A 249,482-nucleotide genomic window follows, 5' to 3' on the forward strand; every position below is an offset into this window, starting at 1 on the left:
CCCAGGGCACGGAAACTCCTACCGCACGCACTACCTGGTGAATATAGAGCCTGGCAGGGGTTCAACCTCTGCAGACTTTACTTCCTACCATGGACACGGGTGTTCATCTGCACCCACCGCAGCCCAGGACATCCTTCTGCGGGTCCAGAGGTGAAAGGCCCAGTGCAAGGAGTGAACCATGGCAATCCCGCCCCTTCCGCAGTGAGAGAGCAGCTGCTAGAGTCCTGCGTGGGTGTAGGCTTTTGTTTGTTTGCATTTATCCTACTTTGTGATCACTGAGCTTCCTGGATCTGTGGTTTGGTGTCTGACATTAATTTTGCAGAAATTTTCAATGTATTTTTTTCTAATATGTCTTTTGTCCCTTTCTCTTTTTCTTCTCTTTCTGGTGCCCCCATTACACACATGTCAAACCTTTTGTAGTCACCCTACCATCCTTGAATTTTGTTGTTCCTTGTCCTGTCCAACTCTTTGTCATCCCATGGACTGCAACACGCCAGACTTCCCTTTCCCTTCACTATCTCCCGGAGTTTGCTCAAACTCAAGTCCATTGAGTCTGTCCTCGTATATTGTCTTCTTCTTTTCAGTCTTTGCTCTCTTTGCTTTTCTGCTGTTGAGTTTCTGTTCTGCTGGAGGGAAGGAATTTACATTCAACTGGAAGGAGTAAACAATAAAATAAACAAATAAAATATAGTGTGTCAGAAGATGGTAATCGACTATGGAGAATAATAAAGCAGAGAAGGGGATGGACTGGGAGATGCATGCTTGTGAGGGAGGTGGTGTGGGGTATTGCTGCTATAAATAGGAAGTGAGCCACATGACTCGCCTGGAGAAGATGTTCCTGGTGGGGGAGGGGGGCGGGGAGCCAGAGCAAAGGCCCTAGGGTGGAAGTGTGCTTGACGTCTTGGAAAGTTGGCTGGGGCCTAATGTTTGTGAGGGGGTGATGAAGGAGGTAGAAATAAGAAAGGAGATCAGAGGGTGGAAGGATCTGGGAGGGGGGCTAAAAAGGAGCTGCATCACTAGGTGAGCCCGTGGTGGGCATGTTTACGGAACAGCCAGGAGACCAGTGACGATGGAGCAGGACACCATCAGGGAAGAGCAGACAGAGACAAAAATCAGAGCGGCAGGCAGGGACTGGGGGATGTATGGCCTTGTAGTCTATGCCAAGGACTTTGGATTCTATTCAAAACTTGATGGGGAGCCTTTGGAAGGTTTTGACAGCGAAGTGATGTGATCGAACTGACAGTTTGACAGGATCCCTCTGGCCACTGTGTTGAGAAGAGCCTGAAAGGGACCAAGCGCAGAACCAGGGAGCCTGATCTGGAGGTTGCTGCAATTGTTAGGCCACAGACAGTGATGAGGCGGCCTGGAGCTATAGCAGCGGAGGGGTGAGAAGTGCAGATTCCTGATCTATTTTGAAGGCAGAGCCCACAGGAACCACTCTGCTGACAGGCCGTTCATTTCAGCACTGTTTGTTACAGCAAAAGTTTGGAAGCAACCTCAGTGCTCAGCTCTGGGAGACTCACAATTACTGTGCACATAGAACAGGACACAGGCTTGCAAAAGAACGAGGAAGCTCTTTGCGTTCTCGTACAGAGTGATTTTCAGGATACTTTAAATGAAAAAAGCAAAGTGCAAATGTTATTATTTGGGGGGGTGCTTTAAACAAAACAAAACACACACACACCCGTACATACACACACTTGGACGTGTGTGTTTGTCAAGAATGTCAGTGGAAAGATACATAAGGACCTGGTAGCAGTAAGTGCTTCTGGGGACAGGGGGCCTGGGGTCCAGAGGAGTGAGGAAAATTTCACTTTTCACTGTACCTTTCGGACTTTGAACTTGGTACCTCCCCCAGGGGTGCTCAATTGAAGGGCTTTTGTCCCTCAGGAGACATCTGGCCATGTCTAGAGACATTTTTTGGCTGTCACAGCTGAGAAGAGGGTGTCCTTGGAATCCAGTGGGTGGAGGCCAGGGATGCTGCTAAGTATCCCGTGGTGTGCAGGGCAGCCCCCACCTCAAAGAATGATCCAGCCCCGGACGTCAGTAGCGTGGAGGCTGGGAAACCCTGACCTATGGAAGAAACAAACATTCTTTTTTTTAAAGATAGTCTTTTATTCTGAGGTTGTATTTTTGGAGGGAGACATGAAATCTTTCGTTTCACTAGGAAATAGCGATAGTACATGGTCGTTACTTTTCAACATCCTTACTTGACAAAATAGAGTGCTGGCAAGGCTTTTGTACTTTCCCAAACTGAACAGGCAATTCTATTGGCCTATGAAATTCTACAGTTGGAAACTACTCTTTCCAGTAAATTAAACTTAGTGGCTTTAAAATATGTTCACCAATTCTTCGATGTATCTCTGTTTATGAGGTGCAATTCCTCTTTTCTTTTTTTGCGATTCCTCTTGAGTATGAGCTAATGAATAGAACTTGGTAGAAGTGATGCTGTCTGATTTCTGCGACTAGGTCACAAAAGGCCTTGTACTCGCTCCTTGCTTTCTCTTTCTTGGATCACTCACTCTGGGGGAAGCCAGCTGTCTATGCTGTCAGAACGTTCAAGAAGTCCTGTGGAGTGGTCCCTGTGGTGAGGAAACGAGACCTCCTCCCAACAGCCAGCAGGGACCCGAGGCCTCCTGAACTATGTCGGAATCGGATCTTTCAGCCTCAGTCAAGCCTTCAGATGAATGCAGCTGATGTCTTGTTTGAACCTCATAATATACACTGCCCCCACCCCAGCAAGAACCATCCAGCTAAAGACTCTCTTGAATTCCTAACCCACAAAAATGTTTGGCAGTGAGAATAATAAACGTCTGGGTAAGATGATAAATGTTTGGGTGAGATGATAAACTTGGGGGTAACTTGTTACACAGCAGTAGATAACTAATACAGAAATCAGCAAGCCCTGTCGGTCAAAGTGGAGATCACAGAAGGACAACGTAGGAGCAGGGGCGGCCTGCCCACGCTTTTCATTTGGCTACTGCAGGATCAAAGGAAAAAAATAGAATTTAGTTGTTAACACTATAAAGGTGATATCTTTCCCATAAAAATCAAGATTTCTCACTTCTCTGAAAAAGTCTGAAGATCTGGAATTGCTGAGCCTGCATCTCTATTTGGTGACAACCAGCTGCAGATGAATAGAGTACACCCTTTTATTTATTTTAAAAAATTATTTATTTATTTTTGCTGCACTGGATAACATGTGGGATCTTAGTTTCCCTGACCAGGGATTGAACTTGAGTCCCCTGCATTAGAAGCACAGAAAGTTTGAACCACTGGACCTCCAGGGAAGTCCCAAGTTCACCCTTTTAGACAGGAAATGTGATCTTAAGTTTGCCACACTCACCACCACTCCCTTATGTCTCTTACCTGGGTTGCTTTCGTCATTTATGTTACCTGCTTGACTCCTATCGGCATTTGAGGTTGTAACTTGTACTAGGAGAATTTTTATGAGGTATCAAGATCAGGAATACCCAGGCATGGTTGACATGAGGGTCAAATGACCAGAACAGGAATTCCATGGACACAGCATGGGTTGGGTTACCACTGCTTGTATATTGGGATGACAAGTCAGCTAGATTCTCATGCTTCTTCTCTTTCGGATGAAGAGTAACAGTAAGCTCTGCTCCTCTAGGTCCCTAGGCTCTCCAGTTCAGCCTCCCTTACAGATCTTCACATCCTCACCTCCCTGTGCCCTCCAGAAAATAAACCACCACGCCTGTTTTCTCCATACCTTTTTATTGAATTCTGCAGACTCATTAAGGGACCATTTGCTCAGAAATTCTTAAACATTTGGACGTATTTTACAAGACAGGACAGCAGCTGGAGGTCACAATTTCATCTCATCACATGCATAAAAAGACACTGGGTTTTTTGTTGTTTGGTTTCCTTGTGTGTGTGTGTGTGTGCGTGTGTGTGTGTGTGTGTGTGTGTGTGTGTGATATTTGTTTTTCACCTTTACAGGAAGGACTAGAGACGGCAACTGACCAGAGATGAACAGAACCCATGAACGTGACTCCAAGAAAAGAGTGGCTAAGGACATTGGTCGTTTATGGCTAATGTGATTGGCTTGGCCCCTGCTATGGGTGGGGTGATCAGAATGGCTTTGCTGGCAGAAAAGCCTCAATGTCACCCCGCGGTTCCTGGGAGAGACAGAGGGTCATAGCTGGCGGGATCAGGGAGCATGCTACCATGGGGGGCACTGGGCTCAGAAAAAAAGGAAGACCCTTGGCTCTGAAAGCTGGAGGACAGGCTGGCCTTGCTTTCCAGCTCAACTGCCATGGCTCAGGGAACGCAGTCCAGTTTTCAGATATCAGCTCCCACATTCCTGCCCCCAGCAAGTCCCAGCCCAGGGGAAACCGTGACCTCGGACCCTTGGCTTAGCCTACTGGAAAACCACCTTGTGCTATGGGCTAGGGTGAGCTAAAGTAGGGTCTGAGGGTGAAAATGCAGGGCAGGAGAGCCAAAAAGAGACTGGGGCTGCCCCCATGGGCCCCGGAAGTGTAGCCCCGAGAAGACCCTCAGGGCAGGAAATTTGATTGTCATCTTGGCCCCCACTTGAGTCAAAGAACAGATGGCAATGCTGGGGCTTACAGGCTTCAATGGGAGGGCCTCCCATTTCTTCCTCCTTTCCGGAATGAACTCCTCTCTCCCCTCACCCATTCACTCATCCATTCATTCACTCGGAAGTCAATCATTTTCACATTTACTCACTCACTCAAAAAAACAAAAACAAAAACAAAACCTACAGGTTGGGTGCCAAAGTCATATGTTAGGGGCTAACCCTGAGTTCCTTGACCTTGGATTGAAGCCAGGACAGGCCTGGAGAGCAAAGGGGCCATACAGCCTGACCTCTGCTGATCTTCCTCATCCCCACTCCCCAGGCACTCTGAGCTCAGATGTCAAGCTCATCGGAGAGAGACTCCCAAAGTCCTAGTGAAGACGAGGGGGCCTGAGCCACACTGAGAAGTCCAAATCCTGTGGGCATCTTCTCCCATGCTTCTTTCCTTGTTTTCCAAGCCTTGATGAGCTTAGGGAGGCAGGAAGTGTGTGGCGATCCATGCAGGACTCCGGAGGACATCCCAATGGGACAGAATTGGGAGTTTTCTTCATTTTCCAGAATGGTCATGTCATGGCAGCCAGCCACTTGCGCTGTTTCTGCAGGACAGGGCCTCAAAGGGGGTCTTGGAAACCGGGCTTTTGTTTAATTTTGGCTTGGGAGGAAGGCAGTTGCTCAGACTATCCAGCCAAACCTCTCCCTCATCCTTTGATGAAGCAACCTGAGACTTCCTGGATGTGGGGTCACCCTGAGGACAAAGTCCCCACTCCTCCAGGCCCACCATCCACAATTAGGAGGAAATTCAAAACCTCTTTTGTCAAATGCTGTCCTTGGATGTGGACATTCCGCCTGCAGGCCGCCACAGCAGAAGCCTCGTTTTGTAGTAAACCTAGATTGCAGCTGTCTCTCTCTTTTGGCCCTTCTGGACTTCCTTCACTGGGTGGGGACTTTCAAGGGTCTGGAATGGGATTTCTTGTTTTCTTTGTTGAAAAGAAAAGCCCTTTGGGGATGATGCTGTTTGCCGTTGCCTGGCCAGTCGGTTCCTTAGGCGGCTGGCGAGTGGGTAAAAGATAACTGTGTCTCTTGTACAGAAAGCCTGAGGCCTGCGAGGGCACAGGATCTGGGCAGAAGGCTGAAGCACCGTGAGAGGCCAGCCAGAGAAGGGGGGGTTCACTCCATGGCTGGCCTGTGCGAGGGGAGCAGGAGCCTCATCCCAGCACAGTGTGGTCCCTGTCAGGGCACTGGGGACGGACAGGTGACCAGCGGCACCACTACAATCGCCCAAGATGGGGAGCAGAGAGGATCGGGGTGCCCTGCTGCCCCTTCCCTCCCTGATACCCCCTCAGAAAGCTCCACACTCTAGAATCTGAGCTTCTGCTAACTGCGCCCTCTGCCTTTGCCCCCGTGGCTTAAGCCTGTGCTCAGATGTTCAGACCACACACACACACATGCACACACAGGCATACACTGGAAGAGGGTGGGGAGGAGGTGGTAGAGAGAGACATTCCCTGGATATTCAGTCCAGTATGCAGTTGGTATGCAGTACTAGGTGCCCTCAGCAACATCCATTTCATACATCAAGTAGCCTCTTTTTAAATACCTGTGTTGTCAAAGATCTCATGACCGGACATGGCACCAAGTTCCATGGGGAGGCAGCCCCGTCTAGGTGAAGGACTTTCTTAACCTGAGCTGAAATTGACTGCCAGGTCCCTTTCATACAGGAGAAACTTGCAGAGACTGGCATGCAGCCATCCTGTGGTTAGGTGGTCCCTTCTTCAGGTGAACGGCCCCACTCCATCCCATCCCCCTCCAGCCTTTAGATATTTCCAGGACCCCCTCAAGAAGGAATGGAGAGTTAAGAGTTAGCAGTGAAGAAGAGGGGCTACTCGACGAACAGACTCCCTTCCACATCTATTTCTTCAAGTTGGCATTTGGGGGAGTTCAGGAGAAATTCCAGGTTCAGACAGTATCGGGACAGTGGATGGAACCCCAGCGACACAACATTTCCTAGATGAACCACCCACAGACACCCACAGGCAAGGGTGTTTGCTTTTCTGACCATCAAGCCTAGCAAACTGCTGGGAGACAGTTTTGTTGTTGTTCTTGTGCAAAAGTTTTGTTTTTTAAAAATCTTGTCTATTTTATTTGGCTTTGTTTCAAACCAGATTACTGGGAATTGGGGAGGTGGGAAAACTCTGATTAGAGCCTTAGCCCAGAATGTAGCTCAAATGGTAAAGAATCAGGGTTCGATCCCTGGGTTGGGAAGATCCTCTGGAGGAGGGAATGGAAATCCACTCCAGTAGTCTTGCCTGGAGAATCTCATGGACAGAGTAGCCTGGCAGGCTACAGTTCTTTGGGTTGCAAAGAGTTGGACACATCTGAGCGACGAACATGCACACCAGAATGATACGTTCGTTGTTCTGTTGGTTTCCCCTTGGGGTTGATGACTCAGTGGGTGATGTTTCACTGCCACCTAGGGGGTCCTGACTTGGCTCAGATCTCTGACCTGGGCAGAGGCCAGAGCCCTGCCCAGCAAGGCAGGTGGGATATGACAATCTACAGATGCCCGCTGGAGATGATCTGGGCTTTCTTCCTCTTCCTGCACGAACTGACGGATGGAGAATCATCTTCTGGTGAAGATGCTGCTTCACGAGATGTTGCCGGCCCACCCAAGGCCTGGAAACCGCCTGGTGGAATGAATTATCGGTACAGTCCAGACACTTCCTGATAGGTGGAAGCTGGAAAAACACCACCATCCTTGCCACGAATCTCTGGCTCTGTGGAGCCAGGCAGCTGGAGAGGGAAGGGGAGATGAGATGGCAGATTCTGGGGACAGTCCCTTCTCAGGATTTGGCTGCGAGCTTGTCTGGCCGAGGGTGGTGGTGAGGCTGTTGGACACGGGTTGAAATGCAGAACTGATTAAAAGTGGATGAGATCTGAGGTCCAGGATTTTCTCTGGGTTTTGAGAACCTGAAAGTGCTCTGATCTTCAGATCCAGTCGGTCACAGGCAGCAGGGTGCCGGATGCGGCAACAGGCCAGCCAGGAGGGGTTTTGGTGTCCTCTGAATCTCAGAAATGCCAGAGGGAGGCTTTCTTGCATGAGATTTTAGACTCCAAGATCTCTGGGAAGAAGAAAACTCAGTCCCTTTAGAACCGCAGAAGGGTGTGGGGGATGAGCTAAACCTGCCCACATCCCATCCTGATTTTGAGGGCCATCTGTAACCCTGCTCCCCTCGGTCTCCCTCTTGTATCTGTGCTCTGGATTCTTGAGAACAATAAACAAGAACAGACCGAATGAGGAAAGTAACAGGTCAACAGATTCTAGGCCTTGTGTTAGAAAATGCCTGCATGAGGCAGTCAGAACCCCAAAGTCTTTCCCCACCTCCAGAAAATCAGAATAAAAAAGAAGAAGAAAAAAACAGTCCAAGGAACAATGGGAGGAAATGAAAGAGACCAGAAGACATCAGCTGCGATAATGACTAACAATAGAAATCCTAAGATGTTACTGTGTATTACAAAAGAAGAAAGTAGACTCAATGGCCCAATTATAAATTTGCTAAAAATACATATATATATATTATATATATATTTTATTTGAACAGAAAAATAGACTACTCTGAGATGCGCAGACATCCTATGACATAGTCACGCATCAGATATTTCTAGAGCCAGAAAAATGGCAACAGAAAACGCAGAGGTAACTCTTATTTCTGGATGTAGCCAGCGCTGGTTTGGGTCGCCCGGGGTTGAGTAAAAGCATTTGGATGCTGTCATGTAAGCAATGGGAGGTGAGGAAATTTCAGCTCAGGGCTGGAGGTTCTCCACTGTCCTGCTGGGGGAGTCACGGGAGGACTCTTTCATCTCCTGCCAACTTCATGGCGGTAGAAAAAGTCCTTTCTCAAAGGATCATGTGCTAGAGGCTTTTCCCCTCCCTCGCAGAGGATTCAAAGTTACTTGACTGGAGGCTGAGTCTTGGGGTCATGTTACTTGAGACTAGTCAGTTGGCAGAGAAATGAGGAAAGGAGAGAGGGAGAGAGAGACCAGGCTTTAGTAACCCTTGTCTGGTAAATTTTAAATTCCCCCTGTGCCCATGGACTACACACTCCAGCCAAGACTTGGAGCAAGACAGAAATATACAATAGTTACAAACATCAACAATACGTTACAGTTTTACAGAAGAGAATACCGTTCTGGTTTTTGTTTTTTTTTTTTTCGTTAGAAACGTGGATCTTATCAGGAGAAAGGGCAAGGATGAGGCTTACAGATACTAAGACACAGCGGAGGAGAGGTTGGGTAATCAGTCTGAAAAAGTCTGTGTCACCAGCAATTCTCAGGGGTGAGCCAGGTGGGTTGGAAGGAAATGGCCTCCTCAGGATTTTGCTGTTTCACCATCATCATCTTCTTCCTTCTCGATCCCCGATGCCTTGAGAGAAAGGGGCTTCGTGGGAATGAATGTTCTTTCCTCTTTTTTCTCTCCCCATTGAGTGTGCTTAAGATAAAACTCCTAAAGAAGGCACTGAGAAATCTACTGCACGGAAGTCCTATTGTTTCCTTTACCCCAAGATAAAAAGGTGAGTAAACGGACTCCTCCAGAGCTTGCCCACCCTTCTCTGCTGGTCGGCGACGGCCGCCCGGGTGATCAGGGTGCACAGCTACCGGGTCCCTTGTTTTCATCGTCCCGTGTAGCCTGTGTCCTGACACACACACTCAGCTTGTCCGGACCTGGTCCCTAGCCCTTTTTGATAATGGTGGAAGTTTGCTGGGGTTCTTGACGAGTTTTACTGAATGTGCCAAAGGGACCAGGCATCCATCCACCTCCAGCCCCTAGATTCATGTCTTTGGGATGAAATAACATTTCTTGTTTTTGTTTTTTTTTTCTCCCACTTTCATTGGTTCAGGAATGGGTGGGACCACCAGGTTAAAGCAGTATTTGCCTCCAAACCATTGTTTTTCTCTCCTCCATCAACACCGGTCTATCAAGGTTAGCTTCTCAGTGAAGACTCTTAGGTAGATTTCCCAGTGCATGTACACAGTACATGTACAAGCAGGGTGTACACATCTTACAAAATCTGGGCATGTTTCTTTTTGGCAGATAGGGGCCTGGGGGAACTTACAACACTCTATTTTGAATCGGCACAGGATAAAAACTATATTCCTACAATAACATCCACATGTAAAAGGAAAACCCAAAACAAAATGCAATACTTTCTAAGCATAGTATATGCTGAGTTTCAGTTATTCTGTTTCTATAAGAACTCTATAGGACTCTGGCTATTAAGCCTGAACAGGTAGGTTCTTCATGATACTTCTGAATTCATCCTTCAAAAGTGACTCAATAAAATGCTACTTTAAGTTCAGACAAAATACATGAGGAAGGAAAGGGATAGGTCCTGCATGACCACGCAAGGCAGATAGGGCCTTTGGTTACAAGGAGAGTTGCACCAATTGGTTATTAGTTTAAAAAAAAAAAGAAAAAAGAAATCATTTCTAATCTGTACACTTCTCGACTGCTTCAACCAGCAAATGAAATGCCTCGATTTGAAGAAGGGGTGATAAGTTCCTTCTCACTATATATGGCTATATTTAAACATGTTCACTTTCCTGATATGTAAAATAGACTATATTATTATTATTAATTTTTACAGATAGCATCAGCTCTAAAAATATCTGAATCGGAAATCACAACTATTTACTTTTATCAAAAAGCATTTGTTTGTTTTCCCTGAATTTTCACGTTTGTGCTGATGGCAGATGTGAATGGTGACAGAAACAAAGAGACGCGAGAGATGGCCCTGGGAAGACGGTCTTGCAGCCACTCCTCCACCCGCCCCCAGCTTGTACTGTGTGCTCAGCAAAGCACCTGGGGGGCCCTGCACTTCCTCTTTCCGGTGAGCCACCAGCCCAGGATAACCTCGTACTCCCTGCCCCTTAAATCCCTTAGGATTTGACGCAAGAGTACTCTGGTACTTCCGGAGTCAAGACACTATGTTAACGCAGCAAAAAACAGGACTGCGCCCTCTTGGAGGGATCTACAGCCCTTGGAGATGCTGAGAAGCAGTACGAACCGGGTGCATATGCAGCGGAGGATACAACGTTTTTAAGGGCAGTGGAATGACCCCGTGTCATCATACCTGTGACAGTTGGCCCAATCTCATGCCACTGTGCAGAGGGCAGGCAGAACGATTCTGTGATGCTTGTGTACTGACAGGTGGATTGTGCCATTGTACTAACAGGCAGACCAACAACAGATTCTATGAAGGACAGGCAAACCACGTTTTGTTCCATCAGGAAGACGAATGCCTGGCACTATATTGAGGATCGGCAGAGCTATGCTATTGTTCTTGGGACACCATCCGTCGACATTGTGTTAGGAGAACGACATTGCCCCATTGTACTGAAGACAAGTAGATCAATAACGTGTCATTTTCACTAACAGATGGGCCAACAGCATGGCATCGTGCTAACCAGTGGCTCCACCCAGTGTTCCTGAACTGGGGAATGGCCAGCACCACCATGCTGTTGAACTAAAATCAGGCAGGTCAACGCCAGGTCATCAAACTAAGACAGGAAGACCAACACCGAGAGAGAGCGACCAGAACTGCTCACAATGCACACAAATACTTATTGCTTTTGTCTGTACTGGCTGCATTGATGGCTGCAGAAAGGAGAGCTGAGCTGTTAGTACAGACAATGACACTGAAAACACACCCACCCCTGGTGGACAAGAAAGAGAACAGAGTAAAACACCCAATGCCCAACCATCTACATCATTCTTCTGAGATGCTCGTGCTTCCTATACACATGACTTAAGCACAGGACCCCATGCAAGGGCCAAGTACCCTTTCTGATGCAAGAGGGTTAAGGGGAAGCTTGAGGGGGGCAGGGAAGGAGCCCACAGACTTTGACAGCAATACCAGCACAGTATCACCCACCGTGGCCAGACACACGCCTGGAGCAAAAACTCAGCTGTAGTCCCAGTGAAGTGGCCCACGGGAAATCATGCTCGTTTTAAAGTGCGAGATGTTGACACTGTCCCTGGTAAAACCTATTTTTTTTGAAAAACATAAAGTGCTTTTTATTTTAACTTTTTTCTTAAAACTTAAATACCACAGGAAACAAAAAAGAAATTCTATTATAATAAGTACTTTCCCTGCCTCAGCAGGAAGGATTCAAAAGTCTGAACTGGGCATTTCAATTGGGGAGTTTTTTTTTCCTTTTGTTTTTTTTCAGGTTAAAAAAACAAACAGATTTTATTCTGTTCTTCGGTAACATACAGTCGCTTTGAATAAGCTATTCTTTTGCATATTTGACACTTGCATATCTTTTGAGTCTACCCTAGCGATGTACAGAAAGCATTTTCCTTCTCCACCCTAAAGCAGTGCTCAGAGTTCATACTGTTGCCTGAGCACCCGCCTTCTGAACCCTTTCCAGATTGCCAGGGGGCAATTAGAATTGAGTACAAGTGGTGCAACTCACCCTGATGATATCTCAAAATAAAATCTCAGGTACTATGGAATACTGAAGTCAATGAAGACATTTGAGGAAGGGTTTTGCGCTGGGATCCCGGCTTACGGTGCAGCTTTCCCCAGGTTGTGAGCATCCCCGGTAGCCTTCTAACGGTGGGATCCATCCAGCAGGTGACGGACAGGAGTTCCTAGAGGTGGCCAGGCAACACCCAAAACCAAAACGGTCAACCCACTCTTCGAACACCGGCCACCTGTTCCAGCATCCTTCTTCAGCAGAAGCCAGGAGGGATGAAGATGTTGCCCTCGGAGGCTGTGGTGGAGAGCCATGAGAAAAGAATGAGGAGTAGGTGGCCTCGGCGGTGTCTGGAACGTGGTAGTGGTGGCTGCGAGCTCTGTTCTTGTCGTCTTCCAAAGAGAGCAGCAGAGCTGTTACAAGGAGGCGCCGTACCCCACGGCTTGGCCGGCTTTGCTTCTGATGGACCCGTTAACAGCTCTCGGGGTTTTACGGGAGCTTCTTCTGGAGTCTCTCTTATTTCTGGGGGCTTTGCAGAGCCTTTCTGTTTCAGAGTTCATGCAGAAAACCTCCGCGGCAGGTGAGCTGAGCAGCACCCCTCTTTGGACCCTGCCAGAAGTCTCTCCTCCGCGTCGGGGTGGTTCAGATGCTCTGATCCCGTGAGCTTCCGTGGGCTCCGCCCCCTGGCAACACGCGGACGTCCGGGGAGATGTGGTTCTCAAGTTTGCACTTTTCTGGACCACTGGGAGCTTTTCCAGTCAATGCTTCTGTAGAGTAAATACAGTTCTGCCTTAAGAACTTAGGGGAGGTGGGTAAGGGGGAGCTTTCAAAGTGGTTCTTCTCGGACCTTGTCCCGACACTGAACTTGGGACTAGTGTTCCCATGGACGCTCTTGGGAGGGCTGGAGTCCACACTGTAGAGGACTTGCCCTTCGTCATCTGTGTCCGCATCAATGTACTGGTGGATACCTGCTTCGAAGTTGAATGCTATTGCTGTGTGTTTCTCGGGCGACCGGGGGGGTGTCCGAGCACTCGCTGTGGTGTAGATGGAGGACTCTGGACTCAGCACAGGCCTGTCCAAGAGGCTGGCACACTCCAGCCCTGCCACAGCTGCCGCAGCACCCCCCCGGTTCCTAAGAGGGTCATGGTACATCCCCAGAATGGGGACTAATGGACTGGGATCGCCCTCCATGAAGTTGACTTTAAGAGCTCGAAGCTTCAAGGGGTTGGTGGTCTTCATGGAACTCTTGGGGCTCTCGATGAAGAAAGTGGAGTGATGGCTGGCATCAGGGGCGGAGTTGGCCTCCACAAACCTACCACCAGTGGCACCCAGAGCTCCCCGCCAGCCAACCTCTGGGGCCATGCCACCTCCGGTTTTGCTGGGAAGCGATGCCAAAGGGCTGTGGGAGAATCTGGTGGCTTCAGGGAAGTCTGTGGCACAGCTAATGAAGCTATCGATGCTTGACATGCTTCGCATGTCAATGACCCCTTCTGTACGAGTAGGCAGAGGGGCCACGGGGCTGGGGATACTCTCCATTTCAAGTTCTTCCTTTGGTTTGCTCTGGGTGGCTGACTCCTTAGTATTAAGAATGGGTTGAGATTGGGTCTTGGCCATCTTGTTGTACATGTCTTCCAACTGCTGGACGTTCAGGTGCTGAGGACTAGAAGATGATCTGGCTTTCTCAGGGGATCCCTGCTCCTTGGTTTCAAAGGATTTGCTAGAGCTGGTTTCAGACAGTGTCCTCTTGGTCCATTTCCATTTGCTGGGAGACAAGTGATTATCTTGCACTTTGTCTTTCTGACCCACATTCTCTCCATTTTTCTCAACCACAATGTCCATCATCTCGATGCTCCGGGGGAATGCATCCTTCATATTCATGGATACAATGCTGCCATTCCTCTTGGCTCTCTCCAGAGCTTCTCTCCGTTTGATGGCTTTCTCCTGCCTCTTTTGCTCTTTATAAAACTCAGAGAAGTTATTGACAATGATGGGGATGGGAAGAGCAATCACCAAGACTCCTGCGATGCAGCAGAGACCCCCCACAATTTTCCCCAGGAGAGTCTTGGGGTAGATGTCTCCATACCCAACGGTTGTCATGGTGATGGTGGCCCACCAGAAAGAGGCCGGGATGCTTTTGAACTTGGTGTCATCCTCATCCTTCTCGGCAAAGAAGACAAGGCTGGAGAAGATCATGATGCCCATGGCAAGGAAGAGGATGAGCAAGCCCAGCTCATTGTAGCTCCTCCGCAGGGTGAAGCCCAAGGACTGGAGGCCAGTGGAGTGACGTGCCAACTTAAGGATGCGGAGAATACGCATGATCCGAAAGATCTGGACCACACGGCGGACGTTCTGGAACTGCAGCACGCTCTTGTTGGATTCAGTGAGGAAGATGGTGACATAATACGGCAGAATGGCCAGTAAGTCAATGGCATTGAGCGGGCCCTTGAAGAACTTCCACTTTTTGGGGGAGGAGAGGAACCTCAATAGGTACTCCATGGTGAACCATGCGATGCACACGGCCTCCACATGGGCCAGCTGGGGGTTGTCTGTGGTCTGGCCGAACTCATCAAGGCTCTGCAGCTCAGGCAGGGTGTTGAGAGACAGGGCAATAGTGGAGAGGACGATGAACATGATGGAAATTATGGCAAGGATCTGTGAGGAGAAGAGAGTGGAATTTAGTTAACAACCACCAATGGGATGGTTATCCTAATACTCTGGGTCTGCAGGACATTCCTCAACTCTCAAGAGCATTTTCATATCTCATCAATTAGCTAATGGCTGGATGTTTGAGATAAAAGGTTATTTATTCAAATCCATTTATCACATAGACTTGGAAGTAAAGTGAAGTGAAGTGAATTGAAGTCACTTAGTTGTGTCCAATTCTGCGACCCCATGGACTGTAGCCCATCAGCCTCCTCCGTCCATGGGATTCTCCAGGCAAGAATACTGGAGTGGGTTGCCATTTCCTTCTCCAGGGAATCTTCCTGATCCAGGGATCAAACCCAGGTCTCCCGCATTGCAGGCAGACACTTTAACCTCTGAGCTACCAGGGAAGCCCTAGACTTGGAAACTGATATCCAGATAATTTAAATGGTTTAAAACTAATCATCAAGCCCAAAGGTCTGTCAAATTTGTCTATAAAGGGAGAAATAGTAAATATTTAAGACCTTGAAGCCCATGAATTCTTGGTTGCCACCACTTAACTCTGCAGCTGTAGCATAAAAATGAATGAACATAGCTGTTTCAATAAAACTTTATTTATAAAAACTGGCAGTGGATTGAATTTGACCTGAAGGTCATAGTTTGTTGTCTCGTGATCTAGACCAGTGGTTCATAACTATTATGGACTGGGGTACCACTTTCCTGACATGATACTAATGATAATGCTGCTGCTGCTGCTAAGTCGCTTCAGTCGTGTCCAACTCTGTGCGACCCCATAGACGGCAGCCCACCAGGCTCCCTGGTCCCTGGGATTCTCTAGGCAGGAACACTGGAGTGGGTTGCCATTTCTTTCTCCAATGCATGAAAGTGAAAAGTGAAAGTGAAGTCGCTCAGTCGTGTCCGACTCTTAGTGACCCCACGGACTGCAGCCCACCAGGCTCCTCCATCCATGGGATTTTCTGGGCAAGAGTACTGGAGTGGGGTGCCATTGCCTTCTCCGACTAATGATAATAAGTTACCCTTTATCAAGTGTTCATTGTATGCTAGGCACTGTGCTAGTCACTTTCCATGAAGCTCATTTCATTCTCTTTTAAAAAAAATATTTATTTAGTTGGCTGTTCCAGGCCTTTGTTGGGGCATGTGGGACCTAGTTTCCTGACCAGGGATCAAACCTGGATCCCCTGCTATGGGACCACCAGGAAAGTCCCCTTATTTCATTCTTACAACAATCCCATTATTGTATTGTACCTCCAGAGAAGAGATGAGGAAACCTAGGCTTCCAAAGCTAGTCAGCTGCAGAGCCAGGATATTTACCTGGGTTTGTCTGCCCCCAGTACATGAGCTCTTAAGGTTATGTTAGAAATGAGATAAAAACTACAGACCTTTTTGCTAAACACTCAAGATTTTGCAGATGATTTTCAGGGAGGCATAGATATCCTGGTCTCATGTTAGTAATTCCAGAGTATGACTATGAATTTTTGAGGCTAAGGATCACAGTTTAACTACTTTTGAGTTCCCTGAATCAAGAAGAGGATCTGGGGGCTTCCCTGGTGGCTCAGTGGTAGAGAGCCTGCCTGCCCGTAGTGAGGACGTGGGTTTGATCCTTGGTCCAGGAGGATCCCACATGGCATAGAGAAGCTGGGCTGGAGCGCTCTGCAGTCCAGGAACCCCAATTTATGAGCCCACTCGCTGCAACTATTGAGGCCCGAGAGCTCTGGAGCCCATGCTCAGCAATAAGAGAAGCCTCTGCAATGAGAAGCCTGCATACCACAACGAGAGAGCAGCCTCTGCCCTCTGCAACCAGAGAGAAGTCTGCATAACAACCAAGACCCAGCACAGCCAAAAATAAAATGAATAAATACATTTTTAAAAAAGAGAAAAGGGTCTCCTCCAGATATTTGGGCTCACTGGATGTTTATAGAAATTAATAGAACCTAGGCTAGACTACAGCTTAGGCAGAAATGCAAACAGATGTAACACATTGCTCTGGGGTCTTTTTTTTTTTTTCAAAAATACAAATCCAATCACATCACTCTCCTGCTTAATAATTTCCAGGCCTCTTCAGGAGAAAATCGAAACTCCTAAACTTATCTATCAGCCCTCCTCACTCCTCCCCAAAACTGTCCTCTTCTCATAGGCTTGCCCCTCTCTTTCTTCTGCCTCTGCTGAAGAGCTGGGGGTGGGGGTGAGGGCTCCATGCCTGTATTATTTGATCCTGACTACTGCTGAATGACTCAGGGGTGGACAGAAAATCCAGGCTGGGCCGAACCAGTCCACCATGGGAGATTTGAGTTCAAGGATCCAGGGGAGGGTAGGTTACGAGGATGGTGAGCCTCTGAATTAAATGGTTGAGTACCACCTAGGCCTGAACCAGCTTCATGATAAGCCCAAGCCTCAAGCAACTTTTTCCCAAGTTGTAGGGGATCAGAAAAGACATTAAAAAAAAAATCAGAGAAAGCTGAACTTTGAGAGAAGCCAGGGATTAAAGGGAAGAGGCAGAGAAAAAGGGGCAGAGAGGACACAGGGGATTTGAAAAAGGGTGGAGAGGGCTGCAGTTAAGAGCTTGGGCTCTGCTGTCAGGCTGTTTCGGGTTCAAGTCTCAGAGCTTCCACTTTCTTACCTTGAGCCAGGCATTTAACCTCTCTAAGCCTCAGTTTCTCCATCTGCAAAATGGGATGATAATAACAGTATCTACCTCAGAGAGCTGCTGTGAAATTAAATGGGTTAGCACACACAGAGCACTCAGGACAGCTTCCAGCAGCACCTAGTGAATGTCTAATAAATGCCAGCTGTCATTACAGGTGAAATAGCTCAGCACACACCACCCTATCAGCCCAGACCACCCAGCATCCGAGCCGCTGGCTAGTCTTCGTTTCTCACCCTTGACCTGAAATTGCCTGCCGCATCCTGAAAGCAAACACCAGTGTTGTTTGGGTGAGCATGAGTGGGTTCAGGCCCCTGCAATGAATCTGCAATCAGGACGCGTGGTTGGCAAGTCCCTCTGGGTTGAACTCTGACTCCTCTCTTTGGTCTCTCCTACCACAGGTATCCAGGCTCCACGCTTCCCTTATCACACGCTATTGTTGGTCATTTCTGCAGGTTTGTGCCTCTTCCTCTCTGTCCAGTGAATTCCAATCTGTCTTTTAAAATCCAGCCCACATGGCCTCTCCCTACAGGGGTCATCCCTGGAGGGGCCAACCACTCCATCCACAGGGCTCCCTCATCATTTTGCCAAGCCTTGGGGGCACTTAGCACACACAGCCTATGACAGGTGTGTGTATGTGTGTGTGTGTGTGCACATCACCGCCCAGAACCTGTGAGCTTTGGAGGGGACAGGGATGGGTTCTGAGAGTCATCTCTATACCCCCAGCGCCTAGGACAGCTGGTTCCCATGGTATTTCTTGGCTGGGGCTCAAGTTCTCGGAGCACCCATGGAAAGGTCAGGATCAGAGTCAGTTTTCCATTTGGCTACTGCTTGTTAACCATCTTCGACGACTGAGGCATGTTGCAAGACACTGGGGGTACCACAGGTAGCAGGAGGGCTCTAGTGTCTTTCTAGGCCAGCTCGGAAGATGAAAGGGAGTGTCGCGCCACGCAGAACTTCCACAGCCTGTTATTCCACCACCTTCCTGTTTTTGGTTTTTTTCTGTTTTTTGTTTTTTTTTTTCTCTAGCTGCCTGGAGGAGGCCATGGCAACCCATTCCAGTATTCTTGCCTGGAGAATCTCATGGACAGAGGAACCTGGCCGGCTACAGTCCATAGTGTTGCTCAGAGCTGGACACAACTGAAGCGACTTAGCATGCATGCATGCATAGCTGTCTGGCATGTTCCATATCGTAAAAAGAAAACTTTTGTGTTTTAATTTCTTGATTAGCACTCACTGAAAAAGTAAAATTATATATGCATAATTGAATCACTTTGCTGTACACTGGAATGACAACATTGTAAATCAGCTATATTTCAATAAAAATAAATTTAAAAAAAGTAAAATTCTATAGTAACCTTCTAAAGTGACATATCTGACACATACAAAAGTAGATCTAATTTATGTACATTTATGAACTGTATTCAAACCAACACCTGTGAACCCACCACCCAAAAAACCGGGCACGGAGCAATAACACTGACACTTCCGGTGTGTCCTTCTCCATGCCTGAGATAATCAGAATTTTTATCCTCGTCCCTTTTCTGTATAGTTTTTAATACAAATGTATGTATCCCTGAACAAATTATTGTTTTTTCATTAATTTTTTATTGGAGTATAGCTGCCTTACAATGTTGGGTTAGTTTTTACTGTACTTCAAAATGAGTCAGTCACACAAAAACATACATTCCCTCCGTTTTGGACTTCCTTCCCATTCAGGTCACCGCAGAGCATTAAGTAGAGCTCCCTGTGCTATATGCTTGCTCGCTTAGTCGCTCAGTCGTGTCTGACTCATTGCAGCACTTTGAACCAGGCTCCGGCCCATGGTATTTTTCAGGCAAGGATACTGGTGTGGGACCCAGGGATCGAACCCTTACCTCCTACATCTCCTGCACTGGCAGGCAGGTTCTTCACCACTAGGGCTACCTGGGAAGCGACCACTGCGTGTACTGCACTTTCCTTAAGAATAAAAAACAGTAAACACGACTTCCTTGGTTTTATTTTAGCCTTGTCCTAAGAAACGATCTTTGCAAAACTGCTGATTTTGCATACCTAAGGATATATGTATTAAATATTCATTAAAATAAATAGGTGATCATTGGAATAAGCATGTGGAACTCTCACATTGAGGTTAACAGTGTGGACCTGGGGGAATTCCTTGGCAGTCCCCTGATTAGGTGTCCTCAGGCCTGGGGCCTGGGTTCAATCCCTGGTCGGGGAACTAAGATTCTGCAAGCCAGGCAGTGTGGTCAAAAAAACACAAAAACTGTGTGGGCCCTGGAGTTGGAATTCAGCTTTGCCATTTTTCAGTCAAGAGGCCTTGGACACTGCAACTTTTCTTGCTTCAGTTTCCTTCTTTGTAAAATGAGGGTCTTCCAGTGGTTCTTAACTGGGTATGCCCCAGCCCCATCCTGGGAGACATTTGGCAAATTCTGCAGAAATTTTTGGTTGTCACGACTTGGAGGAGGAGTGTTACTGGCAGCTGGTGGGTGGAAACAAGGATGCTGTTAAATATCCTATAATGCACAGAACAGCCCCCGCCACGGAGAACGATCAGGTCCCAGATGTTAATAGTCCCAAGGTTGAGACACTCTGGGATATACAGCAGTCAGCTTCTCAGAAGCTGGAGAATGAGGGAAAAGACTTGTCAGCCCAGAGCTGGGCATGGAGGGTCTGACCTTCCAGGGCGGCCTGCCGGGGACCTTGGGTTGAGTCCTCCCTCCATGTGGAGGCACTGCTGTCTCTGACTCTGGGCCCCAAGGCCGAGGGCGGCTGCAGGGGACGGAGCAGATCCTGGAGAGTCTGCCGCTTTAAGAACTGGGAGGTCTGGTTTCCCCCAGAGGCTGGCAAGGGAAGCCTGCTCCAGTTTCTAACCCCCAGACAACTCCAGGGGAGGCCCACATAATTGATGTCGGCTGACAGTTGCATGAATTATGCACCCACCTATTGTACAGTCCTTGGTGCTGTTATTCTAGGGCGGCTCCCCCTACTTTGTACCTAAGAATGTGCTCTCCCCTCCCCTCCTCTCAGCCTGAGATGCTTAGGGCAGAGGCTCACCCCACCCTGGAGAGGGGCTGAGGCTTGGGTTGGGAGGATCAGAGCGCGCCCCACCTCCTGCCTTGGTACACGCATGCATCAAATATCTTGAGTGCTAAACAGTGGGACCCACCCTCCTCGCCCTGCCCACAAGACTGCTTTCTCTTCCAGACCCACTGAAACCCTTAGGGTCAGGGTTAGACTTCCCGACTGGGGAGCTTTTCAACTTAAGTTAAACCCTCTGCGCCTCGGTTTCTCCGTCTGTAAGAATGGGAGGATGGCCACTGCAAGGTGGCAAAGAGAATTCAATGGGTTCATTAGGCCTTTCGCTCAACTTTATTGCTTTCATCATTTCACAGCATCTTATTTATACGCTGGTTGGACTTGGCTTCGAGCACTACTGTTATTATTCCCCACTGGCTGTGTGGCCTTGGACAAATCACTCCCCTTCTCTAAGACTCCATTTCTCTATCTCTAAAGTGGAGAAGAAAGTAATTAAGCACCTACCACAAGCTCTGGGAGTTGGTGATGGACAGGGAAGCCTGGAGAGTCGCAGTCTATGGGGTCGCAAAGTCAGACATGACTGAGCAACTAAACTGAACTGAACCACATCACTTAATATATATTTTATGTTATTAAATTATTATTTGGGTAATTTATTGTCCCCCCTTCCCCCAGCTTCTGGACTGGGGGCTTCTGGAAGTCCAGGACTAGGTATGTGGACCCCAGTGCCTGGCTAAGGCAGCAAGTGTCCTCTAAACAGTCTTAAACCCAGATGAACAGCGTTTTTTTTTTGTTGTTGTTGTTTGTTTTTATTTTTTTAAGCTGTGTTTTTCCCCCCCTCAGTTCTCAGTTGTTCTTTTTGCTTTTAATTTTTTTTCAAGCTGTGTGATTCTGTTTTATTTTTTGGCTGTACTACATGGCATGTAGGATCTTAGTTCCCCGATCAGGGATCAAACCTGTGTCCCCCGCATTGGAAGCGTGGAGTCTAAACCACTGGACCAGTAGGAAAATTCCCCAGTGAACAGTGCTGGTCTGATCTCTGGGATGGGCCCCAGGGACTGGGGAGCGGCCCATACCCAGTCCTCCTGACCCAGCTCAAACTCCTGACCAGGCCTCTGCATCTCCAGCCTTACTTTCTTGGGATCTGAGCCCAATCAGGTTTGGGCAGGACTCCAGGAACCCAGGGAGTAGAGAGGCAGGAACCAGGACCAGAATTTGCAGACTGTCCCCAAATTCCCTCCATGCGAAGAGATTCTGAATCCTGCAGCCCACCTGTCTGCACCAAATGTGGAAGGGAGCTTTGGTCCTCTGAGAGAAGAGATTAGCAGGTTGGAGTGCCCAGGGAGGGACTCAGAGGTGTTAGACCCAGGCCTTTGGCATCCTAAAAAGAATTTCTTTTTGCCTCTGGTGGTTGATCACAGGACGACTACCAAGTGTCCATCAGCTGATGGATAAACAAACCACGGTCTATCTATACAATGGAGTATTACTCAGCCATAAAAAGGAACGGAATGCTGATCCATGATAAAATATGGATGAGTCTTGAGAACATTATGCTGAGTAGAAGAAGCCAGATACAAAAGGCCACATAGTGTATGATTCCATGTATATGGAGTGCCCAGAAGAAGTGCCTCTATGGAGACAGAAGGCAGGTTAGCTGTTGCCGGGGTAGGGACAAGGGGCATCAGTCAATGGGCATGAAGGATCTCATTGGGATGATGAAAACATTCTGAAATCGATTGAGGATGATGGTTGTACAACTTGGCAAATTTACTGAAAAGTCATCGAATTGCTCACTGGAAATGGGTGAATTCTGTGCTATGTAAAATAAGCCTCAAATAAGTTAAATAAAAGGCTGCTTTCCATAAAGAGTGTCCCATTGCTTCTAATCCTCACAATCACATTGATGGGTTACAGGAGAGAAGCAGAAATCTGAGCTAACCACAGCCCTGCTGTAAACCCTGCAATGGCTCCCCATCAAGTTCCGATCTCTTGGCATTTATTAGGCATGTATTTACCAAGCACTTGCTAAGTGTTATGCTCTTTGCTGGAGATGTAACGTGGATAAGAAAGACAATTTCCCTGGCCTTAAAGGACTGGTAGGTAAAGGCAGGCCAAAAAACCCATAAAGCAATAAAGGAGTAAAATGTATTATGTGCTGCATGTTACTGAGAAACGCACACCGAGAAGCAGAGAAGCACTACTGGAGTCCACATAAGGTTGGGTGGTCAGGGCAGGCCTTTCATGGGAGATGTCCTGGTTCTGAGACTTGAAGGTGAGGAGTGTGTCATTCAAAAATCTGAACATTCCAGGTAGGAGCACAGCATGTGCAAAGGCCCTGGGGTGGGAATGAACTTGGCATATCAGGCAACAGAAAGAAGCTCAGTGTGGGTGGGGCTGCATGAGCTACGTGGAGGGTGGGAGCAGATGAGGTCAGAGAGGCAGGAGGCGCAACAAGGAGATCTGGATTTTGTCTCAAGACCACCTTCCTTCTCTCTACAGACCATTCTCTCCATTTCCCATTGCATATCCCACAATGAATCCCGGCAAAACCTCGTTCACTTCTCAAGTCTCGAGCCGCTCTGCCATGGTTGCTCACACCTCCAGATACTTGCCTCTGCCTGGAGTGCCCTTTCTCGCCCACCTCTTTTTAAAAAATATTTAATTACTTACATTTATTTATTTACTTGGCTGCTTCATGTCTTGGTTATGTCACGTGGGCTTAGTTGCTCTGAGGCATACGGGATCTTAGTTCCCCGACTAGGCATTGAGCCTGTATCCACTGCATTGGAAGATGAATTCTTAACCACTGGACCAACGGGGAAGTCCCTCTCCTCCACTTCTCCTGGCTGATTCCTACTGCCCATCGAAACTCCAGTGAACCTTCTCTGACCCCTACGTGTAGGTTGAGAATGTCCACCCTCGGGACTCTCGCAGCCCCTGAATTTCTCCTTTCACAGCATTGATCTTGCTGTGCTGGAATTTTCCCCTTTGTGTCCTGCAATAGAATGTCAGCTGCAGGAGGGCCCAGGCTTGTCTGGTACTGTTGTATTTCCAGTTCCTGAAATGGTGCCTTGGCACAGAGCAGGTGCTCCCTAAATAGTTAAGGAAATGAACAAGCAAATGAATGAAAAGGAGACTCAGAGAATGCAGTGACTTTTCCAGGGCAACACAACTTGCAAAGATTAGATCTGGGACTCCCAGCTCAGGTCTGTGTTTCTCTCCAAGACATTTTCAAGGAGGTAGGAGGTAGCAGTTTCCGGACCATCGAGCCTTGCTCTCCTATTATGGTGTTTCCGCTTCCCCAGCTTTAAAGGGGGATTACAGATGGGGAGTTTTAATCAGAAGGGTCACTGGTGCAGATCCGATTAAGGGGATTGGGAGCAGGCTGATGGTTTTGACTGTCTTCTCTAGAGGCAGGGGCCTCTGGTGGGGGTCTGGTGAGAAAAGGGAGTCAGGAGCCTGCAGGAGGCGCTCATGGGCACAAGAGACAGGAATGTGGGGATGGCAGAGGATGAGAGCCTGAGGCTGAGCCAGGCAACAGAGGGCTTCACCGTGAGAAGGCAACCACGTCACAAAGGCGTAAACAGGGTGCGGTGGTATTGCTGGGGGGTGTCCCAGGCATCGTAAACCGGAGGCCTTGGGGCTGAGAAATTTGTTTTTACTTATTTGCCCAAGTGTCCAAATTCGGAGGGTTCACATAAATCTCCAGATGTTCAGATTGCCCTTGGAACATCAGATGCTGAGCCTACGCATTCAGCCTGCCTTCCCTATGGCAGCCACTTGCTGGCGCTAAGGCGCAACTGCCCCTTTAGACAGGGCATGTGCTCCCCAGGGTCCACAGGCCTCTTCACCCGTTTCATTATCTTGTCAGGTCTCTGTAGGTGTTGGGTTTGCCATCCTGGACTCACTGAAAGCAGCTACACTTAACTGACCTGCTACCGTATACAAAGAACTTTCCAGACAAGACCTGCATCTAATTGCACAAACCAGGGACTTAGGGGTCATATTTGCCACATCCAACTCTATCCTTTGCCTCCATATCCAAACCATCGTCGAGTGTTCATTCGGGTTCACAAACATCTTAGATCTGTTCCATTCTCTCCACCTGCTAAGCCATGACCGTGTCCCAAGTCACCATCACCTCCCACTGGACCACTGCAAACAGACCTCTTTCTGGTGTCCCCAAAGCCACTCTGGCCCATTGTGGCAAAGACTACTAGATGTCCCCAATAGCTATCCTTCCCTTCATTCACTGTAAGAGTTTTAGCAGGACAAAAGGCTACACAGAATGAAGACTACATTTCCCAGCTTCCCCTGTGGTTAGATATGGCCATGTGACTAAGCTTGTCCTGTGGAATGTGAGCAAAAATGATGCTTGCCCTCTCTCCTCCTCCTTCTTGCTGGAGGGGAGGCAGATGCGATGGGCAGAGCTGGAGCAGCTATCTCGGATCTGAGATGGAAGCTAATTCCAGCCATAGAACAGCCCTTTACTGGAAAAGTTTGCCAACTCTTCCTAACAGCCATCTTACTGAACCCCTGTGCTTTTGGGTCTCATAGTTACAGTCGCTTAGCCTAAACCCTGCCTAAGTCTCCAGCCTCGGCTTGTTCCACGTTCCCCTTTGGTTTCTCATCTCAGACACATTACCCTTTCTTTGGTCTCTCGTAGTCTCCATGATCCTTCTTACTATAAGGACTTTGCCCTCGCTGTTCCTTCTGCCTGGAATGTTTTTCCCTCCTCTCTGCCAGGTTAACTCCACATCCTCTTTCTTAGCTCAGGCACCACGTTCTCAGGGAAGCCATCCCAGACCAGGTCAAATCCCTCATCACAGGCTCTAACAGTCCCACGTCCTTCTCCTCACGATGCTGTCCAAGTGGCAATCTTACAGTAGCGTCTCCTCTGTAGAATGTAAGCAACCAGGGGACAGGGCTTGTGTCTGACTTTTCTCAAACTTGAATCCTCAGAGTACACCGTAGGTGCTCCATACATTATGGAATAAAGGATGTCATTTTCATCCCCCACACAACCTGCAGGGTGTGCTGTGTCCCCTCTCTCCATTTCATAGTTGGGAAAACTGAGGCTTGGAAAGACAATATCCAAAGAGACAGGAAAGGGGCAGAGGCAGGTTAAACATCTACTAGACTTTGAAGCATCCCCCCTTTTCTTTAGAAACCAAGTGCCATTCCTACCATCTTATCCTACCATCCTGGGGTCTGGGTGATGTTTTTAATATATGCCCTCACTTGAACCATCTCCCCTAGAGGACCTCTCTCTTCCCAACAAGCTCTGGGTTGGGTCTTCCTAACAGGTCAGCTCAGTTCCCACGAGCTTTGCCAAAGCAGGAATTCTAGAAGCTGGTGATGTTACAACGTCCTGCTCATCCAAGGACAATGCCTCAGATGGAGGAGGCAACTTGACTCCGATCTTGGTAGGAGGAGGAGGTGATGGGTAAAAATGTGGGGCAATGTCCTTCCTGCCTGAGTGATCGCCAAGTCCTGATATCTGCTGAGGGAGGAGGAGCTGAAGAAGGGACTGTCAGTCTTAACAGTGATGAATGGCATCAGTCCATCTCCGCTGCAGAGAGCAACGTTTGGAATAAAAAACAAGGCATGTACGAGATGTTGAACCAGGACAGTGTCCACAGGCTCTGCTGAGCCCCAAACCTGTCCCCTTGCCTGCTGAGTCTGGTAGGATGGGGGTGGGAAGGATCGTGTCTAAGAGCTTGGCCGAGGTGGCTCGGTTGCTAGAAGAAGCTAAATGTGTCAGTCTGGAAGCTGAGATTTTGGGTACTACTCTGGCTAATGTCAGAATGATGGTCCATAGTGGTCATTCTTGACAATAGCCAGATTTGCTGGTTAATGGCCAATATATTTTTTCTTTTACTCTTTTTTATTTTTGGCTGTGCTGCATGGTTTGTGGCATCTCAGCTTCCCGACCAGGAATTGAATCTGGACCCTGGGCAGCAAAAGCACAGAGTCTTAACCACTAGACTGCCAGGGAGTTCCTCTAATACACATTTAGAAAGAGGCATTTGGGCGGCTTGACAATAGTTCCTTTTCATGTAGCATTTTAGTCTTTCTAGAGATTCATATTGAAGTAAAATGGATGTGAGGATAGTCGAGAGGCCTGCTTGTTAATTCTGGCCGGGCATTCTTAGGGCTTCCCAGGTGGCACTATGCTAAAGAACCCGCCTGCCAAGCAGAACACTTAAGAGACACGGGTTCAGTTCCTGGGCTGGGAAGATTCCCTGGAGAAGGAAATGGCAACCCACTCCAGTATTCTTGCCTGGAGCATCCCATGGACAGAGGAGCCTGGTGGGCTACGGCCCATGGGGTTGCAAAGAGTCGGACACGACTGAAGCGACTTAGCACAGGCATTCTCAAGCCAAGTGTCTTCACATCTCTGATCTTCCTCACACAATATCCACTGAGGATCTGTTGCTGCAGGAACGGAGGTCTCATGTTGAGAGGATGGGGCTACTGGATTCTCAAGTCACCACTTAGAAGAGAGATGTGCGGGATTGTTACTGGTTCCTTGGTGGAAATGGCACGAGTCAGGAATAAACTTTGACGTAGAGTCATGAGAGTGTGTGTGTGTACGCACTGCAGCATGATCTCGGGTATCCGAATCCACCTGGTGGAGCTGGAGTCCAGATTCCTTACACTGTGTCCTGTGTGCTTAGTCATTCAATGTCCGACTCTGGCGACCCCATGGCCTGCAGCCCGCCAGGCTCCTCTGCCCATGGGGTTCTCCAGGCCCTGCCCTCCTCCAGGGGATTGTCCCCACCCAGGGACTGAATCCTCTTCTCTTACGTCTACCTGCGTTGGCAGGTGGGTTCTTTACCACAAGCACCACCTGGGAAGTCCTCTATACTCTGGTGTTAACCAAACTATTCCTTGAAGACAAAGATAAGAGTGAAAATGAAAGTCACTCAGTCGTGTCTGCCTCTTTGCCACCCCATGGACTACACAGTCCATGGAATTCTCCAGGCAAGAATACTGGAGTGGGTAGCCTTTCCCTTCTCCAGGGGATCTTCCCAACCCAGAGATCGAACCCAGGTCTCCCACATTGCAGCTGAGCCACAAGGGAAGACCACAGACAAAGATAAATGGCTTACAAAGATCCTCGCAAAGAAACAACCGCTTGGAGATAGTATTAATAATGCAAGCCCAAGAGCTAAACTGATGCTTCTCCTCCAGCTGTGATCTTTCAATAGTAATGTGAGGTTAAAAACAATGATGATCTTGCCAGATCGTCATTATCGGGGAGACTCTATAATATGGATTTTCATCCACTTTCTTTAACAGTGAGCCTGCCTTCACTTATTTGTCACATATAAGCAGAAAGTGGGATAAGTGAATTTAAAAACAATGAATGAACAAACTAGGTCCAGTGAGATGGAGGTACTAGAATGCACTGGTTACGAACTAGACCTGCATTTCAATCCCAGCTTCTTGATTTTTCCAGCTGTGAGATCTTGGACAAGTTATTTAACCTCTCCGAGCTTCTCAATTTCTTCATCTCCGCAATGGGGATAAGCAGTTCCTACTTCACTGAAGATTCACTGAGATAATGGCTGGCGCACAGTAAGGGTTCAGTGAACGTTAGTGGCTCATTAAAAAAAAAGAGAAACTGAGAGGAAGACTTCAGCTCAAGACTTCTTTTTTCCTTTTTTGCCACGCCATGTATGTGTAGGATCTTAGTTCCCCGACTCAAGGACTGAACTTGGGATCCCTGCAGTGGAAGCACAGAGTCTTAACCACTGGACCACCAGGGAAATCCCAACATAAGATTATTCTATGGGACTGTTACAATTAGCTATTGCTGTTATTCATTGGAGGGAGGCCAAAGAGTTTGTATCCCTCACATGGCTGTGAAAATTTACACAAGGAACTCCTCTCTGAGGCTCAGTTTCCCCATCTGTAAAAAGGGAATAATAATATCAACATGGTGAGGTTTTTATTAAGATTGACCTCATTCATTTGTTCAATGATGCCAGGTACCATTTTAACCTCCAGGGATACAGCAGTGGACAAACCGGGCGAAAATCCCAGCTTGTGTAGAGCTGACCACCTTGTAGAGGGAAGGGACATGCAGTGAACAGTAGCAAGCCAAGAGGATTATTTTGGGTGGTGACTGTTGCTAGGGAAAAATGGAGCAGGGTACTGGGAAAGAAGATGCCCATGAGATGAGTTATTGCCGCTGCAGGGGTCAGGGAGGGCCTCTGTGGGGAGGTGACACTGGAGCGGAGACTTGAATGATAAGGAGGAGCTGCCATGTGGCCATCAGCAGGAAAAGCATTCCAGGCAGAGGCGACAGCATGTGCAAAGGCCTGAGGTGGGAACATGTTGGCCAGAGAGGTTGAAGCAGGGTGAGCAAAAGGGAGAGGGAGAGGAGACGAGGTGAGAGAGGTCGTGAGGGCGGATGTGAAAGGATTTCCCGGCCTCACACACTAAGGGCAGGACAGATTGTATTAGTATTTAGTATTAGTAGCAGCAGTTTCACTCTGATTCGCTTCTTCCTGCCCCACCAAGGATCTACTTTGGAAAGGAGTCCCTCAGATATTCAGCCAAGGATCCTGTCAGGTTAATTTGGCTAGAATCCCTCCTTTTAAAAAAAACATCTATTTTTATTTATCTTTTAATTTATTTGGCTGTGCTGTGTCTTAGTTACAGCTCGAGGGATCTTTTTTTCTTTTAGTTGCAGCTTTGGGGACCTAGTTCCCTGACCAGGGATTGAACTCAGTCCCCCTGCACTGGGAGTGTGGGGTCCTAGCCTCCGGACCACGAGGGAAGTCCGCAGAGTCCCCCTTTTCCGCTGGTATTTCCTCTTAGTGATCTTCTGTCCACTGACCCCACGCTGCTCCTTGGCTATAACTCCCACTCACTCTGGCTGTGCTCCGAGCTGACACCCATCTCTCTCCTACTGTAAAACCCCGTCCGTTACAGTGGTCCCCACGCCGGTCTCAGGGGTCCTGAATAAAGTCGGCCTTCCCATCTTAACAAGCGTCATTGATTTTTTTCCTTTGACGCCTTCCTTCTCTGGATCCCAGCAGCCTCTCATTTTCCTGTCATAACGGGGTCAGCGGACCCCTCGGCATGTTCTCCTTTGCTGCCGCTGGGCCTGGAGTGCCCTTTCCCCACTCCATATCCCTCACACAGTTTTGCTTCCTGACTTCTTTCAGGACTCAGCAGAAATGTCACCTCCTCAAAAAAGCGTTTTCAACTTTCCCCAGACTGAATTAAATGCCCTTCTGATGTGTGGCTCAACTCTTACTGTCCCTGTCATAGCAGCCTTTTTAAGGTAGAGGCTAGGCCTTGTCCTTCCCCTTCTTACAGCTGCCCCCGACACCACCCCCCAGCGGCTTCCTTTTGCATTCAAAATAAGGTCCCATCTCTTACAGGGCTTACAAGACCCTGCCTGATCTGATCCACGTTGGCCTCTCACATTACTTCTCCTCTGCTTTCTCCCACACAGTCCCTGTCTTCTATCATACTGGCATCCAGCTGCCCCTTAACATACCAGGATCATTCCTGCCTCAGGACCTTTGCACTTGCCATTTGGTCTCCCTTGAATGCCCTCGCTCCAGATTTCTCTGTGGCTGGCTCCTTCTTATTCCTCACATTTCCTCCTCAGAGAGGGTGCGCTGACAACCTGATCCAGAGTAACCTCCTCCCTACTCACTCAGTCTCACCACACACTCTTTCACTTTGTTGGGGATGAGCCACAGTCTGCAGTCATCTTGTTTATTCATTTGCCCACCCACCCAGATTAGCACTGTGAGGGCAGCAACTGTGTCTGTCTCGCAAGGCTGGATCACTATTGCCCATCACAGAGCTCGGTAAGGAGTTGACGCTCAGAAATATTGGTGCAACAAATGAACGAATGAACGGATAGATGACTGGATGGTTGTTGGATGCATGGATGAGTGGGTGGGTTCAGAAACTGTGGCCCCAGCTAGACCACCCAAATGCAGCAAGTTTATTGAGTCATCACCCTGCGTGAGGCATTATGGGGAAACACAAGCTGGAATTAGCAGCCGAACATCTAATAACAATGATACAATAATAACAGCTAGTGTTTATTGATTACTCATGCTAGGTAGAGTGCTTTCCATCGGCAGTTCCATCTTATTAACTCTTTAAGTCAACCCGAAGATGAAGACACTCTCATTCTGATTTTGCAGTTGGGAAAAACCAAGGCACAGAGAGGGAAGCCTTCCTTACCAGGAGGACTCATCCGGACTTAAGGACTTGAGATGGATTCCAGCAGGTGGAGATGGAAGGAGGAGGTGTTTCAGATGGAGGTTACCACAGGTACAAAGGTTTGGAGGTAGGGATTGAGAGTCAGTCCAGTCTGGCTGGGACAGGTGTGTACAGAGAGGGAAGGCTGGAAGCCGCCACCTATTGAACACCTACTGTATACTGCTCACTCACTCTAGGCTTTTACTCACAACCATCCCAGGAGGTAAGTTTTATCACTTCCACTTTTCAGAGGACCAATCTGAAGCTTGGAGCAGCTAAAAAACGTGTCCAAAGTCACACAGGAGAATTAGGACTGAACTTGAACCCAGCCTTGCCTAACTCTAGGATGGGCATGCTGGGTCAGGGAGATAGTCAGGGGTTCAGGAGAGAGAAGACAAAGGCAAGTTGTTAACTGAGCAGGTACTAAGAGCCAGGCCCAGCATATTATCTCTTCTAATTCTCACAAGTACCTAGGAGATAGATACTTTTGTCTTTTTTTTTTTTTTTTCCTGCACTGCACAGACAGCTTGTGGGATCTTCGTTCCCCACCCAGGGATTGAATCCAGGCCCTTGGCAGTGAGAGCACTGCGTCCTGACTACTGCACCTTCGGGGAAGTCCCGTGTCATTTTTGATGTTTAAGACTTAAGCGTTTCGGGAGGAAATCAACCCTCCTCCACTCTTCTGGTTGAGTGAAGGTGAGTGTAGTCCTCAGTCCCAGGGAGGGTGAGAACGAGATCCAAGTTTACCAGCTGTTGTTGTTCAGTTGCTCGGTCGCGTCCGACTCTTTGTGACCCCGTGGACTGCAGCACGCCAGGATTCCCTGTCCTTCACCATCTCTCAGAGCTTTCGCAAACTCATGTCCAATTGAGGCAGTGATGCCGTCCAACCATCTCATCCTCTATCATCCCCTTCTTATCCTGCCTCCAATCTTTCCCAGCATCAGGGTCTTTTCCAATAAGTCAGCTCTTCCAATGAGTGGCCAAAGTATTGGAGCTTCAGTTTCAGCATCAGTCCTTCCAATGAATATTCAGGGTTGATTTCCTTTAGGATTGACCGATTTGATCTCTTTGCTTGTCCCAGGGACTCTCAAGAGTCTTCTCCAAGACCACAGTTCATCTATTCCCCTGGACACAATGATTGGTTTAGCAGTGCGGGCCTGACTCAAACTGGCTAATCAAGTTTCATTCTGGGATTGCTTCTGAAATTATTGGGAAATAATTTCATCAGAGACTGCTGAGTTGACAGGATATCCACCTATAGGGGCCAGAGAGTAATTTTTGGCCCTCTGGAAAGAATCTGCCCAAGAATACAGCTAGTGTAGAAGGACTCCATGCTAAGAGACAAAGGCAGGTTTCTGATGACACTAGCTGAGCAGCTGGATACAGCCATTCCTGAAATCATTCCCTGGACTTTGAAATAATATGAACCCATCAGTGCCCTTCTTTGATTTGGGTTTCTGATTCTTTCAAATAAAAAGTGACCTAGCTAACAAAATTTTTCTCTTCATTTAACATGCAAGAAAATTAAGATTCATGGAGGCAAAGTGACTCGCCCAGGAACACACAGCCAGAAAGTGACTGAGTCACACTGAAATACAACACAGAAGCTGCCTGGCATCCAATAAGTCCTCAGTAAATGCCAGTTCCCTTCCCCCACAAACCACAGGGTGGCGGATGGAGGACTGGAAGAGATACACCATGTGGAGCTCCAAGCTGCTGTTCAGGTTCCAGATTCCATCTGGAAACCTCCAAACTGTGTTGGGGTCTGGTAGGAGTGGGAACCAAGGCTTAGGAGTTGGCAAATAAAATGAACCAGCTGCCAGGATGTCAGTGTTTAAACAAAACTCCTGAGATTTCCAGTCCCTCCAAAAAATGCCATCTGAGGGTCCTGGCTGCAACCCAAGGTTTCCAGGGAAGGGTCCAGGGTCCTAGCACTTATAAACTTACACTTACTAGCTGTGTACACAGGTAATGGTTTCAGCATTGCCAAGATTCTGTGGCTGTTTGAACTTTTCAGAGCTGCTTTTCTTTGGAGCTGGACAGATAATAAAGGGTTTAATCTGTAGGCTCTGACACTGGGCAGAAGTTGGGCTGTAATCCTGGCTCTTGCCAGCCGGGTGACCTCTGGGACACTACTTAACCTCTCTGAGCCTTAGTTTCCTGTTGTATGAAGGGGACAGGAATGGAGGAAGAAATCAGGCAAATCAGGCAAAACCTTTTAGTTCAGAGTTTAGAATCTCTTTAGCATTGGGGCCACATGAGGCCATGTAGAGGCTGAGCCCTGGCATGGACAATCACACCTCTCTCTGAACCTCAGTTTTCTCATCTGTAACGTGGGGTTCAGGATAGTCTCCACCACACGGGTGTTTGGGAGGCAGGGATGAAATCATGGGGGAAGCATGCACACCCCAGACTGCCACTTGGTACCGGTGAAGGGTGAGTGGCCGTGCCAAGTACGAACTCAGACCACCCTCCAACTGGAGGGCTCCGCCTGCCTACGGACGGGTAATTTGAGCCCACACAGTAATTATCTGCCAACATTTATTTCCCTATGAACCCAGATTTCCCCCCTTCTCAAAAAAAAAAAAAAAAAAATGACGCTCTGGCTCCTCTGGGCCTATGTTCTTCTGTGAACCCCAGGCTGGGGCTGAGCGCCAGCTCATCCAAGCCTGAGCTTTTAAAGTCTTACAGGCAGCCCACGCAAGTTGTTTATGAGGCCTGCTTGGCCTCTGCAGGGATCTCGGTCTGTGAGCCTAGGAATAAATCATTAGAAGTGTGGCCAGCGATGAGGGAAAGGATCAAACAGTGCCAAAGAAGCAGTCACAGGCCCCTTAAGGACGCTGGGTCTGCAGCTGGGCCCATGGGATACTCTGGATCAGGGGTGTGGGGCTGGAATCCCCGCCCACTCTAGCCCCCCACTGCTCTGTGCTATGGTCTGCACTTCCTGGTTGTGCTATGTCTTCCTTTGTTGTTCAATTGCTCAGGTGTGTCCGACTCTTTGCGACCCCATGGACTGCAGCACGCCAGGCTTCCCTGTCCTTCACTATCTCCTGGAGTTTGCTCAAACTCATGTCCATTGAGTCGATGATGCCATCCAACCATCTCATCCTCTGTTGCCCTCTTCTCCCCCTGCCCTTAGACCCATCTTTGCATTTTCTTCCATTTTCAGACCTCCCTGAAGCCCTCCCCACCACCATTCTCCACTCCTCATCCTGCCAATAGAACAAAGTAACGAGATTTAAAAAAATAGGGAGGGGAGGAGTGACTACTTTAGTGTGAGAGGCCAGGGAGGGCCTCTCTGAAGGGCTGACATTTGGGGGCAGATCTGAGGGATGCAAAGGAGCTGGGCATGGGAAGACGTGCGGACAAGGTGTCCCAGGGAGAGAGAACAGGAAGTGCAAAGGCCCTGAGTCAGGGAACAGACTGTAAGAGGAAGAGAAAGGCGAGCTATGCACCCAGAGCTGGGAGGAAGGCAGGGGTGTCGGAGATGAGGTCCTAGAGAGAAGTGAAGAAAGCCTTGAAAACTTGATAGGATGTTTAGATTCTGAGAACCGCATAAGCCGCAGAGGGCTTCTCAGCAGGCTAGTGGCACGGTGTCACGCAGGTTTTTAAGACCCTCCAGCTGCATTCGGTAAACAGTCTGTGGGGAGACTGACATGGAAGCAAGAATCTAAGTGACAGGACCCGGCAGGCGTCCGGGAAAGAGACGGCGGTGGCTGCTGAGAATCCAGAAAACAGATTCAAGGCATATTTTGAAGGTGAAACAAACCAAATTGCCGACAGCTCAGACGTGTGAGGTGAGGGAAAGAAGAGTCAAGGAGGAATCTGGGTTCTGTCCTGAGCAACCAGCAAGCGGGTGGCAGCCACTTCTGAGAAGGCGAGAACAGGGAGGAACACGCCGGTGAGGCCAGAGGAGGACTGGGGGCTGTGAAGACTGGCTGCGGGGCCTGCAGGGGAGCCTGCAGGCAATGAGGAGCCATGGAGGGCTTTTGAGCAACAGCAGAATAGTCACTCAGTCATTCAGCCCATGCTTATGGGACAATGATTCACATTCGGGCTTCTGTGGCGGTAAAGAATTGCCTGCAATGCAGGAGACTTGGGTCCGATCCCTGGGTCAGGAAGATCCCTTGCAGGAAGGAGTGGGCAACCCACTCCAGGATTCTTGCCTGGAGAATTCCATGGGCAGAGGGGCACGTTTAACTCTCTTCTAGACAATGATGCTCCTCCCAACCAACAAAGGATTTCGGGGCACAAATCACCTTCCTGAGACCAGAGCGAGGATAAGGCGGGGGGTCTCACCCGCTGACCCATGGCTTCCCTTCCTCTCCTCCATCCCTTGCTTTAGGAGCTGAAGTGCATTTAAAAACAATCTTCATTTCCTCACTGACTGTCTGTCCTGCCTTCTAAAATCTCCAAGAATACAGTAACCACCTTTATTGCTTCTGTGTCCCCACTGCTGAGACCTGTGCCAGGCACACAGTAGGTGTTCCATGACTGTTTATTGAGGAACCACATTTTTTTTTAAAGCCATCTTTTGCTTTTTTAATTCATTTTTTGGCTGCATGGCATGTAGGATCTTAGTTCCCTGACCAGAGATTGAACCTGTGCCCCTGGAATGGAAGCTAGAATTCTTAACCACGGGATCACCAGGGAAGTTCCCCCACCCAGTCTGCCATCCTGAAGGACCAAATGAGAAACTATCAAGTGCTGGGTTCAGGCCTGGAACACAGGAGACGTTCAGCAAATGGCAATGAAGAAGCTCGGAAAATAAAGGCATGCTGTCTGCCAGCCCCGGCCCAGTGTCTGCTGGGTCTTGAAGCTTCCCCAGGCCAGGATGGGTCTAAAGGGTGGGGACACAGAGGTAGCCTGTAACCCACCCTCCTGGGCCCCTGTCTCGGTCCTGGACAGGACAGGTAGGCGTGGTGTCTGCACTAATCCCCGCTAAGCAGCCGGACATGTAAGGATGTGTAATCCGAGCGTCCTAGCCTTCCGGCTTTAGCCTGACCTTGGCTGGGCTGACCCAAGTCAAGGTGGACACCCTGGCCCCACGCGGCCCCCCAGAGCTGCGACCCTGCACACAGCCAGGGACAGAGACTAAAGCGAACACTTCTCTGAAGGCAGAGGGTGACAGGCTCATCCAGGCCCCCCCCCCCCACCGCTCCACCCCGGCCATTGTGGGGAGTGCGGCTCTGCACCGCTCCCCCATGACCGCATCTCTATCCCAGAGTCCGCCCTGATGCGGGAAATACTGTACAAAGACACTGTGTCAGGGAAAAAAGAGGAATCCATTCATTCATCCGGCAAATGTTTTTTTTTTAGATTTTTTCTTTCTTTTTTTGATGTGACCCATTTTTAAAGTCTTTATCGAATTTGTTACAATATTGTTTATGTTTTATGGTTTGATATTTTTGGCTGAGAGGCATGGGGGGAATCTTAGCTCCCCGACCAGGGACTGAACCCATACCCTCTGCACTGGAAGGTGAAGTCTCAACCACTGGACCACCAGGGAATTCCCCTCAGCAAACATTTATGGAGCCAAAGCTATGTGCCTGGCCCTGTTTGAGATTCTCAGGACACAGCAGTGACCAACACAGACTTTGTCTTCAAGTCTCTGACAGTTGGGTGTGGGGAACAGATATTAAATGGGAAAACATAAATTAACAAGGTCACTTCAGATACTACAAAGAAAATGGGTTAATGGAATAGAGAGTGACCAGGTGTGGAGAGGATATTGTTAGCTGTGGTGGTCAGGGAGGGCTTCCTGAAGGAGGTGACATCTGAACTGAGACCTGAAGGAGAAGGATACAGCTGTAGGAAGATCCAGGAGACGAGTGTCCAGTCAGAGAGAAGAGATTTTAACCCCCATAAGTTATATAAATTGGCAACATTACTTCTATTTATTCAGTACTTACTATGTGCCAGGCCCTGCTCTAAGCAATAAGTTGTTTAACACTCAAAATGATCCATTCTTGTCATCTCATTTTATGGATGAGAAAATTGAGCCACAGAGAAGTTACTTTGCCCAAGGTCACACAGCTAGCATATAGCAGAGCCAGGATGTGAACCCAGCTCTGCTCTGTCATCCAACTTAAGAGTTGTTACCTATCCCCAGAGCACAGGGAGGATAAAAATTAATTGCTGAGCACCTACCAAGCACCAGGCCCTCTGACCTCTGTCACCTGCCGGGCACTGCCTCTGAAGGCCACCCACTGGTTTCCTGCCATGTACATCTCTTTCCTCCTTCCCTGTTGCCACCTATCCACCTCCCGTTCTAGGAGTGGCCATACGACCTGGGCTGGTCCAGTCAGCATATTCCAACCCTCCTAGACACAGTGATTGGCTGCGTGATGGACATGTGATACAAAATGGGCCAGTGAAAGCAAGCCCTGGGACTTTGGATAGCTCCTGGGACTGGAGAGGAGCAGTTCTCTTTTGAAGGGGAATGTCTAGCTGGGATATGGGAGGCCAGGAAACCCAGAGAGCTTGCCTGAGAATGAAGCTCACCCACGGGAAGGCAGAGACCAAAGATGGAGAGAGACTAAGTTGCAGTGACAAGTCCTCACAATATGGTTCGAGGGCCTGTTTATCTGGGCTAGAAGCCAGAGCTACTTCTGGACTTTCCAGTTGCTTGAGCCAATAAATCATCCCTCCCCTTCTTTTCGAGCATAAGCCAGTTTGAATTGGATTTCTGTCACTTGCAACTGAACTCAGAATATTTTTTTCCTCCTAGAACGTCCTCCCTTCTCTTTTCCCCAGCTACTGATAGTTCTGTCCTTCCTATCACCAAGAAAATAACCACCACTGTCATCATCAATAAAATCACTGCCTTCATTAATACTTCTATTACCACTGCCAGTAATAACGCCATCATCACCACCACCAACATAATCACTTCTGGGGCCATTATTGCTCCTATGATAGATGCTAATGTTACTACTATTGCCTCTATTAATGTCACACTTTCCATCTGTAAACCTCTACCTAGTTTACAAAGCATTTTCCTTCTAAAAATATTTATTTATTCATTTATATGGCTGCACCGGATCTCAGTTGCAGTTCTCAGGATCTTCGACCTTCCTCGCAACATGTGAACTCTTAGTTGCTGCATGTGGGATCTAGTTCCCCAACCAGGGATTGAACCCAGACCCCCTGCATTGGGGAGCTTGGAGTCTTAGCCACTGGCCCACCAGGGAAATCCATGGCAGGTGCAAGGGCACTGAGGTTTGCAAAGGTGATGGAGTCTGCCTCCTGCCATAGGACAGGCTACTAGGCTTCCATTCATTCATTCCCTCACCTATTCATTCATTTATGGAAGAAACGCCGTTGACTGCGTTCTGTGTGAGGGTGGGCCTCACTAGATGCCGGGATGCATCGGTGAGCACAGACATGGTTCCTGCCCTCACCGAGCTGCCAGTCAGGGAGACATTTCAGAAAGCTTCCTCGAAGCCCACACAAGAAGCCTGGCCAGGATCTTCCGCTCCTACTCAGGGTTCTGAGACTGCAGTGGAGGAGCCCGGTTTGCAGGCTGACTTGATGGACTGCTGGGGATTGTAGCTATTACCTGAGCTGTCTTAGCCAACGGACCCAGCCTCTGAATATTTCTCCCCAACTGGACAGTGAATTCCTTGTGTGTGGGGGAGGCGGTTCTGGAATACGGAAGTCAGGTGGGGAAGGAGCCTGACCTTATTTCTCTGTTTGTACAGTGCCTAGAATGGGGCTAGGCACACAGTGGGGGCGCAATAAATGCTTATTAGTGGATTGTTTTTCAGAGGCAGACCTAAGCCTCCTTTCTTCCACCCTTTCATCTATCCACTCCATTTTCTATCCATTCATTCACCTACCACACACCTAATTCCTCCCTTTCACCCATTCTCCATTCTTACGTTCATCCAGCCAGCCAGCCACTTACCAGTTTACACTTAGGTGTCCACTCACCCATCCATCCATCCAACTGGATATGGTCCATCTTCCTCCCTCTCACTGCCCTACTGTCTACCTGTTCATTCATCCACCCAGTTTTCCACCTGTCAGTTCCTCTACTTTCCTTTTCTCTCTTCCTTATCTTCCCTCCCTCCCTTCATTCTTTCCTCCTTCCACTCATTCTGCATTTTAAAATTCATCCATCTTCTATCCACTTATGCAGCATCCAATATCCTTTAGTCTTCTACCATCCATCCATCCATCCCTTCCTCTCTCTCATTTCCTATATTCATCTTTGTCTCCATCTTTCTTTTCATCAATTATTCATGCATCCCTCAAGCATGTCAGGCCCTATGGCAGCTGCCATGGGTAAGGTACTCACCACTCGATTCCCTCCTCAGAGAGATCACAGTTGAGCCAGACCAGTGGTTGCTCAGGACCAGGCTCCCTTACCCGGTCCCTACAGTCTGTCTCCTGAGCCCTCAGCCCTCCAAGGGACCCCAGCTCTCATTTAACCCCCCTTGTTTTTTTGTCTTGCCTGTGTTTGGAATCTTCCCTAGAGTTCCAGCCCACAGCCCAGGCAGCGATTATAAACACAGCTCCTTTCTCCGGCTGTTCCTAGAACTGTTAAGCCCTGCCTTCAGAGAATACAGCCCTGGATGAGGCAAAATTGCCTCACAGCTCCGTGCACCTGTGTGGAAAAACAGTACAATGCTGCTTAAGCGCCTACTGTGTACTGGGATGATGATGAGTGTAATGAAGAAGATGACCTCAAATTTCAGAGCCTGAAGGCCCCTCCTTGGTTCAATGCTTCCCTTTTACTCGTTCTAGGGTAAGAGTCTAGGATCAGCCCAAAGAGGGGAGTGACTGACCAAGGTCTCCAGGCCAGTCTGCGGCAGGGCAGGACTAGATTAGGGGTCTCCTGACCTGGTGCTCCATCCCCTATCTGATTGGTCCCAGCCTCTGCCCACTTTCCTTGGGCAATTTAGGAGGATTTCAGCATCCAGGTTTTTGTTCTCGCTATGCCTCTTCTCAGCCTCCATCCCTAGAATGTTAACATTTTCCTGGCTCTTAGCAATTTGCGATGAGCTTGCAAGATTGAACAAATAAAACCTGATTCTCTCAGCCACTTTTGAGGCACTCCGAATTCCGCCAGGGCTTCTTATCTTCCCTGACAACCCAGACCCACTCCCTTGCTTCCTTTTAGAACCCGTCCTTCCAGTTTCCTAAGGAGGGCTCCGTCCTTCCCCCTCCCTCACAGCCAGCCAGGGGTTGCAAACAGGGTGGCCTACGAGACCCAGGCAGGAAGTACAAACAGCTCCAGCCGGCTGGATGTAAAATTCCCGGAGCAGGAAGGGATGCTCAGGCCCCTCTCACCAGCTCCTGGAGGGAAAAGAGGTGGTCCAAAGGCAGCCTCATTTTCCGACTTCTTTTTTTTTTTTCATTTTCCGACTTCTTAAGAGAAGCAAACAAACAAACAAGTCTAGTTTTTCCCCATGAAATCTTCCAAATTGTTAATGCTGGCAGCTAATTAAAATATGTAAATACAGTTCAATTTAAACAATACACATTAGCAGGCTAGATCTGCTTCTTCCTTCACAACTTCATCTGGTAGCTGGTTCCCTCCTCCCCCACAAACTGCCACAAGAGAGCTTTGCTCCAAGAAGAGCTTACTGCTTTGAATACAAATGACATGATCATAACAGCAGCAACTACCACAAATTGGATAGTCAAACACTCAAATCACCCCTATGAGATACTGGTGTTATTTTGCCAATGAAAGAGAAAAAAAAAAAAAAAAAAAAACGAGAGGCTCAGAGAGGTTAAGGAACTTGCCCAAGGTCACACAGCTAAATGACAACCTGGATTTGAGCCCAGGTCTGTGTGACTCCAAGACGGTGACCTAGCCTGGTGGTGGTGGCACTGTCCTCTGGGAGGCAATGGGAAAACTGCGGGTGGCAGGCATTTCTGATCGTCACATGTGGGGTTGGTATTCAGTGGGTGGGAGCTCAGGATGGGAGAAGCCCTGTGATGCACAGTCTTGCATCAAAGTCTCATCCCACCCCCAATGCCAATGCCAGTTTCTCTCTTCCCCCACACTGGCAGCTATTATTGTGTGCCAGCTGTATGCCAGGGATTGAGATCCAGCCACACAATGAGGTAGGTCCTATTAGTAACGTCACTTTATAGGTGGGAAAACTGCAGCTTGGAGGTGAGTGGGTGGTAACTTGACAAAGGTTATATGAAGTGGCACCAGGGCCAAGACTAGAGTGAAAAAATTTAAGGGTGCAAAACTGAAGTCTCCCAAAACTCAGAAATCAAGATATATAATATTTTAGGGCACTATTTTAGAAAATCATACTTAATGCAAAAAAAAAATGCATGACAAACAAAAATATCTATATCTATTATAAAGACAGGATCTGCCATGTTGAGCCATCTTGGAGTCTGAAAGAAAAGAAAAAATCAATAATATCGATTCTGGACTTGCCGGCCTTACCTGAGCCCCACCCCTGAGCTGCCGAGTCAGGGTTCGAACCCAAGGCCATATTAATGGTACCCTGTCTCTCTATCACTAGCCTCAGTAAGATGGGGAGTGGAGAGGCCAGTCTTCTACCAGCAACTCTCTGGGGCTTGATTGCAACTGGTTAAATTATAAGCCCCAGAAAGCCGAGATTTGTAAGCCGAAGACAGACAGGCCTTTAATTAGAGCCAGGCGGGTGGGTGGCTGGCTAATACTAAGTTCCGTAATAAGAGCTGTATTTTTGAATTCGCTGGCTTGATCACACACATTCTGGAGGCTTCATTGGAAACCTGTTCATAGAAAATAGAGTAAACAGCTATTTCTACCCTGGGAGAAGGAAAAGGACTCTGCAGCAGGGTGACTGTAACAAGGGTGGGCTCTGAGAACTGGATCCGGGATGAACTCCGGCTTTGCAGCGGACCTTCTGTGTGACCCTGGGCGAGTCACAGCCCTCTCTGAACTTCTGTTTCCTCATCAGCAACACGGGGATGAGAAAGGTCTATCCTGGAGGTGGTGAGGATGAGTAGAAACAACACACAGTAGGTCTGCATGCCTCATGGGTTTGGTTCCAAGGATAATTATAAAAGATGAATCATGAATCATCATCCTTTACTCTTAAAAGATCCCTAGCTTTCAATTGGGAGGACTTAAAATCTGGAAATTCTAAAGGCAAGAAGTGAAGTACTTTATTCTGGATAAGATCTCCCTCTTGGAGACCAGGAGGTGCATGTCTAATTGTGGGGTGGGGGTGGGGGCGGGGGCTTGTTAGGGAAAGGTGAAAGGATGAAGGAGGAAATAAAAGAAATTTTCTTTTTCTGTCTCTTCCTTCTCAAGGAAGAGAAACCCAGTTATGCATTAGCTGCTTGGGTAAGAAAGTCTGTTGAGTTAAGTCTTTAGCTCATAAGGGCTTCCCTGGTGGTCCAGTGGCTATCACTCCCAATGCAGGGGGTCCAGGCTCGATCCCTGATGAGCTAGCTAGATCGCACTTGCCGCAACTAAAGATACTACGTACTTCAATGAAGACTGAAGATCTCACGTACCACAACTAAGACCCAGCACAGCCAAAAAAATAAATCAACAAAATTATTTTTTTTAAAAAAAGGCTTTAGCTCATAGAAGCACTCATTATGGTTCTGGTTCTAAAAAACAACGGCAGGGGTTCCAGACCTCATGAGCTGCCATTTCTGGTTGTGAGCGCACAGGGGAGCTGGTTATTGTCCACAGGGCTGGTCTGGAGCAGCTGAGAATTCACAGTGGAGTCAGCCAGGGGCTGCTGACTTCTTGGGAACAAGGCTGGTTCAGATCGGTCAGGAGGAAATTTCTGCTGATGTCTCCTTTACTTACAAGGCTAATTGCCAAGGTTGTGCACAAATTGGAAAAAAAAAAAAGCTGCTGTGGGGGCGTGCCAGGCCCCTGATAATGTAAATAAAGCGTCAACAAGCCATTAGGTTGAGAATAGAAGGACCAGTAGATAACAGAGTGGCCTTCAGTTTGGACACTGGCTATAAGCTGGAGGCTGGCTCCAGTGATTCTGCCCAGAAGGCCTGGAAAAGTGTGGGGCTGTCCTGAGGATAGTTGGGGGGGCACTTGGGCACCCAGGGGGCAGAGGCTGGTACGCTGGGCGGCCTGAACCGCACAAAACAGGGCTGCTTACGATTTCTCGAACCTAGGCTCTGACTCCATTTTACATCTAAACACATCAAAATCTCCCACCAGTGCCAGGGTTTAACATAGCCCGAATTTTCCAGAAATGCAACCATTGACTGAAACAGCTGTAGAACTGTCCTTTCATCTGTTCAGAACTTCACTGAGAGTTACTCACGACACTGGAAAAACCGCATGACTGATGGCAGCGCCACTCGTGGTATGTGGGCTGCCAGCACACCTGCGGCTCGTTTTTCCCTCTGTTGCACTTGCAGCTCGTCTATGTATAGGGTACGCACCTGACGCTTCATCGTGTTTTCTGGAGTCATCGTCGTGACCAGGCATTTGTGTATTGAAATGCATACAAGTTTAATATAAATTATTTTCCTTGTAATTCTTTCTGCTAAAGTTAGGGCATTACGTGTATTGATTTGGCTGGGGGATGAGTTATGTACATAGGCAAAGACTAGTATCTACTTCTTTTTTTTCTTTTGACTGTGCAGCACGTGGAATCTTAGTTCCCCGACCAAAGATCAAACCCTTGGGAGTGCCCCCTGCAGTGGAAGTGCGAAGTCTTAACACACTGGACTGCTAGGGAAAAGGGAAAAGTGAAGTCGCTCAGTCGTGTTCGACTCTTTTTGACCCCAGGGACTGTAGCCTGCCAGGCTCCTCAGTCCACGGGATTTTCCGGGCAAGAATACTGGAATGGGTTACCATTTCCTTCTCCAGGGGATCTTCCCGACCAAGTCAAGTATATTATCTATGACTTTCATAGTGGTGAGGAGTTCACAGAATATTTGTCATATAAAAGGGGCTTGGATTGGTTAGGGAGTGGAGAACAATTACCCTGAGTGACGTGTGTGTTTATACATCTTCCCTTCCCAGGGCTGCCTTCCATGACCCTCTCCTGCCTCCCTGATGAGGGCTCGTCTCTCTGCTCATGCTTTCAGGGCCAGGCTGAGGAGGGGGCATACACTACCACCTCGAGAGTTCACATCTTAAATTTTACGCCCTGGGCACCTCACTCCCTTCCTGGCCCCGCCAACGTGAGTTTGAATGTTTGCAGGATGAGGTGCAATGCCCATCTCCACCACTCTGCTAGGAGCTCTGTGCAGTGGAGCCCAGTCTACCGTGTTCATTGTGTCCATCGCCAAACCTGCAACTCCTAGCACTGTGGTGCCTGATGCTCAGGGGTCGCCAGTTGAATGAATGAAGGGCTGGTATGCTGCATATGCTGCTGCTAAGTCGCTTCAGTCGTGTCCGACTCTGTGCGACCCCATAGACGGCAGCCCACCAGGCTCCCCCGTCCCTGGGATTCTCCAGGCAAGAACACTGGAGTGGGTTGCCATTTCCTTCTCCAATGCATGAAAGTGAAAAGTCAAAGTGAAGTCGCTCAGTCGTGTCCGACTCTTAGCGACCCCATGGACTGCAGCCCACCAGGCTCCTCCGTCCATGGGATTTTCCAGGCAAGAGTACTGGAGTGGGCTGCCATTGCCTTCTCTGATACTGCATATACACCTAAATAAAAATGCATACATTTTAACTAAAGGTGATCAACTCTGGACGAGACACCAGGTCTGCAAGAGCAAGTAAGACCCAACCCTCCTTCCTGTTTAGTAGCAGAGGGACAGACACACAACTTATTGCAAAGCAGAGTGAGAGGGTCCAGGGGAGGGGGGAGAGCCCACTGCCTGGGAGAAACTGAGTCCACCTGGGAGCAGGAGGAAAGACTTCCTACAGGGGGCACCGCTTGAGGCCTGGGAGAGAACATTTGCCAGGCTCCCCATCCCACCCAGTCTAACCCATTTTATGGCTGGGGAAACTGAGTCTGGTTCTGGGTCCAACTCTGCCACGTGTGACCTCAGCAAGTCTTTCCCATCTTTGGGCCTCACCCTCCCCATATGTACAATGAATGACCTTCAGAGCCAGCCTAATTTTGTGACTGGGAATAAAACTGGGAGCGTGGCCTGCCTCTCCTGCTCACTCTTTGACTTCTCTGGTTCAAACCTTGAGGCAGAGGTCTTCCCTGGTGGTCCAGTGGCTAAGACTCTGTACTTTCAATTCAGAGGGCCCAGGTTCGATCCCTGGTCAGGGAACTAGATCCCACATGCTGCAATTAAGACGCAGCGCAGCCAAATAAATATTTCACCTCTCTATGCCTTTCTGGTGGAAACTGAGCCCTAAATTTGCAGGTGAAACAGAAACAAAGCTGCCTGTCTCCTGGCTTTGAGTTAGATTGCAGAGGGACTTTGTCCTGACTTTGAGTTAGATTGCAGAGGGACTGTCTGACAGTGGCTCGTTAGGGGAGTATGCAGAAGTGGCATGGATGGTGGGGTTGAGTGGCAGGCAACATGGGGGCCAAGAAAAGGGGCTTTAGAGAGAGGGCTGCGTTCCAGTGTTTGGGTTTCACCCTGGACCCAGGACAAATTCCTTTCCCTCTCCAAATCTGTTTCTCCATCTGTGAAATGGGCGCAGGGACCCTTCGTCACTTGTTGAGTGGTGGGATCTAACGGGAGCGTGCCTGTGGAGGGCTGGTCCAGGGCTTATTCAGTGAAGGGAGCTGGGGTAGCTCCCGGGTCTGTGGAGGCAGCGAGATGACTGGAGAATTCCAGAAGGCAACAGCATGTCTTCCTCTCCAAGGGGTAAGAGGAAGGAAAGGGCCCTTTCAGCTGCCTTGTTTTCTCTTTCAGGAAATCTCCCCAACTTTTTTTTTCTTTTAGTATTTATCTGGCCTCACTGGGTCTCAGTTGTGGCATGAAGGATCCAGTTCCCCGATAAGGGATGAACGTGGGCCCCCGGCATTGGGAGCGCGGGGTCTTAGCCACTGGACCGCCAGGGAAGGCCCTCTCCACCCACTTTCATGCCACAGAGCTCTCATCTCAAACCTTAGCCGGCCACCCCCTGGGTGCTGAGTACTTCACCAGGAGAAGAGCCTAGAAGTTTGGCTCAGCCCTTCTCTGGGGCATGTTTCACATTTTTCGTTCATTTGGTCACCAGGTACTGAATAATTTCTGAGTTCTAGGCACTGTGCTGGGCTCTGAGGAGCACAGCCGTGAAGGAAGCAGGAAGTCATTTCTCAGGAGAGAGGTGTGTGTGTACTCAGTCGCTCAGTCGTGTCTGACTCTGCGAACCCACGGACAATAGCCCGCCAGGCTCCCCTGTCCGTGGGATTCTTCTGGCAAGAACACTGGAATAGGTTGCCATTTTTATCCTCCAGGGGAACTTCCTGACCCGGGGATCGAACCCGCCTCTCCTGCATTGGCAGATTCTTCACCACTGAGCCACCTGGGAAGCCCCAGGAGAGAGGAGGAGCCAATAAACAGATAAATAACAGCAGGGATGTGGTTGTGGGGAGAGATGCCTATGAGGGAGAAGGCAGCTGGTCGGGAAAGGCCCCTCGGAGGTGGCTGTTGCACTGAAGTCTGAGGATGAGCAAGATAGAGGAAGCAGAAAGTACAAAGGCCCTGAGACAGGAACAAGGTATGTTTCAGGACCAGAGAGGAGGCCAGGGTGGAAGAAGCGAGGAAAGGAAGGTCGGAGATGATGACGGAAAGGCAGATCACATGGGGTTTTGGAGGCTGGAGTGAGGAGCTTCCAGTTTCTTCCTAAAATCCCAGAGGAAAGGAAGATCTTCCCAGTAGGAGAGCTCTGGGTAGGAGAACTCCCCGGAGTTCCAGAGCTCGTGGAGACCAGCCTCAACAGTGCCTCCTCGACTCCACGTGGGCAGGCTGCCCTGCCTAGGCCACCCCTTGCTTTCCCTTTACCTGTCCAACTCTTCCTCAGCTCAGCCTTCCTTGGGAAGATCCCCACCCTCTGCCAGCTGCAGCCCATGGGGACCTCCTCCCGCCGACCACCCCTCTGACACTGGAATCCTCTGGGAACTCTTGCTGGCGAAGCATCCCTGGTCCCCCCTACAGAGGCTGATTCAGGAGGTCTGCTGTAGGGCTCAGGGATCGCCTTTGTTTTTTTTTTAAAGGATTTATTGGGCTGTATCAGGTCTTAGTTGCAGCAGGTGGGATCAAACCCAGGCCCTCTGCCTTGGGAGTGCAGTCTTGGCCACTGGCTGCTGCTGCTGCTGCTAAGTCGCTTCAGTCGTGTCCGACTCTGTGCGACCCCATAGACGGAAGCCCACCAGGCTCTCCAGTCCCTGGGATTCTCCAGGCAAGAACACTGGAGTGGGTTGCCATTTCCTTCTCCAATGCCTGAAGGTGAGAAGTGAAAGTGAAGTCGCTCAGTCGTGTCCGACTCTTAGCGACCCCATGGACTACAGCCTACCAGGCTCCTGCGTCCATGGGATTTTCCCTGCAAGAGTACTGGAGTGGGGTGCCATTGCCTTCTCCACTTGGCCACTGGACCAGCAGGGAAATCCCAGGAACCTGCACTTTCAGCGAACTCTTCCAGATGATTCCATTGCCAGGCCTTGGAGAAACAGTGGCTGGCATTTTTGCAGAGCCATCTCAGGCAGTGGGATGGGTGGTGTGTATATGGAGGGGAAGGGAAGGGGGCAGTCAGTGGAACCAGAAGACCCTGACTTTAAATCTCAGCTCTGCTACTTATCCAGCTGGGTGATCTCGGGCAAGTGCCATCACCTCTTTGAGCCTCAGTTTCTTCATCTATAAAATGGACATGCTGCTACTGCTGCTAAGTCGCTTTAGTCGTGTCCGACTCTGTGCGACCCCAGAGACGGCAGCCCATCAGGCTCCCCCGTCCCTGGGATTCTCCAGGCAAGAACACTGGAGTGGGTTGCCATTTCCTTCTCCAATGCATGAAAGTGAAAAGTGAAAGTGAAGTTTCGAAGTCGTGTCCGACCCTCAGCGACACTATAGACTGCAGCCCACCAGGCTCCTCCGTTCATGGGATTTTCTAGGCAAGAGTACTGGAGTGGGGTGCCATTGCCTTCTCCACATAAAATGGACATAGTCACACCTAATTCCACGTGCTGAGATGAGATTTGTCCACATAATGTTCCTAGCCCAGGGCGCAGCCCACAATTGGTACTTAATAAACCCAGTCTGGCCCCTGCGCCATAGCAGCGTCCCAAGGGCCTCAGTGAGTTAACACCATCTGAGGTTTGTTGTGTACCAGGCAACGCTCTCTAGACGAGGCTTCGGCAAACTTTCTCTGTAAAGGGCCAGACATCGTGGGTCACACAGCCTGTCGCAACCGCTGCACTCTGCACTTGGTACAAGTGAAAGTGTTAGTCACTCAGTCGTGTCTGACTCTTTGTGACCCCGTGGGCTGTAGCCCACCAGGCTCCTCTGTCCATGGGATTTCCCAGGCAAGAATGCTGGAGTAGGTTGCCATTTCCTTCTCCAGAGGATCTTTCCAACCCAGGGACCAAACCCAGGTAGGTCTCCTGCATTGCAGGCAGATTCTTTACCATCTGAGCCACCAGGGAAGCAGCATCTTTTGCATGAAGGCAGCCAGAAACGAACAGAAACAAATGAGCTGTGTTCCAATAAAACTTTATGGGACAGTAAAATTTGAATTTCACATAATTTTCATATTCTCTGAATTGAGATTTCTTCTTTGATATTTTTCAGTGAGTGAAACATGTAAGAACCACTTGTAGCTTGCAGGCCATACGAAAACAGTTGGTGGGCTAGACTTGGCCAGTAGGCCCTGGCTTGCTGACCCTGCTCTGGACATTTTGTGTGTATCCATTCCTGGGATCATTATGAAATAGGATGTTATTAACAGCTGAATTTTCAGATCGGAAATACAAGCTCAGAGAGGCTAAGATCCTTGTGCCAGGTCCACCTGACCTCAGTCGTGAGAGGTGGTGGTGAGATTTGGATTCAGGCAGAGCTGGGTTCAGAGCCCTCTCTCGACCACTGCACCCGCCCGCTTTGTGGGGGCCCCATACACCTCAGATGTATATATCACATTTCAAGAACCAGTGACCTCTCCTTACTGAGAAAGAGAAGAAACATATTTGATATTGCATAAGCCACATCTATTTGGGTCTCTACCACAGCAGCCAAATCTGTATTGTCCCTAAGTAATTCTTAGAATAGTTGGGGGGCTGCTGAGTAAGGTGGTTGATAACGGCCTTTCTAAGAGGAAATGTTTGAGCTAAGATCTGACTGTGAGAAGGAGCCTGGGGCAGATGGCCCCAAGCAGAGACCAGTAAGTTCAAAGGCCCTGGGGTCAGAAAACCTTTCAGAGTTGAGATGATGCTTGCATGCTCCGTCCTGTTTGACTCTTTGCCGCCCCATGGCCTGTAGCCCGCCAGGCTCCTCTGTCTATGGGATTTTCCAGGCAAGAATTCTGGAGTGGGTTGCCATTTCCTACTCCAGGGGATCTTTCCAACCCAGATATTGAACCCGTGTCCCCAGCATTGGCAGGCAGATTCTTTACCTCTGTGCCACCTTGGAATTACTGTAGCTTCTGATTCACATCCCACCAGCAGGCAGTGCTATGAGGGTCCACAGGGGTCTCACTCCTGTGTTAAGTGGTTTGATTTCTCATCTGAGAAATAAGAATAGTACTCTCTTCATAGGGCTTTTGTGAGGATTGATTAATGCACATAAGGTTCTTAGGATGGTGCCTGATCCATAATGGGTGCTGAATAAATGGTGGATCTGTTTCCGGTCTTCTTTGAAAGGAGTTGGCCTCTGAACTGCTTGATCCTTGAGGAGCATCCTTGATCAATGATCCTTGACCATTGGGGAGCATCACCAATGACTTAATGTGCAAGAGCACTTTCTCATGTGGAAATTGTCTATCTCTCACACCTTTCTTGTCTTCTTCTACTCCATCCACCTCACCCATCCTTCCTTCCTTCCATCTACCCATCTATGTACTTACCCACCATCCATCCATCCATCCATCATTTAGCCACTTGTTCATCTATAATTCATCTACCCACCCATCCACAAATCCACCCACCCATCTACTAGGTATCCATCCATCCATCTTCCTACGTATCCATCTATCTATCCAGCCAGCCAGCCAGCATGTATGGAGGGCTTGTGCCAGATTCTGGGGATGCAAAAACTAAATACACTCAATCTATGCCCTTGAGGAGCCCAAAGTCCCTTAGGCACAGAAGTACCTAAGCTGCTCTGTAAAACATGACAGAGTATAGTTTGAATTTCTGCCACCTCTGCCACTTCCCTCACATGACCTCAAGATCGTGACTTTACCTCCTTCAACCCTAACTTGCTCATCAGTAAAACAGAAGCAGTCATCTCTGTCTCCAAAGATTAGATGAGACCAGAAAGATAAATTACTTTTTACAGAGCCTGGCACTTAATAGGCATTTAAAATATGGTACCTATTATTCTAAGTGGAAAGCCAGGAAGGTTTCTTGGCGGCTTCTGGGCTTGACATAAAAGGGTGGAGAGAATATGTGAGAGTTGAGAGGGGAAGTGGGGCAGAGGGACTTCCCTGGAGGCCCAGGAGTTAAGACTCCACCTTCCAATGCACTGGTTCCATCCCTGGCGGGGGAACCAAGGTCCCACATGCTGTGGGGTGTGGCCAAAAATTAAAAAAAAAAAAAAAAGAATAAAAGGAGGGGAAAGGGGATTTTAGGCAGAGGGTACAACAAGAGCACAGACAGGGGGATCCAGGGCTCACAGACGGGCCAGCGGAACAGCGATGTTCTGGTTTCCCTCCCTCAATGTTCTTGGGGCCGCAGGGTCCTGAGAACACCAGAGAGGGGAGGGTGGGTGCGGGACAGGCTCTGGGGGGCAAGGCCCTGCAGTACAGGTGACCCACATAGCCACCGGCAGACAGAACTGGGTCACGGGAATTAATCTCTGCCGCAAGGCGGGCTCCCCTCCACATGCCATCTGGGCGGGCGGGGCCGGGCTGGGTGGGAAGAGGTTGGCTTTGACACTTGGATGTCCCACTGGTGTCTCCAACTTCACGAGACCAAGCCAAGCCCCCACTTGCTCTGTACTGGCTCTTCCCTGTTGCGGCAGAGGGCACGCCCGTCTTCCCAGAGCCTCAGGCCACCAACCTGGGAGCCCTCCCTGATTGCTCTCTCCACCTTCAAAACGGACCCAGAGTCTGACCGCTTGTCCCCACGTCCCCCACCACCACCCTGCTCCAGGTTCCTGAGTCCTGCAAGGACAATGGCAGTGGTCCCCTACCTGGTGTCCCCCCTCACCCCTGCAACCCATTCTCCACTCAGAAGCATCTTTTAAAAACACGATGATTCTGTGACTGCCCTGCTCAAAAGCCCCTAGGGTGACCCGGCGCACTGGCAACAAAAGCCAATCAAAGGCCTCAAGGCGCTGCCTGATCTGGCGTTGACTGCCTCTCCTGTCTCACCCACCTCCTCCTCACCCTGGCCTCTTGGCCCTCCAGCCTCAGGGCTTGGTACTTGTAGTCCACTCTCCTGAGGTCTCCCTAGGTCTCTTTCGTCCTCCCTCTTCAGGTTTCAGCTCAGATGTTACCTCCACAGAGAAGCTTCCTGACCATCTTGGTAAAGCAGCCCGCCCCCTACCCTCACTTGTCATCCCTAGACCCTCTTCCAGGGCTTTGAAAGCACTCGGTCATTTCTTTCTTGGCTTGTTGTCTCATGCACTAGAATGAGGGGCAGGGACTGGGTCTGCCTTGGTCCCCTATGTGTCCCCAGCTCCCTGTACACAGGAGGTGCTCAATAAATGTTTGTTGGATGAATAAGTACACGAGGCCTTTCCCACTGGGGAAGTTAAGGAGATTTCTCAGAATCAGAATCGCAGGCTCATAGGAGCGTTTCTGAGACATCTGAGTGGTGAGTTTCCTAAAGGGCCTCTGAGCCACCATGCCCATTATATGGGTGTGGAATCTGAGGGCCAGAGAGGGGAAGGAACTGGCCCTCAGGCGCACAACCCTGCTGGGGGGAATTAAGCCTGGGACCCAGGTTTCCCGCCTCTCAGCTGAGGGCCTGTCTTCCGTTGTGACCTCATAGTGGTGCCCTCCCCTCACCCCTCCCCTCCCCTCCCCTCCCCTCCCGCCCCCCACCCCTGCCTTTCCACAGCCTGCAGACACTGCCAGACTGGCCGCCCCTCCTCATAGCCCTGCACAAGCCACCGCATCTTCCTTTGCTCCACTTGGGAATTTCCCCTAGACTTGCTGGCTTTTGGAAAGTCTAGAAAGAAGCAGAAAAACTACAGCCTTCTCCCCTCTGACCTGGGGGTGGGGTACTAGAGAGGCAAGATCACTGGGTTGGGGGTTTGCACTGCCTCTGGTCACAGCCAAGGGTAACCCTAGCCCCAGAAGCCCCTGCCCAGACAGACCGAGTCCTGCCAGGCCGGAGTTCTCATTAGCAGTCAGAGGATTACCCCTCCACCTCCTGCAGACCTGGGGCTTCCCAGGTGGCACTGGTGGTAAAGAACCCACCTGCCAATGCAGGAGACTTTAGAGACACAGGTTTGATCTCTCGAGGAGGGTATGGCAATCCACTCCAGTATTCTTGCCTGGAGAATCCCACGGACATAGGAGCCAGGTAGACTACAGTCCATGGGGTCGCAAAGAGTCAGATATGACTGAAATGACTTAGCACGCATGCATGCCTGCAGGCCTAGATGGGGGAGGGTAGGCAGTACTCAGGCCTGGTCAGGCCAGGGTTTGCAGCTCTGCTTGGTCCACTGGCATGGGACAGCCTCTTCTTTCTCGGAGACTCAGTTTTCCTGTGTGTAAGATGGGGTGAAACTGCTGATACTGTAGAGAAGTCAACAGGAAGTCTTTTCTTGCTACCCACAAGAAAACATCAGCCACCACAGTTTGAGTGTTACTGTATGAACTTTGTTGAGTATTTTAATGGTACTTTCAAGACTTTAAGAAGGGCTGCCTGAGGAAGAGAGACATTTACACAACAAACCAGAGAGCATTCCCATTCTGAAATAAAGGCTCCTCACACAACATGGATTCCCAGTGAGACATATTCTGGCATTTTTGTTTGTTTGTTTGTTGTTGATGTTCTTGGGTTTTCAATGGTGGTTGTGACCCACTAAATTGACTTTATGACCCTCAGGTTGAAAAGTGCTGTGTTAACTCACTTAAACGTCTCAAAACCCTATGAAAGAAGAATTATTAATACCTCATTTTATAGCCCAGGAAGGAGCTCGCCCGAGGAAGTGATGGGGCTTTGAGGCCAAGCCAGACCTCAAGCCCTAGCCGCCACGCCCAGCTGCCCCTTTAAGAGCAGGGCCCCTTCCCCGGACGGCGATGGAAACCTTCCCACAATGCCCGGCGGCTTCCCGTCCTGGCCCCAGGCAGCTCCTCTTTTGGTTTCCCTAAGCAAGATGTCAGGCTAGTAAAACAGATCCCAGAGTTTAATTAAAATAACGAGCTCTGCCAAAGGAAGGGCGCCAGGGCCAGCCAGCGTGGGGAAGATGAATTAGAGTTCTGTTCAGGGAAGCGGCGGGAGGGAGGGAGAGATGGAGCCGGCGGGAGAGGGGAAGGTGAGTGAGTACGAGAGAGACACGATGGTAGGAGAGAAGAGACAAGGAGGAAACAGGGAAGGAAGGAGTGGGAGAGACAGCGAATAAAAAGAGGGGGGAGGGGACAGAGGAGCGGGACAGACAGACAGACAGACCCGAGTGGGCAGTCATGGTTTGAGTCGGCGCTGCCCACTCTCTTGCCTCCTCTAACCCCTCCTCCCGGAGAACCCCAAGATCAGAATTGTCTGCGGGAGCTGAACGCCTCACCCCTCTGCTTTCGAGCTTCCTATGGCTCCCCGGTACCTTGGGAATGAACCCAGACCCCGGAGCTGTGGCTCTCAAGGCCCTGCAGGGTCTGGCTCCTGCCCCCCTCCCCCTCTAGTCCGCATGTCCCTCCTCACTGCCTCTCTGCCCCACAGCCCGTGGCCGCCCTCCCCTTTCCCCACTGGGCTGCCGCCAGGGTCCACACACGGCCTCTGCTCTCTCCCCATCCCTCCTGCCCCAGGTAACTCTGGACTTCTCCTCCAAGGTCTCTTTAAATATCACTTGGGTTCACAGGGCTGAATCGGACTGGCAACACTCCCTTCCTGAGCTCAAGGTTCAGAACAGGAGCCCGATGAGAGCAATGAATGAAAGGAGATGAGATTTAAGGCCCTGGGTGGAAAAGCAATGCCCGACCTGAGCACTCTCCAAGCCAGACCCTGCTCAGAATACTTTATGTGCATTTACTGCATCTCCATCCAGCCCTGAAAGGTGGGGGCCAGTACTGCCTTCACCCCTATGAGCAGTGAAACCAGGCTGCTCACAGCTTGTCTGGGCAGAGTGGGGCTGTGAAACCACCAGGCTTCCAGGTGGCTCCGAATGGTGAGGAGATGGGGCAAGCTGGGCAGGTGGGTGGAGACCGGGAGAGGGAGGAAATGGATCAGTGGTGGCCTGGGAAGGTGAGCTGCTCAGAGAGAGATGGGTTGGCCATGCAAAGATGGACGAGAGTGTTTTAGGGGGGCCGAAGCAGTGGGATATTCTGAGCCCTGCCCACTTCAGCACCCATGAGTTCCCATTTGAAAAATCTGTGAGACTTCCCTGGTGGTTAACTTCCCTGGTCTGGTGGTTAAGACTCTGTGCTTCCAGTGCAAGGGGCACGGGTTTGATTCCTGGTGCAGAACCAGGATCCCACATGCCATGCAACACAGCCAAAAAATAAAAATAAATAAAATAACAATAAAAATAATGAAGAAAAGTGCTTGCCCCGTGCCCGTGTGGGCACTGGGAGAGGCCAGAACCCAGCTGATTGAAGACCTGGAGGGTTCCTTCCTCTCTGTGGGTGACCTTGGGGAGAGCTCTAGGGGACCCACGGGGGGCGGCCACCAATCTTCCCAGAGGTCAGGGGAGGGCCATGCCTGTCTCTTGGAATATGATGTCTTCAGTTGTCACTGAATGAATGTCAGTGAATGGCTTCATTCATTCATTCATTCATTAGCTCCCTCCTGCCTCACCTCACCATGGCTCGATTACCCGCTGAAGTCCTCTCTAACCTCTCTCCCTCACAGGTTCCACTCCACCCACAATGGCCTTCTTGCCATTTCCGAATAAATTGAGCTCATTTCTGCCCTAGGGCCTTTGGATTGCGGTCCCCTCTGCCTGGAATGTTCTCTGTCCGTTTGGTGATGCTGTACTTAATCAAGCTTCACCTTCCAGAAAGGGGTTGAAGGTATGTAAAAAAGGAGCCATTCCTCCCAGACCTCATAATCCCTAAGGGTCTTCAACAAGTTTTCATGATATAAGCATAAAGTTACTCACTGCATTGTTGTTTATTAGATTAGAAAGATCTGAAACAACCTCAGTGTCCATCAACAATGCAAGTTAAATCAACAATGAGTCAGCCATACAATGGAATACTATGCAGCTGTAAAGGAGGAGCAGGATGGCCCAATATGCATAAATAGAGAATAATCCCTGAGGAATAATGTTAGCAAACAGAGCAAGATGAGAACAATATGTGTAGCCAGCCCCCATTTCAATAAAGCAAAGAAAAAGGATCTATGCACACATGAATTAGGATGAACTTGTATGTGGTTAAATTGTTTCTGGAAGGAATCAGAAGAAATTAGTAATTGTGGCTGCCTCTGGGGAGGAGGGCTGGGGACAGGGGTGGGAGAAGGACTTTTCACTGTATGCCTTTTTTAACACTAACTTTCACATCAAGAAAATATATCACCTATTTAAAACACTGACATCCCAATATTTTTAGAATTTTGACCTTAACTCTAAATGGGTTACATACCCAAACAGGGACACAAGTGATGATGATGAGATAAGACTGCTTTCGCCAGACCTCACCACTCTTGCATCCCATTACTGGCTCAGGCTATAAGAACAGCATGAATTTAAAATATACATATATAAGCACATAAAACAAATCCTGTGGTTTTCTTGTGAACCTCACACATACCCTGTGTTGTAATTTTGTGGAGGTAGGTCAAAAGCATGAATTTGTTCAATTTAATATTTTAAATGTTATGCAAATTTTGGGAGGTCTTCATTTTGGGGGTTTAAGAAAGTAAATTCATATTCCAGGAATCTCAAAAAATAGAAGTCTTCTAGTCTTCAATACTTTGGCTACCTGGGGCAAAAAGCTGACTCACTGGAAAAGATCCTGATGCTGGGAAAGATTGAAGGCAGGAGAAGGGGACGACAGAGGATGAGATGGTTGGATGGCAGACATGAGTTTGAGTAAGCTCTGGGAGTTGGTGATGGACAGGGAAGCCTGGTGGGCTGCAGTCCATGGGGTTGCAAAGAGCCAGACACGACTGAGCAACTGAACTGAATTGAGGTTTCTCTTGGCCTGAAGGACCCAGTTCTCAGGGAGAGACCAGGGAAGCTCAGAGAAGAGGAACAGTGAGCCCACGAGCCACATTTAGCCATTCCTGGGGGACAGTGACAAAGTCACCAGGATGCAGCGGCGGGGCCTGGCTCCCCTCTGGGAACCTTGGGTGAGAGGGGGCAGGAGGGAATACCAGGCTGGAAGGCTGGTCTGCCTGTGAACTCAGGGGATCATTGGGTTTTTTTTTAGCTGACTTTCCGGAAACTGAGCTAGAAGCTCCACTCAGTTCTGTCCGACCCCATATGCAGCCCAGGCTGTTTAGCCACAGCATCGAAGTAAGAGATGTTTGTTTTCACTTATAAATCTAAGAAAATGAAATAAATGAATCAATATTGGACTAGTGGCTAGCCAGTGGGGAGAGAGGCAAGATAGAGTAGCAGATTAAGAGAGATAAATTACTAGGTATAAAATAAATAAGATACAAAGATTTAATATGCAGCACAGGGTAGCTCAGATGGTAAAGAATCTGCCTGCAATGCAGGAGACCTTGGTTCGATCCCTGGCTCAGGAAGATCCTCTGGAGAAGGGAATGGCAATCCACTCTGGTATTCTTGCCTGGAGAATCCCATGGATAGAGGAGGCTACAGTTTGTGGGGTCGCAAAGAGTCGGAGACGACTGAGCGACTAACCCACACACACCACACACCACAGGGAATAGAGACAATCTTTTCTGGTAACTTTAAATGGAGTATCATCTGTGAGAATATAGAACCACGAGGTTGTACACCTGAAACTAATATTGCAAATAAACTATACTTCAATAAGAAAAGTGAGATGTGTTCATTTAGCATAGCTGTAGCCTGACTTGAACCAAGGTCAAAGTTCCCCAGCAGCCCACAGGACAGCAGAAATGACCAAATATCACTACTGATAACGTGGTTGAGTTTAACCCCTTTGTAAATGTGGCCCTTTAGTGTCCTCAGAACTCGTGCCTAGCCTGCATCTGACTTCTCACAGCCACCCCAGGAGGAAGTAGGGTTGGTTTCAAAATTCCCACTTCACAGATAGGCAAGCTGAGATTCAGCATGGGGAAGGAGACTTGTCTAAGGTCACACAGTGGGGGGTGTCAGCCATGGTAAGGCTCTTCAGTCCAGAACTCTTTCTGAGACACCACCTGGGAGAAGCCAGGACGGCCCTTGCCCAGTGCCTGGGTCCCCAGGGCATGGGTGGACAAGGCCGCCGTCTCCCCAAGTAGGCAGGGCCCAGCTGACCTGGTCTAGACTGTGCTGCTGAGCCTGCTGATGGGAGCAGGTGGAGGCCCCAGTGACAGGGAATCTCAGAAGAGCTAATGCATCGGCCAGACCTGTCACATCTACCTTCAAGAGATTTGGGGGGAATTTCCCTGGAGGTCTAGTGGTTAAGATTCCGGGCTTCCACAGAAGGGGGCGTGGGTTCGATCCCTGGTCGGGGAACTAAGATCCCGTGTCTCACAGTGTGGACCAAAAAAAAAAAGAGGTATCTGGAATGTACCCACTTCTCCCCCTCCCCTCACTGACGCCCCTGGGCCAGGCCACTATCCTCTTCTGCTTGGTCTGTTGCAGTCGCCTCCTCACTATCTTCCTGCTTCTGTCCTTGTGCCTGTGACAAACAGATTCATTTTCCACATTTATCTGAGGGGTCCCAGAACCTAAGCTGGCTCATTTTTGTCTTCTTGGCTCAAAACCCTACCATCTCCCAATGCACTCAGAGCAAAGGCTGACGTCCTTACGAGGCCCGCAAGGCCCTGAGTGGTGGGCCCTTCTTCCCTCTCTGGCCTGCCTCTCTCCTCTCCTCCCCTTGCTCATTCTGCTCCGCCACACTGGCCTTCTTGCTGCTCCTGGAACACACCAGACACTTCCAGCCTCAGGGCCTTTGCACTAGCCATTCCCTCTGCCTAGAACACTCCACCCCCCACACAACACTCATCTCTTTTCTTCACTTATTTCGCATCTCTGCTTAAATGTCACATCCCCAGAAGGGCTTACCCTGACCTCCTTCAAATGCCACCAACTTTCCATCAAAATCTGTGCTCTTCCTTATTACATCTGTAGATTTATTGTTGTTTAGTTGCTAAGTCATGGCCAACTCTTTTGTGACCCTATGGACTGTAGCCCACTGGGTTCCTCTGTTCATGGGATTTTCCAGGCAAGAACACTGGAGTGGGTTGCCATTTCCTCCTCCAGAGAATCTTCCTGACCCAGAGATCAAACCTGCGTCTCCTGCATTGACGGATGGATTCTTTACCACTGAGCCACCAGGGAAGTGCATCTGTGGACAGATATTATATATTCCATGGTGTCCTGTTGTTTTTTGTTCCTCTCTCCTTTCTAGACTGTAAGCTTCATGAGCTCTGGGGCCTTGGCTCTTTTCCTTCATCACTGTAGGCTCGGAGCCTAGCAAGGGGCTGGTGTACAGTAGACATTACAAAGAGATTTGTTGGAGGACAAACAAGTGAATCCAGACTCCTTAGTACTCCAACTGGACTAAGGAGCTCCGAAATGCCCCGTGGATTTTTCCTTCCAAGAAATGCAGATCTGACTTCCCACTGGGGTTGGGCAGTTTTTCTGCTGGCTACCTGCCCACGTCACTGCGGTAACAATACCTGTTTTGTGTGTTTGATTGGAGGCAAAGCATGCTCTGTTTAGCCAAGGTAGTCAAGAAACACAATGAGAACTTTTTTGGGCTCAAGGTAATATTTGTATAGTGACATACTGCTCCAAATGCATGGTTACCAAGGAACTAGGAAATGTTCCCATGTAAACAGCAAATGAAATCTTTTTAGTAAAATATTATTTATTTCTTTAGTTGGCTGTGCTGGGTCTTAGTTGTGATGCTCGGGATCTTCCATCTTCATTGTGGCACGTGCACTCTAGTTCCCCAACCAGGGATTGAACCTGGGGCCCCCTGCTTTGGAAGGTGGAGTCTTAACCACTAGACCCCAAGGGAGGTCCCAGCAAATGAGATCTTACGCAAAATTGGCTTTCCTTGGAATTGGCTCCCCATTCCAAAAACCACTATGAGGCAGAAAATGATCATTCATCATAAGGATAGTTACGATTAACTGAGCAGCTATTATGGGGCAAAGCACTGTAAGGAGTATAATAGGTACACGGTCTACTTCATTCTCGCAATATCCAGGAATGGTATTTTTGCCCACCAGAAAAGGAAATGGAGACTCAGAGAAGTGAAGTCACTTGCCTGATGCCCCACAGCCACTAAGAGCAGAAGGCAGCATCCAAAACCTGGTCTTGTCCCCTCCTATCCAAGAAGAGATCCTCTAAGCACACTGGCATTAGCAATTTGCTGCTCAGACAACCATGCAGGTAAGGACAGGCCTGCTGCGCAGGGTCTGAAGAAAAAGGATTCTAGAAAATCCAGATGACAAGGGTGTCCAGTCATGTGGTACCCTGAGTTCATGGTGGGGGGGTTATGCTTCACTGCTGGTGTGTTCCCGGAAGAAGCTGGAGAGCTCTAGCTATTTTCCCTAAAAGCTCTGATGAAAGGTGTGTCTAGAGAGGTTTCTTTGGATTCCATTAAAGCAGGGGCTTAGGGACCTGGCGAGGCACCTGTGTGTTGCCAGACCAGCTCATTAGTGGGTCTCCCCATTCTTTTTTTTTTTTCTTTTTAAAGATTTTTTTGCTCTGGACCATTTTTAAAGTCTTTACTGAAGTTGTTACAACATCGTTTCTGTTTTATGTTTTGGTTTTTTTGCCAGGAAGCATGTGGGACTTTAGCTCCCTGACCAGGAATGGGACCCATATGCTCTGCGTTGGAAGGCTTAACCACTGGACTGCCAGGAAATTCCCTGGGTTTCCCCACTTGTGAGACAATGTTGTGGGCCAAGACTGAGCAAGAAGGCCTGGATTTCCAAAGGCAGGACACTGACCTGTGGGCGTAGAACTGGAAGGGTGGGGTCCTGCTTTACGTTTGGCCCATGGGACAAAATGAAATTTGGCTGAAACCAACTTTGGCCAGGGGCTTTCCAGGTGGCTCAGTGGTAAATAATTCACCTGCTAATGCAGGAGACGCAGGTTTGATCTCTGAGTTGGAAAAATCCCCTGGAGAAGGAAATGGCAACCCACTCCAGTACTCTTGCCTGGAAAATCCCATGGACAGAGGAGCCTGGCGGGCTACATTCCGAGGGGTCACAAAGAGTCGGACACAACTGAGTGACTGAGCACGTATGCCATGTTGGCCAACATGAGGCAGTCGGGGGGGGGGTCTTGTTCTAGGTTTGATTGTCCCATCACATCTTCCTCCAAAACCTCCTGACCTACTGATGTGCCATGAACTTGCTAGCCACGTGAGTCTTAAAACTTCACTTTCAGGGCCTTCCCTGGTGATCCAATGGCAGGGGCTGCGGGTTTAATTCCTGGTCTGGGAACTAAGATCCCACACGCTGCACAGCACGGCCAAAAGAAAACACTGCCATCACGATCTTTGCCTCTCATTTGTCATGAGGTGCGGTTGATGTTCCTTCCTCCTGAATTTGGGCTCTGCAATCACTTGTTCAATAGAGTATGGCTGAAATGACGTGCTGGCAGTTTCAGGACCCGAGCCGTGAGAAACGGCCATGTATCACTTCTGTTTCTTGGTGTGATTACGCTTGGAGCCCAGTTACCATGCTGTGAGGAGATGCTCCATGGAGAGGAACTGACAGCCAGGAACGACTCCTAGGCTGGGCTGTGTGAGGGAGCCCCAGCTGAGGTGTTGCCGTGGGCATCACATGCCCTGTAGAAATGAACTAGCCCCACCCATCCCTGTACCCATTTCAGATTCATGAACAAATCAATGATTTTGTTTCAAGCCACTAAGTCTTGGGGGTGGCTTGTTACACAACAATAGATAACCAGAACACCTCCCCAACACACTCCCCAACTTGGAAGGCATTTCCTACATCTTGCAGGAACCCCAAATCCAGATGTAGGATGTGAATAACAATGAAGAAGCCTGGCTATTTGAGGAAAGGAGGAAGTGAAGTCACTTAGTTGTGTCCGACTCTTTGCGACCCCAAGGACTGTAGCCCGCCAGGCTTCTCGGTCCATGGGATTCGCCAGACAAGAACGCTGGAGTGCGTTGCCATGTCCTTCTCCAGGGGATCTCCCCAACCCAGGGATCGAACCCGAGTCTCCCACATTGCAGGCAGACTCTTTACTGTCTGAGCCACCAGGGAATCCCGATTTCTGGTTATTTGAAGGAAGGTCAATAAATCAGGCCAGAAAACTTCACCTGCTGACGTTTCCCCTGTCCCTCTCTCCAGTTCATCAACTAGAATAGCTAAGAACAGTCGTGGACTCTTCCTTTTTTGAGACAGAATCCTTTATTAACCAAACACACCCCCAGAGCCTCCATAGTCAAGGGTGAAGGTGGCAGAGGTGGAGAAGAGATGTTTTCCTTTAATTCCGTTTTGCACATATTTTTCATGGAACATGGAATTATCTGGGAGTTCTTGTCCTATTTGGAATGTCTAAGGAGATAAGGCCATCATATAGGAAAGCACCAGAAATCTCTCCTGCTCTTCTCTTTGGACGATCGTGTGGGACTGCCATGGAGATGGAGCTGGGAAGAGGTAGGGGAATTTGGCCTGTAAAATCTTCATGAATGCCTGCCTCTTTCTCCAGGGCTTGGACTGGCTCCATGGAAGTGGGTTTGCTTGCTTTTCATGGAAGTAGTGTGCCATGTGGTTTTAAAAGTCTCTAAAACTCCATCTGCCAAACTGCTCCTCTCTTATTTTCAGCTCGCCAGGACTCCCCAAAGGGCCAAGATGACAGGATAAGGCCTAAGGAGTGCCAATAGCAGGATCCCAGCTGTGACAGTCAGTGCCCGTGCTGAAAATGACAGCATCCCAAGAGCTCTCATCAGGAACCTAGGGAAGGTTATTGGATACAAAGTGTGGACTAGACAAAGAACGAAATACTACTCAGCTGTAAAAAAGGAATGAAGTGCTGATGCATGCAACGCCGCAAACCTCCAAAATACTATGCTCAATGGAAGAAGCCAGACGCCAAAGGCCACGTACTGTGTGAGTCTGTTTCTATGAAATGTCCAAAAGAGGCAGATCCAGAGAGACAGAAAGCAGATGTGTGGTTTCCTGGGCCTGTGGGTGGGAATGGGGAGTGAATGCAAGTAGGCGGGAGGTTTTTTCTTGGGGAAATGTTCTGAAATCGGATCATAGCACAGCTCCGTAAATTTACTAAAAACTATTGCATTGTACTCTTTAAAATGAAGGAATGTTATGGTATATACATTATTTCTCCAAAAAAGCCATTAAAAAAAAAGAACCCAGAGAAGTCAGAGGGAGGAGCCAGGGTGTGGACTAGGGGTTGTTAAAGCTCTGAGGAGCCCAGGAGATAAGTGGGCATGTCCTGGTGAGAAAGGGTAGAAGCCAGGATTTTCTTCGTCACCTAACTGGGAAACCACAAAGCAGAAGGCCTCTGACTTCCTACTAGTTAAAGAGAGATTATATTATGAAGGGAGTTCCCTGGTGGTTGAGAGGTAAAGAATCCGTCTGCCAGTTCAGGAAATGCGGATTTGATCCCTGGGTCAGAAAGATCCGCTGGAGAAGGAAATGGCAACTCCTTGCAGTCCAGGCAAGTATTCTTGCCTGGAAAATCTCATGGACAGAAGAGCCTGCTGGGCTACAGTCCATGGGGTCACAAAAGAGTCAGACGTGACCTAGTGACTAAACAGCAACAAAAGCTGAGAGTCATATGATAGCCGCTGACGTTATTAAGTGCTTATTCTTCGCCAGGTGGCTGTGTGAAGCAGTTTACGTGTGTGAACTCCTTTGCTCTCCCAACAGCCCTACAGACTGAGGCAGGAGACGATTCTCCACGGGTCACTCCATGTCTGCCTGTCTTCCGAGCAAGAGACAATGAGAGCCTTGTTCTGGACTCTCTTCTCAAGGATGTCTAGCCAGCAGCCTTGGAAGATAGAAATAGTACACCAAGAGTTGTTTCCCCTATCAGTATAATAAAGATGAGGTCTCCTACCAGGGCAAAGGCTGAGCCGCTTTGCCAGCAGCTTTCTTATAAAATTGGGGGTTTCCTAAGCCCAGGGATCCTCAGCTGTGACAAGTCCAGGTGGAGCAGCAGCCATCTGGGGCACCTTGGAGGGCTCCCACGGAACCTGGGGGCAAAGAGGGCTGATGGGAACGTGAAGTTCATGCCACCTGCTGGGCTGTAATAGTCCTTTGTCTCTGACACAGCCAGCTCATGTCTCCTGCCAGTATCCACTCAACTGTGGCAGGCTCACTTGTTAGCTTGCAAGCCAAGTGAAAGCTCAGACCCTCCACAGTTCTCGACCATCGGCGTTCACATCACCCCCATTTTACAGATAAGGACTTTGAGACCCAGAGAAGGAAAGCTTGTCCAAGGTCACCCGGCTAGCAAATGAACGGAGTTGCCCAGACAGACTGGGAAGGGCAGGATATCTGGGCAGGGGATTGGTGAAGGTACCGCCCGGGAGTGACAGGAGCTGAACGCTCTGAAGATGCTCAGGAGGTCATGCCTCTCAGCCTCCCAACCCCACACACCCCCAGATGCTGCCTGTCCCCACATCCGGCTGCCGGGGCTGAGCCGCCAATTTGGGACGGCCGTGATATATTTAACGGTGAGTCACGCTCTCCCCCAGCAATCAGCAGTGGCAGGCTCGGGGAGGATGCAGGGAGCATCTCTGGGAATCCATGCCCGAGGGTCGCCATGGCAACCCCACCAGGCTCACTTGCCAGCAGCTGGGATGCCAGTGCCTGAGTCAAGGCAGAAAATAGTCTCATAGGCCGAGTGCGGCCAAGGACAGGAGCGGGTCTGCCACATGCTATCACCAGTGGGTTCACCAGGGGTGGCTGCAGGAGTCCTGAGACTTGGTGATCAGAAGTCTCATGGGCACGCTGGGGAGCTCAGAGTCCCCTACTGGAGGCCTGGTGTCCCTGGCCTGCTGGGATGAGGGTACTAGTCAGGTACTCTGGTGAGCCCCGTCTCTTTCTGCCTGGTTCCTCTCCATTTGTCTGTCTTTCTCATACATACCCACCCTCATGAAGACCCCTCTCCATCTGAGGCTTCTAATCAAGCACCATTAAAACAGCTCCAGACTGATGGCAACCTGGCACTGTTAATCACAGACCAACATCTTCCAGCATAATTCTGAAGACTTCAGACCCTAAGACAAAGCAGTCACACCCACACTCCCACAGCAAATATGAATATTCCGGTGAGCAGTTTGGAACCCATTCATTCATTCATTCATTCATCAATTCGTTGTCTTCATTGTTGATTCTGAATTAAATTCAGGCTCCCACGGGCCCTGTATAGATGTGGACCTGGTTATCACTCCTCATCCCCTTCCCCTCTCCTGTCTTACTCCACTCCAGCCCACAGCCTTGCTGCTATGCTTCAGACACACCAGGCTGTTTCCTGTCTCAGGGCCTCTGTGTTTGCAGTTCTGACTTCCTGGAAAGTTCTTCGTCCAGATTAACCACAACCTGATTCCCTTACTCCCTTTAGGTCTTTGCACAAATCTCATCTCCTCAGAGAGATACTGTCAAGACCACCCTAGGAGAGAGCACCCAACCCAGCCTCAAGGATAAGGCCAAATATGTCTGTATCACTTGTAACAGGGGTCCCCAACCTCTGGAATTGAATGCCTGATGATTGGAGATGGAGCTTATGTAATAATAACAGAAATAAAGTACATAATAAATGTAACGCACTTGAATCATCCCCAAACCATCTCCCCATTCCCCTGGTCTGTGGAAAAACTGTGTCTTACAAAAGCGGCCCCTGGTGCCTAAAAGGTTGGAGACTGTTGACATATAACACTGTGACTTAGCTTCTTTTGTTTGTAACAAGGAAAGGGAAATTGACAATTCGTGGCCTGTAAATTGAATCTGGCCCATAGATACATTTTGTTTGGTCTAAACAGTGTTTCCAAAACATTAAATTAGTTGCTAACATTCATAAAATTGAGATTTCATTTTATATCCCCAATTTTCACCTTCTCTTGCAAAACTGGAGGATCAAGCTACATGTTCCTGCATCTCAGCAACTGGGGAGGTCTGAGAAGCATCCACTCCGTTAGACTGAGCTTGAGAATTTCTGTCTGCTGGGCACCCCACTTGGTCACCTTCATTCATTTACCTGGCCACATGCAGTCTCTGGGGAATTTTATACTCTCAAGCCAGGTCTCTAGGCTGAGGTCACTAAGCTTGGTTTGGGAGGGAGGGAGTGGGGCATAGACATTTCTTTGCTTTGATTAGACAGAATTGAGTTGATGGACTAATCTAGGGGTTCCAGGTGGGTAAGCAAAGGCATGAAAGTGTAGGGCAAGTTCTAGGACTGCCAAGAAGTAGCCTGGAGTGGGAAGAGGCCAGCTAAGTCACTTGGGACCAGAACCTGGAGGGCCTTGAATGCCTTGTTAAGTCCTTCAGCTTCTCCTGAGGGTAGTGGGGAGCCACAGAAGATTGTAGAGCAAGGCAAGGGACACGGTCAGAGCCAGCAGGGGTGTAGGGAAGCAGGAGTGAGAATCACCCTTGGTATCAAGTCTGGCTCAGGGTTCTCTCGGGGCCAAACCCCAGTCTGGAGAGCATACAGGGGCGATAAGGATGGTGTCTTCCATCAGCCCCTCCTGGCTCCTTCCTCTCACTGTCTTATAATAATAGTGTTTTCAGTACAGACGTTCTGGGTCCCCTGTCGTGGCTCACTCAGCCACCCTTCCAGAGAGAAAACAAAAAGCAGTGTTTTTTCACATCTATTTTAGACTGCTGCCTACATCCTTGTTCTTCGTGAGGAACACATGCTCCCAGAGGGCCCCTTTCTCAGCTGTGGCCAGCAGGCAGGTCTGGACCACCAGGCTGGGTTCCAACAGGAAAGAGCCAGCAGATGTAACCAGAATCATGCCTGTTAAGCTGGGAGCTGCCTGGGGATGGTGGCGTCACTGAGTCCCAGATATGTGGAAGAGAGGGGGAAGGAAGTTTGTTCTAGTCACACGCCTTTCCTGGATGGACCATCTTAAACTATTCTGAATGTCTAGGAAGAGCCCCCTGTCCTTGTTTCCTAAAGATGATCCCTGCAGTTTGGGAATTTGTGTCCATACAGTATGGTTCATTTACTGATGGACTGCACCTGGATGTATCCAGCACACCCATTTAACAGGTAGTAAAACTGAGGCCTGAAAAGGAAGCATGGTTTGCTCAAGATTATAGAGTGGCTGGCCACAATCTGAAAAGACCAGAATGTAAAATCTCAGAGGGCATGCATTTTATTTGCCTTTGTCACAGGTCCATATCCATCACATAACATAGTATCTGGCAAATAACAGGCTCTTGATAAATATCTGTTGAATGAATAAATAACATCTCTACTGGTGTGCTGCAGTCCATGGGGTCACAAAGAGTTGGACACGGCATAGCAGCTGCACAGTAACACACAGCTGTTTTTAGCTTTTACAAATACTTCTTTCACACGTGTCCTCATTTTGACTGTCGTAATTATCTTTCAGGCTAGGAATGGCGTCTTTCCTTATTTTGCAGGGAAGGAAATGCAGGTTAGAGAGGTTTAGTCACCTGCCCGGGATCACACAACCTTGAAGAAGCAGACCTGAATCCCAAATGTCTTCCTGTGGGATCTCTTTAGAATATTCAAGTAGAGGAAGAGACCTTGGCAACAGCCAACCACGAGGTAAAAACCTTGGCCCGCAAGAGCAGCTCTGGCCTGAATTCTACTCCACAGTCTCGGGGGAGAGAGACCCAGAGAGCAGTTCCTCAAACTGTTAAACAGAGGTGCCATACGAGCCAGCAGTTCCACTCCTGGGTGTAGCTCCAAGAGAACCGAAAACCTCTCTCCACACGCAAACATGTACACGCATGTTCATAGCAGCCTTAGTCATAAAAGCCAGGAAGTAGAAAAAACCCAAATGCCTACAAACTGACGAAGGATGCACCACATGTGGCAAATCCACACGATGGGATATCATTCACCATAAAAAGGAAGGAAGCGCTGATACCTACTACAGCACTGATGAACCTTGAACACACCACGCTAAGTGAAAGAAGCCAGATGCAAAAGGCCACCTGGTGTATGATCCGTTTATGGGAAATGTCCAGAAGAGGCAAATCTAAATGGACAGAGAGCAGCTTACTGGTTGCCAGGGGCCGAGGGAACCCAGGAATGGAGCGTGACTGCTCATGGGTATGGGGTTTCTTTGGGGGATGATGTAAATGTTCTAGAATTAGACTGTGGTGATGGCTGCACAAACTCTGCAAATATACTAAAAACTACTGAGTCATACCTTTTTAAAAATACATAGGTTCAGAGGGTTTTATTTTATTTATGTATTTTTTGACCGCACTTTGAGGCATGTGGGATCTTAGTTCCCTGACCAGGGATTGAACCAATGCCCCTTGAAGTAGAAGCTCACATTTTAACCACTGGACTGCCAGGGAAACCCCTGAGTTATACCTTTTAAATGGGTGAATTTTATGCCATGAATTACATCCCAACCAAACCATTTAAAAAAAAATACCGAGAAGCATTTCCATGACAACAGAGTTTTAGTGAGAAAGGGAAACACACAAATAAGAAAATATCCCCAGTTCAGGCAGCCCCGTGCTATCTTCCTGGATGTCTCAAGAAGGCTTTCAAGACAGAATTCCAAACCCAAGCCCCAGCGATTCACCTGTGGGCTTGTTCCTTGATGCCTTGCTGAAGCCATCCACCTTCCTTAGTTCAAGAGAACCTTGCCACCCCGATTACCCTGGCAAAGAGATGGAGGCTCAGAGAAAGGAAGTGACTTACCCAAGCTCACACAGGGTGTGATGCTTTCCGCTTCAGCACAATACAAGAACCAGCCAGGTGACTTGGGGCCACTTGCTGGGGAACGCCAGTCAAGTTCCTCGTTCTCTGTGGGCCTTGGTTTCCCCATCTGAACCACAAAATCCCAGCTCACTGCCCCCTTCACTGTCCAGGCGGGTGATTCAGCCAGAACACTCCTCACTGCCTCTGACAGAATGATTCTCCGCATTTCATCAGATTTCACTTGAACAAAGACAAACAGCTTTTCTCAGACCTCCACCCACCCAGGGATTCTAGGCTAAATCTGTGCTGTTTTTCTCGACTCTGTCCTTCCACTGTCTGGCAGGCTGCTCTGCACTGTGGCCTCTGCAGCCACTTCTCAAATAACCCCGATGTCTAGGTTCAAGGAAGACAAGGTTGTTGTCAGGTGAAGCATTTGCATAATGTGAGTTCACAGGCGTGCTTTCTTCAGAGCTGAATGGGATGCTTTTCAGGGGCCCTCCCTTTACTTTTGAAGTTCTAGGTTCAGCTTTGGGGTTTGCAGACCTAAGAAGACTTCCCCACCAAAGTGTACAGGCACAGCTTCAAACACACACCTTTTCATATCTCTCTCCATATGCCCACCCATTTCCCCATTCATTCATTATTTCAACAAAAATATATCGAGGGTCTCCTATGTGTCAGGCACTGTGTTAGTCACTGCGTATGGTGGAAAGAAAAGATAAAACAGGTTCTTTGTCCTCATAGAGCTCACAGACTAGTAGAGGAAGATGAGTCTTAACAGATGCACAAAATATTAACACAAACTGCAATGAATGCCACCAGAGGAAAGTTCAGAATAATAAGGGCAACCTAATTTCTACCAAGGAGCAGAGGAGATCTCTGTGAGGAAGCTGACATGTGAGATAAGGTCTGAAGCGTGATTAACAGTGAGAAATGCTCTTGGTTCACAAAGTAGAAAATTCTAAGAAAGGGTCAAGCAAGCAGGAGATTTATAGCTTCACATAACAAAATGTCCCAAGACAGACTTACCCCATCACTGAGGCTCACAACAATATTATCAGAGATCCAAGTTCTCTACCATCTGCTCTACCAACCTCAGAGGATTGGTTCTTTTCCCAGGCTCACTCACCTCATGGACCCAAAGTGGCTGCCATCATCTGACCATCATGTGAAGACACGACCACAACCAAGAACATGAAAAAAGTCCTTCTCATCCGCCTATCATTTTCTGAAATAGATGACAACCCTTCCAGAAGTGTCCCAGCAGATCTGATGGGTGGCATCACATATCCACATCTAAGTCATCACTGGCAAAAGGAATGGGGTCACCATAATGGTCTCAAACCAGCAGTTTTTACCCAAAGATGATTTATTCCCCCTCCACAGGACATTTTTTGGTGCAATAATTGTGTGTGTTTGTGTTTTGTGTGTGTGTGTGGGCGTATCAGGGGTGCTACTGGCATCTAGTAGGTAGAGGTATGTGGTACTATTAAACATACTATAGTGTACAGGACAGCCCCCACTCCAGAATTATCCAGATGTCAACAGTGCGGAAGTTGAAAAATCAGAGGCAAATACTGACTCATGGGGGCGGCAGGTGGAAGAAGGGTGGGGAAATTGGTTAGGGAAGGTTTCCTGGAGGCTATAAGAGCTCAGCTGAGTCTAAAAAGACAGGACATTGTCCAAACCAATGCAGGTAATGAGTCAAGCCTAGCATCTCGCCAGTGTCTGAGCAGAAATGCAGATGACCCTTCCACTTTTCCTGCCTTTACCAGCAGGAGGTGAGCTCATGTGGGCAGGGACCTTGCCTATCCTCCTCAGGGCTTCATCCCCATTCCCAGTTCAGCGACGACAGTCACAGAGGCTGTTCGACAGGTCACTGGTAATGAAGACGTGAACGGACGGAGGCAGCAGTCTCTTGACTGTAAAATCTCTTGAAATTTCTGGGCATCACACAGAGTGGACATCATGTCACACAGAGTAAATGAGCATAGAAGGGGCAGTCAGTGAGCAGTAGTCAGACCCTCCGAAATGATCCAGTCTCATCATGGGACAGATGGATGGGCAGACCCTGGGAGGGCGGAGAGTTCAAACTGCACTCAGCAAGCTGGGGGCAGAAGCAGGCCACGCGCCCCTCTATGAGCCCAGGATCAACACCAACAGGGACGGACTCTCCCGGTGGAGCAGTGGCTAGGAATCTGCCTGCCAGTGTCTCCTTACAAAGCGGTTTTCCTGGATTCGCTGACCTCGCGACCCCAAAAGCGCGCCGATCAGGGCTGCCGTTTCGGAGGACGCTTCTCCGCTCTGGTCGCCGAACCACTGCGGAACCGTTCCGACAAAATGGCTGGCCCACGCACGTGTTTTGTTTGGCCCATGCTGTTCTTAACAATTTTACCATGTGCCATCTTTGCCAACAATAAAAGTAATTGGGAGAGTGAGCCTATAAACCCAGCTTCTCATTTAGATAATCGGGAGGTTTGGCAGTACTTTGTGCCCATTTTCTGGCACGGTTGCCATTTCCCGGAGCTGGACTGTGGCCTCAGTCCGGATACCAGCGCTCCATCCCAGCCCAGGGGCCTTCTGGCACCTCACTTGCCTGCAGCTCCAGAAAGGCATTCTGAGATGAAAGTCCAGCCCCAGCAGAGGGGGCCCAAACGGGAGTGGGCGAGGCCGTCCGGGGACCCCAAGGCAGGCCACTCCCCACCCTCCCTCAGAAGGAAGCGCCTTAGTGACCATGGCAACAGGCTGCCAGTCTCAACATGTCTTCCATTCGAAACGGAGAAATGACAAAGGACACCTCTCAGCGCAGGCAACATCAGCTCCCAGTACCCCCAAAACCTAAGAGCCAGAAGGAGTGTGATCTGTCCTCTCCAATCTGAGCCCCCAAACACCCCCATTTGTCCAACCAATCCAGAGATGGGGTGTTGGGAGGGGTTGATTTAGATTCCACCTTATATAAAAAGACCAGAAAGTGTTTGATTAGAGATAGAGGAAGGCGTGGGTGTCTGAGACGGGGCTCTGTTTCTGGGCAAATGTACACAGTCCCTGCTGTCTCCCTCCCTCTCCCCTTCCTCTGGGCAGACGCACTGCCTCCCCTGGCAGCTCAGCGCAGCCACCTTCCGCTCAGCCGTGACCTAAGCCCTTCGTCAGTATCCTGGAGCCCCCAGTGCATCCGGCGTGTTTCTAGACTGCTTACAGGATCAGAAGGAAATGAGGGAATGGAATGAGAGAATCTTCCAGAAATAAGAAAATGCCTCACGCAATATTTCCCTTTGAAACTAAGAAGCTGACACCCAGAACACTGGAAAACGGCAGCCGTATTGAGAAAAGAAGCAAAGAGAAGACTGCCAGTTAGCACCCAAGTCCCCTCCTGGGACTAAAAACCATAAATATTAATGGCCATAACCATCTGGTGTTAGTCACAATGCCTGATAAATTGAGGTCATTTTACCGGGAGTAAAGAGCATGTTGATGGCAGCAAAGGGTAACAGTGCTGTTGGCTGCATGACCGGTGTGGCCCGCCAAGGTGATGGCATAAATCAGAAGACCCAGGTCCAGTCTGGGAAGCGGGGTAGTGGCTTCTACAACAGGTGGTGTGGGGGTCCTGGGACAGGGCTGATCTAGATGTAGCTTCAGACAGGTGCAGGCTGGGAAGATAACGCTTCCAGAGATGGGACTTCCCTGGTGGTCTAGTGTTTAAGACCCTGCCCTTCCACTGCGGGGAACGTGGGTTTGATCCCCAGTCAGGGAATGAAGATCCCGCATCTAATGCAGTGTGATAATATAAATAAATAAATTAAAAAAAAAAGAGAGCTTCCAGAGGAGGCGAGTCCAGGTGGTCAGGGAGAGGGGAGTATCAGGGGAGGCGAGTCCCAGGGTGCAAATGCTTGGGCAGAGAGCGGAAATTCTGGCTGCGGCCAATCCTGTTTCGTTGCAGTCTTGATGTTTCTTCTTCCTCTACCTTCTCCCTGCTCCTCTCTTCTCTTTTTTCTCTGCCTTTACACCTGCCAGGGCCAACTTCACTATGAAATGCCAGAGGGACAGAGTGTGGGGCTCACGTGGATTCTAGGGACCTCTCCCCAGTGTCCTCACTTCTTTATAATTAGAAGGAAGACCACAAATTTTTAATTTTTTTGGTTGTGCTGCATGGCTTGAGGGATCTCAGGTCAGCGACCAGGGATCAGACCTCGGCCCTTGGCAGTGAAAAGCGAGGAGTCCTAACTGCCGAACCACCAGGAAAATCCCCGAAAGACAACGGACTTTTAGACTGCAGAAGATGTTTTCATACGTAATCTTACTCTATTCACCTTTGTATCAATGCAGCCATCAAATGTAACGTTTAGTAGTTTTGGGGGAGCGAGGCCAAAGTTCTCAGGGCCTGTGAAAAGGGTAACATGGTCCTGCTTTCTGCCACCCTCCGCTGCTCCATCTCCCTCCCCTGCTCCCACGAGCCAGGGGATCTTAAGCAATCAGCGTTGCCTTATGGAGTCTCAGCTTCATCCTGTGCAAAACGGACTGATAATAATAATAATGATGATGATGCTGCTGCTAAGTTGCTTCAGTCGTGTCCGACTCTGTGCGACCCCAGAGACGGCAGCACAGCAGGCTGCCCCGTCCCTGGGATTCTCCAGGCAAGAACACTGGAGTGGGTTGCCATTTCCTTCTCCAATGCATGAAAGTGAAAAGTGAAAGTGAAGTCGCTCAGTCATGTCCGACTCCCAGCGACCCCATGGGCTGCAGCCCACCAGGCTCCTCGGTCCATGGGATTTTCCAGGCAAGAGAACTGGAGTGGGGTGCCATTGCCTTCTCCAATAATGATGATAGTTTGGTGAAATAGTTTGGTGAAATAACATTAGGGAAAGCTCTGGGCACAAAGTGGTGCTGACCAGTGGTATTTTCCTTCCCTTCCAGGAGGTTCTGGCGTCCTGGGAGTGAGAGGTGTGATTTATAGAAAAATCTCAGGGGACAAAGTCCCTGGTAATCAGCAACCCCGGCCCTATCTTTTTTTGTTGAGGTTGTTTAGTTGCTAAGTCATAGCCAACTCTTTGCAGTCCCCACCTCCTCCCTGTTAGAGCATGGCGCAGCCCTCTCTCTCCCTGTTTCTTGGGCTCTCTGGTTCTTCTAAAAGACAAACACTTCTCTTGACCCTCCGAGGAAACTCACAAGGCGCTTGATGAGAGAGATCAAATAATGTCTCCAGATCCCAACAGAAAGCAAGTATCTATTTGGCTAGCTCTGGCAAGGGAAGGGGGGCCTTCTAGCTCAGCTCTGTGTCAGCCAGGGCTGGATGCCTGATATACAGAACCCAGTGCCAAGTGAAAACGCAGGGCCCCTTGTTCAGAAATTATTATGATTTTCCAGACAGTGACAGCAGAGCATAAACAAAGTGTGGGGCCCTTCCGAGCGTGGAGCCCAGCGCTACTGCAGGACTTGGGAGCTCGAGACAGTGCCTGTGGTCGGTTTGGAGCTGCCGGCCTGAGGGTGGGGGTGGCAATGGGAGGAGGGGGAGGCGTCCGCAGTGATGCTAACTCTGGTTCTCCATCCCCACTCCACTTATGCCTAGCTGCAGGCCTGGCACATCATAGGTAACCTGCAAGCTTCTTTAAAAAAATTTCTTTTTATGTGGGCCACATTTTAAAAAAATCTGTATTAATTTTTTACAGTATTATTTCTGTTTTGTTTTATTTTTTTAGTCATGAGGCAAGTAAAATTTTAGCTCCCCCGGCCAGGGATCAAACTTGCAACCCCCACATTGGAAGGGGATGTCTTAACCACTGGACCACCAGGGAAGGGCCCTTGCAAGTTCTTCCTGACTCACGGCTCACTCACTTATCCTCTTAGCACTGGGCCTACAATGTCAGATGAGACCCCTCCTGGGGGTCTGTGCCCTGGACCCTCCCCCTCCTCCCTCTGCCCCCAGATCCCTGGCTCCAAGTTATGCCGACCAGAAGCACCCCCAACCCTGCCCATCACACACAGTATAGGCCAGGAGTAAAAATAAAATGAAAAAGCAATTGAAACAATAAAAGCCAAATTTGTTAAGCATTTACAAGGTGTCAGTCTAAGCACTGGGTCTATCTCACCCTATTTTTTTTAAAGCTTCATTTGAATATATTAAAAAAAAATACATGTACGTATTTGGCTGCTTTGGGTCTTAGTTGCAGCACTCGGAATCTTCCTCGCGTCATGTGGGGTCTTTTTGTTGCAGAGCATGGATTCTCTAGTTGCGGTGCTTGGGCTCCAGAGCTCAAGGGCTCAGTAGTTTCGTCGTGGCACGTGATATCTAAGTTCCCCGATCTGGGATCGAACCCACATCCCCTGCACTGCTAGGTGGATTCTTCACCACTGGATCACCAGGGAAGTTGCAATCTCAGCCTATGTTAATTCTCACACAGACTTTCTGAGGTGAGATCTCCAGTTGGCAGAGGAGGAACCTGAGGCCCAGAGAGGTCAGGTCCCTTGGCCAAGGCCACGCAGTCGGGAAGTGGAGGCCTTGGGCTCCAGTGAAGGCTGATGCTGGGCCCCAACAGGGCTGGGAAAAGAGGGTCACGTTTTGTCCTCCCAGCCTCTGGGCAGGAGAGCTACAAACCCCCACGAGATGCCTTCTCCTGGGAGTGGAGAAGAGAGCGAGTGTGACACAAGAGGAGTGTGTGGCCCCCAGGAGAGCCCTGGGCTACAGGTCCTGAGAGCCAGGCTCAAATCTGGGTTCTTGCTAGAGGTCGCCCTGCGAGGTCACTCACCCTGATCTGCACCTCCCCTCAAGCCTGCTGACCTCACCTCCTGCTCCCTCCCTTCCCTCCCACACCCGCACACTGGGCTCCCTACCAGTCCTAGAAACTACTAAATGCATTTCCACCCCAGGACATTTGCACTTGCTGCTTTCACTTCTGGAGCGCCCTCATGCTGCAATTCACATGGCTCCTTAGATTTCTGATTTAAAGTCAATGTCCATGAAGCGTGCGTGTGTGTGTGTGTGTGTGTGTGTGTGTGTGTGGTGGGGGTGGGGGAGCAGGATCTGTTTTCTCTGTGACAGAGAGGCATCTCTGATTGCCTCACTTGGAAATATATATAAACTGCTTGGAACGGCACCTGACCCTTGGTAAACACCACAGAAGTGTCTAGTACTGTTGCTATTTAGCCGCTAAGTCTTGTCCAACTCTTTTGGACCCCATGGACTGTAGCCCACCAGGCTCCTCTGTCCATAGGATTTCCCGGGCAAGAATACTGGGGCGGGTTGCCGTTTTCTTCTCCAGGGGATCTTTCCGACTCAGGGATCGAACCCACGTCTCCTGCATTGGCAGGCAGATTCTTTACCAATGAGCCATCTGGGAAGCCACATCTAGTACTATTATTATCATCTAAATCAGCAGTCTGTCTACTTGTCACTCAACTTCCCTTTTCTCTACTCTTCCCTTTTCTCCACTCTTCTTCACTGCACTTATCCCTTCCTGAGATCACCTTCCATGTTTGTCCACGTGTGCACTATGTAACTCTCCCACTACAGGGAGAGCTCCGTGGGCTGAGTCTTGGCCACGCTGGAACCTCCCCACTGACTGAGTTGGCATAGGGCTCAGATGGTGTCCCAGGGCCCAGAAGTCAGAGCCTCACTTTTTTCTTCAGGAGGTAGCAGCGGCTCCCACAAAGGCTGAGGAGCAAATGGAAGGAGGGGAGACCCAGACATGGTTCTGCAATACTGGGGAGGAGACTGCAGTGATGCTTCCTAGAGATTAGCCCCCAAAGCTAGCCACTCCTGCCAGTCAGAGTGGAGGAATGCCCTGGAGAGTGGCCAGCCTCAGACAGATCCTGGCTGGTGATGGGGTCTGTGTGTGTGTGTGTGTGTGTGTGTGTGTGTGTGTTGCAGGGGTGGGGCACCTTTTAGCATCAGACTTCAGCCCTGTCCTAATCTGGAGAGTAACTGAGTTGGCTGAGCCATGTAGATTTTGTCATTCAATTCACTCTCTCAAGTAATGTTCATGATTAGCCACCAGGGAAAGGCAAATCAAAAACACTGGGAAGGGACTTCCCTGATGGTCCCATGGCTAAGACTCCATGCTCCCAATGCAGGGGGCCTGGGTTCAGGCCCTGGTCAGGGAACTAGATCTCACATGTTGCAGTTAAGAGTTTGGATGTTGCAACTAAGACCCAGTGCAGTCAAATAAATTTTAAAAAATTAAATAAAAAAAAAAAACAATGGGAAATTCCACTTCATACCCATTAGGATGGCTAGAATTAAAAAAAAAAAAAAAACAGTAAGAAGTGTAGATCAAGATGTTGTGATCACTGACCTAGAGCCAGACATCCTGGAATGTGAAGTCAAGTGGGTCTTAGAAAGCATCACTACAAACAAAGCTAGTGGAGGTGATGGAATTCCAGTTGAGCTATTTCAAATCCTGAAAGACAGTGCTGTGAAAGTGCTGCACTCAATATGCCAGCACATTTGGAAAACTCAGCAGTGGCCACAGGACTGGAAAAGGTCAGTTTTCATTCCAATCCCAAAGAAAGACAATGCAAAGAATGCTCAAAGTACCGCACAAATGCACTCATCTCACACGCTAGTAAAGTAATGCTCAAAATTCTCCAAGCCAGGCTTCAGCAATACGTGAACCGTGAACTTCCAGCTGTTCAAGCTGGTTTTAGAAAAGGCAGAGGAACCAGAGATCAAATTGCCAACATCCCTGAATCATCAAAAAAGCAAGAGAGTTCCAGAAAAACATCTATTTCTGCTTTATTGACCATGCCAAAGCCTTTGACTGTGTGGATCACAATAAACTGTGGAAAATTCTGAAAGAGATGGGAATACCAGAGCACCTGACCTGCCTCTTGAGAAACCTATATGTAGATCAGGAAGCAACAGTTAGAACTGGACATGGAACAACAGACTGGTTCCAAATAGGAAAAGGAGTACGTCAAGGCTGTATATTGTCACCCTGCTTATTTAACTTAAATGCAGAGTACATCATGAGAAACACTGGGCTGGAGGAAGCACAAGCTGGAATCAAGGTTGCCGGGAGAAACATCAATAACCTCAGATACGCAGATGACACCACCCTTATGGCAGAAAGTGAAGAGGAACTCAAAAGCCTCTTGATGAAAGTGAAAGAGGAGAGTGAAAAAGTTGGCTTAAAGCTCAACATTCAGAAAACGAAGATCATGGCATCTGGTCCCATCACTTCATGGCAAATAGATGGGGAAACAGTGGACACATTGGCTGACTTTATTTTTCTGGGCTCCAAAATCACAGCAGATGGTGATTGCAGCCATGAAATTAAAAGACACTTACTCCTTGGAAGGAAAGTTATGACCAACCTAAAGAGCATATTCAAAAGCAGAGACATGACTTTGCCCACAAAGGTCCATCTAGTCAAGGCTATGGTTTTTCCAGTGGTCGTGTATGGATGTGAGAGTTGGACTATAAAGAAAGCTGAGCGCCGAAGAATTGATGCTTTTGAACTGTGGTGTTGGAGAAGACTCTTGAGAGTCCCTTGGACAGCAAGGAGATCCAACCAGTCCATCCTAAAGGAGATCAGTCCTGGGTGTTCATTGGAGGGACTGATGTTGAAGCTGAAACTCCAATACTTTGGCCACCTGATGCGAAGAGCTGACTCATTTGAAAAGACCCTGATGCTGGGAAAGATTGAGGGCAGGAGAAGAAAGGGATGACAGAGGATGAGATGGTTGGATGGCATCACCAACTCAATGGACATGGGTTTGGGTAACTCTGGGAATTGGTGATGGACAGGGAGGCCTGGTGTGCTGCGGTTCATGGGGTCGAAAAGAGTTGGACACGACTTGGCGACTGAACTGAACTGAACTGAACAAGTGTAGAGGAAGTGGAACTCTCAAATATTGCTGGTGGGAATGCAGGAAGGCACAGCCACTTTGGGAAACAGTCTGGCAGCTCCTCAGAAGGTTAAACATTGAGTTACCAAATGATCCGGCAATCTACTCCTGAGCATATAGCCAAGAGAAATGACACCCTATGTCCACGTAAGAACTTGTTTACAAATGTTCACAGCAGCATTATTTATCATAGCCAAAGGAAGAAACAACCTGAATATCCATCAGCTGTTGAAGGATAAGCAAAATGCAGCATCCTCCATACAACGGAATGTTACTCAGCCATAGAAATGAGTGAACTACTGATCCACGTTACGTGGAAGAACTTTGAGAACATTATGCACCTGATAGAAGCCAGACACAGAAGCTGCAGACTGCATGACCCCACTTAGGTGAAATGTCCGGAAGAGGCAAACCACAGAGACAGAAAGTACATCAGTGTTTGCCTGGGACCGGAAAGGGGGTGGGGAAATGGAGAGTGATTGCTAGTGGGCACGGGTTTTCTTTCTGGGATGACAAAAATGCTTCAGGGACTTCTCTGGTGTTCCAGCGGTTAAGACTCCATGCTCCCACTGCAGGGGGGTTGGGTTCGATCCCGGTCAGGGAACTAAGATCCCACATGCTCTGCGGTGCGGCCAAAAAAATAAAATGATAGAGCATTTGTGTGAGCGAGGTTCTCCTCTTATCAAACAAAACTATTTTTAAAATGCTTTAAAATTGATTATGGTGATGGTTGCACCACTCTGTATATACTGAAAATGATTGAATTGTACATTTTAAATGGGTAAATGATACATCTCAATATCTCAACAGAACTGTTATATATATGTGGATGTGTATGCAGATAGATAGATTTTTTATGAGCTGAGTGAGTAAAACAAAATGCCTGGCCTCTCAGGAAGCTAACAAGAAGAAGACAAGGGAACAAATAAAAATGTCATTTGACTTGTGGAGATAAGAAAAATTAAGCAGGAAGGAAAGACAGGGATAGGTGGCGGGGACGAGGCACTGCGGTTCAGGAAGGCCACTCTGAGGAGGTGACATTTGAACCTGAGTGAAGAGATGGAGGGAGTCACTGATATCTGGTGGGACAGCACCTGGAGAAACAGCAAGTACAAAGGCACTGAGGCAGGAGCAATAATCCAGTGGGGCTGGGGACTTCCCTGGTGGCCCAGTGGCTAAGACTCCACACTCCCAGTGCAGGAGGTCTGGGTTCAGTTCCTGGTCAGAGAACTAGATCCCACATGCTGCAACTAAAGATCACATGCAGCTCCCCCCTCCCCCTAAAAAAAAAGTTTAAAAAAAAATCCAGTGGGGCTGGAATGTAAGGAGCCAGGAGGAGGGTAGCAGGATGTGACAGCAGAGAATTGATGGGGGCTGGATCACGGAGGGGGTGGTAGGCTGTGCTGAGAATGGTAGCCTTATTCTGAGTGAGGTGGGAGCCATGAGGCAGTTGAGAGCAGAGCAGGGATGGGTTCTGACTCAGGTGTTCGTGGACGCCCTTTGGCTGGGGATTGAGAGTGGACTTGGGGGTGGAAGTCGGCAGGAGGGAAGCTGGGAAACCAGGGAGGAGGCTACCATGATGGACCAGGTGAGAGATGATGGGGGCCTGGCCTGGAGGCTGAAAGAGGAGGTGTGGGAAGTACTCAGGGGCTGGTGTGGAGTGCACCGTCCCATCCCTGGACTTGCCTGCACCTCCCTACAGCCCTGGCATTTGCAGGGACTTTTAGAGAGGGGGCTTCCTACCTAATGATCAGTCTGAACTCCTTGCACTGTCCAAGGTCAACACCCAATCCACAGACCCTACCCAGAACCCTGAAAACTCCTATGAAAGCATAGACTGAGGATCCTTGCTGCATCCCTCTCCTGTGACCACGTGTCCTGGCCCCGCCTGGGCCCTGGCTCAGCCTCTACTACCAATTTCCATGAGAAACCCGACTCCATCCGGCACTGTCATTCTGGCAGACTTAACTGCAGACTCAGTTTCTTTTTTCTTTTTTTTGCCACACCACATGGCATGCAGGAGCCCAGTTTCCCCACCAGGGATGGAACATGCGCCCCTTGCATTCAAAATCAGAGTCTTAATCGCTGGACTGCCTGGGGAAGTGCCCAGACTTAGTTTCTTCATCTATAAAATGGTAATAATAATAGACCCCTTGAATGACTATTGTCTGGGTTAAGTGAGCAAATGTATGTAAGAGCACTTGGAACACTGCCTGGCACATGGTTGGCACTTAAGAAAAGCTATGAAAAGCCTAGACAGTGTATTAAAAAGCAGAGACATCACTTTGCCAACAAAGGTCCATATAGTCAAAGTTGTGGTTTTTCCAGTAGTCATGTATGGATGTGAGAGTTGGACCATAAAGTAGGCTGAGCACTGAAGAACTGATGCTTTCAAATTATGATGCTGGAGAAGATTCTTGGACAGAAAGAGATCAAACCAGTCGATCCTAAAGGAAACCTATCCTGAATATACATTGGAAGGACTGATGCTGAAGCTGAAACTCCAATACTTTGGCCACCTGATGCAAAGAACCTACTCATTGGAAAAGACCCTGATGCTGGGAAAGGTTGAGGGCAGGAGGAGAAGGGGGCAACAGAGGATGAGATGGTTGGATGGCATCACCAACTTAATGGACATGAGTTTGAGCAAACTCTGGGAGATAGTGAAGGACAGGGAAGCCTGGTGTGCTGCAGTCCATGGAGTTGCAAAGAGTTGGACACAACTGAGCGACTGAACAACAATGCCCTATTCCCACCAGCAAGTCTTCTGTTTATCTCACGAAGCATAATTTCACTCCCTTCCTGGGAAGCATTGGCTGCGCCCCCAGTGCCTCCAGAAGCTCACTTATTTAAAGAGGTCTCCGCAACAGCACTGGGCTCCTGGGAGGAATTCTCTGCCAGCCGCTCAAAGAATGTGTTTTTCTGTATCTTGTTCAAGGAAACGGGAGCACAGAAAGATGAAGATACCTGCCCTAGATCATGAAGATACCTGCCTTAGACGTGGCAGACCTGGCAATCTAATCCACATCTGATGCTAAAACAGGTACTTAAATACAGAGTCAGTTTTACTGACAGCCTATTATATTCCAGGCATTTTGTAGACATTGCCTTTTTTTCTAAATTACATTTTTACATAAATAATATTTTTTGAGAAGGTAATACATGTATATCATTTGAAAATCAAAACTGTACAAGATGATATACATACAGCTAAAGGGGGGAAATCTCCCTCTGTCCCCATTCCTTGTGGTTCAGCTCCCCTCCCTGGAACCAAGCACTGTCCCCAGTTTCTTATGGATCCTTCCAGTGATGAGCTATGAATGGTGGACCCCTACTCAATATCCATCCTCCAGCTTACTAACAGAATCCCAACAAGGATCAGCCCCCAGTTCTGTGCAGTGAAATGTAGGCAAAAGTCTCTGGGCAAGGCATCCCTTTCTACTTCCCCGCAAAGACAAAGCACCTAGAAAAGAAGACTTGTCTCTTTCTTTTCCTTTTGTTCTTTGTCCTTCATTTTCCTTCCTGCCTGGAATGTGGACTCGATGCCTGGAGGCAGTGCAGCCATTTTGAAACCACAAGGATCAAAGCCACACACTCTGAATGGGGAAGAAGGAAGAAGGAAGATGCTTGAATCCGTGGGAATTTGGGCTGGCACTGGTCTACCCAACTCTGGACTTTTGTTGTGTTTGTTCACTCACTGTTTGTTGAATGTTCTGTTCCTTGCAGCTGCATGCCTTCCTGACTAATGTACTATTCATACATAGCATTTATATTTTCCCTGGTGGCTCAGACGGTAAAGTGTCTGCCTACAATGCAGGAGACCTGGGTTCAACCCCTGGGTTGGCAAGATCTCCTGGACAAGGAAATGGCAACCCGCTCGAGTATTCTTGCCTGGAAAATCCCATGGATGGAGGAACCTGGTAGGCTATAGTCCATGGGGTCACAAAGAGTTGGACACGACTGAGCGACTTCACTTCACTTCACTTCATATTCTTCTTTCCCCACAAAAAGGTAGCACCCTTTATACCTGCTCTTCAGGATCTTACTTATTCACTTAATGATATGTCTTGGAGGTTGTTACAGATCAGTACACACAAAGCCTCAAAATTAACTAAATTATTGTGTCAAAGACTTTGTATTCATGTCCCATAAGTCCTTCAACCAGCCCCCTCTTAGGCCACATTTCTCAACCTTGCAAAGATTATCCAAGTACATATATTTCCCACATGTGAGGCAATGGCACCCCCCTCCAGTACTCTTGCCTGGAAAATCTCATGGACGGAGGAGCCTGGTAGACTTCAGTCTATGGGGCCGCTAAGAGTTGGACACGACTGAGCAACTTCACTTTCACTTTTCACTTTCATGCATTGGAGAAGGAAATGGCAACCCACTCCAGTGTTCTTGCCTGGAGAATCCCAGGGACGGGGGAGCCTGGTGGGGGGCCGTAGAGTTGTCCCATCGAGTTGGACACAACTGAAGTGACTTAGCAGCAGCAGCAGAGGGCATAGCTGTGCACGTGTGTGTGTTCAGTCATTCAGTTATGTCTGACTCTTTGCAACCCCATGGACTATAGCCTGCTGGGCTTCTCTGTTCATGGGATTCTCCAGGCAAGAATATTGGAGTGGGTTGCCATGCCCTCCAGGAGATCCAGGAATAGAAATGGCAGATATCATTTATCTTTTAAATATTTCTTTTTATTTACTTATTTGACTAAGCTGGGTCTTAGAGGTGGCACTCAGGGTCTTTGTTTTGGCATACAGAATCCAGTTCCCTGGCCAGGGATGGAACCTGGGCCCCATGCATTGGGAGCGTGGAGTCTTAACCACTGGACCACCAGGGAAGTCCCCAGATGCCATTTTAGTGTTCCCAAATGTCAGATCATCCTGCAAAGAAATTTGGCCAATTTGCGTTCCACCAGCAATGTGCTAGAGCCCCCAGGCATTGTCTTAACCCTTTCAATGACAAAAAATGCTAATGCCCATTTTACTGAGGCTCAGAGAATTGTACGTGGCCTACTCAAGGTCATGGCAGGTAACTGGTAGAACTGGGATTTGAACCAAGGTCTGTCTGAGGTCAAAGCTGTGCTTGTGAACACTTATATGACGTTGCTTTCCAGGCAGGCTGGACTCCAGGGCCTCTCATCAAAGAGGGAAAAATGACTATAACCTGGATACCGGTCTGTGCCTGAGAAGGGCCTTTGGGTGGAGCTCCTCAGATCTGCGGAGAAGGCAATGGCACCCCACTCCAGTACTCTTGCCTGGCAAATCCCATGGATGGAGGAGCCTGGCAGGCTGCAGTCCATGGTGTCGCTACGAGTTGGACATGACTGAGTGACTTCTCTTTCACTTTTCACTTTCATGCATTGGAGAAGGAAATGGCAACCCACTCCAGTGTTGCTGCCTAGAGAATTCCAGGGATGGGGTGCCTGGTGGGCTGCCGTCTCTGGGGTCGCACAGAGTGGGACATGACCGAAGCGACTTAGCAGCAACAGCAGCAGCTCAGATCTGCCACTGCCTTGCTGTATGAGCAAGTCCTACCCCCTCTCTGGGCCTCAGTTTCCCCATCTGTAAAATTAATAGCTTGGGGTTGTTGGTCTCTAAGACCTTTCCATGCTCAGCTTCTGGAAAATCCTCGCCATCTGAGGGTCCCCTGGGAGCTGCTTTTTCAGCCCTCAAAATGGAAACGGTCTTCTGAGCAGTTTTTTCTCCATTCCTGACCCATCAGAGGTCAGTAGCATCCAGGGGCTTCTATTTCTATCTGTGGACTATGGTCACACTCCCTGAGGGAGGCTGGGCTGCGGAGCAGGGAACGGCCTGGCTGCCCTGTTTTCACTACACAGCACATCTTCCTCCAGCTCACTCTGACACCTAGATTCTCAGGGCAAGGATTCCAATTATGGTCTCATATACTGAGAGCTTACCATAGGTAAGCTCTTGCCAAAGTGCTCTACAAACCTAATACATATAAGTTTGGAAGAAAGGGCATCTTCTTTCATTTGCTCGTTTATTTATTTATTATTTGGCTATGCCCGGTCTTAGTCGTGGCCCATGGAATCTTCAGCGTGGGCACGCAGGGTCTTTAGCTGTGGCGTGTGGGAATCTAGTTCCCTGACCAGGGATCAAACCCAGGCCCCTGCATTGGGAGCTCGGACTCTTAGCCACCAGACCATCAGGGAAGTCCCGAGAGTGCCTATTCTTATCCCCAGTTTACAGATAAGGAAACAGGCACAGAGAGGTTAAACAGCTTGCCTAAGATGGCTCAGCTGATAAACTTCCTTTGGTTCCAGGAAGTCTGGGCCAGAGTCCATGCTCTTCACACAGGGTTTCTCCACCAAGGCGCCACGGGGCTGGATCTTTCTTGTCTAGAGGGTCATGCACTGGAGGATGTTTAGCACCATCCCTGTCCTCTACCCCCTAGATGCCAATAGCACCCATCGTCCTGGGTGGGATAACCAAAAATGTTCCATACATTGCCAAGTGTCCCCTGGGTGGCAAAACACCCCTGGCTGAGAACTGTTGCCTGAACCACAGCTCTGGAGGAATGGATCCCAGGTTCATCTAGGCTCTTATTCTCCTGAACCCACATTAGGCTCTTGGGAAGCACTGCAAAGTCTGGGAGACCCTTGCTGAAGGTCCATACCCTGTGAAGGAGATCAAAGTATTGCAGGGCAGCTTTCTCTGAGATTGGTGAAGGAAAAACTCAGTGGTGGGCCTCAGTGTGGTGGTGGAGTGGGTCTGGAAGTGTGCTGGGTGAGCTAGGGCAAGTGACAGCCCCTCTGAGATGTTGTCTTAGTCAGAATCTGAGACAACCGCTTGCAGAGTCAATGTGTGGTTTCACAAAAATGGAAACCAGGACTTCCCTGGTGGTCCAGTGGTTAAGAATCTGCCAGCCAATGCAGGGGTCACAGGTTTGATTCCTGGCCTGGGAAGATTCCACGTGGCCCGGGGCGACTAAGCCTGTGATTCACAACTATTAAAGCTCGACAGCCCTAGAGCCCATGTTCTGCAATAAGAGAGGCTACGTCAGTGAGAAGCCTGCACACCGCAACCAGAGAGCAGCCCCTGCTTGTCTTAACTAGAGAAAGCCCTCATGCGGCAATAAAGATTCAACTCAGTCAAAAATAAATTAATTACATCAAATTAAAAGAAAAGTGAAAAAACAGAAACTACCTCAATGGAGGGTCTACTTAAATAAATTATGGTTCGTCCATGGCCTGGAAGATTATGTAGCCGTTAAAAACAAATGAGGTAAATGTGTTTTTGCTGATGTGGAAAGAGCTCTAAGGTTTATTAAAGTATTAAGAGTTAAAAAGCAAGGTACAGAGCAGGATGTATGACATAATTCCATTGGTATTAGAAAAAAATTGAATTTTCAACATACCCTTATTGAAAACTTGCTCCTTGCCAGGCTCTGTTCTAAGCAGTGGGAATATAGCAGTGGACAAAACAGACAAAAATCCTTATTTCTGCAGTGCTTGTGAAATGTTAGAGTATGAAAATAACAAACACATGAAAAAGATTTTTAAAAGAAGTACAGAAAATTTTTTTTTTTTTTTTTCCTGAGCCTGGAGATGTGGGGGTGAGATTGCTATCTTTCCATTTATACCCTTTGGTATCATTTGAATTAGTCTTCACTGGGTAGGTGCATTCATTTTAATGATCAGATTTTAAAAGATTGGATCAAAAAATCAGAGGCAAAGCACAGCGCCTGGATGCCTTCATTATGATCACATATTCAGTAACTGTTTCTTGAGCACCTACTGTGTGCAGCTGCTACGCTGGGTGCTAAGAATACAGCGTTAAGCAGGAAAGATGAGAAACCAGCCCTCGAGGGGTAGATACTATAGTTGGGGGCACAGATCCACTTCCAGCATTATTCGTGATACAATGATGGTGTCCAGGAGATTACAGAGGCATTGGAACTTAACAGAGAGAGGGCTTACAGATCTGGGGAGTGGGTCAGGGGTCAGGAGCCTAGGCTCAAGCCCTCTCTCCCCTGATAGGACTTCCCTCCTAGGCTGTTCACAGGGTGTGGCCCCGTGTGGCTTTGGAACTAATACAATTAAAACCCAGAACTTACAACCTACCAGGCACTTTGTGGGCAGGAGGAGAAGGGGGCGACAGAGGATGAGATGGTTGGACGGCATTACAGACTCAATGGACATGAGTCTGAGCAAACTCTGGGAGATAGGGGAGGACAGGGAAGCCTGGCGTGCTGCAGTTCATGGGGTCACAAAGAGTCGGACACAACTTAGTGACTGACAACAACAAGGCACTCTGTTAGCATTTTACACATATTAATTTACTTAGTCCTTACTTCAACCCTATGAAGTAAATGGACTTAAAGTGTGGCTCAGACGGTAAAGAATCTGCCTGCAATGCAGAAGACCTGGGTTCGATTCCTGGGTTGGGAAGATCCCCTGGAGAAGGGTGTGGCTACCCACTCCAGTATTCTTGCCTGGAGAATCCCATGGACAGAGGAGCCTGGCAGGCTGCAGTCCATGGGATTGCAAAGAGGTGGACACGACTGAGCGACTAACATTTTCACTTTCATGAGGTCAGTAGGATTTTCATCCCCATGTTACAGATAAGAAAGCAAAGGCACAGAGAGGATGAGTAACTGCCCGAGGTCACACAGCTGTAAGTGGCAGAGCCAGAACTAAAACCTGGGCTGTCTACTCTAGATCCCAGACTTGTAAATACTTCCTTTCATGACTTTCTTCTCTTTTTCCTCCTCTTCCCTGTTCATCAGGGGCACTCCTCTGCCTCTACACCCTCCTCCAGACCTGAGGATGGCTCTCTGGTCCCACCTCCAGCAGAACACACAACGGCAAGGGAGCACCCCTCTGTAGCTCACCTGACCCCGAGGCGCACATGGCACCTTGGCTTTGCCCCCGGAGCCCAGGGGCAGGAGGGAGCAAGAGGGGCAGGAACCACCAGGAACTCACAGTGCCTCTGCCTGCCTGTCCTTTAGCATGAGGACCTGAGTTGACTCTTAGAGTCCAAGGATCCAGACTGAATCTAGTTCCGGTTCCTACAGGAGCCTTGCCCTGGGTCACAAACTAAGTTCTAATCCTGGTCACACTGAATTCTGATTCTGGCCACAGATTCCTTCATGACCCTGATCCCAGTCTAAGCCCTGACCCCGCTTACAACAGAGCTCTCAATTCGGTCACGGTCTGAGCCCCAGTTCTGGTCACAGACCTACTCTTACGCTGAGAGCTATGATCCAGGTCACACACTGACCTCAGTCTCCGATTTAGCTCTGATCCTTGTCAAGAATTAGCCCTGACCCGCATCACCCTGAGCCCTGGTCCTGGTCACACTCTCAATCCTGATCTTGCTCATCGCTTGAGCCCAGAAACTGGTCACTGACAGATCCCGAATTCTGGCCACAGACTGAACCCTGACTTGGTCCTAGGGTGAGCCATGACCTTGGTCACAGGCAAAGAGCCCTGCTCCTGGGCATATGCTGAGGTTACCTTGGCCTCAGGTACAGAGCACCATCACCAGCTGCTGCTGTCTACCGTCCAGGGGTCTGGAGATCTTCCAGAATGCCCTCGTCCCACCGTTCCTGAGCTTGGACCAATCCATCCCTTCACCTGCGTGAGCATCGTCCAGACTGCCGCTTCTGGGAGGCGGCGGGGGGCAGCCTGGTGGGACCTGGGGAGCCCTGAAGAAGCTAAGGAAGGCATGATTTAGATGGAGCTACATTCTTGGGAGGCCCCCTTTCATCCAAAGGCTCTCAAACCCCTCCTTTTTCTCCCTGCCCATCTCCTACCATAGTTATGCACAGTAATTACCCTGAAATAAAACCCATTGGCAGGATCCTGTCTTTAAGGAAGGGAGGGCAGACAGCCGCCCCGCAGCTGGGAGAGTTCTGTCGTCAGGAGGAAGCTCCGCCAGCGGGAAAGGACAGGGCCCTCCTCTTTCTCCGCTAAGCTTGACCCACTCCCCACAGCCTGGCTCCATTCTGAGGGGCCGCGGAGCTCCCTGTGGGAGGAGGAGGGCTGCTGGCAGAAGGAATCTGTCTCGCCGGGCGGCAGCTGCCTGCCCCTCAGACGGCCGGCCTGGGAATCCACCCGTGTGTGAACAACGCGAGTGTAAAGACTGAAAAGGATCCCCCTCTTCCAAAGGCGGCAGGGCCCGGCGGTACTCAGCACACTGGGAGCACGACCCTGTGATCTCCCTGAAGCATGTTTCCTCTGTACGGCCTCTGGGGGTTCCCCGAAAACAGGGCCGGGGGATGGGGTGAGGGACACACGTTCATCACGACTCCCTGCCCCCGCCCAGAGTGCAGACAGTTCGAAGTCGTGGAGATGGAGCAGATGCTGAGTTTCCCACCCAGTTCCCTCCCCTCCTTTGGAGGGCAAAGGACGTAAGCTCCTGTGGGTGGCGGGGGCTAAGGGGGCACATGGGGGCGCTACGTGAAGAGATGGCGGGAAGCGTGGCTGCTGAGGCGGGCTGGGGTGTTCCAGCCGTGCGTCCTTCAAGCCCTGTCACTACCGGGGACAGCCTGTGAGCTGTGTCCTAGTTGGGGAGTCAAGGGTCAAACGTCCGGTAAGCCAGTCAGTGGGACGTGGAGGTGAAAAAACAGCCAGTCATCCTGTCGGCCGTCTTGTCAGTTGGACACAGAGAGAGGCAGATACGAGTCAGTCATTCAGCCATTTGATCAGGCACACGGTCAGTCAGACAGAGAGACGAATGGTCACTCAGTCAGTCAGACAGACAGACAGACAGACACTTTGTCATCATCTATTAGTCAGATACAACAGACACCCAGCAGACAGGTCGACAAACAGGCTGTCAACCCTCTTGCCAGTCAGACATGGAGACAGCCAGGCAGGCAGGCAGGCAGACCGGGAGATGAAGAAATACACTTGGTCATACATCTAATTACAGCCAAACACCCTGGAAAACTGATAGCCCTACGGACTGTCAGCCAGTCAGAGAGACACGGAGGCAGGCAGACCATCAGGCGGTCACTAAGCCACTGGGTCAGACACCCAGGCAGACAGATGGCCAGTCAGTCAGACACTCACAAAGGTGTTTAAACGAGGAGACGGACCACTTGTTATGCGTTCAATTAGTGAGATACAACAGTCAGTCAGTCAGTCATCCTTTTAGTCAGAGCTCTGCCAATGTTGTCAGACAGGGAGCCATTCAGTTTTGCAACTACTCAGCCAGCCTGGAGGCAGAAAAAGAGTCTGTCACCCGCTCAGTCAGCACAGGTGAGTCAGGCAGACACCTAGCTGGACAGAAAGACACAGTCAGACAACTGTTTATCCAGTCAGTTAACCGTCCAGTCAACCAGACACCCAGGCAGGAAGACAGACAGACCAACAGTGACTTGGGCATGTGACCAGTTTGTTAGATGGACAGGTCATCAGGAAGACAGGCAACCGCCAGGCCAATCGCTCAGACATTCCTCCTCTAGTCAGTGGTTTGGTCAACAATCCAGCCAGTCTGGCCCAACCTGCCCCCTGACCCCTGCCAGTGACCACCTGGTCATCATAATGATACAGGCCGGGCAGAGTAGTAACTGGACCCTGTGAAGGATGTTGGGAAACAGGTGGTCACGGAATAACCATCTAGGGATCTGAACACCCCTTGCAGGACCCTGACACAAACACCTGTGCAGTCAGGAAAGGCTTCCAAGAAGAGGAGTGGGGAAGACCAGGCTCAACAGGCGGGAGCACAGCATTCTGGGCGGGCTAGCTGCCCATCCCTCAGCCGGGACTGGAGGCAATTTTCCAGCTTGTGTCTCCTCTTTCCTTAGCCTCCGTCCCCTAACTATACTGGGCATGGGGTCCACACACATTCCCCAGTGTCTTTATTTTCACCATGCCCTGTTCCATCACTGGAGCCCTTTCTTCCTATGAAGTAGCCAAGGGCCTGGGACCACCCTGAAGTCTTCCTATTTTTTACAGGCTGCCGGGCTGGAGAAGGGCTGTAGTGTGTGTGTGTGTGTGTGTGTGTGTGTGTGTGTGTGTTTGGGGGTGGTGCATGGAGTCCTTGGCTGGGCCCCCTCCTTTCTCACAGCTCTGCCAAGTTCTCCCTTCCTCCCTCCTTCACCGGAGCTGGGGGTGGGGAGGCCCTCCCCACCTCCCAGGCCACTTCCCATTTTGGGAATTGGTCTGAGAACTATGCAAGGAGACAGAAATAATTCCTTTTTCGAGCCTGGCCAGGGCCACAGCAGCCCAAACATTGGCCCCAAACCAGTGTTGGGGAGGGGCCCGGGAGGGGGCAGCTGGGGGCGGGGCTGAGCCCTGGGGCCCAGGGAGACAAAGGCCGGGGAGTCCAGAAAAATTTCCTCGGCCAGCCCCAGGACTGCGTATCAGGAAGCTGAGAGACGCAGAACCTCCCAATGGGGCACTGCCAGGCCAGAAAAGGTTGGGGGCAGGGTATGAGGAGCAGGATAAAGAAAGAGGAAGAGAGAAGTCACAAAGTCCCCGCTAGCAAATACAACTTGAAAAACAGAGCATTTCTGGAAGCCAAGAAGGGATTTCTGATATCTCCTGAGAACAAACCCCCTTCCACAGGGGCTACCCTATGGCTTAGCTGGTAAAGAATCCGCCTGCAATGCAGAAGGCACAGGAGACGCAGGTTCAATCCTTGGGTTGGGAAGATCCCCTGGAGGAGGAAATGGCAACCCACTCCAGTAGTCTTGTCTGGAAAATTCCATGGATAGAGAAGCCTGGCAGGCTACAGCCCACGGGGTCACAAAGAGTCAGAGGCGACCGAAATGACTTCGTACACAATAGCACACAGACAGACTGGGTTTTTGGCAAAATGAGGACAGGCCCACTGAGTCCTCAGCAAGAGATGGTGTCCAGGGAAGCATCTGACACACAGGTGGTCCACACGAAATGCAAGTGGCCTTTTTCCTTAATTTTTTATTTGGCTGAACTGGGTCTTAGTTGCAGCATGCGGGAGCTTCGATCTTCCTTGCGGCATGGGGGAGCTTTAGTTGCAGCAAGTGGGATCTAGTTCCCTGGGCAGGAATCGAACCCAGGCCCCCTCTATTGGGAGCTCAGAGTCTTAGCCACTGGACCACCAGGGAAGTCCCATGAAATGCAAGTGTCCTTCTGATGGGAATTCATATACAAGCAGCTTGGTACCCTACTTGCACCATGTCCTAGCATGTGGGACTCTGGGCAGGTCACTTTGAGTTGTTCAATGTTACATTTCACATCTGTAAAATAGGGGCAATGACAGAACCTACAGAATGAGTACAAGGATTAAATGACATGATGAGGGTAGAAAATCTAGCATGGAGTAGGTATACAATGCATTTTAGTCCTTCTTTTCCTTCCTAAAGCATTATTATTATCTCAATGTGATCTAACAGCAACCCACCAAAGGCAGATCTCAGTTCATATTTTCTAGGTGACACCCACCTGGCACCTCTTTTCCCTGAGCCTCAGTTTCCCCTTGTGTAAACGATAGTGAAGGACAAGAAATGTCCCTGAGAACTCTTTCATCCTTGTCATCACTAGAGTCTCTGGTAATCTTCAGCCTCTTATTGCATCATTCCCAGCATGCTTTTTTCCCTTCCCAACCTCTTCCTGGTCAGCTAGAGAGCCATTTGGGCCTCAGGAGGCTGACTCCACTCCTGCCCCAGGGATAAGCCAATCAGCATACTGCATCCTCTAACCACTGAGATTGCTCAGAGTGTGACATGTGACTTAAACTAGTCCAATGAGATTGACTTCTGAGACTTTTGCTGGAATGCTGGGAGATCTCTTTTCTTCTGGATGACACTGTATGCAAACGTGAAGTCTAGAATTACCTTTAGGGCTCTTGTGAGGGGAACCAGCCCAAGAGCAAAACTGACTCACAGAGAAGGGCAAAGCAGAATGAATCATTGACACTAAAAAGACATGTGACTCCTCTTTCACCCCTGGATCAAAACTCACTGAGACTTTTCTGTTACACCATACAATAAATGCCCTTCATTGCGTTTGCCAGTTTAACTTGCTTTTCTGTTTCATGCCTCCTTGCAGACATATTCCCTTTAGAAAGACTTTCTGCCATTTTTAACCCTCACTGTAACCTTTCTAAATAGGTTCTATCTTTCTTACATTTTAGAGATGAGGAAACAGGCTCAGAGAATGAAGTGACTTGCTCAAAATCACAGAGCAAGGAAGAGTGACCTCTGGGATTTGAGTCTGGAAATGTCTTGTGCTCCTTTATTCATGCTATTTGACCTCCCCTTTTCTCATCTATCTCTGAGCAACTGAAAGGGACAAAAACAGTAACAACCACTATATTCCACCTAATAATTGTTCTAGGGAAGACAAATCTCACAATGTCAAAGCCTGGAAGATTCTTAGAGATCATTCAAGTCAACCTCCCTCAACCCTCCATTTTGTTGATGCAGAGAAGGGAAGGGGCACAGGGAGCAAGAAGCAGGTTGGGAACCAAGGCCTGGGAGAGTAAGAGGAGACTGTTCCTATGAGAATGGGGGTGTCAACTGCTGTTTCGTGTCTGCCTGGGGGGCTTCCTCCTGGTAAAAAAAATGCCCTCACTTTAAAAAAAAAAATTAGTTTTTAATTTTTGCCTGTGTTAAGCATGCGGGATCTTAGTTCCCCAAACAGGGATCGAACCTGGGTCCTCTGGATTGCGAGGTGAAATCTTAAGCACTGGACTCCCCCCTCCCTCTTTGGAGGAACTATCCCTTGGCTTTGGAGCCAGGAAGCTCATTGAGCTGAGCTCACCAATCAGAACTGTGCATTCCCCTGGCAACAAGGATTGGCTCAGTTGGAGCACATGACCAAGCCAAGCCAATCAGAATGGACCCTGGGACTTTTGAGGAGATGGCAGTAAAGAGGTTCTCCAAGTCCCAAACTCTAGGCTCCCAGCCTGTGGCAGGCCACAGTTTAATAATCTGGCTCATTTACACAGTTTTCTTTTTTAAACTTGCTTTCCATTCAGGGTAAGCAACTCAACCCTGTTTGCTAGGACCATCCCAATTTTAAAACTGAAAATTTCCATGTCCAGAGAACTGCCTCAGTCCCAGGCAAACGGGGACAGGTCACCCTATTTCAGTTTATGGGTATCTGATCCTCATTTTCTATTCATGGTAGAGTCCTTTGAAAATAAACTTACTTAAAAATTTTAAGTGAACCATTTATGGGAAAAATACTAAGAAAACAATATTAATTAGCTTTAGTAAAAGGAAAAGGCAAAAAAAAAAAATCTCGAAAGCTGCATGTGAGTGCCTGACAGTGGTGAGAGACACACATGACTGCAAGGCTCTGGGTCCTGGGTCCCTGGCCTACTAGCTGTTTGACCCTGGACAAGTTGCTAAGCCTCTCTGAGGTTCCATGTCCTCCCTAACTCACAAGGTGGTAGAAAGGACAGAGGCTGGGCTGGCGTGAGCAGACAGGCTCTGTTCATACTTTTAGAAGTGTGGGTTCCTTCCAGGAACAGCCAAGAGTGGCTCACAAGTTGGTGGAGGCCCATCACCCCCCTGCTGTGCTTGGCTGATGGGACATGTCTGCAAATTAGCCACCGGTCAGCCAAGACGCCCTTTAGAGATGCTAATTGCCTGGTGCCCATGAGTCTCCACCCCTCCCTGGCACAGGCGGCGGGCTGTCGGTCTCTTGCCACTATTGTCTGAAAGAGCGCTTGATTTGTCTACGCAGAGCAGGGCCTGGCAGGCCATCAGCATCTGACTGTGGCCCAGTGCCGCTCCTGCATAGAGCACACAGGTGCTGGTAGACGTCGTTTCCTGTGGGTGTCTCTGTGGGCACGTGTGCACCCTCATGCCTGCCCTGCTGAGGCCCTCAGTTTGGGAATGAATGAGTGTATGTGCGTGCTCGGTGACCCACTCCTATGTCTGCATAGAAAGAGCTGGAGACAAGGTACACACAGGTCTGTGGCCCTGAGTGCACGCACAGGCATGCTATGTGGGGCTGCTGTGAGGAGGAAATGTTAGACACCAGCTCGGCACCCAGAACAGTGCCTGACACGTGGTTAGTTCACCCTCAGTGAACGAGATCGCATCCTGATCATTTTCCTCCGATATGCTTTTATTTATTGAAATATAATTTACGCATATAAAATGCACAAGTTTTAAGTGTTTCAGCATAATACCTTTTGATAAACGGATATACCTACGTGACTACCATCCTAATTAAGAGACACATATTTCCATCACCCAGAAAGTTCCCTCGGGGCCTCCTTCCAGTCAGCATTCCCAGAGGCAACCACTGTTCTGATTTCTTTCACCAAATTTCATTTTGCCTGTTCTTGAAGCTCATATAGAGATGACGACTGTTAACATATTCAGACACATTCAATAAGCATGCACGGTTGCACATACGTGCATGGATGTACCAGGTACAAGCTCAGGGATGCAACCGGGTACACACTCAGGAAGGGGTGTTTCTGAGCTGCAAATCCAACAGCTTCAGTCTGCGGCTCAAATTAGCCTCTCCAAGGTCCCAGTTGGCTAGAGGGAGATGGGGGAGTTCTGGGCACTGGGACCAGACCACGGGAAGGTTCCTTCAGCATCTCCTTTAGCTCTTTTTCACTGGTTGACCTCAGGAAAGTATGTAAAATCTCAGCTTTCTCCTCCATAAATGGAATGACTAGCACCCACCTCCCCTGGATGGACCACTTACTATGTGCCAGGCACTGTTCTGAGGCCTGTACAAGTCCTAACTCACCCCATTCTTCCAGCCAGCTTAGTACGTGGACCCCTCTCTTATGGGTAAGGAATCTGCACAGAGAGGTGCAGAAGCTTGTCCCAGGTCACACAGCGAGGCAGTGGCAGAGTTGGAAATTGAAATTGTTGTTGAAATTTAACCCAGTTGTAGTTGAAATTTAACCCAGTATGGCTGCAGAGCCTTCATTCACCATCCTTAGAGGACCCCTCCTCATGGAGAGACTATGAGGGTTACTATCTCCACAGATGTTGTTCAGTCGCTCAGTTGTGTCCCACCCTTTGCAACCCCACAGACTGCAGCACACCAGGCTTCCCTGTCCTTCACTATCTCCCTGAGTTTCCTTAAACTCATGTCCATTGAGTTGATGATGCCATCCAACCGTCTCATCCTCTGTTACCCCCTTCTCATCTTGCCCTCAATCTTTCCCAGCATCAGGGTCTTTTCCAGTGAGTTGGTTCTTTGCATCAGGCGGTCAAAGTATTATCTATATCTATGCCCTGAAAAACAGTAGGCGCTTAATAAATGTTAGATGTGGCTACTACCAAGAACATTTGCATTCCCTATCTCAGTGATGTCCCAGCACAACCCTCCTTTACAGATGAAGAGACTGAGGCTTGGAGAAGTCAGTGGCAAAAAAAAATCCAGGTCTTCTAATTCAAAATCCACATTCTTTCTATTCTCCCAAGTAGGGCTCGGCTATCCCACAAGGAAGGGACTTTGTTTCATTTATTGACGGACAGAAGAGCCTGGGGGTTACAGTTGATGGGGTTCGCAAAGAGTTGGACACGACTAACGACTAGCAACTAACATTACTACCACCACTTCCAGAACCTAGAAGAGTGCCTGGCACATACTCAGCACGTCGTAAATGTTTTTCCAATGAATGGGCATATCAGGGAGCTGGGAGGAATCACCCAGCCAACGCCCTCCTTTAGAGTTGGGGGATCAGGGACCCAGGAAGGGGGTGTGACTTGTCCAAGGTCAAGCAGGGCCTCAGGACCATTGACTCTATCATTTTCTCCCTGCCTGGCTCACCCTCTCTACTTCCTGACCTGAACAGGCCAAAATCTTTCGGGAGCCCCTGAGACACCCTCAAGGGCCATGTTAATGGGACCTGGCACACAGCCTCTCCCAAATTCATTGCGCAGTCCAAGGTCGGCGTGGAGGCTGCCAAGCCAAACCTCAGAAAACACCCAGGCCACAGGGAGACAAGGCCCAGCTTGCCAGCGCTTTCTACTGGGGAGGGGAGGCGTTCCCGGCAGAGAGGGCGGGGAAGGAGGGCCAGGCCAGCCTTTAAAAGCCGTTGCACACGAAGGCTTGAGCTGCAGCCCACTCTGGCCATTGTCCCCACCGAGTCAGCAGAAGATGCTAAAGCTTTCAGCCCCGCAGGACAATGGGGAGTGGTCTGGGGTCATCCTGAAGATGGAAGGGAGATAGGAGGAGGGCAGGATTTCTGGGGACGGGGTGGACTGCCCTAGATGGAGGATCGCTTTTAGTTGTCAGTCCCTAGTAATTGTGTGTGTTAGTTGCTCAGTCATGTCCGATTCTTTGTGACCCCGTGAACTATAGCCCACCAGGCTCTGCAAGAATACTGGAGTGGGTTGCCTTCCCCTCCTCCAGGGGATCTTCCCAACCCAGGGATCGAACCCAGGTCTCCTGCATTGCAGGCAGATGCTTTACCACCATCTGAGCCACGGGGACTTCCCAGATGCCTTGGTGGTAAAGAATCCGCCTGCCAATGCAGGAGACCTGGGTTCGATCCCTAATCCTGGAAGCTCCCACATGCCAAGGAGCAGCTAAGCTCATGCGTCATAACTAATGAGCCTGAGCTCCAGAAACCGCAATGACTGACGCGCATAAGCCCTAGAGCCCGTGCTCTGCAACAAGAGAAGCCACCCCAATGAGAAGCCTGCGCACTGCAACTAGAGTAGCCCGTGCCCACCATGACTAGAGAGAAGCCTGGCCTGCAGTGAAGACCCAGCACAGCTCAAACTAAAAATAAATAAATAAATAAAATTATTTTTTAAAATGTCAACACAATCACTTCCCCTGATGACCATTAGGTGGGTGTCCCCAGAAGCAGATACTGAGAGCCTGATGCACAAGCTTCCCTGAGGAAGAACTTTAGGAGACAGTGAGTGAGGGAGGCCCAGAAAGGGATGTAGATGAGGTTCCTATAGCATCCAGCCTGTGGACTTACTGAGTTAACTCATCAAGCCCTAAACCTCCCCAATCAGGGCCGACCCTTGGAAGAAAATGAGGAAAAGACTGGAGTGAGCTGAGGTTCAGTTTCCACCATCCTCCCTGCATGGCAGGCCAAGGAATCTAGTATTTGAAAAAGTAAGAAATTAAAAAAGAAACAGCACTTTGCATATCTGGGTCCACAGAGTACAAGATAGAATTATCCTGTCTGTAGGATTCTAGAATCTGCGAGGCACTCAGGGTGGCACGTTGGAATCATTGCTTTCAGACGCTCTGAGCTAATTTGCTCACTGGGGAGGCCTCACCCAAAGAGGTCGGTATGGGGGCCAGACTGGAGGAACAGGCAGTGTGGACGAGGTTACAAGGAGAAGAAAGACAAAGCAGCCTGGCTGGGCCTCGGGGAAGGCCCTGAACAGGCCGTGGGAGGGTGGTGGGATCTGATCCTGCAAGAAGGGGGCGTGGTGCAGCAGGAGAGGTGAGGCAGAGGGTCCTGGGGAGGTGAGGGCCTGGCCTGCAGCCCCGACCCCGGCTGCTAAAGGCACCAGACCCTTTGGCCCTGAGCTGGCCCACACCTCCCCTTCACTCATGCCAAGCTCAAACCCCCTTCCCTGGGAACAGCAATCTACAGTGAGCAAAACACCCATTAGCTCAGAATTTTGAAGTGGGTAAGTCAAACTTCTGAGTGCATGCATGCATGCTAGGTTGCTTCAGTCGTGTCCGACCCTCTGTGACCCTATGGACTGTATGTAGCCTGCCAGGAATTCTGTCCATGGAATTCTCCAGGCATGAATACTGGAGTGTGTTACCATGCCCTCCTCCAATGGATCTTCCTGACCCAGGGATCAAACCTGTCTCTTATGTCTCCTGTATTGGCTGATGGGTTCTTTACCACTAGCACCACTGGGAAGCTGGAGTCAAAGTCTATGAATGGGGAAACTGAGGCTTAGAGAGGTATGGTGACTTCATTCATTAACAGTTCAGTTCAGTCACTCAGTCGTGTCTGACTCTTTGCGACCCCATGAACCACAGCATGCCAGGCCTCCCTGTACATCACTAACTAACTCCCGGAGTCCACCCAAACCCATGTCCATCGAGTCGGTGATGCCATCCAACCATCTTATCCTCTGTCGTCCCCTTCTCCTGCCCTCAATCTTTCCCAGCATCATGGTCTTTTCAAATGGGTCAGCTCTTCGCATCAGGTGGCCAAAGTATTGGAGTTTCAGCTTCAACATCAGTCCTCCTAGTGAACACCCAGGACTGATCTCCTTTAGGATGGACTGGTTGGATCTCCTTGCAGTCCGTTACACGTCTTGATTAAATACCTACTGGGTGTCTGGCCCTAGTTCAGGTGTTAGGGACACTTTAATAAACAAAACAGAAAGCCCTGCTCACATGGAGCATATATGCAAGTTGGCCGGGAGTTAGGTGGGCCAGAAGGGAACAGTTGCTATGGAAGAAAATGACAACAAAGCAGGGAAGGCAGAAAGAGTGCAGGGGCAGAAGGTGCCATTTAGAAATGGATGTGAGGCCTTTCCTGGCGGTCCAGCAGTTAGGAACGCTGTGCTTCCACTGCAGGAGGCATGAGTTTGATCCCTGATTAGGGAACTAAGATCCTGCATGCCAGTGTGTGGGGAAAAAAATTAAAAATGGATGCAGAGAGAACTCCAGCTTTGGAGTTAGGCAGATTCAGTGTTCGAATCCCAGCTATGCCATGTACTCAGGGCAGAGCCCTGGGCAAAGGACTTGGCCTCTCTGAGCCTCAGTTTCCCCACCTATAAAAAGGAAGCTACTGGGAGAAGGGCGTGGCTCATGCAGGCTGAAGAAGAGGTTTTTATGGTGAGCCCCGAGGCAGAGACGCTATGTTTTTAAAGTGTACTTAGAGGACCACCAGCATCAGAATCAACTGAGATCCTTGTTTAGAATGCAGATCCCAGGCTGCCTCTAGAGACACTGATTCTGTAGTCTGGAGGCTGGACCTGGGAATCTGTATTCTGCTGGAGTTTGACAATCCCTGACCTAGGGCTTGGGTGGGTGGTTGAGGAGCCTGTGGCTGCCTCCCTGATGAAGATCCATGGGTCCCCAGGGTAGAAATGCCCTTAAAGATCACACAGCCCAGCAACATGTTCCCAGGGTGCAGATGAGGAACCTGAAGACCAGAGGGGCTGAGTGACTTGCCTGGGGCCGCACAGCTAGCCTGCCGCAGAGCTGGGTCTGGGATGGCTGACGGATGGAGAGGTAGTAGCTGGTTCAGATAGCAAGCAGTCAGATATCAGCAGATATAAGCAGTCAGGTGAGACTTGAATTTCATTCCAGGAATCTTATGCTGCTGAACTGGGAGATAGATGAGTGTTTCCTTCCATTTTGAGGGTGTTAAATGATCCTCCCTGGACTCCTGCTCACTTAATTTCTTAAGGAAAAGGGAACCTGCCTTTGGACCACTCTGACCAGCCCAGGGCACCCTAGCTTCTCAGTGAGCCCCTGGCTGCAGCCCAGTGGGGTTGCTGAACCTCTGTGCGTGCCAGTGTGGAACACACACCGCCAGTACCAGACACACTGAAATCTGATTTCTCAATCGTGATGCACACTGAAATCACCTAGGAACTTGGCAAAATACCAGTCCCTGGGTCCCACCCCCGGAGATTCTGATTTAATTGGTCTGGGGGGGAGGGGGTTGCTGGCATTGGGATTTTTCGAAGATCCTCAGGTGATTCTCATAGGCAGCCAAGATGGGGTTAGCTGTTCAGGGAAAGACATCAAATCCTATTGATTCAAAGTGAGATGGCGCTAGCTTTTCCGATTCTCCTTTGAACCCTCAGACTCCCTCAAGGGGAAAGTCTGTGTTGGAAGCTACTAGGACTGTCACAACTCTCTAACATACAAAAGTCGCCCCTTTGAACCCAAAGAAAGCAAGGGTCAGGCTCCAGCATCTGGCTAGAATATCACAACATGATTTATGGCGAATTGTGCCAATTCTTCATGATAATTCTTTTAAAATAATTTGATTGAAGTAAAATAAATTAATGAATTTAAAGAAGAATATTAAGTAAATATTTTTAAATAAGAGTATTAAGCAAATATTAAGTAAATACGTTTCGGGTATTTCCCCTGCACTCAGTGGTGGTTTCTGACCTAAGTGAGTCCCCTCAGTGATGTCCTCCTCTGGCCACAGGGATTGGTTCAGAGATGAGCACGTGATCCAAGTGTGGCCAATCAGAGTCAACCTTGGGACTTGGCGGAAACAGCCAGGGAAGAGGAAGGGAGTCTCTCTCCTGGCACTGGTCTCTGAAGATGAGGTTCAGAGAAAACGTCAGCTCAGAGAGAGAGGAAGTGACCTGCTGGAGGCTCCAGGTACTGGTGGTGGAGTTGGGATTTGAACCAAGTCCATCTGCCCCCAAAGGTAGTGTTAACTTCCAACTGCACCATATTTCTGGTGAATCTTCTGGGATCTTTCATTTAGAAACCTCCCTCAGAACTTCTGTTTCCTGGGTTTAGAGTCTTCTTATGTGGCATTTGCTTTAGACAAGCTCAATAGCACCCTATAAAAGATAACGCAAGTAAGCACCTTTTAGAAAAGCTGATAGAAGACTCTAAATATCAATCAGTACATTCTGAGCACCAGAGAAGATAGCTGGCTCTTTGGAAAGAATTTGGTACCTGTGTTCCTTTCAGTTTGGGATGATAAGAGCCTTCTGGTTGGAGTTCCAGCCAGACATTTCAAATGATTTCACCCATTCCTCACTCTAAAGAGTTGGATATTTACTTCCTGCCGATTGTGACTAACCTCCGAATTCTTTCATCCATCAGTTCACTCAACACAATCCTACAGAGTGCTTACATGAGGTAGGCACAGTGCTAGGTGCAGGAGAGACAGGTGAACACAGCAGACAAGTCCTGCCACTGGGCAGTTCACAGTCTGCATGGGGAAAGGAAGGCAGAGTAATCAGCTAATCCCCCAAATCGATGTGAAATTACAGTGGGAACAAGGGCCATCCAAAAGAGGTACATAGAACTTTGAAAACCATTACTGGGAGGTTTGATCCATTTGGAAGACTTCCTGGAGGAGGTGACATGTGATCTGGGAGCTTCAGGATGAACAGGCAATAACTGGGTGAGGAAGAGTGGGGAAAGAATTCCAGGCAGAGGGCAAGCATGTGCAAAGGCCTGAGGCAGGAAGGAATTTAGTATGAGATTAGTGTAGCTGGACACAGGGAGCCAGGAGACTGTGGTGGAGATGAAGTCAGAGAGGTGGGAGGCCTTGCTCAACACTAGGAGGGCATTTAGCCTCCCCTTCCACCGTCTTCTCCAGCAGATCAATTGGAAATCCCCACCTTTCCCCTCCACCCCCTTTACATCACAAAGATGTCAAAACACCCACTGCTCGATGATTTCTGGAATTTGAAAAATACAGCAAAACATCCACATAATTGGGGTTCTTTTTAAAACTTGAAGGGTGTTTGAGCTCCTTAAGGAGAAAAGGGAGACGAGTCACAAGAGAAAGGCAAGAATTCCAAGAAGAAAAGGAAGAAGCACGTGAGGGAGAGCTGTGGAGAGAAGGAGAACAGAGCGGGCGCTGGCCCAGTGCCTGGGCTCTGCCGGTGACAGCCGGAGTCGGACGCTGCCCTGCCCCATCTTAGTTGCATCCTTGTGTGTATTACTCCGTCTCTCTAGGGCTCAGTTTTCACATCTGTAAAATGGGGATAACTGTTGTACCTTCGGGGCTTACCCAGTGGTCCAGTGGCTGAGACTCCATGCTCCCAATGCAGGGAGCCCAGGTTCAATCCTTGGTCAGGGGATGAGACCCCACAAGACATAACTGAAAGATCCCAAGTGCTTCAGCTAAGGCCCAGTGCAGATAAAGAAATAAATATTAAAAAATGACAAAACACAGTATCTTCCGCAGAGGGGGTCGTGAGGGCTGCCTGAGTTCACATCTGTATGAGTGGTACAGGAGTGCAGCCATGTGGATGTGGCCAGAGAAACAGGCGGGGTGGTGCTTCTGAGGTCCTCAGAGTCCCCAGGGAGGCCTGGACAGCTGGAGGGTGAGATGTACTGAGTGGACACAGGGTCCACAGTGTCGGGTTAGTATGAGACAGGCTCAGGAGGGCAGCTAAGAAGTCTTCCTGGGAGATGAAAACTCCTGCTCCCTGGAGTGAGAATGCCTCATATCTGGGAGGAGGAACCAGGTTCTGCATTTTTCTGAGTGAAAGGGAAGGGACGCTGGGCACCTCCTCCAAAGAACTGCCAGTTCAGGGAAGATTATCTCCGAGTCGTGAACTTGGGAATCCACAAGCAGTGACCGAGGAGGGTCTAATGACAAATCCTTGAAAGAAATATCAGAGCCCATTGTATGGCTTAGAATGACATCAAATTTGGGAAGTCAGGGGCCTTCCCTGGCAGTCCAGTTGTTAGGACTCTGCACTTGCACTACAGACAGTTCCGGGTTCAATCCCTGGTTGGGGAGCTAAGATTCCTGAAAGCCATGCGGCATGGCTAAAAAATAGATAAATAAATAAAAAGTGTGTGGGAAAATTTTTTAAAAAAAGGGTGGTGGGGGTAAAGAAGAATCAAAAGTTTGGGAAGTCAAGGGAAGGGTGTTCAAGTAGAGTTTTAAAGGATGAGTTAAGGAGGCCAAGAGGCCAGGGTAGGAGCAACTGGATTGTTCTAATCAGCACAGCATGTGCAAAGGCCCTGAGATGAGACTCAGAATGGCGTCTGGAAGATTTGAGAAAAGAGATAAGGAGCCATATGACGTGTGTGTAACGTGAAGGTGGGGTGGCAGCTCTTACAAGCCCTTAACACCAGATAAGGACTTGGAAATTATCCTGAGGACAACGATGAGCCATGGCGGGGTGGATGCCTCTTCCTGTCGCTGCTCCCCCTTATCTCCATCTAAGACTGTCCAGGTGGAGTGGATGCTGCTGCAGGTGGGCTCTGCATGAGAGAGAGCTCGTGATCTGAGAGCTTAGAAAACTCTCTAAGACTGCACTAGGGACTTCCATGTGATCCAGTGGCAAAGAGTCCACGCTCCCAGTGCAGGGGCCCAGGCTCAATCCCTGGTCAGGGAACTAGATCCCACGTGCTGTGGTGAAGGCTGAAGATCCCATGTGCCAAAGCTCAGACCTGGTGCAGCCAAAAAGATAAATACTTAAAAAAAGACTATATTAGAAGGGGCCATTCATCAGAACCCATTCATTCACTTATTCAATAAACATTTATTTATGAACTACTATATGCTAGGCACAGTTTTAGCACTGGGAAGATAGAAGTAAAACCTGACCAAGTTCCTGTCTAATGGGGCTAATAATGCAGTAGAATGAGACAGGCAAGAGCCGGATAAACATATAGCCTTCTAGGTGGTGAAAAGGGCTATGAGAAAACACAAAAGAAGGTAAAGGAATGCAATGTGTGAAGGTCGGGAGGGGGGTGCTGTAACCATTTACTAGTGGATGCGACCCAGCAAACTCCCTGCAAGACCCCTTTCCACTCAGTGCCCCTTGAGTGTCCATTATTTGCACCATTGTAAGCAGAGTTTTGGGGCTTCCTTGGTGGCTTAGCAGTAAAGAATCTGCCTTTCAATGCAGGAGACGTGAGTTTGATCCCTGGGTCAGGAAGATCCCCTGAAGAAAGAAACAGCACCCACTCCATTCTTGCCTGGGAAATCTCATGGACAGAAGGAGCCTGGAGGGCTACGCTCCATGGAGTTGCAAAAGAGTCAGACATCACTTAGTGACTAAAACAACAAGAAGCAGAGTTTAAAGATGATTTTTTGGCACCTCTCCACCCCACAATCAATGCAGCTCCCCTTCCTGTTGACACCAAGAATGCATCTGTGGTGACCACAGTGACCAGCAAACTCTTCCATATCCCCCCGTGTTGCTGCCAGCCACACGTGGGGGAGCCACGAGCCCTTGGCACTCTGTTCTCACCTTTGCCTGACACCGTTTGTCTTTCTCTGGGTAACAGAGTGGTATGATCATCCAGGTACCCCCCAAGGGGTTGGCAGGACTGCGCCTCTGGCGCTGCTCCAGGCCCACCAGCAAGAAGGGGAGCTGACAACTGGCTGAAGGGTCTTTGGCAAGGGTGGGGCAGGGGAGTCACTCTTGGGCTGCCTTCCTGAGGATCACGTCACCTCTAATGGCACCACCTGAGTGGCTGGGCATCAGAAACGAAAAGAGCTATAATAGAACCCCTCTGGCTAAATCAACGTTTGGGGACCTTCTGTGGCTTGCATTTCTTCAGGAATTCTGCCAGGAAGGTGAATGATGAGTGGTAATGACACATACAAGGGATGAGACCCACAAATAATGAATTGGAAACAAGAGTTCCAACTCTAAACACCAGCGTTCCAAATGTGCCTGCCAATCACGAAGGCCACTGAGGTGCCCTGATCTTGAACTTCAGAATTCCAACTCCACCCATGAATTCCAACCAGAAACATCAGCAGTTCAACCTCGCTGGTCACTCTGGCTGTGTACCTCTTTGGGTACAGTGACAAATCTGAGGATTCTGACCTTGAACCACAGAGCAGTGACCTTGAATGGCGATGCTCCAAGAATGAACAATCAATCACAGCAGTGATCTTGAGTGACAGAATTCCAACCCTGAACACCAGAATTCCAATCCCAGGTACCCTAGTCTCCACGAAGAATTTCTGAAATCCCAAAATTTCCCACCTGAATTTGGAGAGCCAACATGACTCCACAAGGATTTAAAGTTAAACTCTACACAATAAACTCTCCCACAGGCCCATGGCCCCCAGAAACAAGTCAGCAGCTTGGAGGATATGAAGAGGATGAAAACAACAATGTGAATAATCAGTTCAGTTCAGTCGCTCAGTCGTGTCCGACTCTTTGTGATCCCATGAACCGCAGCACGCCAGGCCTCCCTGTCCATCACCAACTCCCAGAGTTCATCCAAACCCATGTCCATTGAGTTGGTGATGCCATCCAACCATCTTATCCTCTGTCGTCCCCTTCTCCTCCTGCCCTTAATTTTTCCCAGCATCAGGGTCTTTTCCAATAAGTCAGCTCTTCACATCAGGTGGCCAAAGTATTGGAGTTTCAGCTTCAACATCAGTCCCTCCAATGAACACCCAGGACTGAGCTCCGTTAGGATGGATTGGTTGGACCTCCTTGCAGTCCAAGGGATTCTCAAGAGTCTTCTCCAACACCACAGTTCAAAAGCATCAATTCTTCGGCACTCAGCCTTCTTCACAGTTCAACTCTCACATCCATACATGACCACTGGAAAAACCATAGCCTTGACTAGATGGACCTTTGTTGGCAAAGTAATGTCTCTGCTTTTTAATATGCTGTCTAGGTTGGTCATAACCTTCCTTCCAAGGAGTAAGTGTCTTTTAATTTCATGGCTGCAATCACCATCTGCAGTGATTTTGGAGCCCAGAAAAATAAAGTCAGCCATTGTTTCCACTGTTTCCCCATCTATTTCCCATGCAGTGATGGAACCATATGCCATGATCTTCGTTTTCTGAATGTTGAGCTTTAAGCCAACTTTTTCACTGTCCTCTTTCACTTTCATCAAGAGGCTCTTTAGTTCTTCACTTTCTGCCATTAAGGGTGGTGTCATCTGTGTATCTGAGGTTATTGATATTTCTCCCAGCAATCTTGATTCCAGCTTGTTCCTCCAGCCTAGCATTTCTCATGATGTACTCTGGCTAACAATTATTTGTTGTATTTTGCTGAGCGCTTCACATGCTATATCTCATTCTATCCTCTGGACCAACCCAGGAATTTACTATTCCCATTTTTACAGATGAGGAACCTGAGGCTCAGAGTCAAGCTGGCTTGCTGACTCAATATTCAGCGCTTAACTAATCACTTCAGCAGATTTTTCATCCTGCTATCTTTGGAGACTGGGGAGGGGGACCTAGGATCCTATTAGCTAGTCAACTGAGGAAAACGCATGAATTTCCCTGACATGTGTTGGCATTCACCAGGAATGGACTGCCTCGAGTTTTGGAGCCAAGTTCCATCTGTGTGGGACAGTCATTCATTTAACAGACACTTGCCACCCTGTGTTGTCCTTGATGCCAGGAGTAAGGAGAGGGGATCTGTTGCTTCTGTCATCCAAGCTCTATACCCCTTACCCCACTCCCTTCCAGATGGGAGGGTCTCAGAGACAAGAAGCGATCCCCCTGCCATTTCTAGCCATCAAAGGTTCTATGCTGCAGGGGTTAAAAAGTGGAACCCCAAAGGCTGAATATGGCCCCCAGAGGTGTTCTGTTTGGCTCACTCAAATGTTTTTAATTTTTAAAAAATTCTTCAGCAGCATTGAAAAATTGGGATATCTCAGTGAAAGCTCACATTCCTGGTTGGGCCCAGAACCCAGGCTGGATTCATAATCCAGCCTAGACCTGAATCCAGCTGCCTCGTTAGAGGCACGTCTGCTCCAGGTCACCGCGGTACCCACCACTCCCTCCTGCTTCCCTGACACTAAGGCTGAGAGTTGAAAATGACCTCTTTGGATTGGCCTATCCTCCCAGTCATGAGGCCAGCAAGAATCTACAATTTTTATGCAGGGCATACTGGCAGATAGAAACCTGGAGGGAGGTAGAGGGACTAGGGGACTTAGCTTGGGTTGCATTTGCTTGGGGCTTTGTGTAAGATGGGGAAAGCTCCATGCGTCCACATCAGAGGATGCAGGGGTGATGGAGACTGGGTTACTCCTTGGCACAATCATTGCATGAAGGGTTTGAGCACGCAAAGGCCTGATTAAGGCAAGGTTTAGGGTAGCCTCTCTTCCCCCTCTTCCTCTTGAGAAAAGGAAGAGAAAAGGAAAATAAGCAACATGAATGGAGCATCCATTCCTGGCCAGCGCAGTGCTGGCCACTCCAGCACAGGAGAGTGCAGCTGTCTTTCCAGTAGTCCTGCTTGACAAGTTACCAGGCCTATTTTTCAGGTAAAGAAACTGGGAATCAGAGAAGAGCTGGATCTGTTTGCCCAGGGTCTCATAGCTCCTATGTGGTGATGCTGGAGTTATGAATGCAGGCCTCCAGAGTTCCAAGTCAAAGCTCTTTCCACTCACCCCACCAGGGTGATGGCATAGGAGACAAGGAAAAACACTGGTGAAGAGGAGGGGAAGGACGCCTGCCTCAAGTGGGCCTAATCTCAAAATAAACCAGAGAGATTTTTATCATGGAAAGAGTGGAAATGCCACCAAATCCAAACTGGTAGTTCAAGGTCAGGGAGATTCTTTCCAAAGAGGTGCCATATGAGCCAAGATCTGAGGGAGGAGAAAGGACAGCTGGCATCACAAGATACAGAGCCAGAGGCCCAGAGAGGTTAAGTGATTTGTTCAAGGTCACACAGCCAGCTTGTGCCTTCACTCCGTCTCTCCAGTCCTTCAACAGACTCCCTTTGAAAAAGTCAGCCACTCGCCTGCATCAGGCTCTGGGATGACTTTAGAACACAGGTCAGAAAGCTCTCCCTCTAAATGCTGTTTTTACCAAAAGTGGCCCTCGTTAATAGATAAACGAACATGATGATGTTCCAATAAAACTTTATTTACAAAACTGGCCACCCATCCTGCTTTAGAACACAGCAATGAGTAAGATAAACTCCTAGACTTTGAGAATATCCTGCTTTAGCTGGAGCTATAAGACAGGATGAGAAGAAAATAGAACACGAGAGGCAGCATGCTAAATGGTGCAGGAGAGGTAGAAACAGAATTTGTAGAAGACGATCACCACTGTGGCTCAGAAAAGAGAGAAATCAAGTTCAGGGTCTCAGAAAGGGCCACCTGTGCCCCTCTTTGACCTTGGCCTGTTACTCTCTATCAAAACACCTTCTTTCCTTCCCAGCACACATGCTACACTTTGTGATTATTCTTTCATTTAACCTTCTATTTGTTTAATGCTTATCTCCCTCCAGCAGGCTATAAGTTTCCTAATGGCTATGGGTTATTTTTGCCAGCTTACATTTATTCTCTCCTTTCTTAGCAACAGTATTTCAATTCTCCTTTGAAGAACTACCTATTTCCCATTCTCAGTCTCATCTCAGAGCCAGGCATTGTCATGTGACCCAGACCTGGCTAAGTAATTGGCTTAGGGATGGGCCAGTGAGAATCAGCCCCAGGATTTTGCTGGAATCATTGGGAAGGAAACTCTCTTTTTCTCCAGAATGGAAACATACAGTTGCTGGATGCTATCTTTCCAGCCATGTTTGCACAGCCTGCTGAGAAGCCAACATGGTTATGAAGAAACTTAGATGGATTGGAGACCAGTACTTGATGACATAGTTAAGCCCCTGGATCCAGCCCTACCTGAAGCCTTTTTTTTTTTTTTTGCTTAAGTCCATTTGAACTTTAAGTCTATTTCAACAACCTCAGATAGGCAGATGATATCACTCTAATGGCAGAAAGTGAAGAGGAACTAAAGAGCCTCTTGATGAGGGTGAAAAAAGAGAGTGACAGTAGCTGGATCTGAGATGAGACTGAGAATGGGAAATAGGAAAAAGCTGGCTTGAAACTCAACATCAAAAAAACAAATATCATGCCTGGAGTAGGAAATGGCAGCCCACTCCAGTATTCTTCCCTGAAAAACTCCATAGACAGAGGAGCCTGGCAGGCTACCGTCCATGGGATCTCAAAGAGTGGGACATGACTGACTGGCTGAGCACACAAAAAATGGTTAAAGTGTTCAAAAGTGGATAATATGGATTTATTTAAAGAGAGTGTTTAGGGAAAAAAAACCCAAATAATGATAATATTCTGCAAAACTATAAAATAACTATTAGAAATTCAAATTTAAAGATAAATAATAATGAAATGAAAATAAATAATTAAATCATTTAAGTGCAAAGGAAAAAAAGCCAGAAAATGGGTGTGAGAAGTGGAAAAAAAAAAACAAACTAAGATCATGGCATCTGGTCCAATCTCTTCGTGACAAACAGAATGGGGAAAAAGTGGAAGCAGTGACAGAATTTATTTTCTTACAGATGGTGACTGCAGCCATGAAATTAAAAGATGCTTGCTCCTTGGAAGGAAAGCTATGACAAACCTAAATGGTGTATTAAAAAGCAGAGACATCAGTTTGTTGACAAAAGTCCATATAGTCAGAGCTATGATTTTTCCAGTAGTCATGTATGGACTTGAGAGTTGGACCATAAAGAAGGCTGAGCACCAAAGAATTGATGCTTTTGAACTGTGGTACTGGAGAGGACTCTTGAGAGTCACCTGGACATCAAGGAAATCAAACCAGTCAATCCTAAAGGAAATCAATCCTGAATATTCACTGGAAGGACTGATGGTGAAGCTGAAGCTCCAATATTTTGGCCACCTGATGTGAAAAGCCGACTCATTGGTAAAGACCCTGATGCTGGGAAAGACTGAAGGTAAAAGGAGAAGGGGTTGGCAGAGGATGAGACAGTTCGATAGCATCACCGACTCAACGGACATGAATTTGAGCAAACTCTGGGAGATGGTGGAGGACAGAGGAGACTGGCGTGCCGCAGTCCATGGGGTCCCGTAGAGTCAGACAGGACTTAGGCTGAACAACCACCACCACCGCCTGTCTCTCGTCTTCTCACATGCCCCGGCAGGGCAATCAGAGGTTGCTTCTTTGTTAAGTACAATTGGGTCTACAAAAACTCTAAGAATCAATGCTGACCAAGGTCGAGGGCCCTAAGGATCACACAGGCCTTGGAAACTCTCAGGGATGGCCCTAGGTAGCAATTAGAGAAATATAATGGTCTATTTTTAGAAGCTGTTTGATTCCAGGCCCATTACCTGGCGGATGTGAATGATGTGTGGAACTGGCCAGTGTAACATTATTCTCTCAAAGACAGTGTCTGCTTGCCAGGCCATGGTGGGCAATTACGGTGGAGACCAGCCCAGCTACAGAGCAAAAATGGAGCAGTCAAGATGCGAAAGAACATCTCAAGTATCTAATTTAACCATGCCTCCCTGCTATGAATGGACGCTCAGAAGTCCTTTCCTGGGGGAGGGTACGCCTGGGAGACCCTTGCCTGATAAGAGAGACTCTCTGACCACCATAGGATCATGCCAATTTCCTCATTCATTCACTCCACAGACATTTATGAACCCTTAAATGCAATACAAAAATAACAACAGCAGCAGCAGTTAACTCGTATTGAACACTTGCTGAGCGCCAGGGGCGGCCTTCGTATAGAATTGTCACAATGACTCCGGTTGTTGTGAGGCATCCGAATTATGGCTCAGGAAATCGAAGCCCGGAGAAACTGTCATTCCCCCAAGGGCCCACACAGTTTGAATCGCCACTGAGCTGAGATGTGAGTGTAGGCAGTCGGGCTGCAGAGCCTGCTGTCTTACGCGTCCCTTTCTCTCTGTGGGCCTGGCATCCACAGAACAACTCACAAGCTAGTCTTCAGAGCGTTTTGTGCCAGGAAGGTATGAACATCAGGGTTCCGGAGCCTAGACGGGGGTGGAGGAGCAGGCGGCTGCCTGAAGCGGGTGTGGGTGGCGGGGGAGGGAGAAGCCGGCCCTTGGAGGGCGAGGAGAGAGGGAGGCTGCAGGCAGACAGGAGGAAGAACAGGGTGCAGGGCGGAGAAGTCGGCTGGATGGAAGCATGGAGCAGGACCCGGGCAGGCTGTGAAAAGGTGGGTGTGATGAGGGCAGAGGGTACCACGGGGAACAGACAGGAGACCACGGTGGAGCAGTGAGTTGAGGTTGAAGGTCAGGCCGAGGAGTCTGGATTTGACTCTGGGGGCAGTGAGAGCCACGGAAGGGTGAGCATGAGCAAATTATCATCTTTGAGAAAGACGGCTTGGCTTCCCTGCAGGGGATGGCCTGGAAGGGGGCAGCTGGAGGCAGGGAGGCCAGTGTAGAAGCTCAGACTCTGAAGAAAGGCCAGAGTCCCACAGCAACACCGTGGTCCCTCTGATCTCCCCTCCCCGCCCACGTCTGCCCCACTCCTCCCACTTGACTCTCCCAGATGTGCTCCTGCCCCAAGGCCTTAGCACGCGCTGTTTCCTCCATCAGAAACACTCTTCCCCTCAAGTCCACCTGCCTCTCTCTCTCCCTTCCTTCAGGTTTCTGCTTCATTGGCACTTTCTTTTCTTTAATTATTTACGTATTCATTCAGCTGTGCCGGGTCTTAGTTGCGGCATGTGGGATCTTCCTTTGTGACCCACAGACTCTCTGGTTGTGGTGGGTGGGCTCAGTCGCTCTGCGGCATGCACGACCTTAGTCCCCTACAAGGCAGATTCTTAACCACTGGACCACCAGGGAAGTATCTGTATTTGTTTTTTTGAATGGTCTCAATCTCTGTGCTGTCCTGGGCTTGCTCGCTCAGTCGTGTCTGACTCTTTGCGACCCCACTGACTGTAGCCCTCCAGGCTCTTCTGTCCATGGGGATTCTCCAGGCAAGAATACTGGAGTGGATTGCCATGCCCTCCTCCAGGGGATCTTCCCAACCCAGGAATTGAACCGGGGTCTCCTGCATTGCAGACAGATTCTTTACCATCTGAGCCACCAGGAAAGCCCAGGAACACTGGAGTGGGTAGCCTATCCCTTTTCCAGTGGATCTCCCCGACCCAGAAAAGATTCCACATGCCTTGGGGTAACTAAGTCCATGCACTCCAGAGCCCAGGTGCCCCAATGACTGAGTCCGAGGGCGCTGCAATAAAAGATCCTCCATGGAGCAACAAAGATTCTACATGCCGAAACTAAGATCTGAGGCAGCCTAATTAATTAGTTAAAAGAAATCACCCAGAGACTGTTTCAGTCATGGGGCCTGGGCACAGGTGTTTGTCGAAGCTCAGGTGACCCAAATGTTCAGATGGGGGTGAACATCCCTGCTCAGTGAAGAGCACCCTATCTATTATTCCCACCCCCAGACTTGCAGAAGTGAGGTGCCTTGTGGGTTCATACAGCCAGGAAGCAGTGGGGGTGGAATTGAACCCAGGCCATTCCCATACCGGCAGGAATATGTCTCATGTGGTTACATTATGTCTTATTTGTTATTGATGTCATCAGGGAAAATTTTAAAGGAGAATTGGTGCTCCTGATACAAACATGTGAATTTTGGCTCCTTCTCCAATTTGGGAGCTGGGGTGTTCGTCTGTCCCTGACCCCAGCTGGTTGGGCCCACCTCTACCAGAGACACCAAAATCAAGAACATCCTCCCTCAAAAAGGTAGAGCCTGATCTATTTAAATTATCTATGAAAATAAAGCTTATTGCTAAGACACTGTCTCCAATAGTCCTGGCCCATAGCCCTTTGGGGCCAAGCTCATAAAGGAGCAGAAGCCAGAAACCCTTCGAAGTCAGGTGGGAGACCCTGGAGGCCTCTCACATCCAGAGCATCTCCATTCTCCAAGGTGAAGAGGCCGTGTGAAACTTGCTTCTCACTTCCTGAAGGTCAGTCTCGTGGTACGGAGGCCAGATCTCAGGTTCACAATCCTTCCATTCACTGTGTGACCCTGGGCCAGTGACTGCACCTCTCTGGGCCCCAGTTTGCACAGCTGTGAGATGAGGATAATTGCCCCTCCCTAGGAGAAGGCGATGGCACCCAGTGCTCTTGCCTGGAAAATCCCATGGACGGAGGAGCCTGGTGGGCTGCAGTCCATGGGGTCTCGAAGAGTCAGACACGACTGAGCGACTTCACTTTCACTTTTCACTTTCATGGCTTGGAGAAGGAAATGGCAACCTACTCCGGTGTTCTCACCTGGAGAATCCCAGGGACGGGGGAGCCTGGTGGGCTGTCGTCTATGGGGTCGCACAGAGTCGGACACGACTGAAGCGACCTAGCAGCAGCAGCAGCAGTGGGGTGACTGGGGATCAGACACCACTGTGCATCCAGTGCTCCTTGCGCTGCGCCCAGCACACAGTAAGCAGAGGGGTGGCTGCTGCTGCGGCTGCTACTGTTTTTATTTTCTGCAGGAGATGGAGGTGAGGCTGACTGAGCCCAGCCAGCCCTGGAATGTCTTCTTTGAAGCTGATCCCAGCCACTTCCCTGGTGGTCCAGTGGTTAAGAATCCACCTTCCAACGGAGGGGACGCGGTTCGATCCGTGGGAGAGGAACAAAGATCCCATACGCTGCAGAGTAACTAAGCCCATGTGCTGCAAACTACTGAGTCAGTGTGTCACGACTAGAGACTTTGTGCACGGCAATGACGACCCCACGTGCTGCACCCCATGCAACCAAATAAATACTAAAAAGAAAAAAAAAAAATTATGATCCCAGATAGGAGTCTGAGGTTTCCCATAAGTCTTTGGTTGTGGCCCCAGAACCAGATCCTAAGACAAGAATCTGAGTAAAGTGGTTTAGGTGGGAGGTGATCCCAGGACACACCGCTGCCCCTACCAGAGGAGATCTGAGACAGGGAAGGGAAAGAGGCCAGAGTGTACTATCAAGCAAGGAACCACTATGGGCACCTGGAGCTGGATTCTGCTGAGGACCTCTGGGGGCCACTGTGGACCATGCACCTCGGAGTTATACCCCTATCCAGGGGGAGGGAGCTTCCTAGGTGTAAAGAATCCGCCTGCCAACGCAGGAGATGTAAGAGACGTGAGTTCGAGCCCCATCCCTGGCTGAGGAAGATCCCCTGGAGGAGAGCATTTCAACCCACTCCTGTATTCTTGCCTGGAGAATCCCATGGACAGAGGAGCCTGGTGGGCTACAGTCCATGGGGTCACAGAGTCAGACACGACTGAAGCGACTTAGTATGCATGCGAGCATGCACCAAGGGGAGGGAGCTGAAGTATTTATACACCTTCTCCATTAGTTGTTGAGGATTGCTTCCTCCAGGTAGGGCCAGAACTCCCTGTCTTTACTGGACTCCAATGGCCAGAGGAAGCTTCTAGGCAACGAACTGCAGGTGTTGTAGCTTGAACTGGGCTAGTGACCCTGCAAAAGTTAAGAGCTAAAAGGACGTGGTTGAGACGTTGACCATATCTTCTCCATCACGATCGGGTCCCCGTTCTGCTCCAACTGCCTGTGTGATGTTGAACCAAGTTATGTAAATTCACCTTCAGTTCAGTTCAGTCATTCAGTCGCATCCAACTCTTTGCGACCCCATGGACCACAGCACGCCAGGCCTCCCTGTCCATCACCAACTCCCGGAGTTTACTCAAACTCATTTCCATTGAGTCGGTGATGCCATCCAACTATCTCATCCTTATGATGTATCATTTTGTATGAATAATGAATTTTTGAAAAGGATCTGATTTATCTGGCAGGACAGTTTGGAGGGTTAAATGAAACGACAATTAAAAACAAAACATAAACATAAAAAAAACATAAAACATTAAAAAAAATTAAAAAAAATTCCAGACTAGGGAATAAGTAATAAAAATTAAGACAAACACAACTGGCATACAATAAAGTCATTAAGATGAAGGACACAGAACCCTAATTTGACATGGAAGATATTAAACACATATTATACAATAAAACATGTTATAAAACAAAAAAACAACAAAAAAGGGAAGGGACATGGGAGAAGTACTGTTGCCCAAAAATCCCATGGATGGAGGAGCCTGGTAGGCTGCAGTCCATGGGGTCGCTAAGAGTCAGACATGACTGAGCGACTTCACTTTCACTTTCTACTTTCATGCATTGGAGAAGGAAATGGCAACCCACTCCAGTGTTCTTGCCTGGAGAATCCCACGGACAGAGAAGCCTGGTAGGCTGCAGTCCATGGGGTCGCACAGAGTCGGACACAACTGAAGCGACACAGCAATAGCTGATTCACTTTGTTGCACAGCAGAAAGTAACACAACATTGGAAAGCAATTATACTCTAATAAAAAAATAAAATATTGATTTAAAAAAACTCACAAAGCAAAATAAAACCCCCTAAGAGTTACTGAGGGCTTTTTATGTGCCAAACCCTGTTTGAAAGGCTTTGTGTGCATTAATTCATTTAATTCTGATGGCAATGCGATGAGACAGTCCTGCTGTTGCCCCCATTTTATGTGAAAGAACCGGGGTGCAAGGAGGCAAGCAGTTTACCACACATCACGTGGTGAGTAAGTAGAGGAGTCAGACCTTGGACCTGAGCAATTCAGTTCTAAAATCAGGGCTCCCGTCCATGATGCTGTCAGGTATTAGAGGGACGCACAGTGCTGGGGACGGAGTTGGTGCTTCGTGTGCGGCTCGTTCTCTTTCAGTTAATTAAACTTGGGCCAAACTGCTCATTTGTCCAGGACTTTTCCTTCCAAAGCATTTTGGCAACCTCTAGCTTTTCAGAGCCTTTCAAAACCCCCGAGAGACCAGCTGTCAAGGTATGACCTGATCAGGGAATGGAAAGGAAAGGCCTGGGAACCTCAGTAAGGGTAACAGGGGAGCGGGGGCAGAAAGGCCTGAAAACAGCCCCTGATCTTGCCCAACTCATTGTGTGACCCTGGCAAGTCCTTGAAGCATCCTTCGTGTTTCCCTTTATCAAATCAGGATGCTGGATTTATCAAGCTTCAGCCCTTTTCATGCACTGGCATACTAAATCCTCCGGGCTCCTCTGGGAGGTGGCTTTACTTCCATTCTCATTTACAGAGGGGGAAACAGAAGCTACGAGAGGTGAAGAGATTGGTACAAAATCCAGAGCTAGGCAATGTCGGGGCTGGGATTCAAATCCAGGTCTCTGTGAGCCCACATCAGGGATTCTGAATCTCTGGCATATTGTTTCCCAGGAATAAGTGCAAACATCCAGGATGACGGACCCAGGGCCAGCAGGTGCCTCGGCCAGATGACTCATGGCACTGGACTGGCCCCATGGATTCTGAGTTGGTTTCCCTCACTTTTCTTCTTTTTCAACTGTATGTATTTATGTATTTGACTGTTCTAGGTCTTAGCTGTGGCATGCAGGATCTTCAGTCTTCGCTGCAGCATGTGGGATCTGGTTCCCTGGCCAGGGATGGAACCTGAGCCACACGTATTAGGAGCACGGAGTCTTAGCCACTGGACCACCAGAGAAGTCCCTCCCTCAATTTTCTCGATGATAAAACGTGAATGCCCCCTGGATCAGATCAAGGAAGCAGAAACATCATCACACTAAAGGCGTGAAATCCCAAGCGGGCAGGCAGTCAGCCTACAATCAACAACACTGTAATAGGGGATGTGGCCAACTGGGGGAGTAGTCAAAATAGAGGAATCCAGTGATACTACAAATAATCACTATTGTTATTTATAGAATGTTTACCATATACCAGCCACTCGGTTAAGCTCTCTCTGCAGATTATCTTGTGAAGGCCTAAGAGGTGGGCTCCATTATAATTCCCATTTTCTAGAGGAGGAAATTGAGACTCAGACAAGGAAAGGAACTTGCCCGAGGTGTCATATTCCTGGTAATCAATGTAGAAATGAACCGTATCTGTAGGACTCCAGAGCTGATTTTTTTTTTCAAGTTTTATTTACTTATTTATTTTAGGCTATTCTGGGTCTTATTTGCTGTGAGGGCTTTTATCGAGTTGTGGCGGGCAGAGGCTACTCTCTAGTCATGTGTGGGATTCTCACTGGGGTGACTTTTCTTGTTGCAGAGCGTGGACCCTAGGGCACGGGCTCAGTGGTTGCAGTTCCCGGGCTCTAGAGCGCAGGCTCAGTAGACGGGGCTCATGGGCTCAGTTGCTCCGTGGTATGTGGGATCCTCCTGGATCAGGGGTCTAACCCATCCTGCACTTGCAGGCGGACTCCCCACCAATGAGCCACCAGGGAAGCCCCAGAGCTGATTCCTAATCAAATCTGTGGTGGGCAAACCACTGACCAGCGTCTCTAAATGAAGGATACTTCCACTTTGGAATATAATAACAATGATTCATATTCATAAAGTACTTTCATTTGCAAATTACATTTGCCGTCTGAAATCCCAAGGGGTGGGCACTTATGCCATCACCCTTTGGCAGAGGAGTTCACTGAAGCTCAGAGAGCTTGAATGATCTGCCCAAGATTCTGGGATGAAGAAGCACAGGCTCGGGAACCAGTCCAACCCAGGTTCAAACCCTCGCTCTGCCCTTTTCTTTCCTTCAACAAATACAGACTGAGCACCCTTAGTTGTGTGAGCTCCGGCAAGTTACTGCCCCTCTCAGAGCTTCCATTTCTTCTTTGTAAAATAATATTAACACCACTCATCGAATCCATTCCCCCTCTTCATTTGAAAAGCCCAGACACTTGCTTTCCCAGGCTTCCCTGAGGATAAAGGATGAGCATGTGACCTGACCAATGGGATTTAAAAAGAAGTCTGCCAGGGGGCTGCTGGAAAAGGTTAAGCTGGGAGGTGGGGGGGAAAACTGGCATAGAAGAGTGCATGCTCTTCTTCACTGGTTGGACATCATGTGTCTCTATTTGGGGGCTGGAACTGGGTAGCCATCTCATGATACCAGGCATCCAGCCTGAGGACCAAGCTACCTGCAGGAGCTGGAGGAGCAGAAGGACAGAAAGAATCTAGAACCCTGGGACTTCCTTGGTGGTCTAGTGGTGAAGAATCTGCTTTGCAGTGTGGGGGACTTGGGTTCCATCCCTGGTCCAGCAACTAAGATCCCACGTGCCGTGGAACAGCTTAGACTGCATGTTGCGTGAAGCCCCGAGCGCTCTGGAACCCGCTTGACACAATTAGGGAGTCCAGTGTGTCCCAGTGAGAGATCCCACATGACTGAATGAATATCACTCGTGCTGCAACTAAGACTTGACACCGCCTAATTAATTAATTTAAAGAATCTAGAATCCTAATGGTATCAGGGAACCACTAGCCCAAAGCCAGCTACCTTGAAACTCCCTGTTAGGTGAGAAGATGCATCTTCCTCCTTATAGAAGTCACTTCCGGTTTCCTATTCTGTGACTTGTAGCCCAAGTGGGAAGACTACCTTGATTGAACTGTGGAAAGGATTTCAATGATAGTGCATAGAAAGCACCACTAATTGGTGCCTGGCACAACAAACGGCAGCTCCTCTGGAAATTATCTCAGGCTTTAACCCTGAGACTCTTCCAGGCACCGAAGACCCTCCTGGCCTGGCAAATTAGCTCTCTGTCTCTCCTACTGAGAAAAGCTTGTAGTTTTCCCAAAAGCACAAACCCAGTGGTGGCCCAGAACAACAACCCCATCACTCTGATGAGACTGACCCCAGCTTCCAAACTAGAATCAATCACATTGCCTTTTGTCTAATGGATTTTGATTTTCACTCCCCTGATGGGGAAGGCAAGGGCTTGTGCTCTGGTCTGTCTCTGTGTTGCCAGAACATCCATCAATTATTAACAGCAGCAGCTCAGCCACTCAGTGCTGCTATCAGAAGGAAAAGACTTGCCGCAGCCCAGCTCAGACAGCCATAGAGAAAGGACTCTGCTGCTCATTATTTATGAAAACAAGCCCCATGTACTGCTGGGTGGGCACTGTGCTCAGTTCTGGCAAACGCGATGACCCTTCAAGGTGGGCCTTTTATCTACTTTACAGGCTGGAGGCTACAGCTTGGAGAGGGGAAGAACTCACCAAAGGCCAGAAACTGGCGAGATGGTGAACCTGGCCTTAAAACCCAGGTCTGTCTTTGTTCCTACATATGTAAGATATGGCATTTCCGTATCTCACAATCACCCAGCCGTGGTCCTCCATTTGACTTCTAATCCTACGAACTCTGAGAAATTTCTACAGGCCTTGATGTTCTAACAACTGAAGCTTCCGAGTTGGGGAGCTGGGGGTGGGTGGGGAGGGCAAAGAACAAATCCCCTAAGGAGGCCAGAGGCACAGAGAGCTGGGCTGCAGGTGTTGACAGGAAGGAGTGACAGGTCCTTGAGACACACTGACTGACTGATCGCTGCATTCATTCCTTCCACCTGGATTTATCTGGAGATGCTCTGTGCCAGGCACCATGATGGGTACTGGGAATGGGGCAGTGAATACAACTCATGACACTCATATTCTTGTAGAGGAGGAACTGAGAAATACAAGGAAGCGGGTACAATTTCAGATAGTGCTCAAGCCCTGTGCAAGAAGGACACTGCAAGATGTCAGTGTAAGAAGACAGAGGCTGTCTTAGGTAGGGGTCAGGAAAGGTCTTTTAGAGGAGGGGACATCTGCGTGGGGACCAGCTCCTAAAAGGAATGAGAGAGTGACCAGCCATGGGACAATGTGGGGAAGAGAATCCCAGGTGGCAAGAACAAGTGCAAAGGCCCTGAGTCAGGACAGAGATGGGTCTGTGTAGGGAAGAGCAAGGAGGCCAGTGGGGCTGAAACTGAGTGAACCAGAGGAGACAAGAGATGAGTCTGGAGAGGTCATGGGGCCGGATTTGTGGCGAAGGGTTTGGACTTTATTCTGTAATGGGAAAACTCTCTGGAGCATTTTGAGCGGATGAATAATGTGATCCAATTACACCTAGAAAAGCTCACTCTGGCTGCTGAATGGGGAATGGATTGCAGGAGGCAAAGGTGGAAGCAGGGAGACTGGGAAGGAGACTATGGTACTTAATCACTGTGGAAAGAAGAGTAATTCAAAATCACACTTGAGTCTGAATTTCTGGCTACTCTCATTTGCCTGCTGTGTGATCTTAGGCAAGTTACTTAACCTCTCTGATCTTCCCTCTTTTTGAAAGGTGGGATATAATAATAGGTATAAGGCTAAATGTGTTTTCCATATACAGTGGATATGTGATCAATGGCAGGATTTCTATGCTGAGGGCCAATGAGCCTGCCTGCCACACTATTTCAGCCTTGGCTCCAAATATCCTAGACCAACCATCTGCCAGGACTAGCCATCAGCCCCAGCCCATGATCACAGAGAGGTCATGAAACTCGTCCCTATGATCGGATTAACCCAAGGGAGTGATGAAGCTGTTTATTCCCAACCAGCACCTTTTACAAGCCTGAGCCACCTGCCTAGCTGCCAGGCACCAACCCAAACAGAGCCCTTTGCCTACTTCTTCTGGAAAATGGACCCTCCCCTGCTCTGCCCCTCAATCTCTTGTCTTAGGGACAGAACAGAGAGGAGGGAGTCATATCTGGGTCTAAACCAGGAGTAGAAGGGAGAAACCTGGTCAGGCCTGGAAATAGCAAAATAAGTCTGCTGATCCTAAGCTGGTTAAGGGTGAGTGACTATGTCTTAAGACAGAGGCTTTTTGGACACGAAACCTGGGGCAGGATTATGGCCAGAGGCAGCCCGCAAAGAGGAGACGGGCCTAGGAATCTCTGCATCCTCTTTAGAGTGGACAGGGAAAAGAGAAAACCTCTCTCCGTGCTCCAACAAGCCACTCAGTCCTACATTCACACTCTTAAAGGCCTCTCCTTGGGCAGCCAGATCTGGATAGAGGGCCCCCTCAAAACCCCCTCTAGACCTGGCCCTCCACGTGGGCCTTTAGTGAGGGGCCAGTTGAGCCAGGGGGCCCCCTCAGTGAGAGGGCAGGACAGGCCTCTGGGCAGTAGGCTGTCCAGGAGGCAGCCCGAGCTCACACATCATGGCTGGTATGCAGATTCCCTTCTCTCTTTTTCTTTTTGCCATGAATACATTTACCTGTTCTTCCCCTGTCTCATTGGCCCTGCTCTCAGGGAACGAGTTATGTTCAACATATCTTTCCCAGCGTGGTCTCCCTGGATTCTGACCTTAACGCCTCTCTTTTCTGGCTCCCTCGGCCCCACGTGGCCTCTTTCGTGGTGCTGCACACAGTGTGTTGTCATTTCCTTGCGACTCCCAGCACCTTGGCCACGTGAAGATAGGCCCCATCTCTCTGAGGCATCCCCGAGTCCCAGCCTAACACAGACAAGTTGCTCATCAGCAAATGACCCCCTGCCCTGGTCTGGCTCACACCCCGAGTCTCCCTTCATCCCTTACAGCCCCCCCCCCTTTTTTTTTACCTGGCAGCACGTAGTTCTATCCATTGTCATGAGACCCATTCCTGCCTCTTTCTCCCGATTTCTTTTTCACATTGCCTCATTTTTTCTCCCCTATTTCAAAATTTACATCCTCTTCCGACAGCCAAAGCATCTTTAGAAGATGCATCAAGCATTCTGGGAATCAATTCACCAAATAAATGAAGAAAGAACAAACCAGGGGTGACCCTTCGCCCACAGGCATCCACACCCAGCCGCAGGCATCATGCATTCAGTCCCTTTGCCTCATTTTTCTCACTTATGTTAAAACTGCCTCACAGTATCTCAATGTCCTCCAAGCAGGTCTGTAAGCTGCTTTATTCTCTCCTTGGAGCAAAGTGGGGTTATAAATATAGGGATAAGTATTAAAATTGCAGAGTGACTCTCCTCCAGCCTGGGTCTAGGCATCCACAAGGGAGCATTATGTAGAACAGACCTAACCCAACTCTACTCCATCTCGAGGCTTTATTGTCCCTCTGTGCCCTGTTATTTGCAGTGTCCATTCTCTTGATGTGGGTTTTCCTAAGTCTCCATAAAGCCTTTTCTCCAGCAAAGCTGGGGTATAAAGTATTGAATAATAAAAGGATGAGGTGGCCAGAGCCATACAGGCACGAACAGTCTGAAGGGGCTGTTGGTTCTCACCTCTGAGGTCTCAGCCACAGCCCTTTCTCTTTCCTGGTCTGCATATTTGTGGGAACTAAGCCACAGTCCCCGAGCCATGGTCCTCGATCTGGGCACACAGGCAGAACTCCCCCACCTGCCCCGCCCCAGCCCAGCACCACCCGGATTTCACACTCACCTTGGCGGCCACAGAGGAATTGGGCTTCTCCAGTAAGTCCCAGAGTTTCTTCCTCTTCTCCGCGCAGCACGTGTTATCGAACTCCTCGCCCTCCCGCTCGCGGAGAGTTTCCGCCTCGCGCTTGAGCTCCTCGTTCATCTGCTCCTTCTTCTGGTGGTAGCGGGCCTGGCAGCAGGACTCCAGGTAGATTTCGTCGATGCCCCAGTAGTCCAGCTCTTGGCTGAAGCTGAGTGCGCACATCTCCTCCATCATGTGCAGCCTCCCGGTGCGGTAAAAGTTGAGGATGGAGGTGAAGGCGCCCGGATGGCGGTCGAAGAAGTACTCGTTGTCGTCGAGGCTATAGTCGTCGCACACCTCCAGCAGCGAGTCGTGCGTGTTGCAGTCGCGGAGCTTGCCCAGCCGCGTGCGGGGCAGGCGGTCCAGGGTGCGCCAGAGCACCTCGTGTGCCAGCCCACCGACGTTGAGGCGGACGCGCCTCGAGCACGCCTTGCTGCGCACGATCTCCATGGGCTCGGGTGGCAGCGAGCTAGTGGAGCGGGAGCCATGCTTCGTCATGCCCGCCGGCATCGCTGGTCCGGCCGCCCCCGCCCCCCCTGCCCCCCCAGGCCGCTGTCACTGGACGGCTAGGCCGGCCGCCGCGGGGGAGGGGGGCAGGGAGCGCTTTGGGCTGCTGGGGGTGCAGGGGGCCGCGCGGGCGCGCGTCACGGCCGTCTTCTCACCTCCATCCCGACGGCTGTGAGGCAGAAAGCGGACGCAGGTCAGCGGACGAGGAGCTGTGCGCGGCCCCTCCCCACCTCTCCACCCCGGCCCCTGCCGGCCTTGACCTTCCCGGCGCTTAAGCGGCTCAGGGCCGCAGCCGGGCTGGGCGCTGTCCCTCCCGCCGGTGCTGAAGTCCGCCCCACCCCGTGGCTGGAGGGAGGGGCCGCCCTCCGGAGCGGGGAGAGGGCCCCCAAGAGGCGCAGGGGGGACCCGGGAGGCCCCACCCCGGCCTTCCGCCGCCCTGGCTCTGTTCTGCCGCCTGGGGCGCTGTCCGCCCCGTCGAGTGCTGAAACTCGCTTTTCTCTGGGTCTCCCCGTCGAGGGCCGCACCTGGCCCCGCCATGCGGAGAGGAGGGCAGCTGAATGAAAAAACTTTTTATTATTTTTTTTAAAAAATACTTATCTTTTCCTTCCCCTGCTCCGAGATAATTAGGATTTGAAGGCTGGGTGGAGGCGGCGGGGCGGTGGCAGGGGGATTGCTTTTTCTAAACCTTTAAAGATTTGGGGGAATTCTGGAGCGTTTCAGGTGCCCACCTGTCGGTCACAACAGATCGGATAGTCACGACAGCCCCACTGTCCTGGAGCGACCCCTCTCCCCAAGCCACACGGGAGCACCTCTTGAGGTCTCTCCGGAGACGAGGTGAACACTGAAGACGCAAAGCCAAGCTCTGCGCCGGGTCCCTCCCCTCCCTCCGCGCCCCCTGCCCCACGGCGGGGGTTGGCGCACAAAGTCCGGGGGACCCACCTGGCCCGTCCTCTCCTAGTTCCTTCCCCGCCCCCTTCTCCTTCTCCTCCTCCTCCTCCTCCTCCTCGCTCCTCTCCTGCGATGGCTTTTTATAACTCCGGGTTCTGCGCCTTTCCCGGGGCTTGGAAGGGAAGGGGTGGGGGAGGTGGGAGGCGGAGAAAGGAGCTGAATTTTCTGGCCTTTTCAAAACGAGCCCTCCTCCCTCCGCGCACTGGTGATCTCAGGGCTCCTTTGAGCCCCTAGGCATGTGAAGCTCACGCCCTACCCCCTCACCCGAGAATGAGGATCGCGCGTCTCCTCCGAGCCCCGCCACCCCCCCCACCCCCCAGCCTGAAACCGCGGAGCCTGGGTAGACCAACAGGCCGAACCGCGACAAGCGAGCCCCTCTCCTGGCACCCCTGTGTACCCACCGCGCGCCCCAACACTCACCCCCAGGGTGGCCGCCTCCCAGGGCCAGGGACCGCGCATTGCCGCGGTCGCCCGGGCGCCCCCGCCCGCGGGCAGCGGCGGACCCGGGGCCGGGCTGGGCCCGGCCTACGCCGGCCGGGCAGGCGACGCGCCGAAGCTGCAGGCGCTGCGGGGCCGGAGCGCGCTCTCCGAGGCTGGGGGCGCGGGCGGGCGCTGGGGGCGCGGGCGGCAGGACTGAGGTCGGGCGGCGCCTCGCGATCCACCTCCTCCTCTTCTGCTCCCGCGGCAGCGGTGGCGGCTGCTTGGGCGAGATCAACAAGTCGGGGCTGAGCTTGGCTCCGCGCTCGCTGCGATTCTGTCCCGCACTTCTGAGTGCCCGGAGTCGGGCACCGAGGCGGGACGGCGCCACCTGCGGGTTGGAAGCGTGCTCGCCTCTTAACTCCTGCCTGCCCGGCCCGGCCGGTTGGTGAGGCTGGGGGCGGGTTAGGGATTTGGGCAAAGGATGTGCCCCTAACGACTGCCTGCTTCTCAATTCCACCTTCCTTCATCCGGTCATCAGTGTGGCTTGAGCGCCTACTGTATGCAAGGTCCTGAGATAAGAGTCTGAGATACAGCTGTAATCCAAACGCAAACATCCAGCCCTTGTGGAGCTGGTTGGAAGCAGATCAAAACCAAGAAAGTCAAAGAATATGTCAGACCGTGATAAGCGCAGAGGAAAGGGAATGGGGGATGGGGGTGGTGGTGAGGAGGGAGGGGAGATGGAGTGAGGGGGGAGAATTGCAATTTTAAATAGCCCTTGGTTTCATAAGCTTCCATTCTAGACTCTAAACTCTAATTCTAGAAATGAATTCTAGATTCTAGCGGGGGAAGGTGAGCAATGAGTATATCAACAAATAAATATCCAGTGTGGCAGCTGGTGATAACTGCTAAGAAGAAAAATAGAGCAAGGTGATGGGAAGAGAGAGTGAGGGGCAAGCTAGCTTATAAACCTTGATGATTCATTCATTCATGTTACTTTGGACAATTGGTTTTGAGAGCTTCTTGTGTGCCGGGTCCTATGCCAGGCTCAGCAAGGAACATGTCCTTCCCTGGAGCTCCCTGTCCAGTGGGGGAGAATGGGTGGACCGAATAATCTCCAGAAACGAATGAAAATGTTGAATAACTTACCTGGAGAAGTGAGCAAGGCCTCCCTAAGGACGCCACAGTTGGGCCCCCATGTTTACTCTTCTTTTTTCGTTTAAAGATTTTTAAAATGTGGGCCGTAAAAAGTCTTTATTGAATTTGTTGCAGTATTGCTTCTGCTTTATGTTTTTTGGCCGTGAGGGATATGGAATCTTAGCTCCCAGGCCACGTTTGGAACCTGCACTCCCTGTACTGGAAGGCGAAGTCGTAACCAGTTGACTGCCAGGGAAATCCCCACTTGTCTACTCTTTCAAATACATATCTCCCGCCTGGTAAGTAAATGGATGCTGTGGACACAGCAGGGAGCCCCTTGTGCTGGAGCAAAAACTGAACAAGTCACAGTGCCCTAAGGTACAGGTTCCCCCCCCCCCAACCCCAACCCTTTCCTTCATTTCTAAAATTGAGATTCATTTCCACATAGTTGCTATAATATTATTATATATTTTAATCAGTTCATTTCTCGCCATCTCCATTATCATGATCCATGTCCCAAAGGCCATCCTCTTGTAGGTAGAGGCCACAGATGCGGGTAGACATCCTCCAGTGCCCAGGTCAGAGCCCCACAATAAAGAATTCTCCAGCCCTGAATGTCAATAGTGTCGAGGTCGATAAACCTTAGATCAATTTAATAGAAGGCAAAGGTATTTCCCAGTCTGAAAATTTTATTCTCTCAGCCAGTAATTAGTGAGCACCTACTATGTTATGTGTCAGGTTAACAGGCTTCCCTGGTGGCTCGGCGGTAAGGAATCTGCCTGCCAATGCAGGAGGCGTGGGTTCAATCCCTGGGTAGGGAAGATCCCCTGGAGAAAGAAATGGCAACCCACTCCAGTATTCTTGCCTGGAAAATCCCATGGATGAAGGAGCCTGGCAGACTACCGTTCAAGGGGTCACAAAGAGTCAAACACAACTGAATGACTCAACAGCAACTACTCTGAACACTGGAGATACAGTGAGACTAAATCAGGCAGCCTCTATACCCACGGGTTTTTATTCTGGTGGGGGATACAGTTAATGAACAAATAAATGAATAAACCAGATTATTTGAATAGTGAGAAATGCTGTGAAGAAAAATAAGTGAGAGGAAGTGAGAGACAGCATGACTGGAAGAGGCATCAGCAACTTTAGATAGGGTGATAAGGCAGGGAGGGCTTCGTGGAGGAGGTGTATATCTAAGATGAGAACCTGAGGGCAGGGAGAGGAAAACCATGTGAAGTTCTAGGGAAGGAGGTACAGGCAGGGGAAACAGAAAGAGCAAAAGTCCTAAAGTAGAAATGAGCTTGGAAAAAGAGGTTAGAGAGGTGGATGGGATCAGGCCAGGCAGATCCCTGTTGGAATTTTATTCTCAAGGTTAAAGAATGAGTTTGGCTTTTTTCTTAATCGTAATGGGAAGCCATGATAGAGTTTTAAGCAGAGAAGACCCATGTGCTGCTATATATTTTGTGGTGACTCTTCTGGCTGCTGTGTGCTTTACAGAATTTGGGGGACAAAAGGTAGCAGCAGGAAGACCCATCATGAGGCTTCCACAATTGTCCGGGTCAAAGATAATGTGGTTTGGACTGGGATGGTGGCCGTGGAATGGCTGGGCAACTTCACAGTCACAGTGCTCTGACAAGGGAGAGTCCTCGACAAGCCCAAGGCTAGATATTCCATGTCATCCAGGTTCATCACTCCAGGTGGCCTGATTCCTGCAAAGTTCTTACTCTGGCTCCAGATTCAGATAAAGATCTGTGTACAGTGGATCTTAGAAGCGCAGATAGTACAAACAGCTCTGTAACTTTTTTTTGCAAAAGTCATGTTGCTACTACTTGTTTACTCATTTACTCAGTGCAAAGGATTAAGTGCAAACTTACTCAAGAAGGAAGTGTGGCTAGTGTCTCAGAGAGTGAGTTCTGGAGTCAGAATGACTGGTGCCATTTCTTGCAGCAAGAAGTTTTTTTGGGCAAGTAGTTTAACCTCTCTGAGTCTTAATTTTTTTCTGTGTAAAATAGGGATGGAAATTATTATGAGGAATGCATAGAAAGCATGTACTCATTGCTAGCTCTCATCATCTGATAGATTATAGGTTACCCAAGGGCAGGAAGTGGTCTGTCTTGCACATCTCAACTATCAGAATACTTAACAGGATTTTAGAGAATAAGGATATTTAGTTATCTCACATAAAAATTCAGGAAGAGGGTGGTATGAACATTGATTAAACAGCTCATTATGCTATTAAGGACCTTGGCTTCTTCCATTTTTTGCTCTGCCTTATTCAACATATTGGCTTTTTGTCCCAAGCTTGTTGCCTCATAGTCACAAAATGGCTGCCACCACTCCAGGCACTGGCCTCCATAAAACCATATTCAAAGGCAGAAAGGAGATGGTCAATGTGGCAAAAAATATTTCTCGTTTTATGCTTTTATCCCCCAGCAGTCTCTACCAGGTTCCATTTCATGGGTCACTTCCATACCAATCACTGTCAAAGGAAATAAGATTCATACCAGAAGCCTAGGCCAATTACTGCCTTTACAAAATTGAAGTTTATTTAACAAGGAAGAAGTGGAGATTAAAGTTGGGTGGCCAGTCAACAGTGTCTGCCACACTATTCCCACAGTGTCCAGCACAATGCTAAGGACAGAGTAAATGCTCAATAAATATTTATTCAATGAACAAATAAATCCTCTTATAGGAAGGTATATAAACACCTATGAATAATATACATCTCTGACTCCAAGCATATTCAGTCCTATTAGTGAGGATGGGGGCAAGGTATATGGGCAATCAAACTGGCAAAGAATTCTCTTATGGCCCTTTTCTCTGACTCCACGCCTTTCATGAGGAGTCCCCCCGAGATGATTCACAGTCTCAAATCACCTGAACTGATATTTGTACATACCCTCTTAAAAAAATGGCCAGTATGTAAGCAGTGTGCAAGTCCTCTGGGCAATCCCATATGCTAAATAGCAGAGGTTATGAGCTGCTTATCTGCAGTCTTTGGTTGTATAGCCATCACAGGGTTTTTGGTCTGTTTTTAAGTCAACATCAGAGGAGTTTACATGAAAATTTGGATTTCTGGATTCTCTTGAAAAATTAGAGGAACTGATTAACACTGGCCCACATTCCTGTGTAACATGGCAATTACAGCTGTCACAGAGGCGTGGCTGGCCTTGAATCACAGCTGTACCCTTCAGGCAGAAGGTGCTCTCTACTTGGCTACAGTCCCTACCACTCCTTAATGTTCCTCACTCAAGTCACTTTTCTCATTTATGTCGCTTTCCTCATCTTGGTATAAATTTAAGCTCATGCTTGTTGTGCACAAAGGCATGGAAGTCCAAAGAAGCTGTCTTGCTGCTCTCTGTTTCCCCAGGCTCTGCAGAGTGCACAGTTTAGAAATTTTATTTTCTAAGTGAAAAGACTATAAATTATTTGAAAGCATTTGGTCTTCATTTCTTAGAATTTTCCATCAACATGAGAAGAGAGACTATCTAGAAGTAAAGCCAATGGAAGGGACTGTAGGGCCCAGAGACTGAGATACTGAGTCCTGTCAATGTTATAGAGCTCCTGGATCCAGCCATGCCTGAAGGCAGTGCCTCTGGATTTCCCACTTATGGGAACTAGTAAATATCTCTTCTTACCTAAGCCAGACTGAGTTGTGATTTATGTCATTTAAGTCCCAAAGAGCCCATGTGATTCGATTCTCTCCACTAATCAGAAGTTTACCATCTCCTTATAATGCACTTATAGGAAACAGTGCAAAAAGAGTAATAAAACTCAGAATGCCCCACAGAGGAGCCTTGCATTGAGAGTTCAAGTATAACCATCTCATTTTACAGGTCAACCAGTGAGCGGGCAGCCGATTACAAGCACTAAGTCACAGACTATCTCCTGCTCAGGCCCTCTTGGCAGACTGCCCACTGAGAGGTGTTGAGAGCTTCCCTGAGGCTGTGTGAGGTCAAGTCAGCCTAATTCATCCATGTAAATACAAATGAATCCCCCTCTAAGCTGGGCTGGCAGAGACATGTCCGTCTGAAGTCAGATTTTTTTCTTGGACTCCAAACTACCAGGCATCACTTATTTATAACCCCACTAAGTGTCTTACTCAGGTTTCTGGGCACTTCTGGGTACCGAGAACTAATTAATCCCCTCCCGCCTCTGCCCATGGACCCTTGGGAAGGAATCATTGTTTTCCGAGGGTGGTTATGGGGGTACCCAAAGGCTCAAGGGAAATAATGGACATCTCTGAGTGGCTGTCACTCGGGACAACTGCTCTATGCTATGGCCTTGCCCAGATACAGTTCCAGTAGCCCCAGGGATTTTTCTAGCAGCTTGGATTCTGGTTTTTTGCCTGTTTTTCTTTTGACCCAATAATAATAATAAAATCAGATAATAATAATCATAATCATGAGTAAAATGGGGTTAATGATAGAATCTACCTCCCAGGGTTGCTGGGAGAGACTAATGAGATAAGGCACGTGATGTGCTCAGCACCATGCAAAGCACTAACAAGTTCATATTAAGACAACATGAGTAACAATACTAACAACCACAGTAACAGCAGCTAACATTAAGCAGTTAGCTGTTGGCTGATCCTTGAGTGACCAGATGTTTGATTCTAGCGCCTGTTCTATGCTAGCCTGATTACCTTTATCAAGCCCTGAGTTTCTGGCCTAGGTTTCTGGAAAGTGGGTGTGCTTGGTTTTCTGATCAACCTAAACATTTTCCCATTCTTCATCTTTTGCTCACCACCTACCTATCAACCCAACCACCCATGTGTCCACCCATATACTCAGCCACCAAACTACCCAGATATACACCCACCCATTTATTTACTTACTTACCCATCAATCTGTGCACTCACTTGCTCACTCATCCATCTTTCTTTGCATTCATCCATGTATTCTACCCAGTATCCATCTTTCCACCCACTCATTCACTCACCTACCATTTATCCATGCATCTACCCACCCATATAGCATCTTTCCATCCATCTGTCGTTCTACCCATTCATCCAATCCAGCCATTCACCCATCCATCCATATACCCAGTCACTTAGCCACCTATTTATTCATTCACCTACCATCCACTCACCCATGCCTCTACCTACTCATTCATCCCTACCCAATCACTCATTCAGCCCAGATATTCACGCATCTACCCACCTAGTCACCCACGAATCTATGCACTTTCTCAGACATCCCCACCATCTATCACCTACCATTCTGAAGTGTTTACTACAGGTAATGCTCTGTGCTAAGCCATGGCCTGATCTCTTGAACTCCCGCCCTAGGAGAAAATGTGGACACCACCAGAGGGTCCTCACAGAGGGAGACTGGTAAACCTTCACCTAGTCCATGAGCCCCTTGCTGGCCTGGACTTTGCCAAACGCACTGACTTCCATCCAGGGTCTGTGGCCAAACAATGATGAAATACAGGATGGACTGAGGCATGGCCTTCCAGCAGAGCAATTACAGGTAAACTGATACCTCTTCCCCACAGAAGAGCCTGGGAACTCCAAGACGCAATAGAAAAGGCACGAGTCAGCAAAAGGAGGAAATCAAAGCCACAGAGATCAAGAGCTAATTAACTGATTCTCCGAAGATAATATTTCATTAAATCCAGCCCTCCTGGCCTTTGGGGACTGATCTCTCTTCTACTTCTTTCCCATCGCCCTTGTCCACGCTGACCTGATCTTCTCTGCCTCCTCTCTCATCTGCCTTCCCTAGTTTTATACTTCCTTGACTCCAACCTCCCTGCTGTGACAAGGGTTGACCTTTAAAGGCATAAGTGTGACCAACTCATTCCCCATAAAGTCATAATACTTTATGACTCCTCACTGTCTAGATAAAGGAAAAACTCTCCCAAGTTGAGAAAAAGGCCGTTCACTTACATATTAGCACATATTCCCCAAGCACCGACTAGGTGTTGAGCTTAGGTTGCATGCTGGGAATGCGGCAGTGGTGAAACCAACCCACTCTCCTGGATTCACATTTAAACAGGAGACATAAACAGAGGCATTTAAAAATAATCAAATATCGATACTCACTGTGAAGGAAGGAAGTAGAAGTGTGAGAGTACGAATAATTGGAACCCCTGGAGTAGGAAAGGGCAACTCACTCCAGTATTCTTGCCTGGAAAATTCCATGGAGCCTGGTGGGATACAGTCCATGGAGTCTCAGAGTCGGACATGACTGAGTGACTGAGTGTGCATGGAGCCTTATATCGTATTGTATACTATTTAATTTTTAAAAGTGGGCTGTGAAATATTTCCCTCTTGATTATCTTAGCATGTATCCAAGAATCATGCATGTCATGACAGTCTATCCTCATGTTCTGATTTTAATCACATCATGTCATGCTATCTAGTTGCTCAGTCATGTCCAACTCTTTGTGACCCCATGGTTGCATGGCTCCTGGTCCACCAGGCTCCTCTGTCCATGGGATTCTCCAGGCAAAAATACTGGAGTGGGTTGCCAGTTCTTGCCCCAGGGAATCTTCCCGACCTAGGAATCAAACCTGGGTCCCTCATACTGCAGGCAGATACTTTACCATCTAAGCCATCAGGGAAGCCCAAAAATCAATACAATCTTCTGCCAGAACATAATGGGCGATTGTCAGGATGGTGGTATCATTTCTGCTGAAAGGTTCGTTGTTGCTTTAAAACCCTCCTTCCTTTAGTAAACATCTGCTGCTGTGCTGTGTAGAAAATGGTGATGCTCCCTGTCCTCCTTCTTGGGCTGAGCCCCAGGAAGTTTGTGCTCAGAAGTAGAGTCCTGTCCACCTCCCACCATGCAGACAGTCCAAGCAATGATTATTTATTTACAACAGCTAACACAATCGGTGGTAACGACTTCATAGGCAGCCTCTAAGTGCAGGGAAGATGAAAAATTAACTAAATTGGAGAATAAAAATGCATAGGGAATCAAAAAAAATAATGGGAAGGAAAGGCAGTGACTTCAGCTCAAGAAATCCCTGAGAGAGTGATGATGCTGATGAGTCTTAAGTCAGAGTGATCATCAAGCCATAAAGGTAGAAAGGAGAGCAGGTGCAAAGGCCCTGGGGCAGGCTAGAGGGTTGAAGGAGATAGAAGATGGTAGCTGTGGCTAGGGCGGAGTATGGGAAGGCAAGAATGGCCTGAGAAGGAGTGGCAGAAAAAAACAGAGGAGGAGAGAAAGACCATGTAGGTGAGGGTTGTCTGGAGGTGTCTGGATTTTATTGCAATGGAGTTGATGGGTTTTAAACAAGGGAGTAACTGATCTGATATTTACCATCAGGGTGTAAAAAAACCTCTCATTCTCCTCATAATTTTCACTCCTTAACCCCTGGAAACTACTAACCTACTTTCTGCCATTATTGACTTACCGATTCTGGACATTTCATATAAATGGAGTCATACGATGTGTAGCTTTTTGTGACTGGCTTCTCTTGCTAGGTATATGTCTTTGAGATTCATCTACGTTGCACCATGGAACAGCACAGCATTTCTTCTCGTTGACAATTAACGCTCCGTTGTATGAACATACCACGTTGTGTTTATCCACTCCTCGGCTGGAGGACATTAGGGTTGTTTCCACTTTGGAGTTATTTAATATCGACTCTTGAGTGACTGTTTAATTCTGATATGGAAGCTACTTTTCTGTGTTGGGGTATTCAAATGTCCATTCATAGATTGATAATGGAAGTAAATGACAGATGCATTTCTTAATGTTCTTACCTGGCAAAATAAAACTCTGGAGTCTTTCTGTTAACTTTTATGGAACAGAATCTGAAAGGTCAAAACCCTGGAGCTGCAGACTGCTGATAAAGTCAATGGCTCAGAGAAGCCAAGTGTTGTCCCTCTGGCCCTGCATGTGGCTCAGACCAGGACTGGTAAAAGAGAGAGCATAATGCAGCACTTCTCAAGCTGGGGGACAGTTCCCCTCCTCAGGCACATGTTGGTCTCCTGGAGAGAAAGACTACATTTCCCAGTCTCCTATGCAGTAAAGAGTGTCATGCAACTAAATTGTGACCAATGAGATAGAAGTAGATTTTTCTCTTCTTTGCTCCTCTCTCCTTCCTGCGAGCTGGAATGTGGACAAAATGGCAGGCGCTCAAGCAGCCATCCTGGACCCTGAGGTAGAAAGCACTGGTTACAGATGCTGGAGGGACCAAAAGGAAGAGCCTGGTGACTGTGGAGATGCCACACCACCTCTTGATCTGTATCTGTATGGGAGAGAAAGCAGTGTCTGCTGTGTTGAATATAAACATCTTAAGGTGTAAAGTACTGCTTGTAACTTCCAGACGTCTGTCACAGCCCAATCCAATCCCACCAAATGTGCCTCCGTGGCCCCTCACAGATGAGGAAACTGATGTGACATTTGCCTCAGGACAGCATTTTTTCTCAAAGATTTGAGAGAGAAAAAAGGAATTTTCCCTTTTCAAGTTTTCCCAAAGCTAATTGAATTAATTTCTTCCTGGGAATTCCTTGGTGGTTCAGTGGTTAGGACTCTGCATTTCACTGCAAGGGGCATAGGTTCGATGCCTGGTCAGGGAACTAAGATCCCACATGCCTCGAGGTGTGGCCCCCCCAAAAACCCACAAAACTTCTCTCCCCTTCTTTTAAATATTAAAACAAATGCATGTATTTACATTAAGCATAGGGAACATGTGGCAAATTTGTAAGAGACTTTCTCTGCTTGCTTTGAGTGGTGAGCCTTTTCCCCAAGGTCCTCTATGGACACCTGGTCCCTCCTCTGCCCTCAGGGGGACTGTTGATAGATTCTGAGCCTGGTCTCAGGAGGCAGGGAGCCTGTGATTGAATCCCAGGTCTACTACTTATTAACCACGTGATCCTGGCCAGCCACTTCACTCTCTGACCCTCAATTTCCTCCTCTAAAATGGAGACGGTCATGTCACTTGGTGGGAGGCTGGGGGGTGTGACTTGATTCTGTCCATGAAAGGCCGATTCCCAGAGCCAGGCACTCCGGTGATCCATTCCCTTCCCAGGCGCTAAGCTCGCCTCTCTGGACATAGTCGAGTCTCAACGGAGGCAGTCCACAAACAAGGATGATTTGATGTATTTCAGCACATTTCCGTTTGACAATATCATATAAAAATAGAATTCTTTATTAAAACAGCAAGGCGGAACAATCACTGCTACTCACAGAACACCGTCTTTAAAAACAACAACAAAAAACATCCAGATTAATGTCATTGGGCCAGAAGATTCAACTCTCAGGGCCGGTTTCTCCATCTGGAGAATGGGCAGGTGGGATGTCCCCCGCTCACTGTGGGCGGGAAGCACCGGTGGGAGATGACCCAGGGTGGCCCTCGCACTGGGCGTGATGTGCCCCTGTGGGGTGGGCACGTACTCCTCTTCCCGTCCCCTTCACCCTGTAACTGTCGAGGACCAAGTCTCAGGGTGCTGCTGGCATGGCCCTAATGCCACTCAAACACCTGTCTGTTCCCTTTGTAACTCAGAAGAGACAGAGCTCGGGCTCTAAGCCTTGGTGACACCAGCACAGGGGACCCCTCCCCAGCAGATTTATCTTTCACAGTCACTTTCTATTCTTGGCAGCAAGTGATACATGTTGTCAGTTACCGGCAGTGGAAAAGAAGCTCCCTTTTTAAACAAATTTAAGTTTTAAAAAATGAGACCATTTAAAGGAAATAAACTGGTAAACAACAATACAAAATACAGCAAAAAATAAAAATCATGATGTGGTACAGAAATACTCCATTAGGTCAACTCCATTAGGGTATTTCCGACCTTGGTATTTCTAGAAGAAGAAAGGAAAAAAAGAAAAAAGATGAAAACAAAGGTGGGTTCAAAGCACTTTCTCCCAAGCTGTACTTGATCTCCAATACCAGCTGGGGCTGCCTGGTGGGAGAATTGTCTCTTCCTAATGATTGTGGCTCCAAGGAGGTGTCCCCTTTAAAGAGAACAGGATCTTTTTTGAACATGGGTGAGAATCTAGTCTCAGTGACAAAGCAGCCCTAATGTGGAAGGTTATAATCAGAGGGCTTTTCCCGAGCGCATCAGGGTAGAAGCCACGCGCCAGAGATCTTCCCGGAGCTATTTCTGCCGGCCTCCTTCCTTCCCTTCCAAGTCAGGATAAGGCAGCTGAGGGTTGCCATGGAAACCGGCTCCTCCTCCCACAGGAGGCTGCCAGCTCCGATTTCCTGCAGAGTTAAGAAGCAGGCGGCAGCAGGGGTCACCCAGGCGTGAAGATGGGTTTCCCTAGGGATATCCTGCCTCCTGCCAATCACAAAGACTGTCTGGGAATCCTGGGGCTGCCTGGAGGCTGGGGGCCAGGGAAGCCCCCAAGCCCTGGTGCCTCTCTGAGAAAAGACTAGACCCCAGAACATTCAGAGATCTCAGGTCTTCTTATCCCTCCAGCTAAAGCTACAGAAACCTAGTTGTGTGTGTGTGTGTGTGTGTGCCTGCATCTCATGAGACGCATCCGCCCATGGGTGCCTCTGGCTCTGTCTGATGCCAAACAGAACTGCCCCTCCACCACCCCTCTGAGCTCAAGGAGCACAGAGCTGCCCATCTAGCATTCGCTGCTGGGAGAGTAAATCTGTTTGTGAAATTCTATCAGCTTGTAAGCTGTGCAAGTCACTTCACCTCTCTGAAGCCCATTTCCTCATCTATAAAAAGCGTGTAACCATCCTCTCTTCGCTGAGATGCCGTCAAAATAGAAGCTGGTCCTGTCACAGGCATTTAGAGGGTCTTCAATAAGCGGGACCTTGCCTAGATAGCATATTCAAAAGCAGAGGCATTACTTTGCCAACTAAGGTCCGTCTAGTCAAGGCTGTTTTTCCAGTAGTCATGTATGGATGTGAGAGTTGGACTGTGAAGAAAGCTGAGCGCCGAAGAATTGATGCTTTTGAACTGTGGTGTTGGAGAAGACTCTTGAGAGTCCCTTGGACTGCAAGGAGATCCAACCAGTCCATTCTGAAGGAGATCAGCCTTGGGATTTCTTTGGAAGGAATGATGCTAAAGCTGAAACTCCAGTACTTAGGCCACCTCATGCGAAGAGTTGACTCATTGGAAGACTCTGATGCTGGGAGGGATTGGGGGCAAGAGGAGAAGGGGATGACAGAGGATGAAATGGCTGGATGGCATCACTGACTCGATGGACTTGAGTTTAAGTGAACTCCGGGAGTTGGTGATGGACAGGGAGGCCCGGTGTGCTGTGATTCATGGGGTTGCAGAGTCGGACACCACTGAGTGACTGAACTGAACTGAATATTAACAAGAATACTTATCATCTTAATAACGGCTTCCAGGTAATTTTTCTCTTCGATCTTTTTTTTCCCCCTAAATGCAAAGGCAAGTTGTCATCACTGATCTGTTTGATCAAAGGGTGGTGCACCCAGGATAGGAAGGGCCGTTGGTCTGAGAAACAATCCATCGGCAGGACCCTACCACCTCCTACAATACCACCTCCAAGAGTAGGGACAGGGTTCTCAAACCGGTGCCTTTGGGGGACAGGAGGTACTGTGGACGGAAAAGCAGAGAGTAGAAATGCAGAAATAGAAAACCAGAGCACATGGGCTCCGGATAAGGGAGGCAGCTGCTACTCGGCTCTGGCTAACGGTGGCCCTCAGGCCCACGGGCCCAGTGTGGACAGATCTTTCAAGCCTTCAAGAGAAGTTGGACATTTTCAATCAACTCTTCCAAAGATGACAAGGTAACACTACCGTATTTTCTATAAATGTGGGCCAAACGAAACAGGCCTGCAATCTGGATGGGGCCCAGAGCTGGAGCTCCTGAGCTAGAATGGAGGAAACCAAGGTCTCCTCTTGTTTGGCTCCACCAGCCCCAGGAGTCCTGGCTGCTTGCTTTCACAGGGGCCACTCAGTCTGGGCTGTGTCCTGCTAATTCCCTGCCTGAGTCCCAGCGCTGGGAAAACCCATCCCACGTGTGCTGAGAAGCCTGCTCCTCAGAGCCCTGCGTCCAGAGGCCACGCCCAGCCGGTGGAAGCCCCAGCCTCGGGAAACCCTCCTGCGTTTTCTCAAGGATCGGTGTAAACGGAGAGATGGGGGAGGTGTCTAGTGAAGGGGGCACCCAGGAAAGCGGATATGCTAAGAGACTCTTTGGCTTTAGGTAGTTTAATAACAGTTCAGGGACAGAGTTTACATCAACAGATGGACTGCTAGGCCCCGAATGGCCTTTTTATGGCCAGCGTCTGCTTTGACTCGTTATGACCCGGACCACACCCAGGGCACTGGATGGCAGTCCCTTGGGGGCTGGGGACAGAGCAGTGAGGAGGTCTCTTAGTTTGCCCTGTCTGCTGCAGCTTTAGGTGGCGCAGTATAAAGAATCCACCTGCCAATGCTAGCCATCCAAGAGATGCATGTTCAATCCCTGGGTTGGGAAGATCCCCTGGAGCAGGAAATGGCAACCCACTTCAGTATTCTTGCCTGGAACATTTCCGTGGACAGAGGAGCCTGGCAAACTACAGTCCGTGGGGCCACAAAGAGTCAGACATGACTGAGCAACTGAGCACGTGCACCCGTAGCTTTAGCGGATTTCATAACGGTGGGAGGAGCTGGGAGCAGAGAGTCTCATGTTGGAACTTTGCTGCAGATAATCTGTGCAGCTTTTGGTGTCTTTTCTTCACTCTCCTCCCCCGCCCCCCTCCACCACCCCCAGGCACAGTCTTCTGAAGAACAGCAGGGAAGGGGCAATGCTGGAACCGTTGGATGTTCAAAGCCCGGCATCTGGGCTGAACGCAGGCACAGGAAGTTGGGTGATGGGGTAGGCTGGGCGTGTGGAGCTCACGGCCGGATGCGGTAACGGACAGGCACATCGTGTTCCGGCTGCATCAGCCCAAAGCCGTACCTGCTGAGGTCAAACTCGGGGATGTCCACGTCCGGGGTGATCAGCTCCAGGTCAAACTGCGTCAGCACAAGGAACACGAATCTGGAGAGAGGCAGTGTCAGAGGCATGAAGGGGGAAAGGGGTCATCCTCCTGGTCTGACCCCAGCTTTCACTCTGGGAAAACTGGAAAAGGAGGGTGAGCAAGCAGAGCACAAAGGCCACACGCTTCCAAGTCCTGGCTGACAGGCTGTGGGCAGCATGATGTGTGTCAATTCCAACCAAAGCATTTCAGAGCCAGTGCCCGCTCTCCAGCTCTCCCGGCTGCCTGGGCTTCATGTTGAGATGATAGGGCTGGAAGACGGGAAGAACCTGGCCCCTGAGTCCCTGCATGGAGGGGAAGAGCACCCCCCAAACCCACAGCTGACGTTGTATGAGTGGGAACCAAACCTGTACAAGCTTGGGGGTCGACTTGGGGGTCATCTGCCACAGCCTCAAAACTGAGCTTCTCCTGGTTAATACGGACACTGACCCTTCCTGATTCTTCCCACCATCCTCAGCCCAGGCCCCAGCAAACTCCTGGAACCCCGACTGTCTGCCCTAGTCTGGGCTGCTGCTAAACCACAGCCGCCTTCGTGAGATCAGAAGCGGGCACCCCTCCTCCAGACAGCCGTGGGGACGCTGGGAGAGCAGGACGCACGGCAGGCACGGCCATCGCCTGGAATGCTGTCCTGACACGCACACGGACCGTGTGCGGGTGCCATTGGTGGGCCCGTAGAAGGGGTGGCAGCCCAACCCCACGCAGTGGGACTGGTTCCACCAGCTGGATCTTACCACTGCCTGTGTTAGGTAAGGGCAGCCTGATCCTCTACTCCTCTGGGCCCTACCATCACCCCGCCCCCACTGCCACCAGGTGCCCAATGCTGGCCCAACACACGGCAGGGAAGACCCTTTCATCTGACTAGATGAGTGCAAAAGAGGGAAGATGAGGACAGAGCGACGTCAGCGCTCCGGGCAGGGGAGCTGGGCGCAGACTCGGGCTCTGCCTCTGAAGGGCATGTGACTCCTGTCGGGTTTCTTCCCCACTCTGGGCCTGTTTCCCCGCCTGGTCAAAGAGGGTCAAAGGGGTGGGCTGTGTTCCTTCCAGCTCTGGAGCTGCAGAGTGGTAGAGGGTGAGTTTATACCAGTGTGTTGGGGGGGGTCTGTACCCACACCCGGACTTGGAGCCTGGCACCTTCATTCACCAGGTGCCTGACCGTGAGGAATGCTTTGACCTGTAGAGTCAGTTATCATGACGATGAACTGAGACAAAAGTAACAGATTAGCTAACTTACTGAACTCTATGTGCCAGACACTTTGCTAAGCATTTCGTATCCATTATCTCTTTCATCTGTCCAAAAACTTTCTGGAGTAGAAACTACAGTCAGTTCTACTGTAACACTTGTTTTGAACACGAAAATTCGTGCCAGTGGGATTTATCCATCAGGGTGCGAATGAAGCGTAACGCAATTTCACGTCTGCCTGTGGTCACTTCATCCGCAAGAAACACTAAGAGAATGAAAAACTGCACCCAGCTGAATGCAGCTGAGCAGGCATTCACAAAATGCACACTCCTAAACTCTGCCCCCAGCTACCTCAGTACACCAGGTGGGCGGTGCATCACACCTTTCCCATCAGGCGTCCAGCCTCAGATAACCCCCCTCCCAGGCTTCAGTGTGACTCACAGCTCCATCCAATGTCCACTTCCATGGCAAACGTCAGGTCATCGCCAAAGTAAAGCATCGTATTTATTCTACCACTTAGGTGTTTCTATTTATTCCATTTAACATGTGTAAACCTGTGATAGGGCCCTAAAGTAAATCCTAAAGAAAATCAACCCTGAATATTCATTGGAAGACTGATGCTGAAGCTGAAACTCTAATACTTTGGCCACCTGATGTGAAGAACTGACTCACTGGAAAAGACCCTGATGCTGGGAAAGATTGAAGGCGGGAGGAGAAGGGGACGGCAGAGGATGAGATGGTTGGATGGCATCCCTGACACGATGGACATGAGTTTGAGTGAGCTCCGGGAGTTGGTGATGGACAGGGAGGCCTGGCGTGCTGCAGTCCACGGGGTTGCAGAGTCACACGACTGAGCGACTGAACAACAATAAACCTGTGCTACCGTATTTCCCAGGGTGCGTTCTCTTTTTGCGTCGTTGATGAGGTTTCTGAGTGCTGGGCCCCAGCCCTATCTCCACCACAGCCCTGTGGTTTTTATTGTGTGGTTTCCCACAGCACAGGGATTTTCAAGACTGCACTGGAAGTCTTAGAGTGGAACCAACTATAAATGATCTCCATTCTACTGCTGTGAAAACTGAGGCCAAAGGTTAATGGAATGTGCCCATTCACTAGCATAATGTCTGCACATTAAAGTCGTAATAGTAGTAATTACAATCATAACTTGTATTACAAGCCTACAATGAGCCAGGCAGTGGCTGAAGTACCTAGAAAGGTCCCGTTTACTTGTCCTGACACCCTTGGGATGTAAGATGATCAGTACCCCTATTTTACAGTTGCGGAAACAGAGGCAGAGGTTACCCAGCTGAACAGAAGGACAGGCGGATGTCATAGCCCTGGTTTGTTATCTAAGGGCCAAAGCGCACGGGGCCCATGGCTCCACGTGCCCGGTACTCACTGTTTGATGCTGTTGACGGCGTAACCCTTCCCCAGGCACTGGTTATGCCCTGCTCCCCACGGCAAGCTGTAGTTCTTCAGTCGCTTCCCATCTTTGTAAAAGTCTTTCTTCTCTGATCCATCAGGGTTCAGGAATCGGTTGTATTTAAATACCTGAAACAGGAAGAAGGTCCCTTTCTGACTCCATCCCCAAAACAGGGATGTATGGAGAAAAATGTCTGAAGATGTTTATCACAGTCTTGTTTATAAGAAAGAAACAGTGGAAACAGTGTAAAGCTCAGCTGATGGGGACTGGCTGCAAATGGTGGCAGCTAATGACACGGCTGAGCCTGGTCTGTGTGTGCTGACATAAGTGTCACAATATTGTGTGATTCTGTGATTATGTAAACACATATTTATTCACATGAGTGTGAGCATGTTGTGTGTCTGTAAAAAGACATAAATATCTAAAGGACACGCTCCCAACCACAGTTAGGGAACCCTGAGGAGGTGGAGAGGAAGGGGAATGAAGACAGATTTTTATTTGTAAATGTACATATATTCCTGTCTTAAATATAAAACAATTTAAAACAAATGAAATTAAAATTATTTTTACAAAAGAGAATGCCAGTTTTCTCTGGTTACATTGTAGAGTGGTAACGTGAAGAGTGTGTTTGAGCACGGGGCTTTTTGTACAGAGTAGGTGGAAGGATAGGTGACTGGACCAGTGGGCAGACAGATGGGAGAGTGAGTTGATGATTGCTGCATGGAAGGATGGATGCAGGGATGGATGGTGGATGGATATAACATGGAAGAATGGATGGTGGATGGATGCATGCATGTACAGTACAGAACATGGCACCCAGTAAACATCCAAACTGTTACAAATCGTGAAAGTTTGCCACATTTCGAAATCTAGGGAGAAGGAAAAGCGTTGAGAAGCTAACATTATAAGATGCTAAAAATAGGAAAAATTGCTCAGCTGGCCCTGCAAGGTGCTTAGTGTGCACCAGGCGCTGTGAAGACCTTTCCTAACATAATCACATGTAATCTTCCTGACAACCCTGTGGCAGTAGATGCTATTACGAGGTCCATTTCACAGGTGAGGAAATAGACACACAGAGGTGACAATAATCTGGGCCAGGATTCACGGCAAATAAAGAGCCCAACGGGCTGCCGCTGAGACTGGGCAGAACGTGAATCCACTCATTTCCTCCCACGACCCCTGGTATGCCTTTTACCTCCGGGTCTGTGTAGATCTCCGGGTCCTTCTGGGGACTCAGGAAGGGAAAGAGGAGGAGGCGGTCCCCACGTCGCAGGCTGAATTCCCGCCCATCCGCCATGGGCAAGGCCAGGTCGGCCACGACCTCGCGGGTGATGAAGGGCGCGGCGGTGAGCCTGAGGCTCTCACTCAGCACGCTGTCTGCACGGGGCAGGTTCAAGGCGGGAGCGGTCAGCGGCGTCCCCTCCACCACTGAAATGCCACCCCCTGGCCCTCATCTGACAGAGGCAGGTGCAGAGACTGAGAGAGGGTGCATGGCTCTCCCGCCATCGCAAAGCCAGGCCCAAACCAGCCGCGTGATGAGACACATTTGCCACAGAGACCTCGGACATGAAGTTCTGGGTCTGATCCTAAAAGAAGCTGCGTGGGAAGGTGGGAGCCAGGCACATATCAGAGACGGCTGGAGAGACAGCAAGGTTTGGCTATGTCTGCCTGCCCAACAGACGTCCTCCTTCCGGAAACAGTTCCCTGTTTTCTTCCGGGGACCACCCCACCACCACCCTCCGGGGTTGGGCTGCGCATTCCACTCCCAACACCTGGGATTGCGCTGCGACTGGCTAATCAGAGCAGCCCAACCCTCCAGGCCTCATGATTGGCTCCGGATGGGCAAATGACCTGAAGAGAGCCAATGAGAGCCATTCCTAGGACTTTGGATAGGAACGTGGCAGGGACACACACCCTCCCCGGGCAGGCAACCCGGTGTCACTGGCGGCCATCTTGCCAGCTCGAGACTGGAGCGGAAAATGGAGCTGAGGATGGAGACAGACTGAGACCTGAGGGTGTTGTTAAACCACCTGGATCTACCTGGGCCTGGAGCTAGTCCCTCTAGACTTTTTAGTAACCTGCCCCCAGTGAAATCCGTTTACTGCTTCAGCCCCTTTAAGTTAGGTTTTCTGCCACCTGCAACCAAAAGCCTCCCACTAGACCATGAAACTCAGGTAGTGAAGACCCGGGCGTGGAGACACCAGGTGTGTGAAGATAGGAGGCCCAGGGCGGGGGCCTTAGGTCAGAGGAACTGATGGGAACCCATGATGGGGAGGAAGGGCTTGGGGGATGCCCATGACGCCCAGGTCTTTAGGGCTCTCTTGGAGGGTGTCTCACCCAGCACAGGCATGCTGTCCAAAACTTTCTGTGGGAGGGTGGTCATCTGTGATATGGGCTGCTCTGCTCCCAAAAGGACAGTCTCTAGCTCTCCACGGACAGCGGCCAGGGCCTCGGGGTTCTTGAGGAGAAAGAGCAGGAGCCAGAAGGCGGCAGGACCCATGTTCCCCTGCAATGAGAAGAAGCCCCAGAGGGCAAAGCTGGGGTGAGAGTTGATTGGTCTGTGCCATGGACACAGCCCTGGCCCAGGTACAGGGGTTGGGAAGCCTGGGTTCCCACCCCACGCCCCACATTACCCCCGTATACCTTCAGCTCAGGACATGGCTCAAACATGCTCTGCGGTTTTGGCATAGCCCTGTGCCTACTTCAAGGCCGTTCTTGGCGTCCCTGACCTTGAGCAAAATGACTGTGCTGAGGTCACACAGGTAATCTCTGCAGCTAATCAGTGAACTATTCACAGTGATTTCAGTGAATCTCCGTAGCTAACCAGACCACCCTACCTGCCTCCTGAGAAATCTGTATGCAGGTCAAGAAGCAACAGTTAGAACCGGACATGGAACAACAGACTGGTTCCAAATTGGGAAAGGAGAACATCAAGGCTGTACCTGCTTATTTAACTTCTATGCAGAGTACAGCGTGAGAAATTTTGCACTGGATAAAGCACAAGGGGGAATCAAGATTGCCAGGAGAACTATCAATAACCTCAGATAGGCAGATTACACTACCCTCATGGCAGAAAGGGAAGAACTAAAGCACCTCTTGATGAAAGTGAAGAGAGTGAAAAAGTCGCTAAAAACTCAACTTTCAAAAAACTAAGATCATGGCATCCAGTCCTATAACTTCATGGCAAATAAGGAAACAATGGAAACAGTGACAGACCTTATTTTGGGGGGCTCCAAAATCACTGCAGATGGTGACTGCAGCCATGAAATTAAAAGATGCTTGCTCCCTGGAAGAAAAGCTATGACCAACATAAACAGCATATTAAAAAGCAGAAACGTTACTTTGCTGACAAAGGTCCATCTAGTCCAAGCTATGGTTTTTCCAGTAGTCATGTATAGATGTGAGAGTTGGACTATAAACAAAGCTAAGCACCAAAGAACTGATGCTTTTGAACTATGGTGTTGGAGAAGACTCGAGTCCCTTGGACTGCAAGGAGATCCAACCAGTCCATCCTAAAGGAAATCAGTCCTGAATATTCATTGGAAGGACTCATGCTGAAGCTGAAACTCCAACACTTTGGCCACCTGATATGAAGAACGGACTCACTGGAAAAGACCCTGATGCTCGGAAAGACTGAAGGCAGGAGAAGGGGACAACAAAAGATGAGATGGTTGGATGGCATCACTGACTCGATGGACATGAGTTTGAGCAAGGTCCGGGAGTTGGTGATGGACAGCGCAACCTGGGGTCGCAAAGAGTCGGGCATGACTGAGCGATTGAACTGAAAGGAACTGAATCAGTGAAAATGTTGGTAATAAGAACACAATGTATCAATTAAGATTTCTGTTGGGACTTCCCTGGCAGGCCAGTGGTTAATATTTCACCTTCCAATGCAGGGGGTATGGGTTTGATCCCTGGTCAGGAAGCTAAGATTGCATGTGCCTTGCCAGCAAAAAACCAAAACATAAAACAGAAGCAATATTGTAATAAATTCAAGAAAAGATTTTAAAAACAAAGATTATTGTTAAATCTGAGGATGGATGCATCCTTAGCCCCAATTCCCCATGCTTCCTTACATCCATGCCTCTTACCATGTGACTCTGTACTTCCTCCCATTAAAGCGATAGGATGTATTTCCTGGTCCCATGGATTCAGTCCCATCAGCCATGTGATGTGTTTTGGCCAATAGAATGAGGTAGAACTAACTGAACACAGGCATTAAGAGACCCTGTGCATTTCCACTTGCCTGGCGAGCTATCTGATCCCAAGAGGAGGCCAAGAAACACAGAGCAGAGCTGAGCTATCCAGTTGAGCCCCGTCTAGACCAGCTGACTCCTAGCAGCCCCACAGACCGGTGAGTTAAAAAACATTCATCAGGGTATGCCACTGAGTTTTCGTGGTCAGTTGTCATGCAACAATAGGGAACTGGTACAATATCTGAACGTTTGCTTTCAAATATTTGAGTATCGTATGTGGATATAGCAAAGCAGTAATAACCAATGGTGATCATGAAAGCTATTTGTTTCCTGAACAAAAATTATGTAAAACTTCCCAGGAGTTAGGTCATTAGGAAAATGGATAAAAACTTCTTGCTCCAAGACTTCATCCTTGGCTGAGCAACACTCAGGTATTCAGCATGTGGCTAAATATGTATGGGGTACCCTTAAATGAACTCCAGACATGGCTGGAATACAAATTAACCTTGATTCGGAGGAAGATTTTCATCTACCATAAATGACTCTCCTATCCAATCTTCATAATGGAATATTAAGTAGTCATCAAACGTCATGTTTACCCAGCAATTCTGTTACAGACACAACTGCACGTGGACAAAAGGACATTTGCACAAGGATATTTATCACAGTGCTGATGTAACAGCAGAAGACTGGGAGCAACCGCAAATCTAGCAACAGGAGATCAGTGAGATCAACGATGATCCATCCATAGGATGCTGATACCGGCAGTGGTTAAAAAGGAACTGACTGTGCAAAAAGAGCCAAGACGCACCGAAGCAAGCTGCAGGATGGGGGCTCAGCGTGCTACCGCTTGTATTTAAAGAGGGATATATATTAATGAAGAGCACAGACCAGCTCTGGAAAGAGACTTTAGAACCTGGCAGCTGAGGTTGCCTCTGGGACAGAAGCTGGGAGGGGCATCAGTGACGGCAGGATGGATTTTCTTTCTCTTGAATTTCTCGTGAATTCAGAGGTGCCAGTTCCCTCGTGCAGCAGGCACGGGTATCACCCCACCTTTAACTGAAAAGGAAATCTAAGCACGTCCAAGTCCTGCCCGCTGCCCAGCGTATAGTGGGGGCTCAATGATATTTGTTGAATAAATTATTCGTGTCCCTTTGGGCTGGGGACCTCCAAGGAAGCCTGGAACAGGGGCTGGCAGAGCCCTGGACCAGGACCAAGACCAGGCAGAATTGTGCAAATCCCGGCTGCCCACTTCCTGTGACTGTACAAGCCCCTCCCCTCTCTGGGTTTCAGAACCTCCCTCTTGGTAAAATGGGAGTAAAAACACACTCACTCCTGAGGTGGCCACAAGGAGTATAAAGGATTCCTTCCTCAGGCTGAGTTCAGAAATGGTCTCTCCCTCTCACTGGCCCTTCCCTCAGGCTGAGAACCCATGGGGGCCCTGGACTCTTTCTGAGGTTTCCTCCAGCACCTCAGGTCCAGCTGAGACAAGCAAGGTCACTTGCTGTCAATCACTTGAACAGCCGGTGGAATATAGGCGATAAATAATTCAGCTCTGGGTTAACTCAGTGCCAAGGCCCTTTCATCTTGTCCAGATGGTCAGATTGGGGCCACCGCTCATTAATTACAAAGCAGGACTGGGAAAGGAGGCTGCTCAGTCAACTCTGCTTTCAGGAGGAAGCTGTGGAGAGTTAGGGAGGTGATAAAGACTGCCTTCCACCCAGCTGCACAGAGGTGTGAGTGTGCGTGTGTCTGTGTGTCTGATCACACAACCTTGAGATCTTTAGACCACTACACTGGAAGTTGAGTGTTCTCCCCTGGGGCCTTGCCTCAGCTCACCCAGGAGGACACTTCTGGTCTCATCTCATTCCCGCCCACAGCAAAGTCCACCTCCCAGCAGCATCCAGAACAGCATCCGAGCTCTGTTCTACATTTTCTGTGAACGTCACCCGGGAGCTGACCTCCAGGGGGCGCTCCATGGGGGCCAGACCCAGTGCGCGGTAACTCACAGCGCCACCTTGTGGCCTCCCCACCGCACTGTCCGTCAACAGGAGCGGGGTTGGCCTGCAGCCTTGCCTGCGCGCATCGCTCCTCAGCCCATTTTCCTTCGGCGAACTTCCTCCACTTCACTCGCAGTCTGTGTGGACTGTCTGGGGCTGAACAAACCCCCTCCAGACCTCAATGTGGTCATAGAAGCCGGCCTGGTCCAGTCAGTCAGTCAGTGATGGACTCAGAGGGGACGGGTGACCTGGGCTGGAGCAGTGGGTACCAGACTTAGGATCTGTGCTAGAATTCAAGAGAGAAGCCCTCCGCCGCCGGGAGGAGTGGCTGCCAGGAGCTGCTGGTGGCCTTTCCTGCCGCCCCCGGGGCAAGTCCATCTGAGGCTCAAGAGAGCCCAGAACTGAGGGGTGGGGGAGATCACAGATAACATTTCATTTTCGGGGGGATTAAATTTTTTTTTCTAAGGGAATGAAAGAATACGTGCAAAGCTGGTCCTGGACTGGACCCTGGAAGAGAAAAGGGACATGAGTGGAAAAACTGGGGAGATCTGAACGAAGTACGGACTTTCAATGACTAGTCAGCAGTGCTGACGGCTTAGTTTCCCCGAATGCGCTGTGGTTCTGTGAGAGGTTAACACTGGGGGCAGCTGGGTGAAGGGTATTTGGGAACTCTCTGTACTATCTTTGTGACTCTCCTATAACCTAAAATTATCTCAAAATCAAACTACCGAAGGGGGAAAACCCAGTTCTGTGCACAGCTATTATTCTTATTACCCTGACCTCCTCTTTTCAGATGGTGATATTGAAGCGACCTGTTCAAGGTCGCACAGCCAGTCAGTGAGCAGAGCTGGGGTTCCACCCGAGTCTGTCTGACCCGAAACACCGCTTTTGCTTTTCATGCTCACGGTGCAGCACCTCCACGATGGTGATTTCCCGTTGGCTGAGTGTCTGTAGACCTCCTCTCTGGTCTCCCTGCTGCCACTTCCCACCTACTACAGTCTGTTCTCAGCAACGTAGCCAGAATAACCCCCCTAAAGCAGAAGGCAGGCCATGTCCCTCCTCTGCTCAGAGCCTTTAAAGGGTTCCCATTTCAGAGGAAAAGCCGGAAGTCCTCCCCGTAGCCTTCATGGCCCTCCCTGGTCTGGCATCTGCCACCTCCCTGCCTTGTCACCCTCATCCCCGCCTCAGGGCCTTTCACTCACTGTCTTCCCTCCCCATCCTACACATCTACATGGCTCATGTCTCCGCTGCCTTTGAGTTTCTGTTCAGATGCCACCTTCCTGGTGAGGCTTTCCTTGAGCACTCAAAAAAGCAGCCCCTCTTCACTCCCTTTCTCTGCCTTATCCATAGAACTCATTATCTGTAATACATCTTACAAGGTTATCAATTGTCTTCTCTCACCAGAATGTCAGCTCCTTAAGGGCAGGGATCTTTGTTCTGCTCACTGCTCTATTCCCACATCTAGAATGGTGTCTGGCACATGGGTGGCACACTAAATACTTATTGAATTTTTTAAATGACTTTTAAAAAATTGTATTTATCTATCTATCTGTGTATTTATTTGGCTGCACCAGGTATTCACTCCGGCATGCAGGATATTTAGTTCTGGCATGTGGGATCTTTGAGTTGCAGTAAGGAACTCCTAGGTGCAGCACATGGGATCAAGTTTCCTGACCAGGGATTGAACTTGGGCCCCCAGCACTGAGAATGCAGAGTTCTAGCCACTGGACCACCAGGGAAGTCCCTTGAATATGGTTATTAAGCTCTGGTTATCAGCTAAGCACAGTTACAGGACTTTACCTGGATCACTTCCTTTCACCCTCCCCACAACGCCTTAAGGAAGGTCTTGCTGTCTCTGTTTTACAGAGGAGTAAAACGAGCTTCCCTGGTGGCTCAGACAGTAAAGTGTCTGCCTGCAGTGCGGGAGACCTGGGTTCAATCCCTGGGTCAGGAAGATCCCCTGGAGAAGGAAGTGGCAACCTACTCCAGTACTCTTGCCTGGAAAATTCCATGGACGGAGGAGCCTGGTGGGCTACAGTCCACGGGGTCGCAAAGAGTCGGACAAGGCTGAGCGACTTCACTTTCACTCTAAACTGAGGCACCAAGAAGTTAAGGATCTGACTTTCCAGGAAGTGGCAGAGATCCAGGATCCAAGTTCAGGGAGGTTGGTCACAGAGCCTGTGCCCCAAACTGCTGAGCTACTCAACCTCTTGGCCCTGCTCTCAAGACTCAAGATCTCGACGGGTCTTCTACTGGCAACAACTCAACCTGAGAGGACATCCGGACCCCAGCTCCCTCCCGGTTCTCCTGGCACTGCCAAAGGCTGTTCCCCGGACTTGCTGCCACTCAAGCCCCCAGGCCAGCATCCAGTTCCGCTGACAGAGGCCATTTCCATAAGGGATTCTGGGGACAGTTTGGAGCTCCAAGTCACTGCCCATAAATATGTTATTAGACACTGATGGGGCCCCAGATGCTGACTAAACCCACCCCATCCCTTGCCAGCCTCTGCCTGCAAGGACATTTTACCGTTCTGAGAGAAAACTAAAAATAAGTCATAAGTCGATGGGAGAGGAATTACCCAGAAACGTCAGCCTGTGCAACCGCCTGTCACTGCTGAGGTGGGGCCGAGAGAAGGAGGGGCTCTGGGCTGGGGCAAGGGCTGGGGCCAGGCCTGGAGATGCAGTGCCCTCACTCGACTTGCTCTCGCTGCCTGCAGCGTGCGGGCCGTCACCAGCTCCACTGGCGGGGCCTCCCCTTTGTTCCCAGAGTCTATCTAGTGCCTCCTTGTCTCCATGGCCACCACTGTCTGCTCACCATGTCCCCGCTTCTCAGAGCCTGTCCCTCCTCTGCTCAGAACCCTGCCAGGGCTTCCGTTTCACCCAGAAAAAAGTCTCGAGTCTTTACTGAGTAGGACCCAAGGGCCCTCCATGATCTCTGCCCTCAGTCCCACAGCCCACCCCCGAGCCCCCATTCTGCTTTGGCCGCACTCAACTCCTCATTGCTGCTCAAACACTTGGCATGAGCCAACCCCAGGGCCTTTGCACATGCTGTTCCCCCTTCCTGGAATATTCTATCCCCATACCCTCCCCAAGTCCCCAAATCTAGCTCCTTCTTATCATCCAGGGTTCAGCTCAGTCATCTCTTCCCCAGCGAGGCCATCCTGGCCAGAGTAGAGTAGACCCCCAGGACCTATCTAGTCATGACCTTGTTTTATATCCTTCATGTCAGCACCTAAAATCACCCTGCATGTTTTCTTGATGTCTCCCCCACCCCCACTCCTGGCTGAAATATGAGCAGCACAGAGTGGTGTCTTTGAGGTCCATGGTAAGTTCTCAGTGGAACTTTTATTTTTCTTGAGCAAGTAATTTATTTTCAGAATCCCCAATGCAAACATAATATATCGAATAATGAAGCAAAATTATCTAAGGTTATTGTAAATAGGATTCAACCAAGTTTGGCTTCAATCAAAATGGATTTTAGGTCTGTTTTTTTCCATTTTTTTTATTAAAAATTTTTTATTGGAGTATAGTTGCTTTAAAATGTTGTGTTAGTTTCTGGATGATAAGCAAAGTGAATTAGCTATATGTACATACATATATATATATATATATATTAGATATCCTTCCCATTTAGATCAACTCAGAGCACAGAATAGAGCTCCTGGAACTTCTAGACAAGTCTTCAAGATAACTGGTTTGCACACTTCAGTAATCTCAAGGTCATGAAAAACAATGAAAGGCACCAAAACTGTTCCATACTAAAGAAAACTAAGAAGGCATAATGACTAAATGCAGTCTGTGATCCTGGGTTCGGTGCTGGACCAAGATGAGATTATTAAAACAACTGGCAAAACTGGAATGCAGACTGTATATTAGATAATGGTCCTGTATCTGGGTTAATTGCCCTGAATCTGCTCACTGGGCGGTGGAGATGGAAGAGAATATTCTTGCTCCTAGGAGACGCACAATGAAGAAATTAGGGGCAAAGAATCATAATGCCTGCAACTAATTTGCAAATGATTCAAGAAGACAATCAGAGTAGGAGAGAGAGAAAGCAAATGTGATCAAGTGGGGAATCTAACACTGTGAATCAACTATACTCCAATAAAAATAAATAAAATTGAAGAATTAAGGTGAAGTATATATGAGTTCATGAAACTATTCATACAGCTTCTCTAAGTTTGATATTTTTCCAAATTAAAAATTACATATTGAATGAAAGGTCCTGTTCATGAGACACTTTGACAGTTGAGAGAGTGAGGGAATGGGGGCAGACAGCTGGGTGTGTGTGCACAGACCCACACCCACGCTCACAGTGGCCCACACTCACATGTGTACAGGCACACACACAGGCCCACGCCAGCACATGCACACGGACTCGCAGGCACGTTGCCTTAGTGTGCCTCAGTACACACGTGTGAGTGCACACACACACACAAGCACTCACATGCACAGCCTCACATCCGCAGCCGCTGGCACTCACCTGTGTGGCCCAGAGCTGCAGCACCAGGGCGCGAGCCTGCATCTCCTCCGACACGCCCATTTCCTCCAGGTGCAGCAGGTAACTCTCCAGCCATCTGCTCCGGTGGGCCCGGCTGGCCAGCCTGGTTGGGGACAACAGCTTCCACAGGCGACCTTTGACCTTGCCCACCCGGTCCTTATCCCCTGCAGAGATGGAGCACAGAGGATGGGGGGGATTACAGCTCTACTTCCAGCCCAGGGCCACCCTGCCCCACCCTCCCCCCTGAGGCCAAGGGTCTTGGGGTGTCACCCCAGGGAGGTGGGTGGGGAGTTCCTGCAGGAGAAAGCTCCAGGGACCCCAGTCCTGAAACGCGGGCCTGGTCGAGAGGAGGTGCTCCGCCAGCATCTGTTAAATGAATGGGTTTCTTCGCAGAGCAGGGGAGGGAACAGGAAACAGGGAGCCGTGTGCTTCCTTCCCGGGGCCTGATCCCAGAGGAAGGCCAGCCCATGTGTGTTTGGAGACCCCGAGGGCGCAGCGTCAGCCAGGAGAAATGACCGAGCAGACCATCAAGAGGGGACAGAAGGGTCTGGACTTCAAACTCAACACCTGCAGGAAAGGGCAGGTGGAGTGCACAAGGGCGGAGGGCCAGGCAGGGCCCGATGGGAGGGTCCCAGGGCTGTACTCAGCTCCACCCCCCAGCCCCTTGGGCCTGACAGAGAAGGCACAGCCAGGGAGCCTGTGATTCCAGGAGAAGCTGAAACCCAAATGTTCACGTGGAATCCTCTCATGTTTTAAAGTTAGCATCTCAGTAAGTCATTTTTAATCACCGTGCGGGTCACAAAAACTTCTCTGAGGGTCCGCTTTGGCACCCGGATCACCAATTCACAAACACCATTAAGTAAACGACTGCGTGTTTACATTCCGGAAAACTGTGCGGTGGCCCACACAGGCAGACCGTCGAAGGCATAAAGTCAGTGCTTGCTATTCATATATTTTGCTAATGCTACAAGACGATGCTGCATTGACACATGTGCAAATATGAAATTTGTTCTTTTCTTTCCCCAAAATCACCCTTTGGAAAAGAAGGAGTCACTCGGATTGCTACAAAATTCCAGAGTACTAGCAACTCTCTCACTGACTTTTCTGAGCCATAAAGCAGTGTTTCGGGAAGACCCAGCTACCCAGTGGCTCTAAATCAGGCTTCATGTTACAGAATGTAAAACGGAGGCGAAGCTTATTTAAGCGCATTAATTAGGTTTTCACATAATACGTTCCATATGCTTTTCTTCCACCTCTAGACACTTTTTCAGGTGAAATACTCCTCAATTTAAAGCAATGTGGCCAACTGTTTGTCTGAAATACAATTTGTCTGAAAAACAAATTTTCCTGTTATGTATATTTGCTACGTGTTATGTGTATTTTCGGGGCTTCCCTGGTGGCTTAGTGGTAAAGATGCCAAGGCAGGAGGCACGGGTTTTATCCCGGGTCCAGGCAGATCCCACAGGCCACGGAGCAACTAAGCCCGTGCAAGCTGCAACTACCGAGCCCGTGCACCTAGAGCCTGTACTCTGAAGCAGGAAAAGCCGCCACAATGAGAAGCCCTTGTACCACAGCTAGACAGTACCTCCCCTTGCCGCAACTACAGAAAAACCCTGTAGCAACGAAGACCTACAGCAGCTCGTAAAAAAAAAAAAAAAAAAAGAATCATAATAAAATAAATAAATAAAACAAAAGATCCAGGAAAAAGTCTTAAAAAAAAAAAAAAAAAAAAAAAAAACCAACAACTATATTGGCAATTTGGTAAAATCAGCTTAACATTTTTAGAGCCCTTAGAATAGTACAGGACACACAAAATCTTATACAAGATTTCATTATAGCTACTCTATTAGGAAAAAGCAGTGTCCACACCAGTGTGTTTACCATGCATTTGTGGGCAAAAGAGAAAAGAAAGAACAACATCATGTCCGCTTGTATTCGCATGAAGGAACTCTGGAAGGATCCAGGAGAAACCAGTAACACCAGCCGACTGTGGGTGGGCGGGGTGGGGGGGACAGGCTGGAAGGACGGACGGGAGACGCCTCACTGTCACCATTCTATATTTTCAACGTTTAGTCACGTGAACCAAAATCTGGCACCAAGCCCAGCCCCGTAAAGAATTTCCAGCAAAAGAGCACAGATTCATGGATGGATAGATTCAAAAAGTTCATTCTATATTTCAATCAGATGATACGGGAGTGAAGAAAGAGGTTCTGGAAAACCGAGTTTGGTGACTCCACCTGCCAGCCTGCTGACGGAGATGACACAGGTACCCGAGATAGAGTCTGAATAAGCCACTTCCTGAAAGGCGAGGTGAGAAGAGAGCGACGTCTCTCAACGGTTAGTTTATACAACGTGTGAGCTTAACCACGGTTGCTCGACAACATCAATAAGGAGATGTTGTTTCATTTCCAGCCCTAATTATTTCCACGTTTAGGTTGACTAAAAAGACAAACCACACCAAACAAAAAACAAAAAGCCCTTCCTGCTGGGAAAACCAGGGCTTGCTGTATTTGGAGCTGAGTATAACTGGGGTGTACTGTATTTCACTCGTGTACTTAGAGAAGGGTCAAGACTAACTCTGTCCAGAAAGAAAGCCGCAAGTCACATATGCTGACTGAGCACATAAAATGTGGCCACTCAGAATCGGGATGTCCTGTGAGTCAAAAGTACCTACCAGTTTTCAAGTCTTGGCGACAGACACAAAATGTAAAATATGACAGTAATTTTATATTAATTACATGCTAAAATGCTAATAGTTTAGATATATTGAGATAAAGAAAAATATTATTAAAGTTGATTTTACCTCTTTCTTTTTTAAATTTAATTTTGTGTATTTATTTTATTTTTATGGGATTTTTTTCCCCCCGACTGCACCCTGTGGCATGTAGAATCTTGGTTTCCCAACCAGGGATTGAACCCGTGTCCCCTGCAGTGGAAGCTTGGAGTCTTAACCACTGGAACGCTGTGGAATTCCTATTTATCTTTTTTACAGCTTCCCTTGTAGCTCAGTCGGTAAAGAATCTGCCTGCAGTGCAGGAGACCCAGGTTTGATCCCAGGTTGGGAAGATCCCCTGGAGAAGGAAATGGCAACCCACTCCAGTATCCTTGCCTGGAAAATCTCATGGACAAAGGAGCCTGGTGGACTGCAGTCCATGGGGTCGCAAAGAGTTGGGCACGACTGAGCAACTAACACTTACTATTCTTTTTTAAATGTGTCTACTAGAAAATGTAAAGTTACGTATGTGGCCGGCACCCTGTTTCTACAGGATGGCACTGTTTTAGCCATTGTTGTTCAGTCGCTCAGTCCCGTCCAACTGTTCGTGACCCCATGAACTGCAGCAGTACAACACTCAATTGATAACAACGGTTACCTTGGAGACAGATGTAGAGGGAGTGAGGTCAAAACAGTATATGCCTTCTCTGGGGCAATATTTTATTTTTTCACAAGAGGCAGGGGAGCCCACTTAAGAGCCCAAGCTCTGGAGCAGAGTGCCTGACCTTGAATAAGGCACCTCACCTCTGAACATCTCGGTCTCCTCACCTATAAATTAGGGTAAGAGTACTCACCACATAGGGTTGTACAGGGATTGAATGCATTCACATATAAAGCCTGAAGAGTGATGCCTGTCCCAGGCATAATAAAAATTAGCTATATTGTTAAACAAAGCTGAATGAATGTTAGTAAATTATTAGTCCAAGAGGAATGTATTCATGTATTATTTCCATAATTAAGAAATAATAAATGGTGAAATAAAGATCACCTAGCTTGCAGCCATACGACCCAGGTTGAGATCCCAGCTCTGCCCCTTCCTAGGAGGATAATCTTGGGTAAATCATTCTCTATTTCTGAGACTCAGTTCCCCATCTGAAAAACGGGGGCAATCTGGCTCAGAGGACTGAAAAAGATCACACACGGAACATACTCCGTACTGGAAGGGGTTTGGCAAATTGCACTGGCTATATCCTGCCATTCTTATAAGGTATTATTTATCAGCCCCCATGTAATGACTCGAGGCTGTGAATCAGAACCGCCAGGCTCATATGATCGGTAACTTGGTCGGAAGCAGGAGAAACAGGTTCAATCCCAGACTTCCCATGCTGTGTGGGCTTGGCTTGAGGCCCTGTCCACCTCTGAGCCTCAGTCGCATTTTTTTTCTCAAACATTTCTTTTTTTATTTGGCTGCACCAGGTCAGCTGCAGCACTCAGGATCTTCACTCTTCACTGAGGCACGCCAGATCCTTAGTTGAGGCATGTGAGCTCCTAGCTGTGTCCTGTGGGATCTACTTCCCTGACCAGGGCCCCCTGCATTGGGAGTTCAGAGTAGCCACTGGACCACCAGGGAAGTCCCTCAGTCTCCCCATGTAAAGCAAGAAGTCTAGGTTTGGAAACACCTCTGTCCCCTGGAGACCCAAGAGTACAGTTCAGCAAGGCCCCCAGTGGAGACATATTTTTAAAGTCTTATGTTTCACCTTTAAAATGCATTTGATTTTTGCATTAGACCCTGTGATTCTTTAATATAAGAATGCTTTCCCCTCCCCAAACAATATTCAAATAAAACAGCCAATAATCCAGTGAAATGATAATTCCAAAAAGAAGCAGTTTGCTTAGCTCAGGGCTCCATTTAACTCCCTACTGCCCCCCAACTCTCTCCTGTATGAGAAGCACCAAATTCAATTGTCTAAGGGTCCCCAAAAGCTCAATCTTCTTTTAAAATGTTTATATTCCTAAAACCAGAGGAATAATGCATGAGAATAGTAAACAACAACAACAACAATAATAATAAAAGAAAAACAAAGAAACTCTAAGACAGTGGTCCCCAGACTTTTTGGCACCAGGGATCAGTTCAATTTTCCAGGGAAAACAGTTTTCCACAGATAACATGGCAATGAATATCTGTGGATCTGTAGACACATGGGATCTCTGTGGGGTAACTCCAAGAAGCGGAAGTACAGGATCAAAGGTGTGTGTATTTTATGCTGATAGGTTCTACCAAATTGCTTTTCCAAAGTAGCTGCAGAGCTTCACATGCCCCATAGCAAGCTCTGGGGGCCCTTCTGCACCCCAGCCTCCAGGCCTAAGTTGAGAAACTGTCTCCCACATTGCCACCTGCTGCCCATACTGAGAAATGCAGCCTTCCCATACCCAGCCCAGAGCTGCTCCGGGGGTAAAAGGGAGGGTCCCTCTCTGCATCTACCCAGACTCCTCCCGGGCATCTGTACAGAAGAAACAGCAACAGAGAAACCACTCTTCCCCCGAGAAGCAATCAGTGCGGGCCGTGCTCCGTGCACTAGGTTTTGCAGTCAAACAGATCAAGCTTCTACCTTGCTGCTCTGCCACCTACCAGCCATGTGTCTATGAAAAGGCTTCACTTCTCTGAGCCTCAGTTTCTTTACCTGAAAAAAGAGTTTAATAACACCAACTTTCATCGGAAGGACTGATGCTAAAGCGCCAATACTTGGCCACCTGATGCAAAGAGCCGACTCATTGGAAAAGACCCTGATGCTGGGAAAGATTGAGGGCGGGAGGAGAAGGGGACGACAGAGGGTGAGATGGTTGGATGGCATCACCGACTCAATGGATGTGAGTTTGAGTAAACTCCAGGAGATGGTGAAGGACAGGGAAGCTTGGCATTCTACAGTCTGTGGGGTCGCAAAGAATTGGACACAACTTAGCGACTGCACAACAATACCAACTTCTCAGCACTGATGTCAGGATTCGATAAGATAAAGAGCTGTCTCAAAAAAGACATTAAGAATCATGAACAAGCAACTCACAAAGAGGAAAAGCAAATGGCTGGTAACACTAAAAGATGTTTTTTCATCACAGGATGAAATGCCCATAAAGCCAGATGCTCTTTTTTGCCCATCAGATTAATAAGGATTTAAAGATGCAATGGCACCCCACTCCAGTACTCTTGCCTGGAAAATCCCATGGATGGAGGAGCCTGGTAGGCTGCAGTCCATGGGGTCGCTAAGAGTCGGACACGACTGGGAGACTTCACTTTCACTTTTCACTTTCATGCATTGGAGGAGGAAATGGCAACCCACTCCAGTGTTCTTGCCTGGAGAATCCCAGGGACGGTGGGGCCTGGTGGGCTGCCATCTATGGGGTCGCACAGAGTCGGGCACGACTGAAGCAACTTAGCAGCATCATAACTGCACGCTCACAAGGTTGTGGGAAAACGCAAATTAAAATGACCAATTACTTACTTCTGCCCATTAGACTGGCAAACCACTGGAAAGACTGATAAATCTGGTGAGGAATGAGCAGACGCCTTCCCTTTGGGTAGGCGTATGAATTGCTCCATGGCTTTGTAAAAGATACAGCAACAGCTAATAAAAATTTTAATGTGTATGCCCTTTAACCTGGCAAATCCACTTGCAGGAAACTGTTAGAGAAAAATAAAATCACCAGATTGTAGAAGAGATAACAAATACAATGAAGTGTTATGACAGTCACACACACACAAAGGAAACAATTATTAATATCCACTGGAGTGGGGTGGCCTCTACACAGTGACCTGAAAGAGCCAGAAGGATGTCTGGATTTTTTATGCTGATTTTCACATCCTTCTGCTTTGCTATGCACTGTGTGTATATATATATAGTATGCTTGAGTTAGTTTTATAGATTTTCTGGGCTTTTCAGGGTATAGTATAAGATCACTTGCAAATAGGGATAGTTTTATTTCTTCTTTACTCATTATTATATCGGTAATTGATTTCCCTTATCTAATTGCATTGGCTAATGCCTCTAGAAGATGTTTGAATTAACAAGGGAGATTGTGCAGCTATATTGTTAGGTTAGAAAATTAAGTTGTAGATAATACATATAATCCATTTTTGTAAATACACACAGTGACACTTTAGATATATATATTTGTCTCCATTTTTAAAATAGAGTATCCCTACAAAACACTGTAGGGATGTATCAGCATGTTAACACTGGTTTCCATAGGAAGATGGGTTTGGAAGAGTATTATTACTTTTTCCTGTCTACCTCTATCATAAGAATGTGTTTCTTTTTAAAAACATATTTATTATGTGGCCGTGTCAGGTCTTCACTGCGGCATACAGGATGTTCGATTTTTGTTGTGGCAGGAGGGCCATTTACTTGCAGCACGTGAACTCTTAGCTGAGGCACGTGGGACCTAGTTCCCTGACCAGGGATCAAACCCGGTCCCCTTGCATTGGGAGCACAGAGTCTCAGCCACTAGACCCACCAGGGAAGTTCCTATGTTTCTTTCTTTTTTATATACATATAATTGAAAATTTTTACTGATTTTATTTTTGTTATATTGTTATTTTTGCCTTCACTGAGGCTTCGTTGCTTCGCACGGGCGCTCTCTAGCTGCGACGAGTGCTGTTTTGTTGTGGTGCTCGGGCTTCTCACTGCGGGGGCTTCTCTTGCTGCGGAGCACAGGCTGTAGTGAGCGGGCTTCAGCAGCTGCAGCTCAGGGGCTCAGCGGGTCATGTGCTGTTGTAAGCATTGAATGGCACGATATTTAAGCTGGTATCTGGCACAAAGAAACTGCTCAACAAAGACTGTTTTTTTCTTATTACCTCAGCCAATCCTAACAGCCACCTTCTAGGAAGATCCTACTGTTCTCTCCATTTTACAGATGGGATCACTGAGGCACGGAGAAAAGACCTAAGAGCCAGTAAACACCTCAAGCCACCTGAGCCCAGAGTCTGTCTTACAACTGCCCTCAACTGCCCCTCCAGAGAGAAGACTCAGCAAAAAGAAGTTAAGTAACTTGCCCTAAATCACCAGCAAGGAAGAAGCAAAGTATTGATTCAAATCCAGGTCTTGCTGCAAGTTTCTGAGACCAGGACACAGTGTTTCTCCACCTTCCCATGGCTGAGTTGTCAGAAACTTGTCAAAAATGCATGTCCCAGTCTTCCTGAAGAGAGTGAAAGTGTTAGTTGTCCAGTCCTGTCTGACTCTTTGCGGCCCCATGGACTGTAGCCCGTCAGGCTCCTCTGCCCATGGAATTCTCCAGGCAAGAATATTGGAGTGGGTTGCTATGCCCTTCTCCTAGGGATCTTCCCGACCCAGGGATCGAACCTGGGTCTCCTGCATTGCTTTGCCTACAAAGGTCCATCTAGTCAAAGCTATGGTTTTTCCAGTGGTCCTGTATGGATGTGAGAGCTGGACCATAAGGAAGGCTGAGCACCGAAGAACTGATGCTTTTGAACTGTGGTGTTGGAGAAGACTCTTGAGAGTCCCTTGGACTGCAAGGAGATCCAACCAGCCAATCCTACAGGAAATCAGTCCTGAATATTCACTGGAAGGACTGATGCTGAAACTGAAGCTCCAATACTTTGGCCACCTGATGCTGACATATTAGAAAAGATCCTGATGCTGGGCAAGATTGAAGGCAGGAGGAGAAGGGGATGACAGAGGATGAGATGGTTGGGTGGCATCACCAACTTGATTGACATGAGTTTGAGCAAGTTCCGGGAGATGGTGAAGCAAAGGGAAGCCTGGCACGCTGCAGTCCATGGGATCACAAAGAGTCAGACATGGCTGAGTGACTAAACAACTCCTACATTGCTGGCAAATTCTTTACCCTCTGAGCCACCAGGGAAGCTCATTCAAATCGAAAGGACTGGGATGGTGCTTGGAGATTTATTAACAAAGGCCCGAGAGGACTCTTCTCCCTGGGGAAGCCTGAGACACAGTGGCTGGGGGAGACTGAACCCCAGGGGTTCCTATGGGCCTGGTGCCCTGAATCCAGCAGGAAGCTTTCTACCAATATTGATCCCCCTCTGTAGCCATGAAAACGAAGGCGGTGGGTTTTTGTAAACCCATGTGGGAAGTTCTAGATGTAGAGCTCAGTGAAAACTCTGTAGCAGAACAATTGCTCCAGAGCGCTACACTGATGTTACAAAAGCACAGGGCTAAACAGGGCTAAACATGAAGGCATCTGCGCTCAGGAAGGCACGCACAAGAGCGTGCACAGCCGCCTGAGACACAGCCACACCTGGAAGCCGCCCAGGCGCCCCGCAACCGGGAACGTTCAACAAAGTGTGATCATCACTCCAATGAAATACTGCAGAGCAACGAACAAGAAACCATAGACACATACAACAATCTCCATGAATCTTACAGATGTAAAGTTGAGTGAAAAAAGTCAGACATCCAAGTGCACATATTCTATGATTCTTTTTATAGGAAGTTCAAGAACAGGTAAAACTAGCCGAGGTGGAAGAAATCCATAGAGTGGCTAACTCTAGGGGGTGGATATTGACTGGGAAAGGGCATGGAAAGTTCAGATTTGTCTCTCAGCTGTGCATTTAGGACTGTGTGCTTTCTTGTATATACAATATACCTCAATAAAAAAAAAAAAAAAGAATTCTGTGTGTGTGTTTAGAGAAAACTCTCCACGCTCATAATAAAGGTCCCCTCTGCAGAGGGGAAGGAAAGTGGCGGACCTGGATGAGGAGAAGGTGGAGAACTCTCATTAGTCCCTCTCAGTTATTCTGTTGGGCTTGAATTTCTTATAACCAGCATAAAGGACTTGTAAGAATTTCTAAAGAAAAAAGAAAAAAATTTTTAAAGCAAATTAAATCTTAAACCTGGAAAGGAAGGACACAGACACAAAAGGTCCCCAAGCCCCACTCCAGATGTGCTGCATCAGAATTTCCAACAGGAGCCCCAGCTCTGGTCCAGGCCCTGCCTCCCCACCAGCGTGCTCTTACACACCCCCCCAGGACAGGGACCTCACTACCTCAAAGGCATTAGAATGTTTTCCTTCTCGTGTCATCTATGATCCTTCAGCTTGAGGGTGGACTTCCTCTCTGGGCCCCTCTGCCAGCCCCACAGCTCACCAAAGACCCCACGGTGCTTACCCGCTGACAGGGAGCCACGTGCCAGCTTGGGGAGCAGCAGGTCAAGCTGGCGGAAGGTGTGGAAGACGTCGGCTGAGTGGACGCGGTCCTGGGCCTGGCTCTCCTGGGTGTGCGGCGGTGCCTCAACGCCGTACTGGGTCAGGTAGCCGGCTCTGGGGGCGGCAAGCAGAGGGTCAGCAGGCCGTCTCTGAATGGTCCCAGCTGAGCTCTCAGGGCGGCCTACGAGCTCTTCTTCATTTGTACCCCTGGGGAGCACCAGATTTTCCTACCCTGTGTCAGGGACGGTTCTGGGCCAGAGAGTCAGCAGAGAAGCAAACACACAAAACACTCAAGACAGACAGAGGAGGGGAGGTGTCGTGGGCCAGCCGGGGCTCAGAGGGAAGGGCAAGTGGGAGAGGGAGGGGAGGAGCGCTCCTTCCGTCAAGCTGCAGGATGGGCAGAGGGAGGGGTCCAGGGCACAGGGAAGAGCCAACCTCTGCCGCAGGAAGGAGCGAAGATGTGCTGTTGGAAGCGGGTAAGCAGAGCAGGTGGAAGGGTGAGATGGGGGCCCTGGGTCAGGAAAAGAGGTTCCTGACCCTGGAGAGGAAGTCAGGGCAGGCTCCTCGGAGGAGGCAGGATCTGAGCTGGAGCCTGCAGCATAAGCAGCGGACAGGGGCTCTGGCAGAGGGCACAGCCCGGGCAGAGGGGCTCTGGCAGAGGGCACAGCCCGGGCAGCGGGGCTCTGGCAGAGGGCACAGCCCGGGCAGAGGGGCTCTGGCAGAGGGCATAGCCCAGGCAGAGGCCTGGGGCCAAGGGGGCGGCCACGGCTGGGTCCAAGGACTGCCAGGTGCTGGGCTGGAGTGGCCTGGGAGTCGCCAGGGCCCGTCACACAGGGCTGGCCGTCAACGCGGGAAGGCTGGCCCTGACCTCAAGGGCAACCGAGGGGCGTCTGAGCAGGAGAGGGCCAGGGCCTGGTGGGGGAGTACGGAGAGAGGATGAGACACAAGAGCAAGTGTAAGCCCTCGTGTGTGTGGTGTGTGCACACACACACCATACACACAACACACACACATTCATACTGCCCTCAGGAATGCTCCCAGAGAAAATGTCTCCACCACCCAGGTTTTCCCTTTCAAAGCTCCAGGAGCCCAGCCCCACCGGCCTCAGTCCTGGGAGGGAAACCACAGATTTTCAACTTTTCCACGTGGTGAGAGGGAACAGGACTTCTGAGAGAGACACCGAGAGGCCCTGACCAGCCTCCCGAAGCTCCTCCTAAGTCTCTGGATCGCCCAGGACAGGGATTCTCCCGAGGAGAGAATGGAAGCAGGGATGGGGCGGAGGGCTGAGAGACGCCTGTCTAGTCCCCACTTAACCCCTCATTTACACAGTGCAAGTGTGCAATAAGTCTTCAATGAACGTTCTATCAATGGAAGGGTGGATGGATGGGACGAAGGGGGGGAGGACGGGTGGATGGGTGGGTGGATGGGTGGATGGATGGATGAGTGGGTAGATGGATGGGAAGGAGGGAGGGAGAGTGGGTGAAGGATGGATGGAAGGGTGGGTGGATGGATGGGAAAGAGGGAGGGAGACTGGGTGGATGGGAGGATGGGTGGAGGATGGATGGGAGGATGGGTGGATGGATGGATAGCTGGAACACAATCCCAAAAACACTAATCTTAGAAGACAATACAGGGCTACCATGATTCTGAGCTCAGTTATCCAAGCTGTTCTCCTACCTTTTCCCTGCATCCCACTCCCCTCCCCTCCTCCCGTCTTGGCCTCCACGCCCCCTAGAGATGGCAAGTTCAAGACCTGCCCATCCCACTGGACTGGGAGGAAGCGACCCTTCCTTCAGAACGGCTGGAACGAGCTCCCTCCAGAGTGTACCTCCGGCCCCCACTGATGCTGCTGCATCAGCCCGGAAGGAATTCCCTCCTCCTCCTCCAAACGTGTAAGCCCTGGGTCCTCATCTCCAGACAAACGCCCTCAGTAACCCCTTACGGCAGAAGCTATAAAGGTGCAGCCCACAGCCTGGATTCAGTCCAGAAACGTGTTTGGTTTGGTTAATCGTGTTTTCCTAAAAACAAACTGAATGCATGTTTAAACATTTGGGGAAATTCACACAAAATCTTGGATGGCATCGCTGATTCAATGGACATGAGTTTGAGTCAACCCCGGGAGTCGGTGATGGACAGGGAGGCCTGGCGTGCTGCAGTCCATGGGGTCGCAAAGAGTCGGACACGACTGAGCGACTGAACTGAACCGAACACAAAACCCAGATTTGCCCCTCTGTCTCGTCTTGAGAGAGGGGAGAGTCCGGCTACTGGCAGCCTGCAGTCCTGCCTGGCAGCCCCGGGCAGGAGGGGAGTCACTGCCACCCCTCTCAGACGGGAACGAGCGGGCAGAGTCACACGGCCCTCCCCCGGCCCTGAGGCCTCCATGACACCCAGTTAAACACCTGTCACCATTTGTCACCCTACTTGTACTGGTGTTTTTTTTTGTTTTTTTTTTCCTTAAAGCAGAAAACTAGTTCCTTAGATAAAATTTCTACCAAAACTAGGCAATGAAAAAAAAAAAAAAACAGAAAAAAAAGAAAACCAGGAAGAACCACGAGATTTCACACTGTGCACGTGACACCCTTTCTAAGGCTCCTTCACTTTGAAATAAAACCTAACAGCTGAAGACAGGCAGGAAGTGATTACATGACCTGTAAATGCATGTTTGACCCATAGGTGGCGCTAGGGGCAAGGCAGAAAAAGCTGGAATAAGGCTGGGAATAAGAGGTCTGTGTGCTCACTCCCTCGCTCATGTCCGACTATTTGCCACCCCCTGGACTGTAGCCCCCCAGGCTCCTCAGGCCATGGGATTTTTCAGGCAGGAATTCTGGAGAGGGTTACCAATTCCTCCTCCAGGGAATCTTCCCGACCCAGGGATCAAATCCACGTCTCCTGCATTGGCAGGTGGACTCTTTATCACTGAGCCACCTGGGAAACCCCAGGGACATCACAGTAAATGAGGGGTCGGGAAAGGCCTCCCTGAGGAGGTGACCCTTGAGACAAGACTTGAATGAAGGGAGGTGGGAGCCGTGCAAGGCCTTGAGGCGGGAGCATGCCTGGCCTGTTCAGCAAGGAGGCTGGTGAGGTGACCCCGGAGGAATCAAAGTCAGAACTCTGGATGGGACTGAGGGGGGCTGGGGCACACACAGGATGGGCGGGATCCCGAGAGCTGGGCTCCGTGAAGACGCGCCTCCCCATCAGCACACCTGTCGTCCAGCTCACCCACTGCCTCTGTATTTCAGGGGCTGCAGATGGCGACAAAAAGGCCGGAAGCTGCTGCCAAGCTGGGAGTCAGGAGCTGCAGCCAGGGCTCAGGCCTTGAAGACACAGGAATCCACTTACACCTGCCCCCAGCGCTGAGCCTGCTCTTACCGTGGACCTAAACAAAAGACTCTTGAGAGTCCCTTGGACTGCAAGGATATCCAACCAGTCCATCGTAAAGGAGATCAGTCCTGGGTGTTCATTGGAAGGACTGATGTTGAAGCTGAAACTCCAATACTTTGGCCACCTGATGCGAAGAGCTGACTCATTGGAAAAGACCCTGATGCTGGGAAAGATTGAGGGCAGGAGGAGAAGGGGACGACAGAGGATGAGATGGTTGGATGGCATCACTGACTCAATGGACATGGGTTTGGGTAGACTCCAGCAGTTGGTGATGGACAGGGAGGCCTGGCGTGCTGTGATTCATGGGGTCACAAAGAGTCGGACACGACTGAGTGACTGAACTGAACTGAACTGAAATAGACCCAGCTGCCACCATGTGTCCCCTACCTCCCCCAGAGCCTCAGCTTCTCCTCTGACTTCTCTGCCCTCACAAGCATACAGGATGGCAGGAACTAGGAGATCTGGGGGCTCCCCACTGTGATCTTGCTTTGGGGGGCCTCTCTGGACCTCAGTCTCCCCACCATACGATGATAGGGTGGACCACACCAGCATCACCCAGACCAGTCATAGCCCTTGAAGGTATCTGCGCCAGTCCAGGGTGAAATGAGAAAAAATGAACCCAGCAAGGGTCATGCTTGAGGGTGTAGGCTTTGCAGCCAGCCCCCCCAGGGTCCCAACTGTGAGACTCTGGGCAAATGACCTAGGCTTTCCAGGCCTTAGTTTTCTCATCCATCAAATGGGGTTTCTGAGGCATCTGCTTCATAGAGCTATTATGCAGATTAAATGATTAGCACCCACTGATCCTACATGTACACATGTGTCATAAACGTCCCAGGGTACTCATATGTGTCAGCAAATGCCTGTCCTTTATTCTGAAACTGTGTTGCTGTTATTTTTTCGAGTGGTTGAAATGTCTTGCTTTTATGAGGTGCTGGTCATTAATGGTGCCACCAAAAATCAATGTACTGTCCTTACTGAATCTCTTTTCCTCACTACCTGTGGCCATGTTCCTCTATCCACTGGGCCATCAAGTCCTTCAGCAGGTCCCATCAACCTCATCCCCCAGAGTGAAGTGAAAGTGAAAGTCGCTCAGTCGTGTCCGACTCTTTGTGACCCTATACAGTCCTTGGAATTCTCCAGTCCAGGATACCGGAGTGGGTAGCCTTTCTCTTCTCCAGGGGATCTTCCCAACCCAGGGATTGAACCAGGGTCTCCCACATTGCAGGTGGATTCTTTACCAGCTGAGCCACAGGGGAAGCCTAAGAATACTGGAGTGGGTAGCCTATCCCTTCTCCAGCGGATCTTCTCAAACCAGGAATTGAACCAGGGTCTCCTGCATTGCAGGCAGGTCCTTTACCAACTGAGCTACCAGGGAAGCCCAAAGCTGTCCCAGTTCTCCCCATGGCCTGGTCCAGAGCACTATCCTGTCTACCTGGGCAACTACAGCAGCCTTCTAACAGGTCCCCCGGCCTCTCTCGTGTTGTGACCCACCCGAGCTATGATCCAGTCTCCATCCAGCAGACAAAGAGAGCTTTTAAAGCTCTAAGTCCAGGACTTCACCGGTGGTCCAGTGGTTAAGAGCCCGCCTTCCAGTGCAGGGGACACGGGTTTGCTCCCTGGTTGGGGAACTGAGATCTGACGTGCCATGGGGCTACTGAGCCGGCACATCACAATGACGATCCCACCTGCACAGCCAAGACCAACACAGCCAGAGAAATAGACAAATATTCAAAAAACCAGTTCTACATCCAATAGTGTCACATCCCCTGCTTACGCCCCAACGTCACTCATCTTACTTAGAATAAATTCCATAGCTTTGAGGTTCTGTGAGACCTGGTTTCTGCCAACTTCATCCTCGTTGCCCTGCCCCATCTCCTCAGCTCATTAGGCTCCAGTCACATTGGCCATCTTTGCCAAGCATCTGGGTGACCAGCAAGGCCCCTTTCCTGGCCTGTGTCTCCTTTACGGCCCATAGGCTGAGGACCAGGCAACCACTCAGAGTCCCAGGTACAGAAGGGCATCTTGCAGCCTTGGCTTTGGAGCATCCCAAACTGCTTCTGCACCCATAAAGTCCTCTTGGTGCCCTTGGCCACTCTTCACGGCGGTCCAGAGTGCGGGGCTCACCTGAGCAGGAAGCCGTAGGAGAACTCGAGGAGCCCCATTTCGTGCCAGCCACTGCCCGCTTCCACAGTGTCACCCAGCAGGACAGTGCGGAGGTTGGTATACATGGCATCCGTGAGCGCCTGCAGCTCTTTGTGGAGGAGAGTCCTGGGGCAAGGAGCAAAGGAGTGAGAGTGCAGCTTCCAAAAATATACATATATGCACACAAGCACCTCCTTCCCCAGACCTCAGAGTCCCGGGGCTCCCGCTCCTCTTTGGAAACAGAATGATATTATTATTTCTATCACTGCCAACAATGGCAACAGTTATTATTTATTGTGCCAAACACAACGATCTCACTTCATCTTTTGACCACACCAGGGATAGCAGTTCCTATTATGATACCCATTTTACAGATGGAGAGACTGAGGGACAGAGAAGACAGTAACTTGCCCAAGGTCACCCAGACAGTAAGTGATAGAGCTGAGACTGAAACCCTGATCTGCCCAACTCCAGAGTCTGAATGCTTAACCATGATAGTCATCCTTGCTTAGATAAGGAACCCATAGACTTACAGAAGAGATATAACTAAGAAACCAACCATTTCTCCTTGAGGTTCAAAGTTAGGGAGATCTGTTTGGATAAAGTGTCCCCAACCAAGGACTGCTGATAAGTCATGACTCTGAGTGAAGGCTACATGCAGAGTAAGGGGATATGGCTGGTGATCTGGTCTTATTATTTATGTACCTAGGATTCTGCGGAGAGGACCAGTTCTGGGAGAACGTGTGGCTGAAGCTAGAAGCCTCTCTGTCCTGAGCCTCCACAACATTCAACATTGAGCCATGACTGAGCATATGATTAGAAGCTGGGAAAGATGAGGTCTTCTGTCTAAGTTTAAGGCCCCTCTACAGTTTGCAAGAACCTAAACCTCAAAGGGTACCACTGCGTCTAGTGAAGAGTCCACGGGGTGGTGCAGAGCCAACGTTCAACAGCGCCACCTGGTGGCAACAACAAGAACAGTACTAGTGTCGCAATCAGGCGCTCCAGCTCTCTGTCGCCCCCTGCTGTTTGGAAATACGATAGATCCCTTTAGATAGCGCAAGCCCCTGGTTTTTTTGAGAATTCAAGATGGGAAGACTTCCAGGGAGGTTTTGTGAACTTCCAGATAATAAAAGCTTTTGGATGTTTCATTACTGGAAAAACAATAGACATGACCCACGTGAGACAATATGTTAAAGGGCTTAACACAGTGCTCGGTACCTGGGAGCTGCTGGCTCAGTGATCAACACTGATACCTCGACTCCAAGCGGGAGTCCTCAGTGGGGACTGTGGTCATCAACAGAGGCAGCAGCCATGCCCAGAGGACCTCATGCCAGCTTGCAAGAAAAGCCCAGAAGCTCCTGGGAACAGACGCTGGAGGAAACTGGGATCTTCCCTGGGTCAGGGGATAGCATGCCGTGAACTAACTGTGGACTCTTGTTGCTAATGGGACCATTGGAATAGCGGGATCCAGGACACTCAGGCTCAGGAATACTCCTAAAATCTGCTCCACAAAGCCAAGGTCAGACAGAGTACTGCCTCTCATCAATATTCACCTTACAATGCTGGCCTCTCCTCAGCTTTAGCAGTCCTGCAAAACCCAGACCCCTAGATGCTTTTCCTGACTCCAGGAGGTGACTCTGTCTAAAGATGACCGCCAGGCCGCATGCACTCTTTAGGCGCAGATGCAGTCTTTTCTCCTCAGTATCTTGTGGGGAGGAGAATGGGCTGTGGACACAGCAGACCTGGGTTCAAATCCCAGCTCTGCCACTTGCTAGTAGCTGACCTTGGGTATGTCCTGTCACTTCTCTGACCCTCAGTTTTCTCATCTGTAAAATATGGATAAAAAAATACCTACCTCTAAGGCTGTTGCACAGATATGAACACGTGCCTATCAAAGGGAAGCCACCAGACTTCCCTGGTGGCTCAGAGGGCAAAGTGTCTGCCTATAATGTGGGAGACCTGGGTTCGATCTCTGGGTTGGGAAGATCCCCTGGAGAAGGAAATGTCAACCCACTCCAGTACTCTTGCCTGGAAAATCCCATGGACGGAGGAACCTGGTAGGCTACAGTCCACGGGGTCACAAAGAGTCGGACACGACTGAGCGACTTCACTTTCATTTTCAAAGGGAAGTTGGTGTCATTCTGTGCTTGTGAATCTAAGACAATGACTAGCATGTGATTGAAGACAGTAGATGTGCTCACAGGTCCTTTTGTCGTTGTGAACATCCTTTATGTTTTGGGACCTGCTGTGTGACCTCAGGCAAGTCGCTTCTCTTCTCTGAGCCCTGGTGTCCTCATCTATAAAATGGGGCCATAAGTTACCCTTCAGAATTGCTAGGAAGACTCATGAGATCATATGATGCCCAGCACAGAGTATGGACTCAAAAACATTAATCACCCTACTACTTCCATTTGACGGATGCAGAAACAGAGGCTCAGAGAGGGTGGGTGACTTGCCCAAAGTCACAAAGATAAGCAGTGGGAAAGCTGGGATTTGAATCCAGGTCTGGCTGACACCAACCCCAGTCTTCTACTAAAAATCAGCCCTGCCTCTTGAAAAGGAAAGAATTCTTCTTCAATTCCCTGCATTTTGTTTTTTGCTTTGTTTTTGTTTTCTCAAAACAAAACATCTTTTTTTTTTTTTTTTTTGGTCACACCACAAGGCATGTGGGATCTTCCCCAACCAGGGATTGAACCCATGTCCCCTGCATTCCGGCAAGGAGTCTTAACCACTGGACCACCAGGGAAGTCCAAAATGAAAAGTCTTTACTGGACACCTGTTGTGGAGACCGGTTCAGCCCATGCAGGACTTGAACCACACAGGTAGAAGCTGACTGACCACCCGGGCCCACCCATCGGGTGCCATCTGCAGCCACTCACGGTTTCATCTTGGACTTTTCATCACCGGGGTTATAATGCGGAAGCTGCACGTCGAAAATCCTCTCCATGAGGAAGACGGCGTAGGCGTGGAAGTCCAGCCTGCTGCGGGGCTCCCACACCACCGCGTCGTAGGAGTGGGGATCCAGGAGGACCGTGACGTGCCTGCCGCCCACCAGCACCTGGGGAGCGGGCGGGGATGGAGCGAGGAGCACAGCCGTGTGCAACATCGGTTCTCAGGGGGCCGAGGGTTTCCCTGTGCCAGGCACTGGCCCCACCAAGTATGTTACAGACAAGGTCCCTTCATCTACCCCTCATGACCACGCTGGGAGGCAGGGACTATCATTTACCCACTTAAAGCTGACATGTGAGGCTTAGAGAGGGCACAAATTGTGCCCAAGATGACACAGCTGAGAAGTGGCAGAGCTGGGACTGGGATTCAGCACTTTTTTGCACTAAAGTTTATGCTCTTAACTACCTCACGTGTAAGCATCTGCCTTGGTTGTCTTGGTTGTTGTATTTCCAGCAGCCAGGAGACAGTCTGTCCACAGAAGGCAGCAGATGGACCTGTGTGCATCACAGGTGGATGGACTGGATGGATGGATGGAAGGATGGATGGATGGATGTTGGTAGATAAATGCTGGTGGATACATTATAGGTTCATGTGGGTGAATGTATGGATGGATGAATGGGCTAATGAATGGAAGGACAGAAGGAGTGATGGACGGATGGATGAACTGGGTAGATGAATACATGGATGGATGGAGGGATTAAAGAATGTTGGTGGATAAATGGTAGTGGGTCCATTACAGGTGTGTGTGTGTGTGTGTGTGTGTGCATGGATGGAAGGAAGGAAGGATATTGTTGGGTAAATGCTAGTGGATGTGAAAGTACTATCTACTTCTTCGGGAGGCTGAACTCTGTATATAACACACTACTCAAGATGGGAAGGAAACTGGAGAACTGTGATCCTGTAGTCAACAAAGGTAAGGGTATTTCCCCTCAGATGTCGGTGGAGGGTGTCACAACTGTAACGACCCATTGTCTTGGCCCTGTTTTCAAAATGTGGTCCATGCATCATGTTAATCAAACTCTTATAAAAGGCAGGCCCAATACCCAAGAAAAAATTGCTTCTGGATGGATAGTTAGATGGGTGGATAAGTGGAAGGACAGATCACTGCATATACACTGGATGGAAAGATGGATGGATGGGTGGCTACAAGTTGGTTGCAAACGAAATGTATAAATGAATGTTGGGTTCATGGATGGCAGGGTGCTAAGTGGACACTGGGTCAACAGACTGAAAGGAAAATGTTGGATAGATGAAAGTTAGAAGGATACATGGAAGTGGATGGATCAGCTGACTGTCAGGATACTGAAGTGGTGGATGGAGACAGACATAAATATACGTGTACAAAGTGGACAGACACTGGATGTTGAGAGGATGGATAACCGAATGCTGGGTGGCGGTGGCGATGAATGGCCACATGGGCAGGTAAGTAGGAGAATGGAAGCTGCTCAAAACTGAATCTGTGGATGAAGGGTGGAGGGATGCTGGGTCCATGAGTGGAAGAACACCAGATAAATCTGAGTAGACAGATGGAGGATTGGGTGACAAATAAATGAACAGACAGATAATGGATAGATATTTAGAAAGGTGGATAGAGGTTTGATGGAAATGGAATATACAAATGAATACTAGATAGATACTAAGAAGGAAGAAGGCTGCTTAGATACTGGGCAGAGACACAAAGGATAAGATGCTGGATGAGTGGATATGTGATAGACGTTGAATGAATGGATAGAGGTCAGTTAGATGAATGTGCATGCATTTGATAGATCTTGAATGCACAGCCGGGTGTTGGGAAGATGCTGGAGGGGTAATGAAGGGATGTGTGTTAGGTGAGTGTTGGAGTACAGTTGGATAGGCATACAGAAGGTTGGCTGGCCCACTGGACAGTTAGCATATGGATGGATATTGAAGAAATCAGTAAACAGCAGGTACGCCTGGTCCAGTTGCTCATCCCCTTCTTTCCCAAGAGGCACTTACAGTAAAGATGTCCCCGTGCTTCTCCTTCATCCTAGTGAGGAAGCCGGCAGCATCTTTTCCAAACTCCAAGGCGTGGCCCAGCCAGGGGATACTGCCCAGGTCCAGGGGAGGCTCGCCAGGTCGCCTGCAGAAGTCACGGCACTTGTCACCATTGGATAAAGCCCAGAAGAAGATAACGAGCGCGAGGCAGAGACCTTGGGAAGCCTGGCGTGCCGCAGTCCATGGGGTCACAAAGAGTGGACGTGATCTAGTGGCTGAACAAGAACAAGGCCTCCCTGAGGAGACAGTTAATCAAAGACTTGAAGGCAGAGAGGGAGGGAGCCACACGGAGGGCTAAAAGGAGACTCCCAGGCAGACAGAGCAAGTGCAAAGGCCCTGAGGTTGGACCACGCCTGGTGTGTTCAAAGAACGGTGAGGGGGCCAGTGTGGCTGGATTGGCAGCAGCAAGAAATAGCGGAAGCTGAGCCAGGGTGGTAACAGAGGCCAGACCAAATGCGGTCTTGGAGGCAACGCTTGGGTCTTTAGCTTTTTCTCTGAGGTGGGAGCAGAGGAGGGATAGGATTTGCTCAGGTTTTTACAAGGCTCCTTTTACTGCTGAGTAGGGAACTGACCACAGGGGTCTGAGAGTAGAAGCTGGGGAACCATTTGATGTTGCAACATATCAGGGGGTCCAATCAAGGTGGTCATCTCCCTGCAGGTGTATAAGGATACAGAGCTCTCCGTGTGAGCCAGCAAGGACCAGGGTCCTGGTCATCTCACACTTCCTGTCATGTCCACCAAGAGAGGATGAGGTTGGAGAGCATGGCAATGAGCAAAACGAAGAACCCGATTTAAAAATACACAGAGGAATCTGCATAGACACTTCTCCAAGGAAGATACACAAATGATCAGGAAGCACATGAAAAAAACGCCCTACATCATGAATCACTGGGGAAATGCAAATCAAAACAACATGTAGCACCACTTCAAGTCCACTAAGAGGCCATCGTTATAAAACAGAAAAAGGGAAATAAGGGCTGGCAAGAATGTGGAGAAATGGAATCCTCATGTATTTCTGGTGCGAATGTACAATGGTGCAGCTGCTCCAGAAACTAAACTAGCAGTTTCTTGAAAGGAAGAGTGACTATGCGACCCAGCAACAATCCAAATAATCGAACACACACATGCACATGTCAGTCAGTGCAGTTCAGGCGCTCAGTCGTGTCCGACTCTTTGCGACCCCATGAACTGCAGCACGCCAGGCCTCCCTGTCCATCACCAACTCCTGGAGTTCGCTCAAACGCATGTCCATCGAGTCGGTGATGCCATCCAGCCATCTCATCCTCGGTCGTCCCCTTCTCCTCCTGCCCCCAATCCCTCCCAGCATCAGAGTCTTTTCCAATGAGTCAACTCTTCGCATGAGGTGGCCAAAGTACTGGAGTTTCAGCTTTAGCATCATTCCTTCCAAAGAAATCCCAGGGCTGATCTCCTTCAGAATGGACTGGTTGCATCTCCTTGCAGTCCATGGGACTCTCAAGAGTCTTCTCCAACACCACAGTTCAAAAGCATCAATTCTTTGGCGCTCAGCTTTCTTCACAGTCCAACTCTCACATCCATACATGACCACTGCAAAAACCACAGCCTTGACTAGATGGACCTTTGTTGGCAAAGCAATGTCTCTGCCTTTCAATATGCTATCTAGGTTGGTCATAACTTTTCTTCCAAGGAGCAAGCATCTTTTAATTTCATGGCTGCAGTCACCATCTGCAGTGATTTTGGAGCCCCAAAATATAAAGTCAGCCACTGTTTCCACTGTTTCCCTATCTATTTCCCATGAAGTGACGGGACCGGATGCCATGATCTTCGTTTTCTGAATGTTGAGCTTTAAGCCTTTTTCACTCTCCTCTTTCACTTTCATCAAGAGGCTTTTGAGTTCCTCTTCACTTTCTGCCATAAGGGTGGTGTCATCTGCGTATCTGAGGTTATTGATATTTCTCCCGGCAATCTTGATTCCAGCTTGTGCTTCCTCCAGCCCAGCGTTTCTCATGATGTACTCTGCATATAAGTTAAATAAGCAGGGTGACAATATACAGCCTTGATGTACTCCTTTTCCTATTTGGAACCAGTCTGTTGTTCCATGTCCAGTTCTAACTGTTGCTTCCTGACCTGCATATAGGTTTCTCAAGAGGCAGGTCAGGTGCTCTGGTATTCCCATCTCTTGAAGAATTTTCCACAGTTTATTGTGATCCACACAGTCAAAGGCTTTGGCATAGTCAATAAAGCAGAAATAGATGTTTTTCTGGAACTTTCTTGCTTTTTCGATGATCCAGCAGATGGATGTTGGCAATTTGATCTCTGGTTCCTCTGCCTTTTCTAAAACCAGCTTGAACATCTGGAAGTTCACGGTTCACATATTGCTGAAGCCTGGCTTGGAGAATTTTGAGCATTACTTTACTAGAGTGTGAGATGAGTACAATTGTGTGGTAGTTTGAGCATTCTTTGGCATTGCCTTTCTTTGGGATTGGAATGAACACTGACCTTTTCCAGTCCTGTGGCCACTGCTGAGTTTTCCAAATGTGCTGGAATATTGAGTGCAGCACTTTCACAGCATCATCTTTCAGGATTTGAAAGAGCTCAACTGGAATTCCATCACCTCCACTAGCTTTGTTCATAGTGATGCTTTCTAAGGCCCACTTGACTTCACATTCCAGGATGTCTGGCTCTAGGTCAGTGATCACACCATCGTGATTATCTTGGTCGTGAAGATCTTTTTTGTACAGTTCTTCTGTGTATTCTTGCCACTTCTTCTTAATATCTTCTGCTTGTGTTAGGTCCATACCATTTCTGTCCTTTATCGAGCCCATCTTTGCATGAAATGTTCCCTTGGTATCTCTAATTTTCTTGAAGAGATCTCTAGTCTTTCCCATTCTGTTGTTTTCCTCTATTTCTTTGCATTGATCGCTGAAGAAGGCTTTCTTATTTCTTCTTGCTATTCTTTGGAACTCTGCATTCATATGTTTATATCTTTCCTTTTCTCCTTTGCTTTTTGCTTCTCTTCTTTTCACAGCTATTTGTAAGGCCTCCCCAGACAGCCATTTTGCTTTTTTGCATTTCTTTTCCATGGGGATGGTCTTGATCCCTGTCTCCTGTACAATGTCACGAACCACATTCCATAGCTCATCAGGCACACTATCTATCAGATCTAGTCCCTTAAATCTATTTCTCACTTCTACTGTATAATTATAAGGAATTTGATTTAGGTCATACCTGAATGGTCTAGTGGTTTTCCCTACTTTCTTCAATTTAAGTCTGAATTTGGCAATAAGGAGTTCCTGATCTGGGCCACAGTCAGCTCCTGGTCTTGTTTTTGCTGACTGTATAGAGCTTTTCCATATATAGAGCTGCAAAGAATATAATCAATCTGATTTCGGTGTTGACCATCTGGTGATGTCCATGTATAGAGTCTTCTCTTGTGTTGTTGGAAGAGGGTGTTTGCTATGACCAGTGCGTTCTCTTGGCAAAACTATTAGCCTTTGCCCTGCTTCATTCCGTATTCCAAGGCCAAATTTGCCTGTTACTCCAGGTGTTTCTTGACTTCCGACTTTTGCATTCCAGTCCCCTATAATGAAAAGGACATCTTTTTGGAGTGTTAGTTCTAAAAGGTCTTGTAGGTCTTCATAGAACCGTTCAACATCAGCTTCTTCAGTGTTACTGGTTGGGGCATAGACTTGGATTACTGTGATATTGAATGGTTTGCCTTGGAAACGAACAGAGATCATTCCTTTGTTTTTGAGATTGCATCCAAGTACTGCACTTCAGACCCTTTTGTTGACCATGATGGCTACTCCATTTCTTCTAAGGGATTCCTGCCCACAGTAGTAGATGTAATGGTCATCTGAGTTAAATTCACCCATTCCAGTCCATTTTAGTTTGCTGATTCCTAGAATGTTGACATTCACTCTTGCCATCTCCTGTTTGACCACTTCCAATTTGCCTTGATTCATGGACCTGACATTCCAGGTTCCTATGCAATATTGCTTTTTACAGCATCAGACCTTGCTTCTATCACCAGTCACATCCACAGCTGGGTATTGTTTTTGCTTTGGCTCCATCCCTTCATTCTTTCTGGACTTATTTCTCCACTGATCTCCAGTAGCATATTGGGCACCTAATGACCTGGGGAGTTTCTCTTTCAGTATCCTATCATTTTGCCTTTTCATACTGTTCATGGGGTTCTCAAGGCAAGAATACTGAAGTGGTTTGCCATTCCCTTCTCCAGTGGACCACATTCATACATCAAGACACACACTATTGTTCATAGTAACATTAATCATAATAGCCCCAAAGTGGACCCAACCCAAATGCCCACTGACTGATGAACAGACAAACACAGCCTGGTGTATTCATCCCGTGGAACATTATGCAGTCATGAAAAGGAGTGGAGTCCAGATTCCTGCAACAATGTGGAATCACCTTGCAACCACCATGCTGAGCGAAAGAAGCCAGACACAAAAGACCACACAGTGTGTGAGTCTATTTCTATGGAATGTCCAGAAAAGGCAAACCAATGGAGAGGGAAAGTAGATTTGTGGTCTCCAGGGTCTGAGGGGAGAAGGGAATGGAGAGACAGCTCATCAGGACCAGGTTTCTTTTTGGAGAAATGAAAATACTCTGGAGTTAGATAGCAGTGATGGCCACACCACTGGTGACGATACTAAAAACCTCTACTAAAAACGATACTAAAAACACATAATTCATTATATGTTTTGAAAGACTGAATCTTATAGTAGATGAACTGTATCTCATTAAATAAAAAAGGAAGGTGATATGATACAGTGAGAGGGTGGTCAGGGAGGGTCTCTCCAAGGAGGTGCCATGAGACCAGAGACCTGAAGAAAGAGAGGGGTGAACTTTACAGGCAGAGGGGACAGCAAGTGCAAAGGCCCTGGGGTAGGAGCACACAGGGCGAGGCTCTCAAGGCAGCAGGAGCCCATGTGGCTGGAATGGAGAAGACTGTGGGGCTGAAAGACTGGAGACGACCTGTGGACCAGAAGGGCCAGTGGCCAAGGAGAGAGTCTGGCTTTTATTTCAAGTGTGATGGAGACCCTCTGGAGGGTTTGAAATAGGATTTAAGAAGTAATGTGATTATGCTTTTAAAAGGTTGCAAGAGGGAATTCCCTGAGTGTCCCGTGATTAGGACTCTGCACTTTCACTGCATGGGACACAGGTTCGATCCCTGGTCGGGGAACTCAGATACTAAGATGGTGCATGCCACGCAACACAACCCCATCCCCCCAAAAAAGGTTGCAAGAGCGAGAGACAGGAGGAAGACGTGTCAGGAGACTAAATCAACATAGGTGGGAGTGGAGGCTGCAGTCCCTCATGAGCCAGGCCTAGCATCCGACTTCCCCGCTCCCAGGACAGGGGGCTTTGGTGCCTTGCCCAGCAGACCAGGGGGGACCACCTTCCCTTCATCCTTTTCCCCATCCCAGCCTACCTTCCTCCACCATGGCCTCTTGCCTCCTCAGTCTGACTGTTCCCCAACATAACCCAAACAGGGAGACAGGTGGTGGATGGTGAGACTGGCTAGACTGGAGGGTTGGAGTCCGGGCAGTTTGGAAGCCCCAGCAGGGGTGAGGGCGCAGGGCAGCAGGAAGCATCTCCCCAGCCACCGCCTCCTCTCCCCACCCCCACCCTGCCCCTGAGCCCCTCACTGAGCAGACTCACAAAGGTGCAGGCGGCTCTGGGACTCGAAGGGGGTGCGGCGGAGGACCCTTCTGTTCGCCCCTCATCTCTCTGGGAGCCAGCATCTCCCGAAGGCTCCGTTTCCAGGATGGCAGAGCACGGGTGGGAGGAGCCCAGTGTGCACCAGCCCCCGCCCAGCTCAGGTCGGAGCCCAAGGACACAGGAGTGGAGACTTTTGCACCAGAGCGGGGATTCGGAGGGGACAGGACAGGTCAGGGGCCCGACTTGAGCACCTCCTGGCTTCCAAGCCCTGCTTCTTGCTGGCCATGAGACTTTGCTTCTCCTGCCTGTTTCCTAGTCTGTAAAACTGGAGTGTTGACACTACTGACCACATTGGGCTGTGACAAAGATGAAGCGGTTACAGAACAGTGCCCGGTGCCTGGCAACCGGGGGCAGCTGGAGTGGGGCCGAGAAGCAGGACCAACGTGACTCTTGGGTACGTCGGCTATATGGCAGGTCCTATGCGTTCTCCAAGGGGTCTTCCCTGGTGCCTCAGGGGTACAGAACCCACCTGCCAGTGCAGGAGACGCAGGTTCCATCCCTGGGCTGGGAAGATTCCCCTGAAGAAGGAAATGGCAGCCCGCTCCAGTGTTCTTGCCTGGAAAAATCCCACGAACAGAGGATCCTGGTGGGCTCCAGCCCATGTGGTCGCAAAACAGTCGGATGCAACTGAGCGACTGAACAACCACAGCATGAATTTTCCAAAGGTTTCCTTGCTTGGTGATAACGACTGATGCCTGATGCGGCCTGAGGCTCACTGGTATTGGGAGAGCCAGTTCCTAGGCAGGTTGATAAGAAGCTCTGAAGCAGTGGTACTACAATATGTAGATGACATTCTGCTCTGTGCTGAGACAGAGGAAGCCTGTTCACAAGCCTCAGAAAATTTCTTAAACTTTCTGGCAGGCTACAGTTACTAGGCATCGAGAGAAAAGGCTCAGCTCTGTCAACAATCTGTTAGATATCTGGGCCTAATCGTATCAGAAAGGACTAGGGCCATAGGCCCCAAGAGGATTAAACCTATACTAAATCATCCCCTACCTATGACTTTAAGACAATTGAGAGGATTTTGGGGAATCACAGGCTACTGTCGCATTTGGATTCCGGGTTATGGGGAACTTGCCCAGCCTTTATATAAACTTATAGCTGAGACTCAGCAGGCCCAAACCGACAAGCTGGTTTGGTCTCCAGATACTCAAAAGGCTTTTAAGGCTCTTCAGACTGCTCTCCTGCAAGCTCCCGCTTTGAGCTTGCCCACAGGGTCAGAATTTAATTTGTTTGTCACTGAAAGAAAAGGTATGGCCTTGGGAATTTTGACACAACCCCGAGGGCCTCACCTGCAACCTATTGTTTATCTAAGTAGAGAAGCAGATGCAATTTCACGTGGGTGGCCCCACTGCTTAAGAGTAATTGGGGCAGCGGCTTTATTAGCACCTGAAGCTTTAAAAATAATTAATGGACGAAACCTTACTGTACTGACTTCTCATGATGTGAGTGGAATCTTAAATTCTTTTTTTTTTTAATTTTAATTTTTATTTTTTGGAATCTTAAATTCTAAGGTTAATACTTGGATGAGAGACAGTAGGCTTCTTAAATATCAGTCATTGTTGTTAGAAGGACCAGTAACTAAGCTTAAAGTTTGTGTAAATTTAAATCCTGCCACTTTCCTTCCTGAGAAGGAAAATGAAACACCTCATCACGATTTTCCCAATTCCTAACTTTATGCAGCTCGGGAAGATCTAATGGATATCCTGTCAGACAATCCTGACATGGAAATATTTACAGATGCCAGTTCTTCTGTTTGGGAGGGGAAGTGTAAAGCAGGTTACACCGTGGTGATGGCTGAATAGGTTTTAGAAGCAAAATCTCTCCCCCAGGGAACCAGCGCTCAGCTAGCAGAGCTTGTGGCTCTGACCTGAGCTCTAGAGTTAAGCAAAGGGCAGCAGGTAAATATACTGATTCTAAGTATGCTTATTTGACTTTACATGCTCATGCTGCAACATGGAAAGAAAGAATTTAAAACGGCAACAGGAGAACCTATTAAGCATTTCAGAGAGATCCAGAGACTTTTAACTGCTATATATTGTCCTAAAAAAATAGCTGTTATGCATTGCAAAGGGCACAGCAGGGATGCGAGTAAAGAAGCCAAAGGTAATCAGCTGGCTGGCTGTCAAGCCAGAACGAAACCCCTCGCTGCAGATGCCTTTGATCTGGACAGGTACTGTGAACAGGAAAAACCACAGTACACTGAGGAAGAATTAGAAAGATATGAGAAAAGAGGAGCAAAGATGACTGATAAAGGATGGTTACAGTCCGAGGATGGACGATTAGTACTTCCTGAAATTGCTCGATGGAAAAGTTTTCCTAAAGCTTTAGAATTAGCTAATCATGTAACTCAGCTCTCAGCTTTCCAACAGGCACTAACTGAACTCCGGGAGATGACTCCTGACCCAGTGTGAGTCAAGCAAGCCTCTATCTGAGCCAGGAACGGAGGTCCTGATAAAAACATTGGGATCTAGGGGCCAGTCGCTTGGGCCCCTCTGGGAAGGCCCTTACCAGGTTATTCTTTCTTCTCCCACTGCTGTCAAAGTGCCAGGAATTGATTCATGGGTGCATCACACTCGAGTTAAGAGGTGGCACCCTGACCAGAACCAAGTGGTGTCGTTTTATGCCTTTTCTTTCTATGCTCTGACTTTGTACTTTTCAGATGGGCCTGATAATCTATATGGGCCTACTTCTGCTGACTCCGTAAGTCCTGAGTCTGCCATTTGACCCTCCAGGCAATGCCTTCCTGTCCTGGGCTCATTCCTACTTTGCATTCCACGATCGGTCTAATTGCTGGGTACTTTAATAAAACTTTATTACACAAAAGCTCTGAGCGATCAAGCCTCGTCTCTGGCCCCGGATTGAATTCTTCTCCTCCAGAGGGCAAGGATATCAGCATCTTTTCGTGGTTCAGCAACGACCTTTCAGTATTCTTTGCAGAAGGAAGTATTCCTATCAAGCCCATTTTACAGCAGATGAAACTGAGGCCCAGAGGGGGCTAAGCCACTTGCCCGAGGGCCCACCGTGGAGGGTCTAGGTCTCTAATCCAGGCAGGCCTGGTTACGGAGCCCACAGTCTTTATCCAACCCTGGCCCCAATTCACCCCAAGTGGCCACGTGGACCCCCACTTTTCCGGTGAAGTGACTGAGACACAGAGAGGTTTCAGCGACCTGCCCAGATGCAGGAGGTTTTCGCCCAAGACCTATTTTGGGGAGTGGGTGGGGCTTCCTTTCCATGCCTTTCACTCAGGCTGCCACCGGAGCTCCCCAGCGAGCCCGCTATTATTGCTGGCATCACTCATCTTTCCCCAGTAAAGTCCCGAGGAGGCGCAGACAAAGGCAGGAAGCTGGGGGCCCGGGCGTCTGACCCTTGAGGTGCCAGCGGCTCCTTCAGCCCACGGGCCTGGAATCCAACTCAGGCCCCAGTCACATTCCAGGGTGACTCAGCCAGAGGCCAGCAGGGCGGAGGAGGCTCTATTTTGGGGTCTGCGGTCTCTAGCCTCGCCCACTAACACTCTCACTGATTTGAGGCACCGCCAGACCCTGGGGGACAGGGATGCCGGGCTTGACTCTCTCATCCACAGCTCCGGCCCATTCGGTGGACCACTGCCCGCCCTTTCTGGTTCAGATACGGAGGCAGCTCTTCTGATCCTCCCGGGAGCCTTGATTCTCACCACAAGAGTTCCTCATTGGTGCTCAAAACCTGCTCATTATTTGCTCACAGACCCCACCGCCAATCCCACGTCCTGTCCCGTCTCTCTCTCCCTTGAAACTTTGAGAGAATCAGGGAGGAAGTCATGCCTGGAAAACACCCACCTTTGGGCCCCTTGACGTATCCCATCCTTTCTGTGCAGAATGTGGACACTTCTTATAGACCTAGTCCTGAGAACAGTGGGAATACTGGAGTGGGTTGCCATTTCCTTCTCTGTCTGGGACATAGTAGGCGCTTAATGCATATGTCTCAGTTGAATGAGTCAAGCACACAGTTGGCGCTCAATGAGCAGCACCTGCCTCCCGGACTTGAAAGAGGGTTCAGGGAGCTAGTGCAGGTCAGGCGCCTGACACACAGCCCATGTTCTGGATGGCCCAGAACAGAAGCTGCTCTTTTAGCTGAGCAGTGTGGGTAGGTGGATTGCCGGGCTTCTCTGCTCAGGAGTCTCAACTCCTTCAGGGCCTCGGGGAGGATTCCATGGGGGACCAGAGACGCTGTTTGCTGCCCAGTTGAGTTAGAACCTCCTGAGCTTCTGTTTAAACTGCTTAACCCGTTCCTTCCCCAGCATTCATTTGCAGGCTGCCGGCTGCTCACCAAGGGCTCCCCCAACCCTCTGCACTTTTCCCTCTCGTTGCCTCCAGGGTGTAGAAAAACCACATGGCTGGCTTGCTCTAGCTTGTTGTTTTCCCATTTTTGCAACGGACACAGATTCATAGAACTGTTTCTCAGCATAATAAAGAAAGAAACAGTAGAGCAAGCACAGCGATAAGTAGAAAAGTTGCGTGTTGGAGAGGCAATAGGGAGTGGTGGGGACTGTGGCAAGGTTTAGAGAGAGTTCTGCTGCTGAGTGCCAGGCAATTGCCACGAGATCTTCCAGGAGAAGCAGGAAATCTGGAACTGTGTGTGTGGACTCCCCCAGTTTTCTCCCCTTGTACTGTGTGGTGCACACCAGACCCACCTGGGTCTGAATCCAGCCATGGACTACCATTTGGGGACCTCCAGTTACTGCACGTTGAAATGAGACAGTTATTTGTGCCCAGTAATTCTATATCCTGGAAGGGCCCAGAGCAGCCCTTGTGCCTCTAAGAACCCTTATCTGATGCCACCATGACCTCTGATTCCCCGCCCCCCACCCCCGCCAGCGAAAAGGGTCTCCCACCCAGGAGACCTCTTCCAATGCTCCCTGCAGCAGCCACAGAAGCACAAAGAGGAAGACCAATGCATTCGTCCTGCTGCAGTGGGATGGGGCATGGGAGACCAGCTGCACGAGCCATCTCAGAGCACAGATGGAGAGACTAAGGCCCGGAATGGGAGACCAGCTGCACGAGCCATCTCAGAGCACAGATGGAGAGACTAAGGCCCGGGAAGTAGAAAGGATGTTTCTGATACTCACAAGGGAGAGCATTAGCCCCAGAGGGCCCAGGAGTTAGACTTCCAAGTCCCAACCCAAGACCTCCTAACTCCACACTCACACCAGGGGAAACATTCATGGTAACTGAGCCAGGTTTGAAAAATCTTTACCTTGATGGCAGAAATTTGAATTTGGACTGGGAACTAGATATTAAGAATTATCTTTTGGGTTGGGGGCGGGGGCGGGGGGCGGCTCCCCTCGTGGCTCAAAGGTAAAGAACCTGCCTGCCAATGCAAGAGACACAGGTTTGATCTCTGGGTCAGGAAAATCCCACATTGAACAACTACTCAGCTTGCTCTCTAGAGCCTGGGAGCTGCAACTAGCCCCCGGCTGCTAGAGCCTGTGCTCCTCAACAAGAGAAACCACCGACGTGAGAGGCCTGTGTACCACAGCGAGAGAGTGGCCCCTGCTCACCAAAACTAGAGAAAAGCCCACACAGGAGTGAAGACCCAGCACAGCCAAAAAAATAATAAACTGAAAAAAAAAAAAAAAAGAATTATCTTTTAGGGAACTCCCTGGCAGTCCAGTGGTTAGGACTCTGTTCTCACTGTCAAGGGCCCAGGTTTGATCCCTAGTGAGGGAACTAAAACCCCACAAGATGTGTTGTGCATCTAAAAAAAAAAAAAAAAAAAAAGACAGTAGAAATCTATTTTTTAAAAAAAGAAATTTTAACATGTATGCTGAAATACTTAGTGTTGAGATATCATAATATTTGTAATTAAAAATATTATCAACTGTCAAATCAAGTGGCAGGTGCAAGAGTTTCCTATACAATTCTTTTTATTTTTTCTATATAGTTGAAATTTTTCATAATTAAAAACGTTTTGATTTTTTTTTTTAAAGGCCAAAAGTAAAGACAAGAGTAACTGACTGGACTGAAGGTGAAGGTGAGGTGAAGTTGCCCAATTGTCCGACTCTTTGCAACCCCACGGACTATAGCCTACCAGGTTCTTCTGTCCATGGGATTTTCCAGACTGACTGAAGCAGTGCTTTTTTTTTCTTTGAATGAGAAAAGCAACAGTTTTGGACCCAGCTAGATGTACAGTATAACTTTCATGCAGACATAAGGAGGTCACTTAGCCTTCCTAAGCCCCAGCTGTCAGGTATGGTAATGGACCTCACCTGGGGTGCTGACCAGGAGCGAGCAATGAGCCATGGGAGAAGCATGGCCTTGAGTGTTTTGACTCAAACTTTGAATCACTGTCTACACAGCATCAGTCTCATGTCTCTCTTTTCCAACACTTGATTATTTGTCCTTCCTTCCATCTATTCAAGGCTATGGTTTTTCCAGTGGTCACGTATGGATGTGAAAGTTGGACTGTGAAGAAAGCTGAATGCCGAAGAATGGATGCTTTTGAACTGTGGTGTTGGAAAAGACTCTTGAGAGTCCCTTGGACTGCAAGGAGATCCAACCAGTCCATTCTAAAGGAGATCAGTCCTGGGTGTTCTTTGGAAGGACTGATGCTGAAGCTGAAACTCCAATACTTTGGCCACCTCATGCGAAGAGTTGACTCATTGGAAAAGACTCTGATGCTGGGAGGGATTGAGGGCAGGAGGAGAAGGGGACGACAGAGGATGAGACGGCTGGATGGCATCACCGACTCGATGGACATGAGTTTGGGTGAACTCTGGGAGTTGGTGATGGACAGGGAGGCCTGACGTGCTCCAATTTATGGGGTCACGAAGAGTCGGACACGACTGAGCAACTGAACTGAAGAATCTTCTGATTGTAGCTGCTTCTCTTACTATCTTAACATCATGTGGTTTAAGACTTTTGGGCATTCAGATCATGAATAAAATGTGTGGGAAGAGTGAAAATTCATTTCTTCTGAAAATTAAAAATTCTTATAGCCTAGATTTTTAATCCAGGTGACCCAGTCTCAGTTTCCTCCTCTGTAAAACAAGGGTAACAAGAGTACCCCCTCGCTGAGCTGGAAGAAGAAAATGAGACTGGGGGTCTCAATTGGGGTCCCTGTGGGGTCTTCCAAGGGTCCAAGCAACTGCCCCCATGGTCTACAAAACGCTCCCCACCAGCTGTCAGTGACCCTCATACCCACCATAGAGCTATATGTGAAAGTCACTCAGTCGTGTCCAACTCTTTGCGACCCCATGGACTGTACAGTCCATGGAATTCTCCAGGCCAGAATACTGGAGTGCATAGCCTTTCCCTTCTCCAGGGGATCTGTACAACCCAGGGATCAAACCCAGGTCTCCTGCATTGCAGGCGGATTTACCAGCTAAGCCACCAAGGAAGTCCATAGAGCTACATGGACAGATGTCAAAACGAAACTCTAGAGGAAAACAGCAGAGGTGCAGTCCAAAAACAACTCTTTACAGCATTTCCAAAAAGCCTGACAACTTAGCAAAAATAATTCATAATCCATGGGGAAACTTATCTGTGGTCTTTTTTTCTTTTTCATTTTTCCAGGCAAATGATTGAATGTATGGTTTTAAGTTTCACCTGGAAAGATGTCTAGAGGTTGAAGAAAACTAGGGTGAAATCATTGTTTGGAAATTCAACCAACACTGTTTAAACTAAAAGGTTTCCAGAAAATTTCTGTAAGCTTCAGACACACTGATTTAAACACACTTTCACTTCCCTGAGTTTTCTATGGGCAAATGTCTGAGTGGATGAGAAAAGCTGGGAGGCTGAGAAGATACGACAACCAAAGGCACTGAGGCACCCTGGATGAGATCCTGGCACAGAAAGAAGACGTTAATGGAAAAACAGACGAAATTCAAATAAAGCTTGGAGTCTGGCTAATTTTAACAGGCCAGTGTTGGTTTTTTTAGCTTTAATGATTGTACCACGATAACGTAAGCCATTAACAATAGCTGGAATTTGGTGAAGGGTATCTGGGAACTCTTTGTACAACTTTCCTGTAATATAAAACCAATGTAAAATAAAAGGCGTACTTAAAAAGATCTGGAAGGTTCCTCCCAAATTAATCAACAGGAGAGGTACGGAATTGTTGGGAGGGTAGTTAGAAGGGCTTCAGTCTTATCTATAATGGGATAAATGCTTAAGTCAAATGTAATTCCTTGTTCAGTTCAAATTAATCTTTTAAACATTTTTTAAAAAGAGACTTAACTGCCATCTCCTTGATTTAAATTTTACTTTTCTCCTAAATGGCAGATTGTCAAAGGAGCAGGAGAATCATAGGAAGATGAGACATTTGGTTCTCCTTCTCTGCCAGGCTACCAGACCTCAGCAGAAGGGAGCCCCCTTTCCAGGAGTGCGTTTCTCAGGCAGAAGGAAACACGGAGACTACTCAGCCCCTTCCCCTGGGTCGGGGAATCCTGTGGAAGGTGGTTCCAGGCCCGGTAAGAGGGCATCCTTCAGAGCCTCTGCCTTCCTGGCCTCAACCCTGCCATCTGTGTAATGGGGAGAGGAACAAGGCTGCCCACACGCTGCTGAGAGCACGGCTGGGGGCTGATGCAGAGCTGCTGCAGGACGCAGTCAGAGGCTGAAGGGCAGGAGAGGGCTTCTTCCACCCGGGAGTCACACGGAGCGTGTCCACGCACCCACTCTGCACCCCTCAGGGTTCTCACTGAAACCCCTTCTCAGGTACTGGCGCGGAGCTCTGGGCCAGGCCTGAGCTTCTTGCGGTCCAGCCCTGTTAGTGTGTGCAGTGGGTCATCAGCCCTCTGGGACCCCTGTCCCGGCACCTTCCCGCGCGCGTCTCCCCAACTTTGGGCCCGGCCCTCTCCCCAGGACGGGAGATGAGCGCAGAAGCCCCCCTTGACCGGAACCTGGACCCCCACCTCCAGCCTCGCCTGGGGGATGGCGGGGACAGCGGGAAGGTGACCCCCTCCTGCCCGGGGAACTGGAGCTGGGGTAGGGGGCTCCGACACGGGCCTGAGCGGGGTCGGCGACCCCCTGGCTGCAGCCGGGGGGCGCGCGCCCGAGCGGAGACGCCCCTTTGTCTAGCCTGGGGCCGCGCGGGCCGGCCGGGTTGTGGGGGGAGCCGGGACCCGGCCGGCTTGGGGGGCACTCACCGCGTGCGGCGGCGGGTCAGCAGCAGCAGCAGCAGCAGCGCGGCCAGGAGGCCGAAGACCACGGCCCAGGACATGGCAGGGCTGGCGTCCAGGCTGAAGCGGCGGAGCGCGGGAGGCTGGCTCGGGGGCTTCGGGGCCAAGGGGACCGGGTCCCGGGGCCGACTCCGCCCCCAGCCCACGCCCCGCCCACCCACCGGGGGCGGGGCCCGCGAGCGCTCCAGTGTCCCCAGGGCGGGTGGGATCGCTCCCGGGCTCAGCTCCCAGGAGCAGGCTCCCACCCGCTGGCCCTGGAGAGGGGGCTTGGTCGGACGAGCTGTGGAAAGTGCGGCTGCCGGGGAGGGGAGATGCTAGCTGGAAGGGAAGGCGGACGACGGGAGGGGTGATGTAGGAGAGAGAGGGGGACTACAGGGAGGGAGGGGTCCTGCGGGGGGGCGGTGGGTGCTGTTGAGCAGGGATGGGGGACCTGAAGAAGAGGAAGGAAAGGAGTATGGGGGGCACGGAGGGGTGGCGGGGATAGAGAGGCAAGTGCTAAGATGAGGGGTCCCATGGAGGGAGAGGAGAGACAGAAGTGGGAGGGGCAGGAAGGGGCCTTTCCTCCACTCTCCACCAAAGTATCGGCCACCACGGAAGACTCTCCCCCTGCCTTCCCCTCGCCCCCTCCCCCCACCATCCCATCCCCACCCCAGAAGGGCTGCTGCTGCTGCCGACTCTGTGCGACCCCACAGACGGCAGCCCACCAGGCTTCCCCTCCCTGGGATTCTCCAGGCAAGAACACTGGAGTGTTGCCATTGCCTTCTCCAATGCATGAAAGTGAGAAGGGCTAGAGACCATTAATTAGTTTTCTATTCTGTTGGTCCAAGTGCAGTGGGGTTGGGCTGGATTGTATCACCCCTATATTGCCTTCAATAATACTTTGGCCACCTGATTGCAAAGAACTGACTCACTGGAAAAGACCCTGATGCCGGGAAAGATTGAAGGCGGGAGGAGAAGGGGACCACCGAGGATGAGATGGTTGGATGGCATCACTGACTCAATGGACATGAATTTGAGTAAGCTCCAGGAGTTGGTGAAGGACAAGGAGGGCTGGCGTGCTACAGTCCATGGGGTTGCAAAGAGTCCGACTCGAATGAGTGACTGAAGTGAATTGAACTGAACTACGGTGGAGGGGACGCAAGAGCTCAGGGCATCTGGCTCTGAGTCCCCCATTCACAATTGTAATGGACAAACCAATGAGCCTGAGTCCACCACCTGTTCCGGAGCACAGTACACACTCAGAATACAGTGGCCATTGTCACCATTACCTGGTGCTTAGAGTGCTGGCTGGGCTTCCCAGGTGGCTCTGTGGTAAAGAATCCGCCTGCCAGTGCAGGAGACATGGGTTCGATCCCTGGGTCAGGAAGATCCCCTGGAGAAGGGAATGGCAACCCACTCCAGTGTTCTTGCCTGGAAAATTCCATGAACAGAGGAGACTGGCGGGCTACAGTCCATGGGGTCACAAAGAGTTGGACACAACTGAGCTACTAGCACTAACCTTGGCCGGGGAACTTCACCTCTTTTAAGCCACTTCCTTGTCTGGGAACAGAGAGGTCAGAGTTGTACTTTACCTTGGCAGGTTGCTGTGAAGAATCCACGAGAGCTTGTCAGTGAAGGGAATTACAAACTAGGAGTGCTGAGCACATGTGAGTTTTCCGAGGCCATGGGGCCGAGCGTGGAGGTAGGACCCAGGAGGTCTGATTCTAATCCTGTGTCTGCCACTCACTGCTTGGTGAATTAAGGCAGGTTTTGTTTCATCTTACTGATAGCCCTTGGAGGAGTTGTTACTCTCCCCTGGCCTCCTGGCTTCTGCCCTCATCTCTCTGCAATGCATACTTCTTACAGTAGTCAGAAGGACTTTTCTAGAACCTCAGTCAGATCCTCTAGTGAAGCCTACTCAGAACCTCCATGGTTCCACGTTGCTCAGCCCACAGGGTCCTGTAAGGACTTTGACCTGCCCCCAACCACTGTTACCTCCCTGCCCTCCTCTCTCCTAGCTCTGCTCCAGCCACACCCACCTCCTGTGCCCTCACGAGTGTGCCAGACTCACTCCCACCTCAGGGCCTTTGCACTCACTCCTCCCTCTGGCTGGCCACTCCTCTCAGATCTGTGCACAGCTGGCTCTTTTCACTGCACCCCTCACCCCTCCGTCCCTGCTCAGTTGTCATCTCCTCAGAGAAACCCTCCCTGTCTGCCTGTCTGTTCTCGAGCAGCCCCACCAACCTTGTCTGTTGCCTTGAACCGGTTTGTTTTTCTTGACAGTACTTAACATTTCCTGCTATCATATTAAAGATTCATTTATTTGCCTGTTTAATGTCGGCTGTCAAGGCAGTTGGATGACCCTCGTGCGGCCTCCAGCAGATTTAGAACATCAAGAGTCAAAAGGAGTTTCTTGAACCACTTGTTTATTTATCCAGCTTACTTGCCGGTGAAGCCAATAATCCCAAAAAGGCCATGGAACGGGCCCTGGAGGGTTTTCTCCAAATTTGGGGAGCCCCACAGGGCAGCCTTCTGGCAACGGGGTTCACAGCTTATCTTGGCGAGTGCTAAACAGGGTGACCCCAGGTGGTCTGCGCCTCATCCTCTAGCCGAGATGCCTCATGGGTGAAATGAGGATGAGGTGAGGAGGAGGTGACCTGATCCAGGCGGCACACCTGTCAGGGTGCCGGACCCTCAGTGAGCAGCAGTGGGAGTCGGTTGCCATTAGCATTTATTCCAGCCCAGCCTCTCACCATACGAGATCAAGGCTTGGTCTCAGTTTTCTCATCTGAAAAATGGGAAGGACAGTTCCTTCCTCATAAGACTATTATAAGGGCTGAATTAAATGATGAGGGAATGAAATCCCTTAGCACAGGGCCTGCTACACAGTAGGTGCTCAATAAATGTTATCTCTGCCATCCCACACCCTTGAGTGCAAACCACCATCGCCTCAGCCCAAATGCCCCCCACCCATAAGATGTCCTTCTTCCCCTCTCTTGTACCCCCCCACCCAGAAGGAGGTCAACGGTTCACATACCAAGGAGAGAAGAACATCTGGGGGCTTCTCCCTCGCGAGTGGAATCTGATTTTGTTCAGGCATCAAACAGGTGTTTAGGGAGATGGCCCCACCCCTGTTCCCATGGAGTGAACCAGCAATGGCCTGAGCCAGCCAGGAACATCCCTCTTAGATGGGCACCATCTGGACATTTGTTGGGGGCTTCTGGGAATTTTTTCCTCCTTATTCGCCTCCTTATCTTTGGAGGGGGGGCATTTGGTAAGGCATTTGTGATGGGGGCATTTCTTGAGGGAAGGCCAGGAAAATGACAGAACCCCAAACCAGAGCTGCTGAAGAACTGTCCCTGGAACCACTCACCTCCAAACTTCTTGTTTAATGAGATAACCAAACGCCTGTGTTGCTGAGGACACCATGAGTCAGATTTTCTCTTCCTTGCAGCCAAAACCTTCCCCAACTAAGATGACTTCAGTTATGGCTGTGCTGAGGACCACATGAGGTCATCAGGCGTCCAAAGCACCTTGGCCCCGGGGAGCATTCAAAAATGTCACTTCTCTTCGTTAGTTTTGCTTTTTTTTTTTTTAACAGTTCAGTCTTCCTATGCTTATCAGGCTAATAGAGGATTCAGCTCTCCAGTTATGGCATATTGCAGGAATAGGCAGGCTCTGAAAAGTAGTAGAAAAATCCCATACTCTCCTGACCCGTGAGGACTGACAGGGCCCTGCAGAGGGTAGGGCTGGTGTGGCCTCAGGAATAAAGAGGAGGTACGACGGCCCTAAGGGTGACCGCTCAGCCCATGAAGAATGGCTTGAGAACCAGGTTCAAACCCCAACATTGCCCACCCACTTGCTGTATGAAACCTAAGCAAGGACTTCCCTGGTTAAGAATCCACCCGCCAACGCAGGGGACACAGGTTTGATCCCTGGTCTGGGAAGTTCCCACATGCAGCAGGGTAACCACGCCCGTGGGCCACAACTGCTGAAGCCTGCATGCCCTCGTGCTCTACAGGAGAAGCCACCGCAATGAGAAGCCTGCGCCCCGCAACCAGAGCGTAGACGCCACTTGCCACAACGTCATTGCTGTGTATGGCAATGAAGACTCCTCACAGCCATAAATAAATAAGGACACGACTGAGTGACTGAACTGGAAAAAAAAAAAAAACCTAAGCAAGTCACTTCATCTCTTTGAGCCTCAACTACCTCATCTGTGCAATGGGCATGTTGCTGGTATTGATGTTCACAGGCAGACATCCAGTGGAAAGTGAAGCATCTCAGCCTTCATCTGAAAAGTGAAGCCCACATGTCAGGTGGACTTCAGGAAATGATTCCTTCCCTCCAGTTCCATCAGAGGCTGCCACCCAGTGACAAGCATCCTGGACTTTCCCCGGTAGGCGTCTCGGTATGTCCAGATGTCCGCTGTCCACTAGAGCAGAGACATCTGGACAAAGCCCCAAGCCCGCCCGACCTCCACTCTCTTATCTGAATGCGGTCAGGTCATAAGGATAATGTCAAGTAACCGACTCCTTCAGAAAATGAGGGGGTGTCGCCTGGGAAAGGGCAGCCCTTCCTACCCCATGCCCCTGCTTCCTCTCTGCCAGGTTCATGTCTGCATCCTAAAGGTCACAAACCAAACAGTCGGCTACACACACAGGATGACCAGCTCAGCCTGGCTTGCCCAGACTTCCCTAGTTTTAGTTCTGAAAGTCCCACATCCCAGGAAGTCCTTCAGTCTTGGACAAGCACGAATGTTGGTCACACTATCAGCCTACATCTGTAGCGCGTGAGTGGGTGAGGCTGGCCGGAGATTGGTTCAGCGACTGACTGCCATCTTAGACCCTGAGGAGAGTCATCGTCAAGTCACACAGCTAATTAACTACCCCAGAACCGTCCTGTGGTAGATGAGAACTCGGTCTCTAATTCTGACACTTTCCCTGTATTGGAATTAAACACACACACTCTCTGCCACATGTCTGCAGTGCCTCCCATTATGGACAGAGAATATCCCCCTCACCTAGCCATGATGGAGTGCCAGTTCTGAGAAAAGATGCAAGAGGAGGGGGACTTCTTTGGTGTTCAGTGGTTAAAACTCCATGTTTGACTGCAGGGGCTGTGTGTTTGATTCCTAGTCAGGGAATTAAGATCTCACATGCCACCGATGTGACCGATTAATAAATAAAATTAAGTTACTTTATATTTAAAAAAAAACTTAAATGTGTGTACCTTAAAAAAACCAAAACCTACAAAGGAATCATGTATCTCCATGTGACCTTCTTGGTTTCTGCCATTGGCCACGATCCATGAAACAAGACTGAACTTAGCCTGCAGCCTAAAGCAAGACTCCACAGCTGACCTGTAGAGCTGTGAGTGAGGAAAATGAGAATTTGCTATTAAAAGTCATGGAGGTTTTGTGGATTTTGTTAGGCCGCAAAAACTGACTGTTCTAGGCTTTATCTCTTAACATCTTGGAGTCCATTTGGTTAGATGTTCTTTGTACCAGTTTGACACAGAATAATCTACTTTCCATACTTTTCATATTTGGTTTTCTCATCTGTACAAAGCGATAATGGCAGGGCCTCCCTCCCATGGTGGTTGAAAGGACTCAAGAAGGTCATGGGTCTAGTTCACATAGTAGGCCCTTAATAAAAGGATTTTATTAGAGAAGTATAATTCTTTCAGCACTCGCTTGCTGACCATATATTTACCAGCACTCTGTTAGCCTCTCTGTCAAGAATTTTAGAGGAGGAAATAGAGAAGGCCAACCTTCCCCATTTTTTCCATTTTCCGACAGGAGTAGAAAAAGATTAGAGGCAGAGGGATGGAGGAAACGACCTCTTTTCTCACATCCAGGCCTTGGGGCTGAATTGTCTGTATGGTGGGGGCATGTCTGTGGATTAGGACACTTGAGGGTCTCTAATGAACAGGGATTTCAGCTATAATAAGGCCAGCCTCCAGCGTCCTTCCCTGAGGAGAGCCAGGATTATGTGGGGAATGGAGTCGGCAGAAAGCCCAGAGGCGGGTGGTGGGGGACGGCGCAGCTACCCAGATGGAAGCAGGACTGAGCTGGGTGGGCTTCTGTTCCACTTTCCCAGGCGAATTACACTTGTGCCTCATCTGGGGCTGAGAGATGATGCTTGCGGGTTGTCCTGCCCGTGTTCCAGGCTATTTGCCGGGGAGGGAGTGGGGGGGTGTGGGGGGGCGGTGAGGGGGGGGTGGCAGCGATGGGTGGGAGGAGAGGGATGGGGCTGGGGGCTAGGGGAGATGGGGCTGCAGTGAGTGTGCGCTCCTTTGATGCCCCAGGAAAAGGGGCTGAGGCGGCCCCATGGCTCCCAACCAGCTGCCTTGGCACTTTGAAATGGAAAAAATGAGGCCGCCAGACTTCAGTCTCCTCAACGCCCTGCTGCCCTGCCTGAGCGCCAGCCTGACCCAGAAGATAAGGAGAAAAAAGACCTGTGTTGGTCAGATCCACAGACGGACCTCAAGTGCTGGCCATCCTGCCACCTGCAGCGCCCTGAGAGCCTTCGGACCTCTGCTTTCTCATGTTAAAAAGGGGACAACAGTCAAAACTACTCTGTTTATGTCTCAGAGGAACTGAAAGGACCCAATAAGAGGATGGGAATAGGAAAATGGTTGCAGAAGGTAACATATTCCCCTCCTCCTTCTAGAAATTATACCAAAGTATCAAAGAGAATGAAAAGGAAAAAAACCCACAAACTCCATTTATAGGAAAACCACGTTCCCAGGTAGCTCAAACGGTAAAGAATATGCCTGCATTGTGGGAGACCCACGTTCAATCCCTGGGTTGGGTAGATCCCCTGGAGAACGGAATGCAGCCCACTCCAGTATTCTTGCCTGGAGAATCCCATGGACAGAGGAGCCTGGAGGGCTACAGTTTATGGCTCTCAAAGGATTAGACACATCTGAGTGGCTAACACACACAAGAGAGGGTTATCATTCATAGGCTTTATACTATGTGTGAAATTTCCAAAAGTGGCTTTGAAATAGGGCAGAAGTCATACAGGAGGTGGCGAGTGGGTTCAGAGATGGCAAATCTTAGAGAGTATCAGCAAAGATGTGTTTTCTGGGGAGGAGTGTTTATCTTGAGATGAAAAACTGGATTCTTTATTTATAAAACTGAAGGTAGAGCCAGGGTGAGTAGCCAAAGCCCTGTTGGGCCTGATTTGATTCTGAGAAACAGAGATGATGTAACAAAGAATTAGAGAAACGAGACAAATTTTTAGGGAACAGTGTGTCTCTTTGACAGGGAGGAGATAATCTTTTAGTTATAACGTCCAAGAAAGTACCCTCCTTCTTCCCATAGAGACAGTCAGTAAATACCTGACCCAGGAAGACCAAGCCCTTTCAATGACATGCTTAAAAAAAGACAAGTGTAAAAGCCTTGATACCATGGTATTATAATAAACTATGCAGAAAAGAGCATAAAAATCTATCACAAGTGAAAAATGTTATATCCAAATAATTTTGGCATGAATTAAAAATTGAATGAGCAATGACCTCTATGAAGGAAAATAATAAAACAGATATAGTTGAATGACTCAGGAAGAAGCTGGCAGGCAATAGGAGGTAATGAATGTGAGCTGGCAGAGCTCAAGAGAAAAACAGAAGGGAGGAAACCACAGAAATGAAGACAGACTTGGAAAGAGCATGAAGGAGGACGGACCTTGCAGAAAATACAGCGAGGGACATGGATGACAGAGGGGAGGAGAGGGAAAAATGAAAAAGAAGGGAAAAACGCTGAAGAAAGACTAGAAAGGAAGTAACAGGTAAGGGAGAGCCAATGTATGCATAATCGGAGACTTCAGCGGAGAAACACAAAATAAGTGAACAGGACAATATGTAGATCCAATTCAAGAAAACTTGATATAAAAGAAGCCTCACACGTGCTCAGTGAAAGGTGACACTATGTACCAGGGAAAACGACCCAGAACAGCCGTCACTGAACCACAGGCTAGTGAAGCTATTTTACATTAAAGGTAAAGAAAGAACCCTTTAGACAACCAGGCAAAAAAAACCCAGACGGTCTCATTTGCAATATCAGGGAGCCAGAGTGTAGAATTCAATGCTGATACATCAAGTGATTATACTACAAGGGTGTTTAACAACACAAAAGTAAGCAGTAAAAAAGATCGACTGAAATTAGAAAATGGAGGGAAAGAGAAGAGAGGATGAGAAAATGTAATTTTATAAGAGGGAACTAATAGACACTGTCTTAAAAAATAAAGGACTAAAGATATATGCGTAAAGTTAAACAATAGACAAAAACAAAAACAGACAAAAACTTTCCTAAATATTGGAAGAATTATCTACAAGAAACACAGCAAATTTTTAAAAAGCAGACATCATAGTGGAATACTTTTAATTACTTTCCCTCCCCCACCCCCCCCAAAAAAAAACTAAAAAACCCAAAATGGAAGAATTCTGACTACCTGTATCATTAGAGCAATTAATGGACTTCTCTGGTAGTCCAGTGGTTAAAATTCTGTACTTTCAATGCAGGGGACAAGGGTTCAAACCCTGGTTGGGGAACTAAGATCCTACACAGACCCTAATGCTGGGACGGCAGGCGGGCAGGAGGAAAAGTGGGCAACAGATGGTTGGATGGCATCACCAACTCAATGGACGTGAGTTTGAGCAAACTCCGGGAGATAGTGAAGGACAGGGAAGCCTGGCATGCTGCAGACTTTTGGGTCACCATGAGCCAGACATGACTTAGCCACCGAACAATAACGACATAGCAATAAATATAAATGTGCTCAGTTGTGGAAAGAAAGAACATTTTCAGATTGAATCACAAAACAGAACCTGATTTTATGTTGTATAGAAGACAGTCACAAAAATAAGTGACTGAGAAGGATTAAACATGAAGCAGGAGAGGTAGAATATATCAGACAAATGCAAACAAAATGGAGGGAGAGATTGCAGTCTTCTATGAGACGATATTAGAGGAGAAAAGCAGTAAATGAGATGAAGAAGAGCTCTGTCTCGTGCTAAGGGTTCAATTGTCATTAAAGACAGGAAGATGTGAGCAACTATGTACAAAATAACCCCAAAGTTAGTCATTTAAGAACTTAAGGCATTTCTCTCTACCTTTGACAGATCAAGAAGACAGAAAATGAACACATAGAAGCAAAAATAATGAACATATATCAGACTACAAAGAGCTTCAATGATTTTTTAATATTTTAAATAGTACAAATGATACTCTCAGGTCACAATGCAATAAGATTAGGAAAAAATAATACACTGATTTAGGAGGGTATATTCACCTTGAAAGCTGAGCTTTCAAGCTGAGCACTGAAGGAAAGCTGAGCCCTGAAAGAAAACTGAGTGCCGAAAAATTGATGCTTTTGAACTGTGGTGTTGGAGAAGACTCTTGAGAGTCCCTTGGACTGCAAGGAGATCCAACCAGTCCATCCTAAAGGAAATCAGTCCTGAATATCCATTGGAAGGAATGATCCTGAAGCTGAAGCTCCAATACTTTGGCCACCTGATGCAAAAAACTGACTCACTGGGAAAGACCCTGATGCTGGGAAAGACTGAAGGTGGGAGGAGAAGGGGACAACAGAGATGAGATGGTTGGATGGCATCACTGACTTGATGGACATGGGTTTGAGTAAACTCCTGGAGTTGGTGATGGACAGGGAGGCCTGGCGTGCTGCAGTCCATGGGGTCGCAAAGAGTCAGACACAACTGAGTAATTGAACTGATTCACCTTGAAATGTTTTAACCTATCTCTTATCTATTTAATGAAAGAGGAAATAAACCCAATATTGAAGAATTATCAAAACAATGATAATAGAAGTTCTATACATCAAAACCTGGGAGATTCATCTAAAGCAATATTCAGCCATAGATATCCTTATTAGCCTTGGCTCAGAGGGTAAAGAATCTGCCTGCAGTGCAGGAGAGCCGGGCTCAATCCCTGGGTCAGGAAGATCCCCTGGAGAAGGATATGGCAACCCATCCCAGTATTCTTGCCTGGAGAATTCCATGGACAGAGGAGCCTGGCAGGCTACCATCCATGGGGTCGCAAAGAGTTGGACACGACTGAATGACTAACACTTTCATTTTATCACTAAAAAAAGAAAAAGAAGAAACTGAATTAAGCATTTGACTCAAAAAGTTTTATGAAAATGATTGAACCAAACAAATGGAAGGAAAGCAAAAGTAACGAATATGAATAAAAGCAGAAATCGTGGAGATGCAAAATAGGAAAAAAAAAAAGGAAAACAAATAAATCCCCAAGGCTGCTCTTTTGATGATGGCAGGGAATGGAGGCAACAACAATAAAACAGATAAACAGTTCACACAATCTGGGAAAAATGGACGAAGTGTAAGTATGTGGAGTAAGACATGATAAGGAGAGAATTAGCCACAGGGGGAAAAAAAGAGAAAATTAAAAGGATCACAAGAGTCTGTTTTGTTTACCTCTATATAATTAAATTTGAAAATATGGATGAAAAGGATAATTTGTCAGGAAAATATAAGTTACTACTTGGCTTCAGAACAAACAGAAAGCAGACGGAGCTCCATAGACGTGCTTCACCAACTTTAATGGACACACAAAGCACCTGAAGTTGTTGTTGTTGTTTTTTTTTTAATTCTCAGGGCAACTGTTTAACTTTTTGGCATGCAGGATTTTAGTTCCCTGACTAAAATCCTGATAGGGATTGAACCCACGCCCCCTGAAGTGAAAATGTGAAGTCTTAACTACTGGGCCAACAGGGAAGTTCCTCATCCAAAGTTCTTATTCAAGTTCAGACTCTGGTTCTGGGATTTTGCCCAGGATCCTGAATTCTATATGGTCCCAAGATGCTCTTGCTGTATTTGGTAAGTGTCAAGGTCATAGAAGAAATAGAGAAGGCTGACAAAAATATGCCCACAAACAAGCCTATCTTATGAATTGTGCAGTCAATTTCTATGAAACTTTTAAAGACTAGATCATTCTGATACGGAGCAGGACCCTACGGCCCTTGCCCCCTTCACCACGTCCTCTGCCTATCTCTTGCCTGTGGAAAACTTGAGTCAAAGAGCAAGTTTAATCACGGAAATGAGAACATACAAAAACAAAGGAAAACAGTGAAAGGAAACCAAATAATAATAATATAGTCATTAAGCACAATCAGGAAATGGCAACCCACTCCAGTATTCTTGCCTGGAGAATCCCATGGACGGAGGAGCCTGGGGGGCCACAGTCCACGGGGTCACAAAGAGTCAGACACGACTGAACGACTTCACTCACTCACTCACTCAAGCACAATCAAGGACCTTTAGTTCCTTCTCAAGGACTATGGATAATATTCTGAGCCATATCCTGTGAGCTGTCTTATAGATACTGAAACTCCAGGCGAAGGAACTTAACCACATGATGACCAGACTGGACCCAGGACACGAGCTGCCACAATTCCAAGCACTCGCTACAAAGAAATAGGAATGAATGGACCCTGGAACTGAAGGTTGACTGGACCTAAAACAAACAGGATGATGCTGGTCAGACCACCGATGACCAATTTGAAGATGACAGTCAGAGATCTCTGTGCTGTTTCTGCATGTAGCCCCCCATCCCTCCACCATTTCTGTCTATAAAAGTTCTTGCTCCTCTGGTTGCCAGTAGGGGAGAGTTGGGGTTTGGACAGACGTCCACCACTCCCCTCCACCCCCAGTTGCCGGCATCTGATATAAAGCAAACTTTCCTTTCCACCAACCTGGCTTGTTTACCGGCTTTTGAGTGTTGAGCAGTCGGACCCACCACACTCTTTCGATAACAATTCTAAGGTAGTTAAATTTTTTGAGAGCAAGGCAAGGAAAGAAAACTTTACAATTATTTTTATGAAGCAGATATCATGTTGATAGTTAAGCCTGACAAGAACTACACAGAGTAAAAAATTTCACTTGTGAGTAATAATGCAAAAATCCTATTTTTTCAAGTTTTCCAGTGAAGTATAGTTGATTTACAGTGTTTTGCCAATCTCTGCTCTACAGCAAAGGCCTCAGTTATACACATGTAGGCATTCTGTTTTTATATTCTTTTTATTAAAGTTTATCACAGGATATTGAATATAGCTCCTTGTAATGTAAAAATTCTAAATAAAATTTTAGTAAACAGAACCATAAGAAAAATACAAAAATAAAGAAAAATACATCATGACCAACTGGATTTTATTCTAGGAATGCAAAGCTAGTTCAATACTGCTGCTGCTGCTGCTAAGTCGCTTCAGTCGTGCCCGACTCTGTGCGACCCCATAGACGGCAGCCCACCAGGCTCCCCTGTCCCTGGAACTCTGCAGGCAAGAACACTGGAGTGGGTTGCCATTTCCTTCTCCAATGCAGGAAAGTGAAAAGTGAAAGTGAAGTCGCTCAGTCCTGTCCGACTCTTAGCGACCCCAAGGACTGCAGCCTACCAGGCTCTTCCGTCCATGAGATTTTCCAGGCAAGAGTACTGGAGTGGGGTGCCATTGCCTTCTATTAGAAAACCTATTAATGTAATTCATGAGGAGAAAGATCATATAGTTCTTCTTAAGGCTAAAAGGGCATTTTGGAAAGTTCGACATCCATTCTTTATAAAAACTCACACACGTATTCAATAAGAATTCATGGATACTCAGTAAAATAGAAATAGATATTTATCTCTTAACATGGTAAAATATATTGGAGTACATCATACTTAACTGGAAAAACCCCTGGGGCATTTCCACTAGAGGACCAAGACAAAAATGCCCATTTCCCTGCTATAGTTTAACCCAGAACTGCATATTTAAGATAGTATTGGATGTACTAATCAGTACAAATGGATGATATAAAATTGTCAGTGTTACACATAACGACTCTGTGTGTAGGAAACACAAGATAATTCAGGAAGGTTCTGAGATACAAAATTAACGTGTATAAATCAGTAGCTTTCGTATATTCCAGCAATCACCAGTTGGAAGATATACTGAAAGGAAAGTTCCCATCTACAATAACAAAATTAAGATTGAATGTTGTTGTTGTTCACTTGTGTCTGACTGTTTGTGACCCCATGGACAGCAGCTGCTCAAACTCACGTCCATTGAGTCAATGATGCCATCCAACCATCTCATCCCTCTGCCGGCCCCTTCTCTCTTTTGCCTTCAATCTTTTCCAGCATCAGGGTCTTTTCCAAAGACGTGGCCAAAGTATTGGAGCTTCAGCTTCAGCACCAGACCTTCCAGTGAATATTCAGGGTTGATTTCCTTTAACTGACTGGTTTGATCTCCTTGCTGTCCAAGGGACTCTCAAGAGTCTTCTCCAACACCACAATTCGAAAGCATCAGTTCTTCGGTGCTCAGCCTTCTTTATGGTCCAACTCTCACAACTGTTCATGACTACTGGAGAAACCAAACCTAGGAATAAAATTAAACAAAAGATGAGTAAGACCTACCCAAGGAAAACCTGAATTCACTATGGAATGACCCAAAACATACTTAACAAGTTGAAAGGTACACCGTGATTTCAGATGGCACGTTTCATCATGCAAACAATGTCTGTTATCCCTAAATTGATTTATAAATCCTTGTTATTATAATAAAAGTACCATCAGCCTTTTAACCAGAGAAGCTAATTTTAAAATTAATCCTATGAAAAATTAAGCAAGCGAAAATATCCAAGAAATTTCTGGAAGAGAGGGGAACAGCATTATCAGACGTTAAACCATGTCATAAAATCTCAGTAATTCAGACACCGTGGTACTGGGCTGTCTTGATAGATTAATGGAACAAAACTGAAAGCCCAGAAATATATCGAATCCTTTCAGGAATTTAGGATGTGATGAAGTTAATGTGGCACATTGTATTATCTTGGTTTTCTTTTTGTTGCTGTTGTTTTGTTTATTACCAGGCTAAGCAGCATGTGGGATCTTAGTTGTATTTTCTAAAAATACTTGGAAACAATAGTAACAGATCCACTCTAGGGAACTGAGAAGGGGGGGCAGGGGCTTGGGGAGCAGGAATCACAGGGTGTAGGATGCCAATATTTTTTTCTGCTGAGCACTGGTTCCCCTTAAGTTTCTGGTTCTCCCAAGAGAGAGTCTGATTGGCTAGCCTTGGTCATGCGTCCACCCACTGATCTGGATGGACAGTCAAACAAGGTGAGAAATGTTGAGTCCCCACAGGAGGACCAGAACGTGGGGTGGGAAGGTTGGAAGTTGGGCAGGGATGGCCACATGCCCATTTCATAGATGAGGAAAGGGAAGCCCAGAGACAGACAGGGATTGGCAAGGTCACGGAGCCCACGGACAGTGGATTCTGGGATCCGACCGGAGGCCCCAGCTGCCTTTCCCCTCCTGGGGCTCCAGGGTGGTAGGGAAACAAGAGGGCCTTGTGACCCTGGCAGGGATGAATGGCTGGCTCCTGGGGACACACCCTGACCCAGATGAGGCCTCCGCAGCTCAGGAAACCACCTCACACTGAGCTGCATTCAGGAGCTGAGATCTCATCTTTCGGCTCCTCTTACCGTGGATAGACCAGACCCCCCTTCACATGTGGCCCTGAGGTTTTTAGAAGAAGCCTGGGGGGAAAAGCTTATTTTTCCAATATATAAAGCACTGCATGGACCAAATAAAACATGTCTGGGGTGCAGCCCAAGGATGGCTAATTTGTAAGTCCTGGAATGCTCCTTTCTGCACACAAGCGTTAAAGCCCTATTTTCATAGATACTACGAGGCTTGTGCTAGGCTTGCAGACTTCCTCACTTTGAATTCAGACATGCCAAGAAAAATCAAGTGCAGCAATTATGAGTGAGGGATATTCTGGAGCCAGAGAATCTGGGTCTAAATCCCCAGCTCTGCCACATACTGTGTGGCCTCAGGCACGTCATTTAACCTCTCTGGGCCCCAGCTTCCCTTGGTGGGGGGTGGGGACGTATGTAAACCATGTCTTTGTTGTTGCTGTTGTCCAGTCACTAAGTTGTATCCAACTTTTTGCAACCCCATGCAGCATGCCAGGCTTCCCTGTCCTTCCATATCTCCCGGAGTTTGCTCGAATTCATGTCCATTGAGTCAGTGATGCCATCCAACCATCTCGTCCTCTGCTGCCCCTTCTCCTCCTGCCTTCAATCTTTCCCAGCATCACGTGTAGTAAAGACCACCAAAGGCCCTGCTATTGTCCTTGATCCTGGGTCCGATCTTGTCATAAGCTTCATGTGGTTAAAAAAAAGAAAAAGCAAACCCTTAAGCCAGGCTAATCATTTAAACCGTTTAGGGGAGCCCACCTTCACTTGGGCGTTTCAGGGACAAGCATGGGCTGTTCAGTTCCCTGTCGTCCCCTGTTCCTCTCCAAGTTGGCCCCTCGTCCAAGGAGAGATATCAGGTTCCCAAGTGCCGTTTAGTGAGTGTCCCCCCTGCAGGAGCAGCAGCGGGTGCGTGAGCTCAAGGAGTGCTCATAACCACCCCTGGGCGGGAGGAATTGCGACTCCTTGCACCAGCGTTGGGGAGCTTGCAGGCAATGCATGTGTATGAGACTCCAGCACGTCAGACTCCAAAGCCTGGCTTTCCTCTGCTCCTATCAACTCTGTACCCACTCCCAATGTTGGGACAAGATTCAGTAGCTTCTCAGTGTTAAGTGGCCCATGTCACTTGCTCCCTAAAGGAAAAGCTTTTTCTACCCTATCCACAAGACGTGTTCAGTATGAGAGCCATTTTGTCTACGTTTTTCATTGCAAATGATAGGAACTCAACTCAAATTGGCTTGAGACAAAAAAAAAAAAAAAAAAAAAAGTTACTTATTGGCTCAAACAGGCAAAGTCCAGGATTGCAACCCTGGCTTTGGGGAGATTGGGGTGGGAGAAGGGTGGGATGAGGGGGACAGCTTCAGGTACAGCAGGAACCCCAAGGATGTCAGGATTCATTTCACTCCATCTTTCAGATCTTTTTCCTCTGTGTTGGCTTCACCGATAAACAGTCTGTTCCTGTGTCGCATTGGGATGGCTTTTAGTAGCCTCACATGCTGTGGGCTCAGCAACCACAATGGAGAAGCGTCTCTTTGTCAATAATCTTAGTGAAAGTCTGAGGCTGATTCAGGTCGGCCTTCTTTAAGTCAGATGCAAATCCTTTTCCTAATCCCTGCAGCCATATGGGATGTTCACAAGGGCCAGGCTGGACCTCCTGCCAGCTTCTGGAGGTGGAGTTGGAGGCTGGAGTAGTTTCACTACAATGATGAGTAATTAGTGGCCTGCTTGGACTCAAGTCCTTTGCACTGTGAGTTTATTCCACACGTTCTGGCCTTGAGACTTGCTCTGACTGATGGAATGCTGGGAAGTGATGCTGTACCTGTTCCCAGCATTGGCCTCGAGAATCTTTGCAGTTTCTGCTCTTTCTTGGAACCCTGGATAACCACTGTGAGAACCAGCCTGGAGGATGAGAAACCACAGGGAAGAGAGTCCAGTCCCCCGAGGAGGCTGGCCTAGACCAACAGACAGCCACCTGACCTCCCCAAATGTGAGTATGCCCAGCCAAACTCAGCAGACCTGCTTAGCCAACCTGAAGCTGACCCCAGATGCATGAGACAAGCTGAGACCAAAACTGTGCCATGCTTCCATTCACTCATGGGAAACGATAAATACTTTTTATTTATGAATTTATTTTCGGCTGCCTCAGTCTTGGTTGTGGCACACCGTATCTTTGCGTCATGCAGAGTCTTTCGTTGTAGCACTTGGACTCTCTAGTTGTGGCCCATGGGCTCAGTAGTCACGGTGCGTGGGTTTAGTGGCTCTGCGGCATGTGGGATCTTAGCTACCCAACCAGGGATCGAACCCGCATCCCCTGCATTGCAAGGCAGATTCTTAACCACTGGACCACCAGGGAAGTCCCAATACTTATTATTTTAAGCCACTGAGATTCAGGACAATTTATGTACCAAAAACTGACAGATACAGGGGTCAGTCCACTGGAACAATGTGGACTGAGTGGAGGAGGGGTGCTTGCTAAGAGGAGACATGTGTTCTGTTACCAGAAGGGCAAGAAGAATCTTGGGCAATCTATTATTTCTTGCTCTACAATTATCATCCCCATTTTGCAAGTAAGGAAACTGAAGCTCAGAGAATTTCTTCAACTGGTGAGTGAGAGAGAAATCAATTTGCCCCTCAGCCTGGGCCAAGTTTCCCAAAACAAGTACAAAAATTGAGTAATGAACCTGGATTCAGTGGAACATGGACAGAAATGTGATCATGCATCTGAGATGAATCAATCGTGGCAGCTGAATACTGATTTTAGTTGAGTAGTTACGTTTCCTGGCAGCCAAAGTAAAAAGGGAAATGTATTGAGTTGCTTCAGTCTCTTTACTTAATATTTAATGAAGAAGGAAGTGGGGGAGAAGGAGGAAAGAAAAAAGGAAAAAGAACTATATCCAAGGAAAGAAAAAACAAAAACAAAACTATATCCAAGACTGTCTGAAGACAAATGTTTTTCTAGTCCTGACTCCAAGACGGCAGTAAGGTCTTCTTACAGAAGAAATCTAACAGAAAAGACAAGGTTTTTATGGTAGATGCTACTCATTTCATCCCCCATGAAAGTTAAAAGCAGCCTGTGAACTCACAGGCATTTCTGAGAGGAACTCAGATAATGAGGTCCTTTCTCTTTCTTTTTCTTTCTTTCCTCTCTCCTCCCTCATATCTTCCTTTCTTTCTTTCTAACAATATAGAAATTTATTTCTGTCTCTAGTGTAACAATTTAGAGATCACTGATCCAGGGATGACTCAGCCATTCCTCCCACGCAGCTTCCCCCTCTGGGTGCAGGGTGGCTGCTCTAGCACCTGCCATCACACGTGTCCTCCAACCATCAGAAAATGGGAAGAAGCAAGAGTTTGCTTTTGAATAATTTTATTTACCTTCCTGGTGGGACTGGAACTGACAGAAGGCAAGGGAACAGAGGTAAAGTGCATTTGTAAAGTTGAAAATTGAAAGGTTGCTAAGGTTCAAACCCTAACTCAGCCACTTACTAGCTGTGTTAGTTCCCTGTGACTGCCACAAATTACCACAGACTTGGTGATCTGCAACAACAGAAACTCATTCTCTCATAGTTCTGGAGGCCAGATGGTCAACATCAGTTTCATGGGATCAGAACACTGTGGCAAGATGTTGGCAGGGCAGAACCCCCGCTGGGGGGCCAAGGGGAGAATCACCCTTCCTCCAGCTCCTGGTGGCCACCGGCATTCTTTTGCCTGCCGCCACAGCACTATAACCTCTGCCTCTGTCTTCAAGTTGTCTCCTTGTCTGCATGTCCATCTACGCTTCCTCTGCCTTCCTCTTATAATGACACATGTGCTGGCACTTACAGCCCTCCTGAATAGTCCAGAATATTATTGATGAATATCATCTCAAAAGCCTTAATTTGGGCTTCCCTGGTGGCTCAGTAGTAGAGAATCCGCCTGACAGTACAGGAGATGTGGGTTCGATCCCTGGCCTGGCAAGATCCCACAAGCCGTGGAGCAACTAAGCCCCTGCACCACAACTATTGAGCCCCTGTGCCGCAACTACTGAAGCCCACGCACCTAAAGCGTGTGCTCTGCAACAAAAAAGCTACTGCAATACTGCACGCACCGGAACTGGAGAGGCGCCCCTGCTCGCCACAACTAGAGAAAAGCCCACGCAGCAACAAAGACCCAGCACAGCCCAAAATAAGTAAAGAAATATTTTTTAAAAGCCTTAATTTAATCACACCTGCAAAGACTTTACCATATTATGGTAACATTCACAGGAATTTATGACCTGATATCTTAGGAGTTCACCGTCTAGCCCACTACACTAGTTGAGGGAGCCCAGGCAAGTGTCTTAACTTTCCTGTATGTCATTTTTCTTACTGCAAAAGGACACGAGCCACCTCCGTAGGCTATTATGAGGATCAAATAAATTAATTACCTCAGTTAATCACATAAAGATTACTTCAAAGGGTGACCAGCACATGGTAGGTTTTAATATGATCAAGACGTTTCTGCTATGATGCAACTCCTCAGAAGGACAGTTGTCATCTTGGTCCTGTGCACCACTGTCTTCCTACCACCCACCACATAGTAGGGACTTGCACACAGGAGGTGCTCAGTAAATATTTCATGCACGCATGCTGCAGGCTGACTGTGGCTTTACGGAAGTTGTTTCCCCTCTCTGGGGCTTGGTTTCCTCCTGCCTCCATGAAGAACAGTTGTTGGGGAAAGTATGTTCTCTATCTAGAAGGGCGTGTCCCCGTCAGGGGTAGAGGTTTGGGGGTGGAGGCAGGGGACAGCTGCAGCTGCTTTCTTTCTGAGTCACTAGATTTCTCAACTTAAGGTCAAGTGTTTAAATATTATGAGCAAGCCGATTGGAGATAAGGTGGGGAAACACTGATTTGGCCAAAGCAGCAGCCAAAGCGCTGGGTCTGGACTTTTCTGGAACTTTTCAGCAGCATGACTTGGAACTTAGCACCTGCCAGGAAAACGGGCTGCTGACTCACAACCAGGAGGGGCGTCCCAGATGCCTGATTTTCAAACCTGCTTTAACTGTCCCTGTTCACAGAGCTGGTATCTACTCAAAGCCTCATGGTCCGAGTGGAGAAACCGAGACCCAAAAAAGAATGAAGACCTTGTCCAGAGTTATGCTGCCCGACGCGGCTACAATCCTCAGCCCAGCACCTGTAGCAGCCAACCAGGCAAAAAGAGAGGAAACCCTGCAGGCAGGGGGTGTGGTGTGTGCAAATGCCCAGGGGTGAGAGGCGGGACACAGACTCAGAAACTCAGGCGGAGGAAAGAAAGGGGGCTTCATCACATACCCAGGACTTTGGACTCAATTCTGAGGAGAAACGGAAACCACTGATGCTTTTAGGAAGAGGATCAGCTAGACCTGAGAGTCTCTCCAAGTGTGGTCCACAGACCATCAGCACGAGAGCAACAGTGGGGATGAGGAGAAGGCAGTCAAAGCAGATTCCTGGGGAGGGATAAACTGGGAGGTTGGGGTTGAGGCATACACACTATTATGTGTAAAATAGATAACTAATAAGGACCTACGGCATAGCACAAGGAACTCAATACTCTGTAATGATCTGTATGTGAAAAAATCTAAGAAAGAGTGCGTATATGTGTATGGATAACTCATTCATTTTACTGTACACCTGAAACTAACACAGCACTGTAAATCAACTATCAGCTCAGTTCAGTTCAGTCGCTCAGTCGTGTCCAACTCTTCACGACCCCATGAATTGCAGCACACCAGGCCTCCCTGTCCATCACCAACTCCCAGAGTTCACTCAGACTCACGTCCATCGAGTCAGTGATGCCATCCAGTCATCTCATCCTCTGTCGTCCCCTTCTCCTCTTGTCCCCAATCCCTCCCAGCATCAGAGTCTTTTCCAATGAGTCAACTCTTCACATCAGGTGGCCAACGTACGGGAGTTTCAGCTTTAGCATCATTCCTTCCAAAAAAAATCCCAGGGCTGATCTCCTTCAGAATGGACTGGTTGGATCTCCTTGCAGTCCAAGGGACTCTCAGGAGCCTTCTCCAACACCACAGTTCAAAAGCATCAGTTCTTTGGCGCTTAGCTTTCTTCACAGTCCAACTCTCACATCCATACATGACCACTGCAAAAACCATAGACTTGACTAAATGGACCTTTGTTGGCAAAGTAATGTCTCTGCCTTTCAATATGCTATCTAGGTTGGTCATAACTTTTCTTCCAAGGAACAAGCATCTTTTAATTTCATGGCTGCAGTCACCATCTGCAGTGATTTTGGAGCCCCAAAAAATAAAGTCAGCCACTGTTTCCATTGTTTCCCCATCTATTTCCCATGAAGTGATGGGACCAGATGCCATGATCTTCGTTTTCTGAATGTTGAGCTTTAAGCCAACTTTTTCACTCTCCTCTTTCACTTTCATCAAGAGGCTTTTGAGTTCCTCTTCACTTTCTGCCATAAGGGTGGTGTCATCTGCATATCTGAGGTTATTGATATTTCTTCTGGCAATCTTGATTCCAGCTTGTGCTTCTTCCAGCCCAGCATTTCTCATGGTGTACTCTGCATATAAGTTAAATAAGCAGGGTGACAATATACAGCCCTGATGTACTCCTTTTCCTATTTGGAACCAGTCTGTTGTTCCATGTCCAGTTCTAACTGTTGCTTCCTGACCTGCATATAGGTTTCTCAAGAGGCAGGTCAGGTGCTCTGGTATTCCCATCTCTTTCAGAATTTTCCACAGTTTATTGTAATCCACACAGTCAAAGGCTTTGGCATAGTCAATAAAGCAGAAATAGATGTTTTTCTGGAACTTTCTTGCTTTTTCGATGATCCAGCACATGGATGTTGGCAATTTGATCTCTGGTTCCTCTGCCTTTTCTAAAACCAGCTTGAACATCAGGAAGTTCACAGTTCACATATTGCTGAAGCCTGGCTTGGAGAATTTTGAGCATTACTTTACTAGCATGTGAGATGAGTGCAATTGTGTGGTAGTTTGAGCATTCTTTGGCATTGCCTTTCTTTGGGATTGGAATGAACACTGACCTTTTCCAGTCCTGTGGCCACTGCTGAGTTTTCCACATTTGCTGGAATATTGAGTGCAGCACTTTCACAGCATCATCTTTCAGGATTTGAAAGAGCTCAACTGGAATTCCATCTCCTTCACTAGCTTTGTTCATAGTGATGCTTTTTAAGGCCCACTTGACTTCACATTCCAGAATGTCTGGTTCTAGGTGAGTGATCACACCATCGTATTATCTTGGTCATGAAGATCTTTTTTGTACAGTTCTTCTGTGTATTCTTGCCACCTCTTCTTAATATCTTCTGCTTGTGTTAGGTCCATACCATTTCTGTCCTTTATCGAGCCCATCTTTGCACAAATTTTCCCTTGGTATCTCTAATTTTCTTGAAGAGATTTCTAGTCTTTCCCATCCTGTTTTTTTTCCTCTATTTCTTTGCATTGATCGCTGAGGAAGGCTTTCTTATCTCTTCTTGCTATTCTTTGGAACTCTACATTCAGATGCTTGTATCTTTCCTTTTCTCCTTTGCTTTTCGCTTCTCTTCTTTTCACAGCTATTTGTAAGGCCTCCTCAGACAGCCATTTTGCTTTTTTGCATTTCTTTTCTATGGGAATGGTCTTGATCCCTGTCTCCTGTACAATGTCATGAACCTCAGTCCATAGTTCATCAGGCACTCTATCCATCAGATCTAGGCCCTTAAATCTATTTCTCACTTCCACTGTATAATCATAAGGGATTTGATTTAGGTCATACCTGAATGGTCTAGTGGTTTTCCCTACTTTCTTCAATTTAAGTCTGAATTTGGCAATAAGAAGTTCATGATCTGAGCTACAGTCAGTTCCTGGTCTTGTTTTTGTTGACTGTATAGAGCTTCTCCATCTTTGGCTGCAAAGAATATAATCCATCTGATTTCAGTGTTGACCATCTGGTGATGTCCATGTGTAGAGTCTTCTCTTGTGTTGTTGGAAGAGAGTGCTTGCTATGACCAGTGCATTTTCTTGGCAAAACTCTATTAGTCTTTGCCCTGCTTCATTCCGTATTCCAAGAAGCTGAGGTTGAACAGTTCTATGAAGACCTACAAGACCTTTTAGAACTAACACCCAAAAAAGATGTCCTTTTCATTATAGGGGACTGGAATGCAAAAGTAGGAAGTCAAGAAACACCTGGAGTAACAGGCAAATTTGGACTTGGAAATCAACTATACTCCAATAAAAATTATTTTTTAAAAAACTGCAAAGAAATGTTAACCACTCATGGATGCTTCAGGATATAACAGGCAGTACAGTTTTAAATATACATGTTGGGGAAAGTACAGGAATTATGAATCAATGAAACTCCATTTTGTGTAAAATGGCACTTCAGTGCAACCATAATTAATAAATGCTCCTATGAGCCTCCCCCCCCAAAAAAAATGCCCCAGAGACTCCTGGGGTCTAACATAGATGGCCTTTTCATTTTAACAGACCCTCCTCCGAGGTGATTCTGAGGCATACCCACTGTTCTAGTGAGTCCAGAGATGCTGGGTAACATTCTAGTTTAAAGGTCTGGGCTCAGCCAGACCTGGTTGCAAATCCCAGCTCTGCCACTCACTTGCTGTGTGACTTTAGGACACTTACTGAACCTCTCTGAGCCTCAGTTTCCCCTTCTCTAAAATGAAGACAATCTTGGTCTTTGTCTCTCAGGGTTCTTCTAAAGACCAAGTAAGATAATGTATATAAAGGGCTCAACACAGGTTGAAAACCTAGAACCTTCATAGTGCTCAAAATCACTGGTGGTTAGGGACTCACCATGGTGGTAATGTGAAAGAAGGGTTGGAAGGGAGCAGGGGTGGAGGTCCGTCTAGTCAAAGCTACAGTTTTCCAGTAGTCATATGTGAATGTGAGAGCTGGACTATAAAGAAAGCTGAGCACCGAAGAATTGATGCTTCTGAACTGTGGTGCTGGAGAAGACTCTTGAGAGTACCTTGGACAGCAAGGAGATCCAACCAGTCTATCCTAAAGGAATTCAGTCCTGAGTGTTCATTGGAAGGATTGGGGCTGAAGCTCCAATACTTTGGCCACCTGATGTGAAGAACTGACTCATTGGAAAAGACCCTGAACCTGGGAAAGACTGAAGGCAGGAGAAGGGGATGGCAGAGGATGAGATGGTTGGATGGCATCACTGGCTCAATGGACATGAGTTTGGGTAAACTCCAGAAGTTGGTAATGGACAGGGAGGCCTGGCATGTTGCTGTCCATGGGGTTGCAAAGAGTCAGACATGACTGAGCGATTGAAGCATGGAGGCAGGGAGACCAGTGAGGAGGTGGCCCTAGGATGCACTTGAGGTTGGAATGTGGAAATAGCATAGGCAGGGTTCTCCCTGCAGAGACCTTGCGGTGCCCCGACATCCTGCTAGGAGATGGGCTGGGCCGGGAGAGAGGTGGGGGAAGTGAACAGGAAGGAACAGCAGCTGCATCTGTAGTCCTGACACCTGTGTGAGCTACTTCAGGAACTTCATCCTCACAATAACCCTACGATGTGGGGATCACTTTATCCTGAGGGTTTCTCAGTCTCGGTACTATTGACATTATGTGTGTGTTAGTCTCTCAGTCGTATCCGACTCTTTGTGTTCCCATGGACTGTAGCCCGCCAGGCTTCTCTGTCCATGGGATTTCCCAGGCGAGAATACTGGAGCGGGTTGCCATTCTCTTCTCCAGGGATCTTCTCAACCCAGGGACCAAACACAGGTCTCCTGCACTGTGGGTAGATTCTTTACCATCTGAGCCACGAGAAGCTCATGCCAGGTAATTCTTTGTTGTGTGGGACCAGGCTGCACCGTGGGATATTCTAGCAGCATCTGTGGCTAGATGGCCGTAGTGCCCTTTGCTAGTGGTGACAACTGAAAATGTTTCCAGATTTTGCCAAATGTTCCCAGGGGACAGAATCACCCCAGTTAAGTCCCAGTGTGTTATCCTCATTGTACAGGTAAAAGAGCCCCAGAGCCAAGCCGTCTTGCCCACAGTCATGCAGCTAAGAAGCAGCAGGATTCAAATTCAGGTCTGGCTCAGAGCTCCAATGTTAACCTCTGCTGTGAAGGTCAACTCTTTGCAGTGGCAGACCCAGGCTGTCTCCATGGGAGGGGCTTGGGGGTGAAAGGTTGTTGCTGAGCCACGAAAGACACCTCGTTAAGGCTATGGGGAGAACTTTAATTCCAATTGTCCTATGTCTCTTGAGTTAATTTGCACAGATGTCTTTTGATAATGTCATTAGCTTTTTCAACCTTTCCTGAGGATTGGGGTCTCCAGGAACAGTGTAAGTGATATTCTATTCCTAGAGCTTTTGATACCCCCTGAGTTACAGCAGCTTTAAAGGCGGAGCCATTGTCACTCTGAAGGCTCCGTGGCAGCCCAAACCTGGGGATAATTTCATGGATTAAAATCTTTATAACCTCCTTAGCCTTTTCACTACAACAGGGAAAAGCCTCAATCCATCCAGTAAAAGTATCTACCCAAAGCTGTAAGCAAGAATACCCATTAGCTTTTGGCATATGAGTAAAATCACTTTCCCAGTCCTCTCCAGGATGCTTTCCACTTGGTTGTAATCCAGATTTTGCTAGCTTCTCAGCTTTGGGTTATTTTCCTGACAAACCTCACATCTTTTGATGATGTTCTTTAAAGTTTTTGTTGCATTTTTACCTTCAAACGAATGAGAAGCCATCTGGTAAGTACTCTCTACACCTAAATGAAAACTCTGGTATAAACCCTTAAGAATTTTCCATTGAGCATTCTCAGGAATTATTAACTGTCCATCCTCGGACCATAACCATCCATTATCAGTAATCTTTGCTCCTCTTTTCTCATATTGTTGTAGCCACGCGTTCCGGGAAACAAAACTCACTCAGAAGGACAATGCAGATAGTGGAGTGCAGTTTATTACACCAGCGGGCCCAAGGCAGAGTCTCCTCTTACCCAAGGACCTCAACCAAACTTACCCCAAGGTAAGTTTTTGTGAAAACCTTATATACCCTAAGTGTACGTGCCCAAACCCACCTCCCCAAATTCCCTGAAACTAGTCTGAAGAAAGGAAGAGAAAGATACAATCAAAGTTAACCCATGATTCATATGCCTTAAGCCTAGGTAGTTAACAGAGGACAATTATCAATAGGCCTGTGGTCATACCCCAATAAGCATAATAGAATTTATGATTCTGTTTGGTTACACAGATAATTAGGGTATTCTTTTAGGCAATGGAGAGTCTAGCTATGAGCCCTGGGGCTCTTCCATCCGGGGGGCCTGGTTTTCCAGTTGGTATGTCATTTCCATAGATACTGGGCATATAGCTCAAAGTCCACAGTCCGGCCCAAGATGGAGTCCTGCTTTCGAGATGGAGCCTGTTCTGTCCGTTTCCTCCTACATTCCCCCCTCTTGATGCTCTTAACTCATAGTATGAGCATCACTCATAGGGATATATTGCACCCTGGCTCTCTGACTGCCAATTTGGGAGAACAACACCAACCTCTGGGTTACAGAGTTCATAATACATTGTAAAATGCAGGATCCACAAAGCAGAACTATCAAGACAACTATAACAATGGTAAATATAGTTTTCCACCAATCACCCTTCACCCAAGATAGGACCGAAGTCCAAAAAGAAAGATCATCATCAGACATAGCTTTTACCTGACCTTTCATGTCACCTAGGGTGGCTGATATATTGCCAGATAAATCAGGAGTATATACACAGCATTCAACATTAATTATAGCACAGGTCCCTCCTTGTGCTGAAACTATGGTTATTCTCAAGATGATACCAGCAAGTCCTTGTAGCAGCAGTTGATTGTAGAGCTTCACCTCTTTTTCTTCTTTAAGATGATCTTGGTTTCACGGAGATCAGTGGGGTCCTTTTGTATAGTCCCCTTGGCGTCCTCTGGGTCGGCGTGGTATGCTCTCTTCACCCTCATGTGGAGGATCCAGGGAGTGACACCTGCAACTTTAACTGCCATAGGAGTGGTTAGAACAACAGTATATGGACCCTTCCAATGTGGGGCCAAGGAGTCATGTTTCCAGTCCTTGACCCACACCTGATCCCCGGGCACAAATTCGTGAATATCTTCCCCAAGGGGGAACAGCACCCTTTCTTGTACAAACTTAGTTACCCGATTTACTACCTTACCCAGTTCCATCTGCTGTGAAATCCCATCTCCCCTTACCTGAGGCAAATTTGTTGACACCTGTTTTATTATGGGAGGGGCCTCCCATACACAATTTCATATGGAGAATAGCCTTGGGACTGTGGGGTCATCCTGAGTCTGAGCAGAGCCATCAGAAGCAAGTCCACCCAGGAGCAGTCAGTCTCTGTGATCCACTTGGAGAGTCTCTAAGTGTCCGGTTGGTTCATTCCACCATCTCAGAAGAACTCTGGGCCTATATGCAGTGTGCAGTTTCTATTTGATATTTAAAGTTTTGCTCACTTGTTGTACTAAATCAGCTATGAAAGCCAGGCCATTGTCTGGTCCAGTGCTGGTAGGAAATCCAAATCTGGGAACTATTTCCCTAAGCAGGCACCGGGCTACTTCGGATGCTCTTTCAGTCCAGGTAGGAAAAGCTTCTACCCATCCCGAGAACGTACATACCGTGACCAGCAGGTAACGGTAGTGTCGGTGAGGTTTCATTTCAGTGAAGTCCACTCCAGGTGTTCAAAGGGCAGCGTGCCTTTCCGCTGAATCCCCGGAGGTTTTTGCCTGAATACCCGAGAGGCAGCGTTAACCTGTGAGCAGGCAGCATGGCCTAGGTGGGTCGCTGGTGTGTGTGGCTTACCAGAGTGTGTGCCAGCTCCTCCGGTACCAATAATTTGCCACTTGGCAATTCCCACCATCCCTTTTCAGTCTTGATGGCCCCTTCCGCTTTGGCTAACCTGACAGCCGTTGTCCTTGTTTTATGAGGCTAGTGCCATCAGTATATAGGACCCAATTAGGGTCTGGACACTTGTGCCCTTCTTTAAAACAAACCCCAGATACCTTACCTCCTCCTTGCAGATCTGGGCCTTCTTCTTTGACACCCGGGAACCTGCTTCCATCAGCAGCTGGGGCAGTGCTTTTGTCCCTTCCCAGCATTTTTTCTTGGTCTCGGCAGCCAGCAGCTGGTCATCCACATATTGTAGGAGCCAACATCTATACTTTTCCGGGTGGAATGAGTCCAGGTCAGAAGCCAAGGCTTCCCCAAAGATGGTTGGGGAATTCTTAAACCCTTGTGGGGGAGTCCAGGTGAGCTGTTGTTTGGTGCCCCCGACTGGATCTTCCCATTCAAAGGCAAAGATGGGCTGTGACGCCGGGCGGAGGCGTATGCAGAAGACATCCTTGAGATCTAGGCAAGTACAAACTTTAGCCCTCAGCTGGAGGAGGCTAAGTAAAGTATAGGGGTTGGAACAGTGGGATGTAAAGTCACAGTAGCCTGGTTGACTCGCCTGAGATCCTGTATGGGCCTGTAGTCCTGTCCTTCTTCCTTTCTGACTGGCAGGATTGGCGTATTCCAAGCCTACTTGGCACTCTACCAGACTGCCCGCTTGTTTCAATCTATTGATGTGGGGTAGTATGCCGGCCCGGGCCTCTATTTAGCCAGCCTGGTTGAGGGATGGGGGCGGGGGAGGGTTGTCTTCTGCCCAGACTTCAGGGGATAATTGAGTTAGCTCTCTCTCATGCTCTTCCAGCCCACCTGGTTCTTCCTTCGGAGGCTCATGCAACCTCTACTCACCTTGTGGGGCTATTGAAAGAGAGCAAATAAGTCATAGTGTCCATCAGGAAGGTGGGCCTCTCCTCCGGGGAGAAAGTCACTCATGCTCCTAGGATGGACAGCAAGTCTCTTCCCAACAGGGGTACTGGGCACTCAAGAAGGTTTGGTCCCCACTTTTAAGAGTACCATGGGTTCTCGGGGACCTAATATCTCTGAGCCCTGGCAGCCCTATTTAATTTCCAAGTCAGCAAGCCCCACAGTTGCAGGAGCTTCCTTCTCCTTCCTTGCCTTGGGGCATTCATTCTTCCAGTGGCCAAAAGCGCAGGCACCGGGCACACTAGTTTGGCTGTAATGGGGCCCGGGGCCTCCGCTGGGACGGGTTGAAGGACTGTCCTGTCCCTGGGGCAGATGAGGTTTTCCGGAGGGCCCGAGATAGACTTTCCCAAGCAGCAGCTAGCATTGCAAATCTCTTGTCTGTTCTCTTTCATTCCCTCCAGCTCTCTGGCAGACTGCAGGCTCTGCTTAATTCCAACGTCTCCCTCCCCTTCCTGTCAGTACTCACCGGGAGAGGTGGTTCAGCTGGAGCTGGATCCTGGAAGTGCTGGCCAGAGGCTTCTGTCACCAGGATTGGAGCCTGCCGAGGTGGCAGCTCTACGACCTCGGGGAGAGCTGGCGGAGGAGCAGCGGCTGCTGCAGGACTTCCCCTGGCCCTGGATCGTGCATTAAGGTGGCCTCTGGTCCTGATGGAGCACTGGGTGGCGGGCATGTCATTATCCAGTATGCAGGAGGAGTCAGGTTGTCCCCGTCCAAATCCTGTAGAATTTCCTTTTTTATCATCAGTCAATTTTTGTGCCATTAATATTTTTCCCTTTCCCTTCTGGATACAGAACCTTATCCAAGTAGGAGGGTCTTGAGCTAACCCTAGCCATGAGTCAATATACGGATATTGATCCGGGTGTCCTGGCTCTCTTGTGACTACTGTATAGACTGCTTCCACTATTTTTAAGTTCGTGGTGTTCCCTGGCGGCCATCCTACTCCCACAGGGGGCCATTCGACCTCACAGAGTATGTGGAGGCAGTTAGGCTTCATCTTCATCTCAAAGTCTCCTCCTAATCCCTTCTTTAAATTTTTAATCATGCACTCCAATACAGTTGCCTTAGATTCACTTCCCTCCATCTTGTTTACCTTCTCGGACCTTCTTCTACTTTTCCTTTTTGTTCTGTCTACAAAGTTCTCGGTACCCTATGTACTTCTGATATTTCCATTCAATGAAACACTTAAATTGCCATTCTGCCTCCGTCCTAACTGGGGTGAGAAGAGCCTTACCTGCCAGATCCCAGAGGGAGAAGGGGGATCGGTGTGTCTTCACCTGCCGGTCAGCACGGCCGAACCAGAACACCACATGGTCCAAGACTGTTTCTCCCTTAACTTTCAAAGTCCGTTCTGCTTTGGTGGACTTGATCAGGTGCGGGTGAAAACACAGATGGGTTAAATATCCCACGTCCTAGGCCATCTCTGAAAAAGCCAATTTGTACTCACTTATGTATTTCCTTCCTTCTAGCCTGACAGTTCCGATGGGGTCAAGAATTTCACAGCAGATGGGACACCTCCTGGGGGAGGGCAGAATATGAGCACACAAGGACCAAGTTTCTTCTCCTCAAAATCCCCTGGCAATTGCTTGGTAATAATCTTCCCCAAGACGGAGTGGACACCACTTCCTAAATGACCTTCACAAATTTCCTTCCTAAGCCCTAAGGCCTCATCGACCTGTGTACCAAGCAATTGCCGCCTGTCTATTCCAGGCTCCTGTGGGTCCCTACTCCTTCTAGTCCCTCCCAGGGGGGTGATCAGGCCCCCTCTTCCACCCTGCCGGCTGGGCTCCTCCCCACCTGAGCGCTCAGTTCCCTTGCTGCCATTCACTACCTGCCAAAGCGAAGAAACCGGGTGTTGAAAGGCTGAATTTTTCAAGAGGGGCAAGTCGCCTTCCCCCCTCTAGGAGATTCAAGCCACAAGGCCTCAGGGTGGCCTCATATGAGACCTGTCTCCTCAAAGTGAGGAGTTTCCCAGCCAATGCACCAAATGTTACAGCCACGCGTTCCGGGAAACTAACTCACTCAGAACGACAATGCAGATAGTGGAGTGCAGTTTATTACACCAGCGGGCCCAAGGCACGGTCTCCTCTTAGTCAAGGACCCCGACCAGCATTTGTGAAAATTTTTTATACCCCATGTGTACGTGTCCAAACCCACCACCCCAAATTCCTTGAGACTTACATAAACAAAGGAAGGGTAAATACAATCACAATAACCCATCATTCATGTCTTATGTGTTCAGACAGTTAACAATCAATAAGCTCGCGGTTACATTCCAAGCAGTTAATAATCGATAAGCCTGTGGTTACATTCCGATAGATACAGAAAAGATTTATGACCTGTCCGGAGGCGGGGTGATTAGAGTATGTTTTCTCTTAGGCGATGAGTAACCTGGATGTGATCTTCAAGATTCCCCTGTCCAGAGGATGTTATCCTTCTGTTGTAGTTTCCATAGGCACTAAGCACAGAGTCCAGAGTCCACTGGAGAGGTGGCCGGGCACGATCAGCATGAACAGGCCTGAGATGGGGTCCAGGCCCTGTGAATTCCTTCTTCATTCCCCCCTCTTGATGCTCTTAGTTTCCGTAACGAGCATCATTCATTGAGAGGTAGATTGTACGTTAGTCCTATGGGCAACCACATGAGAGAATGCTACCAACCTCTGGGTTACAAAATTCACAAGGCATTGTAACAAGCAGGGCCCACAAACCAGGATGATTAAGAATACTATAACAACATTTACAATGGTTTTCCACCAGTCTCCCTTTACCCAGGACAGGATCGAAGTCCCAAAGGGAATATTTTCATTAGACATGGCTTTCACTTGATTTTGCATATCCTCCAAGGCAGCAGACACATTTCTAGACAGGTCAGGGATGTATACACAACATTCGACTTTAATTATGGCACAAGTTCCCCCCTGGGCTGCTGTGAGTATGTCTAATGCCATCCTATTTTGCATTACTGCCTTCCTCATCTGAGACTGTTCTTCGTTCAAAGCTTCAATGGCTTTTTTACTGTCTAAGAGGGCCTGTTTAGTGAAATTATTTAAGGCCTCTACCCTAACCATGATATCCGCTGTCCCTATAGAGGGTACAAAGAAGCCAGCAAGATAGTCATACCATTGGAACGTGGATCGTGTCCATCTCGCATGCAGATAGGGCAGGTTTGCTGGAGGATGGTGTAGGCTAGGCTTAATTCTGCCAGGGGCGAAAACAAACCCTAGTGTGCAACGCCCTACCCAGCCCACTGGTAACCATGGCCATAAGTTAGGCCCACAGAGCCACTTGGTCCCGTTGGGGGCTACCCAGCAGATATTGGGATTATGTTTCCAGTTGGAACCGGGCCACTCAACAGACCGATTAGGGTGACAGGTTACTTCCAAGATTTCTTGACATTGTTCAGCGGACAAATAACCCATATGTTTTAGTTCTTTTGGGTCTGGGGGGTGGTCTCCAAACCCAACTTTGTGTTCTTTTTGTTCCCAGCAAATTGTAGCAGGAGCAATCAACTGTCCTTTCTCAGGAGTCATCCAGAAATGTTCACCCCAGACCTGGTAGTATTGCTCAAGGTATGGGAACCCTGTCCCTCTTTTGTAAGGGTGCCATTCACCTTTTTAATTTTCAGATATGACGTATAAGCCCTTGTTACCCACGTTAAGACTAGTGTTCATATGAAATGTAACGCTATGTCCCAGGTGATTTGATGCCTCTTTGTTACACCAGGAGACCAAAGAAGGATCATGATTGCTGAGAGAAACGAAAGTTCCTTTCTGTTGTTCCAAGAAGGAGCACAGTGGTAGAAAGTCTCCATCATGAAGTGGACTTTCACCAGGGGAGTCCGTCCATTACTGACAGGGGCATAGCCCCACATACCCAACAATTGGAGGAGTTGTGGAAGTTCGCGTAAGAATGTGCCCATGAGATGAAGATGTTGCCCTGTACCGGGACAGTGGTCAGGTTCAGAATTGCGTTGGTGAAGCCGAGTAGCAGGAGTCGCTTACCCAGCTCCATCCTATAGAGGGCTCGTCCGGGACCTCCTTTTCTTCTTCCTCTTCAGAATGATCTTGGTTTCCCGTGGGTCGGTAGGGTCCTTCTGGGTGGTCCACTCGGCGTCTTCCAGGTCAGCGTTGTATGCCTTCTTCGCTCTGGTGTGATGGATCCAAGAGGCAATGCCTGCAACTTTGATTGTGGCAGGGGTGGTTAAGATGAGAGTATAGGGACCTGTCCCCTGGGGCTAGTGGGTCGTGTTTCCAGTCTTTCACCCATCTGGTCCCCTGGTATAAACTCACGCATTTGCTCCCCCAGGGGGAACGGTATTCTTTCTTGCACAAACTTAGTTACTTGATTAATTACCTTACCTAGTTGTTCCATCTGCTGTGATATCCCATCTCCTCTTACCTGAAGTACATCAGTTGTTACCTGTCTTATTATGGGAGGAGGCCTCCTATATACAATTTCGTAGGGATAGTAGCCATGGGACCGTGCGGTCATCCTGAGTTTGAGCAAGGCCGTGGGAAGTACATCTACACAGGAACAGTCAGTTTCTATAATCCATTTAGAAAGTGTCTCCTTTAGTGTCCGGTTAGTTCGTTCTACCATTCCGGAATTCTGAGGCCACTAGGCAGTGTGTAACGTCCATTTATCTTCATGGCTTTACTTACTTGTTGTATCAGAGCTGATATGAAGGCTGGGCCGTTATCTGATCCTGTGCTGGTGGGGAATCCAAATCGAGGAACTATTTCCCTAAGGAGGCTCCGAGCCACTTCTGATGCTCTTTCAGTTCAGGTGGGAAGGCCACCACCCATCCCGAGAATGTACATACCAAGACCAACAGGTAACGAAAATGGCGATATGGTTTCATCTCAGTGAAGTCCACTTCCAGGTGTTCAAAAGGAAGGGTACCTTTTAATTGGATGCCTGGGGGGTTTGGCCTGCAGCCTGGACCGGTGATAATCTGAGAGCAGGTGTTGCAATTTGGGGATTCCGTTCTACAGAGAGGGGAGGCCAGGAACCAGAAAATACCTTCGGATCAATACCTCCAAATTGTCATGTCCTAGATAAGTCGTACGATGGGCTTGGCTCACCAGAGAGGGGGCCATCTCCTCGGGCACTAGTAGATCACCACCTGGTAGCTCCTGCCATCCTTTGTCTGTTTTGGTGGCTCCCTCGACTTCAGCTAGTTGGGTTTGAGCCTCAGTGTATGTCAGGGAGTCTAGGGCCAGCTCGGGTAGCTCAGCTAGGACAAATGTTCTCATGGGGATTTCCCTGCATTCATTTCTGTCCTCAGCTGCCCATCTGGGGGTCTTGTCAGCCAGCCTATTTCCTCGAGCCTGTGGGGTGTCTTCCCTCTGATGCCCACGGCAATGCATGACTGCTACCTCCGTGGGGCTCCAGACAGCGTCTAGCAGAGTCAGAATCTCCTCCTTATTCTTAATGTCCTTTCCATTGGCTGTTAGAAGGCTTCCCTCCCGGTATAGCACCCCATGTCTGTGGAGCATAGCGAAAGCATACCAGGAATCGGTGTACACATTCACTCTCTTACCCTTTGACAATTGCAGTGCCCGGACTAAGGCCCATAACTCTGCTCACTGGGCTGACCAGTGCTGTGGTAAGGAGCTGGCCTCAATAACAGTCCTCTCTGTGACTACAGTATAGCCTGGCAGTCGCTGTCCTAGCTTTACCAGGCTGGTGCCATCAGTGTACAGAGTCCAGTCAGGATTTGAAATTGGCCTGTCTCGGAGGTCTGGGCCCCTAGCATAGACCTCCTCTAAGACTTCTTGCAATCGTGGGTAGGTCCACCTTCTCCCGTTGGGAGAAGCGTTGCTAGGTTTAAACCCTGGCAAGGCTCGATATGGACATTGGGGTTTTCACATAGCAGTCCCTGGTATTGAATAATTCGGGGGTTTGACAGCCATTTTGGGGGGTCTCCTCAAAGGAGGGTGTTGACTTCATGTGGGACTTTTACAATCAGGTCCTGGCCGAAAGTCAGCTATGCAGCTTCACGTACCAGTAAGGCGACCGTGGCCACTGCCCGCAGACAGCTAGGCCAGCCGGTGGCAACGTTATCAAGTCACTTTGAAAGGTAAGCTATTGGCCTGTCCCATGTTCCCAAGGTCTGAGTCAAAACCCCCATGGCTGTTCATCTTTCCCGGTCACATACAAGGTGAACGGTTTGGGGAGGTCTGGCAATCCCAAGGCGCGGGCAGAGGTGAATGCTAGTCTTAGCTCCTCAAAGGCTTTCTGCTGTTTCTCAGTCCAGTTTATTGGATTTTCTTCAGGCCCTGTCAGGAGCTCAAATAGGGGCTGGGCTATTTGAGAATACCTTGGAATCCAAATCCTGCAGAATCCAGTGGCCCCTAGGACCTCCCTGACTTGCCGGTGAGTCTTAGGTGTGGGGGGCCTCAGAATTACTTCTTTTCTAGATTGGTCTAGCAACCTTGTGCCTCCCCTTAAGACAAACCCCAAATACCTTACCTCCTCCTTGCAGATTTGTGCCTTTTTCCTCGACACTCAGGATCCTGCATCTGCCCGCAAGTGGAGGAGCACTGGGGTCCCTTCACAGCATTCTACCCAGGTCTCAGCAGCTAGCAACACGTCGTCCACATATTGCAGGAGCCAACATCCATACCTTTCAGGCTGGAAAGGCTCCAGGTCTGAGGCCAAGGCTTCTCCAAAGATGGTTGGTGTTTTTGAATCCTTGCGAGAGGTGTGTCCAAGTGAGCTGGTGCTTATTGCCTCCGATTGGGTCCTCCCATTCAAAGGCAAAAATGGATTGTGACGCAGGTGCTAGGCATATACGGGAAAAGGCCTCTGTGAGGTCCAAGCAAGTATAGATCCTTGTCTTAGGTGGGAGAAGGCTAAGTAAGGTATAGGGGTTTGGGACAGACAGGTGCAGAGTTACAGTGGCCTGACTGACCAATCTGAGGTCCTGTACGGGCCTATAGTCTTGTCCTCCTTCCTTCTTTACCGGTAAGATTGGTGTGTTCCAGGCTGTTTGACATTCCACCAGGATGCCTGCCTGTTTTAGCCTGCTGATGTGAGGCAGAATCCCGATTCGGGCTCCTATGGGTATTGGGTATTGATGCTTTCTCACCAGGGTGGCGCCAGCTTTGAGTTCTGTTATCATAGGAGTTTGGTGTCTAGCTAGCCCAGGGTGGTTATCTTCACCCCAGACCTCAGGGAACAGCTGAGTTAGCCTTCTCTCCACCTCTGTCACCTGGCCTTGTTTATCTCCAGGGGGCTCACGTAGCCTCCATTTGTCTTGAGGGGGCACAGAGAGGGAGAGTAAGTAGGTTGGTGTGCCCAACCGAAAAGTGGGCCTCTCTTCAGGAGAGAAAGTCACCTGTACTCCCAGTTTGGAGAGTCTCTCCCCGGCAGGGGCAGTGGGCACTCAGGGATATAGAGGAACTCATGAATCACTTGGTGACCCCCCCGATGTTTCCTGGGCTGGCAAAGCGACTTAACCATTTCTTCTCCCGAAACCCAGTTACGGCGGCGGTCCTTTTAGACAGTGGCGCCACGGCTTTAGTTACCACGCACAATTCTGCCCGGTGTCCACCATAAGGACAATGTCTTGGTCCCCAATTTTTAAAGTTACCATGGGCTCTCAGGGACCCGAAGTCTTCGAGCCCCAGCATCCCTATTCAGTCTCTATGTTAGTGAGTTCTGCAACCGGGAGGGATTTATTCTCCCTTCTTCCTTCTGGGCACTCATTCTTCCAATGACTGAACCCACAGCATCAGGCGCATTGATTTGGCTGTAATGAAGCCAGTGGCCTCCGTTGGGACCAGTTGGAGGGCTGTCCTGACCTCGAAGCTGGGGGGGTTTCTTTGCTTGGGCAGTGGAAAAGTCTTCGGAAGACTTTCCAAGCACAGCAGCCAACATTGCAAACCTCTTGTCTGTTCTCCTCTGCTCGTCTTTATACCTTTTCTCGTATTTCTTTTCTATTTCCGTGTCCCTATTCTGAAACACCTTATCTGCTATTTCAATCAGCCGAGAACTAGACCTGGATAGAACTCCCTCGGGCTTTTGAAGCGTTTGTTTTTTGTCAGGACATGCTTGCGAGATAAATGCTGAATTGATAACAATCTGGGAGCCCGTAGCTTCTGGACCTATGGGTGTATAGAGTCTGTAGGCCTCACAAAGTCTCTCGTAAAATTCGGAAGGTGACTCGTTTCCCTTCTGAACTATTCCGGCCGGTTTAGACATGTCCATCAGCCTCTGGTCTCCACTTTTAAGTCCTTGTGTAATCGTCGTATGTTCTGTCTAATTGGATTTTTCCTTCCTCTGTATTGAAATCCAAAATAGGTCTGTCAGTGGGGAAGGCTTGCTCTATCCACCTCTGTGGGTTAGCAGTGCCCTCAGGAACCATCTCCTGTAGCCATTTCCTTGCCTCAGTGTTGATCCTATATCTCTCTTCTGTACTGAAGAGAGATGCTAGTAATTGCATTATATCGTCCCAGGTTGGTCAATGAGTGAGGAAAATAGTCTCCATTAGTCTAGTCACGCCCTGGGGTTCCACCGAGTAAGAGGGGGTGTGCTTTTGCCAGTTCAGTGTATCGGTGATGAAAAGGGCTGATAGTAACAGGTTACAGGGGCTTGTGATAGTTGCATCCTCCCCTGTCACTGGGGGTTGCTGAGCTTCTCTGAGGGGCATCTGCAAGGGCATTTTTTCCTCTGGCTCTTTGGCAGAGCGGAGCCTTTGTTTAATCCCAGTGGTTCCTCCCCCTTGTCCGGGAGTACTTACCGGGAGTGGAGGGTAGAGTCTAGGGAACGTAGGGGCAGCATCTGGGCTTGTAGAGTCCGGTGGGCTCATTGTCCCTCCAGCTGAGGCTGGAGCCTGCCGGGGTGGGGGCTGGGGTGGGTTTTGGGACTGTTGAGGAGTCTGGGAGGCTTACCGGTCTGGGGCTGGTTCCTCCGGATGGGCCTCTGGTGGCCGTGGTGCTACTAGCTGGCGGAACCATCATCCAGTACGAGGTGGGGGAAGCTCATCTCCTGCAGGGTCCTGTAAAATTTCCTCCTCATCCTTGCTTACCTTTTAGGCCATCAAGACTTTTCCTTCCCTGCCATGAGTATAAAAACGGGCCCATTTGGAGGGGGTCTTAGGCTATTCCCAGCCAAGAGTCTATGTACGGGAACTGGTTGGGGTGTCCGAGCTTTCCCATAACTATAGCATAAACTGCTTTTATGACATTTAAGTCCATAGTTCCCTCTGGTGGCCTGCCAACGCCCACTGAAGGCCATTCAACTTCACAAAGGGTACAGAGCCGACCGGGTGTCATTTTCCTCCCATCGTCTCCATCGAATCCTTTCTTAAAATTCTGCATCCTATTCTCCAATACAGTGGCCTTAGATCCGCTTCCTCCCATTTTCTTACCTCTAGATTCCCACGTCCCAGGGCTTTCCCCAGAAGCCAATCTACCTTTTCACTGGCAGGGGAGATGATGGGTCACGCAGCAGATGGGTACCTCCTGGGGAGGGCAGAATATGAGTGGCAGAAATCAAGCCTCTTTCTATAAGCCTGTGGTGACAGCTCAGCACATTCCCTAAGACGGCGTGGACACACCTCCTAACTGGCTGTCTTAAACCTAAAGTTCCCTTTCTTTATCCCTGGCACAGCTGTCGACCTGAGTGCCGAGCAGCTATTGTCGCCAACCGAAACCAGTTTCCTATGCGTCTCCCTTCTGGTCCCTCCCAGGGGGGTGATCAGGCCCCCTCTTCCACCCTGCCGGCTGGGCTCCTCCCCACCTGAGCGCTCAGTTCCCTTGCTGCCATTCACTACCTGCCAAAGTGAAGAAACTGGGCGTTGAAAGGCCGAATTCTTCAAGAGGGGTAAGGCGCCTTCCCCCCTCTAGGAGATTCAAGCCACAAGGCCTCGGGGTGGCCTCAGATGAGACCTGTCTCCTCAAAGTGAGGAGTTTCCCGGCCAATGCACCAAATGTTGTAGCCACACGTTCCGGGAAACTAACTCACTCAGAACGACAATGCAGATAGTGGAGTGCAGTTTATTACACCAGCGGGCCCAAGGCACGGTCTCCTCTTAGTCAAGGACCCCGACCAGCATTTGTGAAAATTTTTTATACCCCATGTGTACATGTCGAAACCCACCACCCCAAATTCCTTGAGACTTATATAAACAAAGGAAGGGTAAATACAATCACAATAACCCATCATTCATGTCTTATGTGTTCAGACAGTTAATAATCAATAAGCTCGCGGTTACATTCCAAGCAGTTAATAATCGATAAGCCTGTGGTTACATTCCGATAGATACAGAAAAGATTTATGACCTGTCCGGAGGCGGGGGTGATTAGAGTATGTTTTCTCTTAGGCGATGAGTAACCTGGATGTGATCTTCAAGATTCCCCTGTCCAGAGGGGGTTATCCTTCTGTTGTAGTTTCCATAGGCACTAAGCACAGAGTCCAGAGTCCACTGGAGAGGTGGCCGGGCACGATCAGCACGAACAGGCCTGAGATGGGGTCCTTCTTCATTCCCCACTCTTGATGCTCTTAGTTTCCGTAACGAGCATCATTCATTTAGAGGTAGATTGTACGTTAGTCCTATGGGCAACCACATGAGAGAACGCTACCAACCTCTGGGTTACAAAATTCACAAGGCATTGTAACAAGCAGGGCCCACAAACCAGTATGATTAAGAATACTATAACAACATTTACAATAGTTTTCCACCAGTCTCCCTTTACCCAGGACAGGATCGAAGTCCAAAAAGGAATATTTTCACCAGACATGGCTTTCACTTGTTTTTGCATATCCTCCATGGCAGCAGATACATTTCCAGACAGGTCAGGGATGTATACACAACATTCGACTTTAATTATGGCACAAGTTCCCCCCTGGGCTGCTGTGAGTATGTCTAATGCCATCCTATTTTGCATTACTGCCTTCCTCATCTGAGATTGTTCTTCGTTCAAAGCTTCAATGGCTTTTTTACTGTCTAAGAGGGCCTGTTTAGTGAAATTATTTAAGGCCTCTACCCTAACCATGATATCCGCTGTCCCTATAGAGGGTACAAAGAAGCCAGCAAGATAGTCATACCATTGGAACGTGGATCGTGTCCATCTCGCATGCAGATAGGGCAGGTTTGCTGGAGGATGGTGTAGGCTAGGCTTAATTCTGCCAGGGGCGAAAACAAACCCTAGTGTGCAACGCCCTACCCAGCCCACTGGTAACCATGGCCATAAGTTAGGCCCACAGAGCCACTTGGTCCCGTTGGGGGCTACCCAGCGGATTCCGGGACTATATTTCCAGTCGGAACCGGGCCACTGAGCAGACCGACTGGGGTGATAGGTTACGTCCAAGATTTGTTTACATTGTTCAGCGGACAAATAACCCATATATTTTAAATCTTTTGGGTTTAGGGGGTGGTCTCCAAATCCAATTTTGTGTTCTTTTTGTTCCCAGCAAATTGTAGCGCGAGTAATCACCTGTCCTCTCTCAGAAGTCATCCAGAAATATTCATCCCAGACCTGGTAGTATACCTCATGGTACCGGAAGGTCTGTTCCTCTTTTGTAGGGGTGCTGTTCTTCTGTCCATTGCTCATATATGAGTTATAAGCACTTGTTAGTGCCTTAAGACTAGCGTTCATGCTAAATGTAACCCCATGTCCCAGGCCCATTGATGGCTCTTTCTTACACCAGGGGAGCAAAGAAAGATCATGATTGCTGAGAGAAATGAAAGTTCCTTTCTGTTGTTCCAAGAAAGAACAGAGTGGTAGAAAGTCTCCATCATGAAGTGGCGATACCCACCAGGGGAGTCCGTCCATTACTGACAGGGGCATAGCCCCACATACCCAACAATTGGAGGAGTTGTGGAAGTTCGCGTAAGAATGTGCCCATGAGATGAAGATGTTGCCCTGTACCGGGACAGTGGTCAGGTTCAGAATTGCGTTGGTGAAGCCGAGTAGCAGGAGTCGCTTACCCAGCTCCATCCTATAGAGGGCTCGTCTGGGACCTCCTTTTCTTCTTCCTCTTCAGAATATCCTGGTTTCCCGTGGGTCGGTAGAGTCCTTCTGGGGGTCCACTCGGCGTCTTCCAGGTCAGCGTTTTATGCCTTCTTCGCTCTGGTGTGATGGATCCAAGAGGCAATGCCTGCAACTTTGATTGTGGCAGGGGTGGTTAAAACAAGAGTATAAGGACCTGTCCCCTGGGGCTAGTGGGTCGTGTTTCCAGTCTTTCACCCATCTGGTCCCCTGGTATAAACTCATGCATTTGCTCCCCCAGGGGGAACGGTATTCTTTCTTGCACAAACTTAGTTACTTGATTAATTACCTTACCTAGTTGTTCCATCTGCTGTGATATCCCATCTCCTCTTACCTGAAGTACATCAGTTGTTACCTGTCTTATTATGGGAGGAGGCCTCCCATATACAATTTCGTAGGGAGAGTAGCCGTGGGACCGTGTGGTCATCCTGAGTTTGAGCAAGGCCATGGGAAGTACATCTACACAGGAACAGTCAGTTTCTATAATCCATTTAGAAAGTGTCTCCTTTAGTGTCCGGTTAGTTCGTTCTACCATTCCGGAATTCTGAGGCCACTAGGCAGTGTGTAACGTCCATTTATCTTCATGGCTTTACTTACTTGTTGTATCAGAGCTGATATGAAGGCTGGGCCGTTATCTGATCCTGTGCTGGTGGGGAATCCAAATCGAAGAACTATTTCCCTAAGGAGGCTCCGAGCCACTTCTGATGCTCTTTCAGTTCAGGTGGGAAGGCCACCACCCATCCCGAGAATGTACATACCAAGACCAACAGGTAACGAAAATGGCGATATGGTTTCATCTCAGTGAAGTCCACTTCCAGGTGTTCAAAAGGAAGGGTACCTTTTAATTGGATGCCTGGGGGGTTTGGCCTGCAGCCTGGAGCGGTGTTAATCTGAGAGCAGGTGTTGCAATTTGGGGATTCCGTTCTACACAGAGAGGCAAGGCGAGGAACCAGAAAATACCTTCGGATCAATTCCTCCAATTTGTCATGTCCTAGGTAAGTCGAACGATGGGCTTGGCTCACCAGAGAGGGGGCCATCTCCTCGGACACTAGTAGATCACCACCTGGTAGCTCCTGCCATCCTTTGTCTGTTTTGGTGGCTCCCTCCGCTTCAGCTAGTTGGATTTGAGCCTCAGTGTATGTCGGGGAGTCTAGGGCCAGCTCGGGTAGCTCAGCTAGGACAAATGTTCTCATGGGGATTTCCCTGCATTCATTTCTGTCCTCAGCTGCCCATCTGGGGGTCTTGTCAGCCAGCCTATTTTCTCGAGCCTGTGGGGTGTCTTCCTTCTGGTGCCCACGGCAGTGCATGACTGCTATCTCTGTGGGGCTCCAGACAGCGTCTAGCAGAGTCAGAATCTCCTTCTTATTCTTAATGTCCTTTCCATTGGCTGTTAGAAGGCCTCCCTCCCGGTATAGCACCCCATGTCTGTGGAGCATAGCGAAAGCATACTGGGAGTCGGTGTAGACGTTCACTCTCTTACCCTTTGACAATTGCAGTGCCTGGATTAAGGCCCATAACTCTGCTCGCTGGGCTGACCAGTGCTGTGGTAAGGAGCTGGCCTCGATAACAGTCCTCTCTGCGACTACAGCATAGCCTGACAGTCACTGTCCTAGCTTTACCAGGCTGGTGCCATCAGTGTACAGAGTCCAGTCAGGATTTGAAATTGGCCTGCTCAGAGGTCTGGACGCCTAGCATAGACCTCCTCTAAGACTTCTTGCAATCGTGGGTAGGTCCACCTTTCCCATTGGCAAGGCTCGATATGGACATGGGGGTTTTCGCATAGCAGTCCCTGGTATTGAATAATTCAGGGGTTTGACAGCCATTTTTGGGGGTCTCCTCAAAGGAGGGTGTTGACTTCACGTGGGAACTTTACAATCAGGTCCTGGCCGAAAGTCAGCTTTGCAGCTTCACGTACTAGTAAAGCGACCGTGGCCACTGCCCACAGACAGCTAGGCCACCTGGTGGCAACGTTATCAAGTCACTTTGAAAGGTAAGCTATTGGCCTGTCCCATGTTCCCAAGGTCTGAGTCAAAACCCCCATGGCTGTTCATCTTTCCCAGTCACATACAAGGTGAACGGTTTGGGGAGGTCTGGCAATCCCAAGGCACGGGCAGAGGTGAATGCTAGTCTTAGCTCCTCAAAGGCTTTCTGCTGTTTCTCAGTCCAGTTTATTGGATTTTCTTCAGGCCCTGTCAGGAGCTCAAATAGGGGCTGGGCTATTTGAGAATACCTTGGAATCCAAATCCTGCAGAATCCAGTGGCCCCTAGGACCTCCCTGACTTGCCGGTGAGTCTTAGGTGTGGGGGGCCTCAGAATTACTTCTTTTCTAGATTGGTCTAGCAACCTTGTGCCTCCCCTTAAGACAAACCCCAAATACCTTACCTCCTCCTTGCAGATTTGTGCCTTTTTCCTCGACACTCGGGATCCTGCCTCTGCCCCCAAGTGGAGGAGCACTGGGGTCCCTTCACAGCATTCTACCCAGGTCTCAGCAGCTAGCAACACGTCGTCCACATATTGCAGGAGCCAACATCCATACCTTTCAGGCTGGAAAGGCTCCAGGTCTGAGGCCAAGGCTTCTCCAAAGATGTTTGGTGTGTTTTTGAATCCTTGCGAGAGGTGTGTCCAAGTGAGCTGGTGCTTATTGCCTCCGATTGGGTCTTCCCATTCAAAGGCAAAAATGGGTTGTGATGCAGGTGCTAGGCATATACGGGAAAAGGCCTCTGTGAGGTCCAAGCAAGTATAGATCCTTGTCTTAGGTGGGAGGAGGCTAAGTAAGGCATAGGGGTTTGGGACAGACAGGTGCAGAGTTACAGTGGCCTGACTGACCAATCTGAGGTCCTGTACGGGCCTATAGTCTTGTCCTCCTTCCTTCTTTACTGGTAAGATTGGTGTGTTCCAGGCTGTTTGACATTCCACCAGGATGCCTGCCTGTTTTAGCCTGCTGATGTGAGGCAGAATCCCGATTCGGGCTCCTATGGGTATTGGGTATTGACGCTTTCTCACCAGGGTGGCGCCAGCTTTGAGTTCTGTTATCATAGGGGCTTGGTGTCTAGCTAGCCCAGGGTGGTTATCTTCACCCCAGACCTCAGGGAACAGCTGAGTTAGCCTTCTCTTCAACTCTGTCTCCTGGCCTGTTTATCTCCAGGGGGCTCACGTAGCCTCCATTCGTCTTGAGGGGGCACAGAGAGGGAGAGTAAGTAGGTTGGTGTGCCCACCCGAAAAGTGGGCCTCTCTTCAGGAGAGAAAGTCACCTGTGCTCCCAGTTTGGAGAGTAAGTCTCTCCCCGGCAGGGGTAGTGGGCACTCAGGGATATAGAGGAACTCATGAGTCACTTGGTGACCCCCATCTGACATTTCCTGGTCTGGCAAAACGACTTAACCATTTCTTCTCCCGAAACCCAGTTACGGCGGCGGTCCTTTTAGACAGTGGCGCCACGGCTTTAGTTACCACGCACAATTCTGCCCGGTGTCCACCATAAGGTCAATGTCTTGGTTCCCAATTTTTAAAGTTACCACGGGCTCTCAGGGACCCGAAGTCTTCGAGCCCCGGCATCCCTATTCAGTCTCTATGTTAGTGAGTTCTGCAACCGGGAGGGATTTATTCTCCCTTCTTCCTGCTGGGCACTCATTCTTCCAATGACCGAACCCACGGCATCAGGCGCATTGATTTGGCTGTAATGAAGCCAGTGGCCTCCGTTGGGACCAGTTGGAGGGCTGTCTTGACCTCGAAGCTGGGGGGTTTCTTTGCTTGGGCGGTGGAAAAGTCTTCGGAAGACTTTCCAAGCGCAGCAGCCAACATTGCAAACCTCTCGTCTGTTCTCCTCTGCTCGTCTTTATACCTTTTCTCGTATTTCTTTTCTATTTCCGTGTCCCTATTCTGAAACACCTTATCTGCTATTTCAATCAGCCGAGAACTAGACATGGATAGAACTCCCTTGGGCTTTTGAAGCGTTTGTTTTTTGTCAGGACATGCTTGCGAGATAAATGCTGAATTGATAACAATCTGGGAGCCCGTACCTTCTGGATCTATGGGTGTATACAGTCTGTAGGCCTCACAAAGTCTCTCGTAAAATTCGGAAGGTGACTCGTTTCCCTTCTGAACTATTCCGGCCGGTTTAGACATGTCCATCAGCCTCTGGTCTCCACTTTTAAGTCCTTGTGTAATCGTCGTACGTTCTGTCTAATTGGATTTTTCCTTCCTCTGTATTGAAACCCCAAATAGGTCTGTCAGTGGGGAAGCCTTGCTCTATCCACCTCTGTGGGTTAGCAGTGCCCTCAGGAATCATCTCCTGTAACCATTTCCTTGCCTCAGTGTTGATCCTATATCTCTCTTCTGTACTGAAGAGAGATGCTAGTAATTGCATTATATCGTCCCAGGTTGGTCAATGAGTGAGGAAAATAGTCTCCATTAGTCTAGTCACGCCCTGGGGTTCCACCGAGTAAGAGGGGGTGTGCTTTTGCCAGTTCAGTGTATCGGTGATGAAAAGAGCTGATAGTAACAGGTTACAGGAGCTTGTGATAGTTACGTCCTCCCCGATCACTGGGGGTTGCTGAGCTTCTCTGAGGGCATCTGCAAGGGCATTTTTTCCTCTGGCTCTTTGGCAGAGCGGAGCCTTTGTTTAATCCCAGTGGTTCCTCCCCCTTGTCCGGGAATACTTACCAGGAGTGGAGGGTAGAGTTTAGGGAACGTAGGGGCAGCATCTGGGCTTGTAGAGTCCGGTGGGCCCATTGTCCCTCCAGCTGAGGCTGGAGCCTGTTGGGTGGGTTGGGAGGGGGGGCGGCGCTGCGGCTCTACAATCTGTGGAGCTTTGGGACTGTTGAGGAGTCTGGGAGGCTTACCGGTCTGGGGCTGGTTCCTCCGGATGGGCCTTGGTGGCCACGGTGCTACTAGCTGGCAGAACCATCATCCAATACGAGGTGGGGGAAGCTCATCTCCTTCAGGGTCCTTCAGAGTACATCATGAGAAGTGCTGGGCTGGAAGAAGCATAAGCTGCAATCAAGATGCTGGGAGAAATATCAATAACCTCAGATATGCAGATGACACCACCCTTATGGCAGAAAATGAAGAGGAACTAAAAAGCCTCTTGATGAAGGTGAAAGAGGAGAGTGAAAATGTTGGCTTAAAACTCAACATTCAGAAAACGAAGATCATGGTATCTGGTCCCATCACTTCATGGGAAATAGATGGGGAAACAGTGGAAACAGTGTTAGACTTTATTTTTTTGAGCTCCAAAATCACTGCAGATGGTGACTGCAGTCATCAAATTAAAAGATGCTTACTCCTTGGAAGAAAAGTTATGACCAACCTAGATAGCATATTCAAAAGCAGAGACATTACTTTGACAACAAAGGTCCGTCTAGTCAAGGGTATAGTTTTTCCAGTGGTCATGTATGGATGTGAGAGTTGGACTGTGAAGAAGGCTGAGCACCGAAGAATTGATGCTTTTGAACTGTGGTGTTGGAGAAGACTCTTGAGAGTCCCTTGGACTGCAAGGAGATGCAACCAGTCCATTCTGAAGGAGATCAGCCCTGGGATTTCTTTGGAAGGAATGATGCTAAAGCTGAAACTCCAGTACTTTGGCCACCTCATGCGAAGAGTTGACTCATTGGAAAAGACTCTGATGCTGGGAGGGATTGGGGGCAGGAGGAGAAGGGGACGACAGAGGCTGAGATGGCTGGATGGCATCACCGACTCGATGGACGTGAGTCTGAGTGAACTCCGGGAGTTGGTGATGGACAGGGAGGCCTGGCGTGCTGTGATTCATGGGGTCGCAAAGAGTTGGACACGACTGAGTGACTCAACTGACTGAATATTTCCTCTTCATCCTTGGTTACCTTTTGGGCCATCAAGATTTTTCCTTCCCCGCCATGAGTGTAAAAACAGGCCCATTTGGGGCAGGGGGCAGGGGGTGGTTCTTGGGCTATTCCCAGCCAAGAGTCTATGTGCAGGAACTGGTCGGGGTGTGCACGCTTTCCCGTAACTCTACCATAGACTGCCTTTATGACATTTAAGTCCATAATTCCCTCTGATGGCCTGCTAACTCCCACTGAAGGCCATTCGACTTCACAAAGCGTACGGAGCCGGCCGGGCGTCATTTTCCTCCCATCATCTCCATCGAATCCTTTCTTAAAATTCTTAATCATATTCTCCAATACAGTGGCCTTAGATCCGTTTCCTCCCATTTTTTAACCCTTGGATTCCCACGTCCCAGGGCCTTCCCCAGAAGCCAATCTACCTTTTCACTGGCAGGGGAGATGATGGGTCACACAGCAGATGGGTACCTCCTAGGGAGGGCAGAATGTGAGCGGTGGAAATTGATGGCCTCTTTCTAAAACCCTGTGGTGACAGCTCGGCATGTTCCCTAAGACGGCGTGGACACACCTCCTAACTGGCTTTCTTAAACCTAAAGTTCCCTTTCTTTATCCCTGGCACAGCTGTCGACCTGAGTGCCGAGCAGCTATTGTCGCCAACCGAAACCAGTTTCCTATGCGTCTCCCTTCTGGTCCCTCCCAGGGGGGTGATCAGGCCCCCTCTTCCACCCTGCCAGCTGGGCTCCTCCCCACCTGAGCGCTCAGTTCCCTTGCTGCCATTCACTACCTGCCAAAGCGAAGAAACGGGGCATTGAAAGGCCGAATTCTTACACAGGGCAAGGCGCCTTCCCCCCTCTAGGAGATTCAAGCCTCAAAGCCTCAGGGTGGCCTCAAATGAGACCTGTCCCTCAAAGCGAGGAGTTTCCCAGCCAATGCACCAAATGTTACAGCCATGCATTCCGGGAAGCAAACTGACTCAGAAGGACAATGCAGATAGTGGAATGCAGTTTAGTATACCGGCAGACCCAAGGCATTGGACCTCTTAGTCTCCTCTTAGTCTCCTCTTAGTCAAGGACCCCGACCAGCATTTGTGAAAATTTTTTATACCCCATGTATACATGTCGAAACCCACCACCACAAATTCCTTGAGACTTACATAAACAAAGGAAGGGTAAATACAATCACAATCACAATAACCCCATCATTCATGTCTTATGTGTTCAGACAGTTAATAATCAATAAGCTCGTGGTTACATTCCAACCAGTTAATAATCAATAAGCCTGTGGTTACATTCCGATAGATACAGAAAAGATTTATGAAGGCGGTCCCAAGATGGTGTCGGAATAGGACGTGGAGACCACTTTCTCCCCCACAAATTCATCAAAAGAACATTGAAACGCTGAGTAAATTCCACGAAACAACTTCTGAATGCCAGCAGAGGACATCAGACACCCAGAAAAGCAGCCCATTGTCTTCGAAAGGAGGTAGGCAAAAATATAAAGACAAAAAAAGAGACAAAAGAGGGAGGGATGGAGCTCCATCCCAGGAAGGGAGTCTTAAAAGAGAGAAGTTTCCAAACACGAGGAAACACTCTCACTGCCGAATCTGTGGCGAGCCTTGGAAGCACAGAGGGCAACATAACAGGGAGGAAAAATAAATAAATAATTAAAACCCACAGATTACCAGCCCAATTGTAACTCTCCCAGCGGAGAAGCAGCACAGATGCCTGCACCCACCACTAGCAAGTGGGGGCTTTGCAGGGAGGTGCGGGCTGCATTGCTTAGAGTAAGGACCAGGCCTGAATGCCCTGAGGGCAATCTGAGCTAACTAACTTGGGCTAGCAAACCAGACTGCGGGATAGCTACCACGCACAAAGCCCTAATCTAAGACACCGCCAGGCCAGAGCACAAAACAAAGGACTGAACTGAGCTAGCCGGCTGCAGACCATCCTCCTCCGGTGACAGGCAGCCAGAGCCGGAAGGGAGCACTTGCAGCCCCAGAGAGACATTATCTACCAAACTGCAAGCAGGCTTCTTTGCTAACTAAGACTTCTTGGGGTTCTGGACATCTGCCTGCGAAGGTGCACCGGTTGTACACCCAGAAAACCGAGTGGCAGGGATGGGGGAGGCGATAAGTCACAGCGACCGTGCTCGCCAAACACCTCATCACCTGAGCTGCTCGGACACAAAATGCCAGCCCAACCGAGTCTCTGCCTCTGAGGACTCCCCGAGTGCCTGAACCTGAGCGGCTTAGACCTGGGAGGTGCATGCAGTCCAGGGCTGGCCTTGGAGGGTTCCCAGTGGAGCAACCTAAAGCCTGAGCAGTGTGGGCAGGGAGGGAACACGCGCTGTGAGTGGGGGCAGGCCCAATGCAGCTGAGACACTGTGAGCACACGCCAGTGTTATTTGTTTGCAGCGTCCCTCCCTCCCTACTGCGCAACTGAACAAGGGAGCCTAGAAAAGTGTCCACCACCGCCCCCTGTGTCAGGGCGGAAATCAGACACTGAAGAGACCAGCAAACAGTAGAAGCTAAAACAGAGGGAACTGCCTTGGAAGTGACAGATGCAGTAGATTAAAACCCTGTAGTTAGTACTGACTGCATAGGAAGGGGCCTATAGATCTTGAGAAATATAAGCCAGACCAAGCCATGAAATTAAAAGATGCTTACTCCTTGGAAGAAAAGTTATGACCAACCTAGATAGTATATTGAAAAGCAGAGACATTACTTTGCCAACAAAGGTCCATCTAGTCAAGGCTATGGTTTTTCCGGTGGTCATGTATGGATGCAAGAGTTGGACTGTGAAGAAATCTGAGTGCCGAGGAATTGATGCTTTTGAACTGTGGTGTTGGAGAAGACTCTTGAGAGTCCCTTGGACTGCAAGGAGATCCAACCAGTCCACTCTGAAGGAGATCAGCCCTGGGATTTCTTTGGAAGGAATGATGCTAAAGCTGAAGCTCCAGTACTTTGGCCACCTCATGCAAAGAGTTGACTCATTGGAAAAGACTCTGATGCTGGGAGGGATTGGGGGCAGGAGGAGAAGGGGACGACAGAGGATGAGATGGCTGGATGGCATCACTGACTCGATGGATGTGAGTTTGAGTGAACTCTGGGAGTTGATGATGGACAGGGAGGCCTGGCGTGCTGTGATTCATGGGGTCGCGAAGAGTCAGACATGACTGAGTGACTGGACTGAACTGAAGGAACTATCCAAAAATGAACTGACCCCACACTGCCCACAACACCACCAGAGAAAGTCCTAGGTATATTTTTACTATTTTTACGATCATTATTTTTTTTAATTAAAAAAAAATTTTAAGTCCTCTATTACTCCTTTAATTTTCATTTTTATAACCTACTATTACTTTGCAAAAAAAGATCCTATTTTTTAAAGCAAACTTCATATGTATATGTATATATATTTATAATTTTTGTGACTTTTTTTTCTTCTTTTCTTTAATATTGTATTTTTGAAAATCCAACCTCTACTCTAGATTTTTAATCTTTGCTTTTTGGCATTTGTTATCAATTTTGTACCTTTAAGAACCCAATCTTCAGTACCCATTTTTACTTGGGAGCGAGATTACTGGCTTGACTGCTCTCTCCCCTTTGGACTCTCCTTTTTCTCCACCAGGTCGCCTCTGTCTCCTCCCTGCCCCTTCTCTTCTCTATCCAACTCTGTGAATCTCTGTGTGTTCCAGACAGTGAAGAACACTTAGGGAACTGATTACTGGCTGGATCCATCTCTCTCCTTTTGATTCCCCCTTTTATCTTCCTGGCCACCTCTGTCTCTTTCCTCCCTCTTCTCTTCTCTGTATAACTCCGTGAACATCTCTGAGTGGTCCAGACTGTGGAGCGCACATAAGGAAGTGATTACTGGCTAGCTTGCTCTCTCCTCTTTTGATTCCACCTCATCTCATTCGGGTCACCTCTAACTCCCTCCTCCCTCTTCTCTTCTCCATGTAACTCTGTGAACCTCTCTGGGTGTCCCTCACTGTGGAGAAACTTTTCATCTTTAACCTAGATGTTTTATCAATGGTGCTGTATAGATCGAGAAGTCTTGAGGCTACTGTAAAAATAAGACTGAAAACCAGAAGCAGGAGGCTTAAGTTCAAATCCTGAGAACATCAGAGAACTCCTGATTCCAGGAAACATTAATCAACAGGAGCTCATCAAACGCCTCCATACCTACACTGAAACCAAGCACCACCCAAGGGCCAACAAGTTCCAGAGCAAGACATACCACGCACATTCTCCAGCAACACAGGAACATAGCCCTGAGCTTCAATATACAGGCTGCCCAAAGTCACTCCAAACCCACTGACATCTCATAACATATTACGGGACACTTCATTGCACTCCAGAGAGAAGAAATCCAGCTCCACCCACCAGAACACCGACACAAGCTTCCGTAACTAAGAAACCTTGACAAGCCACCCGTACAACCCCACCCATAGCGAGGAAACTCCACAATAAGGAGAACTCCACAAACTGCCAGAATACAGAAAGGCCACCCCAAATTCAGCAATATAAACAAGATGAAGAGACAGAGGAATACCCAGGAGGTAAAGGGACAGGATAAATGCCCACCAAACCAAACAAAAGAGGAAGAGATAGGGAATCTACATGATAAAGAATTCCAAATAATGATAGTGAAAATGATCCAAAACCTTGAAATCAAAATGCAATCACAGATAAACAGCCTGGAGACAAGGATTGAGAAGATGCAAGAAAGGTTTAACAAGGACCTAGAAGAAATAAAAAAGAGTCAATATATAATGAATAATGCAATAAATGAGATCAAAAACACTCTGGAGGCAACAAATAGTAGAATAATGGAGGCAGAAGATAGGATTAGTGAAGTAGAAGATAGAATGGTAGAAATAAATGCATCAGAGAGGATAAAAGAAAAACGAATTAAAAGAAATGAGGACAATCTCAGAGACCTCCAGGACAATATTAAATGCCCCAACATTCGAATCATAGGAGTCCCAGAAGAAGACAAAAAGAAAGACCATGAGAAAATACTTGAGGAGATAATAGTTGAAAACATCCCTAAAATGGGGAAGGAAATAATCACCCAAGTCCAAGAAACCCAGAGAGTCCCAAACAGGATAAACCCAAGGCAAAACACCCCAAGACACATATTAATCAAATTAACAAAAATCAAACACAAAGAACAAATATTAAAAGCAGCAAGGGAAAAACAACAAATAACACACAAGGAGATTCCCATAAGAATAACAGCTGATCTTTCAGTAGAAACTCTTCAGACCAGGAGGGAATGGCAAGACATACTTAAAGTGATGAAAGAATATAACCTACAGCCCAGATTACTGTACCCAGCAAGGATCTCATTCAAATATGAAGGAGAAATCAAAAGCTTTACAGACAAGCAAAAGCTGAGAATTCAGCACCACCAAACCAGCTCTCCAACAGATACTAAAGGATACTCTCTAGACAAGAAACACAAAAAGGGTGTATAAACTCGAACCCAAAACAATAAAGTAAATGGCAACAGGATCATACTTATCAATAATTACCTTAAACGTAAATGGGTTGAATGCCCCAACCAAAAGACAAAGACTGGCTGAATGGATACAAAAACAAGACCCCTATATATGTTGTCTACAAGAGACCCACCTCAAAACAGGGGACACATACAGACTGAAAGTGAAGGGCTGGAAAAAGATATTCCACGCAAATAGAGACCAAAAGAAAGCAGGAGTAGCAATACTCATATTAGATAAAATAGACTTTAAAACAAAGGCTGTGAAAAGAGACAAAGAAGGACACTACACAATGATCAAAGGATCAATCCAAGAAGAAGATATAACAATTATAAATATATGTGCACCCAACATAGGGGCACCGAAATATGTAAGACAAATGCTAACAAGTATGAAAGGGGAAATTAACAATAACACAATAATAGTGGGAGACTTTAATACCCCACTCACACCTATGGATAGATCAACTAAACAGAAAATTAACAAGGAAACACAAACTTTAAATTACACAATACACCAGACCTAATTGATAGCTATAGGACATTTCACCCCCAAACAATGAATTTCACCTTTTTCTCAAGTGCACATGGAAACTTCTCCAGGATAGATCACATCTTGGGCCATAAATCTAGCCTTGGTAAATTCAAAAAAATTGAAATCATTCCAAACATTTTTTCCGACCACAATGCAGTAAGATTAGATTTCAGTTACAGGAGAAAGAGAGCTTCCCTGGTGGCTCAGATGGTAAAGCGTCTACCTGCAATGCGGGAGACCCCGGTTCGATCCCTGGGTTGGGAAGATCTCCTGGGGAAGGAAATGGCAACCCACTCCAGTATTCTTGCCTGGAGAATCCCACAGACGGAGGAGCATGGTAAGCTACAGTCCATGGGGTCGCAAAGAGTCGGATACGACTGAGTGACTTCACTTACAGGAGAAAAACTATTAAAAATTCCAACATATGGAGGCTGAACAACACGCTGCTGAATAACCAACAAATCACAGAAGAAGTTAAAAAAAAATCAAAATATGCATAGAAATGAATGAAAACAACCCAAAACCTGTGGGACACTGTAAAAGCAGTGCTAAGGGGAAAGTTCATAACAATACAGGCATACCTCAAGAAACAAGGAAAAAGTCAAATAAATAACCTAACTCTACACCTAAAGCAACTAGAAAAGGAAGAAATGAAGAACCCCAGAGTTAGTAGAAGGAAAGAAATCTTTAAAATTAGGGCAGAAATAAATGCAAAAGAAACAAAAGAGACCATAGCAAAAATCAACAAAGCCAAAAGCTGGTTCTTTGAAAGGATAAATAAAATTGACAAACCATTAGCCAGACTCATCAAGAAACAAAGGGAGAAAAATCAAATCAATAAAATTAGAAATGAAAATGGAGAGATCACAACAGACAACATAGAAATACAAAGGATCATAAAAGACTACTATCAGCAATTATATGAATAAAAATGGACAATGTTGAAGAAATGGACAAATTATTAGAAAAGTACCACTTTACAAAACTACATCAGGAAGAAATAGAAAATCTTAACAGACCCATCACAAGCATGGAAATTGAAACTGTAACCAGAAATCTTCCAGCAAACAAAAGCCCAGGTCCAGACGGCTTCACAGCTGAATTCTACCAAAAATTTAGAGAAGAGCTAACACCTATCCTACTCAAACTCTTCCAGAAGATTGCAGAGGAAGGTAAACTTCCAAACTCATTCTATGAGGCCACCATCACCCTAATACCAAAACCTGACAAAGATCCCACAAAAAAAGAAAACTATAGGCCAATATCACTGATAAACATAGATGCAAAAATCCTTAACAAAATTCTAGCAATCAGAATCCAAAAATACATTAAAAAGATCATACACCATGACCAAGTGGGCTTTATCCCAGGGATGCAAGGATTCTTCAATATCTGCAAATCAATCAATGTAATATACCACATTAACAAATTGAAAAATAAAAGCCATATGATTATCTCAAAAGATGCAGAGAAAGCCTTTGACAAAATTCAACATCCATTTATGATAAAAACTCTCCAGAAAGCAGGAATAGAAAGGAAGATACCTCAATGTAATAAAAGCTATATATGACAAACCCACAGCAAACTTTATCCTCAATGGTGAAAAATTGAAAGCATTTCCTCTAAAGTCAGGAACAAGACAAGGGTGCCCACTTTCACCATTACTATTCAACATAGTTTTGGAAGTTTTGGCCACAGCAATCAGAGCAGAAAAAGAAATAGAAGGAATCCAAATTGGGAAAGAAAAAGTAAAACTCTCAGTGTTTGCAGATGACGTGATCCTCTACATAGAAAATACTAAAAACTCCACCAGAAAATTACTAGAGCTAATCAATGAATATAGTAAAGTTGCAGGATATAAAATCAACACACAGAAACCCCTTGCATTCCTATACACTAATAATGAGAAAATAGAGAAATTAAGGAAACAATTCCATTCACCATTGCAATGAAAACAATAAAATACTTAAGAATATATCTACCTAAAGAAACTAAATAATTTCTATATATAGAAAACTATAAAACACTGGTGAAAGAAATCAAAGAGGACACTAATAGATGGAGAAATATACCATGTTAATGGATCGGAAGAATCAATATAGTGAAAATGAGTATACTACCCAAAGCAATCTATAGATTCAATGCAATCCCTATCAAGCTACCAACGGTATTTTTCACAGAGCTAGAACAAATAACTTCACAATTTGTATGGAAATACAAAAAACCTCGAATAGCCAAAGCAATCTTGAGAAAGAAGAATGGAACTGGAGGAATCAAGCTGCCTGACTTCAGGCTCTACTACAAAGCCACAATCATCAAGACAGTATGGTACTGGCACAAAGACAGAAATATAGATCAATGGAACAAAATAGAAAGCCCAGAGATAAATCCATACACCTATGGACACCTTATCTTTGACAAAGGAGGCAAGAATATACAATGGAGAAAAGACAATCTCTTTAACAAGTGGTGCTGGGAAAACTGGTCAACCACTTGTAAAAGAATGAAACTAGAACACTTTCTAACACCATACACAAAAATAAACTAAATATGGATTAAAGATCTAAACCTAAGACCAGAAACTATAAAACTCCTAGAGGAGAACATAGGCAAAACACTCTCTGACATAAATCACAGCAGGATCCTCTATGACCCACCTCCCAGAATATTGGAAATAAAAGCAAAAATAAACAAATGGGACCTAATTAAAATTAAAAGCTTCTGCACAACAAAGGAAACTATAAGCAAGGTGAAAAGACAGCCTTCAGAATGGGAGAAAATAATAGCAAATGAAGCAACTGACAAAGAACTAATCTCAAAAATATACAAGCAACTCCTGCAGCTCAGGTCCAGAAAAATAAATGACCCAATCAAAAAATGGGCCAAAGAACTAAATAGACATTTCTCCAAAGAAGACATACAGATGGCTAACAAACACATGAAAAGATGCTCAACATCACTCATTATCAGAGAAATGCAAATCAAAACCACAATGAGGTACCATTTTATGCCAGTCAGAATGGCTGTGATCCAAAACTCTACAAGCAATAAATGCTGGAGAGGGTGTGAAGAAAAGGGAACCCTCTTACACTGTTGGTGGGAATGCAAACTAGTACAGCCACTATGGAGAACAGTGTGGAGATTCCTTAAAAAACTGGATATAGAACTGCCTTATGACCCAGCAATCCCACTGCTGGGCATACACACCGAGGAAACCAGAATTGAAAGAGACACGTGTACCCCAATGTTCATCGCAGCACTGTTTATAATAGCCAGGACATGGAAGCAACCTAGATGTCCATCAGCAGATGAATGGATAAGAAAGCTGTGGTACATATGCACAATGGAGTATTACTCAGCCATTAAAAAGAATACATTTGAATCACTTCTAATGAGGTGGATGAAACTGGAGCCGATTATACAGAGTGAAGTAAGCCAGAAAGAAAACCAATGAGTCTGAGTGAACTCCAGGATTTGGTGATGGACAGGGAGGCCTGGCATGCTGCAATTCATGGGGTCGCAAAGAGTTGGACACAACTGAGCGACTGAACTAACTAACTAACGCATATATATGGAAGTTAGAAAGATGATAACGATAACCCTGTATGCGAGACAGCAAAAGAGACACAGATGTATAGAACAGTCTTTTGGACTCTGTGGGAGAGGGAGAGGGTGGGATGATTTGGGAGAATGGCATTGAAACATGTATAATATCATATAAGAAATGAATCGCCAGTCCAGATTCGATGCAGAATACAGGATGCTTGGGGCTGGTGCACTGGGATGACCCAGAGGGATGGTACGGGGAGAGAGATGGGAGGGGGGTTCAGGATGGGGAACACGTGTACACCCGTGGTGGATTCATGTTGATGGCAAAACCAATACAATATTGTAAAGTAATTAGCCTCCAATTAAAATAAATAAATTTAAATTTTAAAAAAAGAATATTATCTATAGCCCCTGATGAGGAACTTAAGGTCCCTGACTTTTGTTTAATGACTAAACTATTAAATATTATTATTTGGCCTCAAAAAAAAAAAAGGTAAAGAAAACATTTATGACCTGTCCAGAGGCAGGGGTGATTAGAGTATGTGTTCTCTTAGGCAATGAGTAACCTGGATGTGATCTTCAAGATTCCCCTGTCCAGAGGGGGTCTTATCCTTCTGTTGTAGTTTCCACAGGCACTAAGAACAGAGTCCAGAGTCCATTGGAGAGGTGGCAGAGCATGATCAGCATGAACAGGCCTGAGATTGGGTCCAGGCCCTGTGAATTCCTTTTTCAAGTGGACAATTATCAATAGGCCTGTGGTCATACCCCAATAAGCATAATAGAATTTATGATTCTATTTGGTTACACAGATAATTAGGGTATTCTTTTAGGCAATGGAGAGTCTAGGTATGAGCCCTGGGGTTCTTCCATCTGGGGGGCCTGGTTTTCCAGTTGGTATGTTGTTTCCATAGATACTGGGCATATAGCTCAAAGTCCAAGATGGACTCTGGCCCAAGATGGAGTCGTGCTTTCAAGATGGAGCCTGTTTTGTCCGTTTCCTCCTACAGTATCTTTCTAATTCTTCCTCGGTATATTGTGGTTTTTCCTGTTCCACAGGACCTGTCCAGTTCAAAGGCATCTGGAGTGAAGGGGTTTAGTAAAATGCCACTTTTCTGGCTTGACAGTCAGCCAGCTGATTACCTTTGGCTTCTTTACTCGCATCCCTGCTGTGCCCTTTGCAATGCATAACAGCTACTTCTTTAGGACAATATTTAGCAGTTAAAAGTCTCTCAAGCTCTCTGAAATGATTAATAGCTTCTCCTGTTGCCATTTTGAACTCTTTCTTTCCATGTTGCAGCATGAGCATGTAAAGTCAAATAAACATACTTAGAATCAGTGTAGATATTTACCCACTGCCCTTCGCTTAACTCTAGAGCTCGGGTCAGAGCCACAAGCTCTGCCTGCTGAGCGTTGGTTCCCTGGGGGAGAGATTTTGCTTCTAAAACCTGTTCAGCCATCACCACTGCGTAACCTGCTTTACACTTCCCCTCACAAACAAAAAAACTGGCATCTGTAAATATTTCCATGTCAGGATTGTCTAACGGGGTATCCATTAGGTCTTCCTGAGCTGCATAAAGTTAGGAATTGGGAACAATCGTGATGAGGTGTTTCATTTTCCTTCTCAGGAAGGAAAGTGGCAGGATTTAAATTTACACAAACTTTAAGCTTAGTTACTGGTCCTTCTAACAACAATGACTGATATTTAAGAAGCCTACTGTCTCTCATCCAAGTATTAACCTTAGAATTTAAGATTCCACTCACATCATGAGAAGTCAATACAGAAAGATCTCATGCATGGATTATTTTTAAAGCTTCAGGAGTTAATAAAGCCGTTGCCCCAATTACTCTTGGACAGTGTAGCCACCCACGTGAAATTACAAATTACGTCTAATTCTCTGCTTAGACAAGAAATAGGTTGCAGGTGAGGCCCTCGGGGTTGTGTCAAAACTCCTAAGGCCATACCTTTTCTTTCAGTGACTAACAAATTAAATTCTGACCCTGTGGGCAAGCTCAAAGTGGGAGCTTGTAGGACAGCAGTCTGAAGAATCTTAAAAGCCTTTTGAGTATCTGGAGACCAAACCAGTCTGTTGGTCTGGGACTGCTGAGTCTTAGCTACCAGTTTATACAAAGGCCGGGCAAGTTCCCCATAACCCGGAATCCAATGCAACAGTAGCCTGTGATTCCCCAAAATCCTCTCAATTGTCTTAAAGTCATAGGTAGGGGATGATTTAGTATAGGTTTAATCTTCTTGGGGCCTATGGCCCTCATCCCTTCTGATACAATTAGGCCCAGATATCTAACAGATTGTTGACAAAGCTGAGCCTTTTCTCTTGATGCCTGGTAACTGCAGCCTGTCAGAAAGTTTAAGAAATCTTCTGAGGCTTGTGAACAAGCTTCCTCTGTCTCAGCACAGAGCAGAATATCATCTACATATTGTAGTACCACTGCTTCAGAGCTATTAAAGTTTTGTAGATCCTGTAACAAACTTTGTCCAAATAAGTGAGAGCTGTCACGAAATCCCTGGGGCAAAACTGTCCAGGTTAACTGAGAAGCTGGCTTTGTAGGGTCTTCAAAGGCAAATAGAAATTGACTTTCCTCCGCCAAAGGCACTGAATAGAAGGCATCTTTTAAATCAATTACTGAGAAGTATTTGGCTCATTCAGGAATTTCAGACAATAGAGTATAATAGGCACCACGGGGTGTAAAGGAACTACAGCCTCATTTATTATTTGTAAATCTTGAACTAGTCTCCATTTACCATTTGATTTCTTTATACCCAAAATGGGAGTGTTGCATAGACTGTTACAGGGAGTTAATAGTCCCTGCTCCTTTAAATTCTTGACGATGGGTTTTAACCCTTTCTTAACCTCAGGTTTCGGTAGATATTGCTTCTTATGTGGAAATAAGTGGGGGTCTTTGAGCTTGACAACTAGCATTTTGTGCTCGACCCACAGATTTTCCATCAGCCCGTACTTTAGGATTTACATTTTGTTCAATTAAAGGGAGAGAAAGGGAGGGGTCCATATTCATGAAATCCATGAGGCATGGACCTTGCTCAGTATATCCCTTCCCAAAAGGGGTGAGGGAGACTCTGGCATGTTCAGAAACTCAGAAAATCAGAAGATCAGAAAATAGCAGAGTCCCAGTTATAGCTTAAAGAACAACTGAAATTTATACCCTTAAGACATAAGTCTGGCATATTTTGAAGAGAGAAAAAGGACAACAAATATGCTATTTCTACCCATTTCCCTTGTTTTCTACAGAACCAGTCTAATTGTAAAACAGTCTTATAATTAAGAGACCCTCCAACTGGCCACCGTTCGCCATCCTCCAGTGGGTACCACCGCCATGCAGTATCACATAGGAAGACCAGGCGTGTCTTCTTTAAGCTCTGGGGATCAAATCTATCCGTTTTTCAGGACACAGTTCAAATGAGTGAGGCTGGAATTGTTAGCTCCCATCTGTAAGAGAGAAAAAAAGTGACCAGCGCCATCATTCTACCGGAGGCGTCTCTCCCTGCTCTAGATGGGGGTGTAGACAGACTTTACACCAAAGCTTTCCTTCCCTGGTAGCACTTTGTCCCTTACCGACACAGGTGCTGTACTTGTTCCTCCCGGTTCTACCACCGAGACGGGGTGGAGATGAATCAGGGGTAGACCTGATGGCATCCCAGACTGATGCCTAGCTCCTCACCATTAAAACCTTGCTTGCCTCTGATGCCACCCGGGGTGCAATCAGAGTAACCTTCTGGAATGCCTCCCCAGCTAAGACCGCTGGGGGAAACATTCGTCACCTGAGTGTGTGTTCACAACCCTGAGTATATTCCTGACCACAGTAAGACCAGTACGAACATAAAACTGAGATGTTCCTTCCAAGGATTACCATACCAGTATAAACGATAGCAAAAGAGAACGGCTGGCCAGTGAGGAAAAAGCGATTTTTGTCCTCGAGTTTTTTTAGGGCCAGTCCTTCCAGTTCATTCCCACAGATTCCACAAAAAGAATATCTAAGGAGTTTGGGACAAAATCCACTGGAAAGCCTCCTCTGGTCCACTAAGAGCTAACATTACCAAAGGAAGAAACCCATTGCACGTCCAATCTGAGTAACCTTTAACCTCCGAGATGCTCTTAGAGCTAGAGCTCCATCTAGCTTCCGAACTTTCGATTCCTAGCGAGGCTAGGTGCTTCCTGACTACCAACTCAAGTTTGGGACCTAAGTAACAGTACACAGTAACAGCATAGATCACAAGTCCCTTGAAAGTCTGTGATCCAACAGATTAGATTAGTAGTTCTAATTCCCAAGGAGTTACGAAATGGTCAAAGAAACCAGATAGTTTGACCAAGAAAGGAGAGTTCGGTCCATTAACAGCATAGATCACACGTCCCTTGAAAGTCTGTGATCCAACAGATTAGATTAGTAGTTCTAATTCCCAAGGAGTTACGAAATGGTCAAAGAAACCAGATAGTTTGACCGAGAAAGGAGAGTTCGGTCCACATGCTTTGCCCATTTCTGGTCAGTCCCCGAAAGAGACATTGGGTGTCTCTTGGTATTGGTAGGTCAGTATAAACCGCGACGGGTTTCTGCCGTAAGCCGTATGAAGTCACCATGGAACAGCAGAGCGGGGCTCCTCACTTGCTTCGCGCAGGGCGTGTCATTCATTCACACAAGCACACTGTAGAGTTAGTAAGTGTAAGTGAAAGTGAAAGTGAAGTCTCTCAGTCGTGTCTGACTCTTTGTGACCCCATGGACTGTAGCCTACCAGGCTACTCCGTCCGTGGGATTCTCCAGGCAAGAGTACTAGAATGGGTTGCCGTTTCCTTCTCCAGGGGATCTTCCCAACCCAGGGATCGAACCCAGGTCTCCCGCATTGCAGGCAGACACTTTAACCTCTAAGCCACCAGGGAAGTTAGTAAAGTACAGCAGAAAACATGTTTGCTAGGAGAACAAAGATCCAGAGCTTCAAGCATCCTTACCTTGTCCTGAAGAATCCCGGATGAGCCCCCAGGATGAAAGGTTGCTGCTGAATCACAAAAGATACTGGGATTCCTGGCCTCCGGAGGAGAAGAATTCAATCTGGGGCCGGAGATGAGGCTTGATCGCTCAGAGCTTTTGTGTAATAGAGTTTTATTAAAGTATAAAGGAGATAGAGAAAGCTTCTGACATTGACATCAGAAGGGGGCAGAAAGAGTACCCCCTCACTAGTGTTAGCAACAGAGTTATATATTTTTTAATTACTTATTACAGTGAATCAAAAGAATGCCTGGAGGTTGTAAAGACCTCACTAGACCCACTCCCATAATTTACATTTTAAGATAACAGGATTAGCCAGACAGTTTTTTCCAGAGACTGTCCTCAAGCAGGATACATTTTGTTATATAATCCTAAGGAATGTAGAGAGAAAAAAAACAATGGTCCTTTCTTCCTCCTTGAGAATTCCAGACCTCTCTCTCCTTGGGGACCCCTGGACTTCTTATCAACCTGCCTAGGAATTGACTGTCTCGGGGGCAGTGGTCTGGGAGGTGATCTAGGGTTAGCCTGCTGGGGAGGTGAGTCACAACTTAGACTGTATGCTTATGGGGCTGGCTTTGGGAGCAGTGATACAGATTATAGGGGAGCCAGATTCACCCATCATCACCAAGCATCCTCTAGGTTGCCCTGGATGATGGGGCCGAGGGAGATGAAGACAGGGGGAGGACCAAGATGAGGCTGTTGGGAGAACAGTGAGGGCGTCCTAGCCTGGAACCTTGCTGCTAGGGCCCTCCCCCAAACTCTGTCCGAGACCTTCAGGCTAAATATTTACAGTGTAAACTCTCTTTTCCTTCCTGGGTGGACAGATGGAGACTTAGAGGTGGTCCAGGAGATTTGGGGAGACAGAATCCAGGGAAAGGAAAAAGAGCTGAGGCCAGAGGCCAGGAGACTGGAGACCGGGAAAAAAACGTCTGTTTCTCTGTTTGACATCCAAAGCCTTCCAGGGCAGAACTGGGTGCCAGCGGTCACCTCCCTCAGGGAGCTGTGGAATTCAAATTGTTTTTGTTTTCTTAAGAGATGTGGAAGAAAATGATATGTTTCTTTAAGCCCAGTCGTGCAGGGAGTTAGAAGTGAGGGGACAATTATGCTAAAAAATGGTGCACAGAGAAGAACCACTTTTCTTGACCCCAAAATACTTTGTTTATACAGATGGTTGCCATACAAGACGTGACTCTGAGCTGTTGAAGAAGGTGGATTTATGATGGAGGGGCCTTCGGGTGAGTTGAGTAATTAGAGTCAAGGTCCTGACAATGAAAGACACAGTGGGCTGTGCCCTCCGTCAGAGATGACAGACCCAGCCACTGGGTTGTCCTTCCAGGCGATGAAAAGACTGAAAAGGGCCTTCATGCTATCGGTTTTACCATGACCGTCCTTTAAGTGTCTGAAGCATCACCTCTGACTTCTCGCCTGGGGTGACTCCCAGAGCCTGACGATCTTGGTGGGAGAATGCACGAAGCGTTGCACTTACTTCGGTAGGAAATGGTGTTCATTAAAGAAATAGGCGCCTGTTAGCCATCACGTGAGTGGTGGTGACGTTGCCTGCGTTGTGTGCATGCGTGCATGTCCACAGGCACACAGGTGACTGTGTCTGCATCTTCTTTTCTTTCTCTGTTCTTCCACCAAAGTGGAAAATGTTGAAAGGTGTTTGAGAGGTGTGAAAACAGAGAGACACTGCAGTTCAGTCCACTCTTCTCTCTTATAGAATAAAAGCATGATTCTGGAGGTTTCTGAACCGAAACTGGTCCTTCTCCATCTTTTAAGTGCATTGGACTGGAGGACTCAGTTTTGTTTTGTTTTTAATTTTGGCTGCTCTGGGTCTTCATTGCGTTATGGCACACACCTGCTGCATGCGGGATTCTTGTTGCCTTACCAGGGATTGAACCTGTTTCCTCCATACGGGAAGGCAGATGCTGGACCACCAGGGAAGTTCTTAGGGGTTTTGTTAAAAGCAGAGCTGACTCAGTAGATCTGCAGCAGAGCAGGAGATTCTGCCTTTCCAATAGGCTCTTAGGCAGGGCTCATGCTGCACCTGGAGGGGTGGGTGGGTGCCTTAGCACCTGGCTTGAAGCTTGAGGTCATTGCCAGGGCAAGTTTTATCATTGGTTACCAAGCATGCTTCTTGTGCCCCTGCTGCCTGGCATGCCCTCTCTTTCTCTGCTAAACCTCTCCGTGAGCTCCCTACCTTCTTATACAGGGCATCTCCTCCAGCTGGTATGCACTCCACTTAAGGCTTCAGGAAATGTCTACACTTGAAGGATCTTTGAAATAATCTCCTCAACCCTCCCTAGAGTTCCAGGTGCTTTAGTGGTAAGAGCAAAAATCTTAGCTCAACCCAGCCAAAGCAGAAAAAATTTTTTAGTGACTTATTGCCTCATAGAAATGAGAAATCCAAAAATATTTATTGAAGCAATGTTTGTAATAATCCCAAACTGGAACCAATCTTCATGTGTCCTGCTGTTAAAAAAAAAAAAAAGATTGGGAAAGTTTGCATATGCGGATCCAAAAAAATCTCCAAAATGTATTTTTAAGCAAGAAAAGCAATCTCAGAATGATAGATACAGTATTATGCCACTTATTTTAAAACACCCACCAAAAAAAAATCTTTGTATCTTCTACATGTCTGTATACATTTTTGTGGCTGCACAGAATAAGAATTAGGCTAAGTTTATCAACTGAGACACAATCTGGGGCAGATAATTTTCCACTGGGGACTGTCCTGGGCTTTCAGAACGTTTAGAAACATCCGTGGCTTCTACCCACTAGATCCTGGTAGCGCCAGTCCCCCAGGTCTGGGGGATGGGGAGGACTGGGATGGAGGTTTTTCATTCATTACGAAATCATTTATTCATCTATTTGATACATTCTGTGTCTTGGTGGGCCCTGACTGACTCAGGAAGGATAAATAATACTTAGAAAGTCTGGCACAAAACAAATGCTCAAGAAATACCAACACCGTTGTGGTTGCTTATATGGCTCCCCTTCCCTCGCCTAAAAGAGCAGACCTCGTCTTGAAGTCATTCTGAGACCAGCAGACACAGCTGAAAGAGCTCATCCCTAGATCCCCTGGAGAAGGGAATGGCTACCCACTCCAGTGTTCTTGCCTGGAGAATCCCATGAACAGAGAAGCCTGGTGGGCTACAGTCTATGGGGTCTCAAACAGTCAGACACAACTGAGTGACTTTTCATTCTTTAAAAAAATTTATTTATTTTTAAAATCCCTTCCTAGTGAGATC

At 48.5% G+C, this 249,482-nt stretch overlaps 4 protein-coding genes, 1 long non-coding RNA gene and 1 other non-coding gene across 15 annotated transcripts; 2 read left to right on the forward strand and 4 right to left on the reverse strand.

The window, feature by feature from the left end:
* Nucleotides 1–11,741: 11,741 nt before the first annotated feature.
* On the reverse strand, nucleotides 11,742–121,833 carry KCNB1 (potassium voltage-gated channel subfamily B member 1). Its single transcript, XM_061437917.1, has 2 exons — nucleotides 121,033–121,833; nucleotides 11,742–14,689 (listed from the first exon to the last, which is right to left on the reverse strand). Exons 1-2 carry the CDS (start codon nucleotides 121,597–121,599, stop codon nucleotides 12,680–12,682), a joined length of 2,577 nt encoding a protein of 858 aa, XP_061293901.1. The 5' UTR covers nucleotides 121,600–121,833; the 3' UTR covers nucleotides 11,742–12,679.
* On the forward strand, nucleotides 44,738–44,810 carry TRNAE-UUC (transfer RNA glutamic acid (anticodon UUC)). Its single transcript has one exon. It is a non-coding gene; the product is annotated as a tRNA-Glu (tRNA).
* On the forward strand, nucleotides 51,692–64,909 carry LOC133259869 (uncharacterized). Of its 9 annotated transcripts, XR_009740556.1 has the most exons (7): nucleotides 53,119–53,954; nucleotides 54,703–54,798; nucleotides 55,665–55,820; nucleotides 58,282–58,542; nucleotides 59,089–59,273; nucleotides 59,666–61,519; nucleotides 61,688–64,909. It is a non-coding gene; the product is annotated as an uncharacterized LOC133259869 (long non-coding RNA). The 9 variants fall into 9 exon arrangements; XR_009740555.1 differs by lacking the exon at nucleotides 55,665–55,820; XR_009740552.1 differs by lacking the exons at nucleotides 55,665–55,820; nucleotides 58,282–58,542.
* An 11,352-nt stretch (nucleotides 121,834–133,185) lies between the features above and the next one.
* Nucleotides 133,186–187,322, reverse strand: PTGIS (prostaglandin I2 synthase). Of its 2 annotated transcripts, none has more exons than XM_061437920.1 (10): nucleotides 187,138–187,322; nucleotides 170,647–170,770; nucleotides 168,600–168,778; nucleotides 165,703–165,846; nucleotides 160,160–160,311; nucleotides 150,288–150,469; nucleotides 141,947–142,115; nucleotides 140,805–140,986; nucleotides 139,586–139,737; nucleotides 133,186–137,011 (listed from the first exon to the last, which is right to left on the reverse strand). In XM_061437920.1, exons 2-10 carry the CDS (start codon nucleotides 170,674–170,676, stop codon nucleotides 136,867–136,869), a joined length of 1,335 nt encoding a protein of 444 aa, XP_061293904.1. In that variant the 5' UTR covers nucleotides 170,677–170,770; nucleotides 187,138–187,322; the 3' UTR covers nucleotides 133,186–136,866. The 2 variants fall into 2 exon arrangements, with proteins under 2 accessions (XP_061293904.1, XP_061293903.1); XM_061437919.1 differs by lacking the exon at nucleotides 187,138–187,322 and adding an exon at nucleotides 185,534–185,682.
* Nucleotides 187,323–210,639: 23,317 nt separating this feature from the next.
* Nucleotides 210,640–224,298, reverse strand: LOC133259872 (endogenous retrovirus group PABLB member 1 Env polyprotein-like). The gene has a single exon (XM_061437922.1). It carries the CDS (start codon nucleotides 217,349–217,351, stop codon nucleotides 216,419–216,421), a length of 933 nt encoding a protein of 310 aa, XP_061293906.1. The 5' UTR covers nucleotides 217,352–224,298; the 3' UTR covers nucleotides 210,640–216,418.
* Nucleotides 224,299–224,307: 9 nt separating this feature from the next.
* Nucleotides 224,308–225,804, reverse strand: LOC133259871 (endogenous retrovirus group PABLB member 1 Env polyprotein-like). The gene has a single exon (XM_061437921.1). It carries the CDS (start codon nucleotides 225,767–225,769, stop codon nucleotides 224,354–224,356), a length of 1,416 nt encoding a protein of 471 aa, XP_061293905.1. The 5' UTR covers nucleotides 225,770–225,804; the 3' UTR covers nucleotides 224,308–224,353.
* Between the last annotated feature and the right edge of the window lie 23,678 nt (nucleotides 225,805–249,482).

The sequence above is a fragment of the Bos javanicus genome, chromosome 13 (assembly GCF_032452875.1).
Source record: "Bos javanicus breed banteng chromosome 13, ARS-OSU_banteng_1.0, whole genome shotgun sequence".
Classification (NCBI taxonomy): domain Eukaryota; kingdom Metazoa; phylum Chordata; class Mammalia; order Artiodactyla; family Bovidae; genus Bos; species Bos javanicus.

Coding starts and splice junctions, on each gene's coding strand:
- PTGIS (XM_061437919.1), bottom strand. CDS start 185,607: ATGTCCTGGGCCGTGGTCTTCGGCCTCCTGGCCGCGCTGCTGCTGCTG. Junction 165,847..168,599: donor GAAAAGTCCAAGATGAAACC/GTGAGTGGCTGC, acceptor TCCTTGCCCCAG/GACTCTCCTCCACAAAGAGC. Junction 160,312..165,702: donor TCCTACGGCTTCCTGCTCAG/GTGAGCCCCGCA, acceptor TGCCGCCCCCAG/AGCCGGCTACCTGACCCAGT.
- KCNB1 (XM_061437917.1), bottom strand. CDS start 121,599: ATGCCGGCGGGCATGACGAAGCATGGCTCCCGCTCCACTAGCTCGCTG. Junction 14,690..121,032: donor ATTCCTCTGTGGCCGCCAAG/GTGAGTGTGAAA, acceptor TTCTCCTCACAG/ATCCTTGCCATAATTTCCAT.
- LOC133259872 (XM_061437922.1), bottom strand. CDS start 217,351: ATGACTCCTGAGAAAGGACAGTTGATTGCTCCTGCTACAATTTGCTGG.
- LOC133259871 (XM_061437921.1), bottom strand. CDS start 225,769: ATGGAGCTGGGTAAGCGACTCCTGCTACTCGGCTTCACCAACGCAATT.